Here is a 288358-nt window from a genome sequence, read left to right as displayed (position 1 = left end):
GCATTTGCTTCTCCTGCACAGGGGGAAAGATCAGTGATACGTCAGTGAGGATTATGAATATTCAATCATTCATTTAATTATGAACATATAATTAATATACATTTGCATTATTTAAAAATAAGAAGAAAAATGTTTGTTATATTTCGTCATAATAATATAAATAAAACAATTACAAATTTAACAACAATTATTTCACAATTTATTTAAATTTGTTTGCTAATATCTGTTATCATAACAGTAATTTGTATTATTATAAATAAATGTATTATAAATCAATAAGAATGTAAAAAAATGCATTTCCAAGTGAAACGTTATTCAATGTAAAAACTGACAAGTGTTCTATTAGCATAATTTATATACTTATATGTAACTTATATTAGTATATTATAATATTAATATAACATTTTAAATGTGATTTTATTTTTATATTTGTTTGTTTTCATTTATTTTAAATTCAGTCATTTTGTTTAGTCATTTTTAATTTATATATATATATATATATATATATATATATATATATATATATATTATATTACATATACAACGGAAAAGTACTGTTTATAGACATATGTCTATAAACAGTACTTTTCTGTTTAAGTTTATTTTTTATTATTTTAGTACTTCAACTTAAACTATACAAAAAAGAGAAATAATAAATAGCTGAAATAATTCACATTCAATATTACCATTAACGTTTATTTTTATTTCAAGCAATGAAATAATTTTTTATGGTTTTAGTTTACGATAACAACCCTGTTGACATCAGCCAAAAAAGAAATCCAGTTCAGAGGTGGGGCAAGTTATACCATGAATTGTTTACAATAAGATCATTTTGGTTTCATTTTAATTTCAGATTTGACAGCAACATTTGATTCTACTGCTAGCATTATTCCAAACCAGAGTAAAAAGCCCACCAGCAGCTTTGTTAATCTGTTCGGCCTTCTGTCCCTCAGACGCCAGAATCTGAGACTGTTTGCGCCCCTCCGCCACATTGATGGCCGCCTCTCTGTGTCCCTCGGACTCCAGGACAGTCGCTCTCTTCTTCCTCTCGGCCTCAACCTGAACGGCATTCATGTCATATGATTTAGAGGTGCTCCTTTTAGTCCTTTGGGTCTACGAGATCAAGTTGAAGAGGAAATCGTCATACCTGCATTTGCATGGACTCTTTTACCCGTGGAGGAACGTGAATGTCTTTGATCTCGTATCGAAGACATCGAATCCCCCAATCATCTGATGCCTGGTTTATCGAGTGGACAATATTGGAATTCAGGGACTCTCTTTCCTGCCAAAGGACGAAATGATCCTTAAGTACGCAAATGAATGGTATATCCACTATACTAAGTCATTGACAGATTGCCCGGCGTTCATACCCTAAACACTTTGTCCAGGGTCAGTTTTCCCAACTCTGATCTCATGGTGGTCTGTGCCAGCTGGGTGACGGCATATTCTGGGTCCTCCACGCCATAACTGGCCTTCAGACGAGAACAACAGCACATTATGAGAGGCAAGCCTAAAGAAACACTGGAATAAAGCAGCAAAGTACTTACCTTAAACGGGTCCAGTATCCTGAGGTATAAAACTCCATCTATCTGCAAGGTCACATTGTCTAAAAGCAAAACATCATATTAAGTTCATCTCAATAATCCATAAAAGTGGGAGTGAAAAAGATCAGAATGCCTGTGATTTACCGAGGGAAACTGCTGACTGCTCCGGCACATCTATCACGATCTCTTTGAGGCTTTGAACATATCGAATTCTGTCCAAGATTGGAATTAAGAAGTTTAGACCCTGCGGGGAAATCAAATATTTGAAATGGAAGTGATTCATCTATATATTGAAGCTTTTGGTGGAGAAGAGGTGAGAACTGACTGGTTCCAGGATCCGGTGGAAACGGCCCATCCGCTCCACTACCCAAGCCTCCTGCTGGGGAACGAACAGAACCACAGTGTTCATGGGAAGGCTGGAGGCCCATCGCTGCTGAGCTCGAGTCCCCCACAACACAGGCACTGTTTGACGCGAATGCTGTTCACAGAAGAGAGAACGCAACCAGATGTAGTATATGAAAGCAAATTACACTGCAAAAATAAATGTTATATATATATTTGCTTTCAAAAATACGATAATTAAATAAATACATTATATACATATATATATATATATATATATATATATATATATATATACACACATTACACACACAATTCTGGTCAAAAGTTTGGAAACCTTACTATTTTTAATGTTTTTGAAAAGTCTCTTATGCTAAAAAAGATTTATATTTTTGAAAAATATTAAGCAGCACAACTGTTTCCAACACTGATAATTAGTCAGCATCTATAGAATGATTTCTGAAGGATCATGTGACAATGGAGACTGGAGTAATGATGCTGAATATTCAGCTTTGATCACAGGAATCAATTATATTTTCAAGTATATTAAAATAGAAGATTTCACAATATTGCAGGTTTTTCTGTATTTTTGATCAAATAAATGTTGGCTTGATGAGCATGGAGAAAACAGAAATACTAAAACATAGTAATGTTTCCAAACTTTTGACCGGTACTATATATAACTTTTTTTTCATATTTGCATAAGATAAGTAAATAAAGAAAGGAATATTATATATATATATATATATATATATATATATATATATATATATATATATATATGTGTGTTGTCAAATCGATATTTTCGCATCTATCAAAAGTTTGAGTTTATATAATATAATATTGTGCATGAATATTATATATTATGTATAAAAATATGCTTGATGAATAATTTATAATACTTTATATATACACACACACATATATATTATTATATTTATTCATACACAAACCTTTATTTTAGATGCGATTAATCGATTTGTTATATATAAATATATAATTACGTCAATTTATTTAAAATAAATAAATAGAAATAAATATTAAAACTTTGAGCACTGTGTAGTAAATCTTGTACAACCATTAAGATATATAATAGATCAGTGAGTACAGCTCTCTTTACTACTTCTAGTACTATTTGTACTGTTTTGTGTGTGTGTGTGTGTGTCTCCGCTGTATCTCTGCAATGGCAAATAAAGTCATTCTGACATCTACAAGACCTTTTTGTTTAATTCAAAAGTTATGAAACATATCTGACAACAGCCATCATTCACATGAGGGTTGAAGTTGAAGTTCACGTAACGTTACACAGTAATGTAATGTGGGGTGTAACACGCCTGATGAAACAAACAGCTGATGTCAAATGTCTTCAAAAAAATTCATAATACTTATATTACGTATTTAGAATATTATCTCGAAAGAAAACGTGCGAACGAACTCGTTTATATCGATTTAATTTCGAAATGAACTTCATGACAGAATTCAGCTGAAGTGTCAAGCAGTGAAGGGACAGTCCTACAGAACACGTGTGTTACCTTTAAAAGGCCGCTCCCTGCCCGACACACCACCGTCCTCAGCATTTTCACCCTGTGTGAAAACAGATGTTGAAGATGTCTATAACAAATGAATGAACTCTTCCTGAGCTTACACTACAAACGTGACCCTCTTACAGTTACGGAAATCAGAGTTACAACATCACGAGCGTGCGTCAATTACAAACATCCGGGTCTGCGAAGGAAACAAATGCTTTTAATATATGGTTCCGGGAATACGTCCTGTCTGTCGTTGAGTGAAATATTTCAAATAAATTATAACGTATAATTGTATACACCAGTATGTTTATGAATGTTTCAAGGGAAGTTTTTTTTTTTTCTTCTTCTTCTTCTTCTGCTTCTTATTCTTCTTCTTCTTATTATTATTATTGCTGGTTGTTGTTATTTTATATGTATTTCAAAATTCAGCCACTAGTGGGCAGTCATATTTTTAATTCAGCTTTTACTTAGAAGATATTGAAGATATGGCTATATAACTTCTCTGGGGTGCAATGTGGCTAAATGCCTTCTAGGCTAAAAGGTCCCTTGGATGTAATATTTTTTTCTACATGACAACATACACGACTAAACTACTGTACTGCATCAACTAGTTTTGCATAATTTGGGAGAAATTATCATTTGTTGCGATGAATGTGCAATGTGGGCTCACATCAACAGCTCCAGTCCAGTGTTTTGATTGTCAAGCAAAACTAAAAATGTTAATAATTGTTTTCGTAAATTAAATAAAGCTGAAATAAAATGAAACAATAGGGCCTTCGACTTTTGAGGACTCGGGCCCTAAATAGGCCCGGTTTCACAGACAGGGCTTAGATTAAGCCAGGATTAGGCTTTAGTGCAATTAGGGCATTTAAGCTTTTATAAACTTGCCTTATGAAAAACATTAGTGTGCATCTCCAGACAAAACAATGGCACTGATGTATTTTAAGATATCTCAGCGCAAAATTAATAAATTACAAAAGCACATAACATGACTAAAACTTAAACTATAATTAAAATGAAAAGTATAAATATACAAATAAAAATAAAATCTAATTCATAAATAATTAATATTATAGTAATCCTATAACACTGCTCCAGTCACAATGGAGATTTGTAGATTTAAAATGTAAAGTTATTTTACTAATAACAGAATAATGCATACAATAAGTTATGCATAAAATAAAATAAATAATAATTACACAAATTGTGTTACAAACCAACAACAACAATAAAAATACATTTTGCCTATAAATTTGAACTTGTTTTAACTTGTTTTTTTTGTTTTTTTTACACTGTTCATATTTGACCAAAGGATCACACGAGGGTTTCACAATAGGAGAGTAAATAACAGAAATATCCATATTAGTTGACTTTTGACTGTCATCCTGTTTTACGTCCATACGTCCACCTGATGGACTAATGAAAGGAAATATGACAATGTTAATTTCATTTCAACAGTCAAATAGTCCATCATTACAGTCCATTCATTTATAAATTTTTTGTTATTGAATAAACATTAACATTATTCATGCACTTTTGTTCAAATGCAAACATTGAACAATAGGTTTATTAGTTAACTCAAACTAAAACCATTACTGGAAATAAAACAATGTTAACTGAAATAAAATAGTAAAATAAAAAAAACGTATTTTATTTCAGCTATTTGCCAAGGCATTTTTTCTCATTTTAATTTAGTTTAACGTCCTGTTCTAAAACAACTAAAACTAAAATAAAATAAAAATGAATAAAAACTACATATATATTTTTTTTAAAAACTAATAAAATGGCATAAAACAACAAAATTACTAAAAATACAAATCTAAATAAAAATGAAAACGGAAAATAAAAAATAAATAAAAAAACTGATTTAAAATATTAATATAAACTAATAAAGTGATGCAAAACTAAAACTGGAACATAATACAATTATGTATACAAAAATAAAAAATAAGAAACAAAAGAAAAGAGGGAAAATGCAACTTTAAAAAGAAAGAAAGAAAAAGAAAGAAAGAAAGAAAGAAAGAAAGAAAGAAAGAAAGAAAGAAAGAAAGAAAGAAAGAAAGAAAGAAAGAAAGAAAGAAAGAAAGAAAGAAAGAAATGGCAGCAGGTTTATTAATATAAATATAAAAATCAGATATAAATCAGATATCAAATAAATACTTTGAAGAGCTCACAAACAGAGTCTCTACTTTCTATGTACTTAGAAAGTAAAACTTTCTAAAGAAAACTTCTGGCAGGTTTGTATTAGTAAAGCTGCATTTAAGAATGTGAAATTTAGTCAAAAATAGATCAATTTATTTAATTTAATTAATTTAATTTAATTAAAGTAGCCCACTTTTCATCCTCTTTAGTAGCCGATATTCAGTGAAGCCAACATTTTCCCATAAAAGTGAGAGAGGTCTTGAGCACTGAATATTTTCATTGATAAATTCTGTATCTCACTCCACAATATATATAACTGATAAAGTAGAATGGCAAGAATATTTACCCAAGTTGTGTAGGCCAGCGTCACACCTGTTCCTTCACTCGGTGCAGCCATAAGCCACACCCATTAGCTCATCCATTGGTCAACAGTCCAGCAAACCCCGCCCTCTGGGTCAGGGGCAACTCTGACGACATTAAAATCCCTGCAAGCCCCGCCTCTTATCCTGTGAGTTTCTACACATTCAATTTGGTCATGGCGATGGGACATTTGAGTCAGTACGCGTCACCTGTAGGATAGTGCCGAGTTACTCCGTCGAGCATCCGAGCTTCATCTAACTTGCCCTCAGAAGTGCGCTCATGACGAGGAGACAACTTGTGACATCATCTGACATGTCACCGGACAGCTGAGAACTTCGATTATACTGACAGGATTTATCCAGGAGGAAAAACTTGGGTTGCCATGTCTCTCCTCTGCGTGAGAGGTGAGTGCTGTTTCTGTTTCACATGTGTTTTCGAACTTTCATGTCTTTATGTATTTGCACCTGTCATCCACTGAGCATGCACTCAGCTGGTGTTTTGTTTCTTTAAAAGTTCAGAGGCGCGAGCGTTTTTGTGAACTATAATATTACATAATTTGAGGTTTGCTGTAGGTGTGATGATGTAGCTTGAGTGAAGCAGCTGTTTGTCGTCATGATGTAATACAGCTCTGCAGCCGAAACAATAAATATAGATTTCTAAAACTATTGGAAGGTATTAATAAACTAACATTTCACAATGTTATATAAACTTTTTTTTTTTAAATATGATTTTTTTTTTTACCTATTTGGTGTAACTAACAAATATAAACAGTGTGGGAAATACATTTAATTTACTGCAAAAAAGATGCAGCTGATACTTGCATATAATATGATATGATCTGTATTATTTTACACAAAATTATATAGTGTACGGTAATATTTTTATATAGCATGATATTTATTTGTATATATTTTTATATTAATATATGTATACATTTATATTACTGTAACAATTTAAGTAGCCTATTAATATAAGTAAATAATAATAAATTAAATACTAATTAAACATTGTTTCACAGTGAATTACATGAAATATGTTAAATGAAACATATACAATTAAAATAATAAATAACATGTTACTATTTTGCATGTTATAATTTGTGTATAAAATATATAAATAAAATGAAAATGTATAATTTATATTATCTTTGTGATTTAATTGAGTTATTAATTGAAGACCACACAATTCAGTATTTACATGTTAATATTTTACATGCTATAGTTTGTATTTGTATAAAATATAGACATAAAATGTATACAAGTATCAATGTATTTTAATGTTTATTTGAATGCTATTTATTTGAGCTATTAATTAAAGACCATTTTAATTATTGTTAGTATGCAGTATTTTGTAAATGATGCTCGCTCATCAGGCCCTCTTGAAGGACAGCAGGTCAGAAACATTGTGTGTCGTCTGCTCTCATACTCTTTGAGAGATGCACATTCTCCTTTTATCTTTGGTCACCGGCCAGTTGCAGATCAACATCTCCATCATTTCCTCTCTTTCTTTTCTGCGCTCAATGGCAATGCTTGCTTTGCTGTTTGCTGTCTTTGGTGAAAGTGTCTCTGCTTAATGTCCACACAATATAGCTTGAAGGCTGAGTGGGGGGTGGGATCTGTGCACTGATTGCTCATCCACATCTGAAGAGGTGCAGGCTAGTGTGATTTAAACAGTGATTGGGCTGTTCGACAAAAGAAGATGCAAATAAAAGAAGCAATACATTTTATAGTGGGACCAATCATTGTGGTACTCTTTTCTTTCCTGTAGAGAGGTGCAGGGATGACAACCCGGAAGTCTAATTCACCGCTGGTTCCTTCGAGATTTTCCTATGGGGTTTTATAATGGGGTTTTTCGATTTATGTGTAAAATAAAGCCTGTGGTAAACATAACTTGACTATACTTTGACGTTTTGTTCTACGAAAAAATGACACACACCCATAGCGAAAATGCAAATAATGAAGCAGTTGTGTTTATTTTTGAAAAATTAAAAATGTACAGAGTAACTAGATAGGGCATTTTAGAGTTTGAGTGTGTGCAGTGTACGTGGTAGAAGAAAACGTCAAAGTATCATCAAGTTATGTTTACCACAGGCTTTATTTTACTCATTAATTGAAAAACCCATGGGAAAAGCTTGAAGTAACTAGCAGCGAATTAGTCTTGAGTTTGTATATCCAAATGAAACCGCTTCCCAAACAAGACAAAATGTAGGACTGGACTTGATTTTGTCCATCAGGAATTGGTTCGGTTGTGGTTTGCTATTGGTCAGTCTTACACTATATGACTTTTGGCTGGATTTGCTAGGGGTCTACGACAAAACCCGCAGATCGCGGTCAAGACGGTGCTCGTTGCAGTCGCCGATGTCCATTAAGTATGAGCAGGTCAGCGATATTTTCAAACCTGTTTGATATTATCGCCACGTGATCTTGTAGTGCGTGAAATGCAATGACAAGGTGGAACTAATCCAACCAATCACAGTGCAGATGGTATAAAGGGTCAAATCTCGCGTGACACTTCCGCTGTTGCTCGGGACCGCCTCTGTCTTGACATGTCTTGTAGTTTGTGCACCTCCTCCTCAGCGATGTGTTGTGTAGTATATGCGCGCTGCTATGACAAGACGACGACATATGACAAGAAACCTAGTTGTGTAATGTGAGCGCCACAGCAATTCAGCTAGTGTTACAGTCCTGTAGAGTGACAGGCATAGGCGTAATTTGCGGGTGGGACATGTCCCCACCTCTTTTTGCCAGGGTCGATATTGTCCCCACCACTTTTGAAACATCTCGCGGCACAGATGTAACTAATACAAATAAATAAAACATTTCTAGTTAACTAGCAGAGCATTAATTTCGTTCGTTTGTTAAATAAGAGGCGATTTAGCGCTGAAATGTGTTGCTTTTTAAATCAAGTGATCAAAGTGCTCGTTGCCACTGCGATCAGTGGCGCGGATACAGTGTTCTCTTGTGGCCAGCGCACAGTCTTCACTCGGACGCGCGCTTCAATCCATTGCGGAGACTCTCTATTCGTTCTGGTGAAATCAGAAATTAAAATGCACACAAACGGAAACGTGTCCCTGCTTGATATACAGCCACTGATAAACATTATCGGTTTTAATGAGAAAAAAAAAACTATACGAGTGCGGATTAGAACCCAGGCCAGAACCTCTGACACGCTTGGCAAAAGTTCTACAACTGGACCATTAAAGTGTATGCATGCAAGTGTCGGATCTATGTATTTCTTCACATGAAAATTCTCGCCACTAACACATATTAGATCTCATTAAACGACAAATTAAACACAATGTACTATTTAAATCGATTGCTGGACATCGGTATGTTATTGTACATAGGTACATCTGATTTATGATTTAGCATTGTATTACCTCCCCACCTCCACCTGTCCCACCCACTTTTTAAAGCAAAGTTACGCCACTGGTGACGGGTTGCCCCGCCCTCACGCCAGTAAACGCATCATCAGAGAAGAGAAGACGGCTCCGTCTGAATTCGCATACTTTCTATGAGTAGGTACTTATTTTGAATAAGTATAAATTACTTCACGGCCGCTAAAAAAGTATGTTAGATTGTATGAATGTAATCTGGATGTACATTCGCCATGTTGTCATTCTCATGTGACCTACCAGCGTCAGTTGCGTCACTTCACTGCCGTTCAAAAATCCTCTCCCGTGGCCTCATGGGATAGTAAAGTGTCCATCGTATGCACACTTCAGGGTACTTTTTGCCCACTCTTATGAGTACTGTGAATTCAGACATACTTTTTTGGTCACACATACTGTTTTTCGCCTACTATAGGGAAGTATGTGATTTTGGATGCAGTTGATGTCGCTGCAAGAGGGAGGTGAAGTTATTTTGATTAAAGATTACGAAGCACTTTAATAAAAAAAATTATTTGCATAAATAAATGTATAATACGAACAGCAATATTTCATAAAAAAAGAACTGTCCATTTGGATTTCATGGTGACTAAAGGAATAGTGTGGTTTTTGATCAAGGTGCCACCACAGGATTTATTTGCAGCAGACGATCCTAAAACAGAAAGAATCAGTGGAGACGAGTAGATTTGCGCAGATACAAACACTTGCATAAGAAACGCGTTCACTGAGGATCTCCAAACAAGTCAATTATTCAGAGAGACAAAGGAAATGTTTGTGCAGGAACCAGACTGTGATTAAATTCCTTAGCGTGTCTCACAAGAGCTTTTTAAGGTATAAAATGTCACAACCCTTTTCTCAACAGACTTCCGGTATCCTCAGATTTCACAAATTACACCTTTTACTCACACGAACATTTGGCTTTGTTGGTGGATCACAGGTTTGAAATTTTTCTATTGTGATGTAGTTTTCTATTGTTCTTTCTTGTAAACTTATCTGGAGCAGGAGGATTTGAGTGTTTGGAAGCACATTAACTCAGTAGTACAGGACATACCGAGTGAACAAAGTGCAGTGAACTTGGATATCCTCTTCTCAGTGTAGATAGCAGAGAGCACTGGGTAGGGAGCTTCTGTTGTATTTAGTGCAGGTGGGCGGCCTGAACTGAACTTACAGTTCTGCTCATAAGTTTAATAACCCTCGAAGAATATGCAAGATGCTAATAAAAAAAAATAAAAAATAGAGGGATCATAGAAATTGCATTAATTGTAAAACTGCCCTTCAGAACATGTTTCCCCAAAGACAGAATAAGCCTACAATTTACCCTGGTCATCTAATTCAAAAAGTTTACACCCCTACCTCTTAAAGTGATAGTACACTAAAAAAATGAAAATTCAGTCATCATTTACTCACCCTCAAGTTGTTCCACATCTGTATGAATTTCTTTCTTCTGCTGAACACAAAAGATGATATTTTGTAGAATGTCGGTAACCAAACAGTTGATGGACCCCATTGACTTCCATAGTATTTTTTTTTCTCTCCATACTATGGAAGTCAATGGGGCCTTGGGCCTGTTTGGTTACCGACATTCTACAAAATATCATCTTTTGTGTTCAGCAGAAGAAAGAAACTCATATGACTTTATTAAAAACTCATCCAACTCATGTTTGGAACAACTTGATGGTGAGGAAATGATGACTGAATTTTTGGGTGAACTATCTTTCTATTTTCTGCAAGGGGCATGTAAACCTTTGAGCAGAACTGTAGACATCACCCAAATATTGTCCTCTGTAATGAATTACCTGTGTTTAGACTAACCTAAGAAGCGCTCTGGCCTTCCTGACTCGCCGTCCACCTCTTTCATCAGGATCATGGTTTTGTTTCTTTATTTATTGCTGTTCAGACAAAAGGCCTATCTCCATGGTGATGTCATTACACACACAAATGAGCGATCTCTCCACGCATCCACGCAAGATGGACACAAAGAGCGCCCGTGTGGGGTCACATGGACCTACGTTTGTTAGTGTGACTGTTTCGGTCCGATCACTAGACCCGCTTGTTGTGGCTTTGCAGAATAAACGTACCGGTGCACGTTTGCAGACATTTATCAGATTGTTTTTATTAGAGTCATATGGGGTGCTGATCTGCTGTGTTCACTATGTTTAATTAAAGAGATAAAAGAGCTATTAATTATGTGGCTTTACACACTTCTGTTGATGGATTGTGTGTATTTATGAAGCATGCATGCATGGCTGGGTTTTACATCTCTACTGTATTCACTTGCTTACTTGTGACCCCCTGATGTGGGAAGGAAGGTTCCTCTTGATGTTAGTGCGTTTGAATGATTTAGCGAATATTGTTGTTCAGCACTTTTTCAGAATGAAAAAAAAGACTCATTACTCATGATTACTAAAGACTCAGAATAAATCATCTGATTATATGTGTTTTTATGTTTTATTTTATTAAAAATAAATATCTTTAACTACACATTGTCGTATGAACAATTAATCTGGATTGATATTGATTGATGCTTCACTAACTTTAAGTACACAAAAAGTTCAGTAAGTGAATTAAATGTTGATTAGGTAACCTCTCTGACCAATTCAGTCAGTTTGTTCACTGAATGATTTGTTAGACTGATTCAGAATGGTACCTATCTAGTGCTGTCAAATCGATTGATTTAACATAAATGCTTGTGTTTATATAAAATATGTGTGATATATATACTACTCACACACAGACACGCACACATTATAATATATACACTCACCTAAAGGATGATTAGGCACACCTGTTCAATTTCTCATTAATGCAATTATCTAATCAACCAATCACATGGCAGTTGCTTCAATGCATTTAGGGGTGTGGTCCTGGTCAAGACAATCTCCTGAACTCCAAACTGAATGTCAGAATGGGAAAGAAAGGTGATTTAAGCAATTTTGAGCGTGGCATGGTTGTTGGTGCCATACGGGCCGGTCTGAGTATTTCACAATCTGCTCAGTTACTGGGATTTTCACGCACAACCATTTCTAGGGTTTACAAAGAATGGTGTGAAAAGGGAAAAACATCCAGTATGCGGCAGTCCTGTGGGCGAAAATGCCTTGTTGATGCTAGAGGTCAGAGGAGAATGGGCCGACTGATTCAAGCTGATAGAAGAGCAACTTTGACTGAAATAACCACTCGTTACAACCGAGGTATGCATCAAAGCATTTGTGAAGCCACAACACGCACAACCTTGAGTCGGATGGGCTACAACAGCAGAAGACCCCACCGGGTACCACTCATCTCCACTACAAATAGGAAAAAGAGGCTACAATTTGCAAGAGCTCACCAAAATTGGACAGTTGAAGACTGGAAAAATGGTGGCTGGTCTGATGAGTCTCGATTTCTGTTGAGACATTCAGATGGTAGAGTCAGAATTTGGCGTAAACAGAATGAGAACATGGATCCATCATGCCTTGTTACCACTGTGCAGGCTGGTGGTGGTGGTGTAATGGTGTGGGGGATGTTTTCTTGGCACATATTAGGCCCCTTAGTGCCAATTGGGCATCGTATAAATGCCACGGCCTTCCTGAGCATTGTTTCTGACCATGTCCATCCCTTTATGGCCACCATGTACCCATCCTCTGATGGCTACTTCCAGCAGGATAATGCACCATGTCACAAAGCTCGAATCATTTCAAATTGGTTTCTTGAACATGACAATGAGTTCACTGTACTAAAATGGCCCCGCAGTCACCAGATCTCAACCCAATAGAGCATCTTTGGGATGTGGTGGAACGGGAGCTTCGTGCCCTGGATGTGCATCCCACAAATCTCCATCAACTGCAAGATGCTATCCTATCAATATGGGCCAACATTTCTAAAGAATGCTTTCAGCACCTTGTTGAATCAATGCTACGTAGAATTAAGGCAGTTCTGGAGGCGAAAGGGGGTCAAACACAGTATTAGTATGGTGTTCCTAATAATCCTTTAGGTGATTGTATATTATATATATATATATATATATATATATATATATATATATATATATATATATATATATATATATATATATATATATAAAAAACACAAACTTTTATGTTAGATGTGATTAATCACGATTAACCGATTTGAAAGCACTAGTACCTTCTGTGTTTTAGAACCAGCTCATATGATTTATGTTGTGAATGAGTCATTTTGTGCTCTGGTTTTATCTCCTCATATTTAAATCTTGTTTTTTTTTTTTTTTAAATAATTTCGTATTTTGCTTTAGATTTTTGTCTCTGATGTCACCTAGGCTGTAGGCTGTTTTTTTTTTTTGCCAAATAGCTATCTGGGCATCGTTTTTGCAAACTTTTGCTACATTTGAACAATTGCTAGCTTAAATCTAACAATTCTGACTTCTGAGATATAAACTTGCGCTTGCAAGTTGAAGTCAGAATTGTGAAATATAAACTGGCAATTGCAAGGAAAAATGTCAGATCTGTGAGCTGACATTTTCTCTCAGAATATTGTTTTTATAACTCGCAATTCTGGGAAAAAAAGTTTTACCAGACCCTTTTCTATTGTCTATTCCATGGTGGGAACAAACTCCAGAGAAAAGTGGCATTCCCTGCCTGTATTGTAATTAATCATCAAAGGGTCATATCTGTCATCTTTTGAAATCAGGTAAATGTAAAAATAGTTTAACTTTTGCTGCTAATGACCATTAAAACCCAAGAGCAAAAAATACAAAATGTTTCATTTTAAATGACAGAAGAAACCTTCCTCGGGAGAAAACAATGAAATATTTAAATATTATAATTGAACTCTTTAATGTAATGGTTGTGCTCTGAAGGTAGCGAGTGTGTGTGTGTCTGGCGGTGAGTCCTCACACTGAAGTGAGTGGGGGGATTGCAAATGTAATCCTCTGGCCATCTGTTGCTCTCTCCGTCCAGTCATCCAGCATCCTCCTCGCTGGCTGCGGGGTCGAAAGTAAACCATACACAGTATGACACACCGATTCCACTTCCTGCTTCGTACACTGTATTTCTTGCTTTCCTCCAGTGTTTGTCTGGTCACTTTATAGAGATTGAAAAGCTGCAGAAATCTCAATCACATGATGTGTAGCTGATGTTTTAGTTAATTATTTTTTAGTAAATTCTCAGTAAATAATTTTAAATAAATGTTCAATTAATTTCAACAATTTTATGTACATCTCATTTGTTGTCATAATAAGAAGCCTATTTTTAAATCGCTATTTATATATGAGGAATTTGCCACCCTGTTCTCTAGGTATCGGCCATTGAAAACCACATATTGGTTGATCACTATTGTTAGGTTCACCCTTTTGCTGTTTTATGTCAAATCAAATGTAAATATTTTTGGGCTTTTTGGGAATTTTGGTCCCAAAAAAATAGTTCTTTTCTTTTCTCAAATTCCTATTTACACTAACTCTGCCCACCATTGTCTGGTTGAGCCAGACAAAATCACAAAAGAAATCCTGCTGACAACAGAATCGGTGACGTGCTGCTGCAGAGTAAGGGTGTGTTCACACTTTTAGTTTGGTTCTCTTGGTTATTTTAGTCCGGACCAAAAAAAGAAAATAATACATTTAGTCCTGTTTCGCTTAGTGTTTACACTGTCATTTTTAAGACTGAAATAATGATGGTATTCGAGAACCTGAGAACTCATGAAGAGCTTATAAAATGTGTATGAGTCAAAACAGCACCAGGAATTCCTCCATTGCACACACAGTGTTTCGGACGCCTGTACTGAACTGTAATGAGCAACGTAGCTTCTGATAAGATAAAACAGGCTTCAGCATTCTGTCCTTCTTAGGGTCACATCTGGTCACATCACGTCCTCTTTTTGCTTCGTCTACATGACTTTGGTCCGTGTTGCGTCCATATTTCAGTCGAACCGCACCAGAGTTTGTTTGGAAGCAGAGCGAGACCCATCTTTTCAGCGGTCTCGGTTCGTTTGTTTGATGGCACCAGGGTTCACATGGCAGCTTTTACACTTATTCAAATGAACCTCAGTAACAGGGCAGTCGTACCAGGGTTATTTTTAATCAAACCAAACCTGCCAAGTGTGAACACACACTAAGTTAAGTGGTGTGGTGTCTGAGTTCGAGGCCGCCTTTAATTAAGGGCCTATAAAGGGTATTTAATTGTGGGAATAGTGTTTAACAGGTAGGGGAGATAATGTCAAGTACAAGTAATGTCCCAATAAAGCAGCATACATTTATGATTTCAATAAATATAATATGATACACTGATTATGTTATTATTGCATACTGTTTTGTAATATACTACAATACATTGAGGTGCAAATAGTATCTCCCACTATTTGCACTAAGTATAAATAACATTTAACAACTATTTACACTTTGTGAAAAGTAAAACTGTGCTGCTATTTACACTGTGTATTGCTATTTGCCAAAATTTGTGTGTAGTAGAAAACTGTGCCACTTATTATGGTATAGTATTATGGCCTCTTTTCAGATGACCAGACTTGGTTTAAACAGCTTTTCTTAGCAGAGAAACTGGTAGTTCACAAGCTGAAGTAGATTCAGGAATGAACGCGAGGAGATTGGACAAACTAACGTTCCACAATGGAGACTCTCAGGAAGTTCCTGTCCAACCGCCCCCTATCTAAACAGCATCTCAGGAAGGCTTGAATCAAAAGTCAAGCATCGGTTTCCGTTAGCACCCCGCAGTAAAGAGCGATGAGTTTCCACTGACACGGTGACCCATACCCTAGGGCTTTAATAAAACCTAATGTCTGTTTCCTCTCAGTTAGAAATGTGGAAAATGGTCACACACTCGGTTCTCCTTCGTCACACAGACTTCCAAACAAAAAAACACAGAATGGTGATTGTCAGATTTGCATGCGTGTTCCTCATTGCGTTGTTAACCTTTGTCTCTCAGTCTTAATCTCAACATCATTATGTCCCATGAGGCTCGTGTTGTGTGCGCTACGTCTCATCAGATATCCAGCGAGAGTTTGCAATACACGTTAATAATCCACCGTGATGTCTCGCAGCCCGCCATCCAATCCCAGCATCCATCTGGCATATCCACCCAGCCACGGCCAGCACACGGGGCTCAAGCAGCGATCAGAAGTAATCTGCTCTAAATCACAGCTCAATCCCATAACAGTTATTGTATGGCTGTGGGCTGGGTCTTACATGGAAACAGGAGTATTGTTCAAAATGTGGCTTTTGTTTTTCTTAATTTTCTAATTTCTAAACACAGAATGCACAAGGGCTCAGCAATAAGATTTTTTTTCTGCTGGTCATTTTTATTTCCCCTGCCAGCATAAGTTGTTTTTTATGAATTCATTAATTTTGTTAAAACATTTTTTTTTACCTTTGTCTTTGTTGTTGGAAAACAATGACAATTTCAGATTGACTTATAATTTTCAGCCGATTCAAACGGATGCTTCAAAGACTATCACAAGTCTATCTTGCAATATTTACACCTTCATTGGGCTCAGTCTTTGATGTATGGCTCTCAAACCACCTCCTTTAAACTGTCAGATTTCAGTCTCATATTTATCTTGGAAAGCATTTAGACTCTTTTTTTTATGATCAAATCTATCCAAGATATCCAATCCATTAAGTATAACTCGTATGTTGGCCAGCTAGGCGATGTTACACTAGTGGTGACATAATATATAACTTTTTTTCTTCTTTTTTTTTTTGTTGTTGCATATTTTATGGTCCAACATGTTGAATATTTACAATCATAAATCCTGTTGTGTGGGGGGAACCCCGAGGACAAACGCTGGCATGCTCTGTAGAATGTCTCATGGAACGAAATGATACCCAATCAGAAAGCGAACTGATGGTAGATGGAAGAATAACAATCTCCATGACTTCATCCAAACCTTTTTTTTTTTTTTGGGAATTATCTGTAAAAAACTGTCTAAACACTATTCTCGCCATTTCTTCTTGCCCGTCGTCCGCCATGTTTGTTTACTCTAAAGTAACGTTTGGCCGCGAGAGATTTTGTGAGATTTCCCGTGTTTACAGTCGGGACTCTGGTTGTTTGTGATAGGAACAAAACTGTTAAATCTATAATATTTATCATCAAGTTTGTGGTCTCACATTTTGAAAATCTGATCAAATTAAAAAAAAATCTTTTAAGTGTGGGCCAGCCTTTAGATAACGTATCAAATAAAGATGTGAACATAATGTCTAGATGGAGTGAAATCACTGTACTTTCTTTTTTTTTTTTGCTTAGAATTACTCTTTAAATCCAAACGCAGACATCACTTGGGCTCAGCCATAATTATTTACTCTGCTGGAGGGTTACGCCAAAAGTTAAATGGATAATTCACCAGAAAAATGAAAGTTCTGTCATCATTTAAATACCAAAACTGTTACCAACATTTCTCAAAATTTCTTATCCCATTAATGTTTTTTACCTAGACTTGTGCCGGTGTACAATATGTAACTCTTTTCATGAAATAATAATGTAATTAAATTGTCTTTCTGACCTTTTTTTTCTTCTTTTTTTTCCTTTTCAGTTAAGAAAGCCAAACTCCAAGGACCTCCAGGTAAGCAAATTCTTAGACCTACATGTTCTTCTGTTCTTCTAAATGCAATTCAGAATTATGTAAAAACAATATTTGCTTTTCTCTGGGCCATGTAAATCGTATGTAAATCTTCTTGCTTTGTGGATTTTTGGACAGTGTGACAGTGTTTTTGATTTTACACTTTCTTTTTTTTGTGTGCAATCTAGCCTAATATAATACCCCTCAGCTTGTGGTATTTCACATCACATTTCATTTATTTGATGTCCTTGAGGAAGAAACTCTCATTGTGGAGTCATGAAGGTTCAGGGGTTCATTTGATAATTGATTCTGCGCTTCTGTTATTCATCTTGTCTGAGTCCCAGAGCTTGTAGCTTGTGAGCTAGTGTGTAGATCAGTGTAGGTTAAGCCCAAATCCCCACACCCTCCTCATCTGCAAATCCCCACACTGTTGGCCTACACATGGATCACCTACGCCAGAATACTGTGTCCCTGGACAGGAAGGTGATCTACAGGCACAAAACTGCTCTGCATCAGCTTTTGGATTGTAATGGGACATAAGGGGATTCCTCACACCTCACGTTCATATTTTTTGCGCAGTACGAATGTTGGCTAGAGTTTAAGGGAGGTGTGAATCTCTAAACTTATGCAAATTGAACGATATATGCCTTGGGCAATGTTTCGGATCTAAAATTAACTCTTAAAAGGGTTGTTCACCCCTAAAATGAAACTTCTGTCATCGTTAACTCACCCTCATATTGTTCCATTTGCATTTATTCATTTAGCAGACGCTATCATCCAAAGCGATTTACGAATGAGGAATACAACATGCGATTCATCTTAAGAGGAAATAAACACAAGAAGTGCCAGCAATACAAACATTGTTCAGAATAGTTCAAGGTAGAACAGAGAAGGAATAACGAATAGTGAAAGCATAGTTTTTTTTTCTGCAGGAGGCAATTACTGTAAGTGTGAGTTTCTTGAATGTTGTCAGAGATTCAATTGTCCGGATAGTGTTGGGAAGATCATTCCACCAGCAAGGAACCGTGGACGAAAGCGTGATTTTGTGCCTCTCTGTGATGGTACCACCCCGAGGCACCGCTCACTCACCAACCACAGGCTCCTGGAGGGCATGGAGACTCGTAAGAGAGAGTGGGGGTAGGAGGGCAGACGCTGTGGCCGTCCTGTAGACAAGCACTAATGACTTGAACTTGATGCGAGCCGCAAAGGGAAGTCAGCGCAGAGAGATAAACGGAGTGAGACGTGGGGTCTCTTGGATTTATTGAAGAGCAGTCTAGCTGCTGCGTTCCCGATCATTTGTAGTGGTTTGATTGCACATGTTGGAAGTCCAGCCAGAAGAGCATTGCAGTATTCAAGCCTAGAAATGACAAGGGCCTGGATGAGAAGTTGTGCTTTATGCTCATTTAGGAAGGGCCTGATCTTCCTAATGTTGTGCAGTGCAAACCTACATGATGGTTTTGTTATTGCAATGTGGTCTTTGAAGGTCAGCTGGTCATCAAAGATTACCCTGGCCGAACATGATGGGATTATTTGTTGATGGACCTAGTTGGATGGTGAAATTGCTGAACTGTTGGAGTGGCTGGGAAGACGAGAAGCTCTGTCTTTGCTAAGTTGAGTTGCAGGTGATGTTCTTTCATCCATGCTGAGATGTCCACCATGCAGAGATCAGTGCAGCTACTGTGGGTTAAAATGAAATCTGGTTAAGATGAAAAGTAGAGCTGTGTGTTATCAGCAAGCAATGGTAGGAGAAACCATGTGCCTGGTTAATGGATCCTGGCAATTATATGTATATGGAGAATAGGAAGGGTCCAAAAACCGATCCCTGAGGTACCCCGGTACCCTTTGGATACCTGCACATTCTGTGGACACAAAAGAAAATATTTTTGAATAATGTTTTGGGCCCAGATTTTCTAAACAGTGCAAATTACTGTGAGACCGCAATCCCATTATAGTGCAGATGGGAGTGGAAAGTTCTGCTTGTTGTGATCTACTGACAATGCGCAGATTAAAGAACACAGACGCAGCAGTTCATTTCCATTATGACTAACGCAATCGACTAAGAGCAGTGCAAATTAGCGCGGGGTCACAAACAAGCAGAGCCGTATATAATTAGGTGCGGGTAATCTACTAACAACACAAAAATAATGTTTTTGAACATTATTATATTATTATAAACAAAAATTGGCAAACAGTATGTTCGGATAATGTCTTCTTTTGGCATGCCAAATAAAATAACACAAGTGGAGAAAAATTCTCCGTGGCTCCTCTTCGCAGCAACTTTCACAGTCATGTCAAGCACAAAATGACTTAAGACACTTTTTCAGTAATTTTTCAAAATATCTTGTGTTCCATAAAAAGACAAACTTAATCTCAAAATGGCTAAAAATTACCCCATTCATCATGAGTACATTTGGAGTACAATAAGTATATTCTTTGAAAAAAAATGGTATTGTTTGCATCTCATTTCCTTTAAATTCTGCACTAATAATTTCCACAAATAGTCTGTCCCTGTGGGATAATAAAAGCACAAAAGCCTGGTTTATCTGAACCGATGGGCCCACTCCCTCTGAGACTCTTGAACGCTCTTAACTCAGATCACAACAGATCCTGAATGTCCAAATCGCTCTGCGCCATCACATAAACAAACATACAGCTCGGCACATGTCAGACTGCAATACTGTGTCACTGGCTCTATTGTGTCAGATAGTAAACAGTCTCTTGAGGATAGGCCTGTGGGCCTCTGTCTGTCTGTGACAGGTGGCTCTTTTGTGTTCCATCGCTGGAGAGTGTTTACTTTACCTCTCTAAACCACTAAGTTTGTTCGGCCAGAGCAAGGATTATCCTGATTCTAATGTGTGAATGTGTGACCTATATTAGACAGAACTTGCTGGACTGTGTTGCAAGAATATTTGGGTCATGTTTTAGTGCTTTTTTATGCATATTGCATATAACTTTCGGTAAAATTTTTGTCAATTGTACCAGATTTGAAAAGTAAAACATTTATTACACCAGCCCAAAAAGGGCGGTTTCAGAGGCAGAACAGCACACAAAAATGAACAATGTACAGTAAGGCCAGGAATGTATATTAAGGAAACAAGGAAGGAAATACGATTTTTATCAATAATTCTTTTAGAATTATTATCCGTGCATTTTTAATTATTACCTCATATTAACTAAGAGAGTGGAATATACATAAATCTTTTCGCCCTTCATAAAAATGTATGTGAATTAGTGAAGACAAAAAGCAGCAATATTTTATTTTACACATTCTTGCCATGAGGAAAATATTTTCTCTAAAAAATTCTATAAAATATAGATATTTTATTTCATAAATATAAATATAGAAAAAATATATAAATATAGATATTTTATTAAATAGTTCTATAAAATATTTAAAATCTGTAGAAAATATTTTTCTACAGATACAGTGATTAAGGAAAACGGTATATTTCAAGACCTTTACTTTAAAAAAAAAAATAGAATGCTTGTATATTACTTTCTTTTGATAGAATAAATGTTCAAATAAATAAATCCAATATATTAAAGGTGGGGTATGTGATTTGGAAAACGACCGGCAGATTTTGAAAATGTACAATTCAAATGGTCCTACCTTCTTTCCTCCAACGCCGGCTCTGACTCCACCCATTCGAAGAACATGGACGAGAGATTCGAAGAACATGCGCGAGAGATTGTAATGACGATTTACTACTAATCATGGAACCGGCTTTACTGACGAGATGCGCATGGGTCACAAACTTGAGTATGCGCACGACGGGGGTCATGTGCGCTGGGGGGAGGGGGGTGTGGTACAACCGTTTGATTGACGGACTTACTGTCCAATGATTCTGGTGGTCTTGGAAATGATTGGCTGGAGTTTTTCGAGTCCTGCCCGTTCCAGAGATGATTAAATTGCTTAATTTTAATTTCAGTGCTTCTAAGGGCCTGCTCACATATCGTGTCTTTTGTGCGCTCAAGTTCGTTATTTCAAATGTAGGCGCGCGGTAAGCGCGCTCATAATGGAAGCGACGCGGTCGCGGTGCGACGCGCTCGTTTTTTCCAAGCACGTCCGCGCCGCATCGAGATAAAAACATCTCAACCTTTTAGAATGCCGCAAGCGCACCATAAGCGCACAGTAGGTCACGTGACAAGAACCAACCGGAGCGCAACCGCATAGCGCTTTGGAAAAAGGAGAATGCGGCGCGCCCAGCGTTTTCTACGCGTTTTTAGGCGCTATATGTGAATCCGGCCTAACTCATTGGCTGTAAGTGGGTTAGGAATAGGATTTCAAGTTATTTTGAAAAAATGTACAAAAAAGAGAGTCACATACCCCACCTTTAAGATATATATGATGGAGGCATCAATAATGACACCATCAGATGAATTGTACTCCTATCTGTGAAAAAATTATATATTTCCTCATTACATAAACCATAACTTGATTAAGGATTTTTCCTTAGTCCACCACTGTTCAGCAGAAACTCTTTGTTGACGTAGCATAACTGCAAAAACTGCACACATACAAGAATCCCTCATGTGAACCTGCATACAGCCTGCAAATCCATCCCAAACCTCATACAAGATTCATCAGGATTGTGAAACGGAAATGTCAGCTCTCGATTGTACGCTACCTTTAACTAATTTATTGGAAAACTCAACTGGAGTCAATAATGAATGATGACGTGGTGCAGTCATGAAGAAAAAGTAAAACCATCATGTTCCCATGACACTTCAGACAGATGTAGTTAAAACTTTTATGAAAGTAGTAGGGGCTTTTGTTTGTTCACGTAGTATATAAACTAGATATCCATGTCACTTTTGGTACAGAAATTCTAGAAGTCTAGACCCTTTCCTGCTAATTTGTGTTTTCTGTCCATCTGGTTGAAGACATCACTGATGTGAGATATTGCTTTCTTTTTTCCCCAACCATTATTTATTGTAATATCAGGTATTTCAGATAATTTAGATGCTAAAAGTCACATAAAACCAAAACAAACTCTGTTTTGCTGCTTTCCATGTCAGTGAGACAGACAGTCCAGAAGTGGGTGGTTCTTGGCCAGAATAAACTTAAATCTGGGCCCGTATTCATAAAGATTCTAAGAATCCTCTCAGAAAACTCTTAATTTAGCTTAAAGTCCCTGTAAAGTCAAAAATAAGTATGTGTTTTGAGTTTGTCACACCACAGAAAAATGTGTTATTAGTCACCCAGCCAAATTTGAATGATAAAAAACGCCAGCAAGTACATAAAATAAGCTATCAAAATCTTGAAAAAATGAGCAGTAGTCTCTGCTCTCAAACGCTGGGGGCGTGTCCGCTGGCTGCGCTGAAACCACGCCCACTCACGGGAAAGCTGCCGACTCGCCACACTGAATCATAGACTGAACTCTACAGCCAGAATGGATGCTCGCACGGTGGGCACGCACTGCCGATGATGGCACCAGTTGTCGGCGCGACGGGAGGATGATGGCCGAGACGGGAGTCGGTTCGGCCCCATTCACCAGTAACAGCGGATTATCAGTGAATCCCAGTTGTCTCTGACGAAAGTTTATAAAACTATCCAGTGTAAAATGATCACTTACAGAGGCGGGTGTTGGCGGTGATCCTTCCTCAGCTCTCCATCAAGGTTGGCTCTTCACAAAACGAATCCACTTCTTGATGTAATCGTTTTTCGGAAATTTAAAAAAGGACACCGATCTGTTTTGTACGTGATCCGGTGATCTCATTCAGGTAGTACGCATTTCCGTGACGATGGCATAGCTAGCTAGCAATCTGTATGCTGTGTTACTAATAATAGTACTGACAGTAACTCGCGATTGAGCGCCAAACTGAAGTGAATGTGCTCTATATTGTTAGGGGAGCGGCCAGCCTCAGTGGCCTCAGTGCGTCATCAAGTAGGGGCGTGTCCAGGAGCTCAGGGGCTCCAGTGCGTCATCGAGCCCTGTTTTAGCCCCGCCCAGAAAATCCGGAAAATAGCAATGGTCAAAAACTGTTTAACGGTCTAACTCCACAATTCAGTACTTCACAGTTCACAGTCTTTGTAATATGTTTTAGCAATACATTTCTAACATTTATAATGTGTTTAGAATTTTTTTTTGAAATTGCCTTTACAGGGACTTTAAAAACTTTTACATAGGAGTTTTAGCTTAAGAGCGATTCGGGACCGATCTGAGAGCAACTCTGAGTAAGGAAAAGACAAAAACTTTCATCTGAGGCTATGTTTACACGGAAACGATCTGAAGAAAAAAACGCAAAAGTGGCGTTGCGTTATCACTTTTTATTCTGTGTTTAGACGAGCGTTATGGTTGGGAAATCCGCGTGCATATGGTGAGGCAAAAGTGTGTGAAATTCGATGTAGTATGCACTCCAGGCAGCTAGGTGGCAATGTGAAGCACTGCCACACAACAACACCATATCTTAGAATATTTTGTACAACTGTTGAAAAGACTCTTTTTCAGAGCTGCTAGGTCAAATTGAAGGTCCGACGTATGGAAATAATCTGACATGTTGGTTGTTATTTTACTGTACTGGCGCATGCATGTGACGTAAACGCGTACGCGACGAGAGCCACCGTGAGCAGATTTGCGTTTCTACCGTTTAGACGGGAACGCGACGGTGGAGCGTTTTTAAGATTTCCACTCTGGAGGGTGGTTTCACTTTTTTGCGTTTTTAAGCCCCCAAAACGCCGTTGCCGTGTAAACGAAAGGCACATCCGAAAAAATATTTTTACGTTTTCACCCGGAATCGTTCTCGTGTAAACGGGGCCTTAGTGAGGAGGCGGGGCTGATCCTGTTGCTATGTATGACACAATCTTTTGAAGACTGTGATTGGTTGGTTGTCCAAGAAGGAAAAAAAGAGTGATTTTAAGTATAGGGTCTATTCTAAGGCTTCACTTTGAAATTACATCCGCATTTTTTCCTGTTTGACCGTTCACACACACACACACACACACACACACATTATATATGTGTATAAATCCTTTTTTATTTTATTTACCATGCTGTTAATTTCCTATACGGTATTTGATTGGCTTAGAATGATAAAAATTGTTCCACTCTTTCCAATTACACTGATTGCTGGCATGTCTATTTAAGTGGTGGTTTGAATGTTGGTTTTAATGTAGCAAACATGGAATCAAAACCAAGAAGGACAAAAAAAGCCCGACTGGACAGAGAAACAGTGTTTACTGTTAGCCCAGTTAGTGGATGAACACAAGGCCATCCTTAAAGGAAAATTCGGGCCGGGTGTCAATCTATAGCGTCTTATTAACTCACTGTCATCCATTGTCTGCAACACATTTCTTCTCCCTCTTCGTCTTTCTGCCATTTTCTCACAAGGAACTCTTAAGCCTCTTAAAAGTCCTCGTCCGTACTCCTAACAATTTTGACCTTAAGACCTCTTTTAAGGGTGAAGATACTTTCTGAATTACTTTTTTCTTTACTAGGATTTTTTCTTTACTTTTAAAAGTAAACGCCCACATTTCTAAGCATTTTCTTCGAATTTTGTCACTAGGAGCTACTCTTTGCATTAAGATTCTTTATGAATACGGGCCCTGGACTTTATCCTAATCATCAAAAGTCTGGCTATGTGAGACTAATATGATTTAAGTTTTACTCACTTGATATGCGCTTCATCTGTAGCTTTTCCCCACCTCACTCTCTCCTACGCTACCTGACATAATGGATAATCAGAGAAGTGCTGAATCCGTAATTGGCATCTGAATGAAAAGCAGCTCTCTGCTAATCCGCCCAGGTGTGATGCATAATTGCATAGTTTTGTCTCTTGAGATGCTCATTGATTAGTTCCTGTCAACCCCAGTGTCCACCCGGTTAGAGCCAAAGCTTAGATTTAAGTTCACTGGCAGTTCACTGCTTTTTAAATTAAAAGCATCATTATGATCAGAACAAATATTTTTAATTTTGCTCATTATTTCGTTTGTGTTGTTGTGCTAAATATAGTGACCCTAAAACTACCAGAAAGTCCTTAAATAATTGAGTTTAAACAATGTATCTTTTGTTTTGTTTTTTTAAAATTGAAATCCAGCATGCATCTTTTTGTGAAATGTTTTAGTGTTAATGCTAATGTGCCCTCTGATGTGTCCTGGGTAACAGCTCACCTTATCTGTCGATCAATCATTGTTCTAAAACAAACTTTGCTTAATTACATTTTCTCATAATATAGATTGCAGCATCACTTCTTTTCTCACAAGTGTCTGAAATGTTTTTTTTTTTAAAGGATTCAGTTTCTCTAAACCCTTCCTTTTTCGAGAGCTTCCTCTGCTCTGATTGGTCAGATGGCCCAGTCTGTTGTGATTGGTCTACTCTGCTCTGATTGGTTAGATGGCCCAGTCTGTTGTTATTGGTCTACTCTGCTCTGATTGGTCAGATGGCCCAGTCTGTTGTGATTGGTCTACTCTGCTCTGATTGGTCAGACAGTCCAATCTGTTGTGATTGGTCTGCTCGAATATGATTGGTTAGATGACCCAGTCTGTTGTGATTGGTCCCACAATTACAGCGTGTGTAGGAAACTTAACACCCATTACCATATCTGCCTTTCTTATGCCATCGTTTCAGCTAACGATGGCATAAGTTTTACCGTATATAAGTTGTAGCCCAAGTCATCCTTTGGAAGTGCATGCAAAGTGGATTTGCTTTCGCAGCGCAAAAAAAATCATCTCCTCTACATGTCAACAACACAAATCTACTTCAAGGCTTCAGCTACAACTACAGAGTTTGAAGTCAAAAGTAGACGTTGCTTGCAGGCAGCAAATGAAGACCAGAGGCTTCCATTATGCAAATTCTTTACAAACCTACATAGGTTTAAGCAGGAAGTAAGACTGGAATTACTGTCGACTGGTTTCAGGCAGTTCAGAATCGGTTCTTTCTTTTGGCGGACAATAACTCCATTTATTCTGCACTTTAATCTTTCAAACTTTGCAGACCTTTTACCTTCATAAACCGCTATATTACACACTACATGAAAGCACCTAAAAAAGTATAATAGGGAAAGCATCAAGAAAGTAAATGGGGTCATTTATTTATTATTTGATGTGGACTTCACTACTAAAGGACAAGCACCTGCTCGTTGTAGCAGGACTCTTATCTTTGTGAATGGATTGGAAGGTATTTTTGTGTCTAATGGTTTGTATTAACTTTTGTTGTTGTGGAGAGGCCTGTTTCTCTTTGTCTCTGTGGAAACCTGTTGAAACAAGGAAACAAACACCGTGAAGCACCAAAGTTTATCAAATCTGTTTTAACAGCTGACGTCCCTTCCTCTCTTCTCATGAGCTAGCCCTATTGACATAAAGATATCAAGCTGTGCTTTAATAAAGTAATAGATACAATACATCATTAGTGCTTTCAACTGACATGAAAATGTAGTGTGATTAAATCAATTAAATACAATAAAAATATGATAATAATAATAACAACAGCATTTAATATGATTACAATCTTAGATTTTTATTATTTTAATTATTATAAATATGGTAGTCATTTTTTTTTATAAATTACGTGTACAATCCTAAAAAATAAATAAATGGGCATCTTGCAGATTTTGTGATATATTTAAGAAGGTTTCTTGGACTAAAATGTTATGGACTTCACTGTTAACAACAATAGTCAATAAGACAATCGGACATTATTTTACACTTTTCCAGACAAACTTAACACTTAAGATATAGCAGGTGTCATGTAATGCGTCACAATAATATTGTGTCAGCTCCCTGAATGCTTAGATGTCTGTTAGAGTGGGAGGAGAGCAGTGGGCGCTGGCACAGTGTATCATCGGGCACGTGTTGGCCGGCCCCCATCGCTGGCAAACAGGAAATGAAGTGTTGGTTATGTCACTGTCTCAGTAATCCTTCTGCAGTCAACACTAGTGTGTATATGTGTGTTTGCGCGCATGTTTGTTTGCATGTGTATAAAGGACCGTCCTTATTAATTTGACTTGAAAATATTCCGTATATGCATGCTTTACTTGAGTCAATTACGTCACATTTTTTGGAATACATTAAATATCCAATTCATATATACACTACAGTAACTTGAATATAACTCCTCTATGATTATTTTAATTTCTGAATTTTTTGTTATTTAATAATAATGGAATTTTTTCCATGTCAAATCAAAGTCATGTGGTGCAACCAACATTCAGAAGAATGCAGAAAAACACACAAAGCAGGAAATGATATCACATTAAAGACCCCTGCAGACCCTCTTAACTGTATCTGAAGGCTTAAGTATGAGCAATGGTTGTAATGATGCTTGCCGTAGCTAATTAATAAAATTCTCGCTTTGTGGCACATTATTCTATGTGAGGCAAAAATTCCCAAAGAAATGATGCTAAAGTGATGCTTTTTCAACTCTGATGAGGATCTGATCTGATGTGAGCTTATGGAGGTCAGGGCTCTGTCTGTCTCTCATTGGTGTTGGGGGAGGGGAATCACACTAATCTTTACTCTCACTCAGCACTACAGCATTATTGTTCAGGCTTTATTTAGTCACAGTCCTACCACATGTGCTCTGGGATTCCCAGGCAAACTTGACCAACCAGCATGCGCACATACTAATTATATTTTGTCAATATTGTTACTTTAGAAGCATGCAAAACAGGATATTTTAATTTTTTGCTTTTGTTTGCAAAAAATGCTTGCAGTAATTGCTACAACCGCTATGTTATTGAAAGAGGTTTTTTTTGTGTGTGTGTGTGCATGTCTCTGATTGATTATCAGCAAGTTCTAGTGGTTTTTAGGAGTCAGAATAGCCAGAAAATGAACATTATAACAATTATAATTCATTTCTGTGAGGGATGTGTTTCATGTTAAAGTTTAAAGACTCAAGAAATTGCACAGTTTCCTTTAATGTTTTGAAATAAGAAGGTGGGGACTATGGAGCCCCGCACATGCCATGCAGAAGATAAAACAGATATTGTGGCCATTCGCTCATTTTAGTTAAATCTTGACCTACATACTTGTTCGCTCCCTCATTCTAGTCCCTCACTCGCACTGCACTAATTTATCTAATTTTAGTTAAATAATTGGCTAGTGTTTACTACAGTAAAGTTGGCCGAGTGGATCTCTGAGCTGGTGTGAGGGAGTGGAGACGGAGCTAATATGCATATTCATGGATCCTCGTATGCTAAATGAAGCAAAGGTGTAGTTACATTCAAACTATTTTAAGGCATGAAGACATTTTTTTCACAGAAAATGTCATTTTGGTGATCAAAGATGAGTTTTAAGGGATACAATTATTGACTACTGTTGGACTTTAGATCGTGACCACGTTGTACTGATTTGTTCCCTCATGTTAGTTGAATCATGACCACATACTTATTCGCTCCCTCATTCTAGTCAAGTCGTGGCCATCTTGTACGAAGTAGTTCCCTAATTTTAGATAAATCGTAGCCACGAAAAAATAAATAAATGTATCCCCCACAGGGACATTCTCATTCTCGAGAGCATTTGATTGGACAAAAAATAGACACACCCACGAGTGCAGGATGACTCATAATTCTTTTAATTGGTCAATTTTACCTGAAGAGAATTTAATTTTTACCTGTAAGTTTTATATTCATAGATCTGCTTATAGTTAATTTGTCGATGTTTAGCAGTACACTAACATATACTGTAGATGTCCTCATAGCTCATAAACATTGACTATAAGCCTCATAACTGCCTGGACCATGGGTGAGAGAGATCGCTCTGATTGGCTGTTTAACAAGTCGCTAAAAAAAGCGCAAATGATAAAAGCGAGCGAAAGAAAAAACGAAAACAGACGGCTGTTCTAATTTTACATCATCTTTCCGGAGCATTCCAATACGCAAATATTTTCATAACAGCATGAACTGCCTGGAATGAAGAAAGTAATCATCATGATTGATATTCAAATTGGAAAGAAAGCAGGGCTTTGTTTACATTTTGTACCTCAGCAGGCCTTGAATTTTCTCTTTTTGAATGACGAATATAGACACTTGATACCTGCTGATATAGACCGTTATATTCAGAATACACATGCTAGTGGGCAGTCATCGTAGTCTTTGCGTCAAGCGCAGCTTTTTGTCCCTGACACAGTCGCCGAGAGGCGCTGGTTCTTTGACGTCGACTTGGTGTGTCACATCCTTAAGATTTCACTGTGGTCTTAATATACTTATGGTTCCAATTAAATTAATTACTTTGCAAACACCACTAATTATTTCCATAAAAAATGTATATAAACATGCATTTTCTGCTTTATTTCTAGATAAATTCAACGCATATGTGACGCTGAAAGTGCAAAATGTGAAGAGTACCACCATCACTGTGCGGGGAGACCAGCCATGCTGGGAGCAGGACTTCATGTTGTAAGTTTGTTTATCACAACCTTCCGCTGTAACGCCACTTACAGACAGCAGTCTGTTATTGCTAATGTACTGATAAACTACTATGTGCTAGGGAAATGTCCTATGTAGAGTGTCTGGATTTCTTTCCACTAGTCATTCATCTGTCCCAGCAGTGAGCGATATCTAACCTGGCACCCACACACACTCTGCTTTTAAAGCTTTTGTTGGCAAACTAATGAGCTTCTCTCAGCCGCCAAGAAAACAACCCCGATAATCAGGCTGTCAGTGTGTCACGTTCCATCTAGACCCGGCTGGTTCCTTAAAGGTGAAATGTGTAATTTTCTGTGTTAAAATACTTTCTTTCATGATTTACATGTTAGAACCTCCCAGTGATTACCTTACCTATTTGTTCTGTAACAGTGACAGAAATGGGGTGTATAAGATACAGATATGTAGGATGACTAGATATCATATATGTTGCAGATTTAGAACCACATTGGAAAGTGACCTAAATTGCATGCATGTATGCAAAAAAAAAAAAAAACTAATCTCTTATGTATTTTCGTTGTTACATGGATGCAACAAAATCCGAGCTCTACCAAGTATCAGTGAAAATTGTGTGACAGTGTACATTTGGCCTTGGTTTTAGGTGGTTTTGATATTTAATATAAATGTATTTCATTGAAAAAGTAGCATAGAAACAAAACAAAGTTAAAAGAATGTAGTTTAGATGGCAACAATATTGATCCTGGCTTTATGGCTCTTACTCAGAGAACTTTTTTCTCTGTGCCAAGGACAGGTGGCTTGCTCCAGGAAATGAAACCGACTCGGCGTCGCTCATTTGTTTCTGTCTCAGAGATTTCTATCTGTTTATTTAGATTCCCGCCCTGGACTGTGTCTTTGTTTGCATTGTCACCGGGATGTGGTTGTCTATAGTTTCTCTGCTTATGTGGACTGTGGTTTCACACTTGTAGTGCATTTCTTCATGTAGGGGTGGGCGGTATGACCTAAATTCTATTTCACGGTATGACTAATTTTTTTTCACGGTAACGATCTATTTCACGATATAGGTATTTATATATGTAGTTATTCTCGAAAAATCGACAAAAAGGGCTTTGTATAATAAATAAACCCAAATACTTTAGAAATGAAAAGTAGGCTACTTCACATTGTTTTCTGTTTCTCTTATTTGGTAAATTATTTCTTTGGTAAACTATTTAGATAGCTAAATATAAACAAAACACACTCATCAACTTTTAGATGAACTGCCCCCAACTGATTGATATTAAATACAACTCATAGGTGCAATTACATTTTAAATAAAGTGTTTCTGAATAATTTTTCAATCATTTTATGCTTTACTTCATCAATCAGTTTATAATATCTGAATATTTTATATTGAACTATTCTATTCATGATAAATGAGTTATTTCCTTTTAATTTTGTAGGATAGTAATACTAGTTATGTTTAAATGTGTTCCCCGGTACGTTTTTGCCATGTCTGCTAGGCTACACTGCGTTTTTAAGGGGCTTGTTTTGCTCTTTTTGTGATATCTGGCAACCCGTCACCCTGCGCTTTAATCAATGTTCAGAAGTGACTAAGGAGAGCAGCAGTTTGAAAACCGAACAGCAGCTACAGTTAGTGTTGACAAAGTAGCCTAGTTTAAATTATACACACCTGTAACTGCGTCATTATTTGACCATAGCCCGGTGAACACCGCGCTCCCTCAGTGCGTGTGCACGCGCGCGTCTTCTGCATCAGTAAAATGCGATCGGTTAATTTGAGTGTCAAGTTGTAATCACTATCACGTATCGAATCAAAGGAAGATTTTATCAGCTGGTTCGGTGGCCAATTGTTTGGAGTTAGAAATATATAACTCGCGATGCATATTTAGTAATTTTGCCTCAGATAGGCTACTATACATTCACTTTAACAAGGAGGATGTTCATTACCACGGGTGCCAAACTGTTTGCGTGTTTAAAAACTATACATAAGAGACGAAAAAGATGCAGATAACTATACATTATTTAAGGTTATTTCTATTCGTTACGATATTGATATATGAACTGTTGTTGTCCAGCTTTCCCCATTGCGAGCGTGCACTAATCTGTAGCCTGGGTGCTGCACTGCTCTAGTGACTGCTGCGCCTTTCCCCCCGAAAATATCACGTTAACAACAACAACCCTTTAGAAAATGTAATTCCTTTGTGGATCCTCTTGATCTGCTTTCTCCGTGTTTCTTTTTGCAATTCGCTGTGTTTCAGTCTCACGCACATTGCAGGCGAGTTAACCACGCCCGCGGTAACGATATATACCGTCATACCGCCCAGCCCTATCTTCATGTAGTCTTGAATTAGCTATTTAAACATTATTTTAGTCCTTGTAACATTACACCTATGTATTAGTACATTTATCACTCTAAATCAGTGGAACTCAATCTAGTTGACACATTTCTTGTTTACTTCTTAAAAATATTTTCTTCCTTGGTTATAACTGAATGAATCACTCATCCCATAAATTATGTAATTCAATTAAAGGTACAATATGTAAGAATTTTGTAATAAAATATCCAAAAATCACTTGCACAGTGTGATATATTTCCTGCAGTTGAGTACTTACAATATCCCAAAAGTCTCCAAAGATTGTTTATTTCAGAGAAAATCCAATTTTAAATAAGTGGCCGTCCCGGAAAGAAATGTCGCCTGTCAATGACGCAATATCCGCGCTATCCTCGGTTTCCGTTCATACTGCCATAGCCATAACGTAACCATGGCGACAGACGTGGACAACTGCGTTGTGCGTAACGTTTAGCGTCACGCAGTTCTTGTTTCTTTCAAACATAGATCATGGCAAGCAGACTTTGGGACAAACAAGGAGAACTAAAATGTGGATCAATATCAGCGTGGCGTTTTTGAGATGCCGAGAGCTCCACGTCCGCGACTAACTTGGACTTGACAGAGCTTCACGAGTCACGACTTGACAGCTTTATTAGACAGGTGAGCAAATGTACTACTTCGTACTTCCGCTCTATTTCAGTTCGCTTCTGTACTCAGTCTGAGACATCGACATGTCTCTCAGTTTTCCTCCGGCCTGAAAACAGCCGGCCAATCAACGAACAGAGGGCGAGCTGAGAGCCGTGACGTAGACGCTAAGCACCGAGTTTAAGATTGTATTTTAGGTTACGGAAATCGGAAACGACAGCGGATATGGAGACACGGGATGCAATTCGCTCTGTTGTGGAGAATATTCCCGGCATTTGCAAACTGAAGCCCGAACAAGAGTGTTTGTTAAACATTTTGAATGGAGGTGATGTTGTGGCCCTACTCCCGACAGGTTTTGGGAAAAGTTTAATTTATCAACTATTACCGATCGTCAGCGATAAACTGGGCAGGCCAAAGGCCGGCAAGGCGATAGTTGTGATTGTGTCCCCCTTGGTTGCACTCATGTAGGATCAGGTTAAGGAGGCAGCAAAACTCGGTCAGCCATGTTCACTCCGGTATTTCGCTCGATGGTTTTGTTTTCGCATCATGCATGTGTTTACAATGGAAGTTCGATGCGGCTGAGCTGGCGAATAACACACGTCATAACCAAACGGGTAACCAATGATTTTATACTTCAGACAAGCACCCATAAACTGACCTGTGTGAGTAATCCAGCCTTTGCGGGTTCGGTAGAATCAAATGTACTTATTCCTTTATATCCGCGGGACTCGCGTGTGATATCTGTCTCTCTAGCAATCGCGACCTGCTTCATACCACTGTAATGTTAACAAAACATGAATGTTTGCACTCATCCATAAACATTATTAGATCCAACAGCTTGACAGCAAGTCCCATCATTCAGCTCATCACTGCGTCATCAACGTACGCCCTTGTTATTGTTGGAAACTGCGCCCTCTTGTGGCGATAAAAAATCTTACATATTGTGCCTTTAACTACATGCAATATAAAAACTGTTTATTAATTGATTATTTTTAGTAACCTATAATCAATAGTTTTATATACAGTAAGTTGTTTTAGTAAACAAATAAACATATAAGAGGTTGACCGATAGTGGATTTTACCGATAATGATAACTAGGTTGGCCCATGCTGGCCGATAACCGATTAATCCGATAATGTTTTTTTTTAAATTGAGACTGAATTAAGAAAAACATAACATAAAATAGTATGGTAGTAGCAACTTCTTTGATTGGTCTGTTGTGCAGTGTAGTTTAAATTTTTTTTTTTGTAAATTTTTTTTTGTAATAATGAAGTAGAAAGCACACTGACTGAAGTTTCTACAGAAGTATTTGATCTAGCAAATCAGTTTCTCCATGGAAATCTTGAAAGAGATTTTTGCTTGGAGAATCTGACTGTTGTGATTTTAATTCTCAAGCTTGTGAAAACACTGGAAAAGCTCCTTATCATCTAGTGATGGAATGATTACTGCTGATCATAATAATGACCATCAGGCCTTTGAGAAACATGCATGAAGTTCCTAACATGGATGAATTCTTTAGTCCTCCTGGGTAAAATGCTATGACATATAAAGGCTGTTCTGAAATTGTAACCACTTCACATCATTATGAATTAAATGCTGAACATTTGCCTTGCAACCTGTTGGGCAATTTTGTCCCAGGCCTAATTTATGCAACAGGCTTGTCCACAGGGACAATAATGTACCCTTGCGTCCCCATTGATGACTTCATGCTTTCTTGTCTTAATGGAATTTCAGAAAGCCAGATGTCCTGGTAATTGAACAGAGCCCTTAAATCTAGCCAAGCTTCGTGTGTCTTTGTTCTCGGAGGAGCGTTTAAAAGCAGCATCCAGGTTAATGAAATAATGTTTGAGCCCTCTGGGACAAACACGGGGCCGATGGACGATGAGCAGAGACTGATTATTATATTGATTTCTGATTATGTATTATGTGCTACATTCTTGCCTGATGTCATGCATTCTTAAAGTTTTACTGAGAAAGAGTTATTTATTAGTAGGCTAAATCAATTTGATGATCAAGAAACAATTCTTATTATTATCAATGATGAAAACTGTTGTCCTGCTTAATATTTTTGTGGAAGTTATATATTTTTTCATAACTATTTGATGAATAGGAAGTTTAAAAGGACAATTTATTTGAAATAGAATCTTTTGTAACATTATAAACGTCTTTCCTGTTACCTTTGATCAGTTTAAAGTAAGAATGTTTTTTAAAAAGATTCTTTGTCTCGTTAACTATAATCTTTTGTTGATGCATTTACAATAACAAAGTTCTTTGTCGCTACGACGGATTTCCGTTAATTGCAGCGAGTCTATGACGGATTTCCGTCAATTGCAGGGTTCCTGTCTGTCCTTAATGTCTTAAATTCACTTTTCATCATTTTAAGGCTGTAAATAGGGTTTCATTTCTCAAATAGTTTAATAAATGTCTTAATTTTAGTTTGAATAGTTTGAATAGGTCTTAAATTAAGGAAAGACGAGGTGTATTCACCCTGCTGAGGCCTGAGGGGGATGTGATCAAAGCCTGGAGTGGACAGAAAGCACGTTCCTCTCTCCACTAAGCATTCTATAATCACTTCGCTCATGGTCCACTCCGGGTTTTCAATTCCCGCTCACGGAAAAACTAACATGTAAAAAGACGCTTACAAGTAAACATTTTTGTTGGTTGGGATGAGTAACTGGGTATTATTATAGAATATCAAATAGGTTGTGCTTATTATTCTTTAAAAAAAAAATCTCCATCTCCATGTTTTCCTGCTGACGCGGTGCTGACGCGTTCATAACATGTTAAGCCCCGTTCACACTACAAGCGACAAAGCGACACGATACCATTCATTTCAATGGGGAGCTGGCGATTTCCGGCGACACGCGCGACAGCGACCGTTGGCGACCGGATGGGGCGTGTCTGGCGACGTGACAAAGTTGAGATCTGTTTAACTTAATGCAAATGGGAAGCGACTTTCGGGAGCAACAACCAATAGGAGCGGAGCGCGTATGATCCTTCTCCACATCATTGGATGTCATTCATAAAGGCAACCAGTAGTGGGAACTCCCACTAGCGACCTCATCGCCATCCACTGGCGACATGCAGCGACAAAGTCGCTTGTAGTGTGAACGGGGCTTAAGGGTGGCGCTGCCAATAACCTAAAAGCTGCCAAAAAGAACCGGCAAAAGTAATGATTATGAATAGGCCTTTGTCAAAATAGCAAGGAGACATTTTAATTGTTTATTAATAAACAAGTGTTTTCTGTCAGTGTCGGCTCACTCGGCTGGAAAGATGAAGTTGACAATGCTGACTCGCGATCTTCGCAGTGAACGCGCCAGAGAGAAATGCACTTTTCATACGGATTAGGCCTACATAAGCAGAGAGTCTGTTTTCTTTCGTTTTCAATTGTTCTGTTTAAAAGTAGACATTTCAATATAGATATACACTCACCTAAAGGATTATTAGGAACACCTGTTCAATTTCTCATTAATGCAATTATCTAATCAACCAATCACATGGCAGTTGATTCAATGCATTTAGGGGTGTGGTCCTGGTCAAGACAATCTCCGAACTCCAAACTGAATGTCAGAATGGGAAAGAAAGGTGATTTAAACAATTTTGAGCGTGGCATGGTTGTTGGTGCCATACGGGCCGGTCTGAGTATTTCACAATCTGCTCAGTTACTGGGATTTTCACGCACAACCATTTCTAGGGTTTACAAAGAATGGTGTGAAAAGGGAAAAACATCCAGTATGCGGCAGTCCTGTGGGCGAAAATGCCTTGTTGATGCTAGAGGTCAGAGGAGAATGGGCCGACTGATTCAAGCTGATAGAAGAGCAACTTTGACTGAAATAACCACTCGTTACAACCGAGGTATGCAGCAAAGCATTTGTGAAGCCACAACACGCACAGCCTTGAGGCGGATGGGCTACAACAGCAGAAGACCCCACCGGGTACCACTCATCTCCACTACAAATAGGAAAAAGAGGCTACAATTTGCAAGAGCGCACCAAAATTGGACAGTTGAAGACTGGAAAAATGGTGAATGGTAAATGGACTGCATTTATATAGCGCTTTCACAGACCCAATGGCCACCAAAGCGCTTTACATTTTGCCTCGCATTCACCCATTCACTCACTCATTCATACACCGACGGCGGTGTCAGCCATACAAGGCGCCATCCAGCTCGTCGGGAGCAGCTGGGGTTAGGTCTCTTGCTCATGGACACCTCGACACTTGGTCAGGCCAGGTGGAACTGGGGATTGAACCACCAACCTTCCGGTTTTTTAGACAATCTACATGAACCACTGAGCCACTGCCGCCCCCAATGTTGCTTGGTCTGATGAGTCTCAATTTCTGTTGAGACATTCAGATGGTAGAGTCAGAATTTGGTGTAAACAGAATGAGAACATGGATCCATCATGCCTTGTTACCACTGTGCATGCTGGTGGTGGTGGTGTAATGGTGTGGGGGATGTTTTCTTGGCACACTTTAGGCCCCTTAGTGCCAATTGGGCATCGTTTAAATGCCACGGCCTACCTGAGCATTGTTTCTGACCATGTCCATCCCTTTATGGCCACCATGTACCCATCCTCTGATGGCTACTTCCAGCAGGATAATGCACCATGTCACAAAGCTCGAATCATTTCAAATTGGTTTCTTGAACATGACAATGAGTTCACTGTACTAAAATGGCCCCCACAGTCACCAGATCTCAACCCAATAGAGCATCTTTGGGATGTGGTGGAACGGGAGCTTCGTGCCCTGGATGTGCATCCCACAAATCTCCATTAACTGCAAGATGCTATCCTATCAATATGGGCCAACATTTCTAAAGAATACTTTCAGCACCTTGTTGAATCAATGCCACGTAGAATTAAGGCAGTTTTGAAGGCGAAAGGGGGTCAAACACAGTATTAGTATGGTGTTCCTAATAATTCTTTAGGTGAGTGTATTTCTGTGAAGTAGGCTACCTTATACGCTGAGTTTCGGTTCATTTATGAGACAAGCTCCACTTCACGCGCCGGCGCCCCGGTGTCGTGATTATCTAATGTCTGCTATATTTAGGCTACTTCTTATTTATTAAATGCAGGTAGGCCTAATTGGTTGATGAAATATTGATTAAAATTAAAATACAATTAATACAAATCGAAATTTACTTTAAAGAAAGGCTGTGCTTTCTTTTTGAGGTCTCTGAAAGTTTTAGTGCCGCTTCCAGAACTGTCACGTCCGTAACATTGTTTTTTTCCTCATAAATGCGAACATGAAAAATAAAATAAAATGAATATTTTTGAATACCAACCCTTCTTCATTCGGTAGTATTACTTTTGGTTTGTGCAGTGTTATTCACAGAATTAGGTACTAAAACAATATTTTGCCACCTAAAAGTTAAAGATGTTTTGTGTCATGTCCGTAACGCATCTTCCCTCATATTAAATATAAAATGCATGTGTAGACTTATATTTTTCTAATGTCTGAACTCCTTTATTAAGGGAGTATGGATATATATATATATATATATATACAGTTATAAGTTTCAATATATTGGTATTAAATGCTTTTTCTGAGAATTTATATTTCATGTTTTGACTGCAAATGTCACGTCCGTAACGCTGAAATTGCTCAATTTGAATTGATCCTCAACTAGTTTTGCGATGTAGGTCTACGTATTTAATGTTAACTTCAAATAATACTAATAGTAATTTAAAGATGTGGTAGCATTGGATCTGGACGGGAAGGATAACTCTGGGAGTTGGAAGGGGTGTGTCGCGATTCTGCCATCTCACACCGCGACACAGGTTCGTGGATATGACTATGGCGACTTCGGTTTTATATGGCGTATCGTTAAAGCCCTATTAACATAGCTTTTAAAATACGCAAACTGGCAATATTAAAGCGGTTTAAAACATCTCCACTTAAAAAGCTATTGGTCTCGACTATTTAAATAAAGTTAAAGGAATATGACTTGGCCTGGAAAAAAAAAATCCGTCAGAAGAATTGTTTTCACTTTAATCCCTGTATAGTACATTTTCTTGGTATCTTGAGCTACCTGAGCATTTTCTTTACAAGTTTGAACTATGCTAAGCTAGTAGGCTAAGGTGTTGGTAGTTGGTAAACTGAATGTTAACTGAAATATATTTAGCTTCTGTAATATAATGTAATATTTAAATGCACAATATGTAAGATTTTTGATAGATTAAAATATCCAAAAACCAATAGAACAATGTTATATATTTTGTTGACTTTGTTGGAAACATTTGGGGTAAGTACACAAAATCAACAATGTTTAAATCCAGAGAAATCATAAATTTTAACCCAGTGATGTCAATGACGTCAAATCCGCTTTACCGATCCGATTTCCGGTTCCTCAAAAAGCCGTAGGATCTAAAGTATCGTTTAACGCGCATGATGAGGGATGTGTTACACTTGAGATTTGAATCCACAGGTTTTATGCCGGATGCCCTTCCTGACACAACCCAGGACTGAGAGTGCTGAGACACACTCACACTCACACACACTCCTGACAATTTGACATATCCAATCCACCTAACCTGCATGTCATTTGGGGAAACCGGAGCAACCGGAGGAAACCCACACTGACACAGGAAGGACATGCAGATTTGAATAACCCCCTAAATCAAATAAGCAATATTATTAGAGTTTCAAAGTATTTGAGTGCACATTAACGCAAGAATAGTTAAACATTTGTCTTGTAGCAGGGTTGCCTTATAAAAAAGCTCCTAGCTGAGCAATATCCAAAACCAATGATGTGTTGCATACATTTCCTTCCAACCAATTCATGCCCATTGAGGTTAAGCTTAAGAAACCTGCACACCTTTGTTTGTTTGCTCACTCTGAGGCTGTTTGACTAGCTTAAATAATTATGTTGATATAACCGCATCACCGATGGGATTACAGCTGTTTATATAGCTCCTCGCTCGTTTGTTTAATCAAAGGGCAAAGTTATTCTATCATTCAGACGTGTCACGAGTTCAGCTGTCCTGTGTGTGAACCTCCGTATGACCCTTCGGGTTAGTTTTTAGACGTGACGTCTCTCCGGGACTGCATTTTTAGCGTGCGTGCTGTGTGTGGCGTCAGCAAGCTCTAGCGGTCTCTATAGCAACCTATCAATTAGTAATTACTCAGCCCATCATCGGTTGGCATGTTCTGGAAAATGAACAAGTGCCAAAAAAAGAGAAATTGCAGATAAGCAAACAAAGGTGTTCTCTGGGGGTGTAGAGCCATTTCATCCTAACCTCACTTAGGAGACAATTGAAAGCCTAAATGAATAATGAATGGATTTCCAAATGTTCCTCTTTAGTTGCGTCGCGCATGTGTGCTTTGGTCTTTATTTATAACAAGCAGAGCGGCAGATAAAAGCCGTGTTTGTGTCATTCAGTGGTAGAAAGCCTTGCAGCCTGTTGGCAGATGGTGTGAAGCCGCTGTTATTGGAGCACGATTCTACCGGTGCAAGCATTATTTTAATTTTTTCACTGTTTGTGATTATGCAGATCAGACTTCAGCATTTGTATAGCAATTTGAACAAATTCTGAGCAAAAAAAACCACACACGTGATATATAAACTATGCATTAAATATCAATTAACGTGATTTGCATATTTGCCGTAAGTGTGTCTGTAAACTTCTCAAACACACTCCTCATAGTTAAATTTTTTTTTTTTTTGTGAATTTGTTCAGAAGAGGTGTGCTATTTATTTTCTAAGTGATGAGGCTTATGGAAAAGTGGTTATGGAAAAAAGCATTTTTTTTTACATTGAATCCCATATTGAAATTCCAATTGAAGCCATACGGACTGCTTAGTAACTTAGAGCTACTTTAATGCCCAGTACACATTGTACGATTTGTCCCAGACGAAAGATGACCAATCGTGGCGATTTCTGTGGTCGTGGCTCCTAAACAGTGGTCCTACGCCGTACAGTGAGAGAGGTTCAAAGACGGCTGTTTTCATGGTCTTGCGACCAAAAAAATGTCTACTGACTAGCCAATAAAAATGCATCATGAAATGGCGTATTGATCAACGCTACATGGCGCTAAAACTTAAAACTACTTGCGTCAAGCTCCATTCACAAATTTGGCATGCCAAGTTGGCCTCTTTTCCCAAGCCATGACTGCGTTATATTCTCTATATTCTCCTCTTTTGCTTCCTCCTCTTTTTTTCAGTGCACATAAAAACCACAATTGCCAAAGTGCGATTCATCTTGCTCTATTTGTTTACCACTAGCGCATGCTGATGACGTTTTATTCTTCTATACTAACTTGCATCGTAGCCTACGATTCAATAGGTGACATCATCGTACAGTCTACATACCAAAGTTTATTAGATCAATGTCCTACAGTGTGATTTGTAATGATCTTCTAGGATTGCTGAAATCGCACAGTCTTTAGCTGGTATTAGGCTTGGGGTTTTTTCACTGCATGCATCTCTTAATCTTTTTGTTTGGAAAATCTTACACGACACCTGGGATCTTATTAAAGACGATGAAGATGAAGCTAATTAGATCTGCTTCGGCTGCTTTTGTCCTTTTCCACTTGTTGGTGTTGTGAAGTGCCCCACAGACTGTAAAAATATGGAGATCAGACACTCAATACACTGGAGTGCTGGTGCAAGTTTATGGAAGGTCATTTATTAACACATCTGATGCTCCGTTTGTCTTCACATATATACTACCGTTTAAGTTTAATGTTTTTGAAAGAAGACAGATCCAAGCCTGCGTTTATTTGATGGGATACAGTAGAAAATGAATACTGTGAAATATTCAATTTTAAATACCTGTTTTTTTTTATTTAATATATTTTAAATGTGATTTATTCCTGTGATGCAAAGCTTAATTTTAAGCATCATTACTCCAGTCTTCAGTGTCACCTGATCCTTCAGAAATCAATCTAATATGATGATTTGCTGCTTTAAAAAACATGAAACATGTTGAAAACTGTTTTTGTGGAAACCTTGATACCTTGAAACCTGATGAATAGAAATTTCAAAACTGCATTTATTTGAAATGGAGATATTTTGTAACATTATAAATGTTTTTACTATCACTTTTCGTTCATTTACATTTATGCATTTGTAACTGAATGCATCCTTGCCGAATAAATGTATCAATTTCTATAAAAACAAAATAATACAAAAATCTTATGGACCCCATAAGTTGCTGAAAATTACGTAAAGTTACAAATACTGCTGACAAAAACCAACAGCAACTGATTTTTCACTATTGAAGTATCTTTCTGTTCTGGGTGTGGCCTTCAGTGAGATCAGCCGACTGGACCTGGGCCTCATCGTAGAGGTGTGGAACAAAGGTCTCATCTGGGACACCATGTTAGGAACAGCCTGGATCCCGCTCAAAAGCATCTGCCATTCAGAGGAGGTGAGGAAGTCCTTCACATCTCACAAAATCTTCTATCATTCCATGTTAAAATACATTTCTTACGGGATGTTTTTAGTTGTAATTTCAGTGAACTTGCTCTTCAATTCAGGCGGTCCTGCAGATTCCTCTCGTATGCTGTTTAACGTAATGAATAACCTTTCCTCTGAACAGGAGGGCCCTGGCGAGTGGATATTTCTGGACTCTGAAGTTCTGATGAAGGCAGATGAGATATATGGGACTAAAAACCCAACGCCACATCGAGTCCTGCTGGACACTCGCTTTGAACTGCCCTTCGGTGAGATTCACTCTTTTAAAATTATTTTCCATTGTTTAAAAAAACAAAGTTTATCATGTTATTTAATGCATCATTTCGACCCTTTTCACATTTCCGGGGTTCTCAGAAGCGAAAGTCGTTCTATAGCTGTGATTGGGAGACGACAGCGAATATAATTTTTGTATTTCTATTTGCTCTAATAGCAAAAGAAAAAATCAGTGGTTGGGTTTCCACGACTTTCCAAAAGATGGAAATAATGTAGAACAATCGATTAAGTTGGTCAGAAGAGAGAAAGATGTCAAAGCTGTCATCACTTCTTCAGCCATTGTATTAGAAACACCCTCACAGCTGCGTTTATTCTTTTTTGCAATTTGCTGACAAGGGAATATAACACAATAAATAGCATTATAAATGTGTATTACATTTTTTGGGTAACACTTTAGTTTAGGGTCGAATTCTCACTATTAACTAGTTGCATATTAGCATGCATATTACTTGATAATGCCTTATTCTGCATGACCATACATATCACAGTTTCCACAAAAATGCTAAGTTTTCTACATTGATAATGTATTTTGAGCATTAAATCGTCATATTAGAATAATTTCTGAAGGATCATGTGACACTGAAGACTGGATGCAAGGCAAGTTTATTTATATAGCACATTTCATACACAATGGTAATTCAAAGTGCTTTAAAATATTCAAAACAAATAAGAATAATTAAAACAGTTTAGAATAAAAAATAAAATAAAGTACAGTAAAAAACAGTCGGACGAACAGTGGCACAGTGCAGCTCATTCAGTAAATGCACAGCTAAACAGATGTGTTTTGAGTCTGGATTTGAATGTGACTACTGTAGAAGCACATCTGATCTCCTCTGGAAGCTGGCTCCAGCATAATAGCTAAAAGCAGACTCTCCATGCTTAGAGTGAACCCTTGGTATTTCTAGCTGATGTGATCCTAATGATCTGAGTGATCTGTTGGGTTTATATTCAGTGAGCATATCTGCAATATATTGAGGTCCTAACCCATTGAATGATTTATATACCAGTAATAATACTAAATCCTAAATGTAACTGGGAGCCAGTGTAAAGACCTGAGGACTGGTGTGATATGTTCATATTTTCTGGTTCTGCTCAGGATCCTGGCAGCAGCGTTCTGTATGAGCTGCAACTGTCTTATGGTCTTTTTAGGAAGGCCAGTGAGGAGTCCATTACAATAATCCACCCTGCTGGTGATGAAAGCATGCACAAGTTTCTCGAAGTCTTGACTGGAAACAAAGCATCTAATTCTTGCAATATTTTTTTAGATGATAGTATGCTGATTTAGTTATTGCTTTGACATGGCTACTGAAACTAAGGTCTGACTCTAGAGATACACCAAGATTCCTGACTTGATTTTTAGTTGTTAGACCCCTAGCGTCAAGGTATGCGTTCACCTTGAGAACTTCATCTTTGTTTCCAAACGCAATGACTTCAGTTTTGTCTTTGTTTAACTGAAGAAAGTTTTGGCACATCCAACTGTTGACTTCATCAATGCATTGGCACAGGGAGTCAATGGGGCTGTAGTCGTTAGGCGATAGGGCTAAGTAGAGCTGTGTGTCGTCTGCATAGCTGTGGTAAGAGATTCGGTTCTTTCTCATTATTTGGCTCATTGGGAGCATATACAGGTTGAATAGGAGTGGTGCAAGAATTGAGCCTCGAGGGACTCCGCATGTCATGGATGTCCACTCAGACTTATGGTCTCCTATAGACCTCATGTAGCCACGCCCCTTTTCCGCGCTGAGCTCATTGTCTTTTGACTTCCGGTCTGTATTTTCACAGCGATCTTGCCTAGTTATGAATGAACGGCTTGTTAAAAAAAATTCCCAAGGTCCATTTGTTAAGACATATGCTTTACAATGCTTATCATAAACATTACAATGCTCATGATAACTTTCGTTAACTCTACAATAAGTAAATCAACTTCACCAGTTAATTACTCCTGGACAGCGATGCCATAGAAATATACAGAGCAACCGCAATTACGGGAGTTCAAAGACAATATTCTAAAGATGGCGGCGCCCTCGTTTCTCTGGTGCATAAGGTCTATACTCACATAATAACCTCTCCCTTCTAAGTATGACCTGAACCATTTTAGGACTATCCCAGAAAGCCCCACCCAGTTTTCCAGCCTGTCAAGAAGTATGTTGTGATCGACAGTGTCAAAAGCAGCACTGAGGTCGAGTAGTACCAGCACTGATAATTTGCATGTATCAGTATTTAAGCGAATATCGTTTATTATCTTTATGAGCGCTGTCTCTGTGCTGTGATGCGATCGGAAACCAGATTGAAAATTGTCAAAGTATCCAATCAAGCTTAAGAATTTGTTCAGCTGATTGAAGACAACTTTTTCAATGATCTTGCCTATGAAAGGAAGATTTGAGATCGGTCTATAGTTGCTTAAGATGGTCTTATCCAGATTGCTCTTTTTCAGGAGGGGCTTGACAACTGCAGTTTTCAGGGAGTTTGGAAAACTTATTCCGGTTGTGGTCTGATCTGTCTGACCCCAGAGCAACTCAAGGATGTGCTGATCACCTTTCTGATATTATTGATTTTCTCAGTAGTGGAGTAATGATGCTTTGCCATTTATATGCAAAAGAGCAGTTTGTTTTATGTTCCACATTAAGAATGGCTTTGCTGATCTGTTGTTTGGAAACACTGCTTAAGATCAATCCCGTCTGCCTCTCTGATGCTTTTACTTTCTATTGATTTGTTGAATGTCATCAGGGTTGAGTGAATCTCCTTAAGGCAGCTTCTTTCTTTTTAATAAATCAATTATCAAATTGTCTCTCCAAAACAGCTGCTTTATCCAGTATACACGGTTGTAATCTGCGCAACACTTTTGTAAATTGGAGAAAAAAAAATTTAAATGATAAAAAGTAAAAGCAAACAAACATAAAACAGCGTTTTAGGCTGAATGGCACAGTTTCCTGAGAACTCATCCAGCGGAGAGATAAATGAAGGCTTGAGGAGGCTGGTTGAATCATCACTTTGATTTGCTCCTCTTTGTGTAAGACTTCACAAAAAATATTTACATGTTTGCCAGCTGTGTCTTCATTGTGAGTGGAGCTATGGGCTGTAAATGAAGTGTGTGGCGGTGCAGGTTTTTGGGATGGGAAAGGTCGAACCTTCGTAAGTGCTGCGTTTGGCCTGGTTACCTGCCATTGATCCCATTCATAAGCCTGACTGTTTTATCTGAGCACTTTGAAGTTACTCTCCTCGTGTTCAGTATCCCATGTGCCTTCAAAGGACATGGAGCGCAGTATCTGAAGCTTTGTTCACATTGCACCCAATTCCAATTTGTTTTTAAATCATGACTGACAGTCCGCATCGTCCCCATCGAAAAAGTGGGGAATGATGTACTTTGAAACAGTTTTCACTCTGTAATTATTTGTGAAATTTACTAGCGATTTGATTTCTAAGAAACAGCAGTACAATTAAACTGTAACGCATTGAATTTTGAAAGACTGAAATTACATTTTTTGTAACACTTTAGTTTGGGGACCGTGATTTTTACGCTCTGCGTCGTGCCTAACAACGCCCCTTAGTTGTTCTAAATTCACTGTAACACATCGCTTCAAGGGGCTTATTGCTTTTATAAAATGGTTACTCCACAAAAATATTCATTTTAATATTTATTTTATCAGGGTTGTGTCATCAGCAACAAAAATATATAACGTTATAACACATTTATTCCTCCGCCAAGCAATGTAGTTCCAAAGAGGTTGCCAAGCAACACATGCAGCAACAAAGAATCGCAGTTGCGTAGTAATACTAATGTAATGCGGCCACAGGTGTGTGCTTGTTGAGTAATTTACAACGGCTTTGAACTCGGCTCAACCAATCAGAATCAAGGATCGGAAATATCCGTTTTATAACATACAATAATCTTTAAAAAAAAATATATTGCTCCGATAGCAATGACTGTAAAACACGAAAGACTCTTATCGTTCAGACTTTAAGATTTTAGATTTTAATCTTAAACTACATACAGTATGAACAGGGTTTGCAAACATGTTTAAATTACAAACATAGAAACAGATTTTAGTATTATTTTTAATTTCTTTTGCCACCTGTATGACTGTTGATTGGCTGCATAAACTGTGTCTACGCATACTGGATTTTTATTAATGCCTTGGTGTAATACATATGGTTTGTTTGCAAAGTAACCGGTTTTGTCGGTATGAACTAAACTACCGTACTGATTTTTCCTGCTCCTCTTTGTATTGCGACTAATAGAGCTTTAGTCCGACAGCATAACATCCCTTTGTCCCTGTACTTGCTTTTAAAGTGAAGTGTCATGTAATACACTGTTTTTTTTTTGCTGGTGGACTATTTTTGAGGTCCTTCAGCCGAGGAGCTCATTATACATTTAAAAGTGCTGAATACTTAATCATAACGTCTTGGCACATTTAAATGGTTTGCATGGAGTTTTATGTCTTAGACTGCAAAATTCACATCTCACTACCATTTTTGCAGAAATCCCAGAGGATGAGGCTCGATACTGGACCGGCAAACTGGAACGTATCAATGCTATGGGCATTCACGATGAGGTAAGACCTGTGCATGTGCAGCATGACTGCAATATTTCACTACAGTGGGGGTTAGTTCGCAATCAACAGTCCACACTGACTGTCGTTGCATTTGATATAATGAGAAGAGATTGATGAGGTGGCATGACAATTTTAGGAGTGCATTTACATTGTGTTTTGCTACAGTTGTCATTGAAATTTGCATTTGAACGTGTAGACAATGTTTACCAGACTCCATAATATTACTTAATTCAAGATCATAGCTGTGAGATTGTGGGTAACTAGTTAAGAAATAGAAAGTGTATGAATGAATTTAAAAATATTTAAATGTCTAATGAACTTGATGTCATCCATTTATCTTATTATTATTTTTTTACTTTTGATTATAGCTGTAGATTATAAATATTTATAGTTAATATTAAAAATGACAACATTTGTATTAAAATAATATAGTTATTAAAATATGTAATGTATAACTTTACTGTATATCTCACTTTGACTTTCTGCTTTAAACACACATCATCCCTGACAGGCGACATAGCGATAGTGGTGTATTTAGTAATGTTAATTTTAAGCGGTTACACTTTATTTAAAGGTGTCTTTGTTGCACTGTTATTACACATTAAGTTCTGAGTAATATTAAGTAACTACAGTACATGTACTTACTATAGGGTTAGGGGGATTAGGGTTTGGTTTAGGGTTAGTTTCATGTAATTATGCATAATTTAACTGTAACGTAACAAAGACACTGTAAAAAGTGTTACCTTTTTAAGTTTTAAAATGTAATGTTATCTCTTGAAGATGTGCTGTAATTTGATATTGTTAATATTTACATCTCAACCACCATCACCCCTTTGTAACACAATAAATTTGTCAGTATCTAGTTTTCCTTGTCAAGTCTATTGTTACATACTTTTGGCACTTATGAATTTTTATATTAAATAATGCAGGTAGATTTGTTGTAGTCTCTGAGTTATAAATGTAGGTCTAATTATATATGGTTTTTAATGCTTTTGTTTTTCTTCTCTGTTTCCATCTTGGTTATCTAATAATTAGCGTCACAGCATTGGTATGGGATCAGCATGTGTGTGTGCTTTGAGCAGTTTTTGTTGCCGTTTTTAATGCTGTGCATTAATATGACCAGATTAATAAAACTCACTCATGGGTAATTGTCCAGGACTTCTGTAAAGCAACCTTGGGTTTTTGAAAGTTTTAAAAATTATACATATATATTATTGTACAGCAGATTTATCAGTGTAATCATGAATCCATATCCAATAATTGCGTCTTTTTTTGCGTCAAAAATCATAATAAAGGTAGTCCTTAAATTAATCAGTCATGATATATATATAATATTGTATCTGTACAGTTTGAAGTGAGTTTTGCAGTGAATATGCATGCAATTTAATGTTTATTTTATTTTATTATTGGAATCTGCATGTAATTAGTTCTTAACCATACTTGATACTTTTTTCATGTTTACTCTTATCCTCTTCTTTCTCTCTCCTCGTGTTAGTTTCCCTTACAGGATGAAGTAGCGGGACGCCCTCTGCCCGGTGCTGCCTCTCAATGCTGTGAGTGACAACATCTCACACTAGATGGAGCCACGACATCATGCCTCATGCTTCACTACACTCTCCACTCCTTTATCTTCACATGCCTCTTCTTTTTGTCACCTTCGAGTAGTGTATATGTTAACATGCAATCTGTTCACAGCGTATCGAAACAAATGTTCGCTAAAGCATCCTGCATTTGAATCAAACACAAGAGCATTCACATTAGAACCAAAATGTCAGTAAAGGATTTTATTTTTGCACATCTTCTCTCACTCTTGATTTTTAACCTCACCAGGCAACTATTTTGGATGGGCCGACAGCCAGAGTATGTAATTTTATACAGTAACCCTTTACTCTACATTACTCCCTAGAACTTCCCTGGACCCTTAAAAGCCCTTCTGTACTTTCATATGAGCCCAAAATGTTGAGATTTTCATGCACACTTGCATAGATGAAATCTCAATACAACCCCACAGATGCATGTATTGTAACACATTTTATAAATATTTTTGCAAATGTAAATATTGGCAGCTAGCTATTTAATGCTAAACTTGTTGAAATATTTCAAAAGAAAATATTTGATAATGAACCTGATAGTTTAATTATATGATCAAATTTAGCCTTACCGGATTTTACTGTGTAATGCTTCATGAAAATCATATTCCAAGTAAATGAGGGATGATACTGGTTTTAGGAGTTTTTACGTTATTTGCAAATTTTAGTCAAACTCCTGTTTGTACATCTTGTTCTGTTTAGGAAACAGTAATTTACATAAATATTTGGGTGCTTTGTTTAGATTGGATGCATGAACTTTCCCCCCAAAATTTCCTTGAATTTTTACCCTGTTGAGATAATGATTTGTTCTTTGTGTATGTTGTGAGCTCCCTGTTTAAGTTATCCTGCATTTACTTCCGTCTACTTGTTTGTATTGTGTGGCAACTTTGTTTCAGAGAGACACATTTGATTTCACTTGGATGATCAGAGATTGTTTTACGTTTTTCTTTTATTTACATCAAAATATATTTATAAAAAATCCAATATAGATTGGAATTTTATGCATTACTCATCTGTAATATTTCCAGCCTGACCTTTCTACCTCACCCTATCTAGCTTTGGATGACCTGGACAGTGCGGTGGAGGACAGAGACAGTGACTACAGGAGTGAGACGAGCAGTAGCTTGCCTCCCCGCTACCACACCACAGCCCAGCCCAACTCTTCACTTCACCAGTATCCCATGGGGCCACGCTTTCAGCAGCACATGGACTCCTGTGCTGACTCTTTGCACAGCTTTGAATTTGACTATAGGGAGCACCATGCAAGCAGGTACATTCAGTTACTACCGAGTACTGCACTATGCATACACACTATACGTCTTGTTACTTTGTGTACAACTGCACCCATTTTACAACATTTTTAGCACTGAACATGATGATTTTGGAACAGATATGTCCATAAACCAGCTTTGAAATATCCATTTGCAAAAAAAGTAACATATATTAAGGAATATGAATATCTTTTTATGAGCGTCTTTTTTTCCTTATAATTCATTGTTTTGTGTTCTGCCAAATATCCTGCTTGGTGCAGACCATCTTTGTTTGTTATACCAATCTTTAAACTTGCAATCTGAGAATGGTTTTCTAGTCTTTTAGACTTGGGATTTGTGCAAGAGAAAAAACTGAAATGTGGTATTCCGAGATTGTGGTTAATCCGAGTCTTTTGTGTGGCCCAGCATAGAGCTAATCCGGATAATTCTATTGCATCAGATCCCTTTAAAAAAAAATACAGACCAGAGATTGTATTTCTTTTGATCATTAAGTTATGGTTGGGGGAGAGGGGTATCTATTTGTCAGTGAGGTGAAAGGCATTTCATGGTATTATAAGGAATGTAAAAAAAAATTCTTAACTTTACTTAAAGTGCCCCTATTATGGATTTTTGAAAATGAACTTTCATGTAGTGTGTAACATAGCTCTAAAAGAATCAAAACATCCTGCAAAGTTTTAAATCTGAAAGTGCACCGTATATAAAGTTATTGTCTTTCAAAAGTAAGAGTCAACTCTGAGTCAATGAAATGAATCGTTTTTCAAACAAGTCAGAAGCCGTTTTAGGTGTGACGTCAAGACGAAACATTAGCATATTGCCCGCCCACTTATTGCGCGCGACCAGGGGCGTCGCACCCGTGGGGGATGTGGGTGTTTTAACACCCACACTTTTGCCAGTGAGAGGGTTCAACACCCGCTCTTTTTCTGCAGTTTTTCCGCAGTTTTGCACAAACGCCTCACTACAGTCGATCCTCCGTTTCTCTGGCCGCTCTGTGTGCGCGCTCGCTGCGGCTCCTCCTCTCCCCCTCCCCTCTCAAACATGACACCGGCTCTGAGTGTGACCGGCTGATGATTGGCTGTTCTGCCTTAAGTCCCGCCTCTCTTGGTGTGATTTTTCAGTCACTCGTGCTGAGGAGGCGGGAACTTATGGTTATGGTTATTTACATCTCCCTTTTCCAGGTACTTTGAATGAGTGTTTATGCTTGCGAGGTTTTTAAATAAGCTTGAAATGTGTTTGGGATTGGGAAGATGTTACGTTTATGTTTTGTTGACATGTCGAGTGTTTTCGGTATTATATTTCGTTTTTTAGACTAAACAGCACAATACTTTATTTAAGTAGGCATTCTGTTTGTGCTGCGTGATTTAAAGAAAAGTGCGCTCTTTTGCTCACGCGATCATTCAGCATGGTGATCTGGTATTTTCTCCAAAATAAAACTCAAGGGTTTATTTCTTGCAAGTGAAGAAATTAGGACAAAAGTATTGTAATTTTCCTATTCTATAGCGTAATATAAAATTCACTTTGAAATATTCATTTTCATTTCTACAGTAGGCTAGCATACATTTAGGCTATATGGATTTTCCATCATAGGAATAATTATATAAATCATTATTATATTATTATAATAAATGTTTGGCATTCTAAAACACCATTGATAATGTAATGTAGACTGAGACTCTATATCATAACTAAAAATAAGTTTGAACCCTCTTTAGGTACAAGTCAATGCTTTTTCTTTGTTCAATGTGCACAGTTCATGGGTCGAAGCCGGTTGAAGCTCTTAATTTGGAGCTCTCAGAGTGCAGCAGATTGATGCATTTAACCTTAAAATGTACAAAATTTTCTTTCGGGGGAGCATGCCCCCGAACCCCCCTAGAGGGGCCGAGGTCCACACATCATAGTTTTACAAAATCCAATGAGAAAGAACGATCATTTATGACCTTTACCCCAGCATAATGTACATAACTACATTTGTCCTGCCTAAGGAGGGCCCAACATTACATTGTGCCCTCTGAATTCTTAATCAGGGCCCTGATCACATCCATCCCCCGCACTTTTAAAAAGCTTGCTACGCCCCTGCGCACGACGACACCAGGGAAAACTTGAACTACAACTACAACTTGTTCAGTGTAGGATTCGCAAACCGCTTGCTCTTGAAAGATGGTGTTCAAAATACTCAGTTTTGAGTTTTATATTGTGTATGTGTCCTGCTAACTGGTTAACTTACATTATTACTGTCTCACTGAAATACTTCTGCTGATCAGTTGTGGGCCACTATAACCTAAAACTGTCTATAATGCAGATTGTCTGTCGTTCTCACCACTTTGAGTAAAGATTAAGCATGGAGCAAGATTTGTTTTACCAACGTTTATGTTACATCAGTCATTCACGCTAGAGCTCTGCTAATGTATGCACTGTTATTGATACAGTTTCCACATGTTCACCGCAATAAATTAGAAAAATACTTAACTAAATAATCGGTTTGGACATGCACTTGTTAATGCTTATGGTGAGGAATTACAGTTGCAACATCTCATAATGTACCTCAAACTGAGTAGCGTATCACTGAGAAACATCCTGCTCGAGTCGTCCTTGTGATGGAGGTTCGGGTTGAATTACTAGTTCTTCCAGTGTTTCATCATCGGACACTGTTAGTTTACAGTCTAGGAAGCCTCAGGACACGCAGAACTGACGTTGTTATGGCAATGGGCGGTTTTGTTTTCGACACACGCGCTGCACTCGGTAGACCAATCACAATAGACTGAGCTGTCTGGGCAATCAGAGCAGAGTAGCTCGCGGAAAGGAGGGATGTAGAGAGATTGATTCATCTTACGAGTCGTTTGAGAATCATTGAAAATGTGGTGATGTGCAAATGTATATTATGAGAAAATAAAATAGGGGCACTTTAAACTCAAAGCTTTTGCTTTGTCATTGCTTTAGTGCAACACTATGATCATGTTTTTGCTTTCAGCAGCTTTTGTCTCTAATGTTGAAATGCATTTTTCTCTTTCTTTCTTTCCCCCTCCTTTTTATCCTCTTCCATCCTTTTAATCTCCGCTAGAGTTCCTAATCAGAGGGGTAGAGTTAGGATTGTCCCAGTAGATTCAGGCATGGGTGTGGAGGATTGGGAGGTAAAATACAAACCACAGGTTAAAAGTACCCAGAATGAGTTCCTTAATAGAGAGAAACAGGCATGGATTGAGGAGCAAGACAGACAAGATGATCTTGTTCATATTGAAAAGGCTTACCAAGACCCCATATTCAAGCAGTTGTCTCCAATAAAAAATAAAAGTGCTTCATTAAATGCTGCTTACCCAGAAGGCTATGCCACTATTGACCGAAGGAGAAAGAAAAAAATCCGGGACCCAGGAGGACTGGAACATGTCGGAGCAGAGCATTTCCCTCCCGATCTTGCAGTTCTCCGTCAAAAACGAAGCGAGCTTGTATTATGTCAAGTGAAAGAAATGGAAGAGGCTGATGAAAACATGATGCCATGCCTGAAACCATACAAAAATGGCTTACTCTACAAAACTAGAATGTGGGCCAAAAACAAGCTAGAAAACACACTGGAGAATTATGTTGCATATCAAGAGGAAGAAGCAGCCAGACTGAGGGAAGATGTAGGCTTTGATTCTGAGGGCTCGGATGAGATACAATATTCCATTGGCTCTGAGGAGGAGTTAGAGGAAATGACCTCTTTAGCTAAGGCACTCAGGAGTGAGGAGAGGAAGAATTATAGCCACTATGGATATCTCTCAACATATGGTAGCCAAAGTGAGAGGCTTCAAGGTTACCGTGATAAGAAAAGTGGAAAGTGTAAAATTGGTGGATGGGCTCCAGAGGTCATGCTGTCTCCTGTAGAGGAACCTAGTGATGAATATGTTGATCCTATGGATGAGCTGCAGTGCCTGGTTGAAACTGTATCAGAATATCTAGCTGAAAAAGAAGAGGAGATCAGTAAATATGGATCCTTACCGAAGTCTAACAAATCAAGGCTGTCATCTCAGGGTAGTGCAAGAACGGAATCAGTTGGAGATGAGCAAGGGATCATCTCTAAGGAAGTAAAAGAAAAACCCATAGATGCCAAAGAACGAAATTCAAGTGGTGCTTCTGAACATGGAGTGGCAGAGATAAAGAATGCCATGAGCTCATTATTTAGCTCTTTAACAGATAAAGTTGTGTCAAGCTCAAAACAAGTGGGGTCTAAGTCTGTTGAACAATCAGAGGCACCAAATAATGTTCCAGCTTGTGCTGGTATATCAAAATTGTTGTCCTTCATGCCAAAGTCTGCAAGTCCCACACCAGTAGCTGTGGTATCACCTACTCAGGATCCTCAGTCTGATAGGAAGTTTTCAATGCCATCTCTTTCGTCTTTCCAGCCATCTGATGGCAACTTTCAAGGGGTAGACCAGTCAACTCAAACAATCAGAAATGAGTACAACAAATACAGTGGTGTCACAGCTCACAAAGAGACACCATCTTCTGTGAATTCAGTGCTGGAAAATGGGAACATTTTCACTGGAGAAAATGTTGTGAATGTAATGGACAAAAGTTATTTTCAAAAGGATTTTGATGCAAGGCAAAGGAAGCCAGAAGAGCAGCTCAGAGTTTTGAATGACTATACAAAACACAGTAAAATGTCAGATACATATCAAGTTGTTGACGGTGAAAACCTTAAAATTCTTACAACTACCTCTAATGCAATAAATAGTGAGAAGACGCACATTAAGCCTCTAACACAAAACTCAGCTGAGGAGTCAGGATTTTTTAGTCCTTTTAAGAAATCTCTCAGTTCATTAATCTCACCTGGATATCCAGTGCCTCCTCAGACTCAAACACAGACAGTTTTTCCTGTCTTTAGATCAGTGGAAGACATTAAAGTAGAAAAACTTTCAAATAAATCCTCCATTATAAGGCAACCTTTTGTCTCCTCTGACAATGTATCTGTCCCACAACCTCAAAAATCAGAGGGAGGGCTGTTTTCTGGATTTCTTAAATTTGCAACTGGTGAGGATTCTAGTACAACGAGAAGTATGTCACAAAACTCAGTTAAGACAGATCAAACTCTTCCTGCCACAAACATAATTACAGGTGTTTTTCCCTCTTTAGTTCCTGACAATACAAAATCAACAACACAGATCCATAAAGAACCCCCTGAGGCAAAGGCTATGGTGAACACAGAAACAGGTTGGTTTTCTAGTTTTTTTAAGGTGGCACCAACCGAAGATCTGCAACCTGTTACTACACCTACCCAAAGGCCTAATATTCAGAGCTCTCCACTACCTCCCCAAAGGCCTAATATTCAGAGCTCTCCACTTCCTCCCCAAAGGCCTAATATTCAGAGCTCTCCACTTCCTCCCCAAAGGCCTAATATTCAGAGCTCTCCGCTACCTCCCCAAAGGCCTAATATTCAGAGCTCTCAACTTCCTCCCCAAAGGCCTAATATTCAGAGCTCTCCACTTCCTCCAGGGTCAAATCAGAATGTACCTAGGATGCAACATCAGAATCCAGTTTCTGCTAAAGAACAAATGCAATTTAGGCACCAACATCCTGGTCCACCTGAAGTCCCTCATGTTACAGAGCAAAAAACATCTCAATATGAACGTCAGGGTCTGTTTTCTAGTTTGTTTAAATCAGCTGCCTCTGATGATTCATCAGGTTCCCGAACATCTACTAATCAATCACAACAAGGAGGCTTACTCTCAGGATTCATGAAATTTGCATCAACGGGTGATATGACGGCAGTTACTCAACTCAATCAGTCACAACAAAGGAGCCAGTCTGCTCAAATAATAAATCAACAAAACCAACATCACCCCCAACAAAGTGCATCTAATCCTCTTATCTCATCCTCTTATGAAAATGAGTCGACTCATAGACCTCTCCGAAAACTCAGTCCATTCTCTGAGCAACAGTCAAAATGTGCTAGTGCACCACCTCAACAGGGGAGTATTTTGTCTGGCCTTTTCAGATTTGCCTCCACTGACAAGGTGTCAGACACTCAAACAAAGATGTCCCAGGAACAACAAATATCAAGTGTGAGTTCTCATCAAGATCCTGTCAAGATTAATGCAGAGGAACAGAGCTGCAACCTTGCTCAGCAGTCCAGAATTCAGAATCAGCAGTCAGACAAACATCAGAAAGCTATAGTAGATGCCCCTGGGCAAAGTGTATCCCATCAAGGACCTTCTCAACAAGATGACCTTTCGTCCGGCCGTTTCAAGTTTGCCACATCAGATGTTTCTGTCTCTCAGTCAACACAACAAATACAAGCATCTAACAATCAGTCCTCTCCTCTCCAGCCAAAAACAAATGTGATGGAACAAAGTCACTCATCTCAAGATAATTCATTTAAACAAAAACCCCAGTCAGGTGGTCTCTTCTCTGCCTTTCTTAAAATATCCTCCACTGAGTCACAGGAACTGAATATGCCACCTGTTACAAAGGAAAACAATGAACATGCTTGTTTACAGCAGTCAATTGAGACAAAACACAGTTCTCCTGTGGCAAGGCAAGATACATCCTCTCAGTCAGGAATTTTGTCTGGTCTTTTCAGTAAGCTCACATCCTCGCATCCTGAAGATGCATCACCAAACAGACAGAATTCATTTGAGCAGAAACAGGACCAGCAACACATACCAACAGAGATTTCCACTCAGAAATGTCAATCAAAAAGGCAGCTACCTCAACTACCCTCTCAGAATCAAGCTGAACTGCAAAACCAAAAGCCCTCCAATCAACAAGGTTTCTTATCTGGAATATTTAGCAGGATTACAACAGATGTTTCCCCTGCCAAAATGGAGGACATGGTTGTGGAAGGATCACATTCTATAGGACTTCTGAGACACAATGTATCTGACCTAAATAATGTGCCTAGGATCTGTGACACAGAGAGCCTTGATTTGAGGACACCGGCAAGTTATGCAAGGTCAAAACAAAATCGTACTGCATACACATCAACTAGCACTGGTAATTTACCCCTCTTATATAGCTCACAAAACTTTTTGCTCTCAAATCAAGTAAGAAACACTTCATATACCACTGACAATCTTCTTAGCCCCCCTCTTGGTTACCCGTCTCGAGCTGTAATGTCACAGGAATATTTAAGGCAGAGTTATCCATCCTTACATAGTATATCTGAACAGTATGGTTACCAACAAGGCTCTTCTTCATATGCATTGGAACTTAGTCCCAATGATGAACACTCATGGATCCAAGAATCAATTTTGTGGCAACAGCTGAATGATCAGTCATTGGGCTGCTATACTGACGGACATGGAAGTACACTTAACAATGAAGTCCACAAATCTTCTCAGTGTCTGAACAATATAAATATGGATGTAAATCAACAATATTGTCCTACTCGGGAATGGATGAGATGCCAGGGAGAGAACGATAATCCACCGGAGTATTTCAAAGATATTCCCAATAGTTCAATGAGACAAAGAGCATGGAATAGCCATAACAGTTTGGATGCGATTGGTAGCCAAGAGTTTGGTGTATTGAATTTGAGCATGAAAAATAATGCTAAATTAGGCAAGTGGCACTCGTTTAGTGCAGAAAGTTGTTACAGTCTAAACAGTGTTTCATATCATGAGGGATATTATGAGGAAACCCCTCCACATCTTTCTTACTCCGCTAATGGACAGTATATCTATCAAGGCACATCAGAAATTTTCACTCAACCTGGGAATAATGGAAGCTATGTTAATGTAGCTACATCACCAAATCATTGGAACTACTCTTCAACAAGCAACATTGATATGGAGGAACATGTTTATCTTAAAGAGTCAGAGTGGTATCAGCAATGGCTTTCACTTTTGGACCAAGGGATGTGGTGGCCTGCAGATGATGGAGATTGTGGATATTTTGTCTACACTGATTATGAGTATATTTACGCCCTACTGACAGACGAGTCTGGGCAATATGTCTATGCATGTGCCCCAGAACAAGAGTGGGGAAATAAAGGGGACTTCTATCCTAGTGCCTGGTTGTATAATGAGATGGTTAAAGTTTGTGGTTTTAAGATTCCTCTCTACAATGAAGATGAGCTCCTCTGGTTTCCAGGGCAAGACCAAAATGAAGCTGAACTTCTTACTGCACCTCTTGACTTGTCAGCAGCCTATAGAAAAGGTAACCAAATCATGAATCTGAATCTAGAGTGTTTCTCTCAGATGTTTGAGGATTCCATTCTTCTTCAAAGACAGCAAGCACTGGATTTTTCCAATTATCAATTCAACAAGGTTAAGATAGATACAAAACAACAGCTCCAGAACAATTATCGTTACTGGGATCCTTCCCAGGAAGCTGTTGACCTCTCATTTTATGGTGCCAACCACAATAGTGCAAATGTCAACAGCAGAGGAATGAAAGAACTGCTATCCCAGAAGGTTTCTATTTCATTTGGTGCTACCCCAACTACAAATTCACCTACCACAGGTGTCTATAGCTGCTACCAGCCTCAACAGAGACGCCGTTCATCCACTGGAGTACAAGTAAAGCATGTAGATGATGTTTCAGAAGAAGAGTGGAGAAAGAGAGTTCAGCCTGGAGAGGAGCAGCCAGATCGATCCATTAAGAAAATATCGTCATTTCTATCCTCAATTGTTGGCAAAAGCTCAGATTCAGAATCAACCAAAAACACAACTGCCTCAAAATTGCCTCCTGCCAAAGATGCTCCATACCCAGGACAAATTCAAAGTAAATTTATTAAAGCCCCTGAAAATCGACTTATTGATCAGCAAGCCAAAAACATTATCTCAACAGGTTTTCAGAGTCTTAAATCAAAGATCATAAAGGATGACTCCTCTTGTGGAACAACTCAGTCAGAGAGTACAAATCAGTTGGCATCCAAACCAATTTCAACAACATCTGGAGTTTCACTAACATCTCCAACACAGTCACCAGCTTCCACAACTCCTCGAGGTGCATCCACTTTAAGCTCATCTCAGAAACCCAAACTGGCTAGACAAGCCACAATGTCACAACAGTCCTCTGTTCCTTTAAAATCCATTGGTTCTACTACTACAACTTCAAGAGACTGCTCAAGTGTAACCTGCAAATCTGCCTCTCCAGATGTTTCTCAGCCAGGAGATACACATGGTGAGAAGCCATCTGAGCAGTTGGGTGGGTTTTTAAACTTTTTCAAGACAACAGTGGGAATGGAGGAAGTAAAGCCAGAGCCCTCTAAATCTACTCAGCCAGTATCTAGACAACCAGAGAAAGATGGATCTGTGTCTGCTGGCATAAAAGATTCAACCGCAAACCAAGACAAAACTGGAATGTCTAGCCTTTTTGGGTCAATAGGTGATTTTTTTAACATAGAAAGTCCCTCTCCCACACTATCAAAGACAAATCTGCAACATTCTCCCTCACACCTGCAGCCAACTTCTATGATAAACGATGTAAACAAAGACTGCCACCAAACAACAACAACAACAACAACAACAACAACAATGCCTAAAGGAATTCAGAAACAACAAACAGTAAGTACCTGTGGACAAGATCGTCAGTCAGAATTACCTAGTGTATCACAGTCATTTCAAAAAAGGAGTGTCTCCGGATCTCAGATATTTTCTGCCGATGCTAACAAGGTACCAACACCAGGGAGATCTCAAACTATGCCACCAACTGGGGAGACAAAACCAGATGCCCCCTCCATGCAGTCTGGTGGGTTATTTGGTTTCTCTGTTGGAGATATGTTCTCAGGGACCACAGCCACTAAAGAGGAAGGCAAAGGGCTGCTGTCCATATTTGGTGGTTCCAGTCAGCAACAAACTCCATTTCAAACCGGATCTGCCTCTTCTCAAGAATCAATGGATGGTGCATCTGCAAAAGAGCCACCAGGCAAAAACATCCTGACTTTATTTGGAGGTTCCAGCATTCAACAGACTTCACCACAATCTGGATCCATGAGTCAAACTCACACACCAGGAGGATCTGCTCCTCCGAAAGAGACTCAAGGTCTGAATTTATTTTCTGTGTTCAGTGGCACTAGTACACAACAGTCTTCAACACAACTGGGTTCTTCTAATCAAAAACAAACACCAGGAACTGTCCCTCCAAAGGAAACATCAGCCATGGGATTACTCTCTATGATTAGTGGTTCTAGCACTCAGCAGACTTCACCTTCATCTGGAGCTGACCCACCAAAAGATACACCAGTAACAGGACTGCTATCTATGTTCAGTGGCCCTAATCTCCACTCTACCACTCAGCCTGCACCCCAAGGGAATGGACAACCAAAAGAGCCCCTGGGTAAAAGTATATTTTCTATGTTTGGTGTTTCAGGGCAACAACCTTCACAGCAGGCAGGATCAATTTTGGGTGGTATATTAGGTGGATCATCAAGCTCTAATGAGAGTCCAGCAAAAGGCCTATTCTCTATGTTTGGAGCACAACCACCATCCACCAGAGTTCCAGTCCATACTAATGAGCAGAAAGTTAAACATACTTCTTTGTTGGATGGGTCTAACTCTCAAAAAACTCCACCACAATCTGTATCTTCCTCTGCAACAGGAGCAACTCTTACGAAGGAACCACCTAATGACAGTCCAGCAACGGGTTTACTTGTAAGTTCCGGAACAACCAGCCACCCAACAGCTGTACAGGGAGGCTTGACTCCTGAGTCTGTTGTCCCACCTAGTAGGCCATGTAAAGAGCAATCAGTAAATGAACTACCCTCCTTGTCTAGTGGATCTAGCCCTCAGGAACCAAATTCAGTGTCAAGTTCAATTTCTCTTGATAGAAAAGAGTCAAAGGAACCACAAGGTAAATACTTCCCTACTATTATCACTGGACAAAGTACATTGCCAGGCTCTTCTCATCCTTCCTCACTTCTAAGTGGGCTACTCTCAAATGAATCCCATGGTAAAGGTCTTTTGTCAAAGTTCAGTGGGGCTACACTTCAGCCAAGTGAGACACTAAGCTGTGATCCAACTCTATCAGCACCAAAAGCCCCACAAGAGGTATTGGCAGCTAGTGATGGTGGTTTGGCATCTTCTGAATCGAACAAGTCACCAGCACACCAGCAGGATTCTTCTTCTCAGGGTGTAGTACCACCAAAAGAGGGAGCAACCTCAGGCTTGTTGTCAATGTTTTCTGGGTCAGGTTCTCAAAATGCTCCTTCTCAAACCGGATCTATACTTGGTGGGATTTTCCCGGGTGCCTCAGGATCAATGGAAATTCCTGGCAAGAATCTATTTTCTATGTTTTCTGGACCAATTTCACCCGGTACAGTCAATGCAGGGCATAAAGTTGAGAGTAATAGTCCAGGTGCTTCTGCCTTTAATGAGTTGCCAGGAAAAGGTTTATTTTCTGTGTTTGGTGGATCAAGTCCACAACAGGCCACTCCTCAGTCTTCTTCACTATTTGGAGGCATTCTATCTGGAGTTGCTTCTAAGGATGCTCCTGGAAAAGGTCTTCTTTCCATGTTCAGTGGTCCTAGTTCAACACCTTCAGCTAGTCAAACTGGACCAACATCAAAACCATCTGAGACTGAGGGGGGTGCCACTGAGGATGATAAATCAAAGACTGTGGGCTTTGGCCTGTCAAATTTGAGCTCCATGGAGGGAAATAAATCAGGACCCCAGGATGATGATTCCAAGCACTCTGTACCATTGGCCGATGAAGAAAAAGCAGCCTCAATGGCTTCAGTCTCTGCTGATATCACTGAAAAAAGCTCAGATCCCATTGTTGAGACAATAGTTCTTGAAGGGAGTAATCTAGATGTTACCCTAAAAAATTATAGTGTGCCTGGAGATGCTTTATCAAAAGATATTGATTCAAACTCAGAGCAGAGTATAAAAACAGAAATTCAGACTACAGATGGTCAAACTCAACATATAAAACAGGGTGATTCTACTGAGCCCAATGGCTTTGAGGGACTTCCTAAACACCCTGAGCCACAGAAATCTGTCATAGACTCATCAGCTGAAGCTGTTAGTGGCTTTATGTCTAAACTGTTCACTGGTTCCAGTTCAGCAACAAATTCATCTGGTGGTCTCTTCTCACAACCACACCCAAACACCACCACACAAAGAACCTCATTCTTTGGCCTTTCAAGTACCTTACCCACTGAGTCCATAAAAACTGACCTTTTCAGTATGTTTAAATCACCAGAAGCACCCAAAGCAGCTGACGCAACACAATCTGTTACCTCTACTCAGTCGCTTCAGTCAGTCCAAGATCAGAGTGCACATAATGATTCACTATCATCTCCTGGGGATGTTACATTGTCTGGAGATAAAGTAGAAATCCTTTTACCTGTGAAAGAAATGCTTGCTGATGATACTTTCAGTAATTTAACAGTTGCAGCTGTAGATCCCACATCAGCTTCCAGCTGTCATCCAGCTGAAACAGTTGTTAAGGACCCTACTGAAGGTGAAGTAATACATGAGAAAAACATTGTCATTGTTTCTGAACCTGAAGCAAAGATTACAGACAAATCAGTACCTGCAGTAGACAGTAGCTCAAAAATAGCTCAACACCCTCCATCATCAGAACCTTCTCAGTCCATATTTGGCATGCCAGGTTTAACACCACCTAAGTTTGGTTTCATGGCTGGAGCTGCAGATGCTGGAAAGTCTTTTGGATCTTTCTTTTCTTCACCACCCTCAATATCAAACACAGAAGGTGGCAAGTTTCTTTCTGGATTTAAGTCAATTTCACCAGGGCTGTTTCAAGAGAAGACTGTGATATCAAAAGAAGAAACGTCAACATCTTTATTTGGAACTAAATTTGGTTTTCCATGGCAGAAAGAAACTCCAGAACCTCCTAAGCAACAAACACCTCCAATTGTTACAACCCAGCCTAAAGCTCAGGAGAATAAACTACATATTGAAGATAGTACAACTGCTAAAATAGGGCATAACAATTTTATCTCAAAGGAAGAAAATGGTGAAATCACACACCCTGTTGACATTAAACAAGAAATTGTTGCAAATTCTGAAGTTCAAAAGACAGAATTTGTTGTCCCAGAAAATGACACAGATAAACCCCAAATCGGTGCTTCCACACCTGATCCACTTCCACAAAAAGAAATAGAAATCCATATCCAGACCCAACCTTCTACAGATGTCTCTTCAGGATTACAGCAGGAAAAGAAGGACCTTTTGATTCCAAAAAGGCTAGTAGCAGCATACTAAATGGTTTCATAAACCATTTATGTTGCAATAAGTTTACATGCACAGTCATAATTCTTACAAGGCTAACATATATAAAAAATATAAATGTTTATTTCTTATGTAGTTTAGTGTTTTACTTTTACAATTTGAAATGCGTTACACCAACAAACAAAAAAATGCTTTCTGAAATTTTCAAAATACTAATTTTTCATTTTTTGGGGGGTTATTCTTAACAATAAAATATTCTAAGGGCTCATCATTATCAGAATTTGCAGACTAAGAATATTAATGTGCATGTAAACACACTAACTGACTTTAGTTTTAGCTTTAGTTTATGAAGATGGTGTCTTTCCCTACATGTGATTGTTTCTTCTCAGTGCAATGTGAATTTTATAGCTGTTCTTTGTAATTGTGTATTTCCATTAGCTGTGTGTTGCTTTTATTGTGTTTCTTAATTGGAATTTAGACTTATGCAGTGAATGTAGTTCACAATCTCAGTGACTGTAACTCACTTGTTACTAATCTTTCTTTCTTTCTTTCTTTCTTTCTTTCTTTCTTTCTTTCTTTCTTTCTTTCTTTCTTTCTTTCTTTCTTTCTTTCTTTCTTTCTTTCTTTCTTTCTTTCTTTCTTTCTTTCTTTCTTTCTTTCTTTCTTTCTTTCTTTCTTTCTTTCTTTCTCTCTAGCCCTGTGGACTCTAGTCGTTTTGGATCTTCAGGCAATCTCAGTCAAGCTAGTTCTCAGCTTAGTGAGACTGGTCAGGAGAGTGCTGCCTGTTCAGAGTTAGAGGAGTCCTACCATTCCTACCACAGCACCGGCTATCGGCCATCCAGAAATGGGCATCACCCTACCAATGGACATACTTCCTGGGGGGAAGATGAGGGATTGAAATCCTCCCAAGAAAATGGAAAGGGTATAAGCAACACCATTAAAAATGAGGGGGTTTCTCAAGTGGACAAAATGCCTGAAAAAACTCTCAAAAGGTACAGATATTGTACTGGCTTACAGTGAGTTTACAGTGTACATTTGTTATAATAAATATGTTCAATAGCATGAATTCAATTTCATAAGATATTTTATTTTTCTAGCTTCAGGGATGATGGATCACCTTTGCCATTCTCTCAATCCAGAGTACGCTGGCTTAAGGCAATCAACAAAGTGAGAGTTCAGCTTAAGGAGGTATAGTAGGGAGCTCATACCCTCCATTTCCTTTGTCATTCCTCCTTCAGTTGATCCAGTTTCACACTTTATATCAAACACTACCACATATCTTTTTTCCTATAAACCTGCACAAGTTACCATCATCTGATCAATCTGTTATGAAATTATCTCTTGAATTGAATCTACTTACCTTTATTCTTTTCTAGTTGGTAAGTATGAATTGCTCAGCCCCTATCAGCTCATTCATGAACTTCTGTTTTGGATTGGTTGAGTTTTACCATACAAGATTTAAACTTGAAAGATTTACATTTTTGAGACTTTTTAGACATATTTATTTAGCATTTCGTTGTTTGGTTGGTTGAAACTTGGGGCATAGTAAATTCCTCATTGCAAAAGTGGTAGTCCACTACTATGATACTGTATCAGCTAGGAAAAGCATGCTGGGTTCCTAGCCTAGACCTCACAGCATTAATCTGCAAGGGCCAAGGTCAGGCTCTGAAGAGTTGCTGTCTGATGCCTCTGATAAAGTCTCAGAGTAATTAAGCATAGAGAGGCAGGGAGCTAGAGATAGTGTGTGTCTTGAAGGGTATTTAATGACTAGTTAAAAGAAATTGGGGAATTGACTCTGGGAAGTCTACAAAGTGAAGTACAGGGCTATTGGTCATGTCTAATCATCAAAAGTGTTGGAATATAGTATGTTAAAGATGGAGTAAAGGTATATGCAGTGGAGTATAATGTGTCGGTGTGTGAGTGTGTATAAAAATAATAATTTAATAGCACGTATGCTTAAATTAACTTTGCAGTATTTAAAAATATTAATTGTAAATATGTTCTATAATTTATTTTTTATAATTATTTCTATGAATTATGTCCTTACTATTGTTATATTTCCTTTACATTAAAATAATTATTTGCTATTTATTGGCAATTATATACTATATACATTTTTACAATCTATGTAGCTATGTAGTGTAATTTAGATTACTTGAATTTTAAAGCTTTGTATTCCATTATATTTTGTATTTGTATAAGCTTTGTTCTATAAATCTAGCCCTGTTTGCCCCATTTCTTTCTCTCTCTGTCTCTCCCTTTCTTTCTCTTTCTCTCTCATCTTGACAGTCAGTAATTAGCTATGCTGTTGTCCCCTATCGTTTCTTTCATTTGACCGCACACAAAATTGAGTGTGTGAGCCACTAGAAATAAATTAACATCGCAAGGCACTTTTGTGGCTTGATCACCTTAAGTCAGAATTAATAGTGTCACAAAATAATAATGGCAAATCAGATTAATTCTAATTTAGATTACTTTGGATGAAAAGTGCCTGCTTTTGATTTTATGTGACAGAATGTCTACTTTTATGTATAATGTCTGTAGGACTATGAATTTGTAAAGGTGTAGTAATGTATTCCGATAACGCGCCGCTCATGCTAATTAAGTGGTTTCACATACGGCACTCTTGATTGAAGCTCCATTATTGTGATTGCTGCTTGCGACTTATTGTGAATGCTAATGTAAAAGCTGCTAATTTAATACAGTCGAGACAATGGGTGTGGTTTAGCACGTTACTTAGTCACATAAATTATTTTTGCTGTGAAGGACAATGATTTCAAGATAAGCTTACTCTTATAAATATCTGCATTAAAGTAGATTTGGCTGTAAAACAGCCTCTAATATGCCTCCTTACAGCCATAAATCAAACACAGATAAGTTAAGACTAGATTTACACACCTCTCTGCTTTAACAGTGTAATACGATTTAGCTAATCCCCTGATTGGTCTTTAGCGTTTTAACGAATTGTTGTTTGTTGTCATTGGTTGTATTTTTTAATTAACATTATGTTGTACCACATCATGCCATATTTATGGAGGGTTTTTGAGCAGCAATATAACATTTCTGTTATTTGATTAATTGACTACAATATTCCTAAAAAACAAAAGTGCCTTGTAACATTCAAATGTTTAATAGTAGGCAATGGCGACAAGAGAGGAGGGAAAAAGAGGAGAGATGGAATGCTGGCATTTTGACAATTCCAGATTAGCTTTGTGTTGGAATGCATTGCCAGAGGACACGGAGAAAGAGAGCGAGTGAGGGAGAGCGAGTGAGGAGGCTGTTTGAGGGAGAGATGCTCCACTGTGACTGTCACACTAGCCTAGACTGGAATCCGCTCAACTGTGCAGATGTCAGATTGTGGAGAGGGTTGTGTCCGCTTTTTTGTTCGAGATGTGTTGGATTGCCAGAGCAGCCGAATGGATAAATGCTTGCAGTGCAGGAGTGTTGATTAGGTCAACAATTTGAAATCCGGAGGCATTTTTTATTTGCAGGCGGTTTGGGTGTTCTGGAATCCTCAAAGTGAAACTTGATTTTTTTTTTCTCCTGTGAGGTAAGTTTTGTACTTTTTTTCGGTGTAGTTTTTTGGGTCTTGTGCTGATGAAGATTAGTAAGGGTGAATTTTATGAAAATTGTCAAGAAATGCTGGGGTTATATTTTACCCGAAAGCCTATTTTTAGAACCTTTTAAAAAAAAAATTTTTATCTTGGGGTGAAATAAGTCCTGATCACTTATTCATGAGGTTCACCTGAATATATTAAATGTAGCATCGTATTAAACTTAGGGTTGAATGTTTATTATAATAGTAATTGAATGCTTTATTGTTATCTGTGTAGTTTGGTCTGATAAGTTCTCAGCTTGTTTATGCCCTTCAAAAAAGTGATTGCAGACACCAAACACCAGGAGTAATAGAAATACTATTACTTATAACACCTAATTAAAATATATAAAAAATTAATGCACTATAAAAATGAAAGCACTTAAAGTCAATCTGAAAAGCTCTCAACAACCCATCTTACTACTTTAATGTGACTTATTTCACTTGGAAAATAAGGCAGATTACAGAAGTGTAAGGCAGTGATTTATTTATGTATATATTGGTAATTTATTGTATTGTGAACGACATTACACAATTTTAAAATAACTGTTTTGTATTTTTAATATATGCTAAATGTAATTTATTCCTGTGATGCAAAGCTGAATTTCATCAGCCAATAAATCTACTCTAGTGTGACACGAGTCATTCTAATATGCTGGTTTTATTATCAAATAGTATCAGTTATTATGAATTATTATTGGTGCTTGAATGTTATTGTTGAATGCTATTATCAATGTTGAATTTTTTGCTGCTTAATATTTTGGTGGCCATTTTCAGGATTCTTCGATAAATAAAAAGTTCAAAACAGCATTTATTTGAAATATATATATTTTTTTGTAACGTAAAGACATAATAAATGTCTTTACAGTCACTTTTGACCAATTCAATACTTATTTGCGGAGTAAAAGTATGAATTTCACATTTTTACTTGCCCTGCCAAAATCTTCACTGGACATACTTCAAAAAAGAAATAAAAAATATATAAAAAATAGGCCTATTTACTGTATTGTTTGCATTGTTTCTGGCCAATGTAACCTTAATAAATAAGGTTATGTCACCAAAAACTACTAGCCAACTCACTTGATTGCACATCACATTTTTGACATTATTGATACTGCTTGCAATCATATTGAACGGACCCTTCTACGGGACATAAATTAAGCCTTTAAATAAAAGGGTTATTGAGCTGTTTACACTGTTATATACAATAAAAGAGCCTGCACAGCGACAGGAAATAGAAATGAACACAACACAGATGGTGGACTTGCACTAAGGAGTAGTGTGGACAAATTCTTTCTACGCACACTGCAGCGGTCACAATATGACGTAACACTGCGCATATGTTTTTAAAAAACATAAATAATACGTTTTTAATAGCCCACTTAAAGAGTTTATTACAAATAAATTGTATTGCTAAATGCTAAAAATTTAAATGAACACAAATTTGTGTTGCATTTACAATCCTGTGCAGCACCCCTACTTTCCGCGTCCCTGAATAGAACAAATATACAAGTAAAAATAAACAGTGTTTTTCAGGTTGGTCTAACAGTAGTTTTCAGATACAGAAATTAAATAAAGTAATCACATGTGAAATAATACCATAGTCTTCACTGTATAAATTAAATGGAGATTAACCCATTCCAAAAGTTATCCAGTCAATACATTTGTTTGATTAAAATTGCTTGATTAACATTAAAAACACACAGCAGCGGTATATTAGGCTGGTGTCAGTTTAAGACCTAAAGCACGGATCCAATGTACTGTTAAATATGCGTTTTATTTCTCAACTGTTAAGTTCACTTAAGACATAACCGACTATGTTTACGAGGATATATACGCCAATATGGGCATTTTGACATAATGTTGTGTAAATTTGTCTGTTCAACTGCAAGATGATGTGAAAGAGAACACAATTCAGTATTTTCGCGCCGTCTTTCTGGGCTCGCGCTTTGGATATGTGCTCACGCAAAACTTCTCAAACCACGCGGGAGTAACGAATTGAGTGCTCTTTCGCATCTTCTTAAACCTTGGATTTTTGAATTGGCAAGGCTTAAAAAAGTGCAAATGATAAACTTTGTGACGATGCAGCACTGGCCTGATGACCAAACCTGTAAAAAGTAGTGCAGCACGGTTTTCACGGAAATATTAAGCAGCAACTTTTTTCAACATTGATGTTTCTTTTGTATTTAAATTTTGTCATTAAATGCTAATGTTTCTTGAGCACCAAATCAGCATATAATAATTTGTGAATATTTTAAATTGTAATATTTCACAGTATTGCTGTTTTTACTGTATTTTTGATCAAATGAATGCAGCCTTGGTGAGCAGAAGAGACTTGTTTAATAAAAAAAAACACATAATTATTCCAATCTTTTGCCTCGTATATATTATTGCAGTTTTGACCAATTCTAATCTATGTCAGTCAGCTAAATTATTTAAATGACCAGAAGTCCGCAGAATTTGCACAATATTTCACCGATTTAGTCATTCTTATTGTTAAGTCCTGAATTATTATATCATGTCTTAACTTAGCCTAGGTAAATCAGGGACAGCACTAGTAATGAGAGCTACTTACTCTAAACAGTGCAGTGCAGAGAGAGTTGCAGGGTTTCTTATTAGAAATTCTGCTGCATATACTATATCTTATCTCTTGGTTGGAATAGCAAATTAGGCAGGAATATGAAATATTTTGATACCTGAGCTATCTGCGGAATGAATGTCACAGAAATTAGCTCACAATCTTATTTAATTCCAGCAAGTTTAACTAGGCCTTTTTTAGTCACATATCAGTTATGGCCTCATTGGTCCCTCAAAGAGTGTCTGATTATTAGTTTCTGTCAGCTGTGCTCTTATCATGTCATTTTTGGGGGATGATATTGGGCAGAGGTTAAACTTATAATAGGAATATTTAAATGTAATTTATGAAATTCAGAGTATTCTTGTGGCATGAAAGTTAAAGGCAAAACTAGGGCACATAGATTGTGTAAAATTTTAACTTGAACACTTTAAGTAATATTTTAATTAGTTTAGTTAAAACGGCTTAACTCGAAAGTATGTCATTTCCTGTAACTGTATTAAATGTAAAGTTAAAAATCCATCATAAAACATACTGTCCCTGACATTCATTTTAGCCTATTGCAGACACATGGCAAGCAGCCAAAATGTGCCCTTGAAAGCTGCCAACCTAAACGCTCATTGTTGGAGTCATAGTAAAGATCATGTTGGCCATTAAATGCTTTTGGAGAATAACACAGAGGACACTCTCTGAATTTCAATGACTGCCTTGTATGATGCCCCCCCATTAAATATGGCAAAAGAGTGTGTCTAAATAAAAAAAAAAGCGAAAGCTGAATAGCCTAGTGTATACGAGACTAGCTAACATTTTGTCCTGACAGGCAGGAAATGGGATAAAGCTGCTATTAGACCCAGCAGGTTCTGCTTAACAATCATGATGCACAGTGAATACAGCTGGGCTGTCACCCTCCCTGTGCTGTAACAGTTACTGTTAGAAGAGCTGACAGGCAAGAAGATAATATGTTGTGTTCTGTGTGGAATATGCCCCACCAGTTTGGCAATGTCTGGACTTCTACAACAGAATGCTTAGACAAATAATTTAATTACACTAGAATTTGCATACGATCACATTATTTGATTAAACACTTAAAACTTTGTACTTTATATGGTCTATTGAGCTGTTTTCTGGAGACCAAGACCATTGCAGTGCTTTCTTTCAATTGAATAAATTCTAACGATATTAAAGTCATACTGTAGTATGATATGACTGGGTTTATAAGCAAGCTAAGGCCAGTGTTACAGTATCAGCTGATGAGTCGCTATGTGCCATGTACGTCCTGCGTAAACAGTATAAAGGGATTTAGCTCCGTTGTAAAATCTGTTTTGCCCATTGTGGTGGTACTTTACTAAATGGCAGGAATTCAGATTTACTTACTCTTACCCTTCATCTGTAATCTGACTTTTTACTTGGGTGAGTGTGAGAGTTGGTGGATGTGGATGACCCTTGCCTGTAGCATTACTTTTGATCAAAGTCTCCATTAGTATAAATTATGAAACTACATTCAGCACCTCAACTGTTTACTTACTGTACAGTACATAACGAAATATGGAGTCATACGCTCTTTTCCAAGAGCAACCAACTGATTTGGAATGGCCTACATGGGCAGCATTCCAACTGTACCACACAAATAACACTCCTGAAGCCTTAGAATTAGACTAAAATAAACAATGTTCGAATGCTGCAAAATTAAGATGCATACATTTTGTAATGGTCTTTGCATTGTGAGTACATCTGTAGACAATTAGGTTTTAGAACCGAGCAATAGTGTCTTTGCAGAAGTGCAAAAGATTGAATGGCCATGAAAAAAAGAGTACATGTTGATTCTTTTACATGCATGCTAATATTTAACTGATGAATTTCATTACACTCTCAATAACATTGCAAAATATGTCTGTTAAATTGTATTAATCTATTCATGTCATTGTCCTCAAATGTCAGGTGTGCCTGAAGCTCAGTTATGATCTTGACTGAAAAGCACATCCTCGTGCACTGTTGGTGAAATGCAACAACTCTATAATCACATGCACCAGAGCTTCAAGGTTCTGGTCCGCACCTGAGGTACAGTTGATTCTAAGGGATGTTATCACGGAGTCATTCCAATGAGCAAGATGAAACAAATGGGTCGAGCGAACTACAGCAAAGAATGTCTAAGAAAAGAGACCTTGGGAAGAAGCGGACCCAGAGTCCTAAGGTCAATCGGAGCATACGCAAGAAGATTCAGAAATTCCTCCAGGGCTCAGGGGAAAACACTGCCTATGACTCCAAGCACTCTCCTGTAGAGATAGAGGATGACATGTTCATCTGTGGCATAAAGAGAGACCCCTGTACTCATGAGTGTATTCTATCGACTCAGCGTAGTTTTGAAAGTCATACTAAAACCTCCAAGAGTAAATGTATTGGGCAGGGGAGGCGTAATAGTGATGGCAATATTACAATCCCATGCATCATGGAAATGAATGGTCCTGCATTGGAGCCCACAGACCAAGCAGATTACAGTGGCTGTGTAGATGGAAGAGGTGCCATGGATAATAAACCAAGCCGAATTAAGGACAGAGACAAGACAAGAGGAGGCGGCTCAAGCACCATAGTGGAGCACATTTTGAAGGAACTGCAGGGGATCAATAAAATCCAAGAGGAGATATCAGATTTGAGACAATACCTGACATCTGTAAGTGGCTCCGTAGATGAGGTGTCCTGCTGTGTAGATGCTGTGCTGCTGGAAATTGAGGAGCTGTACTCCGTTGGTGCTGTAGGGCATCCATCACCTCGAAGAGTTGTGGCTCATCATATGAGTCCAGATGGGCAGAATGCTGCTGCAGTCCCACAAAGTAGAAATAATAGCCCAGTGGTAAAGCATAGAAAATTGGAGAAGAATGAAGTTAGATCACTAGCAGCCAGACCTAACATGTCAGGATGGGATATGGAAACTGATTATCGAGATATACCTAGAAGAGCCAAGTTAAACAATCCTAAGATTTCTGACAACTTTAATGCACCCTCTCCCAGATTTAAGAAGTCCAGTTATTGTCCAGTTTATGGGCAAGAGTTTACAAGCACTAGTTCCTTATCCTCGGGTCTCAGTTCTAACAGTCATGATCAAGATGGAAGTTATCATTCTAGGGAGGTTGACCAACATAACAGTGGTTGGAGACGTTCGGAAATGCAGTTCAGCGTGAGTGGAGGAGGATGGAGTGGAGACACTGGATGGAGTGAGGAGGATTACTGCTCCTGCCAGAACAGTGCAGACGAATTGGAAACTGTTGGACACCCAGATACATGGCACAGGTACAATGGTGGCGAGACCAGCAGCACACCGTGTCATTCATCACGAGGCAGCTCTGAACACCTATCCCTACTGTTTGGAAACCATAATGACTCTGCATCCAGTTCATCCAGTGTTGTAGATTGGAGGCATCCTAAGAATCAGACAGTCGGTGACATTGGTTGTGACTGCACGTCAAATTGCCTGTACTCCCGAAGTTCTGGATACCACACCATGGATGCATATGCTGATGAATCATGTAGTGGGCCATCCCGAAGCCTTAGTTGTTCAACTGTTGGAATGACAGACTATGATGACGGTTGCCAAAATCTACACTCCTCTTGCGAGCATTGCCTCTGTGATATGGATTCGGAGAAAGAGTGGCCAGGCGCGGTTTGCCCAAGTGTGTCTGAGGATCAATATGACCCAGATTACTCTGAAAATACAGACACTGAAGAGTCACAGCCACCTAATCTAGGATATGATGTGGTAAAGATAAATAAAGCCATTATAACCTTCCACTCTGCTCTAAAGGGAGCCTTGACAAAGCTTGACATGCATGAACCCCAGTGTCTAGATGAAGACACCAAGTCTGTAGTCTCAAGTCCCTGCAAATCCAATGACCCTGAGGAGGAGAGTGCTGGTGAGTCAAATGTAGACACTGTTGTACACTCTGATGGTGCAACTTTAGATCTCAGTGCATCTCCTCATGAGAGCATCGAAGCCTCTTTCCATGGGAAGGACTTGCTGGAATTACTACACCGACGGCGTAATTCCCAAGCCTTTGATCCTCTAGTATCTACTCCTAGCACGATTTCCCCTTCACATACTCCAACTGAATACTATGCAGTAGACCACTCAGATACTGTAGAGGAAACTTTAACAGATCAAAAACTTTCCAATCTGCAGTGTATTCCAGAGCTTAGCCCAAAACATGTGGGTCTGAGTTCAGGAACTGTTGAGTGTTATGATCACCAAATGGCATTTGGCACCGGTAATACTGAAATAAGTCCAGAGGGCACTAATTCAGGAACACTGGAGACAGATGTTAATGCAAAACAGGTGGAGCATAGTCTTGACAATGAACCTGCCCTTGAGGACCCCCACCACCAGAAGTGCCTTGCCAATATTGAACGTGTGCTCAAAGAGAAGAGACATCGGCATAGACTATCCAGGATTGCCAATGCCTCAAAGAACACTTTCTCTGAAGAGGAATTTAAACAAGGTACTTTTTTGTGGTTCAGAACTCAAAAAACTGTCTTTTATTTTTGCTTGGTTATAAATGTAATTAAGATTAATATAATTTTCCTACTGTTTTTCTGTGAATCTTCCCTAATTTTAACACTGTTTATCAACTGTTCTTTTCTTTTTTCTTCATTATCCTGCTCTGTCTTACAGAGGGAAGCAGGGAAGATGATCAGGTCATAATTATGCTTTGGTCAATTCTTAGTCATTATTTCTTTTCTTTTTTCATTAACGCCGGTTTTCTTTGTTTTTCATCCAAAGTTTATTTGAATGCACATTCTTTATTGGAGTGTATGATAAATGTATGAGGCTTCCCTCTATTCGATTTTGCTGTATCTTCTGTCTGACTTTAACACTCAATGTTTTGTCTTTTAACGGTTACATGTGGTGTTTTGCTTCTGTTTTGTTTTGCTTACTTTAATGTGATTTGCCATCTTTTTAAATTATTGATAATTTGAAATGGTGGTCTTCGTCTTGCTGCATTGTTGCTTTTAAAAGCAGTTCCATACCACATACCACATGCCCTTGGGGGACTTCAGCTATCCAGCTGTACATCTATTTATCTGAGGAAGAATGCTCATGCTAATACAAAAGTGGTTCACCTCAGATGGAAACAGGGACAGTTTGCTAAATGTTTGTCTGGATTTCACTAGGGTGTTTGTCCATCATATAATTATGTTCTGCTGGCAATACGAGAGTGTGTGTGCTTTAAAAATTGATTTAGTTTTTTTGCTTTTCATTCATCTTTTTCTCTGATCTCATGAGTTGCATGTCAATCATTTGGATCAGATTTTTAAGGATTTCCATCAATGGAACTTAAAGTCTTTTTTTTTCGTTGTCTTGTTTTGGTTTGCTCTCTCAGACCTTTTGGTTAAACTCAACCAATCCTGTGTCCTCTGCATTTATCTTAGGTTATGCTCAAGTTTTATTGTTTTTAGTTTATCTTTGTTATTGACTGCCCCAGTACACATTGGTTATTCTAAACTGTATTTTTGATGATATAGGGCAAAGAAAAAGGAGATACTTCCAGAAATGCTTGGGTTAAAGCTGGGTAAGTTTCTCTTTAGGTTTTATGGATACTATAACGTATTGTACGTATTGTAAATTTTTTGTTATGGGATTATTTATGAGTATATAGAATTATTTATAAGAAGTTAGTGGCATTTTATTAACGTGTTCATTGTCTGTGTATTAATTATTAAGCGTGGAAAATACTCCTTCACAATGTGTTGATATCCACAGAAATGGGAGTGGAATATTTGGAATTGACAGTATGCCAGACCTGCGGAAGAAGAAAGCTATTCCTCTGGTTAGCGATGTGGTAAGCACTCTTTCCACCTTGCATTAAAATAAAGAAAAGCTACCTGTGTTTTTATAATTCTCAACATGGTGTTGTTCCCCATTAGAAACATCATCAATCCAAATCCAACTTTGCTAAAGTATTACTTGTTCAGTCTTATAATAATAAGTAAATTGACAGTATTAAGTCACCAAATAAAACAATCTAGACAAAGACGACTACGAGAAATTTCCAGTTTCATAAGCAATAATTGACGACCATTATAACTTTTAAGTTCTGACTCAGAAAAATATAAAGTGAAGTAAAATCAACTCTCTGATCTCTCTCCTCCCCATGAAAACAAACATTTAAACATCTACAACTCTTTTGAATGCATTCACTCTGCATGGTCAGGCTATGGTAAGTTTTCAGAATAACCCATACAGTATGATTGAACCTACTTTTTTGTGTATATCAAGATAATACTGCATCCGCAGGATCAGTATTTCTCTAATAGTTTGCAAATACATTTGACAGTGTAAAATTAATTTGATGAATAGTCAACTTCTGACTCAGGGTGTTACAACTGTAATTGTTAAAACATGCAAAAACAAAATATTTTAAATGTCTGTCTTTTAAATACTTCAACTCACCTGGTAATATCACAATACTGATTATGATACTATGATAAAACATTTATTTAATGAATGTGTTTGCAAACCATTACAACCTTACTTGATATACTGTACAAGCAAGCAAAAAAAAAAAAAGTCCTTTCTACTGGTTTACTTTTATTAGTTTACCTACTTTCCCTCCGACATGCATTGACATGTTTGGGCCATCACTTTCAAAGGGCTGTTTTATAGCGGGTTGTTCTATTCTATTTTAAAGGGTGTTTTACTGTAGATGCCTCTTCATACCCAGGCTTACTAGTGATGGTTTCTTCATTAACCCCTCATTCCTTTACTCCACAGACATCGGTTTACCTTTTTATTTCTGGGACTCACATAGTCTTCACCCTTAGTTTTGAAGTTCTGGGTTGTTGCTCTCAGGTTTAGATGTTATTTTTGACATCTAGATTCCACTTGGTTTCTGATATCTGTTTCACCTGGGGTGTTTTGTGGGATTCTGTGTGGTTTTGCATTGTTCTAATATCTATTCTTTGTATGACAGTCTCTGGTCCAGGCCAGGAAGGCTGGCATTGCATCTGCGATGGCTTCACGCTCCTCCATAAAAGATGAAGAACTGGTTAGTTTGTTTTGCTCTCTCTCACCATATTACGCACAGACATCTTATTAGTTTTCTAAATGCGTGTTTATCTACTTTTATTTCCAAACTTCTACAGAAGAACCATGTGTATAAGAAAACGCTACAAGCTTTAATCTATCCCATTTCCTGTACCACACCTCACAACTTTGAGGTGTGGACGGCCACTACGCCCACCTACTGTTACGAGTGTGAGGGGCTTCTTTGGGGCATCGCAAGGCAGGGTATGCGCTGCACTGAGTGCGGGGTCAAGTGTCACGAGAAGTGTCAGGAGCTACTGAACGCAGACTGCCTGCAGCGTAAGTATGAGCACCTGTACTAAATCTGAAACAAAAGACCTGCTTTATAGCGTCCTACCATCATGTTCTGCCTGAGAATTTTACATTTGCAAGGTTTCGGACACAGCCTTGGTTACTGGTGCTTTTACCGAAAGTCTCCTTTGAACTTCTGTCGTACCAAAACACTCTGTTTTTATTCTATTAACATCTGCCCTGTTGAACTCATTTACCCAAATGGACTTCCTTCAGTGACATGTTGACAGGTCCATTTGCCAAAATTAAGAAAATGATTTAGAGGTGATTCTCACAGTAATATAATCTTCATCACACATATATTTTATAAGACAGGGTGTTTATTGGATTTATGAGCTTGTCATATTCTACGGTTGTTGTTTAGTGCGTATTAATATGGAAGACTTTTTGCAAATAGAACATGCAATACATTTTTTAAAATGCTTTAATTATAGAATTCCATTATAAAATATGAAAACAATTCATTTATTTAATGAATTACACCCACAATAATAATTTTTTATTTATTATAATAATTTTAGAAATCACAATTCATTTTTTGAAAAATTTTTAAATCTCTTTCCTTTTTAGCAACTCATTCTTCAGATCTGTGCAAATAAAACCATAATTTCTTCTTTCAATCAGGTGCGGCTGAAAAGAGCTCCAAACATGGTGCAGAGGACCGCACTCAGAACATCATCATGGCCATGAAGGATCGCATGAAGATCCGTGAGAGGAACAAGCCTGAGATCTTTGAGGTCATCCGAGACGTGTTTGTGGTCAGCAAGGCCATCCACGCTCAGCAGATGAAGACCATCAAGCAGAGTGTCCTGGATGGAACCTCTAAGTGGTCAGCCAAGATCACCATCACAGGTTCAAACATTGATCATTAACATTGTCATTGTCACTATTTCTCATTCCATTTTAGCTATTTAAAATTCAGCAATCTCAGTTCAGTTCTAAATGGTGCACAACACAAACTCTCGACTAATCCTCGATGACTTCCCATCTTCTACTCTGTCTGGGTTATAGTTGTCTGTGCTCAAGGGCTGCAGGCTAAAGATAAGACCGGCTCCAGTGACCCCTACGTGACCGTCCAGGTGGGTAAAACCAAAAAGAGGACCAAGACAATCTACGGCAACCTCAATCCTGTCTGGGAGGAGAAGTTTCATTTGTAAGTATAATTCGACCAATCAGAGACCAACTCTTTGATAGAAGTGTCTTCAGTGTCATTCTTTGTTTCTCGTCGTGCCACAGGCTCTCTCACTCAGAATGTGTGTCACCCAGTTTTCAGTCTCGTCTCTTTTCAGTAATGGAATAAACTTGTCCGAGTGAACAGGCTTTGGTTGAGCCACTGGTCTACTTTAAATATTATTCAGGCCAATTGTACCATAAGTTTAAAATACGACTTTTAATATCAGATTCTTTCGACTATTGTTAGATAGAAAACCTTCCGCAAGTTCCGAGAAACAGTGCAGCACTTTGTCCAGCCAAGCAACTACCTGACCGTCTTTACTATTAGTTACAGCATAAATGAAACATGAATGAACATCAGAAGGTATGTTAAAAGATACAGTACTACTTACTGAAATGTGTCATGTCTCGTGTAATCACTCAGTGTTTCAACAGTGGAAGGACAACAATTAAATCGACTGGTAAACAAAATCACGTAACGCTACGTTTACCTCAGAAGAAGCCATTCAATGACCATAAACACAATATTTAGCTAGAAGAATGAACTTTAGAGAGGAGCATTTAGCTAAATATATGCATTATATTTAATGCTGTCAAATCGCGTCTAAAATAAATGTTTTTGTTTATATAATATATGTGTGTGTGTGTGTATGTGTATATATATATTATATGTATATATATTATGTATATGTGTGTATACACACACACACACAGTATATTAATTATGTACATGCATAGTACATTATATAAACACAAACTTTTATGTTAGAATCGTTTAATCTTGATTAATCGGTTTGACAACTCTAAATATATTACTTATTCATTATAGTTTACTTAATCTGTACTATTTCACTATTTATTGTATGTGTGAATAAATCTGTCATGAAATCAAGTTTTTATTACAGCCCTGTTTAAATGTTTATATTTCAACAACAAATTGAAGTAGAAAGATAATTTATCATAAAAAAATGAATATAAAAACTGCAAATTAAATGTTTATATACTGTACAACTCAGTTTCTATTCAAGTGTTGATTAGTACATAAATGTGATTAATTGATCATTAAATAAACTTTATTTTTGGTCTTGGTTTTCAGCTAAATGAAAACTTTAATTTCTGTTTTGGTAAAAAAGAATCATTTTGGTGCATTATTAGTCTCTGATCTTAAACACAGATGTATATGTGTTGTCTTCCAGTGAATGCCACAACTCCTCCGATCGCATCAAAGTTCGTGTTTGGGATGAAGATGACGACATAAAGTCGCGAGTGAAGCAGCGTCTGAAGAGGGAATCTGATGATTTCTTGGGCCAAAGCATCATTGAGGTGCGCACGCTGAGTGGAGAAATGGACGTCTGGTACAACCTGGGTAAGCTAGTGCGGATTTGTGTGTTGTTGTGTCTGTGATTCTTTTTTTTCTTTTTTTTTTTTTTTAAATGTTGAGCTTTAGTGCTCAGGTTCAGATCCAGCCTGCATTTTGTCCTGATGTCTCTGCAATGTAAAATTTCAAGGAAAGGGGTTAAATTGAGCTGGTTGTTTGATTTCTGCTGCTTCCAGGACATGCAGGAACTTGACTTAAACCCTTCTGCCTTACACTGCGCAATTTGATTCAGAATGTTGGAATGAAACGATTGTAATGTTTACTTGACGCTGACTCAACAAGAGTTGGTGTGTGCTGGTGTTTGTTGAGTCAGAGTAAACTAGCCGAAAGAGTAAAGAGTCTCCTCGGATGACACTGTGCTGTCATTGTGGCTTGATGCATCTATTTAATGTGTTTGGTCTTTTGTGGAAAATCTCTTTGTCGTGCTTTGACTGCGCTATAAAAGAAAAAAGGTTATTTTGTTACTAAAATATTAAACCTAAGGCACTTACAGAGCACAAAACATTCACATTGACTTGTAGTCTTGTTGGTATTAAAGGAATAGTCCACCCAAAAATGTCAATTCTGTTGTCATTTACTCACCCTCACCCTCACCCTCAAACAACATCTTATTGCATTGTGGCAATTCCTCAAGATGATGGATGACATCGTGTGTTGACAACCTCTCTGCCCGTCTCTAAGTGGGATGTGACCCCTTTCCAAGATTTGTGTGTGTACTCCATTACCCACATCTCCCAACCTGACAGCACATCCCTTCTCGCCCAATTACCCCAGTGAGCAGCCCAGAGGCCTTCAGGACGTCCCAACCGTGAAATCCATTGCTCCAAATTCTGTTTCCATCTCTTCCTCTATTTCTCTTCACGTCTCTCTATTATTCTGATGAGATCTACCCTTTGTTTATTCTCTCATTTCTGCTGTCCTCATTTGTACAGTCCGTTCTAGTGTTCTGATCGTCTTCCTCTGAATCTTTGGCCACCACATCTGCTGTAACAATTATTCTCAATAGTAGTAATTCAGCTTCACGTCCTCTTGTCTGTTTCTCACCCGTATCATCTCTCTCTCTCTCTCTCTCTCTCTCTCTCTCTCTCTCTCTCTCTCTCTCTCTCTCTCTCTCTCTCTCTCTCTCTCTCTCTCTCTCTCTCTCTCTCTCTCTCTCTCTCTCTCTCTCTCTCTCTCTCTCTCTCTCTCTCTCTCCCTCCATTCCCTCCTTCGGAACAGATATCCTCCTTGATTATTATGTAGCACACTCCAGTTGGAAATTCTCCACTTAGCCGACACATATAAATTATCCCAATAATTTGCCTGTCAAGGGAAATGGTTAGGCAAAGAAGAACCCGGTGTCTCTATTAAAAGACCTTCAAATGATTTTTCTGTTTGGAGAGAGACAAGACGCACACCGTATTCACATGAAAATAATAAATATTAAAATTAAATCTGTAAAAATATTTATTAAATCAGTGAATAACATTAGCTGAAATATTAAATAAAATGACACGTCATATAACAAAATACTTAAAAAAATTAGATTGAAAAATATTTACTAAAATATTTAATAGATACTATAATGGTGTATACATTCTACTAATATAACACACTGGCTTGGTAATCTTACATTTTGGATATTACAGTTAGGCGTATTTGGCATAAGCAATGTTTATTAGATCAATATACATTAAACATTTGAATTTAAAATTATGTTTTTATTTAAAGAATTGTGTTGGTCCAGTTTTATAAAACCAAGCTCAAGAACATGGTAACATCTTTGTAACACACAGCTTCTTGTGACTTGTTACTTGTTGCTTTATTTTATATTTATTATTAGTGAAACTAGTAGTAGTTGTTTTAATGACTGAAACCAAGTGATTTTCATGACATTTGCTTCTAGAACTTCTACAATACATCCTTTTCCAATGCTGACAAAAGTGATCAAATATGTAATGTAAACATCAGAGGCGTTGTCATGAAGATCAACCTGTGTATTATTGTATTGTTCCTGTACTATTGAAAACTAAAATTTCAATTAAAATGCCTTAGCAATCACCACTAATAAAAATAATCATTTGGCAAGGTATTTTTGCACGTACAAATATATTCAGGTCCTATCTAACCCTGTTGCACTTATGCACGTACAGTTATTATTGATCCATATCTCACACCACAGAGAAAAGAACGGACAAGTCTGCTGTTTCTGGTGCCATCCGTCTTCAGATCAGCGTGGAAATTAAGGGAGAAGAGAAAGTGGCCCCCTACCACGTCCAGTACACCTGTCTGCATGAGGTAGAGCAACACCACCAGCTCACAAACACCACACCATCTGCCTCATGCATTTACATGCACAAATATGTCATTATCAGTCACGGCTGATGATCTACTCAACAATATTTTCATCTCTATTCTTTCTCGTAGAACCTCTTTCATCACATCACAGATGTCCTCGGTCAGGGTGTGGTGAAGATCCCAGAAGCCCGTGGCGATGACGCCTGGAAGGTTTACTTTGACGATGTGCCAGAAGAGATAGTGGATGAATTTGCAATGCGCTATGGGATTGAATCCATCTACCAAGCCATGACGTATGTATTAGTCCGTCCATACTGTCTTCTATTGTCGTCATATTTCTTTCCTCTCATCCACCTATTTTTATTTGCTATATTCATGCTAATATTTAATTTATTTTTTATAAAAATATTTTTATGAAAATTCTGTCATTTACTCACAGTTCTAAACCTGTATGACTTTGGTTACTCTTTGAAACACTGAATAAAAGTCTAGGTAACCAAAACGTAGAAGATCCGAAAAGGTACTTAAAGGTATCGTAAAATGAATCCATATGAAGTAAGAGGTTTAATCCAAGTTTTGTGAAGAGATACGATCACTTTATATGATAAACAGATCCAAGTCAGGCATTTATTTATAGATATTTCATATCTAAACTGTGATCGGCACATATACTACATAGAGCTCATCACATATGGTACACGCATAAGCTCAAATATGATGTTCGAGAACCATTGATGTTTGTTTTAGCGTAAGCCTCCGTGTTTATAGTATGTGATGTGCTCTATGTATGCGTGTTTATATGTGAATAAAGCCTAAATTCAATCTGTTCATCATATAAAGCTATTGCATCTCTAAAATTCATGAATTCGTTTTATGACGCCTTCATAACCTTTTTGGATCTTCTAAGTTTTCATTCCCTGTACTTTAGAGACCGTCATGAGGTTGTTAGCTCTTGCGCACGTCACCAGTTTACCTGATAATCGCACAGAAGCAATGATTCACAACTAGTTAAGATGCCAGTTGTGTGAAATTTTTTGCATTTGAGAACTACGGCTCAAGTATAATAACTTTGATAATCAGTGAAGGATAAATACATATATTCGTCATCTTTGTGGCAGTAGCTGGATCTTGGCTAGCAAGGGTAGTAATGAAATGAACTCCTGAGTGCTGTTCGTGTCTGTGGTTGTTAATGGCTTGAGTATGAGTCAGTGTCGATCAGGCGTCAGGAGTGTGAGGAGATGCTCATTAACTGAGCACATCCCTCAAATAAAGCGCAACCAAACGGCCATATTTCACGCCGAATGGGCCACAAGGTCAGTTGGAGCAATGGCAGATCCTTCTACCCAGCCAATCAGCAGTGATTTAACTAGGGGTCTCTCAGACAGACCTTTTTGGAGAGCCATTGTGAGTGAGTGAGAGCCAAAAGTGTGGAGGTTGTCTCAGTTCAACATTTCATCTTGATGAATTCATTTCACCCAGTTGACTGTTTAGCTCTGTTTAGGCAGCCTAACCATCATGGAATCCTATAAGCATTTGGTTTTGTAGTAGTGTGATTGTCATTCTTTGCACAAAGCTCACTTACCCTCTGCCTCTCTCCTGTCTGTGTGTGTACAGGCACTTTGCATGTCTCTCGTCTAAGTATATGTGTCCTGGTGTCCCTGCTGTGATGAGCACCCTGCTGGCCAACATCAACGCCTACTACGCCCACACCACTGCATCCACCAATGTCTCCGCCAGCGACAGATTTTCCGCATCCAACTTTGGGGTACGTTCAACTCTCAAACAATATGCGAACTGTAAAGAACACATACATATTGTCCATTCTGAAGGTCTGTTCACACCAAGTCCAAGTCTGTCACAAAAACACACAAGATTTGACAAAAGCATCTCTAGCGTTGGTTTGTTTATTTATGTATTTATTTAAATTCTTCAGATGCAAAGTAATTAGGTGTTCAAGCACGAAGTGCTGAAAACCTATTGTAATTGCTATTTGAAAAAAAAAAAAAAACCTAAAACGCATCGTGCAGCCCAAACCGTAAGGCCTAGAGACTTGAAACCTGGCCAGGTGCTAGGGCCTCAGTTTGGGGAGAACCTATCAGAGTATGACCCTGATTGGCCCATAGGTGGCGCTACAGCAACCAAAAGTACTAAATTGCCCATAACTCATCGACCGTTTGACCTAGAATCTAGATTTGCACACCACTGTGTTCCTTGGCTCAAGACGGACAAGATGTATATTCTCGATTTGAGCAAAAAAAAATTTGTTATGGCCAATTTTGTCCAAAACCTACTTTTGCGAACTAGTCCCTGGTTTTTTCCCTGATCGGAACCAGACCAGTCTAGGACAATTCTATGGACTCTCTAGATCAATAATTATCAAAAAAAAGTTGAACTTAGCCCTTTGGTTCACTGTAACAGGGTCATTTAGAAAAGGGGGCGTGTCAAAATACACTCAAAAGCCTATAAATCATAAATAAAAACTCAGAACTTCACAAAAATTGATGAGCACATGTGTCCTAACATGGTGAAGAAGCATGCAGAGTTTCATGGAGATCGGACCATAGGTGGCGCTATAACTGTCAAAAAGGTCCCCTATTATTAGGTGTTCAAGCACGAAGTGCTGAAAACCTATTGTAATTGCTATTTGAAAAAAAAAAAAAACCTAAAACGCATCGTGCAGCCCAAACCGTAAGGCCTAGAGACTTGAAACCTGGCCAGGTGCTAGGGCCTCAGTTTGGGGAGAACCTATCAGAGTATGACCCTGATTGGCCCATAGGTGGCGCTACAGCAACCAAAAGTACTAAATTGCCCATAACTCATCGACCGTTTGACCTAGAATCTAGATTTGCACACCACTGTGTTCCTTGGCTCAAGACGGACAAGATGTATATCTCGGATTCTCGATTTGAGCAAAAAAAAATTTGTTATGGCCAATTTTGTCCAAAACCTACTTTTGCGAACTAGTCCCTGGTTTTTTCCCTGATCGGAACCAGACCAGTCTAGGACAATTCTATGGACTCTCTAGATCAATAATTATCAAAAAAAAGTTGAACTTTGCCCTTTGGTTCACTGTAACAGGGTCATTTAGAAAAGGGGGCGTGTCAAAATACACTCAAAAGCCTATAAATCATAAATAAAAACTCAGAACTTCACAAAAATTGATGAGCACATGTGTCCTAACATGGTGAAGAAGCATGCAGAGTTTCATGGAGATCGGACCATAGGTGGCGCTATAACTGTCAAAAAGGTCCCCTATTATTAGGTGTTCAAGCACGAAGTGCTGAAAACCTATTGTAATTGCTATTTGAAAAAAAAAAAAAACCTAAAACGCATCGTGCAGCCCAAACCGTAAGGCCTAGAGACTTGAAACCTGGCCAGGTGCTAGGGCCTCAGTTTGGGGAGAACCTATCAGAGTATGACCCTGATTGGCCCATAGGTGGCGCTACAGCAACCAAAAGTACTAAATTGCCCATAACTCATCGACCGTTTGACCTAGAATCTAGATTTGCACACCACTGTGTTCCTTGGCTCAAGACGGACAAGATGTATATCTCGGATTCTCGATTTGAGCAAAAAAAAATTTGTTATGGCCAATTTTGTCCAAAACCTACTTTTGCGAACTAGTCCCTGGTTTTTTCCCTGATCGGAACCAGACCAGTCTAGGACAATTCTATGGACTCTCTAGATCAATAATTATCAAAAAAAAGTTGAACTTTGCCCTTTGGTTCACTGTAACAGGGTCATTTAGAAAAGGGGGCGTGTCAAAATACACTCAAAAGCCTATAAATCATAAATAAAAACTCAGAACTTCACAAAAATTGATGAGCACATGTGTCCTAACATGGTGAAGAAGCATGCAGAGTTTCATGGAGATCGGACCATAGGTGGCGCTATAACTGTTGAAAAGCTTTAAAACCATACATTTCCTATGGTAAATTGCCTGTATTGGCTGTAAATGGTCTTTTCCATCTATGATCGTATAATTTTCATATCTTAATGTTTAAAACCAGTGCAGTACAATTATCTGGACTCTCTAGATCAATAATTATCAGAAAAGGTATAATTACTTCATTTGGATGGCTATAATAGAGTGTAAATCGGATGGCTATAACAGCTATAACAGCTTGGATGGCTATAACAGCCAAAAAGTGGTATTTTACTGCCCCCTGCTGTCATTTCATCATACTACTCTCTAATATTTTTATATATAATTGATATTTAGACTTTATTAAATCATTATTTTAACATTTACAATCACATTTTGTCAAAATTCATCTATTGCTCTGTACTCTCTAGAACAATAATTATAGGAAAATGTATAACTTCTTCATTTGGATGACTATAATAGGGTCACTTCAATATGTAGCCTTGAGCGAAAGCCAATATCTTTTCAATAAATGCTCATAGCTTCTTAAAAAAAGGTCAAGAACAGCTATAACAGCTTGAAAAAGGCTAACAGCCAATAAGTGGTATTTTACTGCCCCCTGCTGTTTAAAAAAAGTCATTTTGTCACACTACTCAACTATAATTAATATTTAGACTTTATAAATTCACTATTTTAACATTTACAATAACATTTAGTCAAAAATCATCTATTGAAGTGACAATTGAGTCACATTGGATCCTGAAGTTCCAAATGTCTCTATCTACATCAGAATGAGCGTGTGTAGATTAAATTATATGAAAAACATGGCCTATTGTATAAGTAGGCTGTAATAGCACTGTTGTCCACTAGATGGAGCAGCAGCATTAGACATTTTTAATCTTTTTTTATCAGCTTTCAGCATTGGCTAACAAACAAATGCTTAAAGCATTTTCTTTAATTAGTTTTATATTATTACATTGCAAAGAAATATGTGAAATGCTCATATACCATTAAAACTGATTTTTACAATAACATATCCCAAAAATGTGTGTGTGTGTGTGTGTGTGTGTGTGTAAGCATGCATTATGGAGTTAACATGAAAAAAATGGTTTGCTTCAGTGGAGAATACTGGAGAAACAAAGTAGTTGAAAATGAAAGTGAGCCAATAAGTGGTCTTCTACTGCCCTCTGCTGGCCACTCTTCTTATTAATAGTCTTTTTTTTGTATATAGACACTATAAAATCACTTATATAACAATTACTCTTATAACACATTCATATTTTGTCAGAGTTTATCACTTCAATTGTTCTTATGCTTCATATAATTGCTATCAACGTGGTAAATCATGGTAAATAACCCAGAAACATGGTAAATCATAGTAAAAAAGGTAAATCATGCTAGAATCCTGGTAAATTATTCTAGAATGTGCTATATCATGGTAAATCATCATATAACATGGTATATCAAGGTAAACTATGGAAAATCATGTGAAGGCTCGTACACACCGGGACGAATATCGGCGCGCGTTATTCGGCAGCGTTTTTCAACGCGTTTTTTGTGTTCACACCCAAGCGATTTTCGCTGACGATGAGCCGAGTGAACATGCAAATTCATTCCCTGACATTAGATGGCGCCCATTTGCTCTGCAATACCACTCCATAACATTCTCTTTTATCAAGATTTTTGTAGTCGCTGTCGCGTTTGTCATATAGTTCTTTATGTTCCGACACCAACGAGACCAGAAGCTCTACATTCATCTTGCCTTGCATCTTCCTCGTCTTATTTCTTCCCGGCAGTGTAGACGCTACTTGGCGTATATCTTCTTCACTGTTACGTATGTGTGCTCGGCAAGACCGTTTTGTGTTTGAGCGCCCCCAAGTTGTGTTTTACTGTAACTTCAGAAGCTCCAGACACGTGAGCAAAAGCGCCAATCTCATTCGTCGGATAGTTTTTGACGCGGCGCGTCAAACTAAAAAAACGAACCCGAGGCGTTTTTTAAAAATTGACGCTTTTACGTGTGGCGTTTTACGCGTCGGTGTGCACACTCACATTGGCGCCCTTTGTTTAGTCACGAGGCGTTAAACGTCGGCGAATATCGCGCGCGAAATTCGTCCCGGTGTGAACAGGCCTTTAGATTCATGTTAAATCATACTGGAACATGGTAAATCATGAAAAATCACACTGAAATGTAGTATATCATGGTAAATCATGCTTGCTACATAAAACTTAATGTCTTTTGATGCTTTTGTGCTTAACGGCCTTAAAGGCCTTAACTGCTTGAACACCGCTAAATGCTGCTAGCAGCTTTAATTAATTATCTTTTTGCACAGATTAAGTACACTGCGAGGAATTTGGTGTAGGATTTACTTAAAAAAATTACAAATAAACTGCAAGTAACACATTAAATTAAACATAACAATTTTAAAATAGAAATACTGAAATGGTATTTTCTTGTTAAACACTGCAATAACCTTTGTTTGTTTTACAGTGCATGTTTATGTTAACTATCACCAAACTAAAAACACTGGCATCTTGACTCGGTGTTAATAGGGAACATCTTTTGAATAATCAAAAACGGGTCATTTATGCTTTATCAAAGCTACCACAGAGGATAGGTGAGAAGTAAAGCTTGAAGTAACTGTTCAACTTTTGACCAATCTGTGTTAATGCGAAATAATACTTCTAAATGATGGAGGATGTAGACACAGTTATGGAACAGAAGCAACAACAAAAAAAAATCACCATTTCTATTTGGCGTTTGCTTGTTTTACTGCATTTTCTTGATAGAGCTGACTTCTGATAAAGATTTCACAGTTTTAATGCGTCAGCACTAGACCTTTAAACATGTTCAGGTCATCAACCAGGAAATTTGAAAGACGAAATCGAAAGACCATTTTGAAAATGGAAGTGTCTATTGTGGCAGTCTTTCTTTATCTTGTATTGACAGACCAGCTAAGTAAAGTACCATGGGACACACAATTCAGGATCACCGTTATGGATTGAACAGTTCAGCTAATTGCAAGTTGTAATTATAGCAATATACAGTATACTCTATCGCGTTTGTAAACAACATACCACCTACACAAAACCCTAAACATACCTGATAGTGTAAACAGAAGCAAACGTGAGATAAAAACACATTTGCTGAAGCAACCATGCCGTTTTAGGTTGCTTTTACAAGTCTTTGGGCTCTTTTATCATGACTCGTGTTTCACGGGAGTCGTACGTGAGCATCTCAGCTGTCTCAACAAGTTAACTACATCAGAAAAGCCAAACATATGCAGCTGTTTATGTGATGCAAACATCAAAATGTATTAGTTTACAAATGGTGCACTATGGTAAAGTGTATTGGGGTAATAACAGTACCGGTAATGGATAATCTGCCCTTTTATGAAAAAAATAAGTTGTTTGTGTTTTAATGCCTCTAGTGTTCATGTCAGCGGGAAACTGCATTGAATTGTATGTACAGTAATTACATAGTTTTGCAGAAATGTAGGTAGAGGCAAGTTTTTCCCAACGAGCCTGTGTTAAATTATAGTGTCAAGACAACAGTGTCAGTTGTTTAATGTTATTCTTAAGTTGCAGATGAATAATATGCTTGTTAATTCCAATAGGGTTAGTTGGCTCAAAATCATCATTTACTCAAGCTCTCGTTCCATCTGTATGACAACAAAAAGTGGATGTCGATACATATTATAAATCTCCTAAAAGGACTCAAAAGTGCAGTGAAGTATCATTATAGTTGTCCATAAGACTGTGTTATATATCAAGATGCCTCAATTAAATATTTTCTGTATGGATGGACGATATGTCGCTATCAGCCGACATGTTCATTTTAATGTTATTGTTATCGGCTTGATAAGAAAATTTGGCTGATATCTTAAAGCCGATAAATGATGTATAAAATTACATATAAAGCGTGTAAAATAAATTTTTAAACGTACACTCTGGTTCAAACTTGGCTACTGTATGCTTTATTTATGTTGAAGGGCTTGGGACATGGCTTTTAATGGTGACATGACTTTTATTTTTGAAACAAAAAATGTATTGGCTTTAATATATAAAGAATGATCGATTATCGGTAACGGGCAAAATGTTCATATTGATGCACCCCTAATTTCCTGACAATGTCCTGGATGGCTGAAAACCTTGCTTCATTCTTCTCTTCTAACAGAAAGAGAGGTTTGTCAAGCTCTTGGATCAGCTGCACAATTCCCTGCGCATTGACCTCTCAATGTATCGAGTGAGTTTTGTTCATTTTTCATTTACAACCTATTTTTAGCTCATAAGATGGTGATTCTCAGTGTTTTTCTCTTCTCTTTCTCAGAACAATTTCCCTGCGAGCAGTAAGGAACGTTTACAGGACCTCAAATCTACAGTGGACCTCCTGACCAGCATCACCTTCTTCAGAATGAAGGTGAAGAATATTAGAACCAGTTTTTGATTCTCAAGCCTATTTTCCATATTTTTTTCAGTTATATGTACTCTACCATATTCCTGTGGACAGGTACAGGAACTGCAAAGTCCCCCGAGAGCCAGTCAGGTTGTACGAGACTGTGTCAAAGCCTGCCTCAACTCCACGTACGACTACATCTTCAACAACTGTCAAGAGCTGTACAGTCGCCAATATCCTCAAATTGGAGACACGGTTAGACAGTCACTCCTCTACCATATAGCATTTATGCATACTCTCAAGATTTAAAGCTGAAGTGTGCTATTTCTCTGCCACTAGCATCACCAAACCATGTTGAAAAATACGTTAACAGATCGCCCAGACTCACACCATTGCTTTAGGTCTGATCAGGATGTTCAAACAAACCATTTTAAAACGGCCACAACATATGCACATTATACACTTTTCAGGGTAAATCAAACCTTGTAGTCACTACAAACGAAAATGGAATGGAATAAAGTATTTTAGTATTATTTATATACTAATATAGTATTTATTAATTTGTTGAATCAGCTCTTATATTTTGTTGTTCTTTTGTCTTTTTTTCTTTCTTGTCATTTATATATATTTTTTTTGTTTTATATACAAGTGATTTTGTTTTTGTAATGTTAGCACTCAACTTATTTTGTTTCCAAGGCAACATTTTTCATTTTCTTTTAAGTTTTTAAGTATATATAATGTATATTATGTATATATATGTGTGTGTGAGTTTTATTTTATTTCAGCTTTATTTTCATTAATGAAAACCTTTTTTTGTAGTTTTAGTGAAAAATAACACCACTGTTTTTAACATAAAAAAAAATCACTTTTAATGTAATACAATTAAATCTTTTAAAATTTTAATTGACTTTTTTATTTACTACATTTTAAATGTATTAAACATTTCCATTTTTAAAAATGTAAAATACGAATTAAAATGTATTTACAATCAGTGTTTCGACAGAAGGTTTGGGTGTAGTTTTTTTGTTGTGTTCATAAAATGACATGGTGATTTGAATTTATATAATAATTATTGTTATTATTAACAATTATAATTAATTATATATTTTACCATGCAAATGATTCTTTTATTTATTTATTTTTATTTTTTGCCAGCATAAGGAGGAGTGCACTGCAGAAGATCAGGGCCCGAGCATCAAGAACTTAGACTTCTGGCCCAAACTCATCACCCTCATTGTGTCCATCACTGAGGAGGACCGTAACTCTTACACCCCTGTCCTAAACCAGTGAGTGTTCACACTAACCTGACCTGAATGTATACACACCTCATCTTACTCTATTGTCCTGCCATCATGTGACTATCCGTTCCTGTTTCTCCACAGGTTTCCTCAGGAACTGAACGTTGGGAAGTTGAGTGCAGAGGTCATGTGGAATCAGTTCTCTCAGGATATGAAATACGCCATGGAAGGTCAGTAACAGTTCTGTCCAATGATTTGGTATATCAGAGATACCAACTTCTTTCAACTTTTTTTTTTTAGCCACCAAATGTTGTTCACATTCAAATATTCTTGCTCCATAGAACATGAGAAACACCGACTATGTAAGAGCGCAGACTACATGAACCTGCACTTCAAGGTCAAATGGCTGTATAACGAATATGTGAAGGATTTACCAGCCTTCAAGGGAGTTGTGCCCGAATACCCCACGTGAGTGTGCTCTTCGTCATCTTAACTACCAAACACATTCAGAAGCAAAAGCGTTTTTGATATTTGTTAACATCAGGGGCCTGTTAGTAAATCTGGCTCTGTCTTTTGTTTTCCAGGTGGTTCCAGCAGTTTGTGCTGCAGTGGCTGGATGAGAACGAGGATGTGTCCATGGAGTTCATGCATGGAGCCCTGGAGAGAGATAAAAAAGATGGAGTAAGATGTTTTTCAGTGCAATTTCCCTCTAATAGCCTGTTATCTTTCACAAATTATCACAGAAGTGTTTCTTGGGCTTTATGGTGCTCTTGCGCCCACAATCCGGTCGTTTTGCCTTTCAAAACCGTTGAAGAGTTCAAAAGTTTTACCACATGCAAGTTTTTTCAGAGTAATTTTAGATCTTCTGTACAAAAATGAGTTTCTTCCTGCTTGGATCAGCTCACACTTGTGTCTGTATAATGAGGGATACATCTTTCAAATTGTCCAGTAATCGTTCTTTGCCCTTGACATTTAGCAATTGGCGAGTGTTCAATTTGGACACAAAACTGAATGGAAATGGCATTTAAATCATGTGCTTCTCTCCAGTTCCAGCAGACGTCTGAGCATGCTCTCTTCTCCTGTTCGGTGGTGGACGTCTTCACCCAGCTCAACCAGAGCTTTGAGATCATCAAGAAACTGGAGTGTCCCGACCCCAAAGTCATGGCCCTCTACAGCCGGCGTTTCGCCAAGGTGAACCCGCGTCCCTCCTAATCTGATTACAAATAGATTCATGTCAGAACAAACGTCGACTGTCAGAGCATCATCTCGTTTCTAGAATTATCTGCGATTTCTGAGAGAATGGCCCATTTTTAGCCAAAGGGCATCTTGGTGCGGAGCAGATGAAGAATATCAATGGAGCAAAAACATTTGTCTGAAAGAATGAGATGCTGTTGTAATCAAATGAAACTTAATGCAGGCCTTTCCATTAAAGGGATAGTTCGGCCAAAAATTATATTTAAACCATGCATTACTCACCCTCAAGCCGTTCGAGATGCATATGTCAATCTTGTTTCAGACGAACACATTTTCAGTTATTTTAGAAAATGTCTTAGACCCTTCAGTGGATATAATGTGAAGCAATGGGGTCCACATCCTTCAAGTCCCAAAATGTGCATATATCCTTCACAGAAGTCATCCATCCGGCTCCAGGGGGATAAACGAAGGCCTTATGAGGGTAATCCGTGCGGTTTTGTCGTAAAAATATACATATTTAAAACTTTATAAATGAAAATATCTGACTTCCGGCAACGATCGACGCGCGTTCACGGGTTATGTTTTGCTCTGCTCTCTGCATAGCTCTCTGGCTGCGCGGGCGCGTTCGTTCTACGTCACGACGCTACGTCCTACCTCGTACGCCGACTTCCATCACCCGTGGACGCGCGTCGATCGTTGCCGGAAGTCAGATATTTTTATTTATAAAGTTTTAAATATGTATATTTTTACGACAAAACCGCACGGATTACCCTCATAAGGCCTTCGTTTATCCCCCTGGAGCCGGATGGATTACTTCTGTGAAGGATATATGCACATTTTGGGACTTGAAGGAGGTGGACCCCATTGCTTCACATTATATCCACTGAAGGGTCTAAGACATTTTCTAAAATAACTGAAAATGTGTTCGTCTGAAACAAGATTGACATATGCATCTCGAACGGCTTGAGGGTGAGTAATGCATCGTTTAAATATCATTTTTGGCCGAACTATCCCTTTAAGCTTCAGTCAGTCCCCAGACCAAGTCTCTGATAGAAATGCATAGTCGCCTCAAGAATGTTTATGGGACATGTGGAGGGTTTATTGGGCTTATGTCCAGCAGTTTTATGGTAGCAGGCACAGAGCGCCGAGTGCTGAGATGGCCCCAGAGAGCTTCTACTAGATATCCTGAAATGCTTTTTCATTTGTTTGGTTGGTAATGCTATTACCAAGAAATTACGACTTTTGAAAAACGTTAAGCTCGGTTCTTATTCCTTTGTCTTCACAGACCATTGACAAAGTCCTCCTGCAGTACAGTGCCATTTTGAAGAAGAGCTTCCCGTCCTATTGTGATAAGGAGAAGATTGTAAGTTGCTCTCTTGGTAGTTGACATTGACATTTCTGTTAGTTTGCTGTCTTTTCTAATACATCTCTCTCTCTACTATTTCATGTGTTAAGTATTCATAATTTGGATTATCCATTGTCACATGGTCACTAAATTATAAACCATTTTTGATTGATTTAATAAATATTGATTTAAATAAATGTATATATCTTAATATATAATAAATATGTAAATAAATACATACAACTTATGCTTGTGTGTGTATATATATGTAACTAATATAATATAAATATATGGAATCAAATATATAATATTACATTATATGTGATTTTAATACTTATGCATATTTTAGGTTAAATAATTTTTTTTATATTATTTATTTATGTATCTTATAAATGTGAAATCTAAAATATGCACAAGTATTAAAATTACTAATATAATGCAACTAATAGAATATAAATATATGGAATAAAATATATAAAATATAATATTATATTAGTTACATTATATTGATAGTTAAAATTTTAGGTTAAAAAAAAAGGTATTTATTAATTTTCCACATAATAAAATATTTAGTCTGCCTCTGTTTGCTTGCATTTCAAGCATATTTTGAGTACAGGCTAAAGTACATGTTTTTTTCTTCTAATAAATCTGTCTGTGTCTCTCTGTTTGTCCTCAGCCGTGCGTCTTGATGAATAATGTCCAGCAGTTGCGTGTCCAGCTTGAGAAGATGTTTGAATCTATGGGTGCCAAACAGGTAGGAGAGCAGCACAGAAAGGTGACCTTTCCTAAGCACAGGAGCATTTGTCCTCTCCTCATTTGTCTGGGACATCAGAGGACATCAGGGGCCTGTATTCTCTCTGCATATTAAGAGAAATCTTTCCCATGTGTATCCGGATGGGTTTGATGGAGTAACGTTTCGCTTGCAGGTTCCTTTAGAAATGATATAAATATCAAAGTGTTTCACAGCTGTTCATTTTTCTCTTTGGTAATATCATTATAGTTAGCTCGTATTGCATTCATTTCAGTTCTGGCTGATGTTAAAGCAGCTTTTGTGTCTTTCCTCATCAGATTGCCTCGGAGGAAGCCAGGGTATGACTAGACCGCTCTAGAATTAGTAGAGTAGTGCTAGTTTTAGCTGTAGTGAATGTGTCAATCTGACGGTTTCTCATAGTGAACATGATAGCAGACTTCAGAAATGAATAGCATAAAGCGTGTTATTAACATATTTTTTTTAAAATAAAGTTGGATTCAATAGTGGACCCTGGGGATGAGGTGGAGGAGGAGGAGGTGGGTACACAGAAATGTTGTATCCCAAAATACACACATCTGTATGTGTGTTCCTAAAGGAATTTCACTTTTTTCGTCTGTCATTAATCAGGTTATTGAGGAAAATGTGGAAGATGGCAAGGTGGATACAAGTAGGCTAGATTGTGCCAGACATTAATAAATAATTTCAGTCCTGGCCACTTTTCCATACTCCATTTTAGTGAAAACATTTACATAGAATTAATATTAGAAAAGATTTGTAGTTTTGAATGTAGAGTAGTTGCTTGCGTTGTATATGGAGTGCGTGCTTGATTTGAACCCTGATTGGATCAGATGGCTTAGAATTCGTTTGGTTGTATTCATTTGGGGTGGATGAGAGATTGAGGTTAGCGTGTGTGTGTGTGTGTGGTCCTGGTAAATCCTATTTTATGGGGACCAAAGGTCCACAAACAGATAGTAATACCAGTAATTTTTTACCTTGTGTGGCTTTTTTTTTTCTCTTTTTCTGGTCCCCATTAGTAAAATAGCTTATAAATCATACAGAATGTTGTTTTTTGAAAATGTAAAAGTGCAGAATGTTTTCTTTGGTGGAGGGTTAGGGTTAGGGGGCAGAATATAGTACAGTATAAAAATCATTATGTCTATGGAGAGTCCCCATAAATCCCAGAAACCCATGTGTGTGTGTGTGTGTGTTGTGGCATTAGTTTGAGCCTGTCTCAGGCTGATTAGTTAAGGATTAGTGAAGTCTTGCTTGTGTTTCTGTGCATGAGACAGTGACATCGAGCGCTCCACATTGCTGATCTGTTTATTTGCTTTTTGCTTTTTATACGTTTGTTAGATTCGTTGTACGGCAGCATTTAGAAATCCCAGTCAGTTTCAGATTGTTGTGGTTGACTAAGTGTAAATTAGTTTGATGGCTCCCCTTTTCTTTGTAAATTTTTTTTTTTTTTTATAAAAAAAATAATTTACAAAGAAAAGGGGAGCCATCAAACTAATTTACACTTAGTCAACCACAACAATCTGAAACTGACTGGGATTTCTAAATCCTTTTTAGAAATCCTTTTCTTTGTAAATTATTTTTTTATAAAAAAAAAAAAGCAATTTAGTGTCTATCATTTGTTTTGTTTTTTCAAAAACTGAATAATTCTGTATATGCATTTGTTTAAAATCTATACATCCTTAGGATTGGGGTAAGGTAAAAAAAAAAATGGTAAGATGTTTGTGTTCTTGGCAGTTCTTTATTGCTTAATGATTCTGCTCTATTAGAGATGTATTTTATTTACTTAGCAATAGAAAAACAGCGGCCCTTTCTATTTCTTTCTTTCTTTCTTTCTTTCTTTCTTTCTTTCTTTCTTTCTTTCTTTCTTTCTTTCTTTCTTTCTTTCTTTCTTTCTTTCTTTCTTTCTTTCTTTCTTTCTTTCTTTCTCTCATGTGATATCAGAGCTTATAAGGTGGTTCTGAAGGAAGCTTGACCCATTTCCTTATTTTGAAAAAAAGAAAAGAAAAAAAAGTGTATCTCAGAAATCAAATGTATCTCAGGTTTACAGTGACATCTGGTGGCCAGATTTCTCCACAGCTCATTGCTTAGGAAGGTGGCTCATTACGAGAAGCTCGTATTTGTATGGGCGTCACACGTTAGCTTCAGTACTTCAGTTCTGACTGTATGATCTGGCTTCTGTCCCCAGCTGGAAGAGAGTGAGGATGAGGAGGACGAGTTACAGGAGGTTTGTTATTGGATCATGCGTGCTGGATTCATGGTTGTTTCATCCGTTATTGTCCATTTAATCCAGCAATCTCCCAAGCGCCCCGTTCCAGCCCACAGACACGCTGCTGTCCCAGTGCCGGCAGTCGCCGTGTCTGAACTGTGTGTGAACTCCCATCCGAGCCTCAGCCCCTCCCCTCCCCCCGTGAAGCCTTTAACAGTGGCTCACTGTGACCTTCATTTGTGTCTGTCTTGTAGGGGAATTTATTACATTCTCTTCATCCCCTCCACCAACGATCATCTCAAACGCTCAATCTGAATTTACAGACTAAATTTCAAATGAAAACAGGCAAATAAATAATAGCAGGCTTTATATAACAGCTTTTATGTAATGTACACTGGTGTTCAAAAGTTTGGGGTCAGTACGAATATTGTTTTTCGAAACCAATTAACACTTATATTCAGCGAGGATGCATTCAATTGATTAAATTGAATGCATTGACTAAATAATTTGACTTATTTTTCCCGCCTATTTATTCTGTTTTCATATTGAGCCTAATGGAATATCATATATTATATTCACTCTTTTAACCATCACCCTAGTGTTGCTCCCTAAACGGCACAGTAATTGTTTTACTGTATCTCTATATGAGAGGTGGACAATTAAAGACTATTTTTTTTCTTAACCTTGCCCATAGATGGAGATCTCAGAGGACAAGGTGTGTATTGATTCCCTCGAGTCGCTTCTTAGAATGTGATTTTGTCCCTGAATTTGAATATAAATGGTTTTTATTTTTTGTATATTACACATTCAAAAATGAATCTTGATTTGCACTTGGTACTTAATTTTACAACATTTCTTTATATCTATGAAAAGCCTGAGAAAGCTGACAGGAAGCAGAAGGTGAGGCGCAGACTTGCTCATTTAAGCAATCCTTTTAAATAGATCCAGATTTTGTCTCAACCTTCCTATTGGTCCAGAAATCAAGTAAAATAACTTTTAATTTCATTGAAAGAATGAGAGTTAGTGCATTAGCATGACCAAGTGTTGAAGATTTCGGGATTGGTTGATTGTGCTAGAGCAACAGCATTTTGGACTAATAGGACTATCGTATGCAAATTTCCCTGACTTTGATTGCCCATGATATGGGGCGAACATGAGTTCAGCCGTATAGAGCGCTGCAGTGATGACGTATTTTTAGGCCAATCCCAGAAGTTCGCATCACCCTGGTTCCCTCGACAAAAACCCATAGGATTTTTCCATTGGCTTTTGGATCATTGCAGGTAATAAGCTCTGTGGCAAAACAAAAGTTTATGATTCTTACACATTTTGTCCACCATGATGATCTTCACAATTAAACAAACCTTTTATGAATTTTGATGTCTAAATACAATCGCCAGAAGTAAAAACTAAACCTAGGCAATTAACGAATTAAACTACGATCTCATGACTTCAACATCACCATCCCTAAGGTTCCGACAACTAACCCTGAAAGTATGTTACAATAGTTTGCAAGGGTCCAATTATAAACACAATGTGGGTGTTAAAGCGGAATAGTGAGTGAGTAGATGAGTTTACCTGTTCGGCGTGATGTGTAATGCTCCCGACAACCTCTGTCGTCCCATTTAGACACTTGTTTGCAACCGCCTTTTACAAGACAAGTGAAACCTCAAAATCACATATCACTGATCATTACTGATGTATTTTATGTCATAGAATAAAACATAAAAAGCTTATGTTAACCACAGACTTTATTTCAGGCATTTAACCAAAAACCCATTCAAAAATACCCATAGACTTCAGGACAATGGAATCGGAAGTGCTGAACTGCGAACTCATTTCTTGGTTTTGGCCTACAAAAAGACGTTGTCCCCTGAAGCACTGTATTGCATCTGCAGTACATACTACATGCTATAGACATTACATACTAATAGTATTCTAGTATCTAGTTCACCAGAATGATTTAACCCATCTGCCCTCCCTCCTTTTCAATTCAGCTGATTAGTCTAGTTAATTTATGGGGTTATGACATAATTGTTCAAAATGAATGAGAGTTAAACGTGTTCCTTTACTTTGCTCTTTCTGAAGGTGGTGTACAGCAGTAAACAGGTGGGTTACGCAGCCTGTGCTGTCATACGGTACACGTGTGTGTTTGTGTGTGTTTGAGAGCACATATACAATAGAGGACTCCAGTTCTGTCTTTCTTCATTTCCCCTCTCCTCTCACTGGGACTGTGTGAATTTTCACAGGCTATTCTTGCCCCATCACCGTGAACCATGTTATTTTTCACCCCCTCTGAACTGCCATACCATCAGTGAAGCATTGGGGTTATGAGAATGGTGTTTGTGCACCGGGTGAAATGATGTGACCCTGGAGAGTCACTGAACTAATCTGAGCCGTCTGTGTGTGTCTGCAGCTGGATACCGAGGCCAGTGACATCCTGAATGATCTACAGGTCAAGCTGAACAACGTCCTGGACGAGCTGAGCAGCACATTTGGAAACACGTCAGTGTTTATATATCATATACACATGGGTGAATCACATGAAAACAGACATCGTGCAACTCCCAGAAAAATGTTCAGCCTAAAAGGAAAATTCTGTCATTAATTACTCGCCCTCATGTCGTTCCAAACCTGTAAGATTTCCGTTCATCTTTGTAACACAAATGAAGATATTTTCGATGAAATCTGAGTGATTTTTGTCCCTCCATTGACAGCTACACAACTGACAGTTTAGCACTTCAAAAAGTTCATAAAGAGATCGTAAAACTAATCCATATGAATTGAGCGGTTTAGTCCAAATTTTCTGAAGAGACACGATCACTTTATATGATGAACAGATTGAATTTAGGCTTTTATTCACATATAAACATTCAGAACCAATGAGGTTCATTCTCGTGTTACGCAGCACGTTTGAGCTTCTGCAAGAACCAATGAACGAAAGTCTTACAGGTGTGGAAGGATATGAGGGTGAGTAATTTTCATTTTTGAGTGAACTATCCCTTTATATTCAGCATAAATTAAAGGCAGCACACGAAATACCGCCAAAATGTATAAATACTGCATAGTTCAAATATTTCAGAATTGCACTATATTAATTATAATTGGTAGAAAAGTGTGCTTGATGATCTCGTATATCTCATTACTGTAATACAGTATTTTTTTTATTGTGTCACAGGAAAAAAAACGGGTTACACTTTATTTTGTGTCCTTGTTACAGTGTAATTATACAAATAAGTACTGAGTAAATATTAAGAAACAATTATAGATTTAGGAATAGGGTTCAGTTTAGGGTTAGTTGCACGTAACTATACATATTTTAATGTTATTACAATAGTAAGTACATGTAACATGTAACAAGGACACTGTAAAATAGTGTTACCAATGATATAAATACCATGATATAAATACTTAAATACTTACCATGATATAAATACTTAAGAAATGAATAACTATTATTAGAAATAAATGGATATATTTATTTCTCATTATATAATTTTTATATCTTCACTCCTTGTTGAGTAAAGATTTAAAAAGTCCTTAATTGATTTAAATGAAAAAAGACATTCGTTTCACACTTTTGCACTTACTGCAGTCCAGCACGTTTCTTCTTCATGCTAAACTCTGATCTTCCTCTGCAGTTTCCAGAGCCGTATTGATGACTGTATGCGTCAGATGTCCAGTCTGCTGTACCAGATCAAAGGTCCCGTCAACGCCAACACCCGTAACCAGGTGGAGGCCGACTCTGATAACATGCTGCGGCCACTGATGGACTTCCTGGATGCAAAGTGAGTGAAAAACTCCTCACCTGTACAGAAACGAGCATTAGTGTACCTGAAGCCTGCCCTGATCTGTGTGTATTTGTGAGCAGTTTGATGCTGTTTGCCTCGGTGTGTGAGAAAACTGTGCTGAAGAGAGTGCTGAAGGAGCTGTGGAGGATCGTGATGAACAGTCTTGAGAAGACCATCATCCTTCCTCAGGGCAATGACACCTTTGTAAGACCTGCGATAAGAGATTCTCACACTTTTTCCAGACAAAGCTGTCTAAATCAAGTGATTTTTTAGTTTGCCAAAAAATGTTAGATGGACCCTAAATGCTTAATTTTAAGAGCCAGTGGCTCTAAAGCAATTATTTTAGGCTGAAACCTTTTAAATGCTTCCTGTAAGAAATGCATCGTCTTAAAAAGTAAAATATTACCATGCAAAATCCCTGTTTTACATGTAAAGATTTCCCCAAACACAATGCTGTAACACTTTTATCTCTTTCTGGCAGGGAATGATATTTTCAGCGGCTAAAGAACTGGGTCAGCTCTCCAAACTCAAGGTACCGCTCTAGGCTTGTTTAATCCGGACTATGATCTCTTTAAACCAGTGGAGCAAGAGAATATAGATGAAGAGTTTCAATTTAAATTCCATCTACATGTTTCTGTATCCTGGTCAGGGCTCGAAAACAAACAAACTTTTAACAGGAACATAAGAAAAAACAAAAACGAAATCAGGTTTAATCCTTCTGAACAGAAACGCTTATTTAAAATGACTATTAACCGGTTAATGATGTTATCATAGCGTTCTGTTTAATATTTTAATTTGGCAGTCAACCAATCATGAATTCAAATAGTACGGCCTATGCAAATGTTACAGTGTGACATCCAACGTGAGTGAAATACCCGCGCTCAGTTGTCAAGTCATCATAGGTAAGTCGCTGACATTAGCTTTTGGATCTCAGGAGTTTTTCCAAGGAAATGTCACTTACCGTTTAAGCATTACATTTAAGTGAAAATGAATGGCAGGTAATATCCAGCATGGTGTGTGTTTTTAAACCAGTGAAATATGCAGGTTAGTGTAGGACCGCTACTATTCATATACTATTTACAAATAATTAAACACCATGTTGTCAAAGTTAGTATTGCGGCTTCATTTGTGGTCAGACACTTGCATGTGTCATTATATTATTAGTATTTTACCACAATAAATGCATTGCATCACGTTTTCATCAACTTACAAGGTTACCAAGTTGTAACTCTGCGAGTGCTCAGTTTTCTGTCATTTAATGCATTTGACCAAAATCTTGTTAACATTTTTAATATGCTTAAATGCTATGCACTCGCAGTTCATTTTTGTTCTTCTCATTTTTAAATGTATTTGTATTTGTGGTCATTTAAATGACCACATTATGACCTTACATTATGGCAAATCTTCTTGTAATTGCAACTTCATTTCTAGTCATTGCAACTTTATTTCTTGTAATTGTGTTTTTTTCCTTGTAACTGTGACTTTATGGGCCCTTTCTTGCACCCGGTGCAAATGACTATCATTCCTATTTTGCACCCGCGCAAAACGGGCTTTTCCCTCCACAGACGCACGTCGGTAAACTAGGGAATGAACTTGCGCTCCCTGGGCGGGTCGGCGCAAAAAGGAGGCGTGTTTCGGCGCAAACATTCCCTAGTGCTATTTTGCAGTTCCAGGAAACAATTCCGCCACTGACCAGAAAAAACCTAGTCTAAAGTCAGTGGCGCGTTGCACGTTGTTCATAATGCTATTTTAAGTGCGCATGCTTGGCCATAATGTAGCGGGTGCACAACGCGCATACACTTTGATTCTCTCATCAACACAGATGCAGCAGTTTTTATTTTTGCAAATCATACATTATAACAAGGAAAAATATTAACACATGAGGGAAATCATTGTGGTGTCCATGAAGATGTAAAAAAATGTAGGCCTAAATCTAGCTTACACATTTACCCAAATTTTTCAGGCTAATTGTAGTAATGACGGATCAGACCTGTTTGCCCAATAGTGGCAAGACACATATGTATATAAGGACATCTGACAAATTAGTTTGTCCGTCAAGAACCAGGCAAAAAAAAAATCTCCCATCCCCATACAACGTCACTTCTCTGTCTTTCACTGCCCTGACAAGAACGTCGGTCTCCTCGGCTGTGAACTGCTCCTGGCGCGCGCCTGGTAAATCCGCCATAATAATAACAATCCGCCATGCAACATGTGCACCTGCTCTTAAAGGGTATGTTGGATGACGCTCTGATTGGTTTATTTCAAGTTACGCCCAAACCACACCTATGAATAATGAAGCTATTTCAGACCAACCCCTTTTAAACTTGCGTCGGGCACAAGAGTCATTTATCCCACCGGTAAAATAGCAACAGCGCCCAAGACCCGCCCACAAAGTTACTTGCACTTCGCGCTTGATAGTTGCGTTTCAGATCATTAAAATAGGGCCCTATATGCAACAACGTGACCTTGCATATCACATTGCAATTTTATTTACAACTTTCTTTATTTCTTGTCAACGCAACGTTAATTCTTGTAATTGTGACTTTTTTCTTGTAATTGTGACTTTATATGGAACAACGTGACCTTACATCTGATATTTGCAACTCTATTTATTCCTCATAATTGCAACTTTATTTCTTGTAATTGTGACTTTATATGCAACAATGTGACCTTACAACTCACAGTTGCAACTTTATTTCTCAAAATTCCAACTGTATTTTCCTTTCTTTAAAAAAAAAAAAAACTCTCACAATTATTATTATTTTTTACTCTGAGGCAGAAACGGGTTTCCATAGGTTTCTGATGTCCGAAGTCCGAAATCCAAAAACATTAAAACATTACCGCCTCTATTTACAGTCAATGACATCTATTCAGCGTTCAGATACTCTTGTCCATTGAGGTGATAAGAAGGAAACTGTTGTAGAGTTTGGTTTGCGTCAGAGGTTGTTTTTTGTATTGTGCGGGGTTTTTTAAATAGTTTTTGCCTCTGCAGGATCACATGTCTGGTGACGCAAAAAGCCTGACGCCCAAGCAGTGCGCAGTCATGGACGTGGCCCTCGATACCATAAAGGTATAAATGATGTTTACTTTAAAGCAGCTGAAAAGTTCCATGTTGTTTCAAAATTAATCTTTGGTTATTTACTATCCTCTGCAGCAATACTTCCATGCTGGAGGAAATGGATTGAAGAAGGCCTTTCTGGAAAAGAGTCCTGAACTGTCCTCACTGAGACATGCACTGTCCCTCTATACCCAGACCACTGACACACTCATCAAGACCTTTGTTACTTCTCAGCATGCTCAAGGTAAACACATATAGTAACACATCCACACTCTCTTCATAAATCTCCTCATCATAATATCAATATTAAAGCAATAGTATGACAATTCAGTCGTCATTTGCTCATGTTGTTCCAAACCTGTTTGACTGACTTACTTCCGTGGAACATAAAAGTTCACACTGTTTTTTCCATATAATGATATAACTTCACTGATCACTCTCTCATATCTTCCTATTCATATCTTTTGATATCTTAAAGATTAGTTTAAGCAATGCTTCCCTAGGTGTCAGTATTGAGCTGTGGACGGGACTCATTTGAATACTTTTTGTACAGAAACTTCTTGATCTCTTCAAGCTTTCTGTCTCTCTCTGCTTAATGTGGCTACTGTCCATGTTTCTCTGTTGTTGTTCTTGTTTTTAATGCTTTGCTTTTTATCGTTGTCTCTTTCACTGCTGCTTCTGTCTGTGTCTCTGCCCCAAGTGCATAATGGGAAGGGTATGAGGATAACACCTAGTGAGAAAATGGAGCCCTCCAGGGGTAGGTCACCACAGACTCCCTGAGACCTGAATACCCTCACAGCCCCCTTCTCCAGATCCGTTCCTACATTTGTTTTGGGTTCATTTGCCCTCTAATGGGGTGAATCTCACAATCACCATGTCATATTTCATCCAAAACTGAAAATATATAAATGTTATTTTGCATGAAGAAAATGAAGCTTATTTTAGGAACATAAAAGACACCATGAAATAGCTTTATGGTTTTTCTCTGTGTTGATGTATTTCCAGGAAGTAAATAGTGGTCTTTAGTTACGTCACACCTATGAGCCCTGATTTTAATCAAAGTAATGTGGTACTATATATTCTAGAAAGCATTTGATTGGACAAAATGGCACATAGTATATAACGAACTGGCAAAACATGAGGGCAAGAGAACACGTATAAAGGGAGCTGGGAACAAGAGGAACAGGTGAACACACTCAGACAAGGAACAGGTGAACACACTCAGACAAGGAACAGGTGAACACACTCAGACAAGGAACAGGTGAACACACTCAGACAAGGACCAGGTGAACACACTCGGACAAGGAACAGGTGAACACACTCGGACAAGGAACAGGTGAACACACTCAGACAAGGACCAGGTGAACACACTCAGACAAGGACCAGGTGAACACACTCAGACAAGGACCAGGTGAACACACTCAGACAAGGAACAGGTGAACACACTCAGACAAGGAACAGGTGAACACACTCAGACAAGGAACAGGTGAACACACTCAGACAAGGAATAGGTGAACACACTCAGACAAGGAACAGGTGAGCACACTCAGACAAGGAACAGGTGAACACACTCAGACAAGGAACAGGTGAACACACTCAGATAAGGAACAGGTGAACACACTCAGACAAGGAACAGGTGAACACACTCGGCAAGGAACAGGTGAGCACACTCAGACAAGGAACAGGTGTACACACTCAGACAAGGAACAGGTGAACACACTCAGACAAGGAACAGGTGAACACACTCAGACAAGGAACAGGTGAACACACTCAGACAAGGAACAGGTGAACACACTCAGACAAGGACCAGGTGAACACACTCAGACAAGGAACAGGTGAACACACTCAGACAAGGAATAGGTGAACACACTCAGACAAGGAACAGGTGAGCACACTCAGACAAGGAACAGGTGAACACACTCAGACAAGGAACAGGTGAACACACTCAGACAAGGAACAGGTGAACACACTCAGACAAGGAACAGGTGAACACACTCAGACAAGGAATAGGTGAACACACTCAGACAAGGAACAGGTGAGCACACTGAGACAAGGAACAGGTGAACACACTCAGACAAGGAACAGGTGAACACACTCAGACAAGGAACAGGTGAACACACTCAGACAAGGAACAGGTGAACACACTCAGACAAGGAACAGGTGAACACACTCAGACAAGGAACAGGTGAACACACTCAGACAAGGAACAGGTGAACACACTCAGACAAGGAATAGGTGAACACACTCAGACAAGGAACAGGTGAGCACACTGAGACAAGGAACAGGTGAACACACTCAGACAAGGAACAAGTGAACACACTCAGACAAGGAACAAGTGAACACACTCAGACAAGGAACAGGTGAGCCCACTCAGACAAGGAACAGGTGAACACACTCAGACAAGGAACAGGTGAACACACTCGGCAAGGAACAGGTGAACACACTCAGACAAGGAACAGGTGAACACACTCAGACAAGGAACAGGTGAACACACTCAGACAAGGAACAGGTGAACACACTCAGACAAGGAACAGGTGAGCCCACTCAGACAAGGAACAGGTGAACACACTCAGACAAGGAACAGGTGAGCCCACTCAGACAAGGAACAGGTGAACACACTCAGACAAGGAACAGGTGAACACACTCAGACAAGGAACAGGTGAACACACTCAGACAAGGAACAGGTGAGCCCACTCAGACAAGGAACAGGTGAGCCCACTCAGACAAGGAACAGGTGAGCACACTCAGACAAGGAACAGGTGAACACACTCAGACAAGGAACAGGTGAGCACACTCAGACAAGGAACAGGTGAGCACACTGAGACAAGGAACAGGTGAACACACTCAGACAAGGAACAGGTGAACACACTCAGACAAGGAACAGGTGAACACACTCAGACAAGGAACAGGTGAACACACTCAGACAAGGAACAGGTGAACACACTCAGACAAGGAACAGGTGAACACACTCAGACAAGGAACAGGTGAACACACTCAGACAAGGAACAGGTGAACACACTCAGACAAGGAACAGGTGAACACACTCAGACAAGGAACAGGTGAACACACTCAGACAAGGAACAGGTGAACACACTCAGACAAGGAACAGGTGAGCACACTCAGACAAGGAACAGGTGAGCACACTGAGACAAGGAACAGGTGAACACACTCAGACAAGGAACAGGTGAACACACTCAGACAAGGAACAGGTGAGCCCACTCAGATAAGGAACAGGTGAACACACTCGGCAAGGAACAGGTGAGCCCACTCAGACAAGGAACAGGTGAGCACACTCAGACAAGGAACAGGTGAACACACTCAGACAAGGAACAGGTGAGCCCACTCAGACAAGGAACAGGTGAACACACTCAGACAAGGAACAGGTGAACACACTCAGACAAGGAACAGGTGAGCCCACTCAGACAAGGAACAGGTGAACACACTCAGACAAGGAACAGGTGAACACACTCAGACAAGGAACAGGTGAACACACTCAGACAAGGAACAGGTGAACACACTCAGACAAGGAACAGGTGAACACACTCAGACAAGGAACAGGTGAGCACACTCAGACAAGGAACAGGTGAACACACTCAGACAAGGAACAGGTGAACACACTCAGACAAGGAACAGGTGAACACACTCAGACAAGGAACAGGTGAACACACTCAGACAAGGAACAGGTGAACACACTCAGACAAGGAACAGGTGAACACACTCAGACAAGGAACAGGTAAACACACTCAGACAAGGAACAGGTGAACACACTCAGACAAGGAACAGGTAAACACACTCAGACAAGGAACAGGTGAGCACACTCAAACAAGGAACAGGTGAGCACACTCAGACAAATGAAGACTCAACTAGACAAGAGGGCATGGTACTGGGGAACAAGGAGGCAGGAACAGAGGAGCACATGGCCAACGCAAACAAAGACAGAGCCATATGTTCAAGCTCAACACAAACAGACATGAACAAAGACAACACAGACAAAGCTGCTAGGGCAGAACCCTGACACTCCCACTGTAATTTAGGCTCTGCGTTCCTGCTCTGCGTTGCCATTGTCATCACTTTCGTCTTTTTATGTAAATTGGGTACAGTTGGTACATCTTTCCTCTCTGTTTTTCTAATGCTTACATTTTTCTTAAAGGGCTCATCGGATGCAAACTTCACTTTTATATGGTGTTTGCATATAAATCTGTCTGCAGTGTGTGGACAACAATGAAAAAAAATCCATTTACTCCTTTTTTTTTTTTTTTTTGATCCTCAAAAAGCCTAAACACTCAATAATCAGGCAGTTTGGATTTTCTGAGCACTATGATGTCATAATGCTCATGCTCCGCCCACGACCGCTGACGGACTGTCCCGTATAGCTTGTTTTCATATGACGTCACGCCACTGCGTTGCCATGGCGCGAAATGCAAATGGAGGGCAGGAAGTAATTTGCTGTATTTAGAAAGCACTATAACAAACTCAAAATGCCTATGTTTTGCGTCGTTTATGGTTACTTAAATCGATCAAACCACGAGGAGTTTTTATCGTGTACCAAAAGTTGTTGTTCATAAGGGGGGAAAATGCAAGAAATTGACCGAAAAACTCCGGAAAAACGGCTTGCGGTCTACGTTTGCGGTCGGGAGGAGTCGAATGGGAAAATGCCCGTGTGTGCAGTGATCACTTCGTCAGAGCTGAGTTAATACAACTTAAGTGGCAATGTTTGTGTAACGTGTAAGTTAACGTGTAACGTTTCCGAACTTTGTAAAGTCAAAGTATGTCTGTAAGACGAGGTAGTTGCTGATATCTACCGCCTCGATGGCAGGAAAATCTTTCAATTCAGTTGAAAAATCGCTCCTCTTCATAACGTAAGGATCACGTCCAACATATGTTTGATTTTTTGTTTATATCTTTCTCTTGTAATAGCGTGTAAATTAGTACAGTTCGGACTTTCCTCCATCTCGTCCATTGCACTCTTCACTCCCTGCCCTCCATCTGAATTCCGCGCGTCATTATAATCACGTGACTGAAACCCAGCTATTAGCATATTTAAAGAGACATGCACCGAAACAGGTCACTGTGAACAAAGCTGTTTTTGAGGAGGTAAAAAGGATGTTGTTTTACACAACCATGGAATTTTAACCAAAGTATATTACAAACTTTACATGAACACCCTAAAGAATCATACTAACTTGTGGAAAATGGGCATCTGATGACCCCTTTAAAATCTCCTCCACCGTGCAAGTGAGGCCTTTGTTTCACTGTGTGTGTGTGTGTCTACCTACTTAACCCTAATTTGGTACTCCAAAGTGGGCTAAACCTGACAAAACCTCATTTTGGGTATAATGTTTCTTTCTTTCTGGTTAGGTTATAGTATTTATAACTTCTCAATATAAAAAAACAGAAGTCTTTGGATTATGCCCATTTAGATAACGAAGTAAATATATCTGTGTGTTTAGGCTCAGGAGTTGATAAACCAGTAGGGGAAGTATCCATACAGATCGACCTCTTTACTCACCCGGGCACAGGAGAGCATAAAGTTACAGTTAAAGGTATGTCTTACTGCATTTTCATCTGTTTTAAGTGAGCTTTTTTTCTGTTCCACAAGTGTATTGTTTGATGGTGGAATCACATTTTTCTGTCTAGTTGTGGCTGCAAACGATCTGAAGTGGCAGACGTCTGGGATGTTCCGGCCGTTTGTGGAGGTCACCATGATCGGCCCTCATCTCAGCGACAAAAAGCGCAGGTTCACCACCAAATCAAAGAACAACAGCTGGGCACCCAAATTCAACGAGACCTTCCATTTGTGAGTGCAAAACCTAGTCATTCAGGACAAATTAGATTAATGAACAACGGTGCAGTAAACAATGATGCGTGAGGAATTAAATGAGACCACAAAATGGATGCATCTCTCTCTTTCACAATTATGCATGTATGGATGGATGGATGATAGGTGGATAGATAGAAGTGTAGATGGATGATACTGTAGGTGGATATATGGATAGAAGGATGGATAGAAGTGGATAGAATGATGAATGGATGGATGGATGGATGAATGGGTGGATAGTGTGTAACGGTACACAGTAGTCACGGTTTGGTACGTACCTTGGTTTTCGGGTCACGTTTCGATACGAGTTCGGTACAATAGGAAAAATGGTCACACTTTATTTAGTTCATGTCCAAATATCACTATTAACTATGACTTTTGCCTCAATAAACTCATAATTACTGCTTATTAATAGTTAATAAGGTAGTTGTTAAGTTTAGGTATTGGGTAGGATTAGTGATGTAGAATATTGTAATGAAGAATAGTTAATAGATTTGGACCCTAAACTAAAGTGTTATTGGAAAAAGCAACAAATCCACAATGCTAGGTTTCTTTTCATTTATTTTGAACAGACAGTAGTGCAAATGACCGTGTGTTCCACCTAGCGCCCTTTAGTCCCGCTGAGGTATACACTAAAGGAGGCTGTACTGTACCAAGCAGTTAACAGAATGCACTCTTGCATGGGTCATATTTTGTTGCAGGGCTGATAAAAACAAAAGGTATTTGGCCACAATCAGCTTCAAAACTGAAAAGCATGTTATGTTATAAAAGTACAAAATAAATAGAATAATGAAAAATATAACTTAGGAGTGTTACAATTTGTTCCACTTAAATTATATTTAAACATTCAAAGCTTAAGCCCAACGCGTTCCGCTCCGTTTCACGCACAGTTGAGTGCGCGAGCCTTTCAAAGTATACTCCTCTGTCCATGAGCGTGGAAAGACTTATTCGGCACATGCACACAATCTAATGGACTTTGTTTTCAAGTGCTCAAGTCATTCGTACATGCGCTGTTCTTCCTCTGCCCTTTTTCCTGTTGTGACTGTTAGCAAACAGCATTGCATTACCGCGCACGCCCCCTTCTGGATTGGAGTGTGAATCGCCTGTGACTCACTGTATTCGGTGTCTGACTGTATGCACTGAGCTGTGACGTCCGTACTGTGACGGTTCGGTACGAATGCATGTACCGGTACACCCCTAGTGGATGGATAGATGGATGGACAGACTGAAGGGTGTATAGATGGATATATGGATAGATGGGTTGTAATCAGTACAAGTAAATAATGAATTCCCCCTCTCTGTCTGTGCAGTATTCTTGGGAACGAGGATGGGCCGGAGTGTTATGAGCTGCAGGTGTGTGTGAAGGACTACTGCTTCGGCCGTGCGGACCGCGTGGTTGGTATCGCCGTCATACAGTTGCGTGATGTCGCACCGAGAGCCAGCTGCGCATGCTGGTGTCCGCTGGGTCCACGGGTACACATCGATGACACGGGCCTCACCGTCATGCGCATCCTCTCCCAGCGCTCGGGTGACGAGGTGGCCAAAGAGTTCGTGAAACTCAAGTCCGAGACCCGCTCGGCCGAGGAGGGGAGGTGAGGACGTTCTTTGACAGCCGAAGAGAATCTGAGAATCTTTTAGTTGTTGACGGATAAACAAAGGCTGGATTTCAACACTGTCACCTTTCTGTGTCCACATTTTTGCTGCCCACTGACACACACTTGTGTACCACAGAGAAGGGCTTTCAGCGGCCATGTGACATTTTATAAAGGGCACTGGTAGTCTAAAAGTGAATGGGGAGTCATCCTGATAAAAAGACTTTTTTTTTTTTTCCCATGTTGATATACAATGAGAAACACACTCACACACCAAGCGACTGACAAACTAGCAAAGGACTAGTCAGGGTAGATGACATATTTGATGAAAAACGAGATTGTGATGGCTGGACATACAGTACTGGGTTGTATTTTTTGCCTAATTATGTTTGTTGTCCATTAGATAATTTTTAGAAATATGTATTTAAGTGAATCTAATGAAAACAGACCACATTTACCCCAAAACATACAATTAAATATAATATAAAAATAAGAAATGATTACATTTGTAGAATTCTACATTTATAAAATGAATCCTGTTTAGGACTGTTTTGACATTGGCATTATTTTTCTTGACTGTTAAGCTCATTTCACACCTTAAATTCTATTTATTAATTGTTTTACTAATAATTGCTATGCTGATTTTCATTACAGGTAAAATTACAGGTATTTAAGATGGAACAACAAATACTATGATGTATTAATATATGAATACTTTAAAAATACAATTAATATTATAAAATAATTCAGTTAAAATAATTAATAAAAAATGTCACATTGCAAATAATCTAAAAATGTTATTAAAAATAGACCAGTAAAATATAATTCCTTTTTTTTTCTGATTTTGGGGTGAATTTTGACCCTGTCATTTATGAGATGCTTCCATTTTGTGATTCAGCCATTTACAAAAAAAATGTTTTCATTAATATAATAATCAACGTCAAGGCACACAACAGTAAAACCAGGCATGTCTTTCTCACAAACCTTTTTGTGAACATGTTTGTGGAAAAATATTGTCTATCCCTGACTCAAGTTCCTATGAGTATTCAGAATGTTTGAATCTGAGATTTGACCTCCGACCATTAGATGGCGCTGTGAGTGTGCGGGGACATTAGTTTGTAGAATACAGAGATTCCACATCCATTCATGCACTTTTTCTCTGTTACCCCTTTTGCATTGTGTTTATTGCCTTATTTTGTTGATGCTGTGAATGTGTCAGTTTGAAATGTAATGATTATGATTGTTATGAATGTTGTGGCTCCTGAGACACAGTGTTAGTTCCCAAGGGGCCAGATCTCATTCACTTGGTGTTGTGGAGTGATTCGTTGCATGAATCAGAATAAGTAATCAAAACCGACAAGTTTGTAGAGAGATATCAAGTACATTTCACATCATTTCCAAGTCTGCTCGCACGTGACGCATCCGTCAGCCGAAAGTGTGCCTTTGTTACAGGCTTTGCGGCCTCTCAGATGATGGATGACCTGTTTGCACCTCAACCCACAAATCTTCTGCCTCTTACGGTCACCATTCGTTTCAAAGTGAGCGGTACTTCAGCCATCATCCATGACCAGTAGGTGGCAGCAATAATCTCGAGGTCACATTTACACCTGCTTTTTGTTTATGTCCAACGAAAGACAATGCAGCATCATCGGACAGTATTGAAGCTAAAACATGTGAATGCTTTATGGGGTGTCGTGTAATACTTTTCAATACCATTTATATAGTGGGATGAGAGCGCTGAAAAATCAGCATCAACTGGGGAGAGAAAATAGGAAAGTTAACAAATATCTGATCAAGCTCAAATACGATCACTGATCAATTAAAGATAATAGTGAGGTTTCTTTTTCGTTTCAAAGCGGCCTTATTTTATTTGCTCTGATATTTTCTATTTAAATGATTTTAACTCGTTTTTTTTTTCTTTTAAGTAAATATGGGTGTCTTTTTTCTGTGAAGTCGTGTTACTCTGTTTCTTTGTTTTGCTTGACTGATTTATTTTCTTCAGTTGTTCATTTGAGGAATTTTGTACTATGTTGTGCTTTGTTTTTCCAGAAATGACTCAAAATGCAAAAACAAACAGGAAAAGGACAGTAACACTAGATTTGTCCCTTCGTTTGTTGCCTGCGCAAAAAGTCTCACCTTTTTAAACCAAATTTCAATGTAAATTATTGTATTTTTCACAAGCACTGCCAATATGTAAAATGTATGTTAATATTGCCAATCATTATTGTGACTGTTAAACCTGTTATTTATTTCTGTACATTTCTCACTTCTAACTCTGTGTCACTTTATATATTGTTACCGTTGTTTAGGCCAGCAGTGTTTGGACTGTATTTTAGAAGAGAACTGTCACTCTTTGTAATATACACATTCCTTGTGCCAACTTGTGGAAGTTCTCACCTTTTTTCAAACTCTTGAAACAATACTGACAAGAATCACTGAGTTTACTCACATTTTTAAGTTATATAGGTATTGTACACAGTCACTGACAAGGGAAAATGTGTTATTAAAATGTTTTTGTGTGCGCACTCAACAAATAAATGTATGTATAAAGTATCTTAAACTAATGTTTACTTGATGTCATTTATGTAAAGGAATGAAATTGTGTGATGGGCAGTTTATTTACTTCGTTAAATGATTATTCACTGAAAATTGTCATTCGCTATCAAATATCAGTATGTGAAAGATGGGGCTGCACGATATTGGGAAAAAAATTACGTTTTTCTGCGATTATATATTGCGATAAGAAAACGATTCACTCCATGACTTGAATAGCTTTATTTGGAATAAATGAATCATTCTAGAATGATTGGGGTGATTTTTGTAGGTGTGCAACATTGAAAGTAATAAACAAATTACATAAAGAATAGCCTAGATAAATACAATAAAACAATGATACACATGAAATAAACCGTGCTTTGTTTTTCAGGTAAGTCTAACAATATTAAGGTATAGAAATTGAATAATCAAATGTAAAGTAACACTGCATAGTCTTCACGGTATTAAGTTATAATTAATCTTTGTTAAAGCTAGAAAATATTTAGATTTTCTTTTTGTTTTTTGTTGTTTGATTAACATGAATGACAGAGACAGCAGCAGGAAAATTTAGGCTGCTGTCACTTTAAGACCGAATGCACGGATCCAATATAATGACACGCATCAGTTTTCTTTCTCATTTAAGTTAGCGAGAGCCATAAGCGACTGTGTTCCCATTCAGTTAGTTCACTCGGTACAACACAGTTTAATGACGATATGGGCGGGGTCGCCACCTACCCACAGCATATAAATGCAGTCGCATGCGTCATTCCCTTTGTTCTCCAGCTCTTCACCGTGCTGTTAGCACACCATCACGCCACATTTTCGCAAGAAGAAAAGCCCACATTGGTGATTCTTGTTTTAAGCATTTTCTTTTTTAAAGGTTTTAAGCATGGGTTTAGTACAACTAACAAATGGCTAATAACATTTTTTGATGAGAAATATCTGTACATAAGGTCTAGTCCCTGTCCGGTTGGCATGTGGGTGTTTATGGTATACTCACAAGCACTGTCCAGTGTGTTTTGAATTGCCTGCGCTTGGCTGGATCTCTCCAACCCCAATGCATGTGAGCATTGCCTGTGTGCTGTATCATTCTGCACTCAAGCGGTATGTAGCGAGTGCTTGGCAGGGCAAACACGGTCCACTGCGGTTTTTGGTTGGGCCACAGAGAGTTGGGACGATGGTGTGGCGGCCGAGGAGTGTCAGTGTAGTGTTCACGACATGGTTTCTCTAGCTGCCCTAAGTCTAAGCGAAACTTTGACTGTCGAGGGGATGATTCTTTCTCACTGGATGCGGGCGAGGAATGCTCTGACGACATATTTTTTGAGCAGGGCAATCCATCCGGGGCACAGAACATTTTTCTGAGGTCTTCGTCGAGGGGATTGCCTACTATTTTTAGGTCCCTATAGTACCGCACATATTTGCAAGATCTGCAGGAACTGCTGGTTCTGCTGTGCTATCAGAGCGCAGACCTATTTGGGCGGGCTGCTCCTGGCAGCAGGGAACAAGCAGTGTTACAAACACATGCACTTGTTTTACATTTACGAGCTCTGGGATTCCAGATTAATCTCAAAAGGGGCTGTTATATCTCGGTATGGAGATAGATTCAGAGCCGAACAGAGGGCAGAAGATTTTCGCGGCTGTCTGTCTCAGTTTTGGCTGGGGAGATGAGTGCTTTTTTTTAAACAGTATTGAGACTGCAGGGGCTCATGGCCTCAATAGCGGGTGCACGGCTGGATTCTCCTCTTTGTGCGTGGGTTCCGGCACTTGGCGCTCGGTAGCTTGCTGTATGCCACACGACAATTATGCTAATGTCGATAGCGCCATTGTGCGTTCAGGCCCTGATCCCCTGGGAAGCCTGAATCTGTTGACAGAAGGAATTACCCTGGGTAGGGTTATGTCATGTGTAGTTGATGACAAATGCGTCAAAACACAGACTAGAAACTCTTTAAGAGGAGAGTGGTCGACAGCGCTGTAAGAGCGTCACATACATACATTTTTTGGAGTAGTTTTCCTGAGGAAAGTCACTCCCATTCCACGCTGGAAGTTTAATGAATGGCTGTTTCGGCTTGTCATCGGCTGTTTTGAACACTCCCCTGCTTGCCTTCCGAATCCTTAAAGGCCTGGGTATACTATACAGTCGAGAGTGCAAGCCTTTCAAAGTATACTCCTTTGGCCGCGTGGGTGGAAAGATGCTTTCGGCACGTGCACTAAATCTAGTGGATTTTGTTTTTAAGGTGCTTTAGTTTTCAAGTGCGCTCTCTCCTATAGCTGATGTGTGTTGAGCGCACTGGTGCCGTTGTTCTGTGGCTGCCATCGCATCATCCAAGTGGATGCTGCACACTGGTGGTGGTTGAAGAGAGACCCCTGAGATGATTGTAAAGCGCTTGCGGTGTATGGTAGTACATAGGAAACATGCTATATAAATAAATTCCTTATTCATGTCACTCGCACATGCGCTGTTGTACTCCGCGCGGTCACAAAAATTGGGCTGCAGACGGACGGTGTGCACGGACATCCGTGGATTCTCCTGATGGTGATAATTACGTCACACGGACAGTGCGCGGACCATCATGTAACTTCTTCGTTCCGCTTCATCTTCCACACAGTTGAGAGCACAAGCTTTTCAAGGTACACTCCTTTGGCCATAAGTGCAGAAAGACTCATTCGGCACGTGCATTTGCTAGTGGACTTTGTTCCCAAGCGATCAAGTCATACAAAGGCTGTATGCCATGGACCCTTCTGTTGACAAAAATTACCTCACGTGGATGGTGCGCGGAACGAGGGGTCTGCGTTTTAGGCTCGTTACAAAATTCAATGGTGCCGTCATGACCTGATGATAGGCCTGGAGGTTGTGTGTGAACCTCCGTTTGTGCCTGAATGTAAGGATGCTGCCCTGTCGTTGGTACTGGCAAAAGCGAAGCACATTGGTGATCTTCATGGGCTTTCGATGCATCCCTTTTGATTTACATCCAATTTGCGTTTGGTGGTGTTGCGTCCGAATGCAGCGTATGCGCCTAAAGTCATGTCGGGAGTGCGGTGTCTTTTGAACTGCCTGCCCTGTAAAATCTCTGACTCAGAGGAAGACAGGAGACTTGCTTAAAGCCCGCTCGCCTGACCAGTCTTTTGCCGTCTTTTCCAACTAGGCCAATGGAAGCCACTATCTTAACTGACATATTTCACATTGGAATGTAGAAAAGCTATGTCTAGAGCATATGTAACCCCTCCACCCGGGTCCTACTCGCCCCGCTCTGTGCGGGCCTCGAACCCGGGTCTCCGGCGTGAGAGTCAGGCGCTCTAACAAGGAGGCTAAAGACTGCAGCCCCTAGCATCTGTCGCTAGAGAGCCTTTTGAGATCAGAGGAGTGAGGTTTACTCACACAGCAACTACTAGCTGGCCTCCGTTACACTCACCCCCCTAAACCGCACTCCCATCCGGGTCACGGCACCAATGTAACCCCTCCACCCGGGTCCTACTCGCCCCGCTCTGTGCGGGCCTCGAACCCGGGTCTCCGGCGTGAGAGTCAGGCGCTCTAACAAGGAGGCTAAAGACTGCAGCCCCTAGCATCTGTCGCTAGAGAGCCTTTTGACATCAGAGGAGTGAGGTTTACTCACACAGCAACTACTAGCTGGCCTCCGTTACACATATAAGGAGTTGGAGAGGTGTGTGTGCACTCTACAAGGGCATGGAAATGTCATGGGCATGGTTTAAGATTTTAGTGTGGATGCCAGCTGACCAGATGTCACTGCGGCGACTGTAGCTCAGTCTGTGCTCATCTCAGGGTTTTTTTAACCAGGGGCTGTCTTTCTCTTAAAAACGGGATATGTGGTCCTTTAAGTTTAGTTCAGTGACTTTGCGGGGTGTGAATATATTTCCCGTAGTCATGTGTTTCACTCTTGCCTGTCTTCAAACTACACAGTAGTTATATGCATAACTCAACGTTTAGGAGGATACTTGCCGAGACGGGCATTTTGACATAATTTTGTGTGTATGTATCCGTTAGCACAAATAGACTCGGAAGAGAACGGAATTTTATGTTCTGTCTGTGCTGCTCTATGTGGGCACACAGATAACAGCACACGAGTGCCGAATTTTGGTCTCTTTCGCATATCGTCTTGTGCTCGATTGATTTAAAATCGCTTGAATGTTTAAACTGACAGGACCTAAAACACATGCAAATGATAAACTTTCGCTCTATGATGGTTAAACTTCGCAATTAATCACGTGCGTTTCGATAAGCTACGATCCCTGCTACTTGACATTGCACATCCTACAATCAAAACTACGGTATGACTTGAGAAGACTTACAATATACTGAACAAATAATATGGATTGCTTTTATGAAGTTTTATGGTGTTTTTTCTCCTCCTTTTGTAGCATTTGTCCCCATTTACCTTCATGATTTGGAAAAGAACAGCATGAACCTAACTATCTTCTTTTGTCATCCATGGATCATACAGGTGGTGAGTAAATGCCATGGTTTTAATTTCTGGGTGAACTATTCCTTTCAGTCTCACACTACTGTATATAGGTTGATGCCGTGGCCTAGTGGTTTGCTCACATGCGCCAACTCGTTGAGCTATGGTGCTCATGTAGGAAATTTGAGTTTTAATCCGGCTTGCAACATTTGCTGTTCTTCTGCCCTTTCTTTGTAATCTGTATCAATAAAAGAGGCAATAAAACAGCTCTTTCTTGCATATCTTCAGCTGACATGCGATATAGTATGCTGTGAACATGAGCATGATCTGTTTTGGAGTGTTTTGATAGCTTTTACCAATAGGAGAGAGTTCTATGTAATATGTCAGTTGTTATGTCCTAAACAACAATTAGATTAAATGGAAGAATTGTCTCCTGAGCTGTGAACGAGCAAACTCTTGAGTAATAAAATGAGTTTCTTCTTGGTACGGCTGTCCAAATTTGAGCTAAACTATATAAATGAGATTGGAAGATTTTTCATTATATAAAAATGCAGCCGTTTTCTAGCGACTGGCTCACGTCATTCCCTCATCCAACTGTTTTATCAGCTTCCCTCTTCCATCCCAGCAGAGTCCAAAGATCATCCACTGTTTGCTTTCTGTCTGTCCCTGGACACGCTACGCTGTACAATCCCTCCGTTTTCTTCAAGCATAACCAGTTGTCCAATCATTAACCCTTTCCATAGGAAACAACTGCAGCCGGTGGCTCCGCCCAGCCCTGAAAACCTCTTCCTGATGTCAGGTTACACCCTTAACTTTCACCTGTACTCTAAGTAGGGGACTCGTTTGCAGTTGCATTATGGGAACTGTAGTGTGGTTCTGCGTGCCCTTTTCCACGCATGTTTATGGCGTGGAGGTTTACTCTGAAACGCTGCTGTTTCTCTGGGGATCTTGGATAGCAAACGTGTGACTCAGGTATGACACCCCTTTAGCTGGTGCAGCTTCATCATTTAATAGATGTTTAGTGAGTTTTTGAGAGAGTATGTTGATCTTGTAAGATTTTCTTTTTAAGGAAGAAGGTTTTTCACTCTGAAAGTACAGTAAGTTACTTATTTACAGTAGCTAAAGGCACTTGCAGTGCAGTGTGCTTAGTTTAAAAAAATACTGAACATTATAACGAGTATGAATACGTGTGTCAGTATAGACATAGAGAAGAATGTAGATTTGTCAAAAGCGAAGAGATAAGGTGGTGAGTTTTAAGCAGTCATTAAGGGTGTGTGATTTTCCTTGTTGACTATTGAATATAGATGGTGAAGGGTCGAGTGTTTTCCTGCTGTCGAGGGGAAACCGGTCTCTAGACCAACGCCATTTACCGCCAACATTAGTTATGGTCATTGAACTGTTCCTTGTCAATGCGGCAAAATCGAGTCACTCTAATAGAATATAACAATTATAGATTGATATGGAAAAAAAAAAACAGTTAATTAGTTAGCCATAAGTAACCTTACCATAAAATCATATTTAAAAATACAATACATGTGATTGAATGAAAAGTAACAAATAATTTGATTATACACACACACAGACACGCATATATATATATATATATATATATATATATATATATATATATATATATATATAGTGTGTGTGTTGGTGTGTTTTGTGCCATCACATTTGTTTTATTTACATAGTTCTTGTTATTATTTATGTGGGTTGGAGTGTTTTGTGCTACGTATACATTTTCTGTTTTTAGTGCATTTATTGAAATTCACATGTACTGTAACACTGTGTTATTCATTGTAGTAATTTTACATGGCTGATAAAAAGGCCTTTTTTAACTTAGTTATGTAATAATGTAGCCTTCCAATGTGTCATTATGGTGGTAATTATATTTCAAAATACTAAGCAAATGATTTTAGCTTAAGTCTGTTTATTACCATATCATAAATGGTACAATACCCTTGGTCTCGCAATACCCTTCCATAATGCCAGGAAACAGTAACACTTATTATGTTAATGTTCTAGCAACCACAGCTTCAAGTTTTTAATAACAAGTTAACAACATATTATAATTAATAATCATTTAATAATTGGGAGCTTTATATTGCAGTGTCATCATTTTCTAATGTTATAGCGTTTAATTTGATGACATGCATCAGAAAAGTTGAGAACTTATATTTGAAAGGACTGATGTTATGTTAAACCTATTTTGCTTGGAAATAAATTATTTTAATTTAAACGGTCGACCATTTTTGATTCTTCACAGCAATTCTTTACATGGGCGTTGGCGATGTGTTGACTTTTGAGCTATCATAATAATATTAGATTAGATAAAGAGTGAGATGAAGGTGAGTTTGGTCTAATGTTCAGGGTTGTTGGCCGTATACAACACTTTTCACTAGTTTCAGATTGGCCAGTTTCATTTTTATTTCATACAGTATAGCCTTTTCCATTTACAGTATTTTTTTTTATGTAATCATTTTCAGTCTTCGTTTTTGACATGTAGACAAAGGTATGATAGTCTAGAGGCATCTAATAGTAATTACAAAAAAATGTGGGGTTGTTTCAACCCATGTTTGGGTAAAATATGGAAAACCTCAACCATTAGGTTTAAGAATTAGTTTAAAAAATGTAAACCAACGGGTCGGTTTGTCCATATTTGACCCAACCTTGTGTTGAAACAACCCAGAATTTTAGAGTGTTGTTTAAGATCAAGCTTGAATGTCTCTGTGTTATATGAACAAATGCTTACATCTACGAAAATGGCTGACAGGAACATAATCTATGAGATCAGGAAGCACAGCGACAGTACATGTATGTGGAGGCCTATATGTGTAAATACATGTTCCTCTCATCAAAAACCTGCCCTGATAAGAAGAGAGCTGTAAAATACACTGAACTTTCTGCCAGTTTATCATTAACCACAGCTAGACACTAACAGAAAGATCATAATGCATTACGATGAGACGATGAGCAGTTTAATTTAATGTAGGTTTTGTTGGATGAGCTGTAACTTAAACTGACCACAATTCAGCTTTGAGACTAATGAACCTGATTTTTTACAGAAAACCTCTACAGACTGTTATAGAACAAACACATAAATATGGTCACATGGTATTTATTCATTTTCAGGCGATTTGTTTTAAACTTAAATGAGGGCAAATATTTCTTTGAACATAAAATTGTAATATATTAATGAAATACTTCAATTGAATAAATTATTAGAATAAAATGTATTTATAATTTCATGCATTCATGAACACTGCATAGACAAGCAGTTGGATAGATAGATATTTTTTTATAATAATAATAATTTAATAATAACTTAAATTAATTTAAATAAATTCTCAATTCTAACAATTATGGTGTCTGTTACCTATTAAATCAAATGGTAACACTTTACAACAAGGTCCCATTAGTTAATGCATTAACAATAAGCAATACATTTGTTACTATATTTATGCATCATTGTTAATGTTAGTTATTGGTTCATTTGATAGTTCATGTTAGCACCAGTCCATTATACTAACAGACACAACTTTTGTTTTTAGTTATATATTAGTAAATGTTGAAAATAACATTAATCAAGATTTATAAATGCTTTAGAAGTATTTTTAATTGTTCAAAATCAAAGATCATGAAACAGTAGATAGTACAATAAACATACCTCTATGCATTAGATACACTGACCGGCCCCTAAATGTGAGATTATACAGCTCTTTATTCTATACTAGAAGATTTTTTTGTAGTTTTCTTCATGTTTAATGTTTTTAAGAACTATTTAATTTATTATTATTATTTTTAATGTGTTTTCATGGTTTGGTTTCTCTTTATCAGCGTGATGATTTGATCATAGAAACATGGGTTCCCTGCTGTCTGCGTGTGGAATTAACGTGAAGAAAAAGAAAGTAGAAGGTATATCATAACTACACTGCATGCATTGTTTGAAACTTGAAATAAAACCACTTTATAGTTTATTTTCCTAATGTTTTAATGTTATTTATATATTTTTTTTTTTACTTACCTCAGAGGAGAGGCATTTGCGAGCTAATGACAGGGAATTCAACCTGTCGTTTAAGTATGCGGTGAGTAGAAATATATATTTACTTTTTTTAAAGTGCCCCCATTATTCTATTTTAAAGGTTCTTTTTTTAAAGATTTTTTTTTTGTTGCTTTTTTAATGTTTACATGGATCTTAAATTTTCTCATAATATAGATGGCAGAATCACCTCTTTTCTTACATGCACTGTCTGAAAGGGTTCAATAAAGAATTCAGTTTCTCTAAACCCCTCCTGTCCAACAGCCTGCTCTGCTCTGATTGGTCAGATGGCCCAGTCTGTTGTGATTTGGTCTACTATGCTCTGATTGGTCAGATGACCCTGTTGTGATTGGTCTACTCTGCTCTGATTGGTCAGATGACCCAGTCTGTTGTGATTGGTCTGCTCTGATTGGTCAGATGACCCAGTCTGTTGTGGTTGGTCTACTCTGCTCTGATTGGTCAGATGACCCAGTCTGTTGTGATTGGTCTACTCTGCTCTGATTGGTCAGATGACCCAGTCTGTTGTGATTTGGTCTACTCTGCTCTGATTGGTCAGATGGCCCAGTCTGTTGTGATTTGGTCTACTATGCTCTGATTGGTCAGATGACCCTGTTGTGATTGGTCTACTCTGCTCTGATTGGTCAGATGACCCAGTCTGTTGTGATTGGTCTACTCTGCTCTGATTGGTCAGATGGCCCAGTCTGTTGTGATTTGGTCTACTCTGCTCTGATTGGTCAGATGGCCCAGTCTGTTGTGATTTGGTCTACTCTGCTCTGATTGGTCAGATGACCCAGTCTGTTGTGATTGGTCTACTCTGCTCTGATTGGTCAGATGACCCAGTCTGTTGTGATTGGTCTACTCTGCTCTGATTGGTCAGATGACCCAGTCTGTTGTGATTTGGTCTACTCTGCTCTGATTGGTCAGATGGCCCAGTCTGTTGTGATTGGTCTACTCTGCTCTGATTGGTCAGATGACCCAGTCTGTTGTGATTGGTCTACTATGCTCTGATTGGTCAGATGACCCAGTCTGTTGTGATTGGTCTACTCTGCTCTGATTGGTCAGATGACCCAGTCTGTTGTGATTGGTCTACTCTGCCACAGCTTACCACGAGTGTCGAAACCGAAATGCCCATTTCCTCAGCACTTGATACAGAGTGATACGAAAAATAATGATGGTGTCGTTTTTACCGTATCAGTTCGAGCCAGAGTCCTCATCTTTTGGAAGTGCATCAAAGTGGATTCGCTTTTCGCAGCACAGAAAACAGTGTCTTCTCGACATGTCAATAACAGGAACCAAAATCTTCCAGTCTCAGCTACAACTGCAGAGTTTGAGGGTCAAAGTAGACATTGTCCACAGGCAGCCAATGCAGACCATAGGGTGGAATTATACAAATTTGTTACAAAGCTACACGACATGAACATGCAGCCAATTCACACAAAACATGACAACATGAAAGCACACAGCTAGTGTAAACACAAGCCGTGCTACACAGGACAAGACAAAACACGACATGAAAGCACGCGGCCGATGTAAACACGAACCGCATGCTACACAGAACACAAAAACACACGCAGACAGAAGAGCGTACGGTCCGAGCGAACTCAAAACCGCACGCTCACACGACAAGACAGAGCGCACGAGAATGAGCGAAAGCTCATAGCACGACAGAAACACGCAGAGCATGAATGTCTGAATCCTGACACAGAACCGAAACCGAACTAGACTGGCGTGCCGGGATCCAAAAACCACGCCCCGCACATGTAACAAGGCATACAGACAAGAGAGCGCGCGGCTTCGAGCGCTCTCGAGCACAAAGACATGACAAAACAGGAGTGTCAGGGCTCTGTCACAAAACCAAGAAATAGACTAGACAGAAGTGACAGAACCCTGACACTACCCCTCCTCTAAAGGGACGCCACCTGGAGCAGGCATTACAGGCAGCATTGTCGGAGCGAGCAGGACAAGGAGCTTGGGCGGCTCCGGCAGGGCATGGAGCTTGGGGCGGCCACTGGGCCTTGTGGGATGCAGGAAGCCCTCCTCCTTCTCCATTTCCAAGAGCGAAGTGGTGCTGCAGCCTCTTTGGCCTCCACTGGGGGCGCGACAGGGAGAGTGGATGGCTCTGGGACCACCGGGCTTGGGACCACTGAAGTCGGATCCTCCTGGACCACCGGACTTGGACCACCGAAGTCGGGTCCTGCTGGACCACCGGACGAAGAGGAGCGACAGAAGCCCTCCTCTTCCTGCGCTTGCGAGGGCGAGGCGGTGAGGGTATAACCGCCTCTGGGGAAGCTGTAGCAATATTAGCCATCTCTGGGGAAGCTGCAGCAATATGAACCATCTCTGGGGAAGCTGCAGCAATTTTAGCCATCTCTGGGGAAGCTGCAGCAATATTAGCCATCTCTGGGGAAGCTGCAGCAATATTAGCCATCTCTGGGGAAGCTGCAATATTAGCCATCTCTGGGGAAGCTGCAATATTAGCCATCTCTGGGGAAGCTGCAGCAATATTAGCCATCTCTGGGGAAGCTGCAATATTAGCCATCTCTGGGGAAGCTGCAGCAATTTTAGCCATCTCTGGGGAAGCTGCAGCAATATTAGCCATCTCTGGGGAAGCTGCAGCAATATTAGCCATCTCTGGGGAAGCTGCAATATTAGCCATCTCTGGGGAAGCTGCAATATTAGCCATCTCTGGGGAAGCTGCAGCAATATTAGCCATCTCTGGGGAAGCTGCAATATTAGCCATCTCTGGGGAAGCTGCAATATTACCCATCTCTGGGGAAGCTGCAATATTAGCCATCTCTGGGGAAGCTGCAGCAATATTAGCCATCTCTGGGGAAGCTGCAATATTAGCCATCTCTGGGGAAGCTGCAATATTAGCCATCTCTGGGGAAGCTGCAATATTAGCCATCTCTGAGGAAGCTGCAGCAATATTAGCCATCTCTGGGGAAGCTGCAATTTTAGCCATCTCTGGGGAAGCTGCAGCAATATTAGCCATCTCTGGGGAAGCTGCAGCAATATTAGCCATCTCTGGGGAAGCTGCAGCAATATTAGCCATCTCTGGGGAAGCTGCAATATTAGCCATCTCTGGGGAAGCTGCAATATTAGCCATCTCTGGGGAAGCTGCAATATTAGCCATCTCTGGGGAACCTGCAATATTAGCCATCTCTGGGGAAGCTGCAGCAATGAGAATGCAGCGGCCCCAGCCGCCACGGAAAAGGCTGCGTTGTGCTTAGCCACCTCTGGGTAGGTGGCAGATGAGGCGGACCCGTTCTTCCTCCTCCCTCTGCCCGAAGGGGATATCGGAGTACTGGGGACCTGGCAGTTTGTGAGGTGAATGGGAGGTGGGCCAAGAGGCGGAAGGCCACCCTCTTCCCCACGGTGGTATACACATACCCCACAAACTGCCAGAAAGACAGTATTGTGTTGTTGTTGAAATAAAGCGCTGTGTTGTTAAGGTCAAGCCCCTCCGCAGTGATGACAAACTGGTGGGCAAACTTTTTTACTGTGGACTCCCCTTGGCAAAGTGAAAAGCTTGCCATAGCGCTCCATTGTCTGACGAGCGGAGGGGCAAGGGCTAGGAGATGGAAACAGGAAGATGCCCATTCTCTGCTGAGTCCTCTAGTGGCTGGTTCGTTCTGTCAGGTTTTGGGTAGGTGGAAGTCGCGAGGACTCGAGTGCAGGAAACAAGGGCTTTTTTTATTAATAATAAAAATAAAACAAAATGCGGACAAAAACTACCCCGAGAGGGAAAACAACACTTGATTTTATGTTCACCTTGACTTGACTTAGCTTAGCTTGACAACACACAGGAGGAACATAACAGGGTAGGATTACGACGACGAACCAGAACCCTTGAAGCCGCGCGCCCACACAAAGACATGACAAAACAGGAGTGTCAGGGCTCTGTCACAAAACCAAGAAATAGACTAGACAGAAGTGACAGAACCTGACACTTACATAGGTTTGAGCAGGAAGACAGACTGGGATTACGGACGAGAAAAGTTCTTTCCTTTAGGAGACAATTATCCTCACTTTGATCTTTTACATTTTTTAGACCTTTTACATTCATAAACAGCTATATTACACACTGCATGAAAAGTAATATCCGAAATGCATAATAGGAGCACTTAAAAAAAAATCAATTTTTGAAGTATATCGTGAGCATTTCTTATGTCCTTACAGAACAATGCCATCAAGACCTCCAAGTACAACATCTTCACTTTCCTCCCTCTCAATCTGTTTGAGCAGTTTCAGAGACTGGCCAATGCCTACTTCGTCTTTCTTCTCCTCTTACAGGTAACTCGTCAAATAGATCTTAACTAGATTACCTCATTATTATCTTAAAATTTTGCTCTGAAATTACTAAAGTATATTTTGAAAGAAATAGGTTTTATAAAATGAGAGGAATTCTAACATACTTGACCGTGTTTGTGTTGGACAGCTGATTCCTCAAATCTCGTCTCTGTCCTGGTTCACTACTGTAGTTCCACTGCTGCTGGTGCTGTCTATAACTCTAGCCAAAGATCTCTCTGACGACATTGTGAGTCTACTTCCTGTCCTTGTCCAATACTGACAATAATGTGACTGTCCGCTCATATTTGTCTCTCTGTTGCCTTGTGTTTTATGTTCACCCTACAACATAGACCAGACACAAGAACGACAATCATGTGAACAACAGAAAAGTGGACGTGCTTATTGATGGAGAGTAAGTGTTCAACCTCTGTGTATATGATGTTACTTTTATCATATTTTTTTTCCCAAAATGTATTTTCCAAAATGAATTTGGCGGTGAATAAAATCTCATGTTCTCAAACAGGTTGAAAAGTGAAAAATGGATGAATGTTCAAGTGGGCGACATTATCAAGCTGGAAAACAATGAGTTTGTCACAGTAAGTTTATAGTATTGATATTAAACGCTACTTTTATTAAACATTTTTTTTTTTTTTTAAATTATGGTTAACAACTAGCTGGTGGGTGATAGCCAGAACAGTGTTGTTATTGTTAACTACAACTATTAAAAATAGTTTTCATTGAAATACATCTGAAACAAAATAAAATGTGAATATTAGATGAAAAGTTTAAAACTTTAGAAACTAAAACATAATTTGGAAATGTTGCTTTGGCAGCTAACAAGTTGAAGTATTAAAATGACTATAATAAATAATGTATAAATAACTAGTATAAATAATGACTAAAGCACATAACAAAATTACTAAAACTAAAATTAAAACAAAAACTGAAAATATAAAAATAAAAGCAAAATATTCTATAATAGTATATAAATAATACTAAAATAAGACTGTGCCAGAACTGTTCTCCAAAGAACTTTGCAAAAAATGAATAATTATAATATAATATACACTCACCGGCCACTTTATTAGGTACACCTGTCCAACTGCTCGTTAACACTTAATTTCTAAGCAGCCAATCACATGGCGGCAACTCAGTGCATTTAGGCATGTAGACATGGTCAAGACAATCTCCTGCAGTTCAAACCGAGCATCAGTATGGGGAAGAAAGTTGATTTGAGTGACTTTGAACGTGGCATGATTGTTGGTGCCAGAAGGGCTGGTCTGAGTATTTCAGAAACTGCTAATCTACTGGGATTTTCACGCACAACCATCTCTAGGGTTTACAGAGAATGGTCCGAAAAAGAAAAAACATCCAGTGAGCGGCAGTTCTGTGGGCGGAAATGCCTTGTTGATGCCAGAGGTCAGAGGAGAATGGCCAGACTGGTTCGAGCTGATAGAAGGGCAACAGTGACTGAAATAACCACTCGTTACAACCGAGGTATGCAGCAAAGCATTTGTGAAGCCACAACACGCACAACCTTGAGGCGGATGGGCTACAACAGCAGAAGACTCCACCGGGTACCACTCATCTCCACTACAAATAGGAAAAAGAGGCTACAATTTGCAAGAGCTCACCAAAATTGAACAGTTGAAGACTGGAAAAATGTTGCCTGGTCTGATGAGTCTCGATTTCTGTTGAGACATTCAGATGTTAGAGTCAGAATTTGGCGTAAACAGAATGAGAACATGGAACCATCATGCCTTGTTACCACTGTGCAGGCTGGTGGTGGTGGTGTAATGGTGTGGGGGATGTTTTCCTGGCACACTTTAGGCCCCTTAGTGCCAATTGGGCATCGTTTAAATGCCACGGCCTACCTGAGCATTGTTTCTGACCATGTCCATCCCTTTATGGCCACCATGTACCCATCCTCTGATGGCTACTTCCACCATGTCACAAAGCTCTAATCATTTCAAATTGGTTTCTTGAACATGACAATGAGTTCACTGTACTAAAATGGCCTCCACAGTCACCAGATCTCAACCCAATAGAGCATCTTTGGGATGTGGTGGAACGGGAGATTCGCATCATGGATGTGCAGCCGACAAATCTGCGGCAACTGTGTGATGCCATCATGTCAATATGGACCAAACTCCCTGAGGAATGCTTCCAGCACCTTGTTGAATCTATGCCACGAAGAATTGAGGCAGTTCTGAAGGCAAAAGGGGGTCCAACCCGTTACTAGCATGGGGTACCTAATAAAGTGGCCGGTGAGTGTAATATAATATAATATAATATAATATAATATAATATAATATAATATAATATAATATAATATAATATAATATAATATAACTATTGGATTCTTGCTATTATTTTACCACAATTTTTAATTAATAGTTTTCAGTCATGTGACTGGAGGGCAAAACATCCATAGAACTGCAGCACAGGCCAGACAGTTTCATCTCATCTAATTTTTTATAGCCATCTCAAAAGAAGAAAAACCAAAATAGCTGAACAAACTGCATGTTTTGTGCACTTGTGATTCATATACAGCACCTGCTGCACTATTTCAATCACTAAAAACAGCGAGATGTTCTAAAACACATAACATGAGTAACACATGAGTAACCGTGAAGGTAAAAGATCAAATTCAGTATACACCTTATTGATGATTTATGCTATTTATAGGCGAGCAGATGAGCCCAGAATAGGAACGCAAAGCACTAAACAGTTCAGCGTTTTCTATGGAAAAAACGATTAATGAGAAACTGCGCATTGTGTTTATATTCTGGGTTCATCTGCTTGCCTGTATGCATCATCAGTAAGGTGTATATTGAATTTGGTCTTTCTTGCAACGTTAGTACTTAGTACAAACCTGGTAAAAATGACTGGCGGAGGAAAATGGAGGAAAGCCTTGTTTTGCCCTCCAGGTGAGCGTTCCTGGCTGTGATGTCCTGTGAAAACTGTGAATTGCCAACATTTGTACAGTGCAAAAAAACATGATTAATTATTTTATAAGTCATTACATCTTTGTAAGCAACTTAAAAAAGTAACTTGCCTGTTTTTCCTGTGCTCTAGGCGGATCTGTTGTTGCTCTCTAGTAGTGAACCCCTCAACCTCATCTACATAGAGACAGCTGAGCTGGACGGGTCAGTAGCTCAGCATGTGCATGTAAACATGGACTTCATCTGTAATAACTGTACCGGAGCCATCATCCATCTCTCTTTCCCTGTCTTTCACAGAGAGACGAACCTGAAGGTGAAACAAGCTCTGACAATCACAGGTGACCTGGGCAATGACATCCAGAGACTAGCAGCATTCAATGGTGAGTGACACTCATACAGTAACTGCATGATATCAGGTTGCTAGGTATTGCTAAGTGATTTCTATGGTGTTCTGAGTGTTTGCTTGGACATTGTTAAAGTTGAATTGTACAAAAACATGTCTACTGTCTAGAATCACATTCATGTTTATAAATTAAGGGCTCAAAATTTTATTTCAGCATAACTTTGATATTTAGACTAAATGTGTCCCTGTTTGGTGTCGGCATATTAAATATATAATGCTGTATGTCTCAGGTGAGATGCGCTGTGAGCCTCCAAACAACCGGCTGGATAAGTTCACAGGCACTCTGACGCTGGGAGGAGAGACGTTTTCCGTGGATAATGAGAGGATTCTTCTCAGAGGATGTACTCTCAGAAACACAGAGTGGTGCTTCGGCCTGGTGGTGTTTGGAGGTGCGGAATCATACTGAAAATTGACGTATTATGCTTATATTAAAAGAGCTTGTTTACTGAACAGGGCAAATTAGAGTGAAACCGCATTCCCACAAAAGTGCCAATGGGAGTGGAAAGTTTTGCGGGTGATCTACTGACAATGTGCATATTAAAGAACACAGATGCCACCGCTCATTTCCATTATGACTAACGCAATCTACCAAGAGCAACAATAACTTATTCCTCTGCATGCCAAATAAATTTTCTCCCTTCTTTCACGCTCTATCTGTTCTCTGTCGTGGCTCCTCCTATAGCAACTATCGTAGCATGTTAAGCGCAAAATTGTTTAACCCTTAAATGCATGAATATTTCGCCAATTCGCCATTATTACATATTCGGGTCTTTAGCGACCCGGAACTATATCTAACACGGATGGATCTCTACCTGTCGCTAAAATATAAAACTCTCCTAATAGAGTAACAAATACAGAAGAATAAAATAAATCATATTTTGTTTCCTTTTGGAGCTTGGAAGAGTTCAGTTTGAGCAGATGTTTTATACCATCATACTGTTCTCGTCAGAGCTCATTTCCCAGTACATTCGGCATCTGGCTCATATTCGCCATCTCAAACATATTCTCAAAACTATCTTTTTCAACATCTTCAAAATCAACATTTTGATCGCTGATAGCTTCGTCACCAGATCCACCATCAAGTGACAGTGACAGTAATATTTGATTGTGTTCAGTACTTGCTCTGCAGTAAATCGCTAAGCCATTTCAAGTTTTGCTGATGATACTGTCTATTCTTTTGTTTTCTGCCTGCGGTAACTATGAGTGAAATGCCACTTCATCATTGTGTATTAGACATTGCCACTTTGTGGAATAAAGGTTAATTGCACTCAAAGATTCAATTTTTGTTCTGCAGAAAAAAATATACTTACACTGTTACACACCTCGGGTCATTAGCAAACCGATACAAATTTTACAAAAAAATTAATGGGAAAACAGGCATTCTTTTATAATTTCTTGTTATATTGTTTAGAATTAATTGATTGAGGAAAACTAAAAAGGTTGATGTCTAACTTTAAAAAATGAATGAGGAGGAGGATGGTAGTGAATAGACCCGGGTCACTAAAGACCCCAGGCATGCTTTTAAGGGTTGAGAGTGAGACATGCTTGTTTGGGGTGTTAAATAATGTGCAAAACACCCTGTAAATGGACTACTGCAAACCTAAATCACATTGCATGATTTATTTAAATACTCTCCTCCTATGAATTTTGGGTCTGAAAAGGAAACTCCTGCATATTCGGTAAGGTCAGCCACATGTCTGCAACTTTTCATTGCTAATTTTTCACTGCGTGTCTTTAGTAAATCCTGACTTTGCACTGGAGCAAGCTGTTAGTAAATCTGGCCCAAAGTTTCTCAGATTAAAATACAGTTTAACAGCTCTGTTCAAATCTGGTTAGGTCCTGACACTAAGCTCATGCAGAACTCTGGCAAATCCGTCTTCAAGAGAACCAGCATTGATCATCTCATGAATGTCCTGGTGATATTTGTGAGTAGATTCATGTAAATATCTTTAGAACTATTTTTGGTCTATGTTTGAAAGTTATGTTTCAAATCTTGTTCATTTGTTTGTTAGATTTTTGGTTTTCTGGCCTTCATGTGCACCATCTTGTCTATTGGGAATGCCATTTGGGAATACCAGGAAGGGAATTCCTTCATTGCCTTCCTCCCCAGGGCTGATGGGGCGAATGCATCTCTCTCAGCATTTCTCACCTTCTGGTCCTACGTCATCATCCTCAACACTGTAGTGCCCATCTCTCTCTATGTCAGGTTAGAACTCAACTTATGTTGAATAAAAACTATCTCATTTACTGCATGCATATTACATATCGTCAATACATGAAGTTAAAACATCTGCAAATGTCCTCTACTTCATTAAAATGATATACAATGAGGTCAAAACAAGATTTTTTTTAAATTATACAAATTATTTTTATTTATACATTTTTGTTCAAATTTAAAACAAAACAAGTTATGATGCAAAATGAAGAGATATTTAATGACTACCAAGTACATCGAACAATTCTAAAATTTATGTAGATCTTTTAGTTAAATCTTTCATGATTATGCTGATAAAATTAGTATTTGGTGACCTTAACTACTATGCTTAACGATTTTACACCACATATGTATTACTATATGTCTATAGCCTACATGTTAGTGTATTATAGGCACATTTAAAGTACTTGCATTTAGTTGTGTAGTATAATTTGTAACTCCTATAATCCTAAACCTAACCATATTTCATACTTATTAGCTGACGAGCATAAATTGATTTTCCCTGTCAATAGTGTCGAGATCCTTCGTCTAGGTAACAGCTATTTCATTGATTGGGATCGTAAGATGTATTACGTCAAGAGTGACACACCAGCCCAAGCCAGGACGACCACTCTCAATGAGGAGCTGGGTCAGATCAAATATATCTTCTCTGATAAGACGGGAACCTTGACCCAGAACATCATGACCTTCAACATGTGCTCCATCAATGGAAAATCATATGGTAAGAGCTCAAAGAGTTGTCATACTGCATGTAACAATTTCAACTACAAGGTATACAGTAATGCACCTGTTTTTACATTCCTCAGGTGAGGTTGTGGACTTTGCAGGGCAGAGGGTTGAAGTCACTGAGGTTAGTGGTTCCAAAATTGACAATAATAATTTCTCATTAATATTCACTTGAGTAAAAAGTGATTCTAGTGATTACCCTAAGAATAAGAACAAATCCCTTTTCCTTACTCATTCTTTCCCTTTTCTTCCTCATTTATAGAAGACGGAGAAGGTTGATTTCTCCTGGAACTCTCTTGCCGACCCAAAGTTCTCTTTCCATGACCATAAGCTGGTGGAAGCGGTGAAGTTGGGCTCTCCAGAGGTCCGGGCATTCTTCCGTCTGCTGGCGCTCTGCCACACTGTCATGCCTGAGGAAAAAACAGAAGGTGAGTGAGTGCCATCTAGTGCATGCTCTACAGCACTATTAGCTATTCACAATGGATTCTCACATATTTATACACAGATTACATTCATTTGTAATGCAGTGTTTTAAATATACAGGGGTTGGACAGTGAAACTGAAACACCTGGTTTTAGACCACAATAATTTATTAGTATGGTGCAAAGTCTCCATTTGTGGCCAATACAGCATCAATTCATCTTGGGAATGACAGAAGTTCTTAACAGTCCTTAACATTTTGAACCATTCCTCTTCCAGAACAGTGGCCAGGTCACTATGTGATGCTGATGAAGGAAAACGTTTTCTGACTTGCTCCTCCAAAATACTCCAAAGTGGCTCAAACATATTTATATCTGGTGACAGTGCAGGCCATGGTAGATGTTCAACTTCACTTTCACGTTCATCAAACCATTCTGTCACAAGTCTTGCTGTGTGTGTTGGTGCATTATCATGCTGCTACACGGCACCTTCTTCAGGGTACATTGCTTGAATTAGGTGCACATGGTCCTCCAGAAAGGTTCGGTAGTTCTGGGCAGTGTTGCGTCCATCCAGCATATTAGGGAATGCCATGATATTGCAGCCCAAAGCATCACTGATCCACCCCGTGCGTCACTCTAAGCAACAGGTTTTAAGCTTCTTTGGGCTTTCTCCACATCATAACTCCCACAGCTGTGGGATAGACAGTGAAGGTGGACTCATCAGAGAACAATACATGTTTCACATTGTCCACAGCCCAAGATTTGCAATGTTGGCACCAATGAAACTGACATTTGGCATTGGCCCGAGGGACCAAAGGTTTGGCGATAGCAGCCCCGACCATGAGTACAGTTTTGATCTGGTTTAGTACCTATACACCCCTTTCAGACAGCTTCCTCTTGCGTCGACAGTTACTCCTGTTAGATGTGGTTCGTCCTACAGTATGCAGTGGTATGTCGACATTACCCTGGAAACCATTGCTCTCTTTACACCCCAAAGAGTTGCTGTCCTGGTCACAGATGAGCCAGTGAGACGTGCACCAACAATTTGTCCTCTTTTGAACTGTGCTGTTCATTATGCTGTGTGGATTAAAATTTTTTATGTGCAGCTGTGCAATTGCTCTGCTAATTAAACCTTCACACTCAGCTCTTACTGATGGAATGTAAAATCAGTGAAGATTGGCCACGCATATATAGGCGTGGAACCTCCAACACTATAATGGCCAGTGTTTCAGTTTCATTGTCCAACCCCTCTATTGTCTGTATTAGTGTTGCAACAATTTATAAATGCATCTGACAATGAAAATTGTATCCATCAATTATGAAAATTAATAATGAAATAGAATCATTATAATAACAAAATGTATAGTACATTTCTTAAGAAACAATTATTGAATTTCATATCCATCCATCCAAATTCAAATGAAATTGGGACCAGATTTTAGATTATTTATTTTGAATAATATATAAAGACTGGCATCTGAACTCTCTCTTTCTCCACAGGAGAGCTATTTTACCAGGCTCAGTCTCCAGATGAGGGGGCTCTGGTCACCGCAGCAAGGAATTTTGGCTTCGTATTTCGTTCTCGTACCCCAGAGACCATCTCTGTGGTGGAGATGGGAGTTCCCACCACCTACGAGCTACTGGCAGTGCTGGACTTCAACAACGTCCGCAAGAGGATGTCTGTTATAGGTGAGACTTGAGAGATTTAGTGGTACAGCAAAACATTCTGAATCTCCATTTCAATATCGTCTAGTATATGTGTGTTTCTTCAGTTCGTAATCCAGAGGGCAAGCTGACACTGTACTGTAAGGGAGCCGACACAATTATCTACGAGAGGCTGCATCCATCGTCCTCCAAACTCATGGAGGTCACCACAGAACACCTTAACGTGAGTTACATTTGTGTTTCCATGAGACCATGAGTGTGTAAGTTACTCATGTTTGACTAACACAATCCCAGGAATATGCTGGAGAGGGTCTGAGGACACTGGCTTTGGCCTATAAGGACTTAGATGAAGACAAGTTTGAGGAATGGAGAGAGCGACATCATGAGGCCAGCACGTCAATGGATGACCGCGAGGAAAAACTGGATGCTATTTATGAAGAGATCGAGAAGGATTTGCTGGTAAAATCACCATCACACATACAGTAATGCTAAAACGTTGCTCGGTTGTTTGCTTCTCTAGATGTCCATCCTTCAATGTAAGCCAATGGGATTTCTCTTATTTCTGAGTATTTATTCTTACATAAAGTATGTTTATATGTGCGTTCAGCTCCTTGGTGCTTCTGCAGTTGAGGATAAACTTCAAGATGGCGTGCCTCAGACCATTGAGCAACTCGCCAAAGCTGACATCAAAATCTGGGTGCTGACAGGAGACAAACAGGGTGAGTTAACTTGTTCATTTACCACAAATGTAGCTTTTAATAATGGCTCTTTAAACTTCTCAAAAGACCAGCTTATTCCACGCTGGTTTGGTGCTGGTCTAGTTGATGTTTCCAGCTGCTCATTGTGCAAATTATGCATTATGCAAACCATTGCAATGTCCCACAGAGACGGCTGAGAACATTGGTTACTCTTGTAATATGCTCAGAGAGGAAATGAAAGAGATCTTCATAGTGGCCGCCAGCACAGCAGAGGAAGTGCGAGAGGAGCTTGTGTGAGTTTCATCTATCTATCTCTAAACCAGGGGTGTCCAATCCTGCTCCTGGAGGGCCACTGTCCTGCAGAGTTCAGCTCCAACCCCAATTAAACACACCTGAACCAGCTAATCAAGCTCTTAGTAGGCATTCTAGAAACTTCCAGGCATGTGTGTTGAGGCAAGTTGGAGCTAAACTCTGCAGGACAGTGGCCCTCCATGACCGGGTTTGGACACCCCTGCGCTAAACCATTTCAAATGGATCACATTTGAAATTAAGTGATCCATACTCTATGTTCAGGAATGCCAGGAAAAAGATGTCACCAGAATCAGGGGATGAGCCACCCATTGAGAAGAGCAGATTTCTGGGTAAAAAGTCTCAGGTGGTTGAAGACGAGAAGGTTGATGGGGAGTACGGACTGGTAATTAACGGCCACAGTCTGGTAAGAGAAATCTAACATTGGTTTATTAATCGAAAAGAGGATCCATTCCTCATAAGTTCAATAAAATACAACAGTTGATTAGTAGAAGCTGTTTTAATCCTTGTGTATCCCAATATTCTGTGCCCAGGCATTTGCTCTACAGAAGGACATGGAGTTGGAGCTCTTGAGAACTGCATGTATGTGCCAAGCGGTCATCTGTTGCAGGGTTACCCCTCTTCAGAAAGCTCAAGTGGTGGAACTTGTCAAGAAGCACAAGAAAGCTGTGACTCTAGCTATTGGAGATGGAGCCAATGACGTCAGCATGATCAAAAGTGAGTGTTTCTCACAAGGATGGCATGAGTGTGAAAGACACAAACAGTAATCTGGCAAGAGTAAGATTATATGCGCTCATAAGAAACAATGGGTCAGTGACAAAACTAGGAACGTTACAACATAAACAGTATATGTATAAACTTAAAACTAGTATGCTAAAATCGCTTACCAACCTTGTCTGTTTAAAAACGTTTACAATCTTTCAACTCCTCATGACCTCAATAGCTGCCCATATTGGCGTTGGCATTAGTGGTCAGGAGGGCATGCAGGCGGTTCTCTCCAGTGACTTCTCCTTCGCCCAGTTCCGTTACCTCCAGCGCCTCCTGTTGGTACACGGCCGCTGGTCCTATCTGCGCATGTGCAAGTTCCTGCGCTACTTCTTCTACAAGAACTTCACTTTCACATTCGTCCACTTCTGGTACGGCTTCTTCTGCGGCTTCTCTGCACAGGTGAGATGGAAATCTTTAAAATTATATCACATGAATTTGGTTGTACTACAGTTAGTGATACAGTAGATGATGTTTGTTCACTTTGAGATTATTGACATAACGGTGCCGAAATGTACACTCTTCCTTCCATTCGTTCCAAAATTTTCCAGATTTTTTGTGAATATTGAGTTTAATTTCAGTTCAGCAATTCTGTGTACAATATTTGATAATTTTAAATTATATTGTATATATTGTACAGTCCAATTGAAATGCTTTTTTTTTTTCTAATTGAATACATTAAATTACATTAACATTTATATTAGATTTACATTCTAAAATGTGTTTATTGTATAATTAAGTTAATTTAAGTTCAAATAATTATAAATTATACATTATAATATTACTTATGTATAAAATTATAAAATATGTATATTTTTAAAATAATTAATTATAATACAAATAAAATAAATTGACATTATCAGCAAAACAATTTGAGTGAAAGTGTGAATTGAAAAATTGATTTCAGAATATTGTAGCATACATTCAATCTTTTTGTGTGTGTTCTGCTCTTTCCGTAGACTGTGTATGATGAGTGGTTCATTACTCTCTACAACCTGGTGTATACGGCCTTACCTGTTATTGGACTCAGTCTCTTTGATCAAGTATGTCATCATACAGTATATCAATATACCCCACCCCTGGATTAGCATGGTACATTGAAAGTAAATTCATTCATGAACGTGTGTGCGTGTGCAGGACGTAAATGACCGCTGGAGTTTCCAGTACCCCCAGCTGTACGCTCCGGGACAGCTGAACCAGTATTTCAGTAAGATGGCCTTCGCGAGGATCCTGCTGCACAGCTGCTACAGCTCACTCATCCTCTTCTTCGTCCCCTGGGCAGCCATGTGCGACACCGTCAGAGATGATGGCAAAGACATCGCAGATTATCAGTCCTTCGCCCTGCTGGCGCAGACCTGCCTGCTTATTGCCGTCAGTGTGCAGGTAAATTCTCATTCAACACTATACAAAAAAAATACAAAAATTCACAACAGTTATTAACACATATTCATGTCTTATACTCCAAAGTTTGATTGATGAAAAAAATAATCATTGCACATTTTAGCAATGCATTGCGTTCATATTGGACACATACTGTATAGTGACCCCAAAATTATTTGCTTATTTTTGGGAACCTAACAATTCCTTTTGTGAAATGTTTTACTAAAAAAAATGTGTTTGTATAGTATTTCATAAATTTTTTAGTGTGGCTTGAGCATCCAAATAGTTTTAAGGTCACTGTACTGTATACACTACCATTCAAAAGTTTGGGGTCGATTTTTGGTGTTTTTGAAAGAGTTCTCTATTGCTCAACAAGGCTGCATTTATTTATATTTTAATCAAAAATACAATAAAACATTGTGAAATATTATTGCAATTTAAAATAATTGTTTTCTATTTGAATATATTTTAAAATTTAATTTATTCCTGTGATCAAAGCTGAATTTTCAGCATCATTCAGTCTTCAGTGTCACATGATCCTTCAGAAATCAGTCTAATATGATGATCAAGAAACATTTCTCATTATCATCACTGTTGAACATGTTGGCTGCTTAATAGTTTTGTGGAAACCGACCATGATACATTTTTATTTGAAGAGTAGAAAGTTCAAAGGTGCATTTTGTGAAATAGAAATGTTTTGTAACATTATACAAAAATAAATAAATAAAAACCTTACTGACCCCAAATGTAGAATGGTAGTGTACATGTTCTCATGTATATAAACACCATGTTTATGTGTGTTTAAGCTGGGTTTGGAAACATACTATTGGACAGCAGTGAATCAGTTCTTCCTGTGGGGCAGTCTGTCTGTGTATTTTGCCGTCACCTTCACCATGTACAGCAACGGCATGTACTTGATCTTCACGTCTTTTGTTCCTTTCATTGGTGAGTGTCCCTCCCTCCTAAACACATCTGCTTATCCTGCTGTTTGTGTGCGTTTTAAACGGCTCCAAATGAATCAATCTTTCTCAGGCACTGCGAGAAACTCCCTAAACCAGCCGAACGTGTGGCTGACCATCTTTCTGACCACCATATTGTGCTCGCTGCCTGTGGTGGCAAAAAGGTTCCTCTTCATCCAACTCAAGCCCACTATCAATGACAAGGTGGGTGATTCAACCAGTTCCTTCAGTGATACTATTTCCTTCAGTAATACAATTTATCATTGATGTACTCGATACCATAGTGCGAGACCATATTTTCATGGGCTCTTAAACAATTGACGGTTCGCAAAGACCCTCTCTCTTCAGTTATTGTTGCTACGTCCGACAAGCCATGGCTCTCTCACACCACACATCATGTTCTCACGCAGTGAAATATACATCGCAGAGAAAAGAGGACACTGACAACACGCTGACAGACAGGACAGAGCAGGTTTCTTTTCATATGAAACAAAGTCTCAACTTTCAAATTTAGTCATTTTTTAAAGAAATTTAAACAATAAATACCGTTTTGTGTCTCTTTAATGTGTGGTGACAGATCACTGTCACCTCAGTTAAAGCTGCTCATGAACCGATCATCTCTTCCTTCTAGTCAATTTATAGCATCAAATAAACATGAATGAACATCAGAAGGAATGTTGTTTAAACCGCAGAAAGACATAAGTACACACCGTTTTTCAAGTTCAAGTCCACCGTTAATCTACTAACTCTCCTGCTTTGTCTGACAAAATGACGGATTCGGCGGATTACGATTGGTCGGATCGCCTGTCAATCAAACTCCCGGCGAAGGGTGAATTGGACTCAAGACCTCCTCTGGTCTTTGTCTTGACTACAACATTGCAATTTATGAACCTACGAGACATGAAATTAAATTGTTTTGTTTTTTTACTTAAGAGTATTGTGTGATGGCTTGAACTTCGGCGTCGATCGCGCATAATTTTACTAATTCCCGTAGATTTTGTGCTCACACCAAAAATGCATGCACATAAAGCCACCTTTAACTACTAAATTTAGTTGTTGTTTTTTTCACTGCTTATTGCACTTAAACAGACAAATACACACAAAATAATGTCAAAATGCCCGTCTTGGTGAGTATTCACGTAAACACAGTCAGTTATGTTTTAAGTGAACGTAAACAGCTGAGAAAGAAAACACCTTTCTTTCTTTGCATCAGGTCTTAAAGTGACAGCAGCCTAATTATAATAAAATAATCAATTATGCCAAATTATGAGATAATTTTGAGAAAAAAAAATCTATATGGCAGTTTTTCCCCTATGGTATCGATGTCAAAATTGTGGCCAGTGAAAACGTTGAGTGGCTAGTAACCACAGTGGCTGGTGAGCAAAAAAGAAATTTGTCAAGAAATTTAAAATATAGTTCTGTTCTAAAAGCACATTCAAAGTCTCTCAGGCAATGCGCCAGTACTCAGTACAGGATGACAATGCGAGATCTGCCTCCCTTTATGAGTAGAACGCATGTGTAGAGTGAGTCAGAGCTGTGGGATGCAGTGGCACGGCGGCTTCATGCTGAGGCGTAATGTCAAGGTTATTTCTGGAATCCACAATCAGTGGGGTCATAATCTCATGAGCAGGAATCATTCATTTTTTCCTTCTTCCTGCTTCTTCATTACTAATGATATTCTTTCCTTTCCACTCTCTGTATATTTTCTTCTTATATCTGTCTTCCGCTCTACAGGTGCGACATAAAGTCCGACAGGCCGAAGCTGTCCCTGCGCCGCTGCCTCGCAAATTCCCCCGGAGACGAATCAGCACACGGCGATCTGGTTATGCTTTCTCTCATGCCCGTGGTTACGGAGACCTTGTCACCTCTGGACGCTTCCTGCGTATCCCAGTTAAGACCAGACCGGCTCTTTTCTCCCACAGTGAGACACCGGTGGCTGACAGCATACCCCAGACGTATCGAAGCATATTCGAGGAGACTCAGAGCCCCTAAAGGCCCTTATTCTATTGTATATTTACCGTGACTTACCGCCAAGCTTCGGCGAGTTTTAATATTGCATAATAAAGGAGTACTTGGAGAAGTATTCTTAGCAGGGCTTAAAAATATTTCACATAGAAATAAGTGAGATGAAGTGAAGCTGTGAATAAGTAAGATGCTGTTTTTAGCTGTGACTAATTGCTGAAAATTATGTCATTAAAACTTGCACTTACCACAACACTTACGCACACAGAAACACTTCAAATCACCTACAGTATATGGTTCCTATTAAGACCAGAGGACATAAAAACATAATATTTTATTTTTTAGGACATTAGAAATTTGCTGTTCTTGTTATCTTGCTGTTAGTCTGTCCACACATAAAAAGGCCTAGAGATTATTCAAAAAGAGCTTCATACAAGCAGATTTCAAGTGCTGTAATTGTGTATGACAATTTTGTAAATGTTTTGTATGTTTTTTGTTGTTTTTTTAATATTAATATTTGAAATGGTCTCCAAAATGCATTGATTTGACATTCTACTTTATCATTGTTTTATACAAAGATGCAAATGTGCCTTGATTAGTGATATACAATAAACTTTAAGAAAACACTTTTGTATTTTTATTGTATTTATCTGATTTTATTTACCCAGAATCAAATAAAATCTATTTTATTAGTATATTGTAGTAATCAATGCACAGTACTGAGACCAATGCATTTATGGAACAAAAGATTTTAAGCAATTCATTCAAATTCATTGATCATTCTACTCAAGTGTAAGTAAAAGTGACATGTGAAGGCCAAGTATGGTAACCAATACTCAGAATTTGTCCTCTGCATTTAACCCATCCAAGTTGGTGCACACACATTAGGAATATTGAGTAGTGAACACACACACACACACACACACTGCAAACCATGGACACACAAACCCAGAGCAGCGGACAGCCATTTTTGCTGTGGCGCCCGGGAAGGGATTGGGAGTTAGATGCCTTGCGCACCTCAGTCATTTCCTGCCGGAATTAAGTTAATATATTGACTTAATATTAAGTCTTTAACTACTACTATGTAATAACATTTAAGCATCTGATACAATGCACTTCTTGTGTACACACATGTTTTTACATTGTACTTAATGCATGTAATTACAGCTGTGATGTCTGTAATGACATCTATAATTACACTATTGACCTTTCCCGTACACCTTAACCCATCCTAAAGCCTACTCATATCACCAAACCCATCCTAACCTTACCAGTATCCCACATGTTTTGCAGTACAACATTAATAAAATAAGTACATTGTACCAATATTTTTTTTTTTTTACATAAGTACATAGTAGTTAAAAACACCTAATAATTAACCAATAACAAACATAAAATAGCTGTTCTTTGTATTTTCTTATACAAGGAAAATGTCTCTTTTGGAAACTGCATTTGTAAGAACACTTTGTAAGGCTTGTCCTTACTAACAATGTTACATAGTTTTGAGCTTTCTTCCAAGTATGCTCAAAGACTGACAAACATTGAGATTTGATTGAGCCCAGTGCTCCGATTATCATCATGTTGCGTTCATGTCCATATCTACACAAAATGACCACAAGACTTCCCCTGGAAAAACAAGGCTCTTTTTGTCTTTGTCTTCTGCTTGAGTGCACCGGATGAGCTTGATGAAAATATACAGGAGGTTTGAGTGACAGGCCACTTGTCCTAATGAAGCTCTGAATGATGTGTACTCGTCAACCTATGCAAAGCACTACATGCAGATCATTATATTTACTGTACAGTTAGTTATTATACTATTAAAATGCTATATAGAGTACGAGTTACCTTTAGCATATTTTAGCTTCTACCATGTGACCAATAAATTTGCGTATATGCTATCTTCAGCTGTTCTTGATTAGAAACAACAATATTTTTGAGGCATCGTATCATGATTTATACTGTTTATACATGTTATACTGATTTAGGTCAGTAGATTAACAGAAAAGACAGTAAGCTTTTTGATATATAATCTGATGAGCTTGTTGTTGTTTACCATGTGTATGGTGGATACAAATATGAGCTTTTCCCCAATGGTTTGTTGAACTGAGAGACAGAGGCATTCAGGCGAAGGGATTTAGCCACCTTTTCCATCAGTGCCTACACCAGATGTTTGTGAGATTATCCATATCCATGCGTCATCAAAGGCAAGTCTTTCAACTCATTAATGACATGGGGTGGATGAGGACAACCAGAAACAGATGATTATTGTGGCAGCCAATTTTTTTCTGTAACTTACCTCAAAGATAAGTACTGTATAATACTGAACAGCTCTTTCATGTAACAGTAAAAGATTGGTTCACCCAAAATATAAAATTTATGTTTTAAGATTCATAAATAACTCCTGTCATTAACAGCTCAATGGATGGGAAGATTATCAATAAATAATAACTTGTTCTTCAATTTGGAAGATAGTGCCTGAGTCTTAAGGACCACTTTTATAATGCTTTTGTGTCTTTTTTGAGGCTCCAGTCGCCATTGTAATTGCATGGAAAAGAGCAACCAGCACAGTCTTCAAAACAACAGTTCCACGGTAGAAAGAAAGTGGTTTGGAATTAAGTGAAGGTGAGTAAATAATGACAGAATTTCCTTTCTAGGTGACCTATTCCTTTTAAGCCTCTCGAAAGAAATGGGGTTTCGACCCTAATTTTAAAACATTCGTTTCTCATTGAGGATCTCAATTTTAGAAAAGTCTTCTATGAGTCAGTGTTCAATCTGAGAGCAGAGGCAAATCTGCCATCCCCTCAAATATGATCCCTCAACAACAAAGCACTGAGCATGCTCAGTGGGGTCTGTGATGCTGTTGCTAGGACTGTGGGGCTCAGAACCACTGTACAGGGGGAGGAGGGGAGGTATGAGGAACAGATGAGCTGTGAGGAGTGCAGAGCGAGCAGAAAGAAGTGTGACTAAAGAGGAACAACAAGAGGGACGTTACCCGTTTCCTATCTTTTCGTGTTTTATTTTTATTTGCTTAGTCTCTGCTGAGTGGATGTAGAGCATTATGTTGTGATCATGCAGTGTGTTTGCTCTAGTTACTGTGCAGACAGAATGAGAGTGACTATGTGCTGGCTCTCGGATTGATGAAGCTTTACGGCTCGGTGAGTTTATGCAGTTGCCCCGTGCTAACAGCCTGACCACAGGGTCCTAATTTACTGTTACTTAAACATAGAATTCTAGGGCTGGAATTTGAAGAAAGAGGTAAAAGAATTTATTAACTAAAATACTAAAATGACAAATATATTGTTGAGTATCTTTCATTACAGTGTTTATTTTACTAAGCTATTTGGGGACAAAAGTATCACCATAAGTTAGCAAAATATGACATTTTTCTTTTTGAAACATTCTGACATGACTTTAATCGGAAAAATTATTTATAAATCAAAAGTTACATAATGATGTTTTACAATCTCAATAGGTTTTTTTAAGGGTTAGTCTGTAGGATTTATAATTGCTGCAACATGAGAAATCTATACTGTCTTCGTTTAGTAAATGTGTGTAATGTATGTGTGTATTCAGGTTTAATCTGGGGTCTAGCCAACGGTTCCTGTGAGGAATCCAGATTAATAAACTTAATAAATAATGTTTTGGGGTTAGGGGATAGAAAATAAAATTTGTATGAAAACAACGGAACTCAATTGACAGTTCTCACAACAACAACAAAAAAGCTTGTTTTTTTGCCATTGTTTTTATAACCAATGTGGGATATACAGTATAAGGCAATGAAGTGGCGAAGTGGTAATGAAGGAGGGAGTTAATCTATTGTAATTACAAATAATCTCATTAAAAAACGTATATGGTTATTGGGACGCACCCATAAAGATCAGAGCAAATCTATGTGATTTATTGGTTTATATGGAAAATTTGATTTTATGGGGTTAGTTCATCCAAAAATTTAAATTCTGTCATTAATTACTCACCCTCATGTTGTTCCAAACCTGTAAGACGTTCGTTCATCTTCGGAACACAAAAGAAGATCTTTTTGATGGAATATAAGTGCTTTTTGTCCTTCCATTGACAGCAACGCAACTACCACTTTCAAGCCCCAGAAAGGTAGTAAAGACATCGTTCAAGTAATCCATGTGACTTCAGTGGATTAATCTCCAAAGAAGAACGAAAGTTTTACGGGTTTGGAACGACATGCGGGTGAGTAATAAATGTGCCCTTATAAAATGTTTGGGTGAACTAACCCTTTAAGTTTGGTAAAGTATGGAGTCATGATTTATATGAAAGCATTACTATAGCTAATCCACTGAATGCTTATTTTCTCCATTAAGATTCTTGCTTGAAAGCAATAAAAATGCAGACACTGAGCTTTGCATTCACTGTGTTTGTCACTTAACCAGCCTGCCATGCAAAGACTAATGCTTTGAAGTGCTGTGCTTAGAAAATGGACGTCTCCCCAAAGTCAGGAGAAACTCTGATTGTGTACCACATCCATGGCCAGTCTGTTGGGTGGCACCTACATAACTCGGTACAGACATCTAGGCAGCCACGCTCTCTGAATTTAACCCACAGTATATCCCTACCCGAGAGAGGAGATCTGCCGAGGGAAGCACTTGACTACGGCGGTCTAAGCCACACAAGCAAGTCAAGTTCAACAGAAACAGCAGACAAGAAGGGGACTGAAAATTCTAGAGGATATAAATCGTTCCCAATGCTTTGTGTTTTGTCAGAGAACTCACCATCAACCAGTCCTCAACTAAATAAAGAGCCATCCCATCGAAGAGGTAATCCCAGATTGCAAAACCTCTTCATCCCTGAATCAGAAGTGAATGAGGATGAAGAGGATGAGGACTCGGAGGGAGACAACTTGCATAAGTACTATGAGGGGTCATCCCTTCAACTACAAGGAAATGTGACTCAATGTAATATGAATACGTTTAGCCAAGCCAAAGAAAACAAAGAACAAGGGAGGGAGCTTGATACATGCGGTGAAAGCAAAGGAACCCCTGTATTAATGGAATGTGATGACCAGGATTGGGGTGATGTGGAAGACTTTAGCAAGCAAACTCTAGAGGAACCTGGAAGCTGGGCTCCAACTGAAAGTCTTATTGAATCCTTTTCTCAAAACCAAACAGACTATATCACTGACTCTTCATGTAATAGCTCAGATGGAGTACTAGTTAACTTTAGTGCCATATACAACAAAACCAACAATGCAGTTCCTGCAACTCCACTTAGCCTAGATAGTCCTGTTCATGGATCAGGTTCAATGTTACAAGACAGTTCAAACCCTTTGCCCAGCTGGTCATCTCACAGCAGTGATCCAAACTGCAACATTTATCCATCCAACTCTGATGGTTTCCCATCAATGGACATTTCTGACCTCACCATGTGTCTGCAGAGTCAGGCACGGTTAGCAGGTTCCTCCCAGAATTACTATAAACTGGTGACATGTGACATATCATCCCAGTCTTCACCCAGCCCACCCTGGTCCTCTTTGACCAGTTTCTCTGAGACTCAAAGCCATGGAAGCTGTTCTCCACCTTCAGAATATTTCCTTTTTGGACATTCAGTGCGAGATGAAAAGAAGAAGCCAAAGGTTGACCAAAGTGAACACCAGGTATTTAAGCCATTATCGTACCATACCTATGGTAAATTTCTAGTTTTAGGGTTTGATTAAGGGATTAATGTGTTGTAACATATATACTGTCCTTGAATAGTCAAATTATTTGATGTTTATGTATAATATACATCTACTGAGTGATATCCACAACAGTGAAACTACAAATTTTCCAACCTTTCCAGGGTGATGAAGGGAAGAATAAGGACCAATCTAAGGGAGAGAGGATGACGCACATAAAACCTTGTCAGTCCGCTTCAAGAGAACATGGTAGTTGTAATTATATCAAGACTCCTCAGTCTCAGAGCTGGACTGGCAGCCAGAAATGCTCTGTCTTATCGAAGCTGGGAGCCCTGCAAAACAGCTGTCCCTGCCATTTAGACACAAATGCATCTTCACCTCTATCTAGGAAACACGCCACCTGTTTTGCAGAAATTGTCCGATGTAAGAAGGGAAATGGAGAATCATCTATGAAAAAGAGCATAGAGGATCCATTAGGCTCACACTTTATCCAGAATCTCTCCTCCATTCAGAAACAGGATGATTCAGAGATGGCAGCAGAGTCCATGGGTGCTGACAGCAGTAATCAGTCCAATCCAGAAGGTAAAAAAAAAACTAGAAAGCCCCTAATATTTTGTTTATTCAGTTCTTTGTTTTATAGAAAAACCATAACGATTTTCCACAATTTTTTTCTTGTGTCTACAGGTGCATGTGCTTCATCCCCAGAAGTTGTGCGATTCACAAAAGCACAAAGGCCCACCTTTCTCCCCATTCAGCCCTTTGTGCTTCAGGCACCCTCAGGAAAACAACAGAGCAAGACTCTTGGTTCTCTTCTTAATCAGTACATGAGCCACAAGTACAACAAGGCTGGTCCATCCAAAGCTCCTTGCAAAAGCAAGGCACACCCGCACCATGTACAACCCTCTCCTCTCGGGAGCTCCTCTAACATTCACCTGGAGGCAGCGACCAGTTCAGACAGTTGTTCCACCTGCACATCAAGTCCTATTTTGCCCCATAATCGACCCCATTGTACCCAACCCAGCACAATGTTAGGGCTTATTCACCAGGACTTGATGAACAGAAATCCACATATGAGTCCAAATATGAGACCAAGAAACCCTCAAAGCCCAGAGCAAACAGAACGGAGTCCAAAGGCCTGCTCAAGTCAAAGTCAAAAACAATCCTGGTCTGGAAAACAGTCTTCTCACAACTGTCTTCTTGAGCAGGTGCCCCTTGTTCAGACTCAGACTCCACCAGTAATTTTAGAGAAGACTACAGGTCCTCTGGATGCATCCCACCCTTTACATCAAAGCTCCTCCCCTGCCATTACATCAGTCACCTCCTTGACCTCTATCTCCTCCCTCATCTCTCTACCCGGCACTGGACAAAAATCCCTTTGGCCTCTTGAAGCTGCATCACAGGTTTGCACCAATGAAGAACCCAAGACCAATGCTCATTACATCTTTGGGCCAATGAGATCACCTTGTAAGTGTCATTGAATCTCAAATCATGTTATTGTTTCCATTCACTTACTGTACTGATGTGGATGTTTGTGCGTAAAACCTTTGTGCAACGTCGCACCTAAATTTATACTAAACAATCTGGCAGAAGTTATGCATTTAAGTCAAATTTTATGCGTGCTTCCTTAACTCTGCAGGTGTTATGAGGGAGCGTCAACACAGTGACTCATTCTCTATGACTGACAGACCCCCTGACGAGTTCTGCCTTTCCCCAGAAGCCCCTTCAGATATTCTTTCAATTGATATTCTACACAAGAGAAGTGAGATGATAAATATTCTGCTAAACACCCATCTTACATTATTACATGATTATTATTATTATCAATTGCCAATATGTAATGTTCTGTTTTTGTTATTCTGAATAGCAATGTGATGATATGTATGGAGACGTATGTGAATATGAACATTTCTACAATAGCTTGTGCTGCATAGGAATTCCAAATGCAGAAAACACTGAAGTACAATTGACTGCCATTGAAGGCAAAAATCCCTTCTGCTACAGAAAGATTCAGAGTGGATCTCTGCAGCATTGCCTTTGCTTCCCTGAAGGGGAAAATGTGACCTACTTTTAACTCTCACTGCCTCAGATTGGCTAACACACTCGGCATGTTTGTATGTGTGTTTCTATGTGAACAGAAATGTATGTAGTACTATATGTTGCTTTTATATTATGGTTCACGTATCTTCATTTAAAGTTGTTCGTGTCCTTTAGAGGGATTGAGAGAAATTACCTAAAAATACAGCATTTTAAATTTGCATTGTGTAAATATTTATTGAGTCTTAAATTCCCATCCCTCTCATTTCTTTCTGTTTTTCTGAAGGTATGTTGAAAGCTGTGAGTTTAGCAGTGGATCTAATAATAGCTCATTTCAACTCAAGACAAGACCCAGAGGAAAAGGTACTATCAGGAGTCCAAAAAAAAAAATAACTAATATGGAAAGTGGGGCAAAATATATTGGATAGATGTATCATTGAATATAACAGAAATGTCAAATATTACCCATGGTTTCTAATTAGACTGCCACGCAAAATTGTGTATGTAGCTTAATGTACAGACATGGAGTCCTTTTAGAAGATTAAGTCTCAATCAGATCTCTTAAATTGTTTTGTCATTTTGTTTTTAGATCAGACTGGGAAACAGTTCACTGTGCACCACAATCAGCATCCTTGTCTTTAAAAAGCTCTACCCCGCAATCCAGAACATCCTTCAAAATGGTTTGAAAGCGTATAAATTTGACTTGATTATTGGAAAGCAACGCAACAAACTATGGAACATCGTGGAGGCCACGGCACAACCAGGTCTGTGGGAGTCAGTCAGATGATAATCAAATGAAACAATAGGTTACTATCGTAACCCCGGTTCTCTGAAACATCGAGTGGAGAGATCCACCTATGGGAAGGGCATCTGTACCTGACCTCTGCAGAAGCATCTAATAGCACCAAGTCTGGCTAGACAGACAGAAGCGCGCAGCCAATGCCAGGTGAGGCCACACCCCCTTACCTACTGGCATATAACCGCTGGGCGCGCTGCTATTCCTCAGTAAGTATATTCGCTTCTCGTGCGGCAAGCGGGGCAAAGCTGGTGGATCTCTCCACTCGATGTTTCAGAGAACCGGGGTTACGATAGTAACCTATTGTTCTCTTTCATCATCTCGTGTTCGAGATCCACCTATGGGAGAGACATGGACAGCTCCCCGATTGCCCAATACACTCACAGTGAGGTTCTGAAAGCCAGAGAAAGACGGTCACCTCGGGGAGGCGGTGCCTGACACGTCCATTAATCATGAACCTGCAAAGGTGACGCCACACCTAACTGCTGTGGACAAGCAGGACATGAAACATGCATGAGACACATACATGATAGTAACCCCAACCCACCAAGGCACATAAACTATACCCATAAGGGAAGTAAATGTTTGGTGACAGGAATGAACATGGCCAGCCGGCCCATTCCTACTGTTTTTTTTTTTTTTTTTCACAGGGTTACAGGGAAGAGCTAAGAAGACCCCACCCCTAAAACCGAATGTGCTACCGAGGTTCTGGTGACATCCAGCTGGTAGTAACGCACAAAGGTATGAGGAGAAGCCCAACTGGCAGCGGAGCAGATGTCCTGCAGTGACACTCCCCTAAACAAGGCCCAAGAGGCGGCTAAGCCCCTTGTGAAATGAGCTCTGATGCCCCTTGGGGGCTGCACTCCCTTTGCTTCATAAGCCATAGTTATAGCGTCCACAACCCAATGTGAGAGGCGTTGCTTCGATATGGGACTCCCTCTGTGCGGGGGGGCCCATGAAACAAAGAGCTGGTCGCTCTTCCGGAAAGCGTTGGTCCTGGTCATATATGCCAGTAAAGCACGGACTGGACACAAAGCATTCAGCCTCTGATCCTCTAGAGAGGTAAAAGGTGGAGGGTGAAAAGCGGACAGCTCCAACACCTCCGAAGTGAACGCAGGGAAGCACTTCGGCATGAAGGCCGGGTTAGGCTTAAGGGAAACCTTATCTCCACTGAGGGAGAACTTAGTGCACGAGGGGTGAACCGAGAGTGCATGTAGCTCACTGACACGTTTAGCAGATGCCAAGGCCAAGAGCAAAGCTGTCTTGAAGAACAGCAGCTTAAGGGAAATACTCCCCAGAGGCTCAAAAGGATGTTGAGACAGCGCTTCCAGCACCATGGAGAGGTCCCACTCCGGAACAGTTCTCTTGATAACTGGCAAAGAGCGGCGTGCACCCTTCATAAATCTGCGGATTAGAGGGTGCTGCCCGACAGTAGACCCCTCAAAACCCACATGACAGGCTGAAATCGCAGCCAAGTAGACCTTAATGGTGGAAAAGGACCTCCCTTTTCCCATGAGGTCTTGAAGGAAACACAAAATATCAAGGAACTGAACACTGATAAGATGTGAGACCGCGTCCATCGCACCACCCTTCGAACACTTGCCACTTACAGTCATATAAGGACCGTGTAGAGACGGCCCTGGCATTCTGAATAGTGGCGACCACACGCGGCGAAAGCCCAAGTGCGTTCAGGTTCGTCCTCTCACGGGCCAAGCCCAGAGAGCCACCCTGTCCGGGTGGGGGTGGTTAATCTCCCCGTTGGCTTGGGACAATAGATCTGTGCGAACGGGAAGGCGCCACGGTTCGGCGTATAACAGAGGAATTATCTCCGCCGGCCATGGTGCCTTGGGCCACCTGGGTGCTATCAGAATGAGAGACAGGCCCTGCTCTCTCACCCTGGCCAATGTGGGAATTACCAGGCACAGGGGAGGAAAAGCATACAGGAGCACTCTGGGCCATGGGTGGGCCAGTGCGTCTACCCCGAGGGGCGCGTCCATGTCCCTTAGAGAGAAGAACATAGGACAATGGTAGTTTTCGCGCGAGGCGAATAGATCTACGCTCGCCCGTCCGAATCTCATCCATAGCATTTCCACTATCTGCGGGTGAAGACGCCAATCTCCGTAGATTGAGTTTCCCCTTGATAGCAGATCCGCGCCTCTGTTCAGGATGCCCGGAACGTGAGTTGCGCGTAACGACAGGAAAACTCGTCTGCTCCACACCAAAAGCTTGTAAGCTAGAGTGTGGAGTTTCGACGAGCGCATGCCGCCCTGACGGTTGATATAAGCCACAGCCGTGGTATTGTCGCACCGTACTAGAACGTGATGTCCCTGCAGGCGAGGCAGAAAAATGATTCAGAGCTTTCCAAATGGTTAAAAGCACTAAATAGTTTATGTGCGCTGAACGTAGTCTGTTTGGCCACAGACCGTTCACCATTCTGCCCTCCTGGGTGGCACCCAAGCGGCAACATTCTAATCTGAAAAATACAAATTGTGGAAAAGCCTACCTGGAAGTGCGAAAAACTGCAATACATCGAAAATCCGCTGGAGGGAGGTCCCAAAAGGGAGCAAATATCCATAGACCGCATGTTAAAATGTCCGTTTTCACAGCATAAATTTATATGTTAACATGTTGGGTCCCATGGACTTATATTGTATTTTTGGATAGGTCCCGAGTGCCTGACAACTGTGAGGGGGGTGAATTTTTTTCTAATTCGGTAGTTTAGATCGTATTTAGATATAAAATGTATGACAAATAAGCGCGTGATTGACAGCTGATAACGGGCTGCGCCGAGTGGAATTCCTGAAATTTGACGTCTCGGCCATGATCTGACACAACACAACATACCACCTCTGTATCCTTTCTGAACATTTGTATTTGAAATATCGTAAGATTTTCCAAGATGGCACCGCCCATACCCCCCATAAACAGCCTCAAAACCGTTCTTCAGAAAGTCTATGGGTGACATTTCACAGACGCTTTGTCCATATTTTTTACAGTCTATGGTGGCACCCCAACCTGTTAAGGACGCATCTGTCGTCACCACTTTCCGCATCGTAACCGCCCCCAGAGGGGTTCCCCGTGCGTAAAAGTCTTCACTCTCCCAGTGGCGCAAGGCTGCCGAGCAGGCGCGTGTCACTGTTACCGAGCGGCAAAGGTCGCGAATCGGTCTGAAATGTAGTGACAAAACCCATTTCATGAACGCCCTCATCCTCAGGAGTCCCAACGGCACAACTTGGGTGGATGAAGCCATGAGACCCTGCAGCCTGAGACATGTGCGATATTGCACTTTCGCCCCTTCTCTGAACTGCGACAGACAGTTCATCAGAGAGCGAACGTGCTCTTGAGAGAGACGCGCTCGCATGGAGACCGAGTTCAGCTCCAAGCCCAGGAAAATGACATTCTGACTGGGCGTGAAATTGCTCTTGCTCACATTCACTTGGAACCCGAGCGATGTGATGTGCGCGAGCACACGGCCGGTGTCCTGCAACACCTTCTCCTTTGATTCGGCTATGATGAGCCAATCGTCTACGTAAGTCAGGATTCTCAGACCTGATATTCTCAAAGGTGCTAAGCCCGCCTCCGCGCACAGACAGAAAGACCGGGGACTCAAACTGAGTCCAAACGGAAGAACTGTGAATTCGTAACATATGCCCTGGTAGGCGAAACGAAGAAACTTCCTGTGCGGAGGATAGATGCTTATGTGAAAGAAAGCATCTTTCAGATCGACTGATGTGAACCAGTCGTTCTGTTTTATGGCACGGGCGAGTGCGCCTTGTGTCAGCATTCTGAAATTGTATTTCCTCAAATGTTTGTTCAACACTCGAAGGTCCAAGATAGGGCGGAGCGAGCCGCCTTTTTTCGGGACCAGAAAATAACGTGAATAAAAACCCTGGTTCATCAGATTGGGGGGTACCACCCGAATCGCTCCCTTGTTTAGGAGAGATGAAACTTCCTCTTTCAGAATGTGAGAGGCGTTCTCTTTCGTGTGAGAAAAGAGAATGCCGTTGAAATGCGGGGGTTTTACTCAGATTGCAATCTGTAGCCCTGCATTACTGTACGCATTACCCACTCGGGAGCTGAAACGGTTCGCCAAGCCGCTTCGTGACTCGCGAGTGCTCCCGCTCGGGCCAGAGCGGAGCTGTGTGAGACCAACAGGTTTATTTGTGATGCAATGGCGCCATCTAGTGGGCACACTAGAGGCGACATGCAGGGGTTCGGAGGGATTTTCTCTCTCCGCAGTGAGATGAGTTCTCTCTGCGGAGAGAGGTTTTCTCTCCGAAACGAATTCATTTGATTCGTATTTTTTTGTGTTTTGTGTGTTTTGTGTTGGGCAAACACTGGGGCCGAAGCCTTTATTGAGAGAGTGAGGGGAACAGAGTGTGGGCAGTGTGGTGTCACTGTACTTAAACTTTCCCTCACAAAGGGCCCCCTGAACGTGGGGGGAAAACACACATTTCTCGAACACACGAGCTGGGCAGTCTCGACAGGCGGTGAGCTGACCCATCCGCGGGACCCCCTGGGTCTTTTGGACAGGGGTCCTAGAAGAGGAGGGAGTCCGAAGGGCTCGCGGCCCGTGAACATGGACTCGATGCCCCCATCGGCTGAACATCAGGCAGGCCGCTTGCGTTTCGAGTCGGTGGGGTTGGAATTCGCAGGTCTCCCGGCCGCGGCCGCGGCGGGAGCGGGCTTACCCCAGTGCTTGCTTGAAGGTGCTGGGTTATGTTGCCGAGGGGGTGGTTTGTTGCGGGGCTTTTCCTTGCCCTGGTGAAACTGTCGTCCCGTAGCCGGTGGGTTAGGCAAACGCACAGGGGGCGCCTGGCGTGGGACCGCCTTCCTGGGAAGGCAAAGCTTGAAAGCCTCATCCTCCTTCTTATCGTCACATCGTTGTTGCATCAGTGCGACGGCGGGGCCGAAGAGAGCCCTGCCGGGCTCCACTGGCGCGCCCGTGATGCGCCGTTTCTCACTGTCAGGGAGTCCTGACAGGTTCAGCCAGAGCACGCGGTCTCCCACCACGGAAAGCGCCATGGAGCGCCCGCAAGCTTGGACAGCCTGCCGAGCGTTACGGAGGACGAGGTCGTTCACCGTAAGGATCTCCTTCCACAAGGTTTCAGAAGGATATCCCTTTTCCAATTGATGCCCTAACTCTTCGAGGATCTCCGCCTGGTAGGCGGAGAGTAGTGAAGAAACATTAGGGGCCCTGACAGCCACGGCCGAGGACTTATAAGCTGCCTGGTGAACGGAGGCAGCAAAACGGTCCATCTTGTTGGGCAAGACCGGCTTAGGGGGAAGCGAGCAGCCCGCCCTGAGCGGGGTTAAGGTGCCTGGCGATGGAAGGCTCAACGGTGGGAGGTTCGCCCATACCGTGCGCTGCCATGTCCTTAACCTCGAGTCCCGTGAGACCGTGTCTGAAGTCGAGCGGGTCGCTCCAATAATACCTCATGTGCTTCGCGCACGCCGGGAGGATGGGGAAGAGTTGTTTCCTCGGGCCGGGAGGGGGTCCCAGCACTTTCCCATCATAAATATCCCTCTCCTGGTCGGTGGCGCTCTGTGGTGCCGGCCATTCAATGTTGAGACGAGCGGCCGCTCGCTCACACACTTCCAGGAGGATGGCTTGAGGCAGAGCCTCAAGGTAACCTGGGGAACACCAGAGGGCGGGATGGCCTCCTCGTCCTCTGAAACCCCAAGAATGGCCGCATCCTCCTCTTCGCCAGAACCGGGCGGTTCGTGGACGAGAGCGAGGTTGTCCCTGAAGATGTCCTCCTCGGGGAAGGCGGGATTGGGCTGGTCAGCCCAGATGAGAGACGTTGCGCCCCGGGAGGCCCCCGGTAGCGCGTCGTCATCACTGTGTCCCCCATCTGAGTCAGAAGGGCTGAGCCCGGTGCACTGTGTCACTGCCACCTTCAAACGGCGTTTAAGCACCTTCCTAGGCAGCATGAGGCAGAAACTGCAATTTTCCGGGTTCTCCAGGGCTTCCCGAGCGTGCTTAAGACCCAAACAGACCACGCAAAGCTGATGAAGATCCTTAGCTGCGAAAAGGGCGCCACACGCGGCCGGGCAGGCCCGTGATAGGCTATCCCCTGGAGAGGCTGCAGGCCTGGACAGTGACATACCAGCGAAGAAAACGGAGAATCCCGTGGCGGGCAGCCGTGAGGAGAAACGGTGAAAATAGTGAGAGCGTGGGCGGCTCCGAATGCAAAGCAGCAGCAGTTGAAAATAAACAACTGTCACGTCCGGCGGAGGCTGATCTGGCCGATATGTCCTCCTGAAGACACGAGGTGAGCAGAGTAAAAATCAACCGAGCTGTGAGATGCAGAGATCGCGAGAAGCGAATGTTAACTGAGGAATAGCAGCGCGCCCAGCGGTTATATGCCAGTAGGTAAGGGGGTGTGGCCTCACCTGGCATTGGCTGCGCGCTTCTGTCTGTCTAGCCAGACTTGGTGCAATTGGATGCTTCTGCAGAGGTCAGGTACGGATGCCCTTCCCATAGGTGGATCTCGAACACGAGATGATGAAAGAGAACAACTTCATTCCCAAGTGAAGTGCCCTTTAAAAGCTGATTGGACACTGTCTTTCTTAAGATTGTCAATGTTTCTGTCTTCATAGGCTCATCTACCCGAATGCCTGACAGCTTGGTATCTGTGGTAAAAAAATGTTCCCAGTTATCAAGTCGCATGCGGCTCAGTGTCTTCATCATAGATCTGCTAAAGTAGGTCAAATGCTGAATACATCTGTTAAAGTTATGCTACAGTACAGTTAGCTAATGAACATATTGCTCTTTAGCTTGCGTGCTTTGGAATTCTGGATCCATCATTTATACACTTGCGTAGGTAAGTATTATAATGTTTAGTGACAGCTATAAAGGAATGTATTATCTGTCGTCACAATGTAGTTCCTTACTACATTTTATACTTTTAAAATGAATGCTCATTTTATACTCAATTCATAGATGTTGTGACGGAACACTATCATCAATGGGGTTTCTTGGCTCTGGCCCAGGGGCCAATTTATGGACAACTGTTTCAAGAGCTGCTTCTTTTGCTGCAGCCACTCTCCCTGGTGCCTTTTGACCTCCATCTGCCACCCGAACCTCAAAGTATGGAAAAGCAAAAGCACAGAGCACCTCTGCCTCATCGGTTTCTTGCCCAGTCAGCTCAGTTTCTTCAGATGAGCTCTATCCAGACAAACAGCAGAAGCTCAACAGGTCACAGTGATGTTAGTGAAAGGGTAACTGACGGATCTTGGCAAAATCAGACACACACCTCAGAGTGTGGAACAAAGAAGAAAGAAGATGAAGCAAACGGAATGGGAAACATTGAAATGCCACAATCTTTAACAAGTCCTCTGGAGGATAAACACTTCAGTGAACTGCGTTGGGCCAGACTCTTTGGCTCTGGAGTTGGAACCCTAGTTGGGCCACAGAGGGCACAAAAGAGCATTAGTGGATCTCTGAGAAGTAGGTCAGTGTCTGTGATTCCTCAAAACCTCTGATAAATTCACTTTGTTAACTCCGGTTGTCTTTATGACAGATCATTTGTCTTCTTCTAGGCGGCCCTCAGAATGGCTGAAGCTTGGAGCATCAAAAGTGGATCTGCTAGCACAGTCAGTGAGGACAGGGAAATGGCCAGAGGCTCATCCAAGTGGTAACCATGACAGAGACACAGCAAATAAAGATGAAATATTAACTCTTAAGACCCCACAAGGAGTCTGATTTCAGCTAGACAGAGTAGAAGCACAATTAATCCAAAATAAAAATCACCTGAATGAGATTTTACCCAATGCAAGAGCACCATATCTGTTCCTGGATAGAATGTTGCAATAGTGATTTACCAATCAGGAGAATTTCTATTATAGTGTGGTCTTTAAAAGGTATACAAATATTCACTTACTTTTAAGCCATGATGTTATAAAGGTTTTTAGATTACATTTATAACACAATCAAAAGTATTGTGCAGAGATGTATATTGTCTATTAGCAATCAAGCACAAAACTGGAACTGAGGTCCCCAGAAGTCTTTTCCAACCAATCCCTGCACTTTATCTCCGTCTCAGGTCATTAGCTGTCATATCATCTAGACATATCATTTCTGCTGTTATTGAACTATGTGGCTTTAAAAAAGTAAATTTCCATTATGGTCTATTCGAAATAGTTTCTATTACTTAGCCATTTCCATGCATGAAAGTATAAATGTATACACATGACAAACTAATACATGTAGTTTTCCTTTTTCGTATTCAGTGAATTACAACTGCTGGTTTGTTGCATTTTTTGCACGATGGAATCTAGGTATTTTCTTTGATAAATATGCATGCCGAGTAGCTATATATTACTTATTTATCACTTAACAGCAGGACTAGTTAAGTAGTGATTTTTGTTGATGACTACATTTGCCCAAGCGTGACCCCTGATGTTAGTGATGCAAAGATGAACAAGAGCTCATTGAAGAGGAAGATTTGATTGAGTGAGTTTTAACAGCAGTGTTTTTTCTATTTCCTGATATTAAAGTTGTGCCTGATTGGAACCTTGTGATAATAAAGATTTGTTGAGTCATTAATGTTTGTATTGTGTGCTTTTTTGTATGTACTGTATGTACCAGAATAATTTAGGAAGTATTTGTAAAAAGCATATATTTTGTCAAAATAGATTTCTTTTTGTTGGATTAAATGAAAAGCTTTTCAGTGATCACATGATTTTGTATAATAATACTAAACCATACCAATTCCACCATTTTTAAAGTTATAGTGAATCTCATTAAATATGACAACATAAACTCCACGGCTACATGTTGCTTGTTAGATGACCCACATGACTTTAATTGTCCTAAGATGAGTTATGTGTGATCACTGATTTCAGTTGCACGGTTGGGTCTTCAGCTCAGTCTGTTTTCCCCTGCGTTCTTCCTCTGTGTACCAGTGTGACCCAAAGCATTACGGGTGAGCTTCTCAAATGTACGGCCATATTGAAATCTGTACCCTGTTGATATAAAATGAAAACTTTTCATTGCTCTTCTACTGGAAAAGACAGCATCACTTCTGGAAAGAAACATTACAGTAATTACCATCTTCACTTACCTGGTATGTGGCCCGTGTAGGAGGGCAGGAGACCTGATTTGGAGGGGTATATTGTGGGTATCAGAGGCAAGCTGGTGGACTCCTCCTCTTGCAGGTTGAGGGAGGTCTGACCTGCCTTCATTTCCTTGCTAAAGTGGATTAGTGCCTTGTTGGTGATAATGGGATATCCAGAACCAAAGAGGAACCGAGCTTTGGGGACATAGCCAGTAAAACCTGTCAAAATGACAATTGTTAAACAAAGATTGGTGAAAAATTCATTAAAATACCTTGGTAATCTTGGTAAGCCCATCTCTGGCTCACCTGAGATGAAATACTTATGTGGGCTGTTATCCTCCATGAGGTAAGGGGAGCCTTGTGGCATCCAGGGGTCCGGGGGCTTGTAGGGGGCAGGATCATTAGATATTGCAATCAGAGGGCTGATCGATCTCCCAGGCTACAACAAAGGACAACCATTAGATGTAGCTTTGAATTTAAAACTAGATATTATTGCAAGCTGAAGAAGGTAGCTGATGAATATAGCTAAAACAAAATAACAGCATCTATCTATCTATCTATCTATCTATCTATCTATCTATCTATCTATCTATCTATCTATCTATCTATCTATCTATCTATCTATCTATCTAATCAGGGGAGGGAACTTTTACAGCTTGTTTCATCACAATGGGGTGATAATTGCCAGAAATCATGTAGTGTCTTGATTGGAGAGCTTGTTTAGTAACAGTTCTTCCTTTCATTCACAGGCATGTGACACTCGACCTGCTTTGATACTGGATATTTAGCATGTATAATTAAACAGGGTGACCCTACACAGGGGAGCTGTGAAAGAGGAGCAAACCGACTGTGACATCTTACTTTGAAGCCTGGGACGCTGTTGTTGCCAGCTAAAGACAGGTCAGCAGAAGCTATACGAAGTCTCTTCTTTTGTTCCTGGCTGAACTCCAATATTGCATCTCGACAGGTTTCGGCATATGTTTTGCAGAAGTAGTTTTGGCGCAATGGAACAAAACCTTAGAGCACAGACAGATATGTTAACAGATTTGCAAACTTGACACTAAGTACTGCAATCCCCCAAGCTGCTAATAACCTGTGTATCCCGGTATCATTTTCTCCAGGTTCCTGTTCCTTCCATGCTGGCTCCTCCAGGTCTCATCGTGGGGCTCTGTGTCCGTTTCCTTCTCTGTGGATGGGAGACGACCGGTATGGAGCACAAGCCTCTGTGAGTGAGATACATCCGGGGAAGACAGGAGCTTTGCTGTTAACTGACCATAAGTCTGGCCCATGTGAAACTTCAGCTGAGGACAGTAGCCTGCATACCTGCACACAACCATCAGCAGATGTTGGGAATGATGATTATGTTATAATGATGTCAACCATGTGGACATAATGTACATAGTGGACATACACGCATTGCATGAGTCAAACATTTCCTCCACAATGCATTCTGTGACAGAAGTGTCATTTTAAAAAAATTTTGGGAAAAAATGTCTGACTCTTTTGTCTAATTTTGCTGCTAGCATTTTATGTATTCTAAATACACACAAGGTGCGTTCCAATTTGTGTTCTTGTGCAAGTAGTGTGTTCACACTGAAATATGCACTTCAAATACCTGGATGATGCACTTAATTATCTGAAAAAACAAAACAAGTGTGGAATGTTGGACACTTCATGCACTAACTCAACCATCGCAGCTTTACTTAGCCTGCGTAGCGGAGGGGAAGGGGCTATCAGACTCCAATGCTGAATGACAAAATATCCTTTTAAAATTCATACACTACAAGGTTGAGTACATAATGGATAGTATAAGTATAGTAGTGTCATTTGGGACACTACAATTACATTATATTTTCACATTTTCGGCATAATTTGACAAAAAAAATGGTGATCCATATGACCCCCAGTTGATGAATCAATGCCCTCTGATGTGAAACAATAGGTGAGTATAAGAAAAACTGTCAAAAAACAACAACAACACGGTTTTACAATGTCGCCAGCACATTGTGAAGCGTGATGTAAGCGTGTTGTGAAACTCAAGTGAGAAGTGACAGTGACAGTAGGCTAGTTACTCCAAGTGATGCTTTCGATTAACTTCTCACGTGAGCTTCTGAATTCACAACATGCTGATGTGGTGCTTTACAACTTTCTCATGAACCTGTGTATGACAGTTGGGCGGAAGCGTAAAAAAAAGTTTATAATATTTGTATTTCTCTTACACACACATATAATTCAGAAGACATTGATTCATCAACTGGGGTTGTAGGGATTACCATTGTGTTTGCTTTGTGTGGTTTATGAAGTGTCAGCTTTGTGGGTCCCGTAAACTTCCATTATATGGACAGACAGAGATGGATTGTTTTCTAAAAATCTTCATTTGTGTGCATCTAAGAAAATCAAATACATCTAGGATAGCATTTTAATGGTTTAAGATTGAAAGTCTGAGTCAAGATTAAATAAACACAAACAATACATGTGCTAAATGAATGATGGATTGAAATTCCCTGGCGGACACAGAGTTAGTGAAGTCAGTGATATTTGATATTAGCATTTCCAATGATATTGAAAATATTGTTGATTGATTCATTTAGACAGGCAGACAGATAGAGATAGATTACAATGACCACCAGTGAATTTATCCAGTAAAACAGTCAAGAGTGTCAGCTTCATTTGAAGGTAGGCTACATTTAAAATAGCTTTTTGTAGTTTTTGCAGTTAACGTTACTTCAACATAAACCCATACATAAACTATCATTCAAATTAAAGAAAGTGCACTTTTTCAAATTCATAAAAATACCAACTGCTGAACATCTGGAACAAGATAAGTAACAAACCACTTAATAACAATTCAGTGAAATAACTGAATTCTCACCCAGGGATGTATTGCGGGTCGGGTGTCACCAGCACTTTGCTGAATTTTGGAGGAAACTGCTCCATCTTTTCAAACCCGCTGCAGTTGTGAGTGTTTGTGTAACGGTTGCTAGTGAGGGAGTCAAGGCGAGCGAGCGTCCGCGTGCCATTATTATGTCAGAGAGCGCGTAATCACATGACGTATGGTGTTCTCTGGTCATTGCGATGAAAGCACTCGATAAAGTATGCAGTCACCTACATTAAATAAAATAATTATTTGATAAACAAGCATAAAATAAGTTTTCTTAAACAAATAATTCCAGTTAAACTGTTTGATGATAAACTCTGCTCTATCAGCAGTTGTTCTAAACGTCGATACTGCATTGACCGATTTAAAATCGCATGGGCTCGCTGCATTTGGCTGGCATGTTGATTGTTGACACTTAGCATGATGACCAGTCAGTTAGTTGTGATGCTGCAGCCTCTTGTGGGTGCTAGGAGAAATGCACCCGGATATATTATTTATAGCCACAAAAAGGAAATGGCTCTAATGAAAAAGGTTAAGCGCGTTCGTTATCTATAAATAAAAAATGATTCCGTTGACCCAAGAGGACAAAACCTAGCCTATTTACTGACTGGAAATTGATTTGTTTTAGACGTGTTATTAAAGGTATAGTTCTCCAAAAAATTATACTTCTGTCATTAGCTCATTACCCTCATAACGTTTCAGTCCACGAGATTTCTAAAGAATGAATCTTAACGGACTGCCCTTTTCAAAACAGTAAGTGGCCAAAACACACACACACACACACACACACACACACACACACACACACACACACACACACGCACGCACGCACACACACACACACACACACAGAGAGAGAGAGAGAGAGAGAGAGAGAGAGAGAGAGAGAGAGAGAGAGAGAGAGAGAGAGAGAGAGAGAGAGAGAGAGAGAGAGAGAGAGAGAGAGAGAGAGATATTGAAGATTCCTGTTTTTATGTTCCCTAAACAAATCAATAGTTTGAACACCTTGACATGTGCAAATACCTATTTAGGTACAGTATAACTTTAATTGAAGTCAAACTGTATTATGTATAATCATAATGGCATGAATAATCAAGTTATTAACACAGATTGTTGACATAATTCCATAAACCCAAACATCCTGAATTAAATTTCTTCATTGGAGTGCATTGTACATTTGCTTTGCATATCATTATTAGTGGTTAACAGTTTTTCTCTGATGTTGCATACTTTCATTTTTCCTACACAGAGAGGAATTCTGATGTTATCAATGGAAAGGAATGTCTATTCCTCTGTGCAGCTTCTGCATAGCTGTGAAATTAATGAAACGCTATGGTCCTAGTTTCAGTGCATTCTTTTTATATAAATTATATCCCATGTGATCAAATGAGTCAAGTACCATTTCTCCAAACATGGTTCATTTGACCAATATTATTTACCAAATGAACAATGCTTAACTTTAAATTGTTACAAAAACAGTTTTTGTTAATTTCTCTCGTGTACTGTATATTTATGAATTTGCAAAGTACCATCATATTATGTTGGATTAAGAGCATAAACATGTCTAGAACATTGGAGGACTAAACTCATTTTTTGTCTAACGTATGTTTTTTTTCTCATCAAATTCAATTATGAATTACTGCATATTACTGTCGCCATTTAACATTTCTACAGTAAAACACATGTCAAATATGAAATGTTTAGCTACTTAAATCTGCCTTGCACCTCTTTACCGGACCGGTAAAACTGAAGTAGCCTATCGCACTAGAAATCTTCTTTGATTTGATTGGCCATCTCAGTCGTTTTGCATTGTTGAGCACTGTTAGACTGAGGTATAACCACCCTAGGTAGATAACCACCCTAAAAACGTTTTATCATCCTCAACAAACAAAACAAAACTGCATAATTAAGTGTAGCAAGTATATCTGAGTATCGGGGGTGTGTGTTGAGGTGTACTTGTCCCCAATAATGTCTATGGTGGCCCTGTGTTGGATAAATTGAGATCTTTTCAATGCTATGGAGACATTTACATATTCTTCTCAGGATACATACCAGCAGTTTCTTTGTTTAAGGGCTTTGTGAAAGTTTCAACACCCTCATACATGTCTTGACAGATCTGCCGAGAACATGAGCTCAGGATTGTAGGAACGGCACCGGAAGCGGAGCAGTTGTCAGAAGCCGATTACGAAACATATGAGTTGGAATGTGGGCGGCCCTTGAAAGGTGTTTTTAGTTCAATTTGACAAAAACCGACCTGCAAGTGTCTGGTCAATTGTGAGAAGATCAAGGTGCTGCGATTCAACAGAAGATCAACGTGTTCTGATTGACTACGAGAGCCTGAGGATAGAAATAGAATACTGGAAGAGAGACATTCATTATCAATGAACCTATATAGGAATTTTGGGAATCTTCTTGAGAGTTGGGTGACTGAAGGCTACCCGGATTTACACTATCAGTCGGGACATGGTGTGGACATATTAGACTCGGTGTCTAGGGACTCCGTCCCATTATCCAGTGTAAAATCAGAATCCGAGGACTCAGGATTTGAGACGGTTAGTACAACTCCCTGCCATTCTCACCAGTGTAGTGCATTGACATCTGATGCATCACACCCAGTTTTTGGCTCTACAGTGGATCATGTTCAACCTTCACCCCTGTCTCCTTCTATGTGCTCCTCCTCATCCTCATGTGTCTCTCTCAGCTCTGTGGCTCCAAAAACAACATGTCTGAAGGTGGAGCAAGCTTTGAGAAGGACAGAATCACCCTCATGGAGAGAATCTTTGCACCAGATGGAAAGGGGGGCAACTGGCCCACTGTATCGCTGTAACACGGCCTCTTTTCCAACCAACTGTCACCCAACCAGCTCCAGACCACATCATCAAGTTGCCCGCCCAAGGAGAACACATTCACAGCCTTCAGATCCCAAGAAAGCAGAGCTCTACAGAAAAAGTCTTAAATATGACCAGCATTGCCCACCTTTAGACAGCCAGTTGGCGGTAAGCAGTCAAAATCTACTTCCTTTAAAGATGTTTGTTTTTAATACATCACAGTACAATAGAAAGTGACTGCTAATCTAAAATATAAACATTTTCATATTCATTGAAACCATTTTGCTACAATAGGGAACACTGGTTAGCATATCTCTTTATTTGCCATAAAATAGTTCACTTTTATGACTAATGTAATCATGCTGTTCCACCTCTGAACGAACATGTGCTTTGCTACCTCATTGTGAGCTGCTTCAGATGCACTTGACACGCACATTACACGCTTATTTTATTTCATGTCACACACTTGACATCAGACACTCCTCACATTCCTCACACTCCAGAATTACTTGTCTGGTATTTGCACCAGGTAGACTTCATGTACTGTATTGTTGCATGTCTTGGAAAACAGACATTAGTTATAGTAGTAGTAATGTGCATCAGTAGCATTGTATAGAAATTAATCATTTAATAATTATATCAAATAATTTACCATTAAAGTTCAATTGACAGCCTAATATAAAAGCACACTATACCATTCAAAAGATAGGGATTGGTATGATTTGACATAAGTATTTTATGCTCACCAAGACTGCATTTGTTTAATAAAAAATGGAATAATATAACAATTTCTATTGTGATAAATTTTGAAATGTAATTTATTCCTGTAATCAAATCTGAAATCATTCTGATATGCTAATTTGATACTCAAGAAAGATTTCTTATTATTATCAAAGTTGAAAACAGTTATGCTGCTTAATATTTGGAAACCGTGATACATTTTTTCAGGATTTTTGATATAATCTGAATCATGAAAAGAAAGTTCAAAAGAAAAGCATTTTGAATATTTTGTAACAATATAATTGTCTTTACTATCAACTTTGATCACTTATGCATTTGCAATATAATTTATTTATATTTATTTATATATAACACACACACACACACACACACACACACACACACACACACACACACACACACACACACACACATATACTGTATGTATATATATATATATATATATATATATATATATATATATATATTACATACATACATCTATATATTTTTTATAGTTTTTAACAATTTTATAATTGCTTAAAAGGCCGATTCATGTATTCACAGTTGAATGTGATTTTCGAAGCTGTTTTCGACGTATTAGACAAAAAAGGAGTTTCAAGAAATGTTCAAGTCCTTGATCCAAGATATGATGTGATTTGATTATGATTATATTATTTTGATAATTTTTTTTATTTTTTTATTACATAATCTCCCCAGGAGTAACAGGTGAAATGGTCAAGGCCAAAGGCATAGAGCTCTGAATGCACTTTGCCTGTGTCATGTGAGTCTTCATGGTCAAGAAATGACAAGCAGTCTTCAAGTTGCATAACCTTTTATGACTAGCTCAGGTACATAATATATTATAATATAGTACATAATGAGCAGGTTACCCCTTACATATTCAACCACACTGAAACACGCGTTTGAATCTTTCTTGAACACATGCACAGTATAGACATCCTTTCTATGTGTCTCTGGTGTGGATCTGTGTCATGCGATGCTAAACAAGCGCTCTAAGACTGTGAACCGGTCGGTTCAGGTGAGAGAGGAATGACTGGAATGGTGCCAGCGGGCTGAGAGGAATGATAGAGATTTGTGCGGGACATGTCTGAATGTTATCGCTTTAACGGGAACACTGGGGGAAAGAAAACTCTATAACCATAACCAAAACAATCTTTTCATTCTAATAAGGAAATAACAAATGTCTTCTTGTATCATTTTGAAAGAAATTGGGTGTTAAAAGTAACCAGAGAGTGTTTTAGTGTAGTTATTGCAATTTTTGAAATAGAGGAGTCTAGAGGGGCTAATTGTCACATGAGGAAGCGGTCACAATGTTTATAGAGTGGTGCAGGGATGACGTCAAATCCTGAAAGACTAATTCGCCCCTGGTTCGGTCAACGTAAACTGCACACACTCACACCCCAAACTGTCTTATCTAGTCACTTAATAGAAACATACGTTATGTTTTGGGGGGTGCAGTTTACTTTGTAGTATAAAACTTCAAAGTATCATCAAGTTATGTTTACCACAGGCTTTATTTTACTCATAAATTGAAAAACACCATTATAGAACCCCATGGGAAAATCATGAGGGAACCAGCGGTTATAAGGCTATAAGGCTTTGACTCAAACTGTTTTTTTTGTGTTTTTTTTATGTTGGTTTAACAATAATTTTAATTAAAATAATTTTTGTGAATTATGTCCTTAAAATTTTAAATCATCATTTGTTTATATTAGCTAGTGTTCTCAATAAAAACCACACCGAATACATTCAGACACAGGTCAACTGTATTCAGGTCGATTTAACTTTAAGGTTGAACTGGTTTCAGATATATATATTCACATACTGCTCTTTATTAATGTGAATTGTGGGGTTTTATTTTAAAATACTTTTTTCTATCTCAGCTTTATGCAGAGTCAATCACAAGCCGTTTGTCGGTTGATTTCCCTGTAAAGTGCGAACACTGTGGAGTTATCCAAACATTACTCAGTTTAATCAGCAACATTATCTCAGGCTACATCTTAATCCGGATAGATTTGAAAACGAGGGTTTTCGTTTCAAAACACTCTCCGTCCACACTAGCGTTTTCAAGCATTTTCCAAAAGTTTCTCATCCACACTGAAACGTCGGAAAACGCTAAATTCAACTTACAGCGCATGTGTAAACCCTCATAAAAGCTCACTGAGATGATACAGACGGAAGAGACATAAAAACGTTATCACACAATTCCTCTGGCATGATCATTTTATTTGGCAAAATATTTCACCATTCACTGAGGGGTCCAGGTCGCACTCGCTCACCATTATTTGTTTGGTCTAAAACGCAACTGCTCTCATGTTTTACCGCAGGACAGCAAATGTGAGTGAATTTTATGTCATCTTTGCAGGACTGTGATATGAAGAGTGTGCAAAGTAACATATTTTAGCAACTGTGTGAAAGTGAATAGCACATAACAGGCATGATACCGGTATAAACATGAATATCAATGGGTTCAATATGCGTCACATGACTAAACTTACATCATCGTTTTCAAATACCTCCGTTTTCACACGGAAGGCCAAAACGGAGAGAAAAAGATGCGTTTTCAAACGGAAACGTATTAGTATGGACAATGCCTAAGCCAATTGCATAAGTCTGGGGGGAGACTATCTGTTCATTCAACCAATAGCTGAAAGGTGGCATGTTCAGAAAACCTGATTAGAAACATTCAGTCATCATTTTAGTAAATCCGTTTCACGCACTTCTGCTTTAACATTTTTTATTTGCATTCACTTCCTTTAAAGGGACTTCAGAAGCTCTGCTTCCCTATGTTGAGATTTTCATTTGTTCAAACTGCTCAGAGCAGCGCAGAATAGACGTTCATATCTATAATCTGTCAACTATTTAGTAACAAGATTAGCAAAATCTGAATCTATAGAACAGAGATCATGTTTTACATTTTATACAGTTCACCTAATGTTCTTTGATTAGGTTTTGCCTTTTTATATCCCACCAAATTAGTTGATAAAAAGCTGTACTGTTGCCAACACTGGGAATCTTAATGAATACAGGTCTTGATCTCTCTGTCTCAGCAGTTTGCAGACGGTAATCAATACAGGCTGGACAAGCTCTCTCCAGGGTTGCTGTATCTGGAGCAAGTGTGCAGGATGCTGGAGAACATCGCAATGCTACAGCAGCAAAACCACAGCCTGCAGAAGGAGTTGGAGATCCTGAAGAGTCAGCATGCTGAAAAAGAGGTTAGAGACATTGATATATCGTACAAAAGTTGCTATTTTAGGTCTTATAACTCTCTAAAGACTTTCCAGGTCTATCAAGTTGGTGTCTTTCTCATTAGCTATGTTTCCATCCACACGTTTTTATCCGCATTAAGTGATATCGAATGAAAAATGCCTTATGGAAACAGTCAAATTCGATTGAATTTCATGAATATCGACTCAAATGAAATACGATCGGTCTCATCGGATTTTTATCTTGATCGATATACGGCTTATGCGATAAATGCGGATGGAAACGTTATTATGGTGCGATCCATTTTGCCTAGTAAAACTTTGTTCGCAAACGTTTGCTTGAATGTTGTGCAATTCGGTGAGAAAATGAATGGAAACACCTTAACATGTCTCAAATCAATTCGATATACCAATTTGATCGCAAAACAGCATGTGACGTCATTACGCACAGGTTTTTATCCGCTTTAAAGCCGTTTGATGGAAACACACTTTCACCAGCTTTATTCGCATGAGGTTTTTTACTGAACTTCAGATAATTCGATTGACAAGTGGATGGAAACATGGCTATTGTTTCCTGTAAACTGAAAGCTCATATTTCCAGCACATTTAATCTCTAACTTAATGTTTGCAGTGTGTAAGCTTTCATAAGGAGGAAATAAGATATCCAGCCAGTCAAAGTTTACAGATTCTGGGTCATGAAGATCCAGACAGTGGACCGTCTCGCCTAAAGGAACCCAAGGGGTTTCGGCACAGATCAGTATCCGACACTCAAGCAGCCGTCAGCCGTCACAGTGAGTCGCGATTGTTTTTGACAGATGAACTCAGTATTAGTTTAAATATGTTGAAAAGAGAAATTCTGGCTTTAGTGGATGTCTGTTTAAAATAAATGTCTGCCCTACAGGGAGAGCAAGGTTTGCTCAAGACGAACCTATTGCAGATATCTTAGTCGAGGAGCCTGAGGGTAAAGATCCTGTAAGTGAACAGTGATGATATCATTATAGATATTAAAGGAATTGGTTGACCTAAAATGAAAACTCTGTCATTTACTCACACGATGTCTTTAGCAAACCTGTATGATTATGAACGGAGTTATTGATAACAGACTATTATAAAAAAGCTTCTTTTTTTCCATACAATAAAGGAAATGTTGACCACGACAAATATTTTCATTTAATAATGACTTTAATTTCTGTCTTTTCCCTTATATAAAGCTATAGTATGGCTTTAGAAGACTTATTAGATGGCATAATTATTATAATGGCTCATAAAATCATATGGACTTATGTTACTTTTCAAGCCCCTCTTCCTTATCCATATTCCTTTTTATTTTGTGTTGCACTGAAAAAATAAATTCATACAGGTTTGGAACGACATGAGGTGTGTAAATAATGACTAGATTTTTTTTTTTTTTTGGTGAACTATCCCTTTAATAATAGCATTAACAGCATGAAAATGTGGATGTTGGAAGTTATTATAATATCACTGTTCCTCTCTTTGTTAAATTTAGCTACTGGAAAATGAACACAAAAAGCTAAGTAAGATCCAAAAGCTGAAATTTACATCATTTAGAAGGCAGGGAACACAACAGTCTGACAGCGAAAGTAAAAGGTAAGAATTCAAGAAAATCAAAGTCTGTTTTTATGTGATCCCTGTTTTAATGATTATGTAACATTTTATCATTTGTTAATGTAGATTTATTAAGTGTATCTTCATAAATGTACCTTTTCTCAAAGCTTTCAGCCTAAGAAGAAAACAAAACTGCCAAAGATTTTCAGGAGCAGAACGATAACCACACGCCTATGACATTCAGGTCACACTGATGCCTAGTGATGGTGTTTCAAAGTAGTCATACACCTCCCATTTACCTGAGGATTATGGCACTATTATGTGTAACTGTGTATGTTTTAGTCAAGTCCTTTGCACTTAAAAAAGTACTGAGTAGTACTAATAATCTTCATGTACTTAATTGTTCTGTGGAACTGCCAATGCACTTTTTATTTGTTATATTTGCTACAGAGACAGCAACATAGTGTCGGTCCAAATCTGGCCCACACCTGGTACGTGAGGAATCTATGTGTACCGGATGTGGGCCAGATCTGGGCCGACACTATGTCGCTCTCTGGGTATGGTGCATTTGCATGCACTGCAAATCGTTGTAATTGTTTCATTTTCATTGCTGGAACCTTTCATTTTGATTTAGTATATTTTCATTGATCATGGTCAATCTCAGTGCATCAACCTTTGCTGCTAAAACAATTTTTCTTTTACCTTATTTTGTACGTGTAAAGTGTTTTAATAATAATTGTTTTATGTAATAAAATATACAATATACATCTGTGTTTGCAGGTTTACATCCTGTCGCATATCCAGTAGATTACATTGTCCTAGCAGAATTTTATATTTTGCATTTTTAGTTTTTTTGCATTGATACAGTTTTTAATATATTCCACAATACAAAATAATTACTGAATTTATCCACAATATGCAAAATATGAATTTATACACAACTATCACAAAAGGCTACAAACAGTCATTGATGCTTGAGGAGGTAGTAAACTTTTGAACATGATCATTTGTTTTGGCTTGTGGAATATATGTAAATATGTGTATATGTATTTGTAATGTCAGTTATCTCCATCAGGTCAGTGATAAACAAAATGTACTTTTTCAGATTCGTCTTACTTTACTTATATATATATATATATATATATATATATATATATTGCAATGATAAAAAAAAAAAAAAAAATCTAATTCAGTGACTAAGGCTGCATCCTAAATTGCACACTTCTCTACTATATAGTAGGTCAAAAACAGTATGTGAAAAGAGTATGTACGAATTCACAGTATAAATAGTAGGCGAAAAGATCCAGGATGACCTGCTACTACCAAGATGTGCGCATCCAATGGACAGTTTACTAGGATTGTGCCCGAAGCCTAAATCCGAATTCGGAAAGGCACGGTAATGAGTAATGCATTCTATATAGCTCCTAAAAGGAGGCTTGCTGCGGTAGTCGGTTACAGTACAGTACATCAGATTTCACTTATCACAAGATGATAGTAAGGAGACATGACTCAGGATTGAGGAGATCCTGAGCGTCATTGACAAATATCTTATCTTGAAAAATATCGGGTCAGTACTGTCACTCCCTATACACAGAGTGATAGCTAATTCAAAAGCCAAAGTGATTCATTTTGTAATAACGAACTATAAAGAACATACTTTTTTAACGTTCACAAGTAATTACCTTATTCAAAAGTACTATCTATTCAGACAGTATGTGATTTTGAATGCAGCCCAGATTTAGAAATTGTTAGCAAAATGGCTGAATTGCTTACAGCACCTAAATAAGCTACTAAAAGTTTAGACCAAACAAAAAAGTTTGACTTTAAATTCTTTATTAGTCTTTATTATACCCAGTATGGGGGAGATAGACTTCCCTTGGCATTCCCATGTAAAGAGATGTCAATGACGAACACATCCAAACAAGAGATTGAGGGCTATAGGGAAATCATTTCATACATAAAATACATTTACTCTGATATTTCATATCTCTGTCTTTGCACACAAGTGTCCTTTTCACTTCAAGTCCACATAGCATCCTGTGCTATTAAATATACAGATACATCTGTGACCCTTCGGAGAAGGTGGATGTGTGTGACTCAAGGTTTCAGATGGTGGGCACAGGTGGATAGCTTTTGCGGTGAGTTGTGCCGGTCATCAGCCCTCTACATGATGCCACAGGAGGAAAGAGGGTTGGCAATGTGGCAAGTGCAAGCCGACTGACAGTACTGGCGGACCGTCTGATAGCAGCTGCGGTCACCGTCGGTGCCCCACTGCACGGCCCCCGCCGGGTCGGGTGGCAGCCGGCTGAGGATGCTGGTGTTGATGGCCAGCGCGGCTAGCCCGTAGTCGGTGAAGAGCACGGTTTCGCGGCGGCAAGTGGGGCAGGAGATGAACTTGTACTTGGGACAGGACTCATACAAGATCTGCAGGCACTCCTCACACACCGAGTGCAAACAGGACAGGATACGTGGCCGCTTGCCGGCAAAGTTATAGGTGTGTCCACACGTGGGGCAGTCCAGTGGTTCGCATGGCATTACTGGGCCTGAGGAGGTGGAGGAGGAGGAGGAAGAGGTGGAGGAAGAGCGGAGCACGTACTGGTTGACGATTACGTTGTCCATCTTATAGTGGAACTGATGGTAGCAGATGTCGGACGTGCTGGTCTTGCGCTGGGCAAGATAACTGGCTTCACGGCGGAGGACGGGGGCAGGAGGAGACACTAGGGGTCTGGGTGGGACCACAGTGTTCCCATTGACCTCCATGGACAGGTCGCCACATGCCTGGTTAACAATCACCTCGCCCTCACCTCCTCCATCCCAGGCCACACGGGGAGGTGGTGCGTAGCGAGGCTGGGTCACAGGGATGGGACACTCCCGAGGGAACTTCTCCGACTGGATGATCTTGACGGTGTCCATAGGGATGGTCACAGGTTGGCGCCGGAGGCAGGACATTCACTCCTGGGTGTGGTGTTCTTGGCTAGAGGAACTGGATGTAGCGTACGGTCCTGCAGAGAACGTCTTCAGTGCACTGGGGGAGGACACTCAGCCATTGCAGGGGACGTGAGGACGGATGGGTTTGTCCATTGCTGTCTCAAAGTCCCTCCTTGGTTACAGGCTGCGTCACCCTGAATCTTTATGCGGCACAGATGGATTAAGACTTCCAGCCAGTGCACAGTATAAAAAGCCCTGAAGGACAACAGACGACTGTGTCTTACTTCAGATGTCACAAGAAGTTGCAGCTTGTGGCTCCAGTGGTTTACAAAGTTTTGAGGCAATGAATTACACCCTGTTCACTGATATTGCACAATTGAGAGTTTGATGTAATGTGATATTCAATTATATTATTTCTTACAAATAAATGGCTGAAGTCCATCACACTCAAGATCAGAAGATATGTTGGCAATTGTTTCAGTGTTTTTTACTGTTACAGCACATTTATTTGGACATAAATGCAATAAGGACCTAAACAAAGAGTACCTTGAAGATAATCTTGAGATCTTACTTAGAAATACTGTTTAGTTTAATACTGTTGTTAGCCAAACATCTGTAGACTTTCTCATAGGTTGCTTTATGAGTTTCAGAAAGGAACTGATGCAACCAGCGTAACAGAAACTACATCCACCTCAATCTCACAACCTTCTTCCTGTTTCAGGTCTGGTATGACCATGCCCTTTTCTTGCTTCTTCTCTTGATTGACTGCACTTACACCTCCCTGACCTTTGTTTTGATAAGCAAAGTCTTTTCAGGGAGGTGCTCATGTGGCATCGGAAAGATCTGGAAGGCGTTTTCCTAGCCCTTAAAAGACCAGAATTCCTTAAGGGGTCTGGGTTGAGCTTGACAGATTGTGCGTCCACTCTTTGGTGACGTGACAGGTCTGAGAGTGTCTCAGGAGTCTTGCCAGACCATACTTGTTTCCAGCACTTTCCCCAGGGTGGCACAGATATGCAGACTCATAGGTAGTGGTGTTTCTTTTCCTGGAGGAAAAAAATAAAACAGTTCAGGTGATGCTAATGCAAGGACACAGCTCAGCCTTTTCCAGGCCATTTGCATGCGTTCTTGGGAACAGTGTCTAAAAAGTGTCCTGTCATCTATAGCTAAAAAAACAGCAATGGGCAAATTTGGATGAAGAAAATGTAAGAGCTGATTTTGTGCAAAAGACTGTGATCTGCGCAACATGTCCATTCACAGCAGATATCTGGAACCCCGCAGCATCTTTTCCAGTCTAAAATACTGCCTTGCTCTTTCTACCAGCTGCCATCTGGGGCCCTGTGGGGCATGGGCACCGTGGAGGAAGAGACTGAGGACCTGACCACAAAACAATCTGTCCAACTGCTATAAACCAATACATGCATTACAACACAACACTTCAGAAGCCCACACCTCTAAAATGGCTGCCAGTGCTTATTTAAAGTAAATGAGAATTGCTGTTCGCAGCCCATTTTACTTTCATAATGTGACATATTTCCAAATGAAACAGGATGGTCAACAAGAAATAATGTAGGATTTGATTTAAAACATTGACATACACTTTATTTTATTTAGCATTAATTGAATGTATGGTGAAAAGTGGGTGTGACATACCAGAAAAAAGATTATGAAGAGAAACATTTAGGCTACCAGTAAAGTGTTTATCATAAGACGGTAATTTGCATTTAAGTAAAAAAATGTATGTTTTAATTTCACATTGACTTAAAGCATAAGGTATGAAACACTGTGCTATATTTACATTTAGTAGACATTTTATCCAGGCTGACTTACTGTAGATTCACAAATGTATTGTGACATATTTGGGAATAGTTTGTGAATATGGTCACAGCTAAAGGGAGTTGTTAGGCATGAAACATGCAGAGCCCCGTAACCTCTTTAGTTGTGATATTTTCACATTATACAGTAGCATGGCTTGAGTATTTTATTGCTTTTTTTATAATAATATTAATGACACTGATATACAGTGTGTTTTCAGTTTCATAATGCTGTCATATGTATTTTCCAGTCAGCATCCAGGACCGAAACAATCTGTTTTAGTTGTAGTATGTCATTAGTTGATGTATAGATGAACATGAGAAAATGTGTAACAATATTAAGAATTATCGTCTGAGAAAAAAATGCTGTGGTTGGGTGTGGTTTGTGAATGTGTGTGTGCTTTATTAACAGCGGTGAGAACATTGACACATCTGTAAGAGTTCTCTGCATGCTGTGCAAGATGTGATGATAGAGAATGTATTAGAGAGAGAAAAAAGAGAGGGAGGAAGAAAAAAGCAGAGAGAGCAAGCTGACCTACATGCAGCAGAAAAGGTAGAGAGAGAACATGCGTCCTTTTACTCCACATCCACACTGTGCTAGCCATCTTATGTGATAAAATAGAGCGCTTCCATTAAATTAACAAAGCTGCTTACACTGCATGCGTGTGACAGCACTTTAATGATTATCACAGGAGCAGTTTGTCGCATAACAGTGCTCTGCTCGCTACCAAAGTCGAAGAGGGGAATGGTACGTTCATGTCATGTTGGAATTACCATAATTACCAGCTTCCGATTAGTAAAAAAAAACAGTCTTTGTACTCGTAATTACACACTGGAAACTCAGAAATTAATGAAACCCTGCTGTGACACCATATAAAAACAACCAACATGGGAGTGACATAAACACTTAAAGTGATATTTCACCCAAAATGAAAGATCATTCATTATTTATTGTTATTTACTGTCATTATTGACTCACCCTCTGTATTTTTTTCTGTGAAACAAAAAGAGAATTTGAACACCAGATGTACAGTGACAAAAAATACACCAACAATAGTATGCACTATTTTGCCACTCTTCTGAAGCTATATGATAGCACTGTGTAAGGAACAACACAAAATGTAAGTAATTATTAACGGAAAATCTCTCACTATGCTGTATTCTAACGTTTTGGAATGACATGAGGGTCAGTAAATGATGAGAGTTTAATTTAATTTTATGGATGAACACATTTAGCCTACAATTTATATGTTATTTTCATGCAATGTACCATTGTTCACACTGTCAGATCTAACAACCACAAGTCTCAAAATGTCCCGCTCACACAGCTACTTACAGCAGTAGCTCGAATACTGTCAGTATGAAAGAGCGACAGAGCCTGTATTTTATTTTCATGCTAGCCGTTAAAGGTACAATATGTAAGATGTTTGTAATAAAATATCCAAAAATCACTTGCACAGTGTGATATATTTCCTGCAGCTGTGTACTTACAATATCCCAAAAGTTCCCAAAGATTTTTAATTTCAGAGAAATTCCAATTTTAAGAGAAATTCCAATTTTGAATAATGGCTCATCCCTGGTCATTGTTGCCTGTCAATGACGTAATATCCGCGTTATCCCTGGTTACCGCTTGTACTGCCATAGTAACCATGACGACAGACGTGGACAACTGTGTTACGTCTAGCGGCACGCTCACGCTGTTGTTGTTTCGTTCAAACATTATGGACCATGGCAAGCCGACTTTGGGACAAAAGGTGAACTAAAAAGAGGATCAATATCAGCGTGGCGTTTTCGCGACTAACTTCGACTTGACAGAGACACCACTCTTGCGTGTACTTTATTAGACAGGTGAGCAAATGTACATAAAACAAATCAATGTTATATAGCTCAACATGATGAAATGTTAGAATATGATCAGTATGTTATTCTAATGTTGATCTAGCTTACTGCTAGTCTCATACAGACAACAAACTAACACATAACATTATAACTTTCAACACACTCAAATGCAGTTTAGTGTGATAGTGTAAGTGAAATAGCGCTGCGTTACCTCACAAGTTTAATTATTCAAATAAACTGACTGTGTGAGTAATTCTGCACTTGCGGGTACGTTAGTTCGGTAGAATGAAATGTCCTTATTCCTTTATATCCGCAGGACTCGCATGTGGCGCTGATATCTGTCTCTTTAGCAATCGCGCCCTGCTTCATACCACAGTCATGTTAAAAACATCAATGTATTCACTCATCCATAAACATTATTAGATCCATCAGCTTGACGACAAGATCCATAATTCCGCTTATGCGTCATCAACCGGCTTTGTTATTGTAAGAGGTTAGCGACCCCTAGCGGCGAAAAAAATTACATATTGTAGCTTTAATATCAATGATCAGTGTTGAACGCATTACAAGTAACGCGAGTTACGTAGTCAGATTACTTTTTTCAAGCAACTTGAAAACTATAGTTCAAGCATTACTTTTAAATTCACAACAAAATATCTGAGTTACTTTTCCAAAGTAACGCAAGTAATTTTGTTTTGTCATTCATTGACTGACACCTCACCTCACAACATGTTGAGACAAATCGGGAGTAATGCAGAGGAGTTGTGTGAACAATGATAGACTCAATGTGAGCAGGCATTTACTCATCACACTGGCACAAAAACAGATTCAGTATTCCTCAAAATGAATAAAAACAGGGAAATGCAAACTCAGATTATTCGCAAATCTGTAATAATTAAATATGTTTCATAACACAAATATACTTTATGTATTTAATCTCAATTTATAAACTAATATCTTTGCTGCTGACCGTTGATGGTCCAATTTAGCCATACTAATAAGAAAACATTACTTTAGTTAAAATTCACATTGTGTTTCTTTTTTTAATTATAATTGCTGAAGTAAGTGTTGAACTTTTTTCACCTGATAGGTCTAACTCATTTGGTAGCGATTACATCATTATCTACATACTGCAGCACAGCTTATTGGTTGCTGTTCCATCAGCGGCCAATGAGCTGCGGCTCAACATTCAAACAAATACTGGTAGTGTTGCTGATAGCAGCATGCAGCACGCTTTTAGAAACCCTCCACCTTCCCCAGCTCCACCTGTATAGATCTGCTACGGGGGTTAATTCATGTATGTTACATGCTCACAGCAATGTCTGTGTATGTATTGGCATTAGCAAGTCTCTGTACTTGCTCTGCAGGCGCAGTGTAGCAGATCTATTCCACCTAGACCAAATACATTAACATTGCCATATCCATTACCATGCCAATCTCTATTACCATACTGTCATGACAGAACTAGAGTGACAGTGACTAAAGTAAATATCAAAGATAGTGATGTAAATAACAATGAAAATACTTATCAGAGTTGATACAGTGCAAACTCATCTGTCAAATCTTAATTAACAGACAGCAGCTTTTATCTCTATGTGGTGAGTGAAGCATTTGAGACATGCGATGCGCAGACATGGTTATACAGCAGAATGCAGTTGTCACTCCCGTAAATAACCAAACTGTGTGTCAACATAACCATATTAATCATTCAAATACACAAGTGACAGCCATATTCTTTTGCTGTGTGAACATACCCATAATGAGCTTTATTTTGTAAGACAATATAAGGGAATTAATGTAGCCTAATGTACAGTATTTTGCTATCATCACCAATATGTCACTCATGAATCCATTTTGTTATGAGTAAGAGCCATGTTTGCAAATATGTGTTTTACACGCAAAAAGTGGTATGTCTAATGAATAGGATGTGCAAATATTCTAATGCCATGCACAGAAGCTGAGAAACCGTCAGATTCTATGCCGTTTTGTAGTATGAATAAGGGCTTTAGTTGAAATGGTTAAACCTGGGTCATTGTAAACCCCGGGTAAACAGGATCCTGGGTTATCTTGCTTCACATTTCACACTGATTTACCCTGGCTAAACAATTAATCCTGGGTTTTCAGAAGATGTCGTTTCACACTGTACATTCCTAAACCCCGGGTTTATGTCCTTATTTGCATATTTGCGGTGTCAGTGTCACTGATTGGACGAACCTCGCCCACAAAATGTTTACATAAAGGCTTTATCATTGTGCATCCTCATATTAAACAGTATATTTCAGACTATACTATCAAATTTATCCTGAATGGACTTTTCGGACAATAAAGGTAAGAATAAAATAACCTTAGTACATGTATACACAATGGTAGAGTGCATAAGTGCATAGTGTATAGCATCATTTAGTACACAACTTGGTTGAACTGTACTTGTTTAACAATACACAAGTACATTATTTTCATGGTTGTTAGTTCATCACAGGTCAAAGAATAGGCCTTTCTGGGTCAAAGGACAATGCCTGCATTGCAGATATATCTGGGAATGTATTTATACACACCTACAAAAGTATTTTATAGTAGTCAAGAAATTGAATTTAGCACAGGAATAAAACGTGGAATGACGTGAATGTGCCGTAAGCTAGATTGTCTATTTATGGCGTCTTTCCACTATCTACATTCTTCTTTCCTCCCCCATCCATCCGTTTCTGAAGATTCACATCTGAAGACCTCCACTCACACCCACGCACACACAAACACACTGGAACACGCGCAGGCGAGCACACAAAAACACGCTTGTTTTGCACCTGCTTCTTGACGCTGTTGTGACCAGTCAGACCTAATAACTCATCATCATAACCTGTGTTTATTCTATTTCCCATCTCTCTCATTGGTTTAGTTGTTTACAGTGACTTAATTAGGATGTGAACACAGGATGTGGCTCCAAACCGTCCTCCATTTTCTGGAGGTCACAGAGGCAGCCAGTAACTGTCAGTCACATTCATTCGAGTTGCCACGGCACCACAGAGCTGTGAGGCAGAGCCAAAAATAACCACGCGCTCTCACTGGTTCACACATGCACACACACACACACACAAAGGTGTGAATAAGCTTTCTGACATCAGCATAGTCAGCTGGTGCATGGGCGTTGGAAACCGTGAGATGTGATGGGTGAAATGATTGTCAAGCCTTCATTTCTGTTTAGAGATCCTCAAACATATATAAATAACAGACATTATCGCAAAATACACCCCAACAGGGTGATCAGGACCCCAACACAAAGCGAACTGTACATTATCCTACCAAATATATGTGAAATTTGGATTTGAGTTGGGATTATTTTAGTATGTGAAAGGAGCATAGTCAGAAATCGGCTGAATGGTACAGTATTGAGAGCTGTGAAATAAAAAAAAATAAAAAAAACGTTTTAATAAAATGGACCCCCAAATGTCAATCGCTTCCTAAAATATTATGGTAGGTATGTACAGTATATTGTCATGAATAAAGATGCAATTCTATTGTGTGAGAAAAATAATAATCGTGACATAGGAGATTTTTTTAGGAGAAGTTATATGCAGATTTGTTTTTTTTCCCCCCTTTCTTTTTCCTTGGTTACAAACTAGGGCTTTCAACAGAACACAATAAATAAAAAATTGCATTAAACATAAATTATTGCATTGAAATTAAATATTGCAACAACAACAAAAAAAACACATTAACTTTTTTTATTATTATTATTATTATTTCCTTACATTTTTAACAGACCCTTGTGGTCTCCTGGTCTGGATTTTAAAACAAGATATATACAATTAATGTCATTAATTAAAATGTAATTTTAAATGTCTAAAATGCCAGGAAACAGCTGCAAATAGCTGCTTGTTTTACTGTAAAACTACAGAGCCCCTAAACTTTACATGGTGGTGGAAAAAATATATGATGGGAGGAAATAATAAAAAGGCAATGCTTTTGCATTCTCTTGCAAATGTCTAGCGTTCCCCCAAGAAACTTTGCGTTTGCTCGCAAACAACTTTTGCGTTTCGCGAGACATTTCATCATGTCTGTTTAGGGGCTCTGTATAAAACACATTTATTCAGGGTTTTGTTTTGTCTAACCATGTACTGTGCTACGGAGCCCCTAAAGGGACATTATAAAAGAAAGAAATATGGGATGAAGGAAAAATTATTCGTAGAGAAACTTTACATTCGCTCACAAAGAAATTTTTCGTAGAGAAACTTTACATTCGCTCACAAAGAAATTATTTGTTGAGAAACTTTACATTCGCTCACAAAGAACTCAAAAGGTTTTGCGAGTGAAAGCAAAGTTTCTCGGAGGAACGCAAAGGTTTGCAAACGAACGCAAAGTTTTTTCGGGGAAACGCAGAACAATTTGCAAGAAAACGCAAAAGCATTGACTTATTTATGTCCCATTATTTATGTCCCTTTAGGTGTCTCACACTGTGCAATTTAGATATGGTATCAGTTTATAATTCCATGGTATTTTGCTATATACCATATTACTGAATGATTAACATATTGACCATAATTGTATTTATATGGAAGCCCAAAAGTACCATAGCGTAAGCATAGCGTAAGACAATGTACTACCTTGGTACTTTTTTTTGTTAAAAAGATTTTATTGTACTGTAACTGTGACTTGAGTCTAGTGCTCTCAATTGTACATATATTTTCTTTGCGTAAGGGTAGGATGTATATTTCTTAATATATGAATGATCAATATATTAAATTAAAAACTCAGACACCTGAAAACCTTTTAAATTCCAAAATAATAGAACATTAAACACTAACAGATCTCCCCCTATTAATATTGAGCAAAACACACGAAATAACACTTATTTATACCATTTACTCTCCTTTAACAGTTAGAAGCAAAGCATGCTGGGAACTAGAAATCTGTTGTAACCACTGGTTGTAACTCATTCCATGAATGTGTGTATATACAGTATGTGTGTACAATACATTCACATTTATAACGGAACATGTATGTGCAATAAATGTACACATCAAAGGATAAAACTTTAAGAATATAATGTAATGCTATTTGTGTCTTCATTTCTAAATATTTATATATGTATAAATATATAGCCATACATGGTCAATGCATATAGGCTATTGCTTGCAGTGTATTGAAAAATATAAAGCAGTAGTTTATGGAAATGTATTATGTAATATATCGCATTATATTTTGCAGTATATTCCCATATGATTTTGTTACGTAAGGGAATATCAGTCAATATACTGTCCGAAACACTTTAGCTCTTTGAACCGATTAACTGCTATTCATTTTTTTGTTTGTGAGGAGCAAATGCAGTTCAGCCTCTCCGCTACCATTGCACACAGCCACACAGGATTTCATATTTGATAAGACAAGCTCCTCTGTTATGTAAGAGGCTCATGAGAGAGAGAAAGACAGCAGATAACATATTAAAGCAGGCCAACTGTTTGCGTCTAACCACGGCACTGCTGCGCTTAATGAAAACATGTGTGTGTTCGATCCTGTCAGCACAAAACATGATGAAGAGAGGCAGAGAGGTTGATGAAGAGACGGCGAATTACTGAGATGAGCTGGGATGCGTTTCACAAAAGGACCGTAATGTTCTCTACCATTTACTTTCGAGGAGAGTGATGGTATCAGACTGTTATGCAATTTTTTATATCATAGTACTACTAAATGATCACTATATTCTCATACACAGGTATTATTAACATGTATCATGTGACATTTGGTCACTTGATTTATAATCAGTGTTCCACTGAAGATGAGTGAAATCTCATTGCTTCTTCACTTATTAATAATATGGATTACATATTTCTCTGTAGTGTTCATTAATGATACTCCATATACTTACTTTTTCCTCTAAAGCACTAAATACAGAAAAATGTGTTCAAAAAAGAGACACATTGACAGGCTCAGTAACTCAATGTATTGAGTAACAGTCAACAACATTCTTGAGTTCTTCCACTACCTCATCACATTATCAAGACATCACAGTACGTTCTGACAAAACCATGACACAAACACACATTCAATTTGCCTTACAGTGTTTTTTTTTAAAATTATAAATACTTTCTATCCTAGTTTAATATGCAGAGACAACTATAAGTAAAGCATTTGTAGGGTAATTTTTTTCCTGCAAAGTTCAAACACTATCACAACATTGCTCTGTTTGTTTGAGAATCAGCCTGACACAGCAACAGCTCAACCAATAGCGTGAGTTTAGGGGCGGGACTATCTGTTTGGGTGACCAATGGTAGATAAGGGGGGGTGTTTAGGACAGCTGTTTGAAAAAGTCATTCATTTTACAATTCTGTTTGTTGACTCTCGGGGTGTAAATGAAACACTTCACGTCTAAAGTGAACACGAAATCCATATTTAGGCAGCTTGTTATCGGATGGTTTTAGCAAACTCGCATTCGGTCCGGCTTCATTCTGGTAAATAACGCCTGCTTTTCATGATCCAATCAAATCCTGATGGATAAAATCAAGTCCTGCCTTCATTTTGTCTCCTTGCAGAAGTTATTTGAAAATCTCCACTAGCTTCCATCATGAACAGAATGTGATTTACAACACCGAGAGCAAGCAGACAGATGGACGCACAGTCATCAAAATATCGAGAACATTCCAGTCCACATACCCCTCTCACTCCCACAAATACACACACACACACATACAACACACAACAAAAATACACACAGGTACCACCTAGCACATTCCACAAGCACATCTCTCCCTCCCTACCACCCGCCTCTCTCTCTCTCTCTCTGTCTCTGGATACATTCCACCTGTGCAGTGAGACAGTCAGCAAGAGGGCATCATGTCCTGTGCCAGCGATGCTATCAGCTGTTCACCTCTGTCTCAAAGCCTGTCCTGGGCCCTGCCCTGATGGCCAAAGCAAATCTCACACATACAGTCACAGGGCAATCTCAATCATGAACATAAGGTGCATGATTTTGAAACATAATATAAACAATTGACACGACAGCATCTTAAATGCAAACACAGTTATGTGCATTTTAAAAATGTCAATATATTTTTTAATGTTTACATGAATTTATACATTAAACGTAACATGAACTATAGGCCCACAATATTAATTGTAAAGTGTTACTTTTTAGCAAATCTTAACTGCTTGATTGTTTATATCATTGTAAAATGTAAAAACTATTATCGTCCAACTCTAATCTGCTAAATGTCACTAGGTATTAAGATATACAAGCGCTATACAAATAAAATCAGAGAATTGTATGAATGATAAATATTATAAATAAAAGTTAAGTCATTTACACTCTTTGTATTATTAACCTGAACAAATAATGCACACAAAAAAACTGTTAATGTTATGATATACTATCTGCTTTTAAGTAATTTACTGATTTTAGGTGTGCATTATTTTATTTATCCTTTATTTATTTTTTATGTTTTATTTCGAACAACAAAAAAAGATATAAATAAATTAAAAAAATAAAAATAAAATTTTTACAAAGTACAAATACAAAATACAAAGTATTTCAAAAAACGTATAAAAAAGAAAAAGAAAAAGAAAAAGCAATATATATAAAGTATTATAACAATAATTACAATATGTTCGAAAAGGAGCAGAAGCTTAGCTTAGTTATGAATATTATTATAAATATTTTCACATCATGCAATGGAATTGAACTTTGTTGCTTCATAGACTCTTAAAGTTTGTTACTGATCATTTCTGTTGAAACTTTTATATGAACATTTGTAGAATAGTATTTTAATACTAGTCAAACTAGTGCATTCCCTCCCCCCCCCCCCCCCACCCCACCCCACAAAATCTCAATACAGAAAAAAAGTGATCTGTCACTATACCATCTTCCATTACATCATAGCTTTTCTGCTTTCTCTGTGGTGAAGACAGATTGTGTCAGCGCTGAGCTTCTGTCTGTTTGCCACTCACACCCACAAGCCTTCATGTCAACTGTCCCCTTTTAATTACATGAACACACATTTTAGGTGTTCTTATACAATAGTATTTTATGAAAATGTGTAATTTTATAGCTACACAATTTTATACACAAACAAATAGTGAAAATACCATTGGTTTCGAAATCCCCCAATGAGATCGCAGGAACCACCAGTATGCTAAATTGAGTAGATGTAAGGAAACTGAATTTAAACTCTCTCAAGCGTACTTTTAGCCTGGGAAAACCCAGACAACTTCCGGCAAATTTAGATTTGCTCTGAAAGTTAGTCTGGCAAAGAGCTCATTCAAACCCATTTCTAATCCGTCGAAAACGAGGCACTAATCAGAAACGTTGGGGCGGGCTTTACATGATGACGACAGCGCTGGGATTTTGAAGCAGATTTTGTAGCCTAGATTACAAAGATGGATGCCGCCGTTGAACATCACTCGTTCGAATCAGCTATCGCGTCTGTTTTAAGCGATTTGAACGTTTCCTTTTAGTTAAAAACCGAGCAAGGAACAACACTCGGAGATGTTTCTCCACCGCTCTGCATACGTCATCTCCTTCATCGCTCTGATTGGTTTTAGGTCTATCCGCGACGTCCGTTGGTGACGCCCCTCTGGAAATGATTTGTCTATGACGCTTTGCCAGACCATAACTCAGTTACAACTGAGAATGGTCTGGTTTTAACCAGGCTAGCGTACTTTAAAAAGACTTTCAGAAATGTAAGTCTGGTCCAAATTATTAAATTTATCGCTAAATACTTGGCTTCCGATTTTAATATATTTTAAAACACAGCCATGATTGAAAATGCAAGCACGGCTTACAAAAGCGTTTAGAGACAATTTCAAAACTTAAATCAGTGAGATAATTCTCACCTGTTATCTTAGAAAGAAATATATAGAATATGAAGCATGCATGGATTTTGTAAGTATAAAATTATATTATATATTTGGTCAGATTGTGCATCTCCTTTATGAATTCTTACTGATCTTGAGGTTAATCAATTTAAGAAAAACACTGTTAATTTACTATTTTACAGTTGTTGAAAACTTTGTAAGACTGGAAAAACTGCTTGAAGAACTACCAGTCCTCGAGTGGACAAAAGACCTTGCTGAAAATTAACATTTGAACTCCCCCTCGTCCCCCATGCAGAGATTACCCAAACTCACACAAGAATCTAAATGGTTTAATGTGAATGATTATATCGTCGAGTATTATACATGTTTAATATCATTTGAAATGTCTCAGTGCATGTGTCTGGTACAAATGTCTCATTTCCAAATAGGTAAAACAAAAGGTAATAAGGTTTTTAAGAGTTTAGAGATAACATACACACAAATGAGGGTGGATGGCTAAACCCTCCTACTCTAAGAAGGTGTGAACTCAATGCTAATTTTCACTGTTAGCAAATGGTACCATGTAAATCAACTTCTGCCCCCAGTAAGTCTGGGTTTAAGGTAAATTTCCACTGTGAACTCATGTTTACATATGAAATGAGGTCTGTCTATATAATGAAATGCAACTATATGCAACAATATAATGAAATGCAACATGAAATGAACAAAATCAGCGCCCTTTTCTGTACTTCAGATCAGCCCGTGAGGCTTAGAGAGTCTCTCAGCTTCACGTATTTCTTAAATGTCGGGTTCGTCTTCTCTTTATTCCAGAACATTTGATGTTTTGTATTGATTATCTTTGAACTGATTATACATTTCCCAGACATAATAAATTGTTACATTTCGATTATTCTAACTGACTTTGATATTATTTAATTAGAGTTAAAAGGAATAGTCAAACTTTCGCTTATATTTAATGATGCACAGATATCATTAAAAACCTTTTCATTTATGGAGTCAGATGAAATAACGAGAGAATACATATGAGAAATGTATTGCATTTAATCAAAAATACTTTGCCACAATGAAAAGACAGTAACACGCAGAGACCTTCATCCGCTGACCGGATGCCTCCTTTGGGCCGATCGAGCCGGGCTTTACAACATGGTGGAAGAGTTAAAAAATGTTATTGCAATGTTAAATTTATTTCATAGTTGTACAGCATTATACACAAATAAATAGCAAAAATACCATGGGTTCAAAAATCCACCAATGGGATCGCAGGAATCACCATTACGCTATTTTGGGAGTTGTAAGAAACTGAATTTATACTCTCTCTAGCTTAAAAAACAAAACAAAACAAAAAAAACAGCACAAATGTTTGTCTGGTCCTGGTCATTAAATTTATCGCAAAATTCTTGGCTTGAGATTTAAATACTTTAAATGAGTTAGAAACACAACCATGATTGATGGTGCGAATGCGAGAACGGTTTACAAAATCTTTCTGAGACCTTACAGAGCATCACATCAGTGAGGTCTATTCTTACCTGTTATCTTAGATATAAGATTACAGAATATGATGATTGGATTTTATGAATATGAGATTTTATTCCATATTTGTTTAGGGTTTGCAACCCCTTTACGGATCCTGTCTGATCTTGAGGTTAATAAACAATTGTTTGAAAAAAATGTGTGAGTTTATGCAAACTGGAAACCTAGGTGATACATTTTTATAAAAATGTGTTATGGTAATTATATAGTTGCACAATGTTTACACAAATAATTAGCAAAAATACAATTGGTTTTAAAATCCACCAATGGGATAAGAGGATCCACCAGTATGCTAATTTGGGAGTTGTAAGAAACTGAATTTATACTCTCTCTATCTTAAAAAAACAAACAAAAAAACTTCACAAATGTTTGTCTGGTCCTGGTCATTAAATTTATCACAAAATTCTTGGCTTGAGATTTAAATAATTTAAATGAGTTAGAAACACAACCATGATTGAGAATGCGAGAACGGTTTACAAAAGCTTTCCGAGACCATTTTCAGAAGTCACATCAGTGAGGTCTATCCTTACCTGTTATCTTAGAAATAAGATTACAGAATATGATGATTGGATTTTATGAATGTGAGATTATATTCCATATTTGTTTAGGGCTTGCAACCCCTTAACGAATCCTGTCTGATCTTGAGGTTAATAAACATTTGTTTGTAAAAAATGTGTGAGTTTATGCAAACTGGAAACCTAGGTGATACATTTTTATAAAAATGTGTTATGGTAATTATATAGTTGCACCATGTTTACACAAATAATTAGCAAAAATACAATTGGTTTTAAAATCCACCAATGGGATAAGAGGATCCACCAATATGCTAATTTGGGAGTTGTAAGAAACTGAATTTATACTCTCTCTATCTTAAAAAAACAAACAAACAAAAAACTTCACAAATGTTTGTCTGGTCATTAAATGTATGCTAAATACTTGCCTTTAGATTTAAATACTTTAAATGAGTTAGAAACACAACCATGATTGAGAATGCGAGAACGGTTTACAAAAGCTTTCCGAGACCATTTCCACAAGTCACATCAGTGAGATTTATCCTTACCTGTTATCTTAGAAATAAGATTACAGAATATGATGATTGGGTTTAATGAATATGTGATTATATTCCATATTTATTTAGGGCTTGCAACCCCTTTATGAATCCTGTCTGATCTTGAAGTTAAACTATTTGTTCAAGAAAAACACTTTTTTTATAATTGTTGAAAACATAGTGGTAGAATTAAGGAATGTATGTGCAATGTTATAAGGAATTTCATAGTTGTACAGCGTTATACACAAATAATTAGCAAAAATACAATTGGTTTTAATATCCACCAATGGGATAAGAGGATCCACCAATATGCTAATTTGGGAGTTGTAAGAAACTGAATTTATACTCTCTCTATCTTAAAAAAAAAAAAAAAAAAAAACTTCACAAATGTTTGTCTGGTCCTGGTCATTAAATGTATGCTAAATACTTGGCTTGAGATTTAAATACTTTAAATGAGTTAGAAACACAACCATGATTGAGAATGCGAGAACGGCTTACAAAAGCTTTCCGAGACCATTTCAAAGTCACATCAGTGAGGTCTATCCTTACCTGTTATCTTTTGAAATAAGATTACAGAATATGATGATTGGATTTAATGAATATGTGATTATATTCCATATTTATTCAGGGCTTGCAACCCCTTTATGAATCCTGTCTGATCTTTTGTTCAAGAAAAGCACTTATTTTATAATTGTTGAAAACATGGTGGTACAATTTAGGAATGTTTGTGCAATGTTATAAGGTATTTCATAGTTGTACAGCGTTATACACAAATAAATAGCAAAAATACCATGGGTTCCAAAATCCTCCAATGGGAACGCAGGAATCACCAGTATCCTATTTTGAGAGTTGTAAAAAACTGAATTTATACTCTCTCTATCTCACTTAAAAAAAAAAAAAAAAAAAAAAAACGTCACAAATGTTTGTCTGGTCTTGGTCATTAAATTTATCACAAAATTCTTGGCTTGAGATTTAAATACTTTAAATGAGTTAGAAACACAACCATGATTGAGAATGCGAGAACGGTTTACAAAAGCTTTCCGAGACCATTTCCACAAGTCACATCAGTGTGGTCTATCCTTACCTGTTATCTTAGAAATAAGATTACAGAATATGATGATTGGATTTAATGAATATGTGATTATATTCCATATTTATTCAGGGCTTGCAACCCCTTTATGAATCCTGTCTGATCTTGAGGTTTTTACATTTCTTATGTGTTTAAAAAGTTAATTTGCTGCTTTTTAGTTGTAAGAAACATGGTGGTTGATAATGTGTACGTACTACATACTAAAAACTTGGTAAATTAAAATCAATCTATATCTTCAACAAACTAAAGGGTGTGCAACATTCATGCACTTCTAAAATTGTTAATGTTAAAGGTTTGTGTTATAAATGCTGTCAACTACTCTACATATGAAAATGTGTTAGAACCACAGTTTACCTATTAATATACTAATGAGATCACAATGGCATTTAATGGAGTCTTTTGGCTGTATTATAAATCTACAAGAACAAGCACAGTTTTCTTTGAGAAATCATGTTGCAAACATCAGATCAAGATGGAGCAGATGAAGCCATGTGATGACTCTGGAAGATGAAAATATGGACGGATGTTGTATTTTCTGGTACTGTAAGATGATCAAGCTTTTGTCAGACTATGTTTGCATCTTCAATGAAATGGCTGTTTTTGTGTGTGCCGAGCTGCTGTAGAGAACACAGGTCATGCTAGTTTTAGCGTGGAGGAGGAACTGTTTAATAATTCAGTGGCTGTCATTCAGAGCAGGCGTCAGCCATTTTACCCACAGTTCATTCACGGGAGAGACTGTTTGTTCCCTTAACCTCTGTTGACAGATCACCTGGTCTGTTTTACAGGACATGTCGCAAATATATCATTACTAACAATGTTAGAAACTGTCCGATCGTGATAAAACAGCGTACAATACAACCAATTAGCTTTGAAAGGTTAGCATTAGCAGAGTGACAAACAAGCTATTAAGTGAATCATCGCCAAACATTAAACTAAACTTTTCACTTATCACTATCACTATCTTATCTCATCTTATCACTATAACATTTTTCAACATACTGTAGCTATACAAAAGAAACAATATGTTCAATAAATAAACAATCTTCTAGTATTTGATTTTATCAATCGGGGTAAACAATTTGCCGCCATCCCTAAATGGTGACACCAACAATAAGCACAAATAATAACATTTATCAATACAAAGCCATTATTTTCAGCTGATTCTGGCATGACCAGAGGTGCACAGACAGATTCCTGCTTTCCTCTTTTGAGATATTGACGGACAGTATCGATTGCTGAATCTTCATTGTGACGGGGCTGAATCTACACTCCAGGAAGCAGACAGGGACTTCTGGGTGTTTGGTTGAGTTTTTTGGTGCTTATTAGTATTCTGGGAGTGTGTGCATCTGTGTTAGCAGTTTTTAGTGCAGTGTCGTGGGAGGGGTGTGCCAGCAGCGGCGGTTATGCAACCAGAGCAGCATACGCACTCAGCACACGGACTGCAGCGCCCGTGCATGCAACACACACACACACACACACACACTAACGCTCTCAAGCACAGGTCCTCCTCTGTCTTAACCACACATATTGGTTAGTGTGTGTGTCGGCGTGTAGTAGCCCCATGTGATCAGATGCCCACTCGGATAATGTGAGTCATTGATGGAATCAGTGTTTATGTGTGCATGCAATCGTGAATTGCAACCTGCCCTATTCCACAACACGGTCAATACGGCCACACAAGAACTGAAGTGCAAGTCCTGCATGAGGATGTGGGCCCCAGAAATGCAGAAATATAACACACTAGTGTTACACGCAAATGCACAGAGATGCACAAACCCACATGCTACAACAACAACAAAAAATCCCATTGACAAATAAAGAACGAGACTACTGAACACCTACACCTTTATAATCTTTGCACTCAAAAATATATCTAAGGTCTTCAGTAGTTTTGTTAATTATTTGTCAATGTGATTTTTAGATTAATATCGATTACTAGATTATGTATATGAATCTAATAATAATATATATGCATAATAATATATATGCATATTTTGGGATTATTTATGAATTACAATACAATATTTAACATTTACACACACACATATGTACTGTATATATACTTTGTAGAATATATATTTATTATAATATGATATTATTATATATACTTTCATAAACCTATAACATCTAAAAAATGTAATATTAAATTATGTATACTATCATATACATATTTAATGTGTTATTTAATTTTTATACATAGTATAATATAGTATACATATATAGTATCCATAATTAAATTAAAGTCAAATGTATTTTTTAATGTTTTAACCTGGATCTATTAGGTTGCACCAATATTAGGCCAATATATTTTATGTTGTTGAATTTTTAGGTATTAGGTAGAGATACCTCAAGGAAAAACTGCACATTCTTGTTTTACAATGTACAATATTTAAATAACATTTACGATTATACGCTCATGCAAAGGTTCAAACTCATTTGAGCATACTAGAATACAGCCTTTTTAAGCATGCTTACCTGTGTATGTAGTTGTCTCTAGTGCGTATTTAGTGGCGAGTCTCTGGATTTGGAGTGGTGTGGTCAATTCACAGGACCTTAACGTCTTTCTCACATGGGTACACAAAGTTCCTGTGATTCAGCTGCTGTCTCAGGCTCCCTCGTCCCTCTGAGCACAGCCAATCGCAGCAGATGCTCCTGTTGCATGCGAGAGGACGGAGGAAAGACTTCTCTGCCTGTCTCCAAGAAGGATGGATGGAAGGGAGTAGGACGGGAAAGATGGAGGACGAGATGTCAGATGCGTCACAAAGCACCGTTCTGTTCTTCTTGTCCACGATGGGCTCTTTTTGTCCAGTGATGGTCTTGGTCCTTCACTCACTCATTCATCCATTCACCCAGTCAGTCAGTTGTGTAAGAGGATTCGTGGCTCTCTGCGTCCGCTCTCCTCCTTTTTAAAGTTCTCACGCTCTGTCCGTCCTCTTCTTATTGGGATTTCTCACTTATATGCTATTTCTCTGCAATATCTTTCAGTGAAGCCTTATGTCTTTCCCTGTCTTCCTCTCTGTCTCTCTCTTACAAACACTCATACACACCTGCACACACACTCTCTGACTCACAAGTGCATGCTTTGCCTCTGTTTCTGTGAGTATCTCGACTCTTCCTCCTCGCAGACTCCCTCTCTTTCTCTATCTTTCTCTGCTGCAGTGCCTCTGCAGGCTGGATCACGTTTTCACCAGAAAAAAAAACAACAGCCAATCAGAGACCCCAACTCATCCCCCCTCCCTTTGCAAGCTCTCTTTCTCTCAGTCTCCATCCATCTCTTTGTTTTACTCTGACTCTCTGCCTCAAACAGGGTACAGATGCAACTACACACACGCGGTCATAGAGCATTTGTATTTTGTCATTGAATTTGCTCTGGATCATTCTTACGCTGTCTCAGCGTTGTAAACAACCAGGTGACAGGATGGGAGAGATGCAATACAAAAATATACAATACAAATGATGATGCTGAAAGGCTGATAGTTAGCTCATAAGATTTCATTAAAAGTGGTGCGCAAACGTACAGATGTAAGATGTTTGAAGAGGGTAGTAGGTCTGCGGACTGCGGTAGTGCATTATTTATCTGTGTGGAGCTGGAACAACATGGGGGATGTTGGGACTGGGGGATTGTGTTATATAACACTGAGATTTTCATCAGTTTTATCTTAACACATGTCCTTCTGCTGCCCTACAAATAATCCACAGCACTAAGAGGGGAATCATGTATGTATGTGCATACACAAACAACATCAACGAGATTTTGTGTCTACACAACATGTGGTGCAAACACGCCACATTAATGTCGTAAGCAGTTCCTAGGGTGCTCTGGGTGGTTGCTAGGTGGTCGCTAGGGCGTGCTGGGTCAAATTAGTCTCATTCCTGTCTATGGTCTTTAGATATAACATGGGTCCTTCAGTGTAAGTCTATGAGATTTTTTTTAGCATCCACAAGGTGAAACACGTGAATAATTTGCCTCGTAAAGCTGCACATTTTGAGGTTTCATTCATATCTAATTATTGCACACAGAAATGTGTAGTTTAAGTGCATGTGTTATGGTTTCAGAGAATAAAAAAATCCCCTCACACAAGCTCTTTCTGGCAGCTGTATTTGTAGCAGATAGCAGCTTAAGCTAGCCTTGCTCCCCCTGCAGCACATCACTGGTCATGCAGTCCAATGTTTCTGCAGACCATTCAGCTTTACACACACACACACACACACACACTGGTCATGCAGTCCAATGTTTCTGCAGACCATTCAGCTTTACACACACACACACACACACACACACACACACACACACACACACACACACACGTACAGACACAGACACGCACAAACACACACACACACACACACACACACACACACACGCACACACACACACACACACACACACACACACACACACACACACTTGAAAATACTTGAAAAGGCCCCTAACGCCCTCACAGTTGATGCATGTGTACATTGTGCATTTTCTTTGAGGTCCACTTATAATGCAAGCAAGCATTTTTTATATTAAAAAAATCCTAATTTAGAAGAAAAAGGCTATTTTCTATCCTGCTTTTGACCCTCTAACTCAATTTTTTTTTGCCTCTGTCTTGTTCAGTTCCCTTTCGTAGTCACTCCGAGTTACGTCGGATGACGGAGAATGGGGGTTTCGCCAGAAAGCCAATCCTCTTCGAGTATTAAAAAATGAGCCAATGGCAAAGAAATGCCATGGGTCTGCGGAATTTGCATAATGTATCTCCACCCCACCGCGTGGGTATTTAAGGAGAGACACCTGCAACAGCAGATCATGTTTTCGCTTCGGAGCCAAGAGAACCTCCTCACTCCACAGCCACAAGACCTGAGTTTACAAGTGACTCACCTCTTCGAGACGAGCGAACTCTCCAGTGTTGGTGTGACGGCGGTACCCAGCGAGTCTTCACATTGCCTGCGATCTGTGCAGTGGTCTGCCTGACTTTGTGTTTTCTCCCTGGTCGCCTCAGCATTGCAGAGTTTTTCCTCTCCTAAAAGAGCTGCACGTGGCACGTCTTTTTAAAGATGTCTCGCCCGTGTTCTTCTGGTTGCGGTCGATTTTTGTCATCTTCTGATGGGCACGAGCGCTGCTTTGTGTGTCTGGGCTTTGAACACGCTAAAGCAGCGCTCGTGGATGACTCATGTTCCTTCTGTGGGAACATGGCCATCGCAACACTAAGATTAAGACTCAATGATCTTTCAGTGAGAGTCCCCGCGTCCACCACCCGTTCTGCTTCCTCCACGAGAGGTGGTAGTTCGGCTGGGGGACAGGGTGATCTGAGGGTGACGGTGTGGAGCAATCCGACGATGCGTCCTCGGACCACGCCCCCCTCCGCTGTGTTGCAACCCGCGAGTGCCGCGGTGACTCAGGCGGGTCCTTCTTCGGAAGCCCCGCGTGTTTCATTCGGCGCTCCAGAGGATGACACGATGTCGATCGCGGCATCACAAGGTGGGCTCGATTCTTCGGGAAGTGAGGATGCGGCTGCGTTGCCTCCTTCGGGAGTCCCAGCGTTGCCCGTGTCGGATCCCGAGATGACAGCCATGCTGTCCCGGGCAGCCGTGAGCATCGGGCTAGAGTGGAACCCTCCGCCCTGCCCCGAGCGCTCGCGGCTGGACGATTGGTTTTTGGGTGCGGCTGCCGCCTCACGGCCTCAGCCAACCCCAATTCCTTTCTTCCCGGAGCTGCATGAGGAGCTGTCGAGATCATGGAAGGCTCCTTTGACCTCCCGTGAACGCTCGTCAGCTTTCTCCGCCTTTCCTCCCCTCGATGGCGCAGCTGTCCTTGGGTACACTGGGATTCCCCCGGTGGAGCGCTCTGTTGCGATGCAACTGTGTCCTCAGAGCGCATCCTCTCGTGGTAATCCTAAGCACCCATCCAAGGCCTGTAGATTCTCGTCATCTATGGTGGCGAGGTCTCACAGAGCTGCAGGACAGGCGGCTGCCGCTTTGCATGCTATGAGCACCTTACAGGTCTACCAGGCCCAGCTGCTCAGAGACATGCACGAGGGCAGGACTGACCCAGGGACGTTCGACGAACTGCGTGCCGCCACTGACATCGCTTTACGGGCGACGAAGGTGGCCTCACGCTCCCTGGGTCAGGTGATGGCCACTAATGTGGTCCAGGAGCGTCACCTTTGGCTGAACCTGGCCGATATGCGGGACGTTGAGCGGACTCGTCTGCTCGACGCCCCCATATCCCAGGCCGGCCTCTTCGGCGGAGCGGTTGAAGACTTCGCCCAGCAGTTTTCGACCGCACAGAAGCAGTCTGAGGCGATCAAACATATTCTGCCCCGACGGCCAGCTGCTGCCTCCACCCAGCCGTCGGCACAGACGCCCCAGCCTGCTCGCCGCCGAGGGCGCCCTCCTGCAGCTCCCGCCCCTCCCGCACGGCCCCAGCAGCAGCCTTCACCCGGGCCGCGTCGTGGAGGAAGCCGCAGGAAGGCGCCCCAGCCCCCTCAGGCCCCGCGCCCCGCTAAACGCCAGGCCAAACGGCGTTCCTGAGACAGGCTGCTCAGTGATGGTGTCGGTTTTTTCCCAGGAGGCGGTTGCAGGCCCCCTCCTTCCCCCGGTGGAGGGCCGGGGGAGAATCTTTTGTTCTCCACTCCCCGCTGCTCACCCACGGGTGGGCAGCACCCTAATGTGGTTAAAGAAAGAACCGAAATGTCCATCACTGAGCATACAGAGCCGGATGACAGTGCGCGACGCCCCCGTGCCTCGCCACTCTCGTCCTCCTCTGTCTCTGAGGGCGAGGATGACAGTGCGTGCCGTCCCCGGACCACACCACTCTCATCCCCCTCTATCGCCAGACCCCTGGCAGAGCAGATCCCCATGGAACGCTGGTCCTTCCCTGGTCTCCTCTGTCAGGGCGCGGAGCTTGGCTGTGCACACGCTCAGGGCCGCTATGCCACCCTTGCCTGCGCCGGTCACTCCGCTTCGCTGCCCCTCCGGGGGGGCGTCTGTGGCTCGGATGATTCCGCTGGATCAGTTTTTGGGGGCTTGGTTAGAGCTCCCCAATCTGTCCCGTTGGGTCGCCCGAACTATCAGGCTCGGCTATGCGATTCAGTTCGCACGGTCTCCTCCCCGCTTCAGGGGAGTCCGCTTTACTATGGTCGGTGGCAATGCCCCGGTCATGAGAGCGGAGGTTGCTACCCTGCTGGCGAAGGGTGCAATCGAGGCTGTCCCTCCAGCCGAGATGAGGTCAGGGTTCTACAGCCCCTACTTCATTGTCCCCAAGAAAACCGGTGGGTTACGGCCAATCCTGGACTTTGCGCGTCTTGAGCCGCTCCCTTCACAGGCTGCCGTTCAAGATGCTCACGGCCAAACGCATTTTCGAATGCGTGCGGCCACAGGATTGGTTTGCAGCGATAGACCTGAAGGACGCCTACTTTCATGTCTCCATTTTACCTTGACACAGACCGTTTCTTCGGTTTGCTTTCGAGGGGCAGGCATACCAGTACGTGGTTCTCCCATTCGGGTTGGCTCTGTCTCCTCGCGTCTTTACGAAGGTCGTCGAGGCAGTCCTTGTTCCCCTACGCGAACACGGGGTTCGCATCCTGAATTATCTCGACGACTGGCTAATATTAGCTCACTCTCGAGATCAGGTTTGCGAACACAGAGACCTTGTGCTCCGGCACCTAGCCCGTCTGGGCCTTCGGGTCAACTGGGAGAAGAGCAAACTTTGCCCCGTGCAGAGGATCTCTTTTCTCGGTATGGAGATAGACTCGGTCGCCATGTCCGTGCAGCTTACGAGCGAGCGCGCACACTCACTGCTGACTTGTCTTTGACAGTTCGAGGGCAAGAGTGCGGTCCCACTGAAACTTTTTCAGAGGCTCCTGGGGCATATGGCATCCGCAGCCGCGTTAACGCCACTCGGATTGCTTCATATGAGACCGCTTCAGCTGTGGCTTCGCGATCGGGTCCCGAGGTGGGCATGGCATCGCGGTACGCTCAGAGTTCCAATAACTCCGACCTGCCGTCAGTCCTTCACCCCGTGGCGGAACCTCAGCATTCTACGGGCCGGAGTTCCCCTAGAACGAGTTTCCAGGCATGTTGTCGTCTCCACAGATGCCTCTGCCACGGGCTGGGGCGCCATGTGCAATGGACATGCAGCCGCGGGCTCCTGGACAGGACCCCAGCGCCTCATGCATGTCAATTGCCTCGAGTTGCTGGCAGTACGCCTTGCCCTGCACCGCTTCCACGCGTTGCTCCTGGGTCAACACGTACTTGTCCGCTCGGACAATACCGCGACTGTAGCGTACATCAACCGTCAGGGTGGTCTACGCTCTCGCCGTATGTCGCAACTCGCACGCCACCTCCTCTTATGGAGTCAGAAGCACCTGAGGTCCCTTCGTGCTATTTACATTCCAGGAGTGCGGAACCTTGCAGCCGACGAGCTGTCACGGCTCCGGCCAACCTCTGGCGAATGGCGACTCCATCCCCAGTCGGTCCAGCTGATATGGGACCAGTTCGGGGACGCACAGATAGATCTGTTTGCCTCCCACGACTCATCACATTGCGCCCTGTATTACTCCCTGTCCGAGGGCACGCTCGGCACGGATTCACTGGCGCACAGCTGGCCGCAGGGCCTACGCAAATATGCGTTTCCCCCAGTGAGCCTTCTCGCACGGACTCTGTGCAAGATCAAGGAGGACGAGGAGCAGGTCATATTGGTCGCCCCATACTGGCCCACCAAGACCTGGTTCTCCGAACTGGTACTCCTCGCGACAGCACCTCCTTGGCCAATTCCTCTGAGGAAGGACCTCCTTTCTCAGAGACGGGGCACCCTATGGCACCCTCGTCCCGATCTTTGGAGACTCCACGTGTGGCTCCTGGACGGGACGAGGCAGGTTTGAGTACCCTGCCACCAGCGGTGGCGGCTACCATCACTTCCGCTAGAGCATCGTCCACGAGACATGTCTATGCGTTGAAGTGGAACCTCTTCGTTAACTGGTGCTCTTCTCGCCGAGAAGACCCCAGGAGATGCTCGATCAGTGTTGTGCTTTCCTTCCTGCAAGACGGGTTGGAGCGAAGGCTGTCTCCCTCCACCCTGAAGGTGTATGTGGCCGCTATCGCCGCATATCACGAAGCAGTTGAAGGTAAGTCTCTTGGAAAACATGACCTGATCATCAGGTTCCTGAGAGGAGCGAGGAGACTGAATCCTCCTCGCCCTCCTCTCGTTCCCTCTTGGGACCTCTCAGTGGTCTTAAATGCCCTGCAGAGGGCTCCCTTTGAGCCTCTGCAATCAGCTGAGCTTAAGATCCTGTCAATGAAGACAGCGCTCCTGGTTGCGTTGGCCTCCATCAAGAGGGTAGGGGACCTGCACGCATTCTCCGTTGACGAAGCGTGCCTGGAGTTCGGGCCCGGTCACTCTCACGTGATCCTGAGACCCCGGCCTGGATATGTGCCCAAGGTTCCCACCACTCCCTTTCGGGTACAGGTGGTGAACCTGCAAGCGCTGCCCCGGGAGGAGGCAGACCCAGCCTTGGCACTGCTCTGTCCAGTACGCGCACTCCGTGCTTACGTAGACAGGACGCAGTGTTTCAGGACCTCAGACCAGCTCTTTGTCTGTTATGGTGGGAAGCTGAAGGGAAAGGCTCTCTCCAAGCAAAGGTTATCCCACTGGATAGTGGACGCCATTGCTTTGGCATACCAGCAGCAAGGTCGACCATGCCCCCTTGGTGTGACCGCCCACTCCACCCGGAGTGTGGCGTCCTCTTGGGCTTTAGCGCGTGGCGCCTCGCTGACAGACATCTGCAGAGCTGCAGGCTGGGCGACACCTAACACATTCGCCAGATTTTACAATCTCCGAGTGGAGCCAGTCTCCTCCCGTGTACTGTCTTTTTCAAGCTAACACGGGAACCGTTAGGTGTCTTCGCTTGCTCGCCACTCCACTCCACGGACTGGATACGTGCGATATTTCCTCAGGTAGCCTTCCTCTCTGAAGCCCTGAGTTCCTCCAGCACTGTTGACGCTGCCGCCAGTGTCTATTGCCTGTGCGTCGGCTAGGTGCCTCCGTGTGCATGGTTCCTCCTCCGAGCAACCCCCACATGTGTATTTCCACTGTAAGCCTCCTTGAGCATGTGTCTTTCCCTCGGCAAGCCACCTTGCCACTCCTGGAGTTGAAAGTAGATGCCACCCTACGGGCTGGTCACTCCAGTGTTCCTCCATATGAAGCCCCCTTGGGCCATATGTGTATTCTTAAGTCCTCCCTACGGGTAGGCATGCTGCGGCATATCTCCCCTGAGATATGCTTCCCAGTGTACCTTGGTATTCCTGTGTTAAGTAGGACTCCTTCGTCCGTGCCTATATCACGACAGGGAGGTCAGACTTCGCAGGGCACTGGAAGACAGCTGTGAAGGTGGCGTGATTACACGGGGACCCCCATTCTCCGTCATCCGACGTAACTCGGAGTGACTACGAAAGGGAACGTCTCGGTCACGGATGTAACCCTCGTTCCCTGAGTAGGGAACTTCCGCTGTACCGCTGGGTCGACGCCTGAGTTCAGTCTCGGCTCCTCAGCGAAGACATGATCTGCTGTTGCAGGTGTCTCTCCTTAAATACCCACGCGGTGGGGCGGAGATACATTATGCAAATTCCGCAGCCCCATGGCATTTCTTTGCCATTGGCTCGTTTTTTAATACTCGAAGAGGATTGGCTTTCTGGCGAAACCCCCATTCTCCGTCATCCGACGTAACGTCTCCGTTCCCTACTCAGGGAACGAGGGTTACATCCGTAACCGAGACGTTTAACAAGACATTATTATTAATAATTAAAATGAGCTAAAGTGAGATGATTTTTTAACATTTTGTCACAACTTAATTTATTGTGTTCACTATATTTAAAACTGAAGTTTACTTAGTTAACTTATTAATTTGTGTTAAAACTACATGAATCATTTTTGTTTACAATGAACTGGGCAGTGGATCTGTAGTTCCCATCATGCTTTTCAAGGGACTGCGATATTAATTTGTCTCTCTCTGTGTTTTGCAATAATGGGAAAGATGTTGGTATATGTGTTTATAGTTAAGTTATGGTGGACATTTAGAGGAGTTTCTGTAATGTTTTTGAATTTTGTGGTTACCATTATGCAGAAGAGTAGCGCTTGTGCATGGGCACTCGGTGATCAATATTAATGTCAGGTCTGACACCAGACTTTACTTATTTATTCATTATATATCTTGTGTTTGAATGTAATTAAATAAAGAAAAATATTACAATGCACCAACACAATTTAATAATGTTAAGTTAAATGTACTAGAATAAATTGAACCTAAACCAACTAAATTTTGTTGACCCAACTAAACTGATTTATTTTGAATGAACTAAATTAATTTGTGTTTAAAAACATCAATTAAATTAAGTAAGGGTAATGATTTAATTTTTTGACCCTCTCTTTGAAACACTCTGTTAGGCGTGCTGCATTCAAGACTTGGAAGTAAACGCCCATTGCTATTATTTGGTAACAGTTTTGCATATTAAAATAATTTTCAACAAATCTACTACAGTGGAATTGTTTTGAAATCTTCTGATGTTTGCCATATTAAAGTCAGAGTCTAAACCCTGAAACAGAAGACAAACCTATACATCAACACTGTAAAAAATATTTTAATGATTTATCACAACTTTTTTTCTTTGGTCACATGCATCAACTTAGATAATTAATGTGGCTCAGATAACAATATTTGGAGTTTCTGTTGATTAAACCAATCTCCATTGTATTAAATATTATTATTTTTACAGTGAAATACTTATTGTTGGTTTAACTTTAAAAAAAAGTAAGCACTGTAAAAAATAGCTGTAAAAAAGGCATTAACAGCAATATACTGTAGAAAACAATGCATTCTGGGTGATATTTGTCATTTTCGAGAAAGTAGCCTATACAACAATACACCGTGAATTAATATCGCTCAAAGTCAACACTCAGAGGCTGTGTTCCAAATCACACCCTATACTTACTTCACCAATATAGTTCACCTGACTGAGTGAATAAAAACAAGTCAGTCAATTGAGACACTGAGGAACACCTGCTGTTAACAATCAGAATCATTGAAGGAAAGAGGAAGAAGAACAGAAATAAATATGAAATCAACTGAAGATAAAAGAAGACTAAATCTCCGAAGATCTCAGCAGAGGAGGATTAAACCACTCTACAAACAGCAATAGCTTCACTTATTACTAACCAGATTGACTTTATTTCTGTCATGCGTCTACAGAAGTTCTTATTAAAAAGTGACAGAGGTTTAGATGTCATTTTATTGTTTTATTTGATGTTACCATGATGGTGATCAGTGTTTGCTTCAGTTGGGCTCTTGACCCGAGACTTTTGAACATTAGTTTTTTTTAGGTGCTGAAGCTGTGTCTTAAAAATACTTTTGCTATGGAAAAAAAAAAAAGCTGAAACAAAATGGGATTAGATGATAATGGCTGTTCGCTAAGGTCACCGTGATTTTGCCAAGTAAGACATGGTCCTGGATCAACATATTTTGTTGATCCTGGATCAACATTCCTGTCCCAAAATGTAGTCCTTACCCAATCCCTACCCCTAAACCTAACCCTAACCCTACCCATAACTTTTCCCTAAAATCAGAGGGTAATGATAGGTGAATAACACTGATGTTTAAGTACTTCACCATGGTTCTAAGCCTAAACTGGACATAAACTGTAAACTTGTCCCTCAAATCTGATTGGTTGATTGGAAAGTTGATCCAGGACCAACAAAGATATTGATCCAGGAACATGTGGTACTTGGTGAAATCACGTTCACCGTTTGCTAATGGTCACAGTCATCATCTAGAGCAGTGGTTCCCAAACCTGTCCTGGCGACCCACCAACACTGCACGTTTTCTTTGTCTCCCTAATCAAACACACCTGATTCAACTCATCAGTTCATTATGGTTAATGAGGTAATGAGTTGAATCAGGTGTGTTTGATTAGGGAGACAAAGAAAACGTGCAGTGTTGGTGGGTCGCCAGGACAGGTTTGGGAACCACTGATCACATTTAGTGTCTAACATATAGATCTAACAGTGTTTTGACAACCAGGAAATATGAAGAATTTTGAAAAAAGTTTGTGCTTGAAACATTGTTCACTACTATATCAGCCAGACACACACAGACATCAAGAATTGGCATATGAATCTCAACAATGGTGACAATCAAAAGTTTCATGCTGCAATGCATGATGGGTACCAGCATAGTACAAAAGATCTTCCATGACTCGCAGCATGAATTGTGGCATGAATAAATTATGCAGCTCAATAGGCTACATGCACACTGCGGCGCTGACGCACTTCCGCTAAAATCTCCGCCAGCTATACCACTTCCACTATCATCCCGCTGCTGTAATATTTGGCAAGAGATATAGATTATGTCTCAGAAGAAGTTTAAATTTCAGCGCACAGATAGCTCTACAGCTGAGCATTGCTGTGTACCTTTGTGTCAAGCGTCTAGTAAGTACAACAAAGTACTTAGTTTTCATACATTTCCCTCTGATGAACCGAGTGAAAAACGGCATAGCAGCCGTAGGCTGTGCGACCACCGGAAGTGACTTAGCTGGCTGAGTTGGAATGCGGAAGAGAATGCGCATATAGCCTATTGTCTGGTTATTTTCTTTACTTTTTAGCATTTTTATTTTATTTTTGCTGTTGGTTTCGTGTTGACTTTTAATAGCGTGTTTTGTGATGTTCAGATTTGTTGATTGGCACCATTGTTAAGATTCATTTGCTGATTCTTAAAGGATTAGTTCACTTTAAAAAAAAAACTTTTGTTGATAATTTACTCACCCCCATGTCATCCAAGATGTCCATGTCTTTCTTTCTTCAGTTGAAAAGAAATCTAGCGAAACGATCGGTCATTTAAAAAATAAAATAAAAAGTTAAAGTTTTATAAACACAAATGCTCGCCTTGCTCTGTTCTGTGATGCCCGTTCTTGACGTCACGTAATACGCAATTACGTTGAAAAGGTCTCACAGAACAGAGTCATCACAGACCAGAGCAAGGCGAGCATTTGTGCTTATAAGACTTAAACTTTTTTATTTATTTTTTAAATGACCAATCGTTTCGCTAGATAAGACCCTTATTCATCGTCTGGTATTGTTTAAAGCCCTTTGAAGCTGCACTGAAACTGTAATTTGGACCTTGAACCGTTTGGGGCCCATTGAAGTCCATTATATGGAGAAAAATCCTGGAATGTTTTCATCAAAAACCTTAATTTCTTTTCGACTGAAGAAAGAAAGACATGGACATCTTGGATGACATGGGGGTGAGTAAATTATCAGCAAAAGTTTTTTTTTTTAAAGTGACCTAATCCTTTAATGTATGTTTGTGTCTAAATGATGCCATAGTTTAAAGCTTTTTTTGTGAATGATGATTTAAAAAATTCTATATAACTGATTGCGCAGCACTGCTTGATCGTTTGCTGTAGTTTCACAGCGGTGGTAATATAAAATTAAGGTGTATTAAAACAACACATTTTTGATAAGTGATTAAACACGGGATGAGATTGTTGATCCAAACATTATGGGATGATGTCATAAACAAAACATAACCAGCAACACCTGATCTAATTTTTTTTGGCTTTGTTTTTGCCACAACAAATGTGTCTTTAAAACACACAGTTAAAGCAGCCAAAAAAAAAAGTCAAAAGTCAAGAGCCCAACTAAAGGAAACACTGATCTCCATAATGGTAACGTCAAATGAAACAAAACAACATCTAAACCTCTGTTAATTCTCAATAGGAATTTCTGTAAACGTATGAAAATAATAACAAAGTCAATCTGGATAGTAATAAGTGAAGCTGGTTATGCTATTTTTTGGAGTTGTTTAATCGTCCTCTGCTGAGATCTTGAGATATGTAATGTCTTCTGTGGCTGGAAGTCAGTTGTAGTTCTTTTGTTTTGCTTTTTTTTCTGTTCTTGTTGTTCCTCTGTCCTTCAGTGATTCTGCTTGTTAACATCAGGTATTCGTCACTAATGCTCAATCATCAATTAATTAATCGCTGAATTATATCATTTACTTCAACACTGCTTCAGTGTTACTCTAAGGCCCTGTCCACACGAACACAAGTATTTTCAAAACCGCAGCTTTTTCTATGCGGTTTGACCGTTCGTCCACACGTAACTGCAGTATCCGGTCACTGAAACCGAATATTTTTGAAAACTCCTGCCAGGTTAAGATTTTTAGAAACTCTGGTTACAGTGTTGTCATGTAGACGGTGAAACCGGAGATTTTGGCTTTTGACATCGGAACGACTTACTCCGGTTACTCCTCTTAGCTCCTCTAAGGAAGCGGATGACCAACTCATGTCTTCCCAGTGACTGGCCGTGCGTCGATTCTGCGAACGCTGCCACGGCCGCCACGTATACTTTGAGCGTGGATGGGGACCTCCCTTTATCCGACAGCTCTTGTAGGAAGGTGAGCAGATGCGCCACCCCGCATGTCCGTGGGTCCAGACCTCTGTCGGTGCACCATCCGGAGAACACCGACCATTTAGACGCGTAGAGCCTTCTCGTGGAAGGAGCTCTAGACTGCGTGATCGTGTTCATCACTCCTTCTGGCAGGGCAACGAGTACCCGTTGATCAACCTTGCGTGCAGAGACCAGCGCTCTGGATGCGGATGCCAGATCGCGCCGCGAGCCTGAGAGAGGAGATCTGCCCTCACCGGAATCGGCCACGGAGCTGTATGTGACAGTCGTGCTAGTTCCGGGAACCAAATCTGATTCTCCCAACGCGGGGCTATGAGGAGCACCGAGTGGCGCGTTTCCCTGATTCTCTTGAATAGGGATGGCCCGATACCATTTTTTTTCAAACCGATACGAGTACGAGTATTCACATTTGTGTACTTGCCGATACCGAGTACCGATACCGATATTTCTACCGCAAAAGTAATAGGCTCCCAGAAAAGAAGACAACTATTTTAGAACACAGGTTAGAAGACTGTTTTTATTTTCTTCTCTGCTTGTTTTAACAAGTCTAAAAATAAATAAAAATTAGTAAAATAATAAATGTATTAACACACAAACCACTGTTAATTTAACATAAAAGCATGCAGGCTACTGCGTGCATGGTCTGGCATGACTGAATGCGCGCAAAGTGCGCTCCCTTAATAAATCCTAAAAGCTGACAGTTCATCGCGATCTCACACATCTCTGTTATTATCAATGAAGCTGACTGCACAATCAATCTTTCATAATATCCACACTTTGTTTGTTATAATTAGAGGATTTGCCAGCATACAGAATTCAGCACTGAACAAAAAAGTCCGTTTCGAGCGGTGAGGGGAGTCTATCTTAAATGCTTCTGATTGGCCATTGCGTTCAAGAAATCAACACATATGTCTGTGATTGGCTACATCGCTCAACGCTGTAACCATGTTATGAATAGAAACTCTGGCCTGTAAATCGTTTCTATTTTGTTGTAGTTGTTCTTGTTGCTTTTCTGCAAGAGATGAATAAAAATCTTTTAGTTTTTATGTTTTATTCATAGATATTTCTAGTTTGCGGGAGTCCCGCGAATCGTTTTATTCTCCCGTAACCCGCACACACAGAGTGAGTGCATTACCGCCCGCGCGCGCGCTCGGCCATCAGATCTATGATGCGTCTTCAGATGTTTAATTAGATTGCTGGTGTTAAACGATGTACTTTTTTTCCCTCCTTTTGACACCTTAGCTGAACATAACTCACAGTCTGCCTTGCTGTTGTCATCACCCCTTATCTTGAAATGAGCCCAAACCGCCGACATTATACTTTCCTATGCCTCAGTTCACCTCGACAAAGCACTCGCGGCGGCCAGTTTCGTTTTGGAAAATGTACGTGGTATCGGTGCGTGGTATCGGCGAATTTTTATGAGTACGAGTACGAGTATATTAGGACAGTATCGGCCCGATCCCCGATGCCAGTATCGGTATCGGGCCATCCCTACTCTTGAACACCTGTGGTAACAGAGAGACCGGAGGGAAAGCTTATAGGCGGGAGGCTGGGCCAAACCTGGGCCAGCGCGTCCTCGTCCTTCGAGAAGAACGTCGGGCATTGAGCGTTATCTTTTGACGCAAATAGGTCGACTTCCGCTCTGCCGAATAGGCGCCACAGTTTCTGGGCCGTTTGTGGGTGCAGGGACCATTCCCCTGGGGGAACATTGTCCCTGGACAGTTTGTCTGGGCCGTCGTTCAAATGGCCAGGCACATGCGCCGCCCTCAGCGAGCGCAGGTGCATCTGAGACCAAATAAGGAGGCGTTCCGTCAGATTGCAGAGATTTCTGGATCTCACACCGCCCTGACGGTTTACATAGGATACCACAGACATGTTGTCCGAGCGGACAAGAACATGTTGGTCCTGTATGAACGGGAGGAAGCGCTTCAGCGCGTTCTCGACCACTATCATTTCCAGACAGTTTATTTGAAAACACTTCTCTTGGTCTGACCACTGGCCGAAGACCGGTCTGCCCTCGAACAGCGCGCCCCAACCCGAGTTGGACGCATCTGTCGAAATGACTTCCCGATAAGAGATGGTTCCCATCATCACTCCCTGCTGGTACCAGTCGGCTACTAACCAGGGCTGCAGAGCCGCTATGCAGGTCTGAGTCACTCTGATTTTCTGGCCGCCAGAAACCCAAGCTCGGCAGGACGCGCGAGCATTCAACCAGCGTTGGAGCGGGCGCATGCGCAGTTGGCCCAGCTGAAGCACCGCTGCAGCTGATGCCATACAGCCCAACATCCTTTGAAATGTTTTCAAAGGGAGAAAGCTGCCCTTCTGGAAAGATGCTGCTAGGTGGCGAACACGGCGCGCGCGCTGTGTCGATAAACGAGCCGTCATGGTCACCGAATCCAGTTCTATTCATACAAAGGAAATTGACTGGCTGGGCAGTAATGAGCTCTTGGTCCAGTTGACCGTGAGACCCAAGCTTTCCAGGTGACTGAGAAGCACTGTTCTGTGAGATAGCAGTTCTGTCTCTGACTGTGCCAATATCAGCCAATCATCCAGATAGTTCATTATTCGCAGCCCCTGACTTCTCAGGTGGGCGAGCGCCGCGTCCATGCACTTCGTAAATGTACGGGATGCTAGAGACAGGCCGAACGGCAGGACGGTGTTTTGATATACCTGACCGTCGAAGGCGAATCTCAAAAATTGCCTGTGACGGGGTATTATCTGAATCTGAAAATAGGCATCCTTCAGATCTAGAGAAATAAACCAGTCCCTCGGGCGAACGTGCGCGAGTATTTTCCTGGTCATAAGCATTTTGAACAGTCTTTTCGCAAGCACTTTGTTCAAATGTCTCAGATCTAGGATAGGTCTGAAGGCTCCGTCCTTCTTGGGTACGAGAAAATATCGGCTGTAAAAGCCTGACTCGCTCAGAGAAGGCGGTACCTTTTCTATAGCCCCTTTGCACAGCAGCTTTGCTATTTCTGCGTGAAGTAGGTGTGCTACTTCCGCATTCACTATCGTCGTGGTCCGTGCTCGAAAGCGCGGGGGATGGCGAATGAATTGAAGTGTATGGCCCTGCTTTATTGTGCTCAGCACCCATTCTGAAATCCCTGGGACAGTTTCCCACGCAGCTATGTGAGCCGCCAGGGGGCGAATGGCCTCCGGGTTCAGATCGCCGCCATTTGCGGGCTTGTGAAACTGAACCGGAGCCGAAAGCGCGGCGCGCGGACTCTCGGTTCTGGGCAATGGCTGCTCGCTGAAAAGCCGAAACTGGCTGATTTATGTGAGATGTCCCAATCATAAGGGATGGGGAACATTTTCTTTTCACTGTTTGACGCGTGAGCAGCGCTCCGGGCGGAAAAGCTTCATGTAAGCGTGAGCGCGTGTGCGCGGGCACGAGACTTACAAGTGTATTTGACGCCCCGATCGTAATGGATGGGGAGCGTCTTATTAATGCCCTGCGTTTTGTGATAACACTTAAACGCGCGGGCGGCGCCTGGGGGGAGGTTTGTGTTAGTAAGCGTGAACGCTCTCTAGCGGGCACGAGACTTACATTCATAACCTGCTTTTTTGATCGTGTTTTGATGAGGCTGTTCTGGCCGTGTGACAGAGCGGGCAGAAAAATAGGCGTGAGCACAGAGTTGTGGGCACGTTTCCTACATCTAGCACTCGAGCGGCACAGATGTGGGCACAGACCTTTTCTACACTCAAGACACCAACGGCGTGAGCCGGATAACCAGACATTATACTCACTTGAGATTTCTCTGGGTCGCCGTGAGAACGGCGGATGTGTGCAGGCGAGCGGGTTGCATTACCGGCTCGTTGGCTGCCAAATACACCACTGCAGTAGCCTTATCTAAGGGAACTGACAGGGCGAGACATTTCGACGGCGGCGCGCAAGCCCGTCCGGGTCATGCAGAGAGCTCGAGAGGGCTCTGCATGACGCTGCGAACGGGAACGCGAGGGCGGGGTAGCTCTCTTGTAGCGTAAAGAGAACTAGCCGCGTGCTCGTTGGTCGAGCAGAACTGTATAAAAAATTTTGCTTTTACCACGCATCCAGTACATCGCGTATGTTGATGCCCGTCCGGGTCATGCAGAGAGCTCGAGAGGGCTCTGCATGACGTGCGAACGGCGACGCGAGGGCGGGGTAGCTCTCTTGTAACGTAAAGAGAGCTAGCCGCGGTCTGATGCCAGGATGGAGCAGCAGTCTCTCGTGGCGTGTCCCTTGGCCTCATCCTCAGATGCGACGGCAGTGAGGCTCGTGAGCGGCAGCTGCGCGTCGGTGAGGGGAGGCGGGGAAGGCGAAAGCGAGGCTCGAGGGAGGTTCTCCGGCGAGCGCGTCGCTGTGGCCATGGGTTCCGGCTGTCTCAGGGAACGGCGCTTCTTCCTACGTGCTCCCACAGAAGGCGGGGTGACTGCTTCGGGGTTGAAGGCTTCGAGTCGAGCCCGCAGGGTCGACAGCGGAAGCGCTTCACAGAGCTCGCAGCCCCCGGACGCAAGGGCGAGCTCTGCATTTTCCAGGCCCAGGCAGAGAGCGCAGATCACATGGCGGTCTCCGACGCTGAGCGGGGCCCTACACGAGCCGCAGGAAGTGCGAGGCATCTTTAAAAAGACACTCGTGCTCTTTTAGGAATAGGTTTTGCAAGGTAAAAGGATACGTCGCCGGATAGCGTAGCTCGCACGGATGGCTGAAGGTGGCGAAGACGGCCGGCTTCCTCAGCGCTGTCCTAAGCTGGCTGTTCGCTGTTCGACGGCGGCGGTGGCTTCTCTCAGATCCAGCGATGCGAAGAGCTCGCTGAAGAGACGAAAATCAGGGAATTTAGCCTACAAGTGTTCACTTAAAACTGAAGATTTTGCAGTGCATGGGGTTAAAAGTGTTAAATGTGTCAAATAAAAAAAAAATAGAGTGAAGCACAATTTAATGGTAATCAACTGTAAATTAATTTATGGCATCAAACTGTAGAAAAACAGCAATTTACTGGCAACCACAGCTGCCAGTAGATTACCGTAAAATCTGTAAATTGTAAACCGTAACTGTCAGATTTACCAAATGATATATTAGAGAAAGTTCATAAAAAAAAGTTATGCAAAGTCAATAACTAAAGAGGAGAGTATTAAACTAATATGTGTTTTGCACAAGATGATATAGGAGAGATCTGTTAGTTTAATTAATTAGTTTTGGGGGTCACCATTGTGCTGGAGAGTAGAGCCTGTGCTTCAGTCAATGATGAACAGAGAAATGCTGATGTTTTACTGCCTGTTGCTTTATTTAAAGGCTGTAAGTGTGTAGTTGCTGATGCAGACTTAAACAGCCTAAACTAACTATCCTACCACATAATAACTTTTTATAGCATATATTTTAAAAATATATCAAAACATCATATGTTGGTGAGCAACATATGAGCAACTCACTGTGTTACTATGTCTGTTGTTATGCATTCATAATAAATTCATGCTGCTGTTTGTGCTTCATTTATTGTTTGATCATCAAGTGAGTGTACCACACTCTGCTCAGCTTACTTCAGTGAGTGTAAAAAGTGGTTAAATGACACAAAAATGATAAAATAAGTCAATTTGATCATTTATGCTATTTTAAAAAATAATATTAAACGTATGTACACATGCACGTTTAGTTTAATTGGGTTGGGGTGTTGTGGGGAAAAAATGCTATAGGGGTGCCATGCTTTCAAAAGGTTTGGGAACAACTGCAATAGTATTCACTATTGTTTGCAGTTTTATATTAAGAACATTTTCAAAATATTTTCAGTGGACTCAAATCAAGTAAGTTAAAAGTAGGCCTATCCTATCTGTATAATAGTATCTCTGTATAACTATCTTATTTTTAAACTTGAACTGTTTGAAGCAATCGGTTTCCCAAATGATATGAGTTACCTTTGATTGTATTATTACGGTAACATACTGTAAAAAAGAGGACTGTAAATTAACAGTAGAGGGCTGTAAATGAGCAGTACATTGCTGGCAACCACAGCTGCCAGTAGATCATGTTATTTTACAGCACCATTTTTTACAGTGGTTGCCTTAAAATTTGAGTTCATTGAAACTAAAAATTTGAAGTTAGAAATTTGATATTAGGCTATGTTATCTGAACCACATTAATTATCTAACTTTATTTGACAAAAGAAAAAAAAGTTGTGATAAATCATTAAAATATATACATTTTTTACAGTTGGCATTACACATCTTCTCAGTTCTCATGCATGCGTTGTGGCGCTCTCGTGAACTCACGTCAGAGGCCCACACAGAAGAAAATGAGTAGTTGAATAGTAGTCACTTGACTTGGACTATTTTAACGAGGTCTTTACTAACTTTACTGGGCTGGCAGATGCAGTGATACAGCTTTCAGATTTCATCAAAAATATCTTAATTTGTGTTCGAAAAGGAAACGAAAAGTCTTACGGGGTTGGAACAACATGAGGGTGAGTAATTACTGACACCATTTTTCATTTTTGGGTTAACTAACCCTTTAATTTTATGTCAGAATCACAAGGAAGACAATGCAAGCAGTATTTGTATACAACTTGGCACTTCAAAAACGCCTTGAAAGGCATCTCTTTATAATTTGTGTTGCTCGAGTAGGCTAATCCTGCATTGTGTCTCTCTCATATGTACTATAGCTACATGACGTGCGAATCATGCCAGGGGCCATAAAGCTGAGGCAGGGGCGCGGGAAGATGTTTAAGGTGGGGTGAGGTGAGGTGTGGTGGGGGGCACCACTTTTAAACAATATCAAGTCTATAAAACTCGTCAAAATATCGGTGAGAATACTCCTTTAAACAGCAGACACACACCCGAACTTGATTGCACATCACATTTTTGACATTATTGATACGGCTTTCAATCGTAATGCAACGGACCCGTCTACGGGACATAAATTAAGCCTTTACATAAAACGGTTATTTGGCTTACACTGCCAGAGCCACAGCAACAGGAAATAGAAATGAACACAAAAAACTGTCTAGTGCCTACCTTACACAACACTGACGGTTGACTTGCGCTCAGGAGTAGCGGTTGCGGACGAATTTCTTTTCTTTTTCTTCTTCTTTTTTTTTCAGCGGCTGCGACGAATTCTTTCTGCGCACCCCCACTTCCCTGCCCCTTAGCTGAGGCCACGAGGGGTTGACACCCAAAAACAATCCATTGCAAATGTAAAATAGATGTAGTTAGATTCTGCCAATAATATAAAACCAAGAGTTGATCAATTAAAAATGAACAGCAACAAATGATCAATTAAAAATTCACAATTATATATATATATATATATATATATATATATGAGCAATACATTCGTTAACGTAATTTATTAATCTTTGTTAATGTTAAAGTGAATATTATGCTATTAATTGTTAGATCACTGTCTGTAATATTAACATATACAACTTTTAATTTGAATAGTAGTATATGTTGATATTAACTAATATCAATAATGGCTTTTTAAGTGTGTAAGTTCATGTTATAACTAATACAGTTAAAAATGTTAACAAATAGAACCTGGCGTGAAGTGTTACTGTTACATCTATGTAGTTCAATTTATATTTTCAGACTTATAACTATATAATTATATTTACATTTATATTCAACTACATTTTCAGATGTATTGAAATTGTGAACAGATGGCATGAATTACATTCTACAATTTCAAATGTCTAAAATGTGAAACTCATCCACCAAATGAATGTTTCCTTTATCTTCTTCAGAGAAATGTATCACTGAGTCAAACTAATAGATCACTCATTGTGTCTTGAGTTGCTGAAGGAAACCACAATGGTCCTGGACTTTGGTTTCAGATGTATCGATAGAATCTTCATGAAAATTAAATATTAACTTTCCTCCGGTGCTCAGGCCTTTGAATGAGTCTGCTCACATCACGTTACGCTTAGAAGTTTTTATAATTGTTTTCAGTGGTTATTCCGGCAATTCTGAACACGATTCTGGCTTCTTACACCTGTGCATCTCAATAAACACATAAGCTCCAAAATTCATTAATTTTTATTACAATGAAGACAGAAAACATTAAATTAATATATTACAGAGTATACACCACGGCAACAATATCAATATTAAATAAAATATCTTACCTTCTCCCAGACAAAAATATATATATTTTAACTTACAAGAAAATCAAATACATAGTAAGACCATTTATAAAACTTATTTTTGGAGTTTGGTAGATAAGAGACAGCTTAAAAATGGCACTGAAAAAGACTTTGCATTGATTTGATCATAATGTATCAGAAGACTTTACAGGAAACATACAACAGAGTGGACTAGAACTTCGTATTATTCGTTGAAACTGTTACTCTGTAATATGTCAAAGATATAAAGGAAGAACATGCGGTTTTGAACAAGTAAACATTGTTAAATGTACAGTAAAGGCTGCTAGACATGTGTTAAATCAGATACTGTAGTAGCTAAGAATGATTTGACAAAAAAACAAGGACATGATTATATGAATGATTAGTTTTGGTCGTGGGTTTAATGAAAGTCAGTTTGGGTGCTAAACACAATATTATATTAATTAAAAATTACAGAATTTTTTTTATTGTATTGTACTTCCTGCCATCAAATCAAAGTACAATAAGGATGAAAAGGGTTTTTGTTGAGGATATTATAAGGAAGTATTGTGTGTTTCAAGAGGAACTTTGTAACCTCTTACAGTCTGATTAATCACATTTAGCTTGATGTTACTGATAAGGTAACATTTCTGTCCACAGAACACAGGTCTAATATCCTTAACAGAGTTAGATGATACTGATGTGATCTTTAACCAAAGAAACCATGGAAAAAGACGCAGACGGTGAGGAGGATAACAGCGTTAGCGTTGACCACGTTTCTCCATAGAGGTTTTTCAGTGGTGTCGGTGAGCTTCAACTTCATCTCCGCCTCCTGTTCTTTAGTCAGTTTAGGGGCATTGCCTTGGTCAAAGCCACAGAACCAGTTGTAGGCCTTCTTACAACAGCCGGGCTCCTCACGCACCTCTGCAGGGTCAAGAGATGAACGGAAATGGTTGCTATTGGTTATTAAAAGCTAATATGTTACATGTGCAATGTGATTTACACAAATAAGACATGTTTCTGGGCCAACATCCTTTGTTTTCCTTGAACAAACTACAATATAGTCAATTAATCATAGCCATAAACTAGTCTCAGCATCAGACGGCCCACCCACAGACACCCAGAGTCCGTTTACTGAACCACATGATGCACGTTGCACACAAAAGCGGTGAGTGTTACCTGTGCTACCCATCAATGATTATGAATTTGGTGGCTTATGCAGACGTACCTTCTGTTTCCATAGAGTTGGAATCCTGTTCATCAGTCCAGTCATCTGCCTCCAGATCTATCCTCTCCTCAGTGTTGTTCCTCAAGCTCCAGCAGAGCCTGTACAGCTGCACAACAAGGGGCCACAGAATGAGGGGCCGTGACAGAGAAGTAGCTTTTTTATAGATACAAAATACAGCTACAGTATAGATTGCTTCATGTCTGTCTGACTGTCTGTCAATTGATCAACTTAATGCTTCTTTTCTAAATAAAAGTAATAATTTATTTAAAAAGAAAAAAATATTTTCTTCCCAAACTTTTGAACTGTAGTATAATGTTATAGTATACAGTACATATAATATGTGTATTTCAAGTAAAATAAGAATATTTAATATAAAAAAAAAAGAAAAGAAAAAAAAGAGAGGAAAATATGGTACAGAAGCATGATTAAGAACACTGTATAGTGTTGTTATGATAAGAGCTTACATGTTTGTCGTCAATGGGTTTGGTCACGAGGGAGATGCCCAGTATCAATATACAGGACAGGCTGAAGAGGATCATTCCAAAATAGAGGTAGTGCACACCACAGATGATCGTGGGACAGTTACTGGGGCTCACGCAGCTGCCCGTGCCATAGGCAAATTCGGTTATCATACGCGCCAGACCCACCAACAGACCAATACACAACCCGTAGAAAGCACCCTGTGAGGGAATATCAACACTATGTGTCAAGACTTTGAGCGGTTTTGAGGGATTTTTTTTTTTTTTTTTAATATCAAGCTGAATTTAACAAGAAAAAAACTCACTGGTTCATTTACTCTCTTGCAGAAAATGGCGAGGGAGAAGACAGCGGCGATGGGTGGAGCCAGAAAACTGGTGATGGACTGAATGTAGTCGAAAAGCTGGCCGCTCTGAGCTGACTGAACTATGGGGATCCACGCAATACTCACGCCGATCAGAAACAGCATGAACAACCTGTATGCATGAACACAGGCATCTCAGAGCTTATTCACATCATTTTTTGCTCACACAAGGTCAGAAAATCAATATGCAACGCACCTCCCAGCAAACATGAGCTCCTTCTCTTTGGCTTTGGGACGGATCTTGGTGTAGATGTCCATGGTGAAGAGTGTGCTAGCGCTGTTAAAGATGGAAGTGAGTGAACTCATCAGAGAGGCCAGCATGACAGACAACATCAAGCCTCTGAGACCTTCAAGAACACACAGAGCAGGTTAGACCCATAACACAGATCTATCAAAGCATGTAAAGAGACAGAACTAGAAATATCAGGATATTACCGTTTGGCATCAGGTCCACCACTAGTTTAGGATAAGCAATATTACTGCAGCCCACACTGGCTCCACAATAAAAGTCACACTCTTTTGGATCCACACATGCAATCTCATCTAACACAAACAAGAGAATACACACAAACATTAGTTTCACTAATAGTCTTTGACTGTTCACTGACCTTCTGATGCACATTGCATACAAAATGTGACAAAAATGGGTGCGCATTACTTTTGGATTGACAGAATTTCTTATCACAAAGTCCACATACCATTTCCACAAAATAGAATTGTTGTGGAATCATGATTTTCAGTTTTACCCTTCCTGAAATGTCCCATCAAACAATGCTATTTATTAATATTTTTAACTTTTATTTTTATATGATCAGTTTAGTTGAGGTACGATATTAAAAACATATTAAAGAACCAATTAAAACTTGCAAATCACTAGTAGTATTTATATAGTAACATAGTATTTATTAATATTTTGAATTACCTTTTATTGTCATTTTAAGTTTTTGTCATGTGCTTTTGTCATTTTTATTTTTATTTTTATATTTATATTTAGCTTTAATTTTTTATTTCAGTTTTAGTAATTATAGTATTTCAACTTAAACTTATTTTATTTCAGTTACAACATTTAAGAAAAAATGTACTGTATAAAAAAGTTTTTCATCTAATTTTAATTTATGTCAGCTTCACTTAAAAATGAATAACATTTGTGTAGTTTTAGTTAACAACACTGTGTCAAACAAAACAAACTGCGTTTGGTTTTTTAAAGTGTAAGTCAGACACTTGACCGCGTTTCCCGTACAGCGATGTAACTCACTGCTTAACTAGTACAATGCATCATTGAAGAAATGAACTAGCTAGTCACGACGCAAATTTGTCGTTCAACCATGTTGGTTAATGATGTCATGCAGGTGGTGGAGTAATAACTTCTTTTAACTAATCCGTTTGAGATCGAGTTAATGCTTGATTTTTTGCTAAAATTACAGACATGGCAATTCTCATTTTTTTTCTAAAATTACAGACATGGCAATTCTTATTTTTTTCTCAGTTATTTTGCTTTATTTTCAATCATAGGGTCGTTCTCACGTACTAGAGCACATATGCACATGCACACTCTTCAAAAATGGCACTTTAAATCTGACAAACTAAAAGACATAACAATGTATATATATACATTCAAAATAAAATATATAGATTGCATTGAATGTCAGCTTGCTTATTTTGCTCAAGATAATGATTTATTAAGCCCACATGTCATTAAAAACAAGAAACTCTGCTTCTAAGCACAAGTCGAGAGCTGTTCCCTTTCGAGGGAACTCCAACTGCGTCGAATGACACTTTGGGGGAACGCCCCTCAGCGTAGCGCCTCTGAAGCATGAATGAAACTGAGCCAATCTCCGATTGGTGCAACGTCATGACGTGATGTGTGACGACACATAGGCGGAACTATAAAGGGACGCCGGCAAAACAAAATGTCAGCTTTCTGTTCTTCAGCAAGCGCTATCTGTGACTGTGTGTCTTATTTACTGTTGTTTGTCAAAAAACTGAGTATCCCTGGTGAAATGGCGAGTGCGAGTTTCAGGAAGTGTGTGCATCCTTGTCCTCGTTACATCACGGGCGGGGACACACACCGACTGTGCACGCACTGTCTCGGAATGCAGCATGCGCAGGCAGCTCTCGAGGGGGCTACTTGCGAGGAATGCGAGAGAATGACAATCCGTGTGCTGCGTTCCCGGCTGGCTATCTTTGATGAAGATGGCCAGCCTCGCGAGCCCCGTGGTGCGGGACCCGCGTCCGCTGAGGTGGCGCGGCGACGCTCTTCATGGGGCTCGCAAATGGATCTGTCCGGGGATCCCGAGGCTGCTAAGGCACCTTCTCGGGATTCATCGGGCAGTTCCGATGTCCTCGAGCCTCGCGCAGGAGCCCGCCCCGCGGCTTCTTCTGCGCGAGTCGAGGATCCGATGCTTGAGCTGTCTGCCTCTGAGGAGGTAGACGTGCTCAGCATCGAGGGCGGGGATTTCGGGGACGACTCGCCGCCCCGTATCCCCGCGTATGAGGAGTTGGTGGAGGTTGTTTCCCGTGCAGTGGCCCATTTAAATATCAGCTGGCCACAAGAAAGGCAGGAAGCGCAGACTAAAAGTAAACTGGATGAGCGCTTCCTGCAGCACAGGGAACAACCTCATCACCAGGGCTTGCCGTTCTTTCCCGATTTGCACAACGAGTTGTGTAAATCGTGGGAAAAAAACACATTCTTCTCGTGTCTCCAATCCCCTTCTCCTTAATTATAGTAACATCGTGGGGGCACGAGAGAACGGTTATGGGATGATGCCGCGGGTTGAACAGCCTTTAGCAAATTATTTATCCCCCGAATCGGCATCATCCCTTAAAGCCCCGGTGCTGCCCACTAAGCCGTGTAGAGACACATCATTGCTAGTGGGCAGGGCATATATGGCTGCAGGTCGGGCTGGTGCGAGTCTTCACACCATGGCTCTGCTCCAAGCGTACCAGGCCGACCTTCTTAAGGACATTGATGAGGGCGAGGGCCCAACTCCGGAAGACATCGCGGAGTTGAGGAAGGTCGCTGATTTGTCTCTCCGAGTCACCAAGGAGACGGCCCGCGCTCTCGGTCGCTCCATGGCGGCAATGGTGGTCTCGGAGAGACATTTATGGTTAAACCTGACTGGCATCAGGGAGAAAAACAGGGCTTTCCTCCTTGATGCCCCGATTTCACCTTCTGGCCTGTTCGGCGATGCCGTTAATACCGTCGTCGACAGGTTTCAGGAGGCGAAAAAAACAATCAGCGGCCTTCAAACAGTATCTCCCTCGCCGCTCAGTGTCCAAGAAGTCTGCCCCTAGTGGGCAGCCGCAGCCACAGCCATCCACCAGCTCCTTCGCCTATAGGCAGGCTCAAAGAGAGAGCGTTACGTCTAGAGCCCCCCCTCAAGGAGCCTGGGGGCATAGACGGCTCTCTCAGGCGAAGCCTCAGCAGAAGCAGGGCGACCTGAGGGCCGTCCTGCAGGCTAAAAAGGCCTCGTCAAAGAGATCCTAGCTGGTCTAGGATCTCTGCGGGCGGCCCCACCCGTGGTGGAACGACCGAGGTCGTCTACTTCACGGAGCCCGCAGGAAATCGATGTTGCTCTCCCGCCGTTAAACACGCTTCGGGACACATCGGTTTCCAGCAAAAGCAGGCTGCACTGTCCGCCCCACAGGCTTGCGGTCAGGCAGTATTCGCGTCCGCCCATCGAGAATCGTTTTCGGTTCAGCCCTGCCGGGAATCCGCTTCAGGGAGCCGAGAACGAATCCCGATTAATACCATTCAAAATGGGTACAGGCTGCAGTTCAGTTCCCGCCCACCCAGATTCAACGGGGTGGTCTGGACTGTAGTCGACCCACTGCAGGGTCGGGTATTGGAACAGGAAGTAAACTCCCTGCTGGCAAAGGAGGCTATAGATCGTATTCTTCCACCGGACAGGGAGTCCGGGTTTTACAGCTGCTACTTCATAGTTCCCAAGAAGGATGGGGGTTGCGTCCAATAATAGATCTCAGGCACCTGAACCGTTCTCTGAGGAGATTCAGGTTCAGGATGCTCACTATTCCCATTATCGTGAGTCAAATTCAATCCGAGGATTGGTTTGTCACGATAGATCTAAAGGACGCATAACTCCACATATCCATCCTTCCATCTCACAGGAAGTTCCTGAGGTTCGCTTTCGGGGGCGAAGCTTACCAATATCGTGTTCTTCCGTTCGGCCTAGCTCTCTCCCCTCGCACATTTACCAAATGTATGGATGTAGCTCTGGCACCGCTGAGGCTTCAGGGCATCAGGGCAACCACGTTCCTGGGAGTGGTGTGGGACTCGGTCACGATGCGGGCACGATTGTCTCCCGCGCGGATCGAGTCCATCCTGACCACAGTGTCCGGGATAAAGCTAGGCCAAGCCATCACTGTAAAGCACTTCCAGAGAGTGTTGGGGCTCATGGCAGCAGCGTCCAATATCATTCCATTCGGCCTGCTGCACATGAGGGCCCTTCAGTGGTGGTTAAAAACCAAGGGATTGAAGGAATACAAATTTGTTAAATGTTTAATTTAGGTTTCCACTCCAATGGTATAAAAACTGATACAATTTAGTAGACGGATTTTAGATGATTATTGAGTCTCCTTTCCTGATAGTCCTGTTTTCTCTCCTTTCAGCCTGGATGTTGAATCGTTAGGTTTATTGGATTAGCTGTCGGGGAGACTTTCACCTTTTGTCTTTAATGGCTCTGGGATGGCTCTTAGGAACCAGAGTTCCTGACCACTATCAGCATTTGAATAGTTATGCTGATTCAATTGGATTGGTAATGCCCTCAGAGTAGGGTGTGTTCCTACTTCATTTGCATGCTTTGTTTCAGAGGGACTCCACCCCAATGTAAACTCCTCCCCCTCTAAATGTATAAATTGCAAGGGAACATTTCCCTTAGTTGGACGAGATTGAGATGCTACAGCGACCAAATAAAGAACATCTGCTTTAAAAGATACCTCTCCATCTCCTGGTCTGCTCTTCTGACTTTTCTACACTTTAAGAAGAAAAAGTTCACAACAGATGGTGCCGTGACCCGGATAGAATTAACTTCACCAGAATCCAGAACTGGACCTCAACAAAGATCTCACCAAAGCTGACTGAGTTCTGACTGAGTTCCAGAAACTTCGACCTCAACAAAGATCTCAACAAAGAATGAACATTTCTGACTGAGTTCCAGACGGAATCTTTCGTACAACTAACGATTTGGTGAGTTTCACTCTATTCAAAGAACCGCTGAAGACCAGTACAAATTTTGCTATGCCTCTGCGCCGTCAGAGAAGAGTTAACAGACAGCTGTAGAGTTTGGTTAGCTAAGTTTATCCTCTAAAGTTTTCTGTTAGAGATGAAAAGTAATCCTCTGCCCAGACAGGGAAGATTTTAGCATTCAAGTTAAAATATTGTTAGCCTCTGTGCAAGCAGAGAAGAGGTAGTCTTACAGGCTATTTATTTTGGTTACCCTTTTAAAAGTTTTCTTTTAGAGATAAAAGTGTATCCTCTGTTCAGGCAGGGAAGTTTAGCATCATGTGCTAATGATTTGGTTTTATCCTCTGTTCAGGCAGGGAAGATTAACATTAAATGTTAATATTTTGTGATCCTCTGAACAGTCAGGGAAGTTGTTTTTATCCTCTGTTTCAGCAGGGCTCCAGACTAACTTTTCCACTGGTTGCACTGGTGCTACCAACTTTCTCAGTTGGTCGCACCAGCATATGATTTGGTAGCACTTTTTTTTATTTTATTTTTTTGCTATATGCCATGGGATTAATCAATGCATGCTGATGAATAGTGGTTTTAATGGACCAAGGCTAGCAAAGGCTTTCTGGGTTGCAGCAGAAATACCTGTAATATATTAATTATCATTGGCAAATTTCAGGATTTTCATGGATTTTGGACAGTAATTTTAATCTGTAATTTTAAGCATTTTACATTTGAATTATATTCTATCTATCTATGTATCTATCTATTTATCTATCTATCTATCATCATCTTTCTATCTTTTAAAAATCATTAAACATTCAAATGTATGCATTACATTTTAAAAGATTAGAGTATTGTAATAAACTGATACAGATTTTTCGTTATCAAAGTTTATAGTTGTAACAAAAAGCAGAAATCTCACACTCCTTACCTTCTACATTTTATAATAATTTCCTTTTCCTCTGTCGAGCGATCATGAGAGTAATCGCTCGACAGAGGAAAATATAACCGCTGAAAAGACGTAGGAGGAAGGGGCTCTGTGTTTCGTGAGACCATTTTTATCATTTTATATGCACCGTAAAAAAAAATCCTAATTTTACAGAAAATAACTGTGATTTTTTGACGATCATTTTCTTTCATTTTAAATTGTACTCAAAACACTGTAAAATTACAAATAATATCTGTAAAATAAAAATTCAGCTGTTATTTTAGGTATTGCGACATTAATGACAAATTGCAGTAATTCACATTTTTTATACAGGAAATTGATTGTATTTTTCATACAGTATTTTTTCTGTTTTCTTAAATTACATAAAAATTTATGTAAAATTACAAATATAATCTGTAATTAAACAGTAACAAACAGTAAATATAAATATATATGTGAAATAACTGTGTTTCTGTTAAAAAGTTTAATGAAGATTTCTGCAATAGTATTTATTTAAATTAGGATATTTTACATTCATTTTATGGTTTTTGTATGGCAGCCATTGCTGACAGTCATTTTACCTTTTTTTCACAGTGAAGGTGTTTGATCATAATAATTCAGGAAATAACTGTAAAATAACAGTGTTTTTCTGTAAAACATTTAAGGACAAAGTTTGGAAAAGTTTTTTTGCACTCAATTTAAATTAGGATATTTTACTTTATTTTTACGGTTTTTGTTTGGCAGCCGTAGCTGCCAGTCATTGACCGTTTTTTTACGATTTTATTTTTTACAGTGTGCCTTAATTCGCAAATTCGTAATTGGCGCGTTTCACCATCAGTGTGCAATGCGTGTGACGTCTACGTTCGTCAATAAATAAGCTGCACGTGTCTTGCGGAAGAACATTGTAGACGGAACTTCTCTCCGTTAATGTCTATGGCGAGTCACGCAGGCACTGGGCTACTCCGCAGCCGAGACGACCCGGGATAAAATAGTCCGAATATAAACACTTATTATAGGCGTACCGTAGTGATTCAGAAGAAGTCAAAAACACGGTTTGGAAAATGGATTCATGATGTAGCCTACTTGTTCATTTTGAACATAAGTTACGGACTGCAGCAGCTGATACAACGGCGTTCTGTGGCTCAAGCGTCCACTCGCACAAATGCGACCACATAACATTTTAACTCGCACATTCTCAAAAAATGGTCGCATATGCGACCAATTTGGTCGCAGTCTGGAACCCTGTTCAGGCAGGGAAGATTAGTGTAAAGTGCTAGTAATTTGGGTTTTCCTTTGCTCTGTCAAGGAAGGTTAACAGAGTTGATTTGTGTTAACAAGTGTAAGCCTCTGTTGATCAGACGTTTTAGTGTTTGTTTGTGTGGTAACAAAGAAACTCACAAAATTGTTAGAAGGAATGCTAGGCTAGTTCCATCAACTTAGAAAGGTGGACTAGCTAGCCCTCTATGGACAGACAGTGAGTTCAAGTCATTGTTAGGAGAGCACATGGACTCCATAGTGACTGAGTCAGTCAGATTGAATTTGACAAAGAAATTTGGTATTCACCCAGAAAGAGTATGGTCTATTGAAGAATGCAAAAAGGTGTTAGGTGCATGTATCAGGAAGAGAAACATAAAAGGCATCATTTTCTGTCACATGGAATTTAGCTTATCCATTGCACAAGAGCAAGCTCAGTGTATTGTGAAGTTAAAAGAACAGAACAAACAATTGCAGACTCAAGTGTCCTGTTTCAAGACAAAGGTGGGCCATAACAAAGCCCATCCATTCTGTGACTCAGAAAACCAACAGTCAGATGAAAGCTATCCTGATGTACAGTTTTTTGATAGAATAAAGGACAATGTCAGTGCTGTATTGATGAAAGATGTAAATGCAGTTGAAGTGTGTGGAGCAAGACAAAAGGCTCAGAGTAGGGGAAAAGGGATTGATCCAGTTCCATCAGCAACCCCCATACTGAAGCTACAAGCAGTCAAATTATCTTTAGCTCCTAAAAATATTGAGAGAATTGCTGAAAGTTTGCCATCAGTGCAAAGAAATTTTCTGAGTTTAGGAGAGAATTGTCCAAAAAGATGCGGCTCTACGATATGTCTCTAGCTGAAATCACCCAGCTAATATCACAGATCTTGACTGATTTAGAATTCAATGATTTTGAAAATGCTGTAAACAATTCTACTACAGCTTGCCAGAAAAGATGAATTGAGAGAGGGAGTTCTGAGAGTGTTAAAGAACATTGTTGGACCAAAAGTGGACTGGTCAAAGATCACTAGTTGTGTACAGAAGAATTATGAAAATGTATGTGAGTACACAGAAAGATTTTGTCAGACAGCTGCAGCTTACAGTGGGATTGTTGACACTTCAGAGAAGGCGCTAGAGGACAATGGTGCCCTCGTTCGCACATGGTTTGATGGTCTTTTGTCAGAGCATAGAAATGCATTGCCTTTCTTAGATGTCACATGGGCCACTAGAACCCTGCAAAACAACTTGGACAGTTTAGCTGCTTGGGAAAGAGATTCTGATGTCAGGGCAAGCGTAAACATTGCAGCAGCATCCTTTAAGGTCAACACAGAGAACCAACAGAAACGTAAATGTCCTAAGAGAGAGGGCAGTTGTTATTACTGTGGTAAGCCTGGACACTGGAGAAAAGAGTGTAGGAAAAGCAAAAAGAACTTTATTGAGGTTAATAATGTTGCTCAGCTACTACTCAATCGGCTTTCTAATTTGAAGCAGCCACTCCCCACGTCATTAAACTGGTGGAGCAGCTTGTTGAGGTGTTAACTATTTGTGCTGTGAGTGCTTAATTCTCCCCAGTAACTTACAACAGAGATAAAAGACTTATTTTTGTTTAATAGAACAAAAGGAAAGTGACTATCTCAGTTCCCTATCGGTCAGTCACTACAACGTAGGTCAGACTGACCAATAGGAATCTCGCTAGAGAGGCCAATCTACTTCGAGTGAAACTAAAACAAGCCAATGCACATTGGCATGCAATCATTTGCATCAGCTGCGCGTCCTCGTCAGCGCGGGTATTTAACAGCAGCTGTTATGATTGCACGCTAGCTTTTTGCTTCGGAGCCAAACGCTTCATGTTAAACCTACAGAGTGTTACTAAGCGAGCCTCTTCTTTGGACCTCTCCTTCCCGGTGCGGGCGTTACAGCACGGCAGCGCGAACAGTCGTCTTTTTCTCTCTCCTGTCTGTGGTATTGAGCAAACCAAAAAGCTGTTGTAACAGCTGGTAAGGTGCGCCGTACGAGCGCTCAAAAGCTGTTTTCACAGCTGGTAAGACAGCGAGAGAGAGAGAGAGAGATCGCGCACAGACAGGTGCACATTCCTGTCTGTGTTCGCAGTGACTGTTCCCCTGCGTGTTTCAGCACCAGTGAGAGCAGTCCCTAAAAGAGCTTACACAAATAGAGAGCGTCTTTTAAAAAGAAAAAGATGACTTTCTATTTGTGTGTTTCTGGATGCGGTCGTTACCTGGGCTCACAGGATGGTCACAAACGCTGCCTCGTGTGTCTGGGCATTGAACACGCTGAGGCAGCGTTTGTGGATGAGTCATGTACCCATTGTGGGAGGATGACCATCGCGGAGCTACGGTCGAGACTCCTGTTCCTGCAAAGGGGCGGAGTCCCCGTGCCTCTGCCTCGTTCCAATCCTCCTCAGAGGGTTGCTTCGGGCGGGGGCGCGGGTGACCTGAGGATCACGGTGAGCGCGTCTCCTTCGGGGAACCAACCCCCTAGGAGCCCTCACCCCTCTCATGCTCCGCAGCCAGTTGAGCTTCCATTGGAGAGAGCTGGACCATCCTCGAGGTGTGTACCGGTTGTCTCCTTTGGGGCTCCCAGTGACCAGATGTCGATCGCTGCATCGGAGGGTGGGTCAGACTTCTCTGCGGACGACGACTCGGCACCGCTGCCTCCTTCGGGGGTGCCAGCGGTGCCTGAGACGGACCCGGAGATGATGGCCATGCTCTCCCGGGCCGCCAACGGGGTCGGGCTCGTGTGGAATCCTCCACCGTGTCCCGAACCCTCGAGGTTGGATGATTGGTATCTCGGGGTGGCGCGCGCTGGTTCTCAGCAACCCACCCCAGTGCCTTTCTTCCCGGAAGTGCATGAGGAGCTTACGGGAACGTGGACGGCACCTTTTACTGCCAGAAACCGTTCCGGTGGCTCCTCCTCCCTCACCACCCTTGATGGCGGGGCAGCTAAGGGATACACGCGCATCCCGCCAGTGGAACGGGCCGTTGCTATGCAACTGTGCCCTAACTCCACTTGGCGTGGAGAACCGTGTCTCCCTTCCCGGGCCTGTAAGTACTCGTCGGATTTAACCGGCAAGGCTTACAAGGCCTGTGGGGAAGCTGCCTCTGCCATGCACGCCATGGCGTTGCTGCAGGTCCATCAGGCCAAGGCACTGAAGGACCTGCACGAGGGTGGTCATGATCCCCAAGTTCTTCAGGAACTTCGCATCGCGACGGACCTCGCGCTTCGTGCGACGAAGGTGACCGCGCGGTCGGTGGGTCGTGCGATGTCCACCATGGTGGTCCAGGAACGCCATCTCTGGCTGTGTCTGGCTGACATGAGGGAGTCTGACAAACTCCGGTTTCTCAACTCCCCTGTGTCCCAGACCGGCCTCTTCGGCGACGCGGTCGAGAACTTCGCCCAGCAGTTCTCGGCTGTACAAAAGCAGACGGAGGCCATCAAACACATCCTGCCGCGGCGGCCAGCTGCTGCCTCCACCCCGCCGCCCGCGGCACCTCAGTCTGCTCGTCGCCGAGGGCGTCCGCCTGCGTCTGCCCCTGCTCCCGTGCCACAGCAGCAGCCTCCACCTAAGCGGCGCCGTGGAGCCAGTCGCAGGCAGGGCGCCCCGCCCGTCCAGGCCCCCGCCAAGAGGGGCGGCAAAGCCAGGGGTAAGCGGCCCTAGGACGGGCGACCCGGAGATGGAAGGGACTGCTCTCCAGGAGACGATGACTGCATCGCTCCCTCCCCCGGAAGAGGGCCGGGTGGAAAATCCTGTGTTTCGTTTTGTTTGTGTTCCGCCGCTGGCCTCAAAACCAGCGGTACCCAAATTTTCAATAAAAGAGCAGTTTCTACCATCTCTGGGTCCGAAGAGGACCCGGAGAGCAGTGGGAGGACAGAATCCTCACCACTCTCATCCGCCTCCTCTGTCGCCAGTGAGCAGCAGTGTGCAGTTCGAGAACGCCACCGAGCCGCCTCCTGCACCTCCTGCCCCGTGGAACCAGGTAAGTGCTGCACAGCACACACAGACCCTGCTACGGGCCGCCTCCCAGAGAGAGCCTCCCGAGCCACGTCCCTGTGTTCCACCTCGCTGCCCCACTCCGGGTACGCCTACAGTCCCTTTGGTCCCGCTTGCACGGTCTCTGAGAGCCTGGTTAGCGCTCCCCAGTCCGTCTCGCTGGCTCATTCGGACCATCAGGCTCGGCTATGCGATTCAGTTCGCCCGGCGTCCCCCCAAGTTTCGGGCCATCCACTCCACTACAGTGAGAGCAGCCGATGCCCATGTCTTGCGTGCGGAGATCGCAGTCCTACTGGCGAAGGACGCGATAGAGCCGGTCCCTCCAGCCGATATGAGGTCAGGGCACTACAGTCCCTACTTCATTGTACCCAAGAAAGGTGGTGGGTTACGACCGATCTTGGATCTGCGAGTTTTGAATCGGAGCCTCCACAAGCTACCGTTCAAAATGCTCACGCAGAGACGCATTTTCGGATGCATCCGTCCCCAAGATTGGTTTGCAGCGATCGACCTGAAGGACGCGTACTTTCATGTCTCGATTCTTCCTCGACACAGGCCGTTTCTGCGCTTTGCGTTCGAGGGTCGAGCATATCAGTACAAGGTCCTGCCCTTCGGGCTGTCCCTGTCTCCCCGTGTCTTCACGAAAGTCACGGAGGGGGCCCTTGTTCCCATGAGAGAACAGGGCGTTCGCCTCCTCAACTATCTCGACGACTGGCTTATACTAGCACACTCTCGAGATCAGTTATGCGAACACAGGGACCTCGTGCTCACGCACCTCAGCCAGTTGGGCCTTCAGGTCAACTGGGAAAAGAGCAAACTCGCCCCTGTGCAGAGGATCTCTTTTCTCGGTATGGAGTTGGATTCGGTCGCACAGACAGCGCGCCTCACAGAGCAGCGCGCTCAGTCGGTGCTGAACTGCTTGAACACGTTCAAAGGCAGGACAGCGGTCCCACTGAAATTTTTTCAGAGGCTCCTGGGGCATATGGCAGCGGCAGCAGCGGTAACTCCGCTCGGCTTGCTTCATATGAGACCGCTTCAGCACTGGCTTCACGGCCGAGTCCCGAGATGGGCGTGGCATCATGGCACTCACCGGGTGGCAATCACACCGGCCTGCCGCCAGACCTTCAGCCCGTGGTCAGACCTCTCGTTCCTTCGGGCAGGAGTCCCCTTGGAACAGGTCTCCAGGCATGCTGTGGTTTTCACAGATGCCTCTGCCACCGGCTGGGGTGCCACGTACAACGGGCATGCAGTGTCAGGGGTGTGGACGGCTCCCCAACTGCATTGGCACATCAATTGCCTCGAGTTGCTAGCAGTACATCTCGCTCTGAGCCGCCTGAAAAGGCCGCTACGGGGCAGGGACGTGCTGGTCCGTACGGACAACACTGCGACCGTGGCGTACATCAACCGACAAGGTGGTCTACGCTCCCGTCGCATGTCGCAACTCGCCCGCCATCTCCTCCTCTGGAGTCAGAAGCGTCTGAGGTCGCTTCGAGCCATGTATGTCCCTGGCGTGCTCAACCGTGTGGCCGACGAGCTATCACGAGCTGTGCTTCCGGGAGAATGGCGACTCCACCCCCAGGTGGTTCAGCTGATCTGGAGAGAGTTCGGAGAGGCTCAGGTAGACCTGTTTGCCTCTTCAGAGACCTCCCACTGCCAGCTGTTTTACTCCCTGACCGAGGGAACACTCGGCACGGACGCACTGGCACACAGCTGGCCCCGGGGCCTCCGCAAATATGCGTTTCCCCCAGTGAGCCTACTTGCACAGACACTGTGCAAAGTCAGGGAGGACGAGGAGCAGGTCCTTCTGGTGGCTCCCTATTGGCCCACCTGGACTTGGTTCCCAGAACTCATGCTCCTTGGGACAGTCCCTCCCTGGCCCATTCCTCTGAGGAAGGATCTTCTGACTCAGAGACGGGGCACCCTATGGCACCCGCGTCCAGACCTCTGGAAACTCCATGTCTGGTCCCTGGACGGGACGCGGAGGTTCTAGGTGACTTACCCCCTGAGGTACTTAACACCATCACTTCAGCACGGGCGCCGTCCACGAGACGTGTTTACGCCCTGAAGTGGAACCTGTTCGTCGAGTGGTGTTCTTCTCGCCGAGAAGACCCCCGGAGATGTTCGATAGGGTCTGTGCTTTCCTTCTTGCAGCAAGGGTTGGAGCGAAGGCTGTCTCCCTCCACCCTCAAAGTACATGCTGCAGCTATTTCAGCTTATCACGACCACGTAGATGGCAAAACAGTGGGGAAGCACGACCTGGTCGTCAGGTTTCTTAGGGGGGCGAGACGATTAAATCCTCCTCGACCCCCCTCCATACTCTCTTGGGATCTTCCCCTGGTGCTTCGAGCACTTCAGGATGTTCCCTTTGAGCCTCTGCAGTCAGTAGACTTAAAGCTTCTTTCCATGAAGACTTTGCTACTGGTTGCACTGGCCTCTGTCAAGAGGGTAGGAGACCTGCACGCATTTTCGGTCGACGAATCGTGCCTAGAGTTCGGGCCGGGTGACAACCATGTGGTATTAAGACCCCGGCCTGGCTATGTGCCCAAGGTTCCTACCACTCCCTTCAAAAACCAGGTAGTGAACCTGCAAGCGCTGCCTTTGGAGGAGGCAGACCCAGCCCTGGCTTTGCTCTGTCCCGTTCGCGCTCTGCGTATGTACGTGGACAGAACTCAAAGCATCAGGACCTCAGACCAGCTCTTTGTCTGTTATGGAGGCCAGCAGAGGGGAAAGGCTGTCTCCAAGCAGAGGATGGCCCACTGGATAGTGGATGCCATCGCCTTGGCTTACCAAGCTCAAGGCGTGCCCTGCCCGCTCAGGTTGCATGCACACTCCACGAGAGGCGTTGCATCCTCCTGGGCGCTGGCACGTGGCTCCTCGCTAACAGATATCTGTAGAGCTGCGGGCTGGGCGACACCTAACACGTTCGCTAGATATTATAGCCTACGTGTAGAGCCGGTCTCCTCCCGTGTTCTCACCCTAAACGGGTAGAAGCACCGAGAGGCCCGGCTCTGTCGGCTTGCTGCACCCTACTGTGCACCCTTATTGCTCCAGAGTGAAAAACCTGTTGAGTCCTCCAAAAACCCCTCGGCCCGGACATGGCGGAGCGTCCAGGTGCCAGGCCTTTATCCGCTGAATCCTTGAGAACCGGATCTGGGCTGGGTTCCATATGTGTGACCCTACGGGGATCCCATATGTGTATATTTCCACGGCTGCTCCTAACGGAAGCCCGTGTCTTTCCCTTGGGCTAAGTCACCCACTATCTCATATGTAGTACAGCCTTCGGGCTAGTCCATATGTATTCCCCACATAACTCCTTGAAGTAAGTGGCTTCCGCAGCGTCCTCCTTCCTAACTGAAGGGCACGCTTTCCCAGTGTTATCCAATAATCTCACTGTATGGGTTATTACGGAACAACAGTGACAGATACACTCTGTGTGTAGCCTCCTCCTATCGTCCTTCTAGGCAAGAAGGTGTAGAGGCTTGCATGGGGCGCTGGATGGGGTGCAGCAGCTGTGGCGCTTTGGTAGGGATTCCTATTGGTCAGTCTGACCTACGTTGTAGTGACTGACCGATAGGGAACGTCTCGGTTACATATGGTAACCCTCGTTCCCTGAGGGAGGGAACGGAGACGTAGGTCCCGTCGCCACATCTGCTGCCGCCCGCTGGGGCGGCCAGCTTTTTCAGGTTTGGCTCCTCAGCAAAAAACTAGCGTGCAATCATAACAGCTGCTGTTAAATACCCGCGCTGACGAGGACGCGCAGCTGATGCAAATGATTGCATGCCAATGTGCATTGGCTTGTTTTAGTTTCACTCGAAGTAGATTGGCCTCTCTAGCGAGATTCCTATTGGTCAGTCTGACCTACGTCTCCGTTCCCTCCCTCAGGGAACGAGGGTTACCATATGTAACCGAGACGTTTTCCTTTGTGGGGACAATGGTTAAGTAAACTCACAGCCTTAAACGTTGTCTACAGCACAGGCCCTTCATTAGTAATGAGCTGGGTCAAGCTGTAAACGTAAAATGCCCTCATGTAGTGACCACAATAATGAATCAAGCAAAAGTAATTTTTGTCACCATTCTCATGTATGATGTCTACAATGACTGAAGTTGTGTTAGAGGATGAAGGAGAAATGACTCACGATTGCATTGACTCAGATCAAGGTACACACTTCACAGGACAGGTAGTCAAGGAAGTGTCTAGAATATTGCAAGCCATTAGAGCTTAAATGGCACGGACCACATCAAGTGAGGAGCCCAGGGAAGAACCGATTGCAACAGGCATCGGGGGCCAACCCCTGCGGTGAAGAATCCCTCATAGGCCTCCCCCCTCCACAGTCCATCCTTACCTCACTGGTCCATAGGTGTCAAACGAATTAAGAAATAGAGAAAGACAGAGGGAACAACAAAAGCAGACTCGGAAACAAGTTACTACCCAAGTGTTTGAACAAATACTGCTCTACTGTCTAGCAGACTCGGAAAAGTTTACAACCCTAGGGTTTGAACAAATACTGCTCTCCTGTCTTTTGTTTTCTTTCTCCCTCTGTGCAGATTCCACTTGATGGCTGTTCTGGGATCCATATGCAACGGCCATCTCACCTGCATATGGAGACACCACTTCCAGAGAACAACTAGACCCACTGCCGAGCCAACTATCACAAAAGGATAAAAAAAAAAAAAAAATACACAACGCAGAGACTACGAAACCTTAAGTCATCCATCGACATGCTCAAGATTGTCCTACTACTACACATCATGAAGATCGCACAAAGTCCGGACTCCAGAAACAACATATTCTTAGAGCTGATGAATATGTCAAAAACGCCTTGTTTGCTGGAAAGAACGTTTGCATGTCACCTCCGAAGATGGCTGCATTCCAGGACTCACTTGTGCACAAACATGGTGGTCCAACAAGACATTCTGGATCTTTCAGCAAAATTACACCAAGATGACTGAAGATAATTCTTCATGGTTCAGAAACTTGATTGATCACGAGAAAATCACAGTTCCAACCAGAAAAGACTCACGGACCCTAATGGCATGTTTTGTTTCTGTGTCAGCATCCAATTGCAGAAACATCAACACAGAACAAGCTTATGTGCCTGTAACTATCACAAGTTGCAAGAATGAATTTTTAATTGTTTAAATTTGTATATATTGTGGGAGTTATTTAGAACTCCCAAAGGGGGAATTGAAGGAATACAAATTTGTCAAATGTTTAATTTAGGTTTCCACTCCAATGGTATAAAAACTGATAAAGTTTAGTAGACGGATTTTAGATGATTATTGAGTCTCCTTTCCTGATAGTCCTGTTTTCTCTCCTTTCAGCCTAGATGTTGAATCGTTAGGTTGATTGGATTAGCTGTCGGGGAGACTTTCACCTTTTGTCTTTAATGGCTCTGGGATGGCTCTTAGGAACCAGAGTTCCTGGCCACTATCAGCATTTGAATAGTTATGCTGATTCAATTGGATTGGTAATGCCCTCAGAGTAGGGTGTGCTCCTACTTCATTTGCATGCTTTGTTTCAGAGGGACTCCACCCTAATGTAAACTCCTCCCCCTCTAAATGTATAAATTGCAAGGGAACATTTCCCTTAGTTGGACGAGATTGAGATGCTACAGCGACCTAATAATGAACATCTGCTTTAAAAGATACCTCTCCGTCTCCTGGTCTGCTCTTCTGACTTTTCTACACTTTAAGAAGAAAAAGTTCACAACAGGATCCTCCCCGAGGGGAAACCCGTTCCACATGATCAGGGTTACGCGCAGATGCCTTCGTTCCCTATCTATGTGGAAGAAAGCTTGGTTTCTGTCCCAAGGGCCAGTGTTGGGAGCGTCATGTCGCCGGAGAACCGTTTCGACAGACGCCTCCCTCACGGGCTGGGGCGCGGTCATGGACGGCTGCTTTATGACAGGCCTATGGCAGGACCATCATGCCTCCTGGCACATAAACTGCCTGGAGATGTTGGCGGTGTTCCGAGCTCTGAGGAGCTTCCTGCCGGACCTCAAAGGTCATCATGTCCTTGTGAGGTCAGACAACATGTCGGTAGTGGCCTATATAAACCATCAGGGGGGTCTGAGGTCTCGCCCTCTATGCAGAATGGCGCATCAGATCCTCCTGTGGTCCCAGGGAAAACTGTTGTCTCTAAGAGCAACATACATCCCGGGGAGTCAAAATCAGGGAGCAGACATCCTGTCGAGACAGGGGCTGAGGCCCGGGGAATGGAGACTCCACCCCGAGGTGGTGGAGTCAATATCTCAGAGGTTCGGCCCAGTGGAAGTGGACCTGTTCGCGTCTCGAGAGACGACCCACGGTCCACTGTGGTATTCCCTCTCCCATCCAGCCCCGCTGGGGTTGGATGCCATGGTGCAGACGTGGCCGAGGCTACGTCTGTACGCATTTCCCCCGATCGCTCTGCTCCCGGGAGTTCTAGAGAGGGTCCGTCGCGACGGGATCAGTCTACTGCTGGTAGCCCCGTTGTGGCCAGCCCGAGTGTGGTTCTCCGATATAATCTTGCTCCTGGACGGCCCTCCATGGGAGATTCCCATCAGGAGGGACCTGCTGACACAGGCAGAGGGCTCAATATTTCACCCTCGACCCGAGTTATGGAAACTGTGGGTCTGGCCCCTGAGGGGGCACAGTACCTAGAGGCCGGCCTATCAGCTGGAGTTGTGGAGACCATACTCACTTCTAGAGCTCCATCCACGAGGAAACTGTACGGCTTAAAGTGGAACGTCTTCACCATTTGGTGTAGGGAGCGTGAGGTGGACCCAGTTAACTGCCCAGTGGCTTCAGTACTGGAGTTCCTCCAAGATCGCTTCTCCACTGCTCTTACCCCGTCCACACTCAAGGTGTACGTGGCTGCCATTGTGGCTTTCCACGCTCCTCTGAGTGATGGGCCTCTGGGGAGACACCAGTTGGTCGTACGTTTCCTCCGTGGGGCATGGAGGTTGAGACCTGCGGCTCGTACCAGGGTTCCCACATGGGACCTGGCAGTGGTTCTTGAAGGGTTGGCTGAGGCCCCCTGCGAACCGCTGGAGTCGGCTGAGGCCAAGAACCTGTCGCTGAAGATCGCTTTTCTGTTGGCCATTACTTCTCTGAGGAGGGTAGGAGATCTCCAGGCGCTCTCCATATCTAACGAGTGCCTGGAGTTTGCTCCAGGCAACATTAAGGCCATCCTTCACCCTAGGCCCGACTTTCTGCCTAAGGTGCCATCCAGTGCGGCACGGCCTACGGTTCTGCAGGCTTTTCATCCTCCACCTCACGTGACGGCAGATGAAGAGAGACTTCACATGCTCTGCCCTGTCAGAGCATTGAGTATTTACATTCGGAGGTCCTCTTCATGGCGGAAGTCGGACCAGTTGCTGGTGTGTTTCGGGTCGCCCAGGAAGGGGCTTCCCGCTTCAAAACAGACCATCAGCAATTGGATTGTCCATGCGATTTCCACAGCCTACCAAGTGCGCGGAATGCCTTCACCTTTGGCCGTGAGGGCTCATTCTACCAGAGGCATGGCATCCTCTAGAGCCCTTCTCGCGGGGGCCCCTATCCAGGAGGTCTGCGATGCAGCAGGATGGGGTACCCCTCATACCTTTATTAGGTTTTATAGTTTGGACATTCCGTCAACACCCGGCTCTCTTGTGCTCTCGTCCTAAGTGTGCCTCTGAGCAGCTTCACACTAGGGCAGGCAGGGCACGTTGTGGCGTAGTGGGCACTCGTTCCCCCAAAGTGTCATTCGACGCAGTTAGAGTTCCCTCGAAAGGGAACGTCCTCGGGTTACGACTGTAACCCTTGTTCCCTGAGAAGGGAACGAGAACTGCGTCCCTTGGCCACGCCTTCCCCTGCCTGGGAGCGCTTGCTTCATCACAGAGGCTGACATTTTGTTTTGCTGGCGTCCCTTTATAGTTCCGCCTATGTGTCGTCACACATTATGTTATGACGTTGCACCAATCGGAGATTGGCTCAGTTTCATTTATGCTTCAGAGGCGCTACGCTGAGGGGCGTTCCCCCAAAGTGTCATTCGACGCAGTTCTCGTTCCCTTCTCAGGGAACAAGGGTTACAGTCGTAACCCGATGACGTTATTCAGACCACACAATTGTGCGCTCCCTATCAGTCAGTCACGTTCAATGTTACGTCAGAACGAGCTGACGAATTGGGATCTCGCCTGAGAGCTCAATCACCTTCGACTGTAAACAATGCCAATGAACATTGGCAAATGAGATTTGCATCGTGAACCACTCCCCGCAAGGCGAGAATAAGGAAGCATGCAGCACTCATTTAAGCTTTTGCTTCAGAGCCGAACGTTTCCCTTGATTCTGCTGTACAATCAACCTTCAACAGTGTTCTACAAACCCGGAAGTAGCTCTCCAGAGAGTGTTGGTGTGACGGACCATCAGTGGTGGTCGAAAGAGTAGACAGTAGGTGAGGGGACTCACTCGGTGTCTCGCTTGCAGTGCCATTCCCCTCTGATAAGAGCGCCTATCAGGCCTATCGCCTAATGGCCAGGACGCCGTCTCGGCTCTGAAGCACAAAACTTAAATGAGGGAGTGCTGCACGCTTCCTTATATACCCGTCTTGCAGGGAGGGGTTTGCAATGCAAATGTCCATTAGCTTGTTTTGTTTACACTCAAATGTGACGAGATCCCAATCTGCAGTTCGTTCTGACGTAACGTCTCGGTTCCCTCCTTCAGGGAACGGGGGTTACATTAGTAACCAAGACGATGCTGTTTGCGAATATTCGTTGGAACTATGGTTTCGGGAAACAATGACTCATTGAACTATGCTGATAACGACAGAACTTGCGACTATAGTGAGCTATGCTTTTGGGAAACGCTATTTAGGCGATTGTTTGCTAGAACAAGATGATAGTAAGTTGCTAGCATATTCTGTGAGAAATACATGGACCAGACTATATTCTGATGGGCAAAAGTCTAGTTCTGTGAGACTAACAAAACCTAGTTGGCCATATATATCACCTCAAACATTAAAGTTGCCATTTAATATCACTCAGTCAGGATTCAGTCAACATATTTGCTAACATTTACATAATAGTTCATAAGTTTATCACCCATCTCAGCCAGGATGCTGCCAATCGTTCTCACCTGTGTACAGCACTCTGCTAATCATGCCAGGGAAAACCATGAGGAACATGGGCAGAAGTTTGAGATATCCGCACAGGATGCAGCCAGCTTTCACATGGGACAGGCTCTTGGCAGACAGACAGCGCTGCACTATCACCTAAAACAAGATGAGTGTTTGTGTGAATAACCCAGAGGAACATTTTAGTGCTCAGCATTGTTTAGTCTGGTTATTGGCTGTTTAAATGACTGTTTAAAAAGTTTACAAGGGCTTGCTAATTTAAACCTTTAGAGTTTGATTTTTTTTTAAAGTTGTTGTTCTATATATACACACCTGTTCACACCGCCTGAAGGTTAGAGTTCTCTTATGTTCACCTAGCTGCATTTATTTAAATATTATTACAGTTTACAATAACTGTTTTCCATTTGAATATATTTTAAAATGTTATACATTCATGTGATCAAAGCTGAATTTTCAGCATCATTACTCCAGTCTTAAGTGTCACATGATCCTTCAGAAATCATTATAATATGATTATTTGCTGCTCAAGAAACATTTCTTATTATTTCCTATTATTATCAAAGTATTTTTGTGGAAATTACAATTTTGTAAGATTTTTTTGATTAAAGTTTAAAAGAACAACAATTATTTAAAAAATAAATCTTTTGTAACAATATAAAAGTCTTTACTATCACTTTTGATCTTTTTTTGTCGTTGATGTTTTCCTGCTTGTCATTTATACTCATTGCATTTATACTTAACATTTATACATATATATATATATATATATATATATATATATATATATATATATTTCAAATAATACCTTGGACATTTAAGGTATCATCATTTCCCGCCTAAACAAATCAGGTACCCTGGGTTAAAATGATACAAAATCAACACTGCAGAGAAACAAAAACAGACGCAAATAAAACAATTGTTGAGATGCAGGTAATGTGCGTCATGAACTATAATAAACTTTTATGGCTGTATTTTTCTCTACAGTGCCAGAGTACAAACAAAGATTATTGAATACTATTTGTGAAAACATAAACATCTGCCTTTATGACTGATAAGACTTTTTTGGGGGGAAAATCTTCACTAAACGATAAACTCCCCTCAGAGGAAGAACATCCCCATAAAAATATATTTGACATGAGGGAATCTGTTTATGTCCCCATGCATTTTTTAAAGCTAAATATTGATAATTTTTGCTAATGTCACCTAAATCTCCAAATTCCTATAGTCTGAAACAATTAAGCATTAAGTCTTGTTAATGGGCTGTTGAACTAAATTAACCGTGGTGAGTCTATATCTGCTTCTCTTTGGCTTTTTGTGTATCTTATCTTATTTAGTGGGGACTAATCAGGGGTCAAACTAAAAGCATGCCTGTTAAAGCTTAGACTCGCTCTGACTAAAACAAGAAACACTGTTCATCCTGAGAAACTCAAGGTAAATGTGCAGTTTGTCGTCCAAAAGTGGACACAGAATACATTTCATTTGTATATGTTTGTGAATGTCCTAGCATGTGTAGGATAGATTATTGTCTTATTGTCTCAAACAATGCTTCTTATTTCCAAAAAAACATTTATACGCACAGAATAAAGCAATACCAGAAAGTAGCCAAAAAAAGTGTTACTCCACAAAAATGAGTCAGCAGCAGCCTTAATAAATAATCAGTACCTGGTCAGTGCACCAGTACCAGGCAGCCTGGATAGTAAGACCAAAGATCAGTCCGGGCCAGGGCAGATCACCAGAAAGGGGGTCTCTGAAAATGTGGAACGAGTCCGCACGAGGAGTGTAGCACGATTCACTGATGTTTGCACCCACCACTGACGGGATCGCATTCATATAACGGTCCTTGAAGTTCTCATAGCCTCCGACCTCATTGAACGCTGAAAGAAAATGGTTGATGTTGAAGCAAATAGTCATTAAGCAGACTTTTTTTTTTAATCCAAAAAGCTTAAAGTACAGGACAAAAGTGAACGGACGTACCAAAGCCCATGAGAATGAATGATCCCACAACCATGATAATGGTCTGTAGGGTGTCTGTGTAGATGACTGCAGCTAGACCACCTGTAGAAGAAACGGAAGGTTTTTCAAGTTTAAAAAAACAAAGCAACTGAAAAAATCTAGTTTTTAGAAATGTACTTTTGGCATTCATGTTAGTTGCTTTTTTTATAATATTGTAAAGAAACTTTAAATTTAATGACTTTACAAATGTCTTTTGGGGTCACCTTTTAGTAAAAAGTAATAACATATTCAGTAACACTTTATTTTGATGGTCCACTTTAGAAATTGTACTGACTGCAAGTAACTTTTCAATTACACGTCAGCTACCAGTCATTAGAGTATTAGTAGACTGTCTGCTTACTATCTGCTAACACTTTATTTTGATGGTCCACCAACGGACATTCTACTGACTAAAAGTAACTTTGCAACGACATGTCAACTTATTCTACTTGAACACCTAACCCTAACCTAACAGTCTACTACAGTCTACTAATACTTTTGTGACACTGTCACATATGACACGTTTTAACCGCTCTATATACAGTATATTAATGATTTCATGTATGTTAGAGTTTTAATAGGTTTACATGTTGTCTTAGTAAGTTTAGTCCATTGTATTCCTCTTATCTGTTTTATATGTGTGTATGTCTTTAAATGATCATAGATCTGCCTGTCATGTGAGTGATCACATGACAGGAAATAGGAAGTACACAGCATAAAGGAAGCAGCATGGCATTCAAACAGGATCGCTAATACATCGATCGATTGGTGATCACCAAGAGCCTGGACTGTGGAGTTACCTTTTGAGGACTAATACCTTTCCAGAAAGCTAGAAATGTTAGCCATGACACCAAAGCTCTGAAGCGTGTGTCAAATTTTTTTCAGTGAACTGAAGCGTTGTATCGATGCTTGATTCGTTCTATCAAAATCACGTGACCAATGACGTCCGAAGCTTCGTTTCACACACACCCACGTGACTGCTTCGTACTCTGATTCAAAGGTTTAAAAATGCACAACTTTCACTGTTTGGGGTCATTATGACCCCACTGGACTTTTCCTTGATTTTTAAAAAATGTTCCCTTCATCTCAGGGCCATGAAACTCTGTGACTTTTCCTACATAATCTATCTAAATATGCACAAAAAAACTGGGTTCGATTCGGTTGTTCTAAAGGTGTGTAATTTTTTTTTACTTTTTACCATTTAAGGGGTTTGGGGTCAAAATGACCCCAATTGAAAATGAATGGGAAAATGAAAAAAATGACTTTTTTTATTTTGTTTGTCAAAAAAATAAAAGTAAATCCATTATAAATCTGAAATGTTCTACATGTAAACCAAGGTCTGGTCCTAGAGCATAAATAGAAAGTAGAACAAACTTTCTATCTCATACACACACACAGACACACACACACAAACACACACATGTCATGACTGCAACAGAGAGCATTTTTGCAGAAATTGGCAAATAAAATAAACAAAACTGGCATAAAAAAAAAAAAAAGACATATAAATCAAGGTCTGGTCCTAGAGCATAAACACAAAGTGGAACGAACTTTCTATCTCATACACACGCACACACACACACACACATACACACAGAGACACAAATCTATGTGACTGCAACAGAGAGCATTTTTTTTACAGAAATTGGCAAATAAAATAAACAAAACTGGCATAAATAAAAAAAAAATCACATATAAATCAAGGACTGGTCCTAGAGCATAAACACAAAGTGGAACGAACTTTCTATCTCATACACACACACACACAAACACACACATGTATGTGACTGCAACCGAGAGCATTGTTACAGATATTGGCAAATAAAATAAACAAAACTGGCATAAATCTAAAAAAATATATATTTAAATCAAGGTCTGGTCCTAGAGCATAAACACAAAGTGGAACGAGCTTTCTATCTCACACACACACACACAGCCACACACACACAAACACACACATGTATGCATATGTATGCATCCTGTTCATTACAGTTTATTGGTGCTGTTGTTTTGTATTATATTGGTTTATTTACTTGGTTTATTTAATTTATTTTGTTCTAAAATCTCTTGTTCTAAAAAAATAAATAATTGTTGATAAATAATTTTCTGAAATAAATAGTGTGTGATTACAGTCATGTCATAGTGATGACTTGTAATGTTTATGCAAATGTATGTATAATAATTTGCAAAAACAATAATTCAAAATATATCAGACAACAACAACAAACTCTAACTTTGACATATATATTTTGTGAATTGCATAAAATATTTGTATCATATATATCAAGTTGTTAGGAGAATTTGAAGCATCAAGACAAATGAATGAGTCTCTATGGACCTCTATTGGACAGATGTGGTCATTGCACTTTAATTCCTTAACTATAAGAAAAACAGTTTTTTGACTAACCACCAGATGGTAGTATTTTATCCCTAACACATAGAGCAATGTCCAAAAACTATTTAGATTTAATTATCATCATCATTTAAGTGATTTTTTCTTTAAAAAATCATTTTTCATGTGGCAATTTATGGCCTAGTTATGTAATTGTGCAGTAAATATGTAGAAAACCTAAACATTTCCAAAAAAAACACAGCATTATTGTATAGTTGAGAAGTGAATAAAAAAAATTATATATAGTTTTCCATATAAAAAAATTATATTTCCTTATGCAATCACTCTTTAAAAGTTTGGGGTCAATACGACCCCAAACCACTTAAGCGTCGTCCTTTTTAAACAGTGACTAAGGGTTAAACCTTTGAATCTTTTTAAACCTTTGGTTGTTAAGGAGTATTGCGTTGCATTGAACTGTTTATTGTATTCCAAGAGTTTAATTGAGTTTATTCTATTGTGAGAATTTAGAAGAATTTATTGTATTGTGAGAGTTTAGGAGTTTATCTGTATTGTTTTGAGTTACTAGGAGTATGAAACGGAACAGATTGCTGTTATGTATTTAATATATTGATTCGTTAATTTATTAATCTATCCATTCATTCATTTTTGCTTCCAAGATTAATGCGTTGGTCGGTTGTGAAACATTTTGCGGCACAGCGCTTTCCCTCACTTTCACCAGCAGATGTCCTCGTCGTGCTCTGATTTGAAAAGCATCGAGTAATGAACCTTTTTCTGATACAATTGTGTTGAAAGCTTTGCTGGTTCAGAAAGCTTCACTTCGCCATCACTACAGAAAGAGCACTTTATTGGATTATCACTGTGGATTGTGTATACATCGGTCTGTTTTAGGGTATGGTGTTATGTACTCTATGCTTTTAACAGACTGAGGTTTCCTGGTTTTACTGTGTTGTTTTAAGATTCATGTGAACATAGTAAATACACTTCATGTATTGATTCTATTTCTGTTGTTCGTCTGACCCTAATTTTAACTCTTGTAACTCAATCCATTGGGATGATTGTTACACTCTAATGAGAGTTCGCTGAGATATAGTTGCAAAGTTACTTTATAGTAGTTATAGTATAGTAGTTAGTAGAGTGTCTAAAATGGACCATCAAAATAAAGTGTAACCACATATTTTCCTTACACCTTGAATACATGTAAGTGTACATATCTTAATCAGTATTTTCAAAAAGTATTTTTTCACAATTTGTCTTGCCATAAAGAGTATTTAACTACGCAGAATGCGCACTTGTAGTGTACTTCTAATCTTAAAAGTATAGGGTGAGCGGGCGGGCGTCCTGATGCCGGACAGGATGGTCAGTGGGGAGCGGGTGACCAGGGCCGTGCCGGAAGGATGGGTAGCCTCCAGGGTGGCACTGGCAATACAGCGAGCCAGAGAGGCGCCGCTAGCTCAGGGAGCCAGAAGTGTACCTGTAGGGGATGGGAGCCAGGGAGGCGCCGGTAGCTCAGGGAGCCATGGAGGTGCCAACAGTACAAGGATCCAGGGATTTGTCGGCAGTTCAGGGACCCAGGGACCCTGGAGCTTAGTTTGGCCTCTATGGCCAGGGACATATAACCTATGGGGAGCTATGAGGTTATGAACTAGAGCGGGTTCTGGTGCGGGCTCATGGGCTGGAGCGGACTCTGGAGCGCCCTCATGGGCTGGAACAGACTCTGGTCGGGGGCTAGAGCAATCATTGGACTCTGGTCAGGGTCTTGAGCCATCACTAGACTCTGGTCAGGGGCTGGAGCAATCACTAGACTCTGGTCAGTGTCTTGAGCCATCACTAGACTTTGGTCAGGGGCTAGAGCAATCACTGGACTCTGGTCAAGACTGGAGCCATCACTGGGCTCTGGTCAGGGGCTGGAGCTATCACTGGGCTCTGGTCAGGGGCTGGTGCCAGGGTGTGTGTGGCCCAAATGCACATAACTGGTCAGGACCACATCTTCAAACCCATCAGGGCAGACAGGAAGGGCAGGCTCTGGATTTTCATGCACTGGAACGAACTAGGGAATTTCTCTCACTATAAACGGACTGGGAAATTTCTCACTGGACCAGACTCAGGAATTTCTCTCACTTGAACAGACTCAAGAAATTCTTTCACTGGAACAGATTTAGGAATTTCTGTCACTGGAACAGATTCATTACTGAATTCTAGTACTTAAACGGCCTCAATGGCTGGTGCGAACTTCACTGGGACAGACTTGGAAATCACAGGAAGAATTAGTGGTCTTTCAGGACTCGCTGGGCTAAGTAGAAGGGCGTAGAGAATATATTGCTCTAAAGTGTACATATTCACTATGGCATCTTAGAGAACAAAGGTTCATCCAAACCTCTATGAAAAATCTCCATCAGCACAACATCTTCTGTGTATACTGTTAGCCAGCTCCAGGAATTCCCCAGCATATTACTCAATGGGGAGGCCATTTAAAGTGCAGGAGAGCAACAAATCAATTGGGTGGAGAAATAGAGTAGTGAATTGGTGGATCAATGCTGAAATGATGAATGACAGATCTTATCTGTTGTAGGTGAAGATGATAGCATATTTGATGGTAGGAGAGGACGAATGACTGAAGACTGAAGAAGATCACACAGGTAAGTTTCTCAAAGGTAGGTGGTCAGGTTGGTAGTTCTTGGTAGGAACCTCAAGGCCAGACAAAGGTGAACTGAAGAGTGACTGCTTATATGGTGCGTGGGTGATGAGTGATTATTAGTTTGCACTTAAGTATACTCTTTTCACACTAAAGTATTTTATTTCCTTAATAAGTACTCTTTTTAAAAGGATGCTAAAGTGTACTTCTTTTTCACAATGGGGAACAATCCTGCACATCCTAATTTTTTCGAGTTAGACGCGTTCATGGGTTAACATATTTAGTTGATCCTTGAACAACTTTCCTGTCCGAAAATTTTATCCAAACCATATCTCATTTCCGAAACCTAAGCATATCAATAAATTATCCCTAAAACCAGAGGGAAATGATAGTTAAATAACAGTGATGTGGAAGCACCTAACCCTGGTTTTAAGCTTAAACTTGACATAAACTGTAAATTTGTCCTTCAGATCTGATTGATTGATTGGAATGTTGCTCCAGGATCAACAAAGATGACCCAGGTACTTGGTGAAAGTAGTGTTAGAACACTAACTGCTAGTGTCTTATGTTCTAGTATGACCCACTAGCAGTTAGTCAGGGGCAGTCAGTCTTTTCGGTATCAAGTTAGCCCAATCTATGTTTTTATGTAACTGATTTAAAAAAGCTATGAACACTCTTAAAGAAAAGAAAATGATGTCTAACTTGTAAGACTAGTCTTAGAGGTTTATGCAACTGGCCCCAGGTTCTGCAAGCTATCATTGCCTTGTCTTAAAATATCCAATTATCTGATATTTTAAGGACATATTGACCTTCACTCATGAGGGTCTGGAGGGGTCCTCTCTATGCTATAATTTCATGTAGCCTATTGCTTTTTAATGCACAGTTTTACATGTTGGTAAAACCACATGACTTTGATTTGGCTGATAAATGTCCCCCCCCCCCCCTGGTGAAACCCCCCATATAATTCTGAAGCTTTAGTAACAGAAGTTTAGCAGCCATAGGCCCATACAAACAGTCTCAGCCACAGCTCATGTAAACATTTACAGCTGGCAGGACGATGTCTGATTTCTTATAGTTTATTGGTGGGCTGGTTTGTTCCTGAGATAAACCTATTACACAACAGACCATGACAGAAGTTTAAAGTCACAATGCACCTTGCACAGGCTTATCATCTATTGTCAGAATGGGCAATTACTCATGACACATACATATCATGCTACAATAAGCATCCCACTGCATGGTCCTACAACCCTAGACTTTACTCTCTGTTGTAGTATAAACTTCAGGGACTATATAAAAATATTATATACTATATAATATATAAATATATATATATATATACATATATATATATACACAGTTGTTATCAAAATTATTTAACCCCCATTGCAAATCAGGTTTATTTTGGCAAAATTTACAGACTTTCAGCTGTTTGCAATGAACAAATCAAACAAAAGTTTTCGAAATAGCTTAACACAACAAATTTTTCAACTGCTTTCCCCAAATTCAACTGAAAATTTAACTTCTGCAGTCTCAAAATTATTCAACCCCCTGAATAGAATCCCTCACAACAGCACAAATCTGCAAACCAGGTGTTGTCTCCAGCACATCTGATGCAACTAATCAAGGGCTTCATTAGTTTCACCAGGTGTGCTTGAGCTAGAATACATGAAATTTCTTACCTGGCTAGGTTTTTTGAGTGTCACGTTTGACTACATGTTAGAAAAGTCAAAAGAATTGCCCAAAAAGTTAATAGAAGATAGTATTGCCCTTCACTAACAAGGAACATGATACAAAAAGATAGCAAAGCATAAATCGCAAGTTCAAAGTTAAAGGAACAGTGGTTACACTACCTGGATGGGGTAAAAAAAGGAAGCTATCAACGGCTGCAACCAGATTTCTGAGAAGGCAGTTACATAAAAACCCTTGAGTGACTGCAAAAGACCTGCAGCAAGACTTGGTGGCAACAGGGCACTGAGGTTTCAGCTTGCAAAGTAAGATGCGTACTAAACGCATGCCAGAACTCCAAGACTACTGACCCAAAAGCACAAGAAAAGTCGACTCCAATTTGCTCAAAATCATATAAATAAGCCACAGAAGTCTTGGGATTCTGTTCTATGGAGTGACAAAACTGGATCTTTTCAGCCCTATGGATCAGTGGTATGTCTGGAGGAAGAATGAAGCATATGCCGAAAGAACACTCTGTCCATAGTTAAGCATGGTGGGGCTCGGTGATGCTCCGGGGCTGCTTTGCATCCTCTGGCACTGGAAACCTGCAGCACGCGCGAGGAGAAAATGTCATGCCCTCAGTGAGGAAGCTGAAGCTTGGGCGTCATTGGACCTTCCATCAGGAGAAGTCCTGGAAGAAGTCCTACAGTGGCCATCAGTCACCTGACTTGAACCCCATAGAAAATCTCTGGTGGGATCTGAAGAAGGCGGTTGCAGCACGCAAACTCAATAATATTACTGAACTGGAGGCCATTGCTCATGTTGTCTGGTTTTACATCTCGTTTGCAGCAGGTCATGACAGCAAATGATGTTCTACCAAGTACTAAAGATGCTTGCCATAAAGGGGTTAAATAATTTTGAGACTGCAGAAGTCATTAAAAGTTTGCATTTTCAGTTGAATTTGGGGAAAACACTTGAAACATTTGTTGTGTTGAGCTACTATTTCAATTACTTTTGTTTGATTTGTTTATTGCAAACAACTGTATATACTGTCATATACTATACAGTGCAATGTGTCATGGTAAAGTTTATAATATTTACGTCAACAGACCTGTTACTGTATAAAGAGCTGTAATCAGCAGCAGAATAATCACGGCCAGGTAAATGTTCAGTCCCAGAGCCTGGTTGATAAAAATGGCTCCTGCAAACATGTCCGCCTGAGAAGTGGAAAAGGGAGAAAAATTGTTTGAACTGTCCGTTTCAAAACAAGGTCTTTATCTTTATAATCTAAACCCCTTTTAGTCTGACTTCACATGGCAATAAAATATATTTCCACATGGAAATCACAGCCATTTCAGACTATAACCTGTGTTAGTGCAGACTGATGTAAAGATTATCAGCAAACTAAATACAGAGGCTGGACAGACAGCACCATATTGTGAAAATGTTGGCAAGTTCCAACTGAATTTTCAGTTAATCATTGTCAATAGATGCATAAGGGGGAAAATGCAAATGTAAGGTAAAACTTTATAAAAGCATAAGTGAAAGTGTATATCTTTGATCTTTTAACTGATACACCAACTGGTTACAATTTAGTTTACTTCAAATGTTCTTGTACTTGATGTGTGCATGTAGTTAGTCTCTCATAATTGGTCAAAAAAAGCTACATTCATAATTATTAACAAGTGTAGCATGTTACATCGCTGATATGTTAAAGTATCCTTAAAGTATTGCATGACAGCTACCTCTCAAAGTACTAATCTATTAGTATTTGATACCTGTACTTTTTTTGAGACAGATTTTGGACTCACGGAGATTTTGGTGAAAACATAGAGAATCAGGGACAGCACAGAGAGATAGATACGGATACGCTGCCCACCAAAGCGTTTCTTCAGGTACTCCGGCATGGTCACGACCTGCAGATAACGTCAATAAGGACCATAAAAATGATACCACAGAGATAAAGTACACATTCATGTTGTGTAAGTAAGCAATATTTGAAAGATTTGTTCTGTAATGCTGGTTGAAGAGAAAGAAATGTAAGCATACCCCAGCTTTTATGTAGATTGGCACGAAGAGCCATCCCAGAATAATCACAACAACAAGAGCCTGAGAGGGGAAACAAATTAAAAACAGATTGTAATTACAGATATTTGATTCAATATTAAGTACACATAATCCCATCAGTGTTGTTATTGTTAAAGCTGCATTCCGTAACTTTTTTTGGGTTAAAAATTATCCAAAATAAATTTGAGCAAGTACACAACCAGCCAGTGTTCAAAACTCTCTGCTTGCCTTAGCTCGATTCAAAACAGTAAGCTTGTAATAATGTTTTTAATTCCAGTGGTACTGGTGGATTTCCGCGGGAGATTCGAGCATGTCTTTGCATCATTACGTCACATCTGTACACATAAAGAAGGAGTCTCGGCTAGTAGGCTATATTGCGTGTGAGGATGTTGGAGGTGGAGATTTATAGCCTTTTCTCACAGCACTTGATATAATTAAACTTATCAATTTGATGGCGGATCCAGAAAGGTTCAAACGACAATCACCAGTGACAACAGATTCACCCGTTGTAAAATGCAAAAGACTTCGTTCGGACTTCGGAGTGGCTACAGAAAAAAAGAGACTGCAACCGGACCCATGCGAAAACAAGGATAATATCAGAAGGGCATTGAATGTAGTCACACAATGCTGATGTTGTTAACATTAACAATTTGAGAACAAAGTATAATTTGCACGGTTTGATGTGATATGATAAGCGATCGTTAGATTTAATCAGCGCGATTTACTGCAATGCTTTTTTTCCCTTAGTTGGTCAGAACAAAAGTGGATGTTACTTACTTGTTCAGATTACATTTTATGGTGAAAATTCTTATGTTGGTCATACTTCCAAAAAGTAAAATCTCTGATTTCCGAATTCCAGTATCCACACCGGCGCGGCGACTGACAGCACCTTCTCCTCAAAACATTGGATTCATCCGCGCTGTGCCGTGCCGAGGCACAACCCACGTAAAGTTGATAATTACGCGAATAACTGCAATTGCAGATTTCGAACAGGGATGGCGACAAAGAGGAAAAACTACGGACTGCAGCTTTAACTAAAATGGTAGGGTAACACTTTAGTTTAGGGTAAAATTCTTATTAGCATGCATATTACTAGGATATGGTCTTTTTCTAAGTACTTATGAAGCACATATTCATGCCTTACTCTGCATGACCATATTCTACATCCCTAATCCTTCCCACTAACAACTACCTTACTAAGTACTAATCAGCAGTAATTTAAAGTTTATTGAGGCAAATGTCGTATTGAAAAGTTAGTTAAAGGTATGGTAGGCAATTTGTTTTATAAATGCTTTTAGTGATACTGGTTGAAACATAAAGTACTTAAATTACTAAAACTTTAACTGAAATAAAAATAAATTATAGCTAAATAGGAATATTAAAACTAATAAAATGACAAAAGCGCATAACAAAATGACTAAAACTTAAAATAAAATTCAAATGAAACCTGAAAATGTACAAATAAAAGCTAATTTAGAAATATAATAAATACTATAACTGTCACGATCCTGGTTTTGTCTTGTGTTTTGAGAGGACTTTTATGTTGAAATGTATTCTCAGTTCCTATTGTTTCTGTGCTACCTTCCTGTGTTTGGTTCCTGTTTCCCTTGTTGTCTTGCCTGACTTTTTTTTTTTTTTGCCATTGTTACCCTCATTAGTTCCCATGACTACTGATCACCAACACCTGTCCCTAATCAGCCCCTCCTTAACCTGTCTATTTGAACCTTTGTGCTTCAGTTGATCATTGATCCTGTATGTGTGTTCCTGTTGTTGCTCTCCTGCCTTTGATATGTGGATTTATACTCTTGTTTCTTGGATTGGATTATTCTGCGTTTGTGTTTCTCGAATAAACTTGTGCTTATATGGATTGTTACTCTCTGTGTTACACACGTTACAATAACACTATATAAATATTATTAAAATAACACTGATGTTTAATTGGTTCCTTAATATATTATTAATATCGTACCATAATAACAATAATAATAGTAATGCATAGTATACTTTTATCCTTTTAATAAATAATTATACTTTTGTTTTTATTGTGTTGAAAAGTAGACATAAAATAATAATTAAAGTTCTGCAAATTTTGATCAATATAAATGATTAATTGTATTAAAAAATATTTATTGTAAATTATTCCTTAATTACTAATAAAATATTATTTATAAACATATTGCAATAATATAGCTCACTTATATGCAAAATACTTAAAACGTTTTTTTAGTAGGCCAAAACATAAATTCATGACACACATCATAATTATTACGTATCATAAATGTAATTATTAGGCATTTTTTAAAACATACATTCCACTCAAAGCCTCCAATGGCGATACCAGCAGCCGCTCCAGTTCCTGCTATTCCCACAAAATGCCCGCTTCCAATGTTACTTGCAAAGAGAGAGGCTCCAATCTGAAAAAAGTTTTAAATACTTCAGTTGTGCTATATATAATAAACAAACATATTCAGTGTGAGGGGTAAACCCAACAGAAATCCATATCTAAGTGATCTGCTACCTTTTTGCATGTCAGAATGGTTACAAAAGTCATTAGCAAAGGATTGTGGGAACTGTATGTGAAGCGTCTTCAGAATATATTAACTCTGTCTACTGTTTGACTATATCTGGCAATCACCACGATGATAAGCTATAAAAACAGCTTCTTGTGCACAACCTGAGGTGTAACTCAAACAATAACGATTAGAACAATGAACTTTGTAATAACAAATAAAAAGCTTCAAACTTTCATATAGAGTGATAACTTTAGCATGGACCAAAGCATGATAGCTCCATAAATACTGCATGCATGAGCAAAGCATATCAGCTATAACGAATTGTGGGTTGCATCTGGCATCAGTGCATTATGGCCCAATAAAAAGATTTCGTTCACCCTATCATGATATCAAGGTTCTGTAATGGAGGGGCAGTCAAGGTCATTATCATGCCATATCTGTAATAAAGTGAAATCATTGGTCAGGCTATTGATAGTTAGATAATCAGCTCTTACTTTTATGGCTGTTTCAGTCTTTCTTACGTAGTACATTATGAAAGAAAATGCACCACATGTTGTGCACTGATTGATCGCTACTGATGTAGTAAATGATCAGCCAATGTAATTTTGTCTATGTCCATCACATCTGGAGCACAAAACAAAATGCTTTTAAGGTTTAAAGCTTGGTCATCCACCATCCAGGTCCATTTTCTTACCGGCCACCACACCATACTTCTGCCAGCCAGGAAAAAGCCTCCTACTGTGGATCGATTGGTCCGTACCATTGCCTTTGAACAGAAAGAGGCATTAAATTCAGCATATGAAGAGTTCCAGCACTAAACATTTTAGATACAATCACATTTGACTTTATATAACGTCATACCTGCAGGCACATTTCACAATAACATCACATTTGCAGTCTCAAAGTGTTGATGGATTGGCGTTCAATGGCCTTGTTTGTTGTTTGATCAAATATGTTTGAAATTTCACAAGAGGTTTTAAAATGTTCAAATATAGTTAAAAAAAAACAAAAAAAACAATGCCAGTAATATAATGCCTCAAATAAGACTAAAAAAAAATCATGAGTTGATTTGATAATATTGTAATGTATTGTATGAAACATTTTAAATAATTTAGTAATAATTTAAAATATATATATATTTTTTTGTGTTTAATATTTAACATTTATAACAAAAAAGACCATTGCAACAATTAATTTTTCCTGATAGATTTCAGATTTTTTGCAAAAAAACACCCCTGTTGTATTCCACTTATTATATTATATTATATTATAAACTTTTTGCAAAATCAGTCAGAATCCTCATTCTTTCTTCAAATTTATCTCACACTGCCCTTTTACATTTATATGTTGTTGACGCAAGGTTAACAATTCACAAGTCTGTCAATGGTAAAAATGTAAACTACTGGCCACTTACCCATACTCCCACAGCCAGAACCACCAGAAAATATATAACAATCACCGAGATGTCCGCTGGATTGTTAATATATATGGTGACATTTCTTCTGTTCTCATTGCGGAGATAAGAAAATCCCAAATAATCTGCCCCCATTTTGATGGTGTTTGAGCAGGGCAAGTGGAGCACCACACTGCGTCCCTCTCTGACACGATGGTAAAGACACCTGACTCAAACGTTCACCTGCAGGTGTGTGACCGTGTGTGCGCACGCTTTCACTTATACGTGTGCGTCTACAGATGGGTGTGACCTCCTCAGAGTTAATTATAAAAGTGTGTTTGTGACTTACAGCTGTCAAAATCTGAGATTGAGAATCATTAATGATCAACTTATATAGTGGGAAGTGTGAAACTGGGCTCCTGTAATGTGTAAAAGCACATTTCATCAACCACATCACCTGCATCTTAACTAATGGGTTTCATTGAGTCAGCTAAAGATCAACTACTGCAATTTATGGTCCAGACATCAGTGTATACACTGCAACACTGGTTATAAGGACACTGAGGTGCAAAGTGGCATTGCATCTTGAAGACAATAGAAAGTGAAAATGGCTGATGAAACATCAAACTAAATTTAGCATACGGGGCTCCAACACTACAGATGGATCATTTAATGGATATGAATCACCCTTCCACCCGCGATACAATTGCCAATGTCTATTCTGTTCTACTGAGAAAGTTGTAAAGGTTAGCTGCTCAGTGCCTGATTAAAAATGACTGAAAACTGATTTACAGTGTATTTAAATTAATTAAGAATATTCTTAATCATACAAATATATTAATATTAAACCACTTAGCTTTATGGGTTAACATTACATTAAACTGTCATGTGGTTGGTTTTGACATTGGCTGTCATAAGGCCATTATAACTGTGTCATGAATATTTTTCTTGAGCTCACTACACTGGTCATTAAAATGTTATAATGGCCTCATGACAGCCAATGTCAAAACCAACCACCTGACAGTTTAATGTTAACCCATGAAGCTAAGTGGTTTCTTAAGTTTGATAATTAATCTGCTATGTCATGTCAGGTTGTGTTGTCTTAGTAATGTCAAGTTGTCATGACAAAGACACTGACAGGTTATGATGTATTGGTTTATGTCAAGGTGTCATAACAAAGACATCTCAAACATCGTCATGACATGTGTCATGTCATGATTATGAAGGTGTCATGTCAGTCTTATGCACACCCCTTCAAGTAAAGTGTTACCGGACGTACTACCCCAGCCATGTTGTCACTGTCATGTGATCTACTACAGCATCAGTTGTGTCGTTGCACTGCCATTCATTTATTCTCTCCCGTGGGAGAAGGGTCTGTCTGCAAACCACACCCCTGCAACAAGTTACACGTCCCGCGAAGAAACAAGCGTAAATGTCATTGACTAAAACAATCTTTTGAAGTAAATTATTTTATATTTTATGCATGAAATGTTTGTCGAGCTTATTGCTTTCGAATCTTATTATGTATGAAATAACAGAAGTAGTAAAATATAAAATAAATGATACTATCAAATGAATAGACTCATTTAAAGCTTTTAGCTAAATTATATAGCTAAAAACCTAGCCCCCACACCTAAACCTTACCCTAAACCTACCCCTTCCATCATTTTTTTTTTACTGTATATAGTTTCATAATTAAAATACCTTAAAAATGAATGAAAACAAACAGGATGACGACGGCATATGGTGATCTATGTTATACGATTTGTATACCTTATCACTAGGTGACGATAATGAAGCTTAAAAAGCGAGGAAAGTTAAGTAAAAGAAGAGCAGTACTAGTGGCGACATCAGCGATTTCAGAGAGAGGGGCTCTGATAACATGGTGCAGGTATGACATCACTTCGTAGGCCAAAACGCGGAAGCGAGTTGCATTTTAGCACTTCTGGTTCCATCGTCCCGAAGTCAGTGTTTTTTTTTAATGGGTTTTTTTTGTTAAACAGCTGAAATAAGGTCTGTGGTGAACACAAGCTCAAGACATTTTTAGGTTTTATTCTACAACATAAAATACATAAGTATTACTCCACTCGTGAATATTTTATGTTACTATTACTACTAATTACTATTCTGTTACTACTAATATTATTTTCTGTATACAGATATTATGTGTCTTGAAAAAGGCGGTCTAACAAGTGGCTAAATGGGACTACAGAAGCAGTCGGGGACACTAGTCTGCTTTTACAGCATCGTTATGCTTATAATTGTGCTCTCATAAAATAGACTTAATAACTTACATTTTCTGGGAAAATGTTTTCAGATAAAAACTGAAAGAGTTGTCGGAAGCTTAGTGATGGTGACATTGAAGTCGAGCGACCGTGGTGTAGTTTGAATAGCTTAGGTTTTTACTTCTGGCGACTGCATTTAGGCTTCAAAATACATAAAAGTTGTGTTCATCTGTGAAAATTATCTTGATGGACAAAATGTGTAAGTAAGATTTTTTTTTTTTTTTTTGCGATAATCCAAAAGCCTGTGGGAAAATCCTATTGGGTCTTTATCGAGGGAACCAGTGTGATGCTACCTGCCGGTTGGCCTACAAGGTGACGTCATACCTGCATCACTCTATTGCATTGTAGGGGGCGTAACTTGAGGTAGGGGGCGTAATTAAAAGGAACGTGGTTTGTAGTACTACGAGATGCAGTCGGACACACTTGGCCCGTGGCCTCATGGGATAGTAAAGTGTTCATTGGATGTGCCAGAAGTAGTCAGTCAACCGGGTACTTTTCGCTTACGGTTTTATGAATAAAGTGAGTGCGTCTCAAACAGCTCCCTAGCTTTCTTGAATCAGTATATCGTGTACATGAATTCAGGCACTGTTAAGGACAGTAAGGACGCTCAGTGGGTCCTTATACATTGGGACACTGATGACTCTATTTCCGGCACTTTGACAACATCCCCATTGTACAACATCACTACTGGCATTTATAAACAACAACAGAACTGATATCTTTTTGACGTTATTTTTTAATGTTATTTAGAGTATACAATATGATAAATACTTTGCTTGTTACATATACATGCAACATTTCAGCCGTAAAAAACATTATGTTAGCTAGTTTATGTTCATTACCTGACTAGCGATGTATGTTTAAATGCTGAAATATAATTAAATAATGGTTTGTATTTTAAAAAACATCTATAGCATGTCATTATGTGTAGTGAGTTGGCTCACGTAATTTATGTTTCGCATATCAGAACTAAAGAATAAAGTAGGCGAAAAACAGTAAGTGACAAAAGAAGGATGTCTGAAATCACAGTATTCATAAAAGTACCTGGAAAAAAGTACCCGGATGACCTAATACTTCTGGCTAAAAATCCGAAGAGTGCCTACGATGAACACTTTACTATCCCATGATGCCATCCGTTTTACATTCATACTATTTAGAACATACTTTTTTATTGGTCACAAAGTAATTACAAAATAAGTACCTACTCAAGAGAGTAAGCGATTTCAGACGCAGCTATAGAGAGCATCGATGCTCCCTTGTATTCATGGTGCATTGTGGGACTTTTTAGGGAGAAAATGTTTCAGTGCGCTGGAATGATTTGGCGATTGAGACAGCACTTAAAATGGCCAACACCCTGACAAGTGCCCTGACTACTGAACTAAGGAACTGATTGAGCCTATAAATTCGGACATAATTCTTATCTGATGTTTTTCGCCTACTATATAGGATGGAAGTAGGCATAGTTGGACGTGTAGGGATTGTTTTCTGGTTAGCTAGAACAAGATGTCATTCTACATTTTTGATTGAGGAAGGGGGATAGGATCTTTCCCGACAGCGCTAGCATGAGCCGTACATGGTTTGACTTAATTCTTAAACTGAATTTCAAGGTGACTTTGTTACAGTGTAATTATACAGTTAAATATTATACTGAGCAGCATTAATTAACATCTGCTAGCAGAAGCTAACAGGATCATGCTAATCGCCAAATCTCGAGCCTTAAATGCTCTTTTGGTACAAAACAAAGTTTAACTTTCATAAACCCTTGGCATTTATTCATACTGTATAAGCTTAAATGCAAGATTTACTGACCATAACGGAGCAATAGCCATTGACACTGTTGAAACGTCATTCTTGGGTGTATCAACAAGGAAACTGCATTATTTTTTGCCACTATCTTTTAGTTCATTAGATAACCACATTTTTCTTTAGAAACCTGCTACAACACTGAATGTGCGGCTAAAGGATCAATCATTAACCAATGATGCCTTGTACATTTTCAGGTTCAGATAGTAGATGAATATATGTCTTGTTGGTTATATCACGATACCATTTGTTGAGCAGCCAAATCTAAAAGTTCTCTATCTATCTTGTTTTTTTGGGAAATCTAACAGGGAAATTCATAGTTATGGCATAAGGTCTGGTTGACAAAGACATCTTTGGCTTCATCAACTTCTCAACAATGCATTTGAAAATACCATCATATCTCGTCACAGCCATGGACATTTATCTTTAAGACGTAAGGTCTTATAATCATAAACACCTGACCTTCTGCACGGTCTTCAACTTATTCACTATTATTGTACTATTATAAATTGATCATATACAATGTAACTCCTGCATATCAATATTTATGGTCTGTTAAAGGCATCTCTTGCCAGAATTTTTGCATAATCAAAAACAGCAAGATTACACTGACCAAAGAGCTGGTGACTAATGGGTTTCTCAGAAATGGCAACAGGAGCATTTTAATGAATTCTAATGTTATCAAAATAGACTGTATTTAAGTTCGTAATACATGTCTTCCATCAACATCTCCACCCCAGAAACAGCTTTCCTATGAAGGCAATGTCATCGATGTTGGCGTTGTTTCATATGGTTTTGAAAAACTTTCATACCATTTTAAAAATGTAATGTGGTGCAAAGTGCAAACATCATGTAATCAACATGTTTTCCTTGCACCTTGAGTGCTTCTTAAAAAAGGTAAATTGAGGGACTCAAACACAACTATTAAAAAAGGTTCAAACATTCACCGATGATTGAACTGATTTTGAAGATTAAGGTAAATTGTACTTAATTTGTCTTTCGGGAAACATTAGTATCTTCTGTTGCGTCCGAAGGGCAGTACGAAATGAATATATATACTCTATATATATATATACACTCACCGGCCACTTTATTAGGTACACCTGTCCAACTGCTCGTTAACACTTAATTTCTAAGCAGCCAATCACATGGCGGCAACTCAGTGCATTTAGGCATGTAGACATGGTCAAGACAATCTCCTGCAGTTCAAACCGAGCATCAGTATGGGGAAGAAAGGTGATTTGAGTGACTTTGAACGTGGCATGATTGTTGGTGCCAGAAGGGCTGGTCTGAGTATTTCAGAAACTGCTAATCTACTGGGATTTTCACGCACAACCATCTCTAGGGTTTACAGAGAATGGTCCGAAAAAGAAAAAACATCCAGTGAGCGGCAGTTCTGTGGGCGGAAATGCCTTGTTGATGCCAGAGGTCAGAGGAGAATGGCCAGACTGGTTCGAGCTGATAGAAGGGCAACAGTGACTGAAATAACCACTCGTTACAACCGAGGTATGCAGCAAAGCATTTGTGAAGCCACAACACGCACAACCTTGAGGCGGATGGGCTACAACAGCAGAAGACTCCACCGGGTACCACTCATCTCCACTACAAATAGGAAAAAGAGGCTACAATTTGCAAGAGCTCACCAAAATTGAACAGTTGAAGACTGGAAAAATGTTGCCTGGTCTGATGAGTCTCGATTTCTGTTGAGACATTCAGATGTTAGAGTCAGAATTTGGCGTAAACAGAATGAGAACATGGAACCATCATGCCTTGTTACCACTGTGCAGGCTGGTGGTGGTGGTGTAATGGTGTGGGGGATGTTTTCCTGGCACACTTTAGGCCCCTTAGTGCCAATTGGGCATCGTTTAAATGCCACGGCCTACCTGAGCATTGTTTCTGACCATGTCCATCCCTTTATGGCCACCATGTACCCATCCTCTGATGGCTACTTCCACCATGTCACAAAGCTCTAATCATTTCAAATTGGTTTCTTGAACATGACAATGAGTTCACTGTACTAAAATGGCCTCCACAGTCACCAGATCTCAACCCAATAGAGCATCTTTGGGATGTGGTGGAACGGGAGATTCGCATCATGGATGTGCAGCCGACAAATCTGCGGCAACTGTGTGATGCCATCATGTCAATATGGACCAAACTCCCTGAGGAATGCTTCCAACACCTTGTTGAATCTATGCCACGAAGAATTGAGGCAGTTCTGAAGGCAAAAGGGAGTCCAACCCGTTACTAGCATGGGGTACCTAATAAAGTGTCCGGTGAGTGTATATTTAAACAAAATACGAAAAATGTGGAAATCTTCATCCTGTTCAAAAACATTTTTTTTTTGTCTCCTGGATTATATGAAAACATATTTTTTGTAAAATATCTTATTCAGGACAGTACTAAATAAAAAATAACATTTTGCATGATCCCTCTTATTTTGTTAAAATTAAGTATATATAAAATATATATATAAAATAGATATATATATAACTATTTAGAGATATATATATAAAATAGAGATATATATATAAATAGAGATATATATATAAAATATATATATATCAACTTCATCGACTTCTCAACAATCCATTTGAAATTTGAAATACCATATATATATTCAAATATCATGAATTATTATTAATTTATTAATATCATTATATTTTTGGGGAGTCGCACCACATGACATTTTACACCCAGAGAATAATACTTTGGCTTGTCATAAAAAGGTAAAATGATCTGATATTTTAAAAGACCTATTGACCTTAACCCACAGTCATGAGGCTCCACAGCAGTCTTCTAGTCTGATGTCATTTCCTGTTTCTTTTTTTCCCTGCATGTTGGTTGGACCACATGACTTTATTTTTTCAGCAAGTTTTTCAGATATTTATAAGAAGTTTTGTTAAAAAATATATATTTTATTAGTAAAGATCGTCAAACTTTTCTCATCAAGGATTTCTTTATTTTAATGAGGCTGATTTATTTATTATGATATCAGGACAGTTGTCCTGAGCAGACTTCATATTAAAATGAATTTTAATTCAGCTTCATTTGCCAACTCTATTTCACGAGAAAATGTATTTTACAAAGCTGCAATTTCATACAAATTCCCACAAAGTGATTCATAGGAAAATTTACGTTTTGTAATAAAAGATTGTAAGCATTAACCTGCTACCTCTAAACCAAACTCTCAGTGTCGGCAGGTTGTACAAAAACATATGAATGAGATCGAGTACGAATTTGAAATGTGAAATAGTTACGAATAGTCATGCGATTGTGTTGTGAATGCAGATTATTGTTGCCTATAAGCAAGAAAACCAATATTGTTAAGCCATGTGTGTGTGAAAGAGTTCAAAACAGTGTAAAGTTGATAATAAATGTGTGTAACCATAATAAAGTGCCAGAGATAAACAGCATTTTGAGAGTTCCCATGGTAAGCAATGTCTTTAATGTCATTCTGTCATAACCTTGCATATGTAATCCTAATCAAAAGACTCTTGATCACTGCGTCTCACAACAAAGTGTCGCCCACATTTTGGATGACCACATACTGTTTCAAGATCAGCAGGCATACACAATTCACAGGGCTAGCAAGGTGTACAAGGTGAGATTGGGGAGACGACAGACAAACACATCTAAGCAGTGATGGAGGTACAGATCAAAGACAAGTGAAGAAGAAGAAGAAGAACGTAGTAAGCTGTAACATTAGCACTATACTGTGCCACATACTCAAGATGTCATCCTGTAATAAGTGTTAGAGTCTCTGCGAAGATCGAGTCCTTACAAGTATACGCTAAATAAATGTCACGTGGAGGCCAAGGGCTGTATTACAGTAGCATCCTACCTTATCTATTCTGTTTACTAACCATGGTAATTTCTTTAACCAAGAATTAAGATAGAAAGTTTCTGTAATACAGCCCTATCAGTGACTCGTTGTGGGAGGAAAGAGGAGAATCATATACAGAAAAAGTATAGGACAGGAGAAAAGTAGGTGGGAAAACAGAGCATATGAGGGTGAATAAATACCCCCTTTTCACCAAAATGGTCTCAGAACCAGCTTGAGTGCAGTGACATAACTGACCCGTGACAAGAAAACGTGCCGCTTGACTGTCTTTTTGATTTATACGAGTTTTGGGAATATATATAAGCATTCAAAGTAATTTGATTCAGTGTTTTAAGGACATCATGACAAATATATAGCGAAAGAAAATGTTAGATACACCGTTATATATTTTTATATGCTGTGTTTTGAGAATACGTTTGAGCATCCAATTTTAGCATCTTTATATCATTAGCAAGCAATATATAACTAACAAAATGAATAGGATTCAATTTGCAGATATATTCTAAAATCATTCACATTTTTTATGAATCTTTTAGGACTACATCTGAACATCCAAAGTAATTTGAATCATTGTATTTATGAGTATTATATATTAAAATTCATAGTAGTTTCCATAGTGGTCAATTTGCATGTATGATATTCGTAAATAAGCATTTCAAATTTGCTTAAGATTCTCACAGGTGGCATTAAGAATTGCAATGCATTTTACATCGCAAGTAATGTATAAGGAATAAAAAGAAAACGTGTGAAGTGAATGCTTTATACATTTTGTTTTGGGGGCTAGATTTGTTTTGCGTCTTGTATTTGTTTTCGAAATCTTGCTGCAGACATGTGACATTATTGGTTTTAGGTTCGAGACCAGCAGGTTTTAGAGGCCAACGGCATTTTTCCATCCCAGAACCACCTTTTCTGCAGTGGAACGGTTCCAGATTGGGTACCGGCCTCCTGTTGGCGGAAAAGGGGTAAAACAGGTGAAGGAGCGATGAAGGGTCAGAAGTGCTGCCCTGAGGAACCAAAGAAGAGCAGGGAGGTGTCACAAAGAGACGAGGAAGATGCAATGGAGAAGAAAGGGAGAGAATGAAGGAGCAGACAGAGAGAAATAAGATAGAATCAAAAAAGACTGCAGAAGGGACAGACGGGTGCTACTACAGCTAGAAGTGAGAGCGGACATGGCTGATCTCTCAGTTATTGGCTTCCCCTCCTTCGCTGTCCTGCTGGTCGCTGGTCCACAGGGTGAGGTTGTCCCGCAGGAGCTGCATGATGAGCGTGGAGTCCTTATAGGAGTCCTCGTTCAGATTGTCCAGGTGGCCGATGGCGTCATCGAAGGCTTCCTTGGCAAGCTGGCAGGCCTGCTCGGGTGCGTTTTGGATCTCGTAGTAGAAGACGGAAAAGTTGAGTGCCAGGCCCAGGCGGATGGGATGGGTGGCCGGCATGCCCTTGCTAATATCGAAAGCCTCTTTGTAGGCGCCTTCGGACGATTCGACGGCAGAGGCCCTCTTTTCGCCGGTGGCCACCTCGGCCAGGTACCGGTAGTAGTCGCCCTTCATCTTCAGGTAGAAGACCTTGCTCTCTAGCTGGGTTTCGTCACAGTTCTTGATGAGGTACTGGTCCAGCAGGGTGAGAACGTCTTGGCACACTGACTCCAGCTCCTTCTCGACGGTCTCTCGGTAGACACGCACCAGTTCCAACTTCTTCTCATTGCCATCCGCAGCCGTCTTCTGCTCTATGCTGGATATTACGCGCCAAGATGACCGCCGGGCCCCGACCACGTTCTTGTAGGCCACCGAGAGCAGGTTGCGGTCTTCATTGGACAACGGCTCGTTCAACTCCGTGACCTGATGGTGCAGAAGGCCAGATGTTGGGTCAATAAACACAATTATGTTCGCAACGTATATTTGTTTGAAATTGGGACATTATGGTGCTGTACAAAGGTGTTCTGATCAAAATCCATCAAGACCCTGGATAAAAGATAAAGCGCGCAATTTCTGTTTACAAATATTTTTATAGAATAGAAAAGGTTTGTTTGAACTGGAAGAAATCCTTAAGTTATTTACAGCCAAAATTGAGTTTTAGACTGTTATGATAATAATTAATAATGATATTAACAAAAAAGGTTAATATTCACTGATCCCCATATAGCTACTGATATATTAACATTCCTAGTGCAATGTGAATAAGAAACCCAAACATTTATGATTACATTATTTCAAATTAACATCATGTAATTTATGATCACTGAATAAGATAGAATTTTTAAAATAAGATTTTACTCTCAAACAGAAATCTTGAAAGACATATTTTTGATGGCCATGGGATCCTACACTGAATACGCCAATGTCAAACAGGCATAAAAATGACAATATCTAATCAAAACAGGTGAGTAGGGTAAAGTTGCTTACATTAGTAAGAATAAAAAACAATACACTGAAAAAAGCACCCGTGTCCTGTTTGACCCACACTGACTGACTGACTGACTGACTTTCATCCTTTGTGCTCAGATGTCAAACCAGACAGCTGATGCTGCACTGCTAACTCACATATTGAGCTTTATTTTGACAACAAATTAACATGAGCTGTTGAATAATGTTTTAAAGTTTTATCTGACTATATAACAGCTTTCATTGTTTAAAACGTAGCTATTGTTGATTTTATCCCATTTTCGCAGAGACACAGATACACAATGGATGTGGCTGAGGGTGTCATATCGCCGCCTATGTTCATCCACTGTAATGACAGATTTGCTCGATACCGAACCGAAACCTACAATTTATTAGCATTATGTAGCGTCATCCCTCCCGTTTTTGTCTGTTGATTACTTATTTTCATATATCTTAATTTTTTAATGCAAATTGGGTTTTACCCAACATTCAAAGGTTTAAATTTATACAAAAATGAAAACCATTTCATTATTTTCTCACCCTCATCATGTCGTTTCACACCCGCATTATTTTTTTTCTTTGAAACAACAAAAAACAAAACGCGAGGTTAGGCAGAATGCTAGTGCTAGTTACTGACAGTCTCAGTCACCGTTCACTTTCACTGCATCTGTTTTCCATTCAATGAAAGTGAATGGTGACTTAGACTGTCATTCTGCCTAACATCTCTCCCTTTTGTGTTTCAGGGAAGAAACAAACCAATGAATGTGCAGCGATATGAAGGTGAATACATTATGACAGGATTTTCATTTGGAGGTGAACTATCCCTTTAACACCGCATATTTTATATATAACAAAGAGCTGCTCGTGACAGTAGCGAAAGCTTCTTTAATTGTACAAACTAGAAATGCACCCATATTTGAGCATTATTAAAAGAATAAAAAACTCAATGAATCTATTATATTGCAATCGTCTCTTAAGGACTGATTGTGCATAAATGCATGTAACGTTATATTAATAATGACCCACCAGCTTCATCGCAGAGGCCATGTCATCATAGCGCTCCGCCTGCTCCGCCAGACGGGCTCTTTGGATCAGTTGTTCCCTATCTGCCATCCTCTCTGGTCAAAGGCTGTCGGTCCGTACCGGGTTCGGTCGTTGCTCGGCAGAACACACTGGTTGTGCGAGAGAGAGCGCGCGCTCCGGTCAGCACACAGGCGCGAGCAAAATCTGGAGCAGCCGCGCACGTGAGGGTGGAACGGCGAGCCAAAGGTTGAAGGTGCAGATTTATCTATATATTTTAATGTCTATATATTTTTGTAACGCTTTCTTTCCCCTCCCAGCCCTCGAAATCCTCCAAGTTTCGCCCGAATATTACTATTTTTTCTTTCGTCTTGTGGGGTGCTGCTGCTGCAGGCGTCCTGTCAATCCCAGCGAACAGGGTGGAGGGGGAGCTGGAGGGGGGTGCGCGCACTCGCTCTATTTCAGGATGACGTCATTTTCTAAAAATAGCCGCATGCCCTGCAGCCGCGCACAGGCGCAGTGAGGTTTGCTGCATTGTTCAATGCAGCGCCACACAACGCGCGTGCGCGTGAGAAGAAACTCTTCCGCATTCAAATGAAGCAATATGCTTCTGTCTGTCCAAAAACTGATGATGATAGGATAATAGGGATGCATGGACATACCTCCTTAGCAGTGTTTGTCCAGACAACATGAATGGACTGATGTGGACAGACAGATACGTATTTTCAATGTGATCAAAGGTCAGGTTTTTATCCGTGCACTGGCTAATGTCCCTGCAGTGTTACTGCTGAAAACATGCAGTTACTGCATTATAACAGTGGGGCTTAATTGGATCAATTTGACCTTGGGGATAATGTGTAACCAAAGTTGGATCTAATATATCTTTAATTTGGTTCAATAATTCAACTTATGTCCCTACCAACAGATTTTACTTTGATAACCAAAATGCAACAGTGTTTACAGACGTGCATGACAGTTATAACAATGAACATATCTCTTAACTCCTGATCAAGACCTTTACTTAGCTCCTAATTCTCAGGATATTTAAAAACAATTTACACCAGTCTAAACATGGGTTATGAAAATGTACATCAATGGGGCCAAGCACAAAAAAAAAAAAAAGTGAGACCCATATTAAAGATAGGGTAGGCAATTTCAGAGTGGCTAGCAATAGCAAAGCTAGCGTTTAAAGTAGTGCTGTCAAAAGATTAAAATATTTAATCGCGATTAATCGCATTAATGTCATAGTTAACTCGCGATTAATCGCAATTAATCGCACATTTTTATCTATTCTAAATGTCTCTTGATTTCTTTTTGTCCCATTATTTTTTTTCTCATTTTAATGCTCTTATCAACATGGAAAAGTGGATCGGCTTGCTTTGTTCAAATGTTTTTTTTTTATTGAAAACAACATTGGCATATACTGTGTTCAATTTCACACTAACATTCTCACTTGGAGCAAATAATCTCTCACACAATGTAACACTGTCCATCAATAAAAGGGTGAAAGAAATACTGACGAGGTTATGATATTGACGAGGGGGCAGAGAATTCGCATCAGCTGTACGTGTGCTTGGCCATCTGTGGTATTTCAGACTGGACGTGCTGCGATGATGATAGCTCAGTTCACAATGACAAAACACACAGATCAATTTGGTCTTGTCAATGGAACCATTTGGCAACTTTTTAAAAGTAAACTTTCCATTCAGAATCTTATTGGCATCCATTTCGGCGTCTCGCGCTCATCATCCACTCAAAACGTAACGTTAACCAACTATTTGGCCGGATCGCAAGCCCAAACAAGTGTGTGCGGCGTGCCTGTTGTTTTGTTTCCGGTCTAGCTAGATCCGCTTGCGCTTTGGTCGACGAAGCAACAAAACGTCCTCGCGCAGCGCAAGCCATTGAAATGAATGGGTTTCATAGCGCAGCGCCGCGCATGCCGCGTCCTGTTGCAAAAGCATGTGAAAAAAAACTACTAAGTTTGCTAGGCCAAAAAGACCGTTAATCGCGCGATAAAAAAAATTAACACCGTTAAAATGGGTTTGCATTAACGCCGTTAATAACATGTTTAACTGACAGTCCTAGTTTAAAGCATTAGATCCCACCCTCCAATGACACGCCTCCTTCAGAATAAATGAACGCAGATTCAGCAAAGCATCATAAGACACGACGTTAAACTACCACATGTCTCACAGCACATAACATTACAATAGTAATGAACGTAAACAACTTACAGAGCTCTAGTTGTACCACCTGACTGCTGCAGATTCATTTCGGGGTTGATAATGTTGACATAGAAACGCATAAATCCGAGGATGTGAACAGCTCCGGGTGGAACGTCATGGGTTGCCATCTCGTAATTACGGTAACAACATGACTTGAACGCAGCATAATCGTTGTTTTGATTCAGGAGGAACTGTAATAGGCGGATGCTGTTTGTTTTTGGCGCTTGGTGGCTGTCTGTCTACAACTCTGCATAGCCTTACGGAACGTGCTGATGATGTGTGATGTCTGCGTGAAGGTATGGAAAAACATACGGTGACAGGCAGGTAGGACTATGTATCATTGCATTGGAAAAACATTATTTGGTGCTGACTTACATTTTTTAATATTTAGACCACTTCTATTATTCATGGCTATCAGGATGAGAAGAGAGTTTCAACCAGTATAACAAAAAGTGATTATGAAAAATGTACCTACCCTACCTTTAAAAGATCGTTTGATAAACCCTGTCCACCTTGGTTACTGTTGCTTGCGCAGAATCAATGCAAACTCTGCTCAGTCGTCTGACAAGAAAAGACACATTTGAAAGTGACAACAAATAATCAAATTAGTGTGAATTAAATGGAACTGTTTCTATAATTGCCACCTTTTACAATGTTTCTGCAAAATGTCCATTGAAAACCACCCAAACACAAGTCTTCCATAGATTTGTATTAGAAAAGTGAAAAAGCTTGTCTGATAATATGGATAGCAACAGTTACTAATGTATGATTGGTCAGTAATATTTTTAAGATGGGGTTTAGCAATAACAATCAACAAACTGATCCTGTTATGTACAACTTACTGAAGACCTGTGCCGTTCACTCAAACCCATTAAAAACGGCCCAAAAGCATTGCAGGTTCATGTGCAAACACACTAAAAAAATATGACTCATACATTTGAGTGTTTTATGATGAGGCTGTTTCTTTATTTTCCTCTGCTTCAAAAGCTAATGTTCTGCTGCTATCAGTCCTATCATCTATTCAAAGGTGAACTGTCTCGGTTTTCTCTGAAAGTATCCATTGCCTTTCCTCCTTTCTCTTTTCTCAAGGGGCACTGGCATTCATTTTCTCCACACAACTTTCCCAGAAGGTCACCAGTCGATTATCCTTGTTGGCACAAAAGTCTGTGAAATCCCGTAGCAGGCGGTCGGCCAGTTTCTCGTCCCCAAGAACACCAGTTCTCCAGGCTTTGGTCAGCATGGTATTGTAAGCCCAATTGTAGCCCACTCGCTCCTCAGAACCAAACAGGCTCTGACTGGCGGAGGCCGTGGAGTTACGGCGCCGCCGCTGCCCACTGGAGTATTTCCTTTTCGAGTAAGGCAGCTGAAGAAAAACTGTACCTGGATCAAACGTTCCCGAGAGATAGCGATAGAGAGAGCAAGACAAAGAGATGGACAGAATAAAGTAACAAGAAAGATTTCTATCATAGTATTTCTAATCAAAGTTTATATTATTCATAAAAGCATGTACCTGTTACATGGATGTACTGGGGTTTGTTCTCTGATGGAAAGTTAAAAGCTGACGTTGAGAACTTGTCTTGCACAAAGCCAAATCTTCAACAAAAAAACAAAAACAAAGAAAAAGAGGGAAGTTGTTTCAGTATGAGAGCACACAGGACAATACCTAGGGTGACCAGACGTCCCATTTTTCCCGGGACAGCTCTATTTTTAGTCCCGATTTATTATGAAAAAAATCATGCTCTTCTTGTCCCGTATTTTATCTTTCTTAAAATGTCTTTATTGCTAAACGATAGAGTGAGTCTTCTGTCACGTGGGAATAGCCTAATCAAAGGTAACCAATCACGTCATAGTATATTTTGAATACCAAAGTTACCATTCAAATCACAATTAACGATAGTGAAGGCAGCATACGACGCCAGTGTCGGTAATAGAGAACATTTGTGGAGCCCGCTTTTCCATTGCTCACAGAGGCAGCGCCGACATTACACCGCGCATGCGTACAAAAAAACATGTGGACGCTGCACTGAGTGTCAGCAAATCTTTTGTGAAGTGAAGTTGCGAATCTGATAAAGTGCATGCAAGTGAAGGGCTTTTTCGGTAAGCTGACTTCACTGCGAAATTGATCAAGAAATTGTAGGCCATGATCTGAAATGTTCTTCTGCTCACACCAAATCTGAGGCTATAACACACACCCACACAGACGTAGATAAGATACTTTTATGTGTGTGGTGGGGTAAGGGTGGGGGTGCCTGTCCCATATTCCACTCTGAGAAATCTGGTCACCCTAACAATATCAATCTAAAAAATAAACTTAAGTTTGTTCAATTCACTAACCCAAAGACTGAGCAATAGTGATAGTGAAAAATACATATCAGTATATGCTCTCTTTACCTGGAGAGTACGGCCTCCTGAAACAACTGCATTCTGTCCCAGTATGTCTCTGGCTCAAACCCTACACAAATAAAGCAGTGCCGTAATGGAGGATATCATACGTCAACTTAACAATAAATGACATAGGTATTGTAAAGAGTTCAATCCATCTAAGATGGTAAATGATAGAATTGTTGATTACAAACATACAAAACAGAATATTACCCAGAATATCAGTGCACTATGTATTTTTGTTTATTTATTATTAGTAACGTGTCCAACATTACACACTTAGTTTTTTCTGTTAATTAAGTGCATCATCCGGGTATTTGAAGTGTACTTTTTCTTTTAGCAATTTTCAATGTGAACACACTACTCGCACTATTAAATAAATAAATAGTGCATAAATAAACAAATTTGAACACACCTAATGTATTTGCTAGATTTGAGAGACTTTTGCAAACATCACAAGAAACATCTGTTACTTTTTCTGTCCTCACCCTCAAACAGGTTATCACAGCCCTCCTTTAGTAGGCACTGTATGTTTAGGGGGATAAACAACTGAGCACGGAGAGGGTCGCCATATAGGTATGATGACAAAGCGAAGGGCACCTCCAACACAGGTACAAGCAGGAATCCGCAAGATGCCGCCTTTCTGTGCCAGCCTTGCACCTGAAAACGAAAAGTGCAGTGCTTTGGGACTATGTCTCAACCTTACATGTTGTGTTATGTTTCTTGATACCTTCTAGTTATTGTCCTGATATTATAAAAATGTCATCCAGCACCTCATCACCTCACTGCCAATTATGTCAATCCTATGCTCACCATTTCAAAGAGTACAGCTGCAGTGACAGCCATCCAGTGCAGCTTGATTTCGAAGGCAGCATTGAGGGAGAAGTTGCCATGGTAGTAGCAACTGCACCATTCAGTCCGATCACTGCGATTGTTCACATCGACGTCCAAGGTGACTGTTTTCTGATCTGGAACTGTGGCAGCTGAGAGAGGAGGGGCAAAAACAGAGCGAGAAAGACAGGAAGAGTAGAAATGGCCAAGAGGATGAAATGACAATGAGGTCAGGCAGTCATTAAGATAATAAATGTGATAGAGTTTATGGCAGTTAGTGCTTAGTTCATGACATCTGAGACAATAAACATTGTGAATGAATTGAAATAATGATTCTCAGACCAGGGATGATTTTACATAATGCAAAGTATAAAAGGTAAATAAGGTGTATGAAGCTTCCATGGCAGGAAAACACTGAAAGCTGAGTGCATCGGCACAATAAGCAGAAAGGCGACGGGTTGGCAGAATAGCTTTGCTTAGGTTTGGGAACAATGGAGTAACAGAATTCATCCAGCGGGAACAGGACAGATGGAGGAGAGCAGGAAGGACCCATACCACGGCACTACTGGACCACAGCCACTACTTCACCACAGCATGCACTACTGGTGTACAAGACATCAATATGACACACCTAAAACAGTGGATTGATTGGTGTACTAGGGCAATCAGTCCATGCTCTGATTTGAGGAGCTTGAAAAACAATTTGTCCCCTAATTGGGTAGAACCACAGCATTTAGAGAGTGCATGTACCGTCACACTGATTGATGGCTAATTGTGCTTGTTATAATAGCAGATTTGCAAACACCGTCTACATCAATCAGTTAGAAAAGGGAGTCATGATTTGGGCATTGTGGGAATAAATAGTATGAACTAAGGGACTACTTTTCTACAACAGCATGCAGTCCTAGAATGGAGAAGAGTCACACAAAGTCAGATTATTAGATTTGAATACATTAAAAATTCATGATGGAAGGGGCTGAATCAAAAGCTTGGCTTGGTGTTTCCTGAGAAGAATATAGCGCTGTATAGAGTTATACAGTGATGTCGTTTCAACATTCATCTTTAGAAGTTAGTTGAGTTGTGGAAGTTTCCAAGTGTGCATTGTTGTTTAGAAGCTAGTAGATGGTATGGGTGGTGTCTGAATGCTTTAGTAATACAAGAAGAAATGATTTGACTTTGTGGGACTCATTCACACCACTAGCCTTCCCGAACTTTCGGGGGAGCGAGTGTGGCATGCTGCCTTAAGGTGTAGAGCATGGCTGCTCTGGGGTCAGAGCCGGCTGTGTGTACCTAGCAGTGCAGCAGCTTGGCTGCGTCCTCCGAAGCTGCGGCTGAAGGAACTATGCCTACTTGCGTACGAGGCCGGCCGGCTGGGCAACCAGGGTAGCAGGAAGGCCGGTAAGTCACAGGGCCGACGTTCCTCCATAACAAAGGCCACCTCAAACCACTTCCTCTGGAACAGGGCAAAGTCCTCCAAAGCTGCGGCAGACCATACGTTGGCTCCAGCTGGGGGCAACTGAGTTGTAGGGGCTGCAGGGAATAGAGGTCTGTTTCATTGAGTGTAGAAGCACCAAGGTACAGTCATGCTTCCAACGGGATTGCAGACAGTGATATCTGCCCCCTGAATCAATCCCTGTTCAACACTGACATTGGTTAAAAATTGCTGGGGGTTGCAGTGTAACTGTGCTGTTGATTTTTAGAAGGCGTTCTTACTCTTAATCTGTATCAGATGGCAGATCACTATGGATCACTTGTCTCGTGTCCCCAAAATCACCACTTTTCATTGAAAATAGACGTCTAGTTGCTTTGTTGTTGTAAATCACTGTCAGTGTGAATGTCCCTTGATACAGTTGGACACAGTAGCAACCAACTCTACAGCAGCTTGGCAACCCCTAGCGAAGTAATCTTCACAGTCAAGTCGTTTCTTACCCTTCTCGCTGTCTTTGTCGACAATCCGGTAAAAGTAGAAGCCATAGACAAAGGTTCTCATGGCATCACCGGAGGCATGAGTAATTAGACCTTCATCCAACATTTTCTATAGGAGCGTCAGAGATAGTCAAGTTTTTAAATACAAGCACAGACTACTGTGACTTCTGCAATGTTCTCAATTTTACCTGCATGATTTCTACTGCAATGCCCTGTGTGGCGACATTCTCCACAGTGCTCACCAGCCAATGTACAACCTCAGCACTGACAAAGCAGTTGGGAGGCAGGCCCCTCTGCTCTGGCAAAAGCTGCACTCCAGTGCTGCAAGCACAGGAAATCAATTTAGATCACACATGGGTGACATAATAGAAGACTGATAAATAATTAAGGATTCAAAGACTCTCACGTGGGATGCTTAATGGCTTCCAGGATCTCCATTAGTGTGGAAGATGAGGAAAGACTCAAACCACCGGACCCTGACTGCCCCCTGCAAAGCAACATGAAAGTAGAACATTCTGAGTTGAATATATGGGAAGCCATGTTCTGACTGTCGGAATAAAGTGAGGAGTTCTCTTACCCAGTCTCTGAACCTGTGCCTGGGGTTGGGTCTCCTGTGGCTTGGGACATAGCAGATGTTCTCTCACCTGGTTGGTTTCCTCCTTTGTCTGATAGCCCACCCTCAATGGAATTTGCTGGAACCTGTTCAGCGGGCAGCTGAGGAACCCATTGGGAATGTGTTAGATAAAATGTTGAAATGCAGTGTGCCTTCATCACTCCAGTGTTTCCTACACAGGAACTAGCACATCTAACATGATCTATCTTCATGCAAACAAGTCTAAAGCAGAACTACACAAGACTGACAAAGGTGCAAAATTATGGGAGATCTTCACGCCATCAGTATCCTGCGACTGGCAGGAATACATCTTTGTGGTACTTTAGTATCAGACAGCACATCCCATGATAGACTCTATGAAGCATATTGCACAGTATAAATGCCAAGAGCTGGTTCAAACCACCAGCTCCAATCTGATTGGCTGCTTGCTTTACAATTTCCAAAAGTCAGTTTTTTGCCAGCGATATTGACAAGGTACCAGGTTGCTACAATGAGCACTCAAGATGAACTAGCGACTGGATTTGTGAAATTTATACATGGGTTGTGCCATTAAAGAAAATCCTCAATCTCTTCTGTACATTCTGCTATGTTTTCAGAATTACATATGAAATATCTGGTAATTGTCTATACACATTTCATTTTGTATTTGTAACTTCTCTCCAAAGATCACTATAACATTATTTGATGCTTGTCATGCTTGTCTATTACTGTGACATCATAAATGTTAGATTTATGTTTTTAAAAAAAGCAAATTGTGATAAATGCTTTACATGTTGGTCAGATGGCCTCTTCCCATCTGCTCCTGGCCAGAATTAGCTGCAATGTGGAACGGTTACTGTATGCCGCTAGACAAAAATCTGGCTACGTGAGATTGGCAGTATTCTAAATGAGAACAGGATGTGAAGGGAGATTAAATGCAAAGTGCACATGCATTTTTCCACTGGCCAACCTGGAGTGGTGCAGTCTACTGCAGAACTCATAGAGGTTAGATGTTAAATGAAGTAAATCTAAAGAATCTAATATTTTTGTTATAATGACATAAACAAACAGGGATGACTCTTCAATTATCACTCTCACTATAAAAACAGTAGATAGAAACACCAACCTTAACATTTTTAATGCCAGTGAGAGGTTTGACAAGTACACAGACATGCACACATGGTTTATACGCACAAACGCGAGTTGCAAGAGACAGGCGGCTTTCACAGAGCAGAGAGGGGGCAGTGACTGACCTGAGAGTGACAGATGTAGGAGGAACGTGGACTACGAATAAAGTCCAAAATGAAGGCAGCATCCTGTCAGCATATTAGGAGGAAAACACCAGAAAGAGAGCAAATGACCCCCAGAGATCAGAACAAGAACAAGGCAGGAATGAAAGAGGAAGAGGCAAAGGTCAAAAGAGGCAATGAAAGAGGAAGAAAACATAAACCCACTGCAAATAATATCCACAATCGAATACAGGAAGACAAAGAACCAAATGAAAAGTAGGGCTGTCAATTGATTGTATATTGTGTGATCAATTCAATACAACAATTTTAACTAACAATTAAAAGACATTATTATTGTGGCATTTTATAATAGTTGAATTTTTTCACAATTTTTATTCTGTTCCAAATACTGTGATCAGTCTTCAAACCAAGCAGACAAAGGCGAAAAAGACCACAAAAAAAAAAAGAGGAAAGAGCCAGCAAGCTATACATATTGTACAAATGCAATAGGACTCTTCCCCAGTCAAAAGCACAACCATACACACAGGAAGCCAGGAACTAGTCCGTTCGGCGGTCTGCCTCGGGCTCTCACCTTACGGGGGCTATCGACATAGGTGGTTGTCAGGGCAACGCTGGCCGCTTCACTGAAAGGTCCACATGGTTTCCCACCATGCTGAGCAGCAAGCTGCTGCTCTTCTAAACTCCTGCAGATCAAAGACATCTCACCAGTATTAGGAAAAACCTGGAATCTCTGGCATTTTATAAAACATTTACCATATGTGGCACTAGAACCGTGGCACGCACAAACACTTGTTTCTCATTGATTGTGTATTTTATTTCCTTTGGTTTGCCAAAATCTGCCAGCACAACTCACTTCTGTGTCTGATCCAGCTCCAGAAGTGCAGAGAGGGCAGAGGTGCCCTTTTTGCCCACAGGGGGTGCGATAGGCTCCGGGTTGTAGGAAGAAAGGGCCCCTGTCACCTGCAGGCCTTTAATAGTAGCTCCTTTCTATAATAAACATAATAATTGTTATTTTATTGCCCAGATGGGTGATGGGTGGTTTTATCCATTTGATAAATCATTTGTCCTTATCCTGTAGCTGTGCACTCACACGAATAATACGATCAGATCGATGGCGCCGGCGAATCCTGTTCAGGCCTTCCAAAAAGCGGATAAATCCATCCAAAAGAGACCAGTCCCCATTGCCAGAGAGACCATCCCGCCCTGCCCCCGCCCCCTCCCCATACACGTCCCAGTGACCCTCACCATCCGCCACTCGCCTGGCTCCACCCGCTGGCAGCAGCAAGAAGCGTGTGCGCCAGAACTTCAAAGAGTCAATAAGACTGTGGAAGAGAGAGGAATGGGATCTTGTGGGAATCTATGTACATGGGTTTTGTGTCAGAGTTGTGATGCTAGTAAAGCCATGTAGGGCTGAACAAATATGGGCAGAACTCTTTACTGCCCTAGTACTTCAAAAAGCCTTTTAAAGGTATACATGTGAATTAAACGTGGCACAATGGCCTTCATCATCACAGTATGCTAAACCAGGGGTCCCCAACCCCCGGGCCGCGGACCGGTACCGGTCCGTGGGTCATTTGGTACCGGGCCGCACAGAAAGAATAAATAACTTATTTCCGTTTTATTTATTCACACATTTACCTGTTCACATATCGTGTCTTTTGCGCGCTCAAGTTTGTTATTTCAAATGTAGGCGCGCGGTGTGCGCACTCATAATTGAAGCGACGCGCCCGTTTTTTCCAAGCGCGTCCGCGCCGCATCGAGATAAAAACATCTCAACTTTTCAGAATGCCGCAAGCGCACTGTAGGTCACGTGACAAGAACCAACCAATCATCTTCCACACTGTTAACTGCTGCACTAGTTACTAGTAAAAAATATTTTTAATAAAAATATTAATGCTCACAACTGATTCCTTGTTAAATCCATCATTGTTTATACAGAATTGTTCTATATTCTATATATAAATGTGTATGTGCTTGCTATTTCTGGTGTTGTATGACCACTTCAGTTATAGTCTAACCTCAGACAAATGCAGAGCCGTTGCGCAGGAGAGATAGTTTCACGGCAGAAGCTCCGTTTACTGATGCTTGGGCCAACTTTTCTTAAAATATAATCAAACTGGTCCTTGTCCACTCTGAAATAGGCTTTGAACCTCCCATTGTCCAGGCGGAGCTCCTGAATCAGCTGGGGAAATTCCCCATGGTTTTTGCGTTTTTGTAGTATCGGTTGCACGGTCTTGCACCCAAACACTGCAGCGTTTTTTTTTTACTCTTCTTAGTAAATAAATCTTGTAACAGAGTTACAGCAAGGGTTTTTCGGTGGTGGAAATCCATTGCTGAAATTTCCTTGCTGTAACGGAGAGCGCAGCTGATGGTTGCTTAGCAACGACAGACGCCTCCGGAGTGCAACCTCGCGCCTAGCGTTTTCTACGCGTTTTTAGGAGCACCTTAAAGGAACACTCCGACTTTTTGGGACTTTAGCCTATTCACCTTATCCCCCAGAGTTAGATAAGTCCATACATACCTTTTTCATCTCCGTGCGTGCTATAAGTCTGTTTGACGCACCCACCGCTAGCCTAGCTTAGCACAAAGACTGGATGTAAATGGTTGCAGCTAGCATACTAATCCAAATAAGTGACAAAATAACGCAAACATTTTCCTATTTACATGTTGTGATTTGTATAGTCACAGAGTGTACAAAAAACAAAGTCACATGAGACACAGACATATTTTAACCGTATAAATACTGGGAACTATATTCTCTGAAGGCGAAGCACTGCTACTTGGGCGGAGTGATAACCGCAGCACCTGAGACGAGCCTTGGTGAGGAGCAGAGAGCGCGTCTCAGGTGCTGCGGTTATCACTCCGCCCATGTAGCTGTGCTTCGCCTTCAGAGAATATAGTTCCCAGTATATATACGGTTAAAATATGTCTGTGTCTCATGTGACTTTGTTTTTTGTACACTCTGTGACTATACAAATCACAACATGTAAATAGGAAAATGTTTGCGTTATTTTGTCACTTACTTGGATTAGTATGCTAGCTGCAACCATTTACATCCAGTCTTTGTGCTAAGCTAGGCTAGCGGTGGGTGCGTCAAACAGACTTATAGCACGCATGGAGATGAAAAAGGTATGTATGGACTTATCTAACTCTGGGGGATAAGGTGAATAGGCTAAAGTCCCAAAAAGTCGGAGTGTTCCTTTAAAGGCCGGTCCGTGAAAATATTGTCTGACATTAAACCGGTCCGTGGCGCAAAAAAGGTTGGGGACCGCTGTGCTAAACAATCCACTCATGTTTAACAATGCTTTGTTTAGGGAAAAAGAAGGAAAGGTAACTGTTGATCTTGGAGAAAGGCTTTAACCCCGCCACTCCCGCGTAACCTCATACTCTGAGAAAGGCTTTTACGGCCTTGTTTGCACAACCGTACATTATTTGTTACAACTAAGTTTTCTATACAGTGTGTTGTTCCATTCTACTGTCTGTATATTTAGACATGTAACTTAATAAATAAATTTGCCTGCTTTAAAGGCTTTGATAATCTTTCCTTTTATCACTGATGATGTTGAAAGCTAAAGTGATTATAACTTTTGTTATCTAAACGTTCAAGTTAAATCCTACGTTTTCCTATCAGTTCTAAGAGAGACCTTTACCTTTAAAGAATAAGAGGTTAAAGAATAACAACAACTTTAATGGAGTCAGATAAAAAAAATGTTGTGTCCCTATTAAGGAGTCAGATAAATATTTGAATTATACACGTCATCCTTAAACTGCCTTTTGTTCCAATTATTGGTTCAAAATAGCAGCGCAAGCTTCCAGCCACTTGCCTGAAGTCCTCTGAGCCGGCAGAGCAGATGTACTGGTCCAGGTAGTTCCATTTGTACTCCTCCAGCCGCTCGTGGCTGAACTCAACCCAGAATGGCAGGAAGTGGGCGTCAGCGTGCGGAGGGCACAGATTGTAGCTGTACTGAATCTGTGTGGATTCGTATGGATACCTAAAGACAAACAAAAACACACTTGTAGGCATTTCTAGAAGAACATATTTCATGAACTGAATCTGAATTACTAAAAGCTTCTACTGACTTTGGGAGGTAGCGGGTAACGGTAATGATCTTATCTTTAAGGCAGACTTTATGAAAGGTTCTCCCCATACTGAGCCAGTAAAGACTCTCTTCCTCCTCTGGTTTACGCCGAGACACCAGCCCTGAAAAGCAGACCTTCAAAATCTCTCACCTGAATTACAATGGAGCGTGATTTATGACAGGAAGGTTACATAAACCAACTAGTATGCAGAGCTGAGGCATGTCCAGCAGGGGATGTACCTCTGGAATAAAGGGGGCTGCTGCTGAGGGGCGGGGCTATAGCAGGCTGTGGCTTCCTGTTTGGCTGTACAATGATCTGGTAACCTTGCATCAGTCGTTGACAGATGAACTCTTCAAACACCTGATGGGCCGTCATCACTGGAGACTCATCGTCACGTCTACATAAGATGGAGAGCACATCAATTCTGGACTGAGATATTCAATATATCAAACCTACAGTGGGGTTGAAAAGTCTAAGAATACTTGAGAATGTAGCATTTCTCAAATTTAATACAGTATTTCATTACAATTAATGAATGAAAAGTTGAGTTCAATAGAAGAACATGTGACTATTTATTTACCAAGCAATTCACATACAGTGTCACTGTAATGTTTATTTTGAAAATTAGAAATAGTGCAAAGTTTTAAAGTGTCCCTATTATGCTTTTTCCAATATTACCTTTCATGCAGTGTGTAATATAGCTGTCTGTGAATGTAAACAGTCTGCAAAGTTGTAAAGTCGAAAACGCATGATAAATAAAGTTATTGTCTCCCAAAAGAAAGAATAGACTCTGAACGAGTCGTCAGGAATTCCAGTCTCACTTTCGTGACCAGCCTGCATACGTAACACGGTAACACATTTGCATAATGCCCGCCTATGGTCTTCATTGGCTGCCCAAGAACAATGTCTGCTTTGACCCACCCTCAAACACTGTAGCTGGTTTGTGTTGTGTACATGTCAAGAAGTCGCTGTTTTCTGCTCTGCAAAAGGAAAATTCTCTTTGTAACACTTCCAAAGGATCTGCGAAGAGTCAGTGGTTAAAATCACCACAGCGACACAACAGCAGAATAACCTTTTGACGATTGCTTCTCAAATCTTCGTGAGGTCTAAATGATGCTTATCCAGTAAAGATGGGATAGTACACACTTTATTTGGGCCAACTTTCTCATCAGAATCACAACCTGTAAGTAGGATTTTTTTTATTGATATATATATTTTCTACCGGGTGTTCAAAATACGTAGTTTTGTGTTTTATATTGTGTAGGTGACACGTGCTGTAAGCGGTCGACCAATCACAACAGTGTGGCCCTCTGGCCAATCAGAGCAGAGTAGCTCGCGGAAAGGAGGGATTTAGAGAGACTGAATCCTCGAGCGAGTCGTTTGAGAATCATTGAAAAATGTGGTGATGTGCAATGTATTATTTTAAAATTTAAGTGTCTTTTGACCTTTGATGCATGTAAACATGTTGTAGGACAGGGGTTCCCAAACTTTTCAATGCCAAGGCCCCCCAAATACCACTAGCTTCTGGCCAAGGCCCCCCTTTTGCAGGATGTGTTATTGAACCCATCGACACTACTACGGCAAATGTAGAAATAAATAAAACCAGGTGAACATCAGATTATGTGATGGTGTTTGATACCAGCCTATCAGAAAGATTATAGAGATGCACCTATTACAATTTTCTAGGCCGATTACAATTTTTCATTGAGTTTGACCTGCCGATACAGATTTTAGCCGATCTGATTTCCTTTTTTCTAACCACTTTACAACACATACAAATATTTATTCTCTCTCTCTCTCTCTCTCTCTCTCTCTCTCTCTCTCTCTCTCTCTCTCTCTATATATATATATATATATATATATATATTATATATAACATCATATAGTTTTACCCAAACTGAATAATTAAGACAAGTTTAAGTTTAAATGGGTACATTTTCTATAAATATTTTTGAGTCTTCATTTTCTTTTCTGACATAGCCTACTCCAGTTCTTGTTAAAACACACTAGACATGCAAATGATGTGCATTTTAGGCACTTTTTGTGTGAAATCATATTTATTGTCCATCAAAAGTGTGCTTTCACTTTAATTGAGTGTGAGCTGCGCAGCAAAAATAGATTGTGCCGAAACCCGCTTCACTGCTGCTCACGCGACGCTCCTGCTCGCGCTGTGAATGCACTCATTGATAACGTTGATAACATGCACGCCGAAAAAATACGCGCCTCTCGCGCTTGAGATCTGAAACGGCCGTAATTCACGAGGTTTCCTACATGTGCGTTCCGTGTGCATGTGTGATGCTGATGTTGCGCGATGTTAATCATGCGGCGCCCGAGTGCATTAGACCGGCATAAAATCAGCATGTCAGACTGATCGGCCGGTCGACAATCACATGAAAATCGTCCAATTCCGGTCACCAGCCAATCAATCGGTGCATCTCTAAAAGATTAGCATTACAAGTATAATGTTCAGATAGGCTATGCACAAATTATTATAATGCTATTTCATTACAATACTCATAATAATACAAATATTTTTACTTTTTTTTAATTTATTTTTTTACTTTTATTTCATTCGCATTTTTTTTTCTTCCAACTTGCTGCAGCCCCCCTGGCGCCCCCCAGTTTGAAAACCCCTGTTGTAGGAGATCTCCAAAACAAAATTAGAAACCTTTAAAACAGCATTATAGGGCACTTTAGATATTTCTCAATCACTTTTTGGCATGACGTTTAATTGTTTTATGAGCAGGGACAATGAAAAATGGAAGTATTAATTTTTCCCATTGGGATTTTTTTTTTTTTAAATCTACGTTAAAGAGTTATAAGCCATGAGCCAAATCAACCAGGTATGAGGAGAATCGCAACATTTCAAACATTTGAAGCAAAAAAGTATTACAAAATCAGACAAAAAGACATAAGTACAAGGCTGTGTAACAGCTTTCATGAGGGAATGAATGACAATCCAATGAAGCACTGCGAAAGATATTAATGTAAAAAAAATTGGATAAGTTGGCAGGTCCTAAAATGCTCTTTTAGTGCAACTTTCTTGTTGTGATTCCCTGACTGATGGAGATTTCTCTGTAGAGTCTTGGCTAATGCTGTTTTTTCCAGCAGGAATTCCAGTTAAACATGATTATTTAGAAAGTTGAAATAATGGGAATACCTGACTTTAACCAAAGCTGATATTGGCTGATAACCACTATAGTGCCCTTAAAATATCATTGAAAGTAATATGACAGACATAATGTTTTGACCCAATGTGTTTGTACCTGTCCAGGTCAGTGTGTGGCAGCAGGTCGTAGCAGCCTTCTGTGTAGTCGTTCTGCAGGGTTTGGCGGTCGGGAAAGTAATCAGTCGTGAGGGGGAGGCAGGCAGGAGTGGTGAGGGACTTCCAGTCCACCCCGACCGTGCAGCAAAAACTAGGCACTGTCGGAGGGGCAGACAGCAGCAGGACTTCAGGGGCACCCCCACCACACACACACAAACACACAGAACAGCACACACGCAACAGACCACATCCAAAGCACATTCACACATACGGCCCGGATGAAAATTAGCAGATAGGTTGAGAGAGAAAGAGATAGAAGAAGAGAGGGTGAACAGTTTCAGGCAGACAGACACATACAACACACAGAACGAGGATAAAGAAAGACAGAGAAAGTGGGAAAAGAAAAAGGAGTGTGTTACCATTATTGTTGTAATTGAACTGAAATTACAGTGACTACTACGTGCAAAATTAACATGCAATAAAAGGCACTGTGAGCATCGTGACATCACTGGTGATGAGTAATAAGTGTGAACGGCCGTCTGTACAAACACACAATTGGCAGAAAAGATGACCAGTACTGTAGTGTTCAGGCAAGGCATGCGTGAGAATCTGAGTGCAGCAAGTGTCATTCTACATACTTGTGATTTAATTGAGGGTTATAAAGCTCGTGAGCGGGAGAGAATTGAAGTTTGATACTTGATTAGACAGAAAGGGGAATTTAGGAAATAGAGGAATCCCCAGGAAAGGGGAGGGATGGTACAGAGAGAAAGCAAGAAATCCCAGACAAATCTGAGGTGGAATTCACTAAGAATGAATTGCGGCCACCAATATTGATGTTTAGTTGTCAGTTTTAACACCTGTGCATTACACACAGCACACATATTTTGTTTTGTTTACATCTTTTTCTAATAGAATAAATTTTTAATACTTTTTTTATTATTATTACTAGCCGATTAACGTGCTAGCTTAACTAGACATCTCGTTCATGAACTAAATGATTTGGGTCATCGTGTTTATGAAGGAAGGTCTCACTCATAACACAAAAAGACCTACTGGCATAATGATATAACCTGCAGGAAAAAGTCAGTAAACAAATCAATAAATGGATTCAGAAGATTGGAGTCAATGAAATGAATCAAAATCCCAACCACAAGTCTGCAGTGTAAAGACACCAATAGATGGTTGAATACAGTCGATTCAAGAAAGAACAGACCAATCACAATTCAGTAAACAATTATATTGGTGAATCTGTTGCTTAATTAAGATCAAATAAAAATCTAAACAATAATGGTGTTGCACTGCTCATGGTGTGTGAATAAGATTTAAGCATATTGAATGTTAAAGTGGCACAACTATTCAGTGAATTCCCCCAGAGGTTTTGGACCAGGATCACCTTTTTCGCTCATCAACTTCCACCCATAAACAACACAGCCACTCAGCTCAACTGATGTGATCTACCGCACTGGCTTGAGAAACTCAAACCACCTTATACAAAGATAAAGAACAGTGATTCCCTTACGGACAAAATCGATTTGAACTTCCAAAACAAAAAATGCAAAGGTAAGTGTGAACCCAGCCTTAAACACCTTAAATCACTCAACCATTGATCCCAGATATGAATGCGTTTATGTGATTTGCAGATAATGAATATATATTTCTGAGGGTATATATATATATATATATATATGTGGGTATATATATGTGGTTAATTATCATTCATGTGGAAATGGATGGATACTGGAGATGTGATTGTGTTTTTGAGTCTCTTCACTGATGGGAAAGAACTCACTCGGATCTAGACTGCTGGAATAATCCTCAAAGGAACCACGGTTCACTGGCGTTCCTACAAAAGCAAGAGCAGTAACAACAACTGAACTCAACTCAATTTAAATTTAATTCTAATGAAATAGCTACACAGTAACTACACAGATTTAAGTCCCACGAGTGTAAAAAAACCCCTAAAACTAAAAAGGACTGGTTCACAAAATTCGTTCAAGAATCAGTCATTTGAGAATCAGCAGCTTGCTTTTTGAATCACTGCAAAATAACAAGATTCATCTGTTTGGGACTTTGATTACACCACTCATGTAGTATATTTTTGATTTGATACAAATAACCGACTCATACGAGTAATACTTTTGGGAATCAGACTACACCAGCAACTCTACATGTTTTTTGACTCACTACAAAGAACCGGCTCATAAGAGTCATTTGTCCAGGAACCAGACTACACTTGTCGTGCTATATTTTTTTGATGCACTACAAAGAATTGGCTCATAAGACTCACTCTGACATTCATATTATCATAAAGTGTTTAAATAACCTCTTTATTACACAGTGGCCCTAAAAGATAAGTAAGTGAAAATACTGCACCAGTGCTGTTGCTACTAGCTGGACTTCCAGATACATTGTCAGGAACTCCGCTGATGTACAGTCCATTCTCCCCTACGTAACGGGACGCTGTCCGCTTGCTATAACAAACATTTACACCATTATTAGACTCTCACTGCATCATGTTGGCGCATTTCTCCTCTCTAAATATCCTCTCGCTCATCTGTGCGTGACTGACCTTCCCGTGGCTTCATGATAGGCCAGTTCCAGCAACTCTGCAGAGGTACGAGCCGGGTCTCTCTGCTCACTGCCCTGCAGCTCTGCCATGTTCTGTCGCGTCTGATGGTGGATCTGGATTGCCTCTCCAGAAGGACCTTGAACATCCATACAACATTATATAAAACATGTAGAGAATAGACTCTAGTGACAGTTTAGTGGTCATTATTATGCATAATATTTGACCACAAATTAACCAATGAGAAGCAAGTTTTGTATGTATCCCTTACCGACAGGAAACGTGTGCATCCAGCGGCGGCGGTTGGAGGTGAGTTTCATAGGCATACGTGAGGGGGCGAACGGGTTGATGAGGGCCCTCTGGGGCGTGTAACCGCCCGGCCGTACATGCAGGGTGGACTCAGCGCTGCCCACCGTGAAGCGGCCCGGAGCACTGGAGTCCCTCTGGGATTCTACCATCTTTTCCAGCAATTCTGCAAAGACAAGCGAGACGAGAAGCAGTGAACATCAACCAGATGTTTCTGCCTACATCAACACATAGGTGCACACTGAATGGTTCTGTACCTCTTGTGCAGCTGGTGTACCCCAGGGAGCTGCTGACCTCGTATTGGCCCTGAGACGGGCGTGGGATGAGCAGGATGTTGGAGATGTGTCCCAAACTGTCATCTGACGCCAGGCTCCTCTGTTCATCTGGTCCTGTAGGCCTGGTTGGGGGAGAGCTGCCCATTCCGCCTCCACCGACATCAGATGAGCCCCAGCTTTTCCTGCTGGCTGACTCCCTCTCCCGACTCGACCTGACACACATGGTCACAGGCTAAACGTATAAACTGCCATATAAATGGAGGAAGTTGGTCAAATACAAAAAACGACAGGATTTTTATCCGTTTAATGTACCTGAAGTTGGTGGACCTCTGGGCTCTCGAGGGCCCAGGAAGTCTGAAGACCTGAGCATCGTACGCATCATAATCCACCTGGATTGGAAGGCTGTTCTCGGCATCTTTTGGAGAACCAAGAGCTGAGCAAGACAAATCCAGGTCAGTCAATTCACGGCAAACCCATATACAACCTTAAATAGTGACGCAAATGACTTACAATGTTCTTTGCTGCTTCTGGCTTTTTCAGCTTGAGCCTTAAAATAAAAAAGCATCAGAGTGACAGCAACTTCATTTGCAGTTTTACAAGCATTAGGTCATTCTTATAATAACAACATTACAAAGTCACAAGGTGTTGCCAGTGTAAGTGTGATATTTCTAACCTTCTTTCCAGCCAGCTTGATCCGTGGTGTAAAACAGCTGCATGAGTTCTGGCTTTTTGATGTGTAAAAGCTGTAAAATACATATTTTTTATACTAAGTTCATCTACATTAACCTGTGAATCTTTAATGCTAGGGTTAGGGTAATATGGACAAAAATATTATCACAATATTAATTTAATCAAAACTAGTGTCCAATCAAATTAATTCATAAAACCTTAACAACTTAATCAATCTTTTAAACTGTAATTAAAATATAACAATTAATTTACAAAACATTGCATTTTTATTTTTTGTCAAACAAGGTATAAATTAAAGTTGCAGTGAGTGATTTTTGAGAAACACTATTGAAAGTGGATTGGACCGAGCAGAACAACACACTTGTAGCCAATCAGTAGTAGGGGGGCGATTGAATGGACGATTCATGATGGGGGAGGATTTTTTTGGAGTTTTTGAAGAAAGACAATAGAAAGAGAGATGGCTGAGAGACATTATAAAAGAGAAAAGCTCATAAGAATATCACTGGAAAATGAAGGGTTATGATCAGGAGAGAGCTTTACGAACCGCATTAATATTAGAAAAGAGAGACCTAACCGGGAAGGCCTGAAAACAGACACATAGGTTGTGTTGTTTCTGCTCCATACGCGAGTAGCATTGGTTTTGCTGTTCTTGTAATGTTAGATATAGGAACAGGACGAATGTCATTGTTTGTCTGGAGCTGGTGTGCTGCTGGCAACAACAAACTCTTGCTTGTGTATATACTCTTGTGTACTGCGTGTTCATTTTTTGTTCTTCCTTGTCGTTCGCCATCTTTGTATTATTTTTCATGCATTATTTTACTTCAGCTACGATAAAGAAATATACACACTTGCATTGCACGTTCATGCACTTTGGGGGCGGAGCAATGAAGATTTCAAATATTAACAGTGCTTCTCAGAAATCACTTACTGCACACGTTAAAACAAATGAAAAAATATTCGTTGTATGATATTCGTTATATACAGTATATCTCTATAGAAAAAAAACGGGTGGAGGGACACCAGCCCATATCAATGACACTCAAAAGTGGGTAACTTGGGCCAGTAAGCAACCACATAGTAACCACCCAGTACACCCTAGCAACCACCCAGTAGTTGGTCCTGAAGCAACGACTCTCAAATCTCACCTATGGTTGATCCAGTGAGGCAGGTTGTAGTCATCGCCAATTCTGGAGTCTCCGTGCACTGTGCGGTTATGTAACTAATATAAATGATAAAAAAAAAAAAAAAATCTCACCCTATTCACAAGTATTAAAACATTCATATCTGATTTTATGCTCAAATGCCAACCTAATATGGCGTTTGCTAACCTTGAAGAGTGGAACAGCGTGGAGAGGCTGCTCTCCCATGCATACCAGATCTACACCGATGCCTGTCAGGAAGATACCGTACCATTAGCATCCGCCGCAGTTCTACAAGACAAACAGCGATTGTACAATGCACTCACTGACCATTGTCGATCATGCGCTGTTTGGTGAGTATCATGAGCAAGCGGTCCACCTCGAACACGCCCACTCCTGGAGTAATGACCACCGACATCTGACCCGTACGATCAAAGTTACGGTTGATGTAGTGCTTATCAAAGACTGAAAGAGACCAATCAGGACACTGATATCAGGACAAACAGCTCTACTGAACTGCCGTGGGTAAAGACAATGCACTAAATACACAACTACAAACCGTTGAAAGACAAGTTTATAGCTTCCAGATAATTTCCCTGAGCAGAAGTGGAATTATGCCCACATGGATATCCATCTGCAATATTGAGACATGAACAAAAATGTGTTTACAGAATTGCAATAATGCCATATTCATAACACACATCTTTCCACACTCACTGCCAAAGGAGTATACTTTGCACTCAACTGTGAAAGTGAAGTATACACAGGCCTTATAAGAGACTTCTTTCAAAATTATAAAAAGAAATCTTTACGACCCCAAACTTTTGACTGGTAGTATATAAATCAGGATTGGATATACATACGCACCTGCTACTTTAAGACGCACCAGTACAGGATACTGTATGAAAAGCTTCTTAATGGTGATGAGCAGAGACGTCCACTCATCACGTCTTTCATTTTGGGCCACCACCCTGGAAGAGAATACAAATAAGGACTGCTGCTTAAACCAGTACAAAACAGCAAGTCTTATAGGGTTAGTTCACCCAAATATGAAAATCCTGTCATTATTTACTTACTTACCCTCATGTCGTTACAAACCCGTAAGACTTTCGTTCATCTTCAGAACACAATGAAGATCTTTTTGATGAAATCTGAGAGATTTCTGTCACTCCATTGACAGCTACGCAACTGACACTTTGATGCTTCAAAAAGTTCATAAAGAGATCGTAAATGTGAATTGACCAAATTTTCTGAAGAGACACAACCGCTTTATATAATGAACAGATTTACTTAGACTTTTATTCACATATAAACATTCATCAACTCACACATCAGTTGTGGTAAAGCGTGTTCGCTTGACGTGCGAGAACTAATGAGTTTCATTCTTGTGTTACGCAGCACGTTTGAGCTTCAGCAAGAACCAGTGAGGTTTGTTCTCACGCGTCAAGCATGTTCGGTTGAGCTTCCGTTTATGTTCAATGATCAATGTTTATATGTGAATAAAAATCAAAATTCAATCTGTTCATCATATAAAGCGATCGAGTCTCTTCAGAAAATTTGGACTAAACTGCTCGATTCATATGGATTACCGTGTCCTGACTAGACGTGATACGATAAGATTCCATTAACAAACAATTTGTCTGTTCACACCAGATGCAAACGCGACTATGAGACGCGATAAAGTCAATCAAAAATCCCAGCCAACCAGAAGAGCATGTGGGCAGGCTCTTTTTGCAAGCTCCCTGCCCTCACAGTGAAATTTATAAGTACATAATCAAATTTATGAATACTGCACCGTTTTAACATTATTAAAAATATATATTGAGTTACTGAAACAATCTTTGTTTTAGAATACACTCGTCTGTCTCAATGAGTTTAAACACAGTTTAAACATTCTTGTTTCCTTTATTTGCTTCCTATTTATTTTGAAGATATGTTCATTGTTGCTTTCAGTACGGCTATAAAAGAGACACAAAATGATATTCAAACTCCCATTAGACGCTTTTAACAATGAATAAAGCACATAAACGGTACCATTATTAATAATTATCATTATCCTGTGTTGTTGTTGCAGCCGCGACGTTGCAAAAAAATAGAAACCGTTTCTAAAATAGAATCATCGCATGTCACCATCTTGTCTAGTTAGGACCAAACCTCTGATTAACATGGAAATCATGTTAATCTTGTTAACCTTTTATCGCACGTTGCGTCTGGTTAGGACACGGTGTTAGTTTTACGATCTCTTTATGAACTTTTTGAAGCGTCAAAGTGGTAGTTACGTAGACAGTCAATGGAGAGTGCAGAACTGGCTCAGAGTTTAATTAAAAAATTTATCTTCATTTGTGTTCCGAAGATGAACGGGTCTTACAGGTTAGGAACGACATGAGGGCGAGAAATTAATGACAGAATTTTCATTTATGGGTGAACTACTGCTTTAATGCTTAATGAACTCCCAGACCTGTAGAAATCCTCATAATACCGCCCATCATGGTCTTGTCGGACTGACGCTCTTTGCATCTCTGGGAACTCTTCTACATAAAGAAATAGACAATCAATTATTATAATTCAAATTATATGACCCAGGCAGTGTTTTAAATATGAAACATTTACCCAGTGATTTGGCCAAGTAGAAGGTTCGAGAGAACAGCACTACTGTAACCTCATGACTGCAGTTCTTCTCCTAAAATTAGTGGTTACATGTTAAAAAATGCCATAATCCCAATGCATTGAGTGATATAAGCAGCTATAACATTATTACTGGTCAGTGATGGAGTAGACACTCACTTTCCATTTAGCAAACAGATCGGAGAGGAAACCATTGACAGCTTTCTCAAAGTAAAGATCACCTGTGAATTAATTAAGCAGCTTATATGATCTTATATATAAGATTTATTCTTCAAATACACATAATAGTAAAAAAATTCTCTTTACCATAGATATCAAAGTCCCACATCTCACAGCTCATTTGAATGAATATATAAACCATCGCAGAGGTGGATCGAAAAACAACCTAAGTCGAAAAAACAGTCACGACATGTGAAAAAAAGTGATAATAACACTAACTGAATTTCCAAAGAGACATTCTCACCCTTGTATCTTCACTAATATAGCCACAAGTGACCTTCTCTCCTTTAACCCACAATTCACTGGCCTGGGCCCTGAAATCATGATAAAACCATTATTTTTTTAGTTAAACATACTACCGATCAAAAGTTTGGGATTTGTAAAATGTTTTAATATTTTTAACAGTCTCATGCTCAACAAGGCTCCATTTATTTGATCAAAAATACAATAAAAACAGTAATATTGTTAAATATTATTACCATTTTAAATAGTTGTTTTCTATTGTAATATAATGTAATGTTGTAATATGGTGGTGGTTGAGGAGAGATCCCCTAATATGATTGTACAGTGCTTTGGGTGTACAGTAGTGCATATGAAAGCGCTATTTAAATGCCTCATTCATTCCTTCATTCATATATTTTAAAATGTAAGTTATTCCTGTGATGGTAAAGCTATATTTTCAGCATCATTACTCCAGTCTTCAGTCACATGATCCTTCAGAAATCATTCTAATATGCTGATTTGCTTAATTTCTTATTATTATCAATGTTCAAAAAGTTTTTGCCATGATACAATTTATTTCAGGTTTCTTTGATGAAAGTTCAAAAGAACAGCATTTATTTGAAATCGAAATCTTTTGAAACATTGGTAACTTTTGATCAATTTAATGTGTCCTTGCTGAATAAAAGTACTAATTTCTTTTAAAAAATCTTGCTGACCCCAAACTCTTGAACAGTTGTGTATGTTATGAGATAACACTTCAGAGATTGACCAATCACATTGGAATATTCCAGACAGCTTGTAATAATGGATGTTGTTACCTGATTCCTGCAAACTCTACTTTCTGTGTCACATACGCACATGTGCTCACCTGAAAGAACATCATGGAGATATAAAGACCACTGTGAGGCATCAAAAATTAACATTTCATGCAGATTCTACTCACTAAGCTCTTCTTCAGTCTCCACATGTCTCCTCGTCCAATATACTGATCTTTGAAGGTGAGCTCCACCAGATCCAAAGTCACATCCTGTTCAATTTCAAAAGGAGCATTTAGGTAATAGGGTATGAGAAGCTGTGAACATTTATTTACAGAATATATTCACAATATATTCTGTAAATAAATAGTAGGACATTGTGCATTAAAGAGTATTTCTGTATAAAATACCTTTGGATCTACAATATTGATGATGACGTCCTGGTAGGCACGAAGCTTGAAGGCCTGAGCCACTGTCTGATCTACACTGATAGTTTCTGTTGGTGGAAAAATGAACACTGAGATGCAGCTGGTTAATAGTTACTAGTTCAGAAAATTACGCAAATAATTTAAAATTCACCTTTCTGCAGGTCTTCTTTTAAACTCTTGACCTGCAGCAGCAGAGGACTAAGACAAAGAGATAAAAATACAAGAATATTATCAAGAAATATACTAATGTACAAGACAATATTCAATATTGCATGATACAAGACAATCAAAGAAATGCTTAGACAAAATAATAGATTTTTTTCACAATGCAGTTTCATTTCAGGTTTCAGTTTTTAGTTAACCAAAATATAACTTGTTATAGTTTTTCTAATGATTTTAGGATTAAATGACACTGACGGTCAAAAGTTTGGAATAATTATGATTTTTTTTTAAAGTTTTTGAAAGAAGTCTCTTACACACTCACCAAGGCTGCAATTTATTTGATCACAAATGTGATAAAAACTGCAATATTGTGAATTATTATTATTACAATTTAAAACAATTGTTTTCTATTTGAATATATTTAAAAATGTAATTTATTCCTGTGATTCCTGGATTTTCAGCATGAATGTCTTTAACATCAACCCTGACCAATGGCATCACCTTGCGGAAGACCGGGCAGCTTGGCGGTCTGCGCTGACAGAAGGCACAACTCTGTCCTGCCATGCTTACACCAGCTTTTGCACAGAAAGACGGCATGCTAGACACCGTTCAGATCGGCGCTTGCGCTGTAAACGGACTTGATGACTCTTTCAGAAATCATTTATTATTATTATTTTATCACAGATGAGAAATGTTTCTTGAGCATAAAATCATCATATTAGAATGATTTCGGAGGATCATGTGACACTGAAGAATGGCGTAATGATGCTGGAAATTCAGCTTTGATCACAGGAACATATGGCATTTTAAAATTTATTCAAATAGAAACAGTCGTTTTAAATTGTAATAATATTTAACAATATTGCTGTTTTTACTGTATTTAAAAAAAAAAAAAATTAACACAGCCCTGGTGAGCACGAGACACTTATTTTCAAAAACGTTACAAAAATCTTCACAACTCCAAGCTTTGACCGAAAGTGTATTTCAGTAAAATTGACCTAAAATCACAAGAAAGCTCCTCTCACCTGTACTCATCATTTGGATGTGCAATCTCAACAATATCCCCCAGTTTAACATGAGGAAAGACTTTAGGATTCATCATCAACTCATCATCTGTGGAGAAACAATGAGTGTAAAGAGATGCATGAAAAAACACAAACCAGTCATAAACTAAAACTAATTCAGTACATAATTAAGAATATATATATCGTATTAAGAATATTCTCACCACTGCCTCCAAAGCCCTTTTTGTGCACCACAAGCTTGTAAGCCTTGTTAGCCTTAATGGTAACTGTCATTGTAGTCTTCAGTTCTACAATCACACACACATTTACATGCAGAAAAATGTCCAGTGGTATAAGCAGTCAGCAGAATTTCATTTTTATTGCTGCATTCTTCCAATCGACATGATATGCATGAACAAAAGTTTCAAATAACACTTAAAGTGCTTGGAAATGAAGAAGCACAATCAAACTCATGACAGTCTGTCATCCTGCTTTTTGTTTACAAGTCGCGTGACGCATTTCTTCCAACCATGAGGACGCTTTGCAAAGACGTTTTCCAATTGTAAGGCAATAAGGTAGACGGTAGGTATTCATTTATAAACTGACGATGCATAGTTTAACATACATCTTCCAAAAATAATGCAACATTTGCACTGTTTTCTGAACTAGGCGTACAGTTACTTCTTCGTGTTCATAATATAGAGTTAGACAGCGCCGCATAGCGTGCTGGAGATTCACAGTCATGTCAAAATGCCTCAATTACAGCTGTCCTCAGTCGCTTTGGTATATTTTTTTAATCATCCTTAAGATTTGCAAACCAGTTAGTGCATATTTCAAAATAATTCGTACAAACTGCACCGCACACAATGTATTACCTGCAAAAGCCTGTAACTTAGTTCATCACTCAAAGTAAGTATTTACGTCAATGAACTCAGCAGCGCAGCTCCGCCTCCT

General features: G+C 40.2%; 10 protein-coding genes and 5 non-coding genes across 22 annotated transcripts in view; 9 read left to right on the top strand and 6 right to left on the bottom strand.

Annotated features, from left to right (window-relative positions):
• The window catches only part of stoml2 (stomatin (EPB72)-like 2), a 4995-nt gene extending 1382 nt beyond the window's left edge, over positions 1-3613 (bottom strand). Inside the window, exons 1-8 of the mRNA XM_056253305.1 lie at positions 3419-3613; positions 1870-2022; positions 1689-1788; positions 1548-1606; positions 1371-1472; positions 1148-1282; positions 915-1059; positions 1-13 (exon numbers count right to left, since the gene is read on the bottom strand). The exon at positions 1-13 is cut by the window's left edge and continues 67 nt beyond it. Of these exons, the coding sequence (XP_056109280.1) occupies positions 1-13; positions 915-1059; positions 1148-1282; positions 1371-1472; positions 1548-1606; positions 1689-1788; positions 1870-2022; positions 3419-3463 (752 nt within the window). The 5' untranslated portion in view covers positions 3464-3613. The remainder of the gene's footprint in view (positions 14-914; positions 1060-1147; positions 1283-1370; positions 1473-1547; positions 1607-1688; positions 1789-1869; positions 2023-3418) is intronic.
• A 67805-nt stretch (positions 3614-71418) lies between these two features.
• Positions 71419-111285, top strand: unc13bb (unc-13 homolog Bb (C. elegans)). Of its 4 annotated transcripts, XM_056253289.1 has the most exons (36): positions 71419-73978; positions 74152-74174; positions 75003-75049; positions 75241-75319; positions 76451-76525; positions 76623-76842; positions 77479-77706; positions 77866-78007; positions 79224-79393; positions 81567-81682; positions 81812-81975; positions 83297-83447; positions 89722-89790; positions 89875-89964; positions 90055-90195; positions 91096-91226; positions 91323-91408; positions 91520-91646; positions 91763-91859; positions 92226-92369; positions 93658-93735; positions 94394-94471; positions 96669-96707; positions 97384-97404; positions 97563-97589; positions 98775-98795; positions 99103-99191; positions 100328-100474; positions 100558-100681; positions 100959-101009; positions 103470-103547; positions 103632-103779; positions 104236-104292; positions 108986-109078; positions 109173-109332; positions 110664-111285. In XM_056253289.1, the coding sequence occupies exons 1-36, from the start codon at positions 71569-71571 to the stop codon at positions 110947-110949; spliced, it is 6207 nt and encodes a 2068-aa protein (XP_056109264.1). In that variant the 5' UTR covers positions 71419-71568; the 3' UTR covers positions 110950-111285. The 4 variants fall into 4 exon arrangements, with proteins under 4 accessions (XP_056109264.1, XP_056109265.1, XP_056109266.1 ...); XM_056253290.1 differs by lacking the exon at positions 104236-104292; XM_056253291.1 differs by lacking the exons at positions 96669-96707; positions 97384-97404; positions 97563-97589; positions 98775-98795.
• A 7440-nt stretch (positions 111286-118725) lies between these two features.
• On the top strand, positions 118726-141294 carry atp8b5b (ATPase phospholipid transporting 8B5b). The gene is made up of 28 exons (XM_056253297.1): positions 118726-118867; positions 121733-121810; positions 121925-121980; positions 126114-126227; positions 126373-126471; positions 126575-126636; positions 126748-126820; positions 129303-129373; positions 129467-129549; positions 129803-129961; positions 131409-131497; positions 131585-131778; positions 132300-132508; positions 132594-132637; positions 132776-132941; positions 134433-134621; positions 134705-134820; positions 134892-135056; positions 135205-135316; positions 135483-135588; positions 135869-136010; positions 136138-136321; positions 136548-136771; positions 137329-137412; positions 137507-137752; positions 138556-138694; positions 138782-138912; positions 140443-141294. Exons 2-28 carry the CDS (start codon positions 121756-121758, stop codon positions 140698-140700), a joined length of 3570 nt encoding a protein of 1189 aa, XP_056109272.1. The 5' UTR covers positions 118726-118867; positions 121733-121755; the 3' UTR covers positions 140701-141294.
• Positions 141295-143204: 1910 nt separating this feature from the next.
• LOC130087090 (AP-4 complex accessory subunit RUSC2) lies at positions 143205-157552 on the top strand. 3 transcript variants are annotated; one of them, XM_056253294.1, is made up of 12 exons: positions 143205-143292; positions 143760-143825; positions 145071-146290; positions 146476-146893; positions 146996-147775; positions 147948-148070; positions 148632-148708; positions 148935-149109; positions 155745-155847; positions 155922-155968; positions 156088-156598; positions 156687-157552. In XM_056253294.1, the coding sequence occupies exons 3-12, from the start codon at positions 145115-145117 to the stop codon at positions 156847-156849; spliced, it is 3573 nt and encodes a 1190-aa protein (XP_056109269.1). In that variant the 5' UTR covers positions 143205-143292; positions 143760-143825; positions 145071-145114; the 3' UTR covers positions 156850-157552. The 3 variants fall into 3 exon arrangements, with proteins under 3 accessions (XP_056109269.1, XP_056109271.1, XP_056109268.1); XM_056253296.1 differs by lacking the exon at positions 143205-143292 and having other exon boundaries at positions 143433-143825; positions 156088-156594; positions 156687-156832; XM_056253293.1 differs by lacking the exon at positions 143205-143292 and having other exon boundaries at positions 143435-143825.
• Positions 157553-157748: 196 nt separating this feature from the next.
• On the bottom strand, positions 157749-161179 carry cimip2b (ciliary microtubule inner protein 2B). The gene is made up of 6 exons (XM_056253310.1): positions 161076-161179; positions 159297-159526; positions 159065-159219; positions 158510-158642; positions 158210-158422; positions 157749-158111 (listed from the first exon to the last, which is right to left on the bottom strand). The coding sequence occupies exons 1-6, from the start codon at positions 161138-161140 to the stop codon at positions 158008-158010; spliced, it is 900 nt and encodes a 299-aa protein (XP_056109285.1). The 5' UTR covers positions 161141-161179; the 3' UTR covers positions 157749-158007.
• A 2211-nt stretch (positions 161180-163390) lies between these two features.
• Positions 163391-170190, top strand: si:dkey-106l3.7 (uncharacterized). 3 transcript variants are annotated; one of them, XM_056253303.1, is made up of 7 exons: positions 163542-163633; positions 163783-164077; positions 167704-167868; positions 168491-168650; positions 168761-168831; positions 169367-169467; positions 169593-170190. In XM_056253303.1, the coding sequence occupies exons 2-7, from the start codon at positions 163871-163873 to the stop codon at positions 169660-169662; spliced, it is 774 nt and encodes a 257-aa protein (XP_056109278.1). In that variant the 5' UTR covers positions 163542-163633; positions 163783-163870; the 3' UTR covers positions 169663-170190. The 3 variants fall into 3 exon arrangements, with proteins under 3 accessions (XP_056109277.1, XP_056109276.1, XP_056109278.1); XM_056253302.1 differs by having other exon boundaries at positions 163391-164077; positions 167707-167868; XM_056253301.1 differs by having other exon boundaries at positions 163391-164077.
• A 1051-nt stretch (positions 170191-171241) lies between these two features.
• rnf208 (ring finger protein 208) lies at positions 171242-191641 on the bottom strand. The gene is made up of 2 exons (XM_056253313.1): positions 190949-191641; positions 171242-173396 (listed from the first exon to the last, which is right to left on the bottom strand). Exon 2 carries the CDS (start codon positions 172372-172374, stop codon positions 171589-171591), a length of 786 nt encoding a protein of 261 aa, XP_056109288.1. The 5' UTR covers positions 172375-173396; positions 190949-191641; the 3' UTR covers positions 171242-171588.
• LOC130087171 (U8 small nucleolar RNA) lies at positions 186309-186441 on the top strand. Its single transcript, XR_008807333.1, has one exon. It is a non-coding gene; the product is annotated as a U8 small nucleolar RNA (small nucleolar RNA).
• LOC130087170 (U8 small nucleolar RNA) lies at positions 186843-186975 on the top strand. The gene has a single exon (XR_008807332.1). It is a non-coding gene; the product is annotated as a U8 small nucleolar RNA (small nucleolar RNA).
• On the top strand, positions 187373-187505 carry LOC130087169 (U8 small nucleolar RNA). Its single transcript, XR_008807331.1, has one exon. It is a non-coding gene; the product is annotated as a U8 small nucleolar RNA (small nucleolar RNA).
• LOC130087167 (U8 small nucleolar RNA) lies at positions 187910-188043 on the top strand. The gene has a single exon (XR_008807329.1). It is a non-coding gene; the product is annotated as a U8 small nucleolar RNA (small nucleolar RNA).
• On the top strand, positions 188445-188577 carry LOC130087168 (U8 small nucleolar RNA). The gene has a single exon (XR_008807330.1). It is a non-coding gene; the product is annotated as a U8 small nucleolar RNA (small nucleolar RNA).
• Positions 191642-211895: 20254 nt separating the features above from the next.
• Positions 211896-249402, bottom strand: slc5a1 (solute carrier family 5 member 1). Its single transcript, XM_056253298.1, has 15 exons — positions 249154-249402; positions 248434-248505; positions 247536-247640; positions 245209-245268; positions 244971-245075; positions 244271-244376; positions 236489-236569; positions 236177-236388; positions 234517-234652; positions 214480-214587; positions 214241-214391; positions 213988-214156; positions 213668-213883; positions 213204-213309; positions 211896-212899 (listed from the first exon to the last, which is right to left on the bottom strand). Exons 1-15 carry the CDS (start codon positions 249286-249288, stop codon positions 212685-212687), a joined length of 1977 nt encoding a protein of 658 aa, XP_056109273.1. The 5' UTR covers positions 249289-249402; the 3' UTR covers positions 211896-212684.
• An 8585-nt stretch (positions 249403-257987) lies between these two features.
• Positions 257988-260902, bottom strand: ywhah (tyrosine 3-monooxygenase/tryptophan 5-monooxygenase activation protein, eta polypeptide). Its single transcript, XM_056253314.1, has 2 exons — positions 260469-260902; positions 257988-258899 (listed from the first exon to the last, which is right to left on the bottom strand). The coding sequence occupies exons 1-2, from the start codon at positions 260553-260555 to the stop codon at positions 258246-258248; spliced, it is 741 nt and encodes a 246-aa protein (XP_056109289.1). The 5' UTR covers positions 260556-260902; the 3' UTR covers positions 257988-258245.
• Positions 260903-263629: 2727 nt separating this feature from the next.
• Positions 263630-288118, bottom strand: depdc5 (DEP domain containing 5, GATOR1 subcomplex subunit). Its single transcript, XM_056253316.1, has 42 exons — positions 287629-288118; positions 287426-287513; positions 286390-286436; positions 286221-286306; positions 285999-286082; positions 285874-285923; positions 285078-285147; positions 284921-284999; positions 284774-284835; positions 284600-284669; positions 284448-284520; positions 282857-282960; positions 282549-282623; positions 282320-282454; positions 282179-282240; positions 281996-282069; positions 280834-280903; positions 280671-280707; positions 280473-280593; positions 280143-280372; positions 279851-280051; positions 279583-279718; positions 279387-279484; positions 278803-278856; positions 277015-277198; positions 273988-274145; positions 273749-273869; positions 273493-273660; positions 270759-270990; positions 270522-270655; positions 270240-270351; positions 269672-269734; positions 268404-268540; positions 268233-268313; positions 268015-268147; positions 267830-267935; positions 267191-267430; positions 265883-266052; positions 265558-265729; positions 265079-265139; positions 264198-264280; positions 263630-264067 (listed from the first exon to the last, which is right to left on the bottom strand). The coding sequence occupies exons 1-42, from the start codon at positions 287696-287698 to the stop codon at positions 263772-263774; spliced, it is 4827 nt and encodes a 1608-aa protein (XP_056109291.1). The 5' UTR covers positions 287699-288118; the 3' UTR covers positions 263630-263771.
• Between the last annotated feature and the right edge of the window lie 240 nt (positions 288119-288358).

This window comes from Rhinichthys klamathensis, unplaced genomic scaffold, assembly GCF_029890125.1.
Source record: "Rhinichthys klamathensis goyatoka isolate OS25496 unplaced genomic scaffold, OSU_Roscu_1.1 h1tg000104l_1, whole genome shotgun sequence".
NCBI lineage: Eukaryota > Metazoa > Chordata > Actinopteri > Cypriniformes > Leuciscidae > Rhinichthys > Rhinichthys klamathensis.
The sequence above is the reverse complement of the archived record's forward strand: the minus strand, read 5'-3'. Positions and strand labels throughout refer to the sequence as shown.

Bases quoted from the DNA above. Each gene is read 5' to 3' on its own strand.
- ywhah (XM_056253314.1), bottom strand. From the start codon at position 260,555: ATGGCAGATAGGGAACAACTGATCCAAAGAGCCCGTCTGGCGGAGCAG. The intron at 258,900-260,468 runs GTGGGTCATTAT...CTGCACCATCAG, and splicing joins TGGCCTCTGCGATGAAGCTG to GTCACGGAGTTGAACGAGCC.
- unc13bb (XM_056253289.1), top strand. From the start codon at position 71,569: ATGTTATCACGGAGTCATTCCAATGAGCAAGATGAAACAAATGGGTCG. The intron at 91,647-91,762 runs GTGAGTGTGCTC...TTTGTTTTCCAG, and splicing joins GTTGTGCCCGAATACCCCAC to GTGGTTCCAGCAGTTTGTGC. The intron at 97,590-98,774 runs GTGAGGCGCAGA...CTCTTTCTGAAG, and splicing joins AAGCTGACAGGAAGCAGAAG to GTGGTGTACAGCAGTAAACA.
- atp8b5b (XM_056253297.1), top strand. From the start codon at position 121,756: ATGGGTTCCCTGCTGTCTGCGTGTGGAATTAACGTGAAGAAAAAGAAA. The intron at 129,550-129,802 runs GTGAGTGACACT...TGTATGTCTCAG, and splicing joins GAGACTAGCAGCATTCAATG to GTGAGATGCGCTGTGAGCCT. The intron at 137,413-137,506 runs GTATGTCATCAT...GTGCGTGTGCAG, and splicing joins GACTCAGTCTCTTTGATCAA to GACGTAAATGACCGCTGGAG.
- cimip2b (XM_056253310.1), bottom strand. From the start codon at position 161,140: ATGGAGCAGTTTCCTCCAAAATTCAGCAAAGTGCTGGTGACACCCGAC. The intron at 159,220-159,296 runs GTTATTAGCAGC...CTGTGCTCTAAG, and splicing joins AATGATACCGGGATACACAG to GTTTTGTTCCATTGCGCCAA. The intron at 158,643-159,064 runs GTAAGATGTCAC...CCTTTGTTGTAG, and splicing joins ACAGCGTCCCAGGCTTCAAA to CCTGGGAGATCGATCAGCCC.
- LOC130087090 (XM_056253294.1), top strand. From the start codon at position 145,115: ATGGACGTCTCCCCAAAGTCAGGAGAAACTCTGATTGTGTACCACATC. The intron at 146,291-146,475 runs GTATTTAAGCCA...CAACCTTTCCAG, and splicing joins TTGACCAAAGTGAACACCAG to GGTGATGAAGGGAAGAATAA. The intron at 146,894-146,995 runs GTAAAAAAAAAA...TTGTGTCTACAG, and splicing joins TAATCAGTCCAATCCAGAAG to GTGCATGTGCTTCATCCCCA.
- si:dkey-106l3.7 (XM_056253301.1), top strand. From the start codon at position 163,463: ATGAACCTATATAGGAATTTTGGGAATCTTCTTGAGAGTTGGGTGACT. The intron at 168,651-168,760 runs GTGAGTCGCGAT...TCTGCCCTACAG, and splicing joins AGCAGCCGTCAGCCGTCACA to GGAGAGCAAGGTTTGCTCAA. The intron at 168,832-169,366 runs GTAAGTGAACAG...TGTTAAATTTAG, and splicing joins AGCCTGAGGGTAAAGATCCT to CTACTGGAAAATGAACACAA.
- depdc5 (XM_056253316.1), bottom strand. From the start codon at position 287,698: ATGACAGTTACCATTAAGGCTAACAAGGCTTACAAGCTTGTGGTGCAC. The intron at 282,455-282,548 runs GTTTGTAGTTGT...GGTCTCTTTCAG, and splicing joins TATAAACTTGTCTTTCAACG to TCTTTGATAAGCACTACATC. The intron at 269,735-270,239 runs GTGAGAGCCCGA...ATATGCTGACAG, and splicing joins ATGTCGATAGCCCCCGTAAG to GATGCTGCCTTCATTTTGGA.
- slc5a1 (XM_056253298.1), bottom strand. From the start codon at position 249,288: ATGGGGGCAGATTATTTGGGATTTTCTTATCTCCGCAATGAGAACAGA. The intron at 214,157-214,240 runs GTGCGTTGCATA...TCATGCATACAG, and splicing joins GAGCTCATGTTTGCTGGGAG to GTTGTTCATGCTGTTTCTGA. The intron at 212,900-213,203 runs GTACGTCTGCAT...TTGACCCTGCAG, and splicing joins CAACTCTATGGAAACAGAAG to AGGTGCGTGAGGAGCCCGGC.
- rnf208 (XM_056253313.1), bottom strand. From the start codon at position 172,374: ATGTCCTGCCTCCGGCGCCAACCTGTGACCATCCCTATGGACACCGTC.